Raw genomic sequence first — 288,358 nt, 5'->3', positions numbered from 1 at the left:
CCAGTGGGACGCGGAGCACAAGTGGGTGGTGCAGGAGCAGGGGCGAGTGCCTTTGGGCGCCAGCAGGAGCAAAACTTTGTGTGGGTGCCATGGCAGCGTCTAGGGAGGTGTCTGCAACCCCTGAGGCCCCAGAAGCAATGTTACAGTCAGTGCTCTTTTAGTTTTGCTGTCCGTGGATGGCTTAAGTGTTAACAGTGGAGAGTTAACACTTAACTTTCGCACCTGCACCCGAGTTCTTGTCTGGCATCTGGGAGGAATGAGGTCAGAGACAAATTAAAGATGGTAAATGCGGGAGATTTTATTGCCGATGAAAGTGGCTCTCAGCGGGAAGGGGAGCTGAAAGGGGGACAGAGCAGGAAGATAAGCTTTCCCCAGAGTCCCGCCGTCCCTCTCTGAAACTACGCCATCAAGCCGTCCCTCTGAAGTCAAGTTGCTTCTCTCCAGTGTCCAACTGTAGTCTCTGGCATCCCACTGCTTCTCCTCTTCTCCTCTTCTTCTCTCTCCTGGTGGAGCCTGGGGCTTTTATGGGCACAGGCATGGGGGATGGGGTGGGCCATGGGTGGTTTTGGGAAAGGCAACATTCGAGCAGGAAAATGGGAATGCATGTTCTCACTTTGGGCCGTGGTTCCAGGCTTAAGGGTGGGGACCTCGCCAGAAACCTACCCTCTCCCGCCCAGAATTTCCTGCCTCCTGTCCCTATCATTAATAATATCTCCAAATGCCTGGGTCGTTGAATGGGCTGCCAAGGCTGCCAATGTGCAGGTCCCAGTCCAGGCAGAGTTTCAGACTGTGCACCTCTGAGGTGGAACAGATTCCTGAGACGGACCAGGTAGCCCTCAGGGGGATTCTGGTGCCAGTAGTCCAAAGTCTACATTGGAAAATACACTCTTACCTAGGCTTTATTTTCCCCCAGTTTTTGATAACATGGTGGTTCAGAGGTGTAGATTTATCTGTTTGTATGTAATAGTACATGCATATAGGTAGTGATATAATCATTCTTATCTTGTAACTTGAATTCTTAAATTTGTAGATAAAGTTGCCCAGTTTTATTATTTCCTTCCATATATTTCCTTCCAAAATCCACTTGAATTCTTAAATTCGTAGATAAAGTCGCCCAGTTTTATTACTGCCTTCCATATATTTCCTCTCAAAGTCCACACATGACAATAGCTTAACACCATGTAAGAAGCCAGGTAAACTAGAAAGGCCTCACAGAGGAAGTGCCAGAACTAGGTTGGAGCTCCAAACAATAATATGGGAGAACTGTATAAATCACTCGTGTCGCACACACACACACACACACACAAAATTTGCCATGCAATTCTGATGTGAACTACCTGGAATCTGTGCAGATTTCACAGGTTAAGGGCACAATCTCCTACAAAACTGCTCTGCCTTCAGATACCAGTTACAAGTTTGGGTATTCTCCAGGCCATGCACACTTCTGACCAGCTACAACTCCAAGAGTTCCCACAATCCCTCGTGTTTGATAATTTGCTAGAATGGTTCACAGAACGCAAGAAAACACTATACTTGCAAGCACAGTTTTGTTATAAAGAATACAACTGAGAAACAGCCAAATGAAGAGACTCATTCTTCTTCAAATGACTCTCTTCAAATGAAGAGAGGGCAAGGTCTGGGACGTCCCAAACTCGAAGCTTCTGTGTCTTGATGAAATGTCATCCTTGTGGCACATAAAGGTGTGTCACTAACCAGGAATCTCCCTCAAGCTTCAGATATCTAGAGTTTTTATTAAAGCTTCATTATGTAAACATGATTGATTGAAGCCAGTCTCCAGCTCCCCTCCCCACCACTCCCCAGAGATCTGGCTGATATCATGTGGCTCAAGATCCCAGATTTCTTTTCTTTTTTATTTTTTTTTTGAGACGGGGTCTCGCTCTGTCTCCCTGGCCGGAGGGCAGTGGAGCGATCTCGACTCACTACAAGCTCCGCCTCCCGGGTTCCCGCCATTCTCCTGCCTCAGCCTCCCGAGTAGGTGGGACTACAGGCGCCCGCAACCGCGCCCAGCTAATTTTTTGTAATTTTAGTAGAGACGGGGTTTCACCGTGGTCTCGATCTCCTGACCTTGTGATCCGCCCGCCTTGGCCTCCCAAAGTGCTGGGATTACAGGCGTGAGCCACCGCGCCAGGCCAAGATCCCAGATTTCTAATCACATGTTTAGTCTTTCTGGGGAGACCAGCCCCATTCTGAGTTATCTCATTAGCATAAACTCAAGTGTAACCCAAGGGGCCCACCGTGAGTAAGGAAGACACTCCTTTCTGATTACTCAGAAACTTCTAAGGATTTAGAGGTTACCTCCCAGGAACCAGGGACAAAGAACAGCCAAATTGTTTAATACACAATACTATTCTTAAAACCCTTTCGTTGTTTCTCATTACCTTTAGGATATATATCGACATGGTCCACAGGGCCCCACATGATCATTTTTCAGCCTTCTTTACCTATCTCATTTCCTCCTTCACTCCCTGCTCAGAGGGAAGGGGTAAACAGATACGCTGGACTTCTGTTAGCTCCTCAAATACATTAGGCTCCTTCCTGTCAAACAGCCCTTTCTATATATTTTATCTTCCTGAAACAATCTCTACCCTCAATTTTTCTCAATAAATCCCAAAAATACTCAGATCTCAGCTCAAATATTACCTCCCCAAATCTCCTGACCTCATCTGAGTTCCCAGAATATTTCTCAGGTCTCTGTTCTTCCTGTTGTACGTTCTCATAAAATCTGTACTTCTCCTCACTGTTTACACTTGTAAGTAAATGCTTAATTGTGTGATGAGTTGTTTCTTGCTTGTCTCCTCCGCTAGAACGGTAACTCAATAATCTCACGTATTATCCAAGCCTAATACAATTCCTTGCATATACTTTTTCCAATAAACAATTATTAGATGAAAGGAAGAATGGAAACTGAGTAAATGCTGCTTTTAATAATTCGTAAGGACCTCCATCTTTCCAATAGTGAAAACTCCTTAGATCTGTACTGACTGTCTCAAAACTTTTAAAGATTTATATGTCGGGACTGTGTGACTTATTAACACCAACATTATTGGCAAGTTAACTACAGCCTTCTCTTTGCAGTTCATCAGCCCCAGGGAGTAAAATCCCCTCATCCTGGAAGACAGATTAATTGCTTTATTTTCACTCTTTTTTTTCTCTTTCCCCCAGTGAATCAGGTTTCACCTTAAAGTCCATAACATAAAATTTAAGCCTGCTAGATACAATAGTCTAGAAGTCTAATGACAATAGACTACCAAAAAAAAAAAAAGATAATTGTTCTAACCTAACAACAAGTGACAGATGTGTAAAGGTTTCACTTCTCTAAATCCCTTAATAATGTTTACTCGTAATCTCAGTTGCTCCCAATCCTGGTTATATATTAGAGTTACCTGAGTGCTTAAAAAAAAATGCTGATACTCTGTTAAAGTAGATCTCTGTGTGATGGAACTTGGGCATTGGCCAAATTATTATTATTATTTTTTATTTTTTTTTATTATACTTTAAGTTCTAGGGTACATGTGCATAACGTGCAGGTTTGTTACATATGTATACTTATGCCATGTTGGTGTGCTGCACCCATCAACTCGTCAGCACCCATCAATTCATCATTTATATCTTGTATAACTCCCCAATGCAAGCCCTCCCTCCTCCCCCCTCCCCCCTCCCCATGATAGGCCCCTGTGCGTGATGTTCCCCTTCCCGAGTCCAAGTGATCTCATTGTTCAGTTCCCACCTATGAGTGAGAACATGCGGTGTTTGGTTTTCTGTTCTTGTGATAGTTTGCTAAGAATGATGGTTTCCAGCTGCATCCATGTCCCTACAAAGGACGCAAACTCATCCTTTTTTATGGCTGCATAGTATTCCATGGTGTATATGTGCCACATTTTCTTAATCCAGTCTGTCACAGATGGACATTTGGGTTGATTCCAAGTCTTTGCTATTGGGAATAGTGCCGCAATAAACATACGTGTACATGTGTCTTTGTAGTAGACTAATTTATAATCCTTTGGGTATATACCCAGTAGTGGGATGGCTGGGTCATATGGTACATCTAGTTCTAGATCCTTGAGGAATTGCCATACTGTTTTCCATAATGGTTGAACTAGTTTACAATCCCACCAACAGTGTAAAAGTGTTCCTATTTCTCCACATCCTCTCCAACACCTGTTGTTTCCTGACTTCTTAATGATTGCCATTCTAACTGGTGTGAGATGGTATCTCATTGTGGTTTTGATTTGCATTTCTCTGATGGCGAGTGATGATGAGCATTTTTTCATGTGTCTGTTGGCTGTATGAATATCTTCTTTTGAGAAATGTCTGTTCATATCCTTTCCCCACTTTTTGATGGGGTTGTTTGTTTTTTTCTCGTATATTTGTTTGAGTTCTTTGTAGATTCTGGATATTAGCCCTTTGTCAGATGAGTAGGTTGCAAAAATTTTCTCCCATTCTGTAGGTTGCCTGTTCACTCTGATGGTAGTTTCTTTTGCTGTGCAAAAGCTCTTTAGTTTAATTAGATCCCATTTGTCAATTTTTGCTTTTGCTGCCATTGCTTTTGGTGTTTTAGACATGAAGTCCTTACCCATGCCTATGTCCTGAATGGTACTACCTAGATTTTCTTCTAGGGTTTTTATGGTATTAGGTCTAACATTTAAGTCTCTAATCCATCTTGAATTAATCTTCGTATAAGGGGTAAGGAAAGGATCCAGTTTCAGCTTTCTACTTATGGCTAGCCAATTTTCCCAGCACCATTTATTAAATAGGGAATCTTTTCCCCATTTCTTGTTTCTCTCAGGTTTGTCAAAGATCAGATGGCTGTAGATGTGTGGTATTATTTCTGAGGACTCTGTTCTGTTCCATTGATCTATATCTCTGTTTTGGTACCAGTACCATGCTGTTTTGGTTACTGTAGCCTTGTAGTATAGTTTGAAGTCAGGTAGCGTGACGCCTCCAGCTTTGTCCTTTTGACTTAGGATTGTCTTGGCAATGCGGGCTCTTTTTTGGTTCCATATGAACTTTAAAGCAGTTTTTTCCAATTCTGTGAAGAAACTCATTGGTAGCTTGATGGGGATGGCATTGAATCTATAAATAACTTTGGGGAGTATGGCCATTTTCACGATATTGATTCTTCCTATCCATGAGCATGGTATGTTCTTCCATTTGTTTGTGTCCTCTTTGATTTCACTGAGCAGTGGTTTGTAGTTCTCCTTGAAGAGGTCCTTTACATCCCTTGTAAGCTGGATTCCTAGGTATTTGATTCTCTTTGAAGCAATTGTGAATGGAAGTTCATTCCTGATTTGGCTCTCTGCTTGTCTGTTACTGGTGTATAAGAATGCTTGTGATTTTTGCACATTAATTTTGTATCCTGAGACTTTGCTGAAGTTGCTTATCAGCTTAAGGAGATTTTGGGCTGAGACGATGGGGTTTTCTAAATATACAATCATGTCATCTGCAAACAGGGACAATTTGACTTCTTCTTTTCCTAACTGGATACCCTTGATTTCTTTCTCTTGCCTGATTGCCCTAGCCAGAACTTCCAACACTATGTTGAATAGGAGTGGTGAGAGAGGGCATCCCTGTCTTGTGCCAGTTTTCAAAGGGAATTTTTCCAGTTTTTGCCCATTCAGAATGATATTAGCTGTGGGTTTGTCATAAATAGCTCTTATTATTTTGAGGTACGTTCCATCAATACCGAATTTATTGAGCGTTTTTAGCATGAAGGGCTGTTGAATTTTGTCAAAAGCCTTTTCTGCATCTATTGAGACAATCATGTGGTTCTTGTCTTTGGTTCTGTTTATATGCTGGATTACGTTTATTGATTTGCGAATGTTGAACCAGCCTTGCATCCCAGGGATGAAGCCCACTTGATCATGGTGGATAAGCTTTTTGATGTGCTGCTGAATCCGGTTTGCCAGTATTTGATTGAGAATTTTTGCATCAATGCTCATCAGGGATATTGGTCTAAAATTCTATTTTTTTGATGTGTCTCTGCCAGGCTTTGGTATCAGGATGATGTTGGCCTCCTAAAATGAGTTAGGGAGGATTCCCTCTTTTTCTATTGATTGGAATAGTTTCAGAAGGAATGGTACCAGCTCCTCCTTGTACCTCTGGTAGAATTCAGCTGTGAATCCATCTGGTCCTGGACTTTTTTTGGTGGGTAGGCTGTTAATTGTTGCCTCAATTTCAGAGCCTACTATTGGTCTATTCAGGGATTCAACTTCTTCCTGGTTTAGCCTTGGGAGAGTGTAAGTGTCCAGGAATTTATCCATTTCTTCTAGATTTTCTAGTTGATTTGCGTAGAGGCGTTTATAGTATTCTCTGATGGTAGTTTGTATTTCTGTGGGGTCAGTGGTGATATCCCCTTTATCATTTTTTATTGCATCTATTTGATTCCTCTCTCTTTTCTTCTTTATTAGCCTTGCTAGCGGTCTGTCAATTTTGTTGATCTTTTCAAAAAACCAACTCCTGGATTCATTGATTTTTTGGAGGGTTTTTTGTGTCTCTATCTCCTTCAGTTCGGCTCTGATCTTAGTTATTTCTTGCCTTCTGCTAGCTTTTGAATGTGTTTGCTCTTGCCTCTCTAGTTCTTTTCATTGTGATGTTAGAGTGTCAATTTTAGATCTTTCCTGCTTTCTCTTGTGGGCATTTAGTGCCATAAATTTCCCTCTACACACTGCTTTAAATGTGTCCCAGAGATTCTGGTATGTTGTATCTTTGTTCTCATTGGTTTCAAAGAACATCTTTATTTCTGCTTTCATTTCGTTATGTACCCAGTAGTCATTCAGGAGCAGGTTGTTCAGTTTCCATGTAGTTGAGCGGTTTTGATTGAGTTTCTTAGTCCTGAGTTCTAGTTTGATTGCACTGTGGTCTGAGAGACAGTTTGTTATAATTTCTGTTCTTTTACATTTGCTGAGGAGTGCTTTACTTCCAATTATGTGGTCAATTTTGGAATAAGTGCGATGTGGTGCTGAGAAGAATGTATATTCTGTTGATTTGGGGTGGAGAGTTCTATAGATGTCTATTAGGTCCGCTTGGTGCAGAGATGAGTTCAATTCCTGGATATCCTTGTTAACTTTCTGTCTCGTTGATCTGTCTAATGTTGACAGCGGAGTGTTGAAGTCTCCCATTATTATTGTATGGGAGTCTAAGTCTCTTTGTAAGTCTCTAAGGACTTGCTTTATGAATCTGGGTGCTCCTGTATTGGGTGCATATATATTTAGGAGAGTTAGCTCTTCCTGTTGAATTGATCCCTTTACCATTATGTAATGGCCTTCTTTGTCTCTTTTGATCTTTGATGGTTTAAAGTCTGTTTTATCAGAGACAAGGATTGCAACCCCTGCTTTTTTTTGTTCTCCATTTGCTTGGTAGATCTTCCTCCATCCCTTTATTTTGAGCCTATGTATGTCTCTGCATGTGAGATGGGTCTCCTGAATACAGCAGACTGATGGGTCTTGACTCTTTATCCAGTTTGCCAGTCTGTGTCTTTTAATTGGAGCATTTAGTCCATTAACATTTAAGGTTAATATTGTTATGTGTGAACTTGATCCTGCCATTATGATATTAACTGGTTATTTTGCTCGTTAGTTGATGCAGTTTCTTCCTAGCCTCGATGGTCTTTACATTTTGGCATGTTTTTGTGATGGCTGGTACCGCTTGTTCGTTTCCATGTTTAGGGCTTCCTTCAGGGTCTCTTGTAAGGCAGGCCTGGTGGTGACAAAATCTCTAAGCATTTGCTTATCTGTAAAGGATTTTATTTCTCCTTCACTTATGAAACTTAGTTTGGCTGGATATGAAATTCTAAGTTTAAAATTCTTTTCTTTAAGAACGTTGAATATTGGCCCCCACTCTCTTCTGGCTTGTAGAGTTTCTGCCGAGAGATCTGCTGTTATTCTGATGGGCTTCCCTTTGTGGGTTACCCGACCTTTCTCTCTGGCTGCCCTTAAGATTTTTTCCTTCATTTCAACTTTGGTGAATCTGGCAATTATGTGTCTTGGAGTTGCTCTTGTGGAGGAGTATCTTTGTGGCGTTCTCTGTATTTCCTGAATTTGAATGTTGTCCTGCCCTACTAGGTTGGGGAAGTTCTCCTGGATGATATCCTGAAGAGTGTTTTCCAACTTGGTTCCATTTTCCCCCTCACTTTCAGGCACCCCAATCAGACGTAGATTTGGTCTTTTTACGTAATCCCATACTTCTTGCAGGCTTTGCTCATTTCTTTTTCTTCTTTTTTCTTTTGGTTTCTCTTCTCGCTTCATTTCATTCATTTGATCTTGAATCGCTGATACTCTTTCTTCCAGTTGATCGAGTCGGTTACTGAAGCTTGTGCATTTGTCACGTATTTCTCGTGTCATGGTTTTCATCTCTGTCATTTCGTTTATGATCTTCTCTGCATTAATTAGTCTAGCTGTCAACTCTTCCACTCTTTTTTCAAGATTTTTAGTTTCTTTGCGCTGGGTACGTAATTCCTCCTTTAGCTCTGATAAGTTTGATGGACTGAAGCCTTCTTCTCTCCTCTCGTCCAAGTCATTCTCTGACCAGCTTTGATCCGTTGCTGGCGATGGGCTGCGCTCCTTCGCAGGGGGAGATGCGCTCTTATTTTTTGAATTTCCAGCTTTTCTGCCCTGCTTCTTCCCCATCTTTGTGGTTTTATCTGTCTCTGGTCTTTGATGGTGGTGACGTACTGATGGGGTTTTGGTATAGGTGTCCTTCCTGTTTGATAGTTTTCCTTCTGACAGTCAGAAGGACTGTCTGTTGGTCTGTTGGAGATTGCTTGAGGTCCACTCCAGACCCTGTTTGCCTGGGTAACAGCAGCAGAGGTTGCCGAAGATAGAATATTGCTGAACAGCGAGTGTACCTGTCTGATTCTTCCTTTGGAAGTTTCCTCTCAGGGGTGTACTCCACCCTGTGAGGTGTGGGGTGTCAGACTGCCCCTAGTGGGGGATGTCTCCCAGCTAGGCTACTCAGGGGTCAGAGACACACCTGAGCAGGCAGTCTGTCCGTTCTCAGATCTCAACCTCCGCGTTGGGAGATCCACGGCTCTCCCCAAAGCTGTCAGACAGAGTCGTTCGCGTCTGCACCGGCTCCCGCTACTTCCCCTGTTGGTCTTCAGCTGTGCGCTGTCCCCAGAGGTGGAGACTACAGAGACAGGCAGGCTTCCTTGAGCTGCTGTGAGCTCCACCCAGTTCGAGCTTCCCAGCGGCTTTGTTTACCTACTTAAGCCTCAGCAATGGCGGGCGCCCCTCCCCCAGCCTCGCTGCTGCCTTGCGGATAGATCGTGGCAGACTGCTGTGTTAGCAGTGAGGGAGGCTTCGTGGGCGTGGGACTCTCCCGGCCAGGCGTGGGATATATTCTCCTGGTGTGCCTGTATGCTTACAGCGCAGTATTGGGGTGGGAGTTACCCGATTTTCCAGGTGTTGTGTGTCTCAGTTCCCGTGGCTAGGAAAACGGATCCCCTTCCCCCTTGCGCTTCCAGGTGAGGCGATGCCTCGCCCTGCTTCAGCTCTCGCTGGTCAGGCTGCAGCAGCTGACCAGCACCAATTGTCCGGCACTCCCTAGTGAGATGACCCCAGTACCTCAGTTGAAAATGCAGAAATCACCGGTCTTCTGTGTCGCTTGCGCTGGGAGTTGGAGACTGGAGCTGTTCCTATTCGGCCATCTTGCTCCGCCCCCTTATTATTATTTTTTTAAAGACAGTCTCACTTTGTCACCAGACTGGAGTGCAGTGGCACAATCTTGCTCACTGCAACCTCCGCCTCCCGGGTTCAAGCGATTCCCCTGCCTCAGCCTCCCAACTAGCTGGCATTACAGGTGCACACCACCACACCCAGCTAATTTTTGTATTTTTAGTAGAGACAGGGTTTCACCATGTTGGCCAGGATGGTCTCGATCTCCTGACCTCGTGATCTGTGCTTCAGCCTCCCAAAATGCTGGGATTACAGGCATGAGCCACCGTGCCCGGCCAGGCATTTGTCTATTTTTAAAGGTACCAAGTGATTAAAAATGTGCCGTCAGTCATGACCACTGGGGTAGCTAAAGCATTAATCACAGTCATGGTTGGGTACATAAATTCATTCCCACCAGGAGCATATGTCATGTCTCCTAATTTTCTTCTTGCTTAACCCTGGTTAAAATGCAAATACATTATCTGAAAAGGGATAGTGGCTGTGCAGAAAGCCCTTGGGTGGCTGCCCACTTTAAAAAATTCCCTTCCCCAAAGACACCACTGATACTCTGGGTTGACTGCATCTGTATATTATAACCCTGTCCTGCTGGTCATACATAATTAACACAAAAGTGTACACAAATGGAGTCATTTCAACAACCTCTGTTTAGAACTTGTTGTTTACAACAAATTTAGAGCCTAGCCATACTGTTATAGTAATGCTTTTTGTAACATTTACTGATTTCCTTGGCATAAATACACCATGACTAATTTCAAGCTGCTGAGATGGAGCAGAGATCCCTCTCAGGAGGCTGTTCCACCCTGGCACCACCACCCCCCGCAATGCCCACAAGCATGGAAATAAACGAAAATCTTGAGTTCCTCCAAGGGAAATTTCAGGCAACCTCACTAACCCAGAGAAGTAAATGAGCAACTTGATAAGCAAGAAGGTAACAGTAACTTAAAACAATAGCCAAAGAAGTCAGAGTAATAAGATATTCTATTCCCACCAGAAACTGTAACATCTTTTCTCTTCTTCTTCTTCTTCTTCTTCTCCTTTTTTTTTTTTTTTTTTTTTTTTTTTTGAGCTTTACTCATTTTAGTCTCATTTTATTTTTAAATTTTTTTTCATTTCAGTAGTTTTGGGGAACAGGTGGTTTTCAGTTACATGGATAAGTTCTTTAGTGGTGATTTCTGAGATTTTGGTGCACCCATCACCCGAGCAGTGTACAGTGTACCCAGTGTGTAGTCTTTATCCCTCACCCCTTCCCACCCTTCCTCCAAAGTCCCCAAAGTTTATTATATCATTCTTATGCCTTTCTGTTCTCACAGCTTAGCTCCCACTCACAAGTGAGAACATATTGAGAGGTAAAGCCAAATGGTCTTCTGGGCCCAGTGGGGACTTGAACTTTTCTGTCTAGCCACAGGACTGTAAACACACTAATCAGCGCTCTGCATCTAGCTGAAGGTTTGTAAACACACCAATCAGCACTCTGTAAAAAAGGACCAATCCGCACTCTGTAAAATGGACCAATCAGTGCTCTGTAAAATGGGCCAATCAGCAGGACCTGGGCAGGGCCAAATAAGGGAATAAAAGCTTGCCACCCAAGCCAGCAGCTGCAACCAACTTGGATCCTGTTCCACACAGTGGAAGCTTTGTTCTTTCGCGCTTCACAATAAATCTTGCTGCTGCTCACTCTTTGGGTGCGCACTGCCTTTATGAGCTGTAACACTCACCATGAGGGTCTGCCACTTCATTCCTGAAGTCAGTGAGACCACGAACCCACCAGCAGGAAGAAACAACTCCAGATGCACCACCTTTAAGAGCTATAACACTGACTGTGAAGATCTGCGGCTTTACTCCTGAAGGCAGTGAGACCACGAATCCACTGGAAGGAAGAAACTCTGGACACATCTGAACATCTGAAGGAACAAACTCTGGACGCACCATCTTTAAGAGTTGTAACACTCACTGCAAAGTTCCACAGCCTCATTCTTGAAGTCAACTAAACCAAAAACCCACCAGAAGGAATAAATTCTGGACAGAATATGATGTTTGATTTTTCATTCCTGAGTTACTTCACTTAGAATAATGGCCTCCAGTTCCATCCAGGTTGCTGCAAATGCCATTATTTCATTCCTTTTCGTGGCTTAGTATTTCATGATATATGTGTATACTACATTTCCTTTATCTACTCATTGGTTGATGGGCATTTAGGCTGGTTTCATATTTTTTCAACTATGAATTGTGCTGCTATAAACATGTGTGCAAGTGTTTTTTCCATATAATGACTTATTTTCTTCTGGATAGATACCCAGTTGTAGGATTGATGGATCAAATGGTTAATCTACTTTTAGTTCTTGAAGGAATCTCCACATTGTTTTCCATAGGTACTAGTTTACATTTGCACCAGCAGTGTAAAAGTGTTCTCTTTTCACCACCTCCATGGCAATATCTTTTTTTTTTTTTTAGGTTTCAATATCTTTTTATTTTTATTTTTATTTTTTTTATTTTTTTATTTTTTTATTATACTTTAAGTTCTAGGGTACATGTGCATAACGTGCAGGTTTGTTACATATGTATACTTATGCCATGTTGGTGTGCTGGACCCATCAACACGTCAGCACCCATCAATTCATCATTTATATCATGTATAACTCCGCAATGCAATCCCTCCCTCCTCCCCCCTCCCCATGATAGGCCCCAGTGTGTGATGTTCCCCTTCCCGAGTCCAAGTGATCTCATTGTTCAGTTCCCACCTATGAGTGAGAACATGCGGTGTTTGGTTTTCTGTTCTTGTGATAGTTTGCTAAGAATGATGGTTTCCAGCTGCATCCATGTCCCTACAAAGGACGCAAACTCATCCTTTTTTATGGCTGCATAGTATTCCATGGTGTATATGTGCCACATTTTCTTAATCCAGTCTGTCACAGATGGACATTTGGGTTGATTCCAAGTCTTTGCTATTGTGAATAGTGCCGCAATAAACATACGTGTGCATGTGTCTTTGTAGTAGAATAATTTATAATCCTTTGGGTATATACCCAGTAGTGGGATGGCTGGGTCATATGGTACATCTAGTTCTAGATCCTTGAGGAATTGCCATACTGTTTTCCATAATGGTTGAACTAGTTTACAATCCCACCAACAGTGTAAAAGTGTTCCTATTTCTCCACATCCTCTCCAGCACCTGTTGTTTCTTGACTTCTTAATGATTGCCATTCTAACTGGTGTGACATGGTATCTCATTGTGGTTTTGATTTGCATTTCTCTGATGGCGAGTGATGATGAGCATTTTTTCATGTGTCTGTTGGCTGTATGAATATCTTCTTTTGAGAAATGTCTGTTCATATCCTTTCCCCACTTTTTGATGGGGTTGTTTGTTTTTTTCTTGTATATTTGTTTGAGTTCTTTGTAGATTCTGGATATTAGCCCTTTGTCAGATGAGTAGGTTGCAAAAATTTTTTCGCATTCTGTAGGTTGCCTGTTCACTCTGATGGTAGTTTCTTTTGCTGTGCAAAAGCTCTTTAGTTTAATTAGATCCCATTTGTCAATTTTGGCTTTTGCTGCCGTTGCTTTTGGTGTTTTACACATGAAGTCCTTGCCCATGCCTATGTCCTGAATGGTACTACCCAGATTTTCTTCTAGGGTTTTAATGGTATTAGGTCTAACATTTAAGTCTCTAATCCATCTTGAATTAATCTTCGTATAAGGGGTAAGGAAAGGATCCAGTTTCAGCTTTCTACTTATGGCTAGCCAATTTTCCCAGCACCATTTATTAAATAGGGAATCCTCTCCCCATTTCTTGTTTCTCTCAGGTTTGTCAAAGATCAGATGGCTGTAGATGTGTGGTATTATTTCTGAGGACTCTGTTCTGTTCCATTGGTCTATATCTCTGTTTTGGTACCAGTACCATGCTGTTTTGGTTACTGTAGCCTTGTAGTATAGTTTGAAGTCAGGTAGCGTGACGCCTCCAGCTTTGTCCTTTTGACTTAGGATTGCCTTGGCAATGCGGGCTCTTTTTTGGTTCCATATGAACTTTAAAGCAGTTTTTTCCAATTCTGTGAAGAAACTCATTGGTAGCTTGATGGGGATGGCATTGAATCTATAAATAACCTTGGGCAGTAAGGCCATTTTCACGAAATTGATTCTTCCTATCCATGAGCATGGTATGTTCTTCCATTTGTTTGTGTCCTCTTTGATTTCACTGAGCAGTGGTTTGTAGTTCTCCTTGAAGAGGTCCTTTACATCCCTTGTAAGCTGGATTCCTAGGTATTTTATTCTCTTTGAAGCAATTGTGAATGGAAGTTCATTCCTGATTTGGCTCTCTGCTTGTCTGTTACTGGTGTATAAGAATGCTTGTGATTTTTGCACATTAATTTTGTATCCTGAGACTTTGCTGAAGTTGCTTATCAGCTTAAGGAGATTTTGGGCTGAGACGATGGGGTTTTCTAAATATATAATCATGTCATCTGCAAACAGGGACAATTTGACTTCTTCTTTTCCTAACTGGATACCCTTGATTTCTTTCTCTTGCCTGATTGCCCTAGCCAGAACTTCCAACACTACGTTGAATAGGAGTGGTGAGAGAGGGCATCCCTGTCTTGTGCCAGTTTTCAAAGGGAATTTTTCCAGTTTTTGCCCATTCAGAATGATATGAGCTGTGGGTTTGTCATAAATAGCTCTTATTATTTTGAGGTATGTTCCATCAATACCGAATTTATTGAGCGTTTTTAGCATGAAGGGCTGTTGAATTTTGTCAAAAGCCTTTTCTGCATCTATTGAGATAATCATGTGGTTCTTGTCTTTGGTTCTGTTTATATGCTGGATTACATTTATTGATTTGCGAATGTTGAACCAGCCTTGCATCCCAGGGATGAAGCCCACTTGATCATGGTGGATAAGCTTTTCGATGTGCTGCTGAATCCGGTTTGCCAGTATTTGATTGAGAATTTTTGCATCAATGTTCATCAGGGATATTGGTCTAAAATTCTCTTTTTTTGTTGTGTCTCTGCCAGGCTTTGCTATCAGGATGATGTTGGCCTCATAAAATGAGTTAGGGAGGATTCCCTCTTTTTCAATTGATTGGAATAGTTTCAGAAGGAATGGTACCAGCTCCTCCTTGTACCTCTGGTAGAATTCAGCTGTGAATCCATCTGGTCCTGGACTCTTTTTGGTGGGTAGGCTATTAATTGTTGCCTCAATTTCAGAGCCTGCTATTGGTCTATTCAGGGATTCCACTTCTTCCTGGTTTAGTCTTGGAGGAGTGTAAGTGTCCAGGAAATTATCCATTTCTTCTAGATTTTCTAGTTGATTTGCGTAGAGGCATTTATAGTATTCTCTGATGGTTGTTTGTATTTCTGTGGGGTCAGTGGTGATATCCCCTTTATCATTTTTTATTGCATCTATTTGATTCCTCTCTCTTTTCTTCTTTATTAATCTTGCTAGCGGTCTGTCAATTTTGTTGATCTTTTCAAAAAACCAACTCCTGGATTCATTGATTTTTTGGAGGGTTTTTTGTGTCTCTATCTCCTTCAGTTCGGCTCTGATCTTAGTTATTTCTTGCCTTCTGCTAGCTTTTGAATGTGTTTGCTCTTGCCTCTCTAGTTCTTTTAATTGTGATATTAGAGTGTCAATTTTAGATCTTTCCTGCTTTCTCTTGTGGGCATTTAGTGCTATAAATTTCCCTCTACACACTGCTTTAAATGTGTCCCAGAGATTCTGATATGTTGTATCTTTGTTCTCATTGGTTTCAAAGAACATCTTTATTTCTGCTTTCATTTCGTTATGTACCCAGTAGTCATTCAGGAGCAGGTTGTTCAGTTTCCATGTAGTTGAGTGGTTTTGATTGAGTTTCTTAGTCCTGAGTTCTAGTTTGATTGCACTGTGGTCTGAGAGACAGTTTGTTATAATTTCTGTTCTTTTACATTTGCTGAGGAGTGCTTTACTTCCAATTATGTGGTCAATTTTGGAATAAGTGCGATGTGGTGCTGAGAAGAATGTATATTCTGTTGATTTGGGGTGGAGAGTTCTGTAGATGTCTATTAGGTCCACTTGGTGCAGAGCTGAGTTCAATTCCTGGATATCCTTGTTAACTTTCTGTCTCGTTGATCTGTCTAATGTTGACAGTGGAGTGTTGAAGTCTCCCATTATTATTGTATGGGAGTCTAAGTCTCTTTGTAAGTCTCTAAGGACTTGCTTTATGAATCTGGGTGCTCCTGTATTGGGTGCATATATATTTAGGAGAGTTAGCTCTTCCTGTTGAATTGATCCCTTTACCATTATGTAATGGCCTTCTTTGTCTCTTTTGATCTTTGATGGTTTAAAGTCTGTTTTATCAGAGACAAGGATTGCAACCCCTGCTTTTTTTTGTTCTCCATTTGCTTGGTAGATCTTCCTCCATCCCTTTATTTTGAGCCTATGTATGTCTCTGCATGTAAGATGGGTCTCCTGAATACAGCAGACTGATGGGTCTTGACTCTTTATCCAGTTTGCTAGTCTGTGTCTTTTAATTGGAGCATTTAGTCCATTTACATTTAAGGTTAATATTGTTATGTGTGAACTTGATCCTGTCATTATGATATTAACTGGTTATTTTGCTCGTTAGTTGATGCAGTTTCTTCCTAGCCTCGATGGTCTTTACATTTTGGCATGTTTTTGCAATGGCTGGTACCGGTTGTTCCTTTCCATGTTTAGGGCTTCCTTCAGGGTCTCTCGTAAGGCAGGCCTGGTGGTGACAAAATCTCTAAGCATTTGCTTATCTGTAAAGGATTTTATTTCTCCTTCACTTATGAAACTTAGTTTGGCTGGATATGAAATTCTGGGTTGAAAATTCTTTTCTTTAAGAACGTTGAATATTGGCCCCCACTCTCTTCTGGCTTGTAGAGTTTCTGCTGAGAGATCTTCTCTAGTCTGATGGGCTTCCCTTTGTGGGTAACCCGACCTTTCTCTCTGGCTGCCCTTAAGATTTTTTCCTTCATTTCAACTTTGGTGAATCTGGCAATTATGTGTCTTGGAGTTGCTCTTCTGGAGGAGTATCTTTGTGGCGTTCTCTGTATTTCCTGAATTTGAATGTTGGCCTGCCCTACTAGGTTGGGGAAGTTCTCCTGGATGATATCCTGAAGAGTGTTTTCCAACTTGGTTCCATTTTCCCCCTCACTTTCAGGCACCCCAATCAGACGTAGATTTGGTCTTTTTCCATAATCCCATACTTCTTGCAGGCTTTGTTCATTTCTTTTTCTTCTTTTTTCTTTTGGTTTCTCTTCTCGCTTCATTTCATTTATTTGATCCTCAATCACTGATACTCTTTCTTCCAGTTGATCGAGTCGGTTACTGAAGCTTGTGCATTTGTCACGTATTTCTCGTGTCATGGTTTTCATCTCTGTCATTTCGTTTATGATCTTCTCTGCATTAATTAGTCTAGCTGTCAATTCTTCCACTCTTTTTTCAAGATTTTTAGTTTCTTTGCGCTGGGTACGTAATTCCTCCTTTAGCTCTGATAAGTTTGATGGACTGAAGCCTTCTTCTCTCATCTCTTCAAAGTCGTTCTCTGACCAGCTTTGATCCATTGCTGGCGATGGGCTGCGCTCCTTTGCAGGGGGAGATGCGCTCTTATTTTTTGAATTTCCAGCTTTTCTGCCCTGCTTCTTCCCCATCTTTGTGGTTTTATCTGTCTCTGGTCTTTGATGATGGTGACGTACTGATGGGGTTTTGGTATAGGTGTCCTTCCTGTTTGATAGTTTTCCTTCTGACAGTCAGAAGGACTGTCTGTTGGTCTGTTGGAGATTGCTTGAGGTCCACTCCAGACCCTGTTTGCCCGGGTATCAGCAGCAGAGGTTGCCAAAGATAGAATATTGCTGAACAGCGAGTGTACCTGTCTGATTCTTCCTTTGGAAGTTTCCTCTCAGGGGTGTACTCCACCCTGTGAGGTGTGGGGTGTCAGACTGCCCCTAGTGGGGGATGTCTCCCAGCTAGGCTACTCAGGGGTCAGGGACACACCTGAGCAGGCAGTCTGTCCGTTCTCAGATCTCAACCTCCGCGTTGGGAGATCCACGGCTCTCCCCAAAGCTGTCAGACAGAGTCGTTCGCGTCTGCACCAGCTCCCGCTACTTCCCCTGTTGGTCTTCAGCTATGCGCTGTCCCCAGAGGTGGAGACTACAGAGACAGGCAGGCTTCCTTGAGCTGCTGTGAGCTCCACCCAGTTCGAGCTTCCCAGCGGCTTTGTTTACCTACTTAAGCCTCAGCAATGGTGGGCGCCCCTCCCCCAGCCTCGCTGCTGCCTTGCGGATAGATCGCGGCAGACTGCTGTGTTAGCAGTGAGGGAGCCTCCGTGGGCGTGGGACCCTCCCGGCCAGGCGTGGGATATATTCTCCTGGTGTGCCTGTATGCTTACAGCGCAGTATTGGGGTGGGAGTTACCCGATTTTCCAGGTGTTGTGTGTCTCAGTTCCCGTGGCTAGGAAAACGGATCCCCTTCCCCCTTGCGCTTCCAGGTGAGGCGATGCCTCGCCCTGCTTCAGCTCTCGCTGGTCAGGCTGCAGCTGCTGACCAGCACCAATTGTCCGGCACTCCCTAGTGAGATGACCCCAGTACCTCAGTTGAAAATGCAGAAATCACCGGTCTTCTGTGTCGCTCGTGCTGGGAGTTGGAGACTGGAGCTGTTCCTATTCGGCCATCTTGCTCCGCCCCTCTGGCAATATCTTTTATCTTTTGATTTTTTTGATACATGGCCATTCTTGAAAGAGTAAGATGGTATCACACTGTGGTTTTGATTTGCATTTCTCTGATCATTAGTGACATTGAGCATTTTTTATAATGTGTTTCTTGGCCATCTGTACATCTTTTGAGAGTTGTCTGTTCATGTTCTTTGCCCCCTTTTTGATGGGATTGTTTATATTTTCTTGCTGATTTGTTTGAGATTCTGGTTACTAGTTCTTTTTCTGATACACAGCACGCAAAAATTTTCTCCCACTCTGTGGGTTGTCTGTTTACTCTGCTGATTATTTCTTTTGCTGTGCAGAAGCTTTTTAATTTAATTAGGTCCCATCTATTTATTTTTGTTTTTGTTGCATTTGCTTTTGGGTTCTTGGACATTAATTCTTGCCTAAGCCAACGTCTAGAAGGATTTTTTTTTTTCCATCGTTATCTTCTAGAAATTTTATGGTTTCAGGTCTTAGGTTTAAGTCTTTGATCCAACTTGAGTTGAATTTTGTATAAGGCAAGGGATGAGGATCCAGTTTCGTTCTATTACATTCCTTAATTGGCTTGCCAGTTAAAGATAACATCTTAATGTTGCCAGCACAGGAGGTCCAGGTTCTTGGCAGCTTTGGACAAATAATTGGACAAAACACACAAACAAAGCAAGGAAACAATGAAGCAACAAGAGCAGAGATTTTTGAAAATGAAAGTACACTCCACAGGGTAGGAGCAGGCTGGCACAAGCAGCTCTAACCGTGGTTACAGAATTTTCTGGGGTTTAAATACCTTCTCGAGGTTTCCCACCGGTTATTTTGTGTACACCCTAAGTAAATGTAGTGGCCTGCATGCAATCAGTCTGATTGGTTGCAGAAAGCGACCAATCAGTGGCTTAAGTGAAGTTACAAAGTTACACCGTATCCAAATGTCTTATTGGTTGCAAAAAGTGACTGATCAGAGGCAGAAGTGAAGTTACAAAGTTATACTCCTTTGCAAATGAAGACTTGGCCCATGACCAGCCTGACTGGTTGCAGGAGGGGACCAATCAGAGGTACTTTCGGTTTTTCATCTGCCATGCAGAAAAGAGGGGAGGTTGCAAAGGGAGTAACGCTTTTGTTAACTTGGGTGTAGAAAATTGGGGTTTTCCTTTTGATTTAATTCTAGGAATTCAGTGTAAATTGGCCTTAGGTTCCCTGCCTCATACCCTATTTTCCTGCCTCATTACCATATATCCCTGAGTTGTTTTTCAGAAACTCAGACACCCACCAAATGGATTCACTGGCACATAGACCTCAGTTAAGGGGGAACTGAGGACTAAACTCTGACGGCCATTCCTTGTTCTAAATTTCTTCTTGAGGGGTCTGAAAGGAGTCAAGCCCAAGAGCCAGAGCTAACATTCTTTTCTACTGACCCCAAATTTTTAAACCAAGCTTTTCTTTCTTAACTAATTGCAAGTCAGAAAATTTTTGAATCTACCTATGACCTATGAGCCCTTGCTTCAAGATAACCTACCTTTTTCTGCCAAACCATTGTATTATCTCCATGTACTGATTCATGATTTTGTTTACCCTTGCTTTTAAAAACCTTTACTTGCAAGCCATCTAGGTCAGGTCTTAAGCCTGAACTGCCTAATTCTCCTTGCTTGGCGCCCTACAAATAAACACCCTTCTTTCTCCCACTGCAAACCTTGATGTGGATGTTTGGTCTCTCTGTGCTGGGTGAGGGGACCTCAGTTCAGTTCAATAACACTGCTAATCTAATATCATTCTGTGATATGATGACTTCCAACTCTTCAACAGTTGGTTCTCCCCAGTTGTTATGAGCGAGCTCCAGCACACCAGTCGAACTCAGTCACTTTAATGTCAGCTCTTCAGGTAAAATTCAAATATACTTACTGCTCTGCTTCCTGCATTTCCCAGGGCTAAGCAGTGTAACTCTATCTTAAATTCTCTGAGACAACCCCCACTGCCACCACCACCACCCATTTCCTTCCCAATAAGTTATTATTGTTATTTATTTATTATCTATTTTTGCTTAAGCTAGTCAAAACAAATTTTGATATGTGCAATTAAAAGAACCTAAAAATAATATGGTCACTTATTAATGAATTAACATTTTACTTTGAGGAAGTTTATCAGTTACTTGCCCAAGCAAGTAACTTACAAGTCCGGAGAGAAGTAGGAACGTATTTTAGAAGGCAGGACTGGTTTCAGTTCCAATGGGTGATCACTGAGCAACCAGATGGTAGCTCCAGGGCACTGTGGTTTGTAGACAGACACTGAAGACAAGTGGAAGAAAAGGGAATACTAAAAACAAACCTTATCTTCAGAATTCTGCCCAGCATGGCTTCTGGCACTCTCCACTTCCTTTGGCAAGAATTGCTCAAACTTTTAAAAAGGGCTGTTGATCCAAATAATATGGAAGCTAGGGTTATTTTCAAGTGCTCATCATCTTAGATTCTTTAAAGAAAGTTAGGTATTGCCACTTTGAGGAGCTGAGAAGAGTCAGGGATAACAAATTGGGTGAGAAAAATTATGTCTGATTCCTCTTCCCAGATACGTCAGGGTACTAAAGCATTGTGTTTTTCAAAGTTTTACAAAATTGTCTACAGAATGGTCTGTATGTTTAATATGATAAACTGTGTATATTACTGGGGAGAAAACCAAGTTTTAGTGATGATTATATTAATATATAATAGAGAGCTAAACCGGGAATAGAAAAATTGATTTAAAAAATAAGAATATCGGTATAAAATTACAATCATTTATTCAAACTTCTCATTATTTGGGCTTAATTATGTTGCAACTTTTTTTTTTTTTTTTTTTTTTTTTTTTTTTTTTTTTTTTTTTTGAGACAGTGTCTCCCTCTGTCACCCAGGCTAGAGTGCAGTGGCACAATCTCGGCCCACTGTAACCTCCACCTTCCAGGTTCAAGTGATTCTCATGCTTCACCCTCCTGAGTAGCTGGGATGGGATTACAGGTGCATGCCAACATGGCCGGCTAATTTTTGTATTTTTAGTAGAGACGAGGTTTCACCGTATTGGCTAGGCTGGTGTTGAACTCCTGGCCTCAAGTGATCTGCCCACCTTGGCGTTGCAAAGTGCCGTGATTATAGGCGAGAGCCACAGTGCCTGGCTGCAGCTTATTAATTATATGCATATCAGTAAATATTTTACATATAAAATTGGTTCGTTTATTTGACTAATTTATCTTTATATTAATTAGTCTGAATAATTTAAGTTATATTTGCCTATTCAGACTTTTAAAAATTGTCAGAAGTACTGCTCATATTCTGCGACTTCCTGTATGATCTTGAGGTAATCACTCACTCCTTCTGGTCCTCTATTTCCTCAACAGAAAATGACAATTAGATTAGATATCTCTAAGACCTAGTCTAGCTCTAACAGTCTGTGAATCTATACACACCTTCACATGCAAAGTTTTGTGTATGTTCTGAGAAAGGGAGAGCTATTATACAAGTACATGATTTTAAACCTCTGGATTTTTTTTGAAGGTCTTATATGAAAAAAAAATGTTCTTGGTAGTACTAGTCCAGCATACAATCGGGGCATAATTCAATCCCTAGAGGAAACAGTTATTGATAAATATTAGAGGATAAAATAGTAAGGTAATAGAAGGATCACCCACAGATGTGTATATCAGTGTCCGAATTCAGTCGTAAAAAACAGAACCCAAGGGAGATCTCCAGGAGCCTTGTAGGTCCTTAAAGTTGCCCCATGATTGTAATGTATTTTCCTAGTTTAGTAGTTCTTAAATGTCAGTGTTTTTAGAATCAACTGGGGAACTTGGTATAAACAGAGGCCCATGATCTATCCTACCCACCAACCTGGTCCTCTGTATTGCTTTAATTGATGGTAATACACATCAAAGTTTGAGAGCCACTGCACTGGTCTATTTAGTCTTTCATTCTTTCTGACCAGTAGGTCTGAAAGTTTTCTGCACGTTAGAATCAACTGGGAAGCTTTAAAAAAAAAAAAAGTAATCCTGATTCCCTGGCCCACATTCCATAACAATTGAATCAGAAACTCTAGAAAAGAAAGTCAGGTATTAGTACTTTTTGTACGTGCTGAGGGGATTTCAATGTTCTGCTAAGTTTGAGAACTAGTGTTTTCTGCCAGTGCTTCTTAAATTTGCATATGAATTTCCTGGCAATCTTGTTAATATGTAGATTCCAGTAGGTCCGAGATAGGACATGAGTTCCTGCATTTCTAACAAGCACCCAGGACATGCTGTTGCTGCTGGTTTGGGGATCACATATGAGTATTAAAGTCCTGAAAAACAATTTTATATCTCTTTCCCATCCCCACTCCCAACATTTTCTCCCCCATCCATTCAACCAAAACAGGCAAAAAAGTATAAACTCAGAAATGGAGAAGCCGTGGTAAAAAAAAAATGGATGATTTCTCTGAAGAGTGCTGCTGATGATGTAAAGAAATTTAAAACTGGAACAAATTGTGAACTGAAGGTTCTGTTTGGATGCTGTAATCAACTGGTCATTGGGATGGCATAAAAGAGTGTCCAGGAAAATGCCATTTAAAAGTTGAGTACAGGGCCAGGTGTGGTGGCTTACGCCTGTAATCCTAGCACTTTGGTAGGCTGAGGTGGATGAATTGCCTGAGCTCAGGAGTTTGAGACCAGCCTTGCCAACATGGTGAAACTCCATCTCTACTAAAATACAAAAAAAAAAAAAAAAAAAAAAAAAAAAATAGCTGGGAATGGCTGCATACACCTGTAATCCCAGCTGCTTGGGAGGCTGAGGCAGAAAAATCACTTGAACCCAGGAGGCGGAGGTTACAGTGAGCTCAGATCGTGCCACCGCACTCCAGCCTAGATGACAGAGCAAGACTCCATCTCAAAAAAAAAAAAAAAAAAGAAAAAGAAAAAAAAGCAGTTGAGTACAAATGAGACAAATACAGCTTTAAAAAGTTGTTTGCCAAAATATGTAAAGGAAACATTATGAGATCTGAAGGGAGATATGGATGGCAGTACAATACTAGTAGGGGATTTTAATATCCTGCTCCCAACACAATAGAAAGATCATTCAGATGGAAAATCAATTAGGAAGCATTGGATTTGAATAATGCTTTAGATCAAATAGACCTAACATATATATACAGAACACTCCATCCAACACAGCAACAGAATACACATACTTCTCAAGTGCACACAAAACATTTCCCAAGATAGGTCATGTTAAACCACAATCTGGCATAATAAATTCAAAAAGATTGAACTCACATTGAGTATCTTTTCAGACTGCAGTGATATGAAACTAGAAATCCACAGCAGGAGGAATCATAGGAAATTCACAATTATGTGGAAATTAAACAGTAGACTCCTGAACAACTATTGGGTCAAAGAAGAAATTAAAAGGGACATGAAAAGATATATTAAGATAAGCAAAAATGGAAACAAAACATTTTGAAACTTATGTGACAGCAAAAGCAATTCTAACAGAGAAGCTTATAGCATTACATGCCTACACCAAAAGAGTAAATCTCAAATAAACAATCTGATGTTGTACCTCAACAAACTAGAAAAAGAGCAAATTAAATCCAAAGTTAGTAGAAGGAAGGAAATAACAAAGATTAGAGCAGAAATAAAGGAAATAGAGACTAGAAAAACAAAATAAAAGATCAGCAAAACCAAAAGTTTGCTTTTTGTTTTTTTGTTTTGTTTTTTGAGACAGAGTCTTACTCTTTTGCCCAGGCTGGAGTGCAGTGGTGCTGTCTTGGCTCACTGCAACCTCTGCCTCCCAGGTTCAAGTTATTCTCCTGCCTTAGCCTCCAGAGTAGCTGAGACTACAGGTGTGCACCACCACACCTGTCTAATTTTGTTTTATTTTTAGTGGAGATGGGATTTTACCATGTTGGCCAGGCTGGTCTCAAACTCCTGACCTCAAATGATCTGCCCTCCTCGGCCTCCCAAAGTGTTGGGATTACAGGCATGACCACCACGCCTGGCCATGAGTTTGTTTTTTGAAAAGCTAAGCAAACTGATAAACTCTTAGCTAGACTTAAAAAAGAGAGAGAAGACTCAAATAAATAAAGAATCAGAAATGAAAGATGAGGCATTACAACAGAGGACACAAGTACAAAAAATCATAAGAGACTAATATGAACAATTGTACACCAACAAATTGAATAATCTAGAAGGAATACATTCATAGAAACATGTAACCTACCAAAACTTCATCATGAAGAAATAAAATATCTGAATAGACCAATAATGAGTTACAACATTAAATCAGTAATTTAAAAGTTTCCCATCAAAGAAAGACCTAGGACCAAATGACTTCATGGCTGAATTCTACCAAACATTTAAAGAAGAACTAATACCACTCCTTCTCAAACACTTCCAAATAATTGAAAAGGAGAAAATACTTACAAACTGTTTTTATGAGGCCAGCATTACCCTGATATTGAAGCTAGACAAGGTTACTGCAAGAAAAAAAAAAAAAACTACAAATATTTTTAATGAACATAGATGCAAAAATTTTTAATAAAATACTATCAAACTGTATTCAACAGTACATTAAAAGTATTCACCGTAATCAAGTGAGATTTATCCCTGGGATGCAAAGGTGGTTAAACATATGCAAATCATAAATGTAATTGATCATATTAACAGAATGAAGGACAAAATCCACATCACCATCACAATAGATGCAAAAAAAGCATTTGACAAAATTCAATATCTTTTCATGATGAAAACGCTCAATAATACAGGCATCAAAGAAATTCTCCTCAACACAATAAAGGGCAAAAATGACACACCCAGAGCTAACATGACACTCAAAAGTTGAAGATGTTTCCTCTAAGATAAGGAACAAGACAAGACTGTCCACTCTCACCACTTTTATTCAACATAAGACTGGAAGTCCTAGCCAGAGCAATTAGACAAGATAAAGAAATAAAAGGCATCCAAATAGGAAACAATTAAATGAAGTAGTCTGTTTATTGATGACATGATCTTATTTGTAGAAAACCCTAAAATGCCACTAAAAAACTGTTAGAACTAATAAATTGAGTAAAGTTGCAGGTCACAAAAGCAATATACAAAAACCACTAGCATTTTTATACACTAACAATGAAGTATCTGGAAAAAAATTAAGAAAACAATCCCCTTTACAATAGCATAAATAATACTTAGGAGCAATTTTAACCAAGGAGGTGAAAGATCTGCATACTGAACACTATAAAACGCTGATGAAAGAAATTAAAGAGGACACAAATAAATGGAAAGATAACTTACATTCACTGATTAGAAGAATTAATATTGTTAAATTGTCCATACTCCCCAAAATGATCTACAGATTCGATGTAATCCCTATCAAAATCGTCATGTCATTCTTCACAGAAATAGAAAATACAGTCCTAAAATTCTCACAGAACCACAAAGACCATAAGTAGCCCAAATAATCTTGAGCAGAAAGAACTAAGCTGGAGGCATGACACTGTTTAACTTCAAAATATATTACTAAGCTATAGTAATCAAAACAGCATGGTACTGGCATAAAAGCAGACACATCAACCAATGGAATAGAATAGAATAAATGTAAGACCTGATACTGTAAAAATACTGGAAGAAAACATAAGGGAAAAGCTACCCATTGGTCTAGGCAATGATTTCTTGCACATGACTCCAAAATCACAGGTAATAAAAACAAAATAGGCAAGCAGGACTGCATAAACTAAAAACCTTCTGCACAGCAAAGGAAACAACAGAGTGAAGAGACAACCCACAAACTGAGAGAAAATATTTGCAAATTAGACATCAGATAAAGGGCTGATATCCAAGATATATTAAAAAATCAAACTGCTCAATAATAAGAAAACAAATAACCCTACTTAAAAATAGACAAAAAACCTGCATAGACAGTTCTCATAGAAAGACAAAGAAAAGGCCAACAGATATATGAAAACATGTTCGACATCACTAATCCTGATCAAAATGCAAATCAAAATCACAATCAAGTACTACATCACACCTGTTAGAATGGCTATAATAAAAAAGATGAAAGAGATTAATAAGTATTAGCGAAGATGTGGAGAAAAGGGACCTTTTGTATGCTGTTGGTGGAAATGTGCGTCAGTACAGACATTTTAGAAAACAATACAGAGGTTCCCCTAAAAGTCCAAAATAAAATTACCATATGATCCAGCAATCCCACTTTTGGTGAATAGCCAAATAAATTAAAATCATTATATTGAAGAGATATCTGCACTCTGATGTTCATTGCAGCACCATTCACAACTGCCAAGATATGCAAACAACCCAAGTATCCATTAGCAGTTGAGTGGATTTTTTAAATGTGATATCTTTACAAGATGGAATATTTTTCAATCTTTAAAAAGAAGGAAATCCTGTCATTTGTGACAACATGGATGAATCTAGAGGACATTATACTAAGTAAAATAATCCAGACAAAAAAGACAAATGCCACATGATCTCACTTCTATGTGGAATATAAAAATTCAAACTCATAGCAGTAGACAATAGAATGATTATTACCAGAGGCTAAGGGATATGGGGATGGAGGAAAAGAGGAAATGCTGGTCAATGGGTACAAAGTTTCAATTAGACAGGAGGAAGAAGTTATGGTGATCTACTGTACAGCAAAGTGACTATAATAATAATGTATATTTCAAAATAGCTAAAAGAGTAGTACATTTTAAATATTCTCACCACAAAGAAATAATAAGAAAGTGAGGTGATGGATATGTTAATTAGTCTGATTCACTCATTCCACCATGTATACATGTATCAAAACATCACATTGTACCCCATAAATATGTATAATTATTGTCAATTAAAAATAAAAATAACTTTTTAAAAAAGATTTACTGGTCAAAGATATCTGGAAAGCCAATATTTGTACATAGAATAGTTGAGAGAAATAAATGAATACTAACATACTGTTTATGAGAACCTTTTCCTCATAAAACCTTTCTATGCTAATGAGGAACTTCAGCATTGGGAGAAGGGCCCGATGATCTCTTAATTTTAATTTCGTAATGACTATACATTGTATTATTGAAATAGAAGTTCTCTCCATCTGTTTAAATCAAACCTTACTTGCTTGAAAAATAATTAAAAAGTAAACCAGATTGATTTCCATTAAATCGTGCTGATTTAAAAAAAAAAACTCATTTAATTTTCTGCTAAATATACACTTCAATTTTTGGGGTTTAGTTTAGTAACCTAAAACACTAGTGAGACTGAGACATATTCAGTCTCAGTCTTGCTGAATTCTGGTGAGGTGTACTAAGTATAAATGAATTCTGGTGAATTCTGGTGAGGTGTTGTAAGTGTAAGTGAATTCTGGCAATGTGTACTAAGTGTAAGTGAATTCTGGTGAGGTGTACTAAGTGCAAATGAATTCTGGTGAGGTGTACTAAGTGTAAGTGAATTCTGGCGAGGTATATTAAGTGTAAATGATTCTGGCTAGGTGTACTAAGTGAAAGTGAATTCTGGTGAGGTGCGCTCAGTGTAAATGAATTCTGGTGAGGTGTACTAAGTGAAAGTGAATTCTGGTGAGGTGCGCTCAGTATAAATGAATTCTGGTGAGGTGTACTAAGTGTAAGTGAATTCTGGTGAGGTGTACTAAGTGTAAATTAATTCTGATGAATTCTGGTGAGATGTACTAAGTGTAAGTGAATTCTGGTGAGGTGTATGAAATGTAAATGAATTCTGGCAAGGTGTACTAAGTGTAAGTGAATTTTGGTGAGGTGTACTAAGTGTAATTGTCCCAGTACAGATCTTTATACTCTTGTGTTGCTCTGTTATCCATTAATAACCCTCCTTTTAATGTAAATATCATATTGAAATATTTCTTTTGATAATTTCTCTTATTAATTACATAGTGTAAATTCCTCTCTCCCTCCTTCTCCCTCCCTCCCTCCCTTTTCCTCGCTTCCTTAAAAAAAAATGTTATATAGTGTAGCGCTCCCAGAATGTATTCCACAGAACACTAAGACAGCAAGTTCTTCCTCTAGTTTGTTCAAATAACATCGGGAAATGCTGTGTGCATGTCTTTCTCCTCAAGATTTATACTGCACGCTAATAAAGGCACTGTTACTAAAGTCTCTTGCAAAAACTTAAAATATAAAACAAAACTTCTCAACCTTATCTAGGCCACTGCTTTCACAACCTATTAGTCCAAAGAAACCTCCCTTACATGCTAACATCCCAGGGTACACATTTGGTAAAATGCTGCTCTAGAGTCACAGACCTAATAACAGAGGTCGGGGGAGTCAGAAAACATTTTGACATGCTCGATTTCTTTCATTTCTCTTTCTGCTTCCTCAAAAATATCTGTTTGAATATGTAAATAGTATCTGTGAACACTATTTCTGATAAGAAAGTGTTTCAGGTAATTAAAAGCCCAGGATAATTATATTATGATCTATGTTTAATTAGTGCTTCATAGTAATTAAATTAACTTTTCTTTTACTTGAAGACATGACTTTGAGAGTTGATTATCTAAAAGTAATTTTCTAAGCAATAATTCTGTCCCTGTTGAAATAATAGTTTGAGACGTAGGTGAACTTGGTTTCCTTAATGAGGCTGCACTGTGCCTCACTCACATCCCGTGTCTCTTTTCACAGGTAAAGGATGAGCAGAGACATCACAATTTACAAATTAATTAGACTGTAAAATGAACTCTGGGAGAAATAAAAATCTCAAGCTCTCTGCAAACTTAGGAGACAGATCAGCATTTAGCAGAGTCTCCTACTGTGGTTAGAATGGACTGCTTGATTGAGAAATGATATCAAGCATTGTTCTGATGCTGCTAATCTCTGGTTTCTTTCTTTTCCCAGGCGGGGTTCTATAGGTTTGCACCCAAACAACCTACAGGCACGACACAGCAAACCCTCACACAAACACTGGTTTTGCTTTATGAATTCAATCCAAGACAGTGAATACAGTCTCAATTTTCTGGCAATCTCCCTCTTGAGCCCTGGAACTGGAGAAATTCTGTGACAGGCTATTACCGTGTTGACGTAACAGATGCACAGTCAAGAAAAGCCAAGAAACTCAAGTATGTGTTGTATGCCAGCACCAGAAGCACAGGACTACTCTGACTGAAAGTGTTAATAAAGGAAAGCTGAGACACGTGGGAAAAGGGACAAGAGCCAGAAGAAATACAAAAGAAAAAAAAAAGGAAGAGTAAAGGACAGCACAGAATAGACATGGTAGTGTGGAAAACAAGCAGCAAGTCGTCTGACAGCTGAGAAGAGCAACAAAGAAACTTGGAGCAGTTCTGTCATGTGGAGAGAGGGGCAAATAGCCCCTGGCCCTCAAAAATGTAGCAATTAAGGCATTCACTCATTCACTCATTCATTCAACAAAATCTTACTCTATGGGAAAAGCTTAAACTTGATTCACTTCCAAACACCCACTTCTACTATTTTTAAATTTTATTATGATTTAAATGTTATTATTAAAAAATGTTTTGGCCTTATATACTCAGGATCATGAAATTTGGAAGAAATGACATAGATAAAATATTGTTTTTATGAGAAAGGATGCTAACATGGACAAATGCTGAGTGTGGACAGATCCGTGTCTTCAACCACTCCCATCTGTGTGTAACATTCAGTGCCCTGCCCACCTCCAGGTAGTACAGAAACACTGATGTCTCCATCAGCAGGTGGCTTTGGGAATCAAAGTAGAAGTCAGTTATAGAAAAGACAATTTAAATACAATTTTTAGACATCTAGGTTTCTAGCCTAGGAAAGTATGTTCTTAGGTTTGATTTGAAAGAAATGTTTTTAAAACTTCCATTCCCAAAATTTTCTAGTTAAAATTTAAGGACAGGATATAGTCTCCCTATTTAACAAATGGTGTAATTTTCCATAAATTTAGTACTTTCCTACTTTTGAAAGAACAACATTTTAGATGCAAAGTCCTATATTCAAGGCTGACAATTCAAATAGACTTTTCAAAAAATCATTTTAAAATCCCATAGTTTTAAATTCAGCTTTACAATGTTCAGATAGTAATGTGAATAGAAATGGTGATTCAATTACTTTTCAAATGAAGCACCTTGATGAATATATTCATTTTCTCTTGGCAGGGAATTATTATTGCCTTAAATTTAATCTTACTTCTTCTCATGCTACAGGAATTTTCATGGCCTAACTGTTTTGAATTAACTTATGATTCATCCACCATGAAAAATGAGTGTATTCTACCCGCAATGAGGCAGAGTGACAAGTAGTAGACTATAGATGACTTTAAATTTGATTTTCTCAGATATTTTATTAAAACCCTTCTCTTGGGTTGCTAAAAATCATGCTTCTGGATTCACTTCAGGGGTAGGCTTGGGAGACTGGACTGAGCTGGCAGTACATGCACTTGTCCCTTCGTTCAACAAATGCAGAATTAGGCATATAAGGGATCAAGACCAGAGACTCTGCTAAAACAGAAAGAATAAATGAGCCTTTAGGTCCAAAAGCCTACTGACAAAGGAGTAGCCAACCTTTGTTCTCTAAAGATAATATCATAGCCACTGATCCCAGGAGAGAGGTTGTTTGCTCTCTGCCCTAGTTTGAAACAGCCTGAGGGCAGAAGAAGGAAAGAACAGGATCTAGACTATAGTGGAAAGAGATGAGAAGTCTGCAGGTAAATCTAATTCTATGATTCCAGGACAGAGAGGCCAAACCTGCCTTAGGTACACTACTGAGTTCAAAAGCATTATTCCAAAAGTCAATATCAAGGCCTTATATACATGTGTATATTAGTCAATATCAATGTCAATATCAATGCCTTATATACTTGGGTGTATAGTTAGACATGTGTACAGATCAACAAATGCCAAGAACTAGGAGAAATAAAAGCACCTCTTAGGTAAGGGGACAGCTACAATCAACTTAATTTAGCTCAATGAACCCATCTTCTCCCAGAAGAGAGTTTTATGATGTGTATTTATTCACATGATAGAATAGGGAACAAACTTAGAAAGGCAAAACTCATTTTGCACACAAGCCAGTGGCAGATGAGAATTTGGAACTCACAGTGAACTGTGGTTTTGGAAAGATCACCTGCTTCATGTAGTATTTTAAATGTGTTTTGTGAGCAGAGTACCTAAGGTAGCAGAAGACACAGTTACAAGTATGATAAATCAACCTTAGGCTATTTAAAAGTTCTAAAAAAAGAAGCATGATGACTTTTCTGCACCTTAGAAAAGTGAACAAAATAATACATGCTCTTAATAGTGATAGCAATTGCATTTGTGCCCATAGAGGAAGAAACATTCATTTATAAAGGACAGGTAAAAGATGGGTTTTGAAAGACGTCACCACAGTGGAAGAAATCTGTGAACACAGCCATTTCTGACTTTGTTCTGAGTCAAATAACCTTGTTCTAATCATCGCCTTCGTGCCCAAATCTTGAATAAACACACACACACACACACACACACACACACACACACACACACACACAGCTATGTTATCAGAGCTAATTACTTTAGTTTTCTTATCTATAAAATATGGATAATAGTATCAACCTCCTAAATCTAGTATGAGAATCAAATGAGATGATCATGCGAACCACTTAGCCCTGTCTATCTGGCAAATGTCATTATGAGACTGCAGTCAATGTTGCAAATTAGTACTATGTTTATGATCCAATAGATACCTCAAGTATGTAAACATACTTGAACTGGTCTACAGTCCATAATTTAACTTGGGTGTATAAATGAATCACCTTGAGCAGGTCTATGCACTCAAATCATTGAAGGCCAATGTAAGAAATAAAAAATAAAAACCTCTGAGCACTCTTAATCTTTATTTTTGTCTTCTTTGTTCAAATGACAAATATAGGCATCTTACAATAACACCTTGTGTTTCCCTGGAAAACTTCACATTTTGGAAAAATTGCACACTAAAAAAATAGGATCTTTGGAAAAAATTGCATTAATAAGATACTTAAATCCAAAACAGCTTTGAAATCAAGCCTCTAACACAACCAATTAGAATCCTAGTAAGAAATTATGCTATTATGGTTCAATTTCCATGGGCATTTGCCATAAAATTTCAGTCATTCCAACCTTTGTGGCCTTTTACCATGGAGTCATGCTTTATTTTTCTTTTAAAATGAATGTCCTTCAAACAGTCACTTCCATAGATAGAAGTTTAACCAAAACTTAAAATACAACCCAAGGGTAGCCTTTTTAATAATTAATTTTCTTTTCAACATGAAAGAATTATCCTCAAACTTCATCTTTTCTTGAAACTCCCCAAAGACCTTAACATACAGAAAATCTAGCAGTTTTTCAAACCACTAAATAAGTCATATTTTACATAAATGAAAGGCATTTCTGCAGAATATATAAGTTTTATCTTAAAGTCTTAATATATTGTGAGGCTTTTTCTCTTTTAGTGAGAAAGCTTGACTATAATGGGTTTAAAACATTAGCATGTTGGGGGAAATTGCATAAACCCACATAACTTCCACTAACCTCAGCCTCCTCTTTACCAGTCATGGTAGAGATAATTAGCATTAAAGAAACACAATGTGGGAGAACAGACTATGATTGCATAATATAATGACAACAAATGTAACCCTTATTGCCTATTGAAAAACGCTTTCAATTAATAAGGAACAGATTGTTAAAAAAGAATAGATTGTTGCAGAGTTGAATAAATATCCATGAAATTGAGCTCTAAGAATGTAAACAGCGATTCTGTCAAAACTGCTTTCACAGGATACATTGTCTATCTTTCACACTTGAGACAATTGTGTAGCAGAAAAACTTCGGAGAAAAAAAAACCCAGGTGAGTGGGTAGCAGTGGAACCAAATGAACATTCCCTGTGGAGCTTCACCAGCGATTGCATAGAACTGTGATTTTACAGTGAAGGCTGTCTGTTCCTTTCCATGGCTTATAGAAACTGGGCACTTTGCTCCAAAGTAAAGGGTGATGGCATCTTGAAAACTTTAGCTAACCATCAGAGGCAATTGCAGCAGAACTTTGGCCACCGTTGGATCATTCCCACTTCTCTCCCACTTACTTGACAGCATGAGTCATTTTTAGCTCTGATTTCACAGTCAAGAGTGAATTTGAGTCCCAAGACATCTCCTCCTTGGTCTTATAGGTAAAAGGGAATAGAAAGATGTAGGAGAAGGGAATTTTCAGTTCTCAAATAATTTATGCAAATATATACACACATACACATGCACACACATACGTGCATGTGTGAGCCTTGTTAACTGCAATGTTGAGAATGACTGTGTGCGGCCACGACCAAATTGCTGGGACAACAGAAGAAAGACTATTCTCTCTTACTTACATGCAATAGTCGATCTTTCCTATAAATATATTTCGAGCAGGCCGGGCGCAGTGGCTCACGCCTGTAATCCCAGCCCTTAGGGAGGCCGAGGCGGACAGATCATGAGGTCAGGAGTTTGAGACCATCTTGGCTAACATGGTGAAACCCCGTCTCTACTAAAAATACAAAAATTAGCTGGACGTGATGGTGGATGCCTGTAATCCCAGCTACTCGGGAGGCTGAGGCAAGAGAATTATTTGAACCCGGGAGGTGGAGATTGCAGTGAGCCAAGATTGGGCTGCTGCACTCTAGTCTGAGGGACAGGGTGAGACTCTGTCTCAAAAACAAAAAACAAACAAACAAAAAACCAAAAAATTATATATATATATGTGTGTGTGTGTGTGTGTGTGTGTGTGTGTGTGTGTGTAGAGAGAGAGAGAGAGAGAGATGGCCAATACTTGAAGACTATTAGTTTTAAAGGAACAAATTGTTTGCAGTTTTGAGATATAAGTATGTTTCAGTGCAATGATGTTTGAGCAATTTGACACCAACCTCTGCTTTCCTTCCAGCAAATTCAAACTCTACCTCGTATCTTGGCAGCCATCCTGTCCTTAAGAACATTTATGGAGCTAGAGCTAGTTCACTGTTCTCAATAATTACTTATATCAATTCTGCTGCTGTTTCTGGCTGCTTCTGCTCTGGCTTTGGATCCTCATCCCATTAACTGGCCTTTGGCCATAGAGCCCTAACTGGCCCCTGCAATTATGCTTGGTTCATTTTCCTTCTCCCCACTTCTGGCACAGTTCTCACTGGGTCTTTTTCTTCACTGGTCTCTCCCACTTGATATCATATCAAATTGGCACTGTTGGCTTTCTGATCCAAATATCAACATTTTACCCATTTCACTCTTCTGCTGGTTCTCCATCTGCTACCTCTTATTGGACTTTGTGGGCTCAGACCACCCACTTTTCCCCTTCTTCTCTCCAGATCCCTGGTGCCTGTCTGGTTTTCTGCATCCTGATGCCTTCGGTTGGGCTCCTACCTCAGAGCCTCATCTTTGTAGATCTTTCAAGTTCATGCTCCACCACAATCATTCCACTGAACTACTTCCCTGGCTGTTTCCCCAAATGTCTCCTATACTTTCTTCAGCCTCTGCCCTCTGCATCTGCTCTTCTCTTTGCTTAGGATGTGACCTCCACTCTTTGCCAGGCTAACTGCTTCTCGTCTTTCAGGACTCAGCATCACTGCCACTTCCTCAAAGAAGCCTTCCCTGATCCCCCAGGTCCGAGTTAGGTTAGCATCCTATGTGCTCTCAAAGCTTCTTACCTTGTCTTACTCCTAGCACACACGTCACACTGGGTTATTATTGCCATTTCGTTTGACTGTTTCCCCTGGTTAAGTGAAGTACTTGAGAAGTGATCATCCTGAGGGAAAGAACTTCATCTTGTGATAATTTTAGCCTCAGCATCTAGAACAAGACCTTGCCCATAGAAAACTCTCAGTATTTTTGTGTAATGAAATACAAAACTAAAAATTAATAAAAATAGGTGATACTACTAATGCAACCACATGAAGCGTGGGTATTATCATCATTCCCATTTTAAATATAAGGAAACTGAGCATGGAGAAATTGAGTGACTTTCCCAAGGTTGCATAGCCAAGAAATACAGATGTGAGTTTCAAATCTAGGCAGTCTGCCTCCAGAGTCTATATGCTTAATTGCCACTCTATAATCTATGCCTCTTGCTTTTGAGTTAGGGATAGAACCATAGCCATTATAAAAGATCACTTCTCATTAACTTTCAAAATAACCTTAAATTTAAAAGCTACAGATTGGGTGAGAAAACCTGTTTTGTATTCAGACTTTTCTAATTCTGATTGAGCATACATATTTTGTGTCCAGGCCTGGATGGCAGATCCTAGGGGCAGGGCAGAGGGTAAGAAAGCAAAGAAGTAGGGCCAGAGGGAAAATATCAAGAATCATGTACAAAGAATAAAATGAAGATCAAGTTTTCAAAATATGTTCCAAATGGGTCATATAGCAAGGGCGGTAGCAGGGACCTGAGAAAGCAAACTCAGTGAACAGCAGCTTGGAGGGGCACAGAGGCTGAACTGTGGATTCTACCAGCATGGTTTTGCTGTCAAGCCACAGTGGGAGATAATTTTGTATCTGATTAATTTGGTTAGAGCAAACATTGAGCCACTGTTGACAATTGTAAATCCTTCTCCTTCTCCTTCTCTTTCTTCTTCTTTTATTTTTTTTGATGGAGTTTCACTCTGTTGCCCAGGCTACAGTGCAGTGACGCTATCTCGGCTCACTCCAACCTTCGTCTCCTGGGTTCAAGTCATTCTCCTGCCTCTGCCTCCTGAATAGCTGGGATTACAGGTGCTCGTCACCATGCCCAGCTAATTTTTGTATTTTTAGTAGAGACAGGGTTTCACCATGTTGGCCAGGCTGGTCTCAAACTCCTGACCTCAAGCAATCTGCCTGTGTCTGCCTCCCAAAGTGCTGGAATTACAGGTGTGAGCCACCACGCCTGGCCAATTGTAAATTATTGTTCACTTTAATTGTACCTGAAAGCCTTGAACTAATTACTTGGTGATCAATGGCAGCTATTCAACTTGGGGATTTATGCCAAAAATACTGAATGTGTCTAAGATTTCTCTGAACTCTAAACTTGGGTGACAGTATTTGTCTGCAGTACTGAAGTTAGAGTGCATGACAACGCCTCCCACCCCATCAGCATTGCACCTGTTATACCTGCTGCCTTTATAGAGCCCAGAGAATTCCCCAGGTTAGATTAATCATGATATGTAAATAGATAGTTACTGTAGCTAAAATGTCACGTCCAGAATAGAAGCCCTGCAAAGGAATAAAAGTGAGAAAAAGGAAGAGGAACAGTGTGGAACATCAGCAAGGCATTCTCATCACTTTAAAACTTCCCTGTGTTCTTGGTTCACAGGCAAACACAAATCCAACAACATCACAAAAGGGTTCCAAGAACTCTGGCTCTGAAGATTATTCTTTCAAAAGATGATATTGGTTGCTACAATTCCAAATGAAAAAGATAAAGCTTATGTTAGACCAGCCCCTGCCACATGCATACACACACACACACACACACACACACACACACACAGAACAACAGACATGTCCTATTCCTCTCCATGCCCCTAAGTAATTAGCACAAGGCCTTTGTTAGGCGTCTGTGCTGTTTGTTGAATTGGGTCTCTGGGCCACACAGGAGTGTCCTTCTTGTCCCCCCCGTTTATAGTTGGAGCTGTCAATGGAAAACCTCCCTTCCACACTGCCGAAAAAAAAAAAAAAAAAAAACCAGGAAAACAGGGTCCAAGCACAGCAGGGGGCCAAATTCACCCTCATGTTCCCAACGCATCATTGCTCTGAGAGTGCAGGTTGAGTTGAGGGAACAGTTCTGTTGCCCAGAGCATTGCCTCAGGCTTCCAGACCATTTGTGTTGGTATACGAGATCGGCTGAACCAAAGACCATTCTGTGGGTGGATGGTTCCCCGCTTGTGTCTTTCCAGAATTGGGGCAATCTGAGCCTCAGTGTCACACAAGCTGCACAGTACAGTGTGGGGAATGCCCAGGACCGAGCTGAGAGGCTAGATCCTGCCTTGGCCTTTCGTCTAGTCACTGTTAAGACCTCGGCAAATCACTTAATCTCACTGGGCTTCTGTTTTCTCATCTGTAATACCTCCCCTGATTTCTGTAGAGATTGTTCTGAGGATCAAAGACATAATATATATCAAAGTTTTTTGTTCACTGCTAAGTAAGCCTGGTAGTACTTGTGGCATTATTAATTTTGGCTGCCAACTATGACTCCGATCTATTGACATCAGCCTAATAACGTCAGTAAGGCCAAGCAGGCTATGTTAATGTTTGAGGGAGATCTTTCACACACGAAATTTAAAATCCCCTCCAGCTCATGTAAGATAATACTTAGCATATTATCTGCCCTGAGCTTGGGCTGGGCTGCAGTGAACTGGCATACCATTTTGTGATTTAACATCGTATTGAGATAAAATATAGCCCCAAAATACATATTGTCTATCAATCTGTTAATACTAATTAATTAATTAATGATTTTTAAGGCAGTCTCACTCTGTTGACCAGGCTGGAGCACAGTGGCATGATCTCGGCTCACTGCATCCTCTGTCTCAAGAAATTCTTCTGCCTCAGCCTCCAGAGTAGCTGGGATTACAGGCATGTGCCACTAGACCTGGCTAATTTTTGTATTTTTAGTAGAGATGGGGTTTCACCATGTTGGCCAGGCTGGTCTCGAACTCCTGACCTCGGGTGATCCACCGCCTCAACCTCCCAAAGTGCTGGGATTACAGGTGTGAGCCACCGCACCCAGCCCTGTCTATGAATTTATAATGTGGATGTGTTTCACAGGATGCGTATTTATAAATATAAGTAACTATAAATTAGGCCTGTGTTGTTGTTTGTGGTGGTGACATTAAGGCTGAATTTACAGAGGAGAAGAACTAGTCTTACATTCATTCAACAAAATTATTTAGCAACTACTGTGTGCCAAGCTCACCGTATTAGATACTAAAATATAGCACTGAACGAAAAAGACATGAGCCCAAACCTTACAATATTGCTGTCTGGTAACCCAATTGAGTGTAAGGGGGTCTAGGAAGGTTTCCTTGAGTAAGAGTCAGTTTCTGGAAGGCTTCCACAAGAAGGAATTGGCTAGAATCCAGGGAAGTGGAATAAAAGGGGGAGCTAATGCACATTTGTCAGTTGGTTGCTGTTTATCATCTTCTAAATGATTGCCTCACTTTCGGTCCCACTGCCCCAAAGAAATCAGACTCAAATTTCCAGCATCCATTATAGCCAAATTGCAGACATGTGACTTACCTCTGCCAATCCAATGCAGTAATGTGTAATTTCAATTTACAAGTGAGCAACACAGGTAAATGGTCTTCATGTAGAGCTTTCTTTTCTTTTCTTTTCTTTTCTTTTTTTTTTTTAAATTGTGTAGGCAGAAGCCTCTACCCATTGAAGTGAGCAGTCATTACAAAGTCAAAACCTTGCCTTTGTGATTCTGGGACCAAATTGTAGGTGTTGTCTCCCTAGAAGTTTGTTAAGTCTGTTTCTACAGCCTTCCTGACAATTCTTTGAAATGCCAAAATCTTTTCATCAATTCCCACAAATAAGGCTTCTGATCACTACACAACAAAGAAGGTATGAACGAGGGCCCGTGCCTCTGATCTACAGGTCTTATCACCTGCTGTGGCATCCAGAAGCAGGTGGCATCAGTGTGGGTTTTCTCTGGGGACATCTTCATGTTACAGAGGTAATGAACACATGGATACTTCACTAAGGCAGCCTTTGACTAACTCTCTGGTAACAAAGGACAGAATGGCCTAATTAAAGAGAGTTTCTGATGAGCAGTCTGAGCCCCAGTGGATCTGAATGCAAATTAGGTAAAAATCTAGGTGGCTTTTGACTGGTACATGCTTATTCTCATTTAAAGATTTCACAGGGATAGTCTCAAGGTTCATAAAGCAGCTCCAAAGGTACTTGAAGATATTTCTGAAAGCCTTAGTCAGAATTGGCAATGTTTCCTCTGATGCTGTGGATACCATTCGTCCTCCTCAAGAGTAATAGTCACTAATATCTCTGGAGCCCTTGGGATATGCCAGGTTTCATCACATGCCATCTCATTTGATCCTAGCGCTTCAAGGCAGGTATTTTAATTATCCCCACTTTACAAATGAGGAAACTGAGGTAACAGAACATAAACATCTAACTGAAGTACATGACCCAGCATTTGAACCTAGGACATTTAACTTCAAAGCCTATGTGCTTAACACTCCACTGTGACTACAGAGCAGAGGCAGCATCGTTGTGGGAATTCTGTTGCATTTCTCCAACAGTAATCTTGCCTATTACTTTTTAATGATCCAAATAAAGTTGAAATTTAAAGCATCCCATTCTAAAAAGCTTGTATGACTTGTGAGCCAAGGTATATTGTGATTCTTTTTTTAAAAAAATCAAGACAAGTTCTTGCTCTGTCACCCAGGCTGGAGTGCAATAGTGCAATCACGGCTTACTGCATCGTTGAACTCCTGGGCTCAAGTGATCCTCTTGGCTCAGCCTCCCAAGAAGTTGGAACCACAGGTGCACACAATCATGCCCAGCTAATTTTATTTTTTTCTTTATATTTTTTGTAGAGATGGGATCTTCCTATGTTGTCCAAGCTGGTCTCAAACTCCTGGCCTCAAACAATCCTGCCTCAGCTTCCCAAAGTGCTGGGATTACAGGCATGAGCCACCCTGCCCAGTCTAAATCAATCTTAACAAAAGGTGATACTATAAGTTCTTTAGTGGACAAGACATTGCTACCCAAGTGCTATCTCAATAAACAGTAAACTTTTACAATAAATAATCATATAAATTAAATAAATAAACTTGCCTTCTTATTCGTGAAATTGAGGCTGCCAACCAGGTAAAAATGGCCTGAGAATCAGTCTAACCCAAGCAGTCACAGAAAATCAGAAGGCAGCTATTAGCAAATATTCCAGTGTGTCAAAGCCAGATATGACACCTGGAACTTACAACAGAAACTCCCTGAAATTACAGTGGTTATGAATAAAGGGCATTAAAAGATTCCATAATTGTCCGGTGAATGGTTGACTTTTAGTAGCAAATGAGTTTTAAGGACCTCTGTTGTTTCATTTTAAGCTGATCTTTCCTTGATGGCAACAGGGTAACCTTCCCTGAAGCCACCATGATTGCCTAGAGATTGTTCTTTATGTTCTACCTCATTCCAAGGATATGAGGCAATTGAGAGATTAAGGAGGAAGAGGAGTGCTCCTTACAAAACCATCCCTGCGCCATTCTCTGGGCCCATCCCCAAGAAAAGGTCTCGTTTTGACCTTTGCTGTCCCCCTGCCATTTTGCTGTTACTTCCTACCAAAATGCCTTTGACCTTTCAGAGTTAACCTCTTTTACCCTCACCCGTATCTGGGTTGAGCAGGGCATAACTAAAAGTGACACACTTGCCATGTTAACTTGTGCTTCTTGGAACCTTATGATTCACTTACTTTTTTTTACATAAATATTTCTTCTTTTGTCGGAAGATCCACCTACACTATCCTCTCAAGTCTCTCTTCTCGAAATCCACCACTGTGCCCTAAGTTTGCCCCCTGCCCCCACCTTCCCATTCCCCGTGTGCCCTCCTCAGGCTCCTCTCTATTCTAAGTCCCCAAGGCTTATTCCCCAATCAGTCTCTTTCTGCACCCTTCCTCACCAATTTGCCCTCTGTCAGCTGCAGAGCCTCTACACCAGAACCTCTAGAGATTCTACCAACAGCTCTACTCCCGCGTCCACCTCCTTAGCTCTCTGCAGTGTGGTTTCACCCTTTGCCCACTCCTGAAATTAAGCGGTTTCTCTTAGAGGCACAATCTGTGTCATTCAGTTCAGTGGGTTTTTCTCAATCACCATCCTCACTAACCTTTCATTTGTGTCCCCTGACAACCCCTTTTTCCATGAAACTCTCTTCCCCTGGCTTCTGTGTCATGTTCTTATAATCCTCCCCCTGGCCCTGATTTCTCTGACTCTCTTTTCTTTTTCTCGTTCCCCAAAACATAAGCTCCCTCAGCCTCTTTCTCTTTTTACTCTGTATTTTCTCTTAGCAGATTCACCCATGGTCATGAATTTGCTGCCTTTTTATGTGAATTCCTACCTGACTTTTTCATACATTTTTGTTCACATTTCTAACTACCCACTGATTTTGATGTGAAAATTCTTATTAGTTCTTCAAGCTAGATATGTTCAGGATCCATCATGTCTACCACTCCTCTCTGGTACAAACCCCTAATTCCAACCAGGAAATTTAGAAATCTCATCTTTAAAAAAGAAAAAAAAAAAACTCATCTCGATTACTTTGCTCCTTTAGTATCACTTCTTATGTGCTCTTTCCTCCTTTTTCAAATAATCATTTAAAGCCCAACGGATGTTGTGTATTATCTTCAAAGGCTTCCTTGACTCCAGCTACACTGGTAAGTTCTATACTATAAATTCTTGATTTTTTTTTTTTTTTACCATGTGCATATACTGTTGTGATGTTTTTAAAGATGGGTACATTCATATACACATTCACATTTACATGTACACAAGATGCTTCAAGCAGGGGCAAGAGCTCACTCCCTGGCAATACTTATTGTGGCACTTTGCAGATAGTGTAAACACACACAAAAAAGCTGCCAAATGAATAATGTTACCATTTTCCTTGTACTTAGATTTAGAGGCAATTTGACACTCACCTCCCAAAGCTATGAAATTGCCTTATCGTTGACACAGTAGCTGAGCCAAAAGTTATTTAACTTGTGCTAAATATGTCAAAGCCATGTGTCTTTGTGTTTTCCCTTAAAGAGGCCAACAGGTGCTTCTTTATTCTTTAAAAGTTACACTCAATGTTTTGAAGATATTATGGAAAACGAATGTACATTCAAAACGACATGTATCGTAGTACAGACAAGATGACAGTGAAAAGTCTCAGATTTACTTTGCTATCTTTTTTGCGCATCACACTGGTAAAAAAATACACAGATATATTCCAATACATGGTAAACAGAAATCATATTTCAGCTGTGGTAGAAGGTTTTAAGGTTATTTTTCAAAAAGTAAATTTGTAATAAAATCAAACCAATTGATTGTACAAGAAACCTTATAATCCCTTGGAAGGATACAATGCTTTAAAGGAAATTATCCTTTTTAGTTAGCTGTATCATATTTTATACTTTTGATTTGGGTATCTTGAAAACGCAAGTTCAATAGTAATTTTCTTAGAACACTGGAAAGATTTGGTAGGTTGAACAGGGAACAATACGATTTTTTTTCAAAGTCACTTATATATGTGCAAGTTAAAACTATAAAAATATTATCAAAGGTCCAATTTATAAAAAGATGTGTCTTCAGTAAAAATCTTATTGATACAGAAATGCAAATATGAGCTAATACTTTGAAAGGCATGGAAAATGAACAGAGAGCTAAAAACTTTAAAAACAAGCCCTGGATTACAGCTAATGTTTTATTTTTCTTCTTTACCTTTTGTACGCACTCTTCCTAGAACTTTTTCTATGGTCTTTTAGCCAATAATTAACTACAATTGAAGTGATGGGATATGGTCCCTGATAGTACGCTGAGGTGTTTCCTTTGAACTTATGAACTGTTCCATCCTCCTTGTCTTCTAAATGAGTGAAATTTTTATCCATATCATAGGAAATGTCTCTGAATGTTTTTATAGGCACAGAAAATTTGTCAAGACCTGCAACTTATAGAAAAAATGTGATTAAAGTAACCAACCAGAACAGAATTGGAAGGAGCTCCATTTCCTTCATTTCTAACGTCTTCACTGAACTAATATAACCTGTTGGCCTTTGCTCCTGTTCTGATTGTAAATATGTGTATAAAAGCCCTACTCCTTTCCAAAGTACAAACTAGTTCTAAGTAAATTAGGAAATGGAGATTTGCTTAACATTAGCAAGCTACAGAAATGATGTCAAATAACCAGATAGAAATACTTGGTAAATAAGTAATTGTTCTCTACAAGTAATAAATCTGAGGTTTTGTTTTCTAAAGTGGTAATCAGTAGTGGAAAATAAATACAATTTCCAAATAACCCTCAAATGTTTTTAGTCTGCCAAAAAATAAAGGTAACTATTCCATTTTTTGTTTTTTCTTACTTTAGGCTTTAATTATGCCATACCAGTACTGAATTCTAAAATTTATTTATCTTTAACATTTAATTCCACTGCCACCCACCACACCACATCTAGTCTAGTTCAACAGCATACTCAATAAGGGTTTTGGAATAGATGAATGGCCTTCATTTACATATGGGCAAATAAGATAGGTCCACATAAGCGGTGCAATACTGTCTTCCAAACCCTGTTGCTTTCATCAGGCCTTGTCAAGAACTTTTCTTTCTCAAAGACATTATACCCAGACTGACAAAAAATTAGTTGTGTTTTTACTCTATGCGTGTATGTACCATACAAGATCACTTTTTTCATACTCAATCTACCAATATACATACGTACAGCAATTGTAACATCTATTTGTAACCTTACTATTCTATGCATTTACAAAAGGATCCATTTAAAAATGAAATATAGCTATTAGCTTAGACAAGTATAAAGCCTAGTAGTGTTATCTATATGCTTCATACTTCCAGTGTTATGCCTTATTCTCTCATTAGGCCAAGCCTGTACTTTCTCCTTTGGTCAAGTGATCACATTTCTGAGTTCTCTTCCTCTTCCTAAGTGTCAACGTAATCTAAACTCTGCAATTAATATGTGTACAAGCTGTTTATATTTGACGCATCCCGTGTTTTGGTCTGTGACTCTTGCCTTAATGACCCAACTTCTAGGCTAATCTCTATGTTTTTCAATACTCATATCAATTTTAGTAATAAAAACACACCTGTGTGGAAAACAAATGGACAAACATCAGTGTTTGTAGCATATAGTATTAATAGTGATAATTATAACCAACATTCATTAAGGATGTCTATTTAACATGTATACCCAACCCAGTTGATACGCCATCCCAGCTCTGCCCCAGGGCCTGAGTTGCTTTTCTGGGTGGAGTTGCCTTAGTAATAGCCAATGTCATTCCTGCAGCTATAAAGCCATAGTTCCTGCCATTGCAGACACAAGAAACTTGGGAGACACCACAAAGCACCTTCTAGAAGAGACCTGGTACATGCACACTAGCCAGCCTAGAGGCTGGTCAGCCACTGGGAGGGACCTGCTGACACAAGCTGGAAGTGCTGAGGAGTTCATGCGCTATTGACAGACAGGAGAAGAAGCCAGCAGATAATTTGTCTACCTTTTACCCTATAAATAAACCATTCTGAAGCCAAGACTTCCATACAGCCTCTCCGGGGATGTCCCACAAGACCAAGCAACCAGCTACGTTTCCTTGATGAGTGACCAGGTCATCAGTACCTAGATTTGTGTTTGTTTCCCTCCTTCCCTGCCTGCTTCACTTCCTTTTTTCCCTCCTTTACCTCCCTGAGATTTTTTTTTTTTTGACAGGGCAGTGTTGCCCAGGCTGGAGTGCAGTGGTACAAGCTTGGCTCACTGCAACCACCACCTCCCAGGTTCAAGTGATTCTCCTGCTTCAGCCTCCCGAGTAGCTGGGATTATAGGCACCCAGCACCATGCCTGGCTAATTTTTGTATTTTTCGTAGAGACGGGGTTTCATCATGTTGCCCAGGGTGGTCTCGAACTCCTGAGCTGAGGCAATCCCCCTGCCTTGGCCTCCCAAAGTGTTAGGGTTACAGGCATGAACCACCGTGCCGGGCTTCTCCCTGAGATTATACTGCATGATTTAGTTATGGTTGCACAACAAATTAACACAAAACTTAGTGACTTAAAGCAACAATAATTACTTATTATTTGTCACAGTTTTTATAGGTCAAGAATTCAGACAGGGCACAGCTAGGAAGACTCTTCTCCGCTTCAAAATGTTAGAGTCTTAGGTGGAATTCCTGAAGGGTGGCATTGGGATGATTTGAAATTCACTCACTCACCCACTTGCCTGGTATTGGACGCTGGCTGTCACCGGAAAGCACCTAGCTGGAAGCGTCTGCCAGAATGCCAACAAGTGATCTCTCCTTATGGGCCTGAGCTTCCTCATAGCCTCACGGCGAGGTCCAAGGATCAGCAGAGAGAGACAGAATCAAAGAGAAGTAGTAGTTCCAAGAAATATTTAACAACCAGCTTTCAAGGTGGGAAAAAGGTCCTGCTTTGTATAATTTGTTTATTTATCTGCTTTAATACTCTATGTGGGCTGGGCGCAGTGGCTCACGCCTGTAATCCCAGCACTTTGGGAGGCTGAAATGGGCAGATTACCTGAGGTCAGGAGTTCAAGGCTAACATGGTGAAACCCTGTCTCTGCTACAAATACAAAAATGAGCCAGGTGTGGTGGCAAGTGCGTGTAATCCCAGCTACTTGGGAGGCTGAGGCAGGGAGAATTGCTTGAGCCCAGGAGGCAGAGGTTGCACTGAGCTGAGACTGCACCACTGCATTCCAGCCTGGGTGACAGAGCAAGATTCCATCCAAAACAAAACAAAACAAAAACAAAAAACAAAACTATTCTCAGGCTACCAACTTGAAGTCACTGAACCCAAAACTGGAAAGAGATGTATACAATCAGTTCTCTCTTAAAAGTCAGCCCAGCACTCCACATCCACAGAAGCCACCTCCCTTCTATGACCTGCTGCATATTATTGAAGGCAGTTACCAAAATCTACCTAGATTCAAGGAAAGGAAACAGAGACCTCACTAACAAGAGCAAGTGGGACTGGCTGTCTATCAGTGTGGCCATCCTTGGAAATACAACCTACCACCTCTTCATTAGAACATTAATACCTAAACTTTGCCTTATGCTGTCTTTTGTGGGGAACTTTGACTAAGGCAACATGGATATATCTCTTTTCATTCTCACAACAGCCCTATGAAGTTTGTGCTATTTTCACAACATTTGATAAATGAGGAACTTAAAACTTAGAGAAAAAGTGTCTTGCCCAAGGCCACCCAGCCACTCAGAAATTGAGCTGGGATATAAAGAGAGAATGTTTTATTTAAGATCCTGAACTTCTAACCCTAGGCTAATGGTTCTCAAATTTTAGTGTGTATCAGAACCATTTGGAGAGTTTGTTAAAATACAGATTTCTAGATGCCACCCTGAGTTTCCAATTAATACCATTTGGGAAAGACTGAGAATTTGCATTTCTAACAAATGTTCAGGGTGCTGCTGATGCTGTTGGAGGGGGCAGAGCATATGCTGAGAATCACTGCCCTAGGCTATACTAATGCATAGTTATTCAAGCATTCAAATTAGATTTAGTAATGGTATCATAAAAATTCTGACCCCCAGTCCTCAACGTCATATATCGGAAATCCAAATCTACCTATAAATCTGATTATCTTAAGGCTGGGTTGTGTATTCACAGAACGTATGTCATTGCTTTTTGGATTGTGTGATTTGCCACAAGATGTGTGTTTGCACCAAGTGTTAGCTCTACAACACAGGATTCTCTGCAGTTACACTTGTTACCACTAGATGAAGCTCCTGCTGCTTTTGCTTTCTTTGCTCAAGAGAACTTGTTGGTTGGCTACTAGATGACACTGACTGTAATTTAAAATGCATAGCTAGGGTCACACAGAGTTGCTTTGCTCTGAAGATGGAGTGACCAGTCTTATCAATCAGTAAAATTCAGAAAGCTAAGTGGTAAAGTGTACATCATGGCCTGAAGGCTGTAATCCATAACTTCTCTAGTTGATAACTGCTTATTTAAAATTTGTACCCATCACCCTTTACCCTCCACTGACTAGCTTTATATCAAGTGTTGGCTTCAGAGAGGCACAAACAAAGGACATTCATGAAAAGAAGAAGACTCTATTTACTCCTGGATGAAAGTTGAGAATTAGCTTACTCAACATATTTCCAAAGTACAACCATGAGCCTACTCACATTTACTTAGTTTACAGATTTATTAGAAAATAACAGGTAGATTCAGGATTTTTATTTTTATTTATTTATTTATTTATTTTTTGAGACGGAGTCTCACTGTGTCGCCCAGGCTGGAGTGCAGTGGCGCGATCTCGGCTCACTGCAAGCTCCGCCTCCCGGGTTCCCGACATTCTCCCGCCTCAGCCTCCGAGTAGCTGGGACTACAGGCGCCCGCCACCGCGCCCGGCTAGGGTTTTTTTTGTATTTTTTTTAGTAGAGACGGGGTTTCACCGTGTTAGCCAGGAGGGTCTCGATCTCCTGACCTCGTGATCCACCCGCCTCGGCCTCCCAAAGTGCTGGGATTACAGGCTTGAGCCACCGCGCCCGGCCAGGATTTTTATAGAAAAGGATGGTAGAAGGAGCAATCTGTCTGGAACAAAGGGTTTGGAGTTTTTGGCTGTATTTGAATGTCAAAAACATTGTCAAATGGCTCTGGAGAGTTAGGAAGACAACTGAAGGAGACAAAGAGTATTGAATTAGGGAAGGCTAAACATAAGTCTAGCGAAAACTCCTCAATAATCTGACCATGAAGACTGTGGAGCTATTGTAAGGTGATCAGACATCTATCCAGATTTAAATGGTTCAGATAAGAGGATGGGTGCCCAGGCAAAAGGTCCAGAAAACCATTTTTGGAGGCTGAGGGAAATCTATAAGTGGGACAGGGATAGGGAAGGGTGCTGCCTCTTGCTGTAATGGCATAGTATGTAATTGGACCAACCCTGCCACTGAAGACAATTGTAAACACTGACAAAATGGAAGAAGATCTTTAAAGCATAAAAGTCTAAAAAGGTAGTGAAGAATTACTAAGCTAAGATTCTAGAAAAGATGGAAACCCAAAGAGGTGAACGAGGGATTCCAGAAATGCCCCAGGGGCATTTGCAGATTTGGAAGAGGAAACTGAGGGGCAGACTAAGCTTTTGATAGTAGGACCAGGGGGTGCAAAATCTGAGAGCTGCTTAGAGTAATGAGAAAGGCAGTCCCTGACAGCCAGTAGCTGACCTGGCACTCACAGCCAGACCTCAGCATTCTCCTGTTGAACACAAACAATTTCATGGAATATGAACATCAGACACAACCATTCTTGTGACTCTGATGGATCAAGACAAATACAAGCCAACTCCATAATCATGTCTGAACATAGGCAAACATGAACCTTATCCAAACCACAAAAACGACCAGACGTCTTCATGTCCTGGCTAATGTGAATGACTGCTGTTTCTTCCCCAATTTCAGCCTTAGCCTTAGTCTAATCTCTTAATAAGATATGAAATCAGAGAATCACTCCCACTTTCTTAGAACATTTAAACCAAAACAAAGCCCTCCACCATGAAACTCTCATGCAAATCACCTGTAACATCCCATAATAACTCCTTTCTGACACTCAGTTTCTGAGATGCCCCAGGACTCCCCAGGGTGTTTTCCCTTGCTGTAGTGAGTTAATAAACTCAGTTGGTTCAAAAATCACCACCCATAATTGCATAATGCATAGTTATTCAAGCATTCAAATTAGATTTAGTAATTTAGATTTAGTAATCTAAATTTTTTTTAGGTATTTTTACCTAAATACCTAGTAATCTAGGTATTTTTACCTAGTTGGGTGGTGGATTTTTCTTTTATTACTATAAATGCTATTGAGCTTTGTGCTAGAACACAAGTAAGTTACTTGAGAAGTTTCATCCTTTTGAATCCTGCTTTTAAGATTTGTTAGGCAGGACCAAAGCAGAGACTTATTTGCTCCCCACTACTGAGGCAAGACACTTTAGCATACTCTACCCATTGGCCCATTCATCTTGAGGTTTTCCAGCTTGATGGGTAGGCAAAAGCACTATTTCTGTCTCTGTGCAAGCACCAGACTTTGTCTCCACTAATCTTTTTCAGTGGTTCAGTTTCTGGCAACATTTATTTTCTGCTCATGTGCGTATTGATCATTGATCAGCAAAATACTCCAGGAAAACCCTCAGCAGGTTTCCAAAGCCTGACCTCCCACACACCGATCGTCTCCTTCTGCAGCTCTCTCCTCTTTGGTATTCATCCTATGAACTCTGGTTTCTTTGTGCTCCCAGACTCTCATCTCCATCTCCTCAACTCAAAGAATCTACTGGGCTCTGCCTTAATTCTGTCTCCCTGTGAAGCAGCCTGGAACTTCTCTTAAGGCAGAAAACTGGGAAAATCACAGAGCTTGCCTATTTGTTTCCTTCTCCAGGGATCGCTGTCTTGGGTCGCCTGATACTCATTGTCTTGTAAACTGTCTTTTGTCCATCATTTTTTTGGTTGTCTTAAGCAGGAGAATAAATCAGAGCCCCTGCTCTATCTTGGCCAGAAGCAAAAGTTTCTATAGATCTTTTAGTTCAATATTTAAGTAGGGGGGAAGCCAAAACATTACTGATTTGGTTTAATCAGTTGGTTTTAGTCGGTTGGTTGAAAGCATACAAATTTACTTTCAAAATATTTAACAAGCTCAGAATCACCCTGGTTTATTTTGCCATCATTTTTCCTGTTTGAGAATGTGTCATCAGTTATTTAAGTAATCATTAATTGGAAAGAAAATAACAGAGGCACCAGCATTTTTCATTTGGCTACTAAATAAAAATTTTAAATGTGGTAAAATAGCAGTTGTTCAATGTCAAGTTTGTCTAATATTCGGTTCTACTTTAACAATATCAGATTTTTATGGTTGCATTTTTCTGTTTTTGTTTTCAGTAAGTGCTTTGTGGAAGGCATTGCAAAAGATAACCATTTTTGAAAAACCATCTTCCTGTCAGTTACTGATTTAAAATTCTGAGAATACATGTTTTAATTTTCTCTTGCAACTGAATGAGTTTGAAAGAAGCTACAGATTGCATTTACTAGGTGAATTTCCCCTCCCTATCCCCATTTCTCATATCTTGCATAAGGCCCTGAGTCTTTATACTAACATAAACTTTCACTGATTTTCTTTAAATTAAAAATTGTAAGCCCATAGTATAGACTGCCTCTATTTTGTCTGAAAATGAACATAGGCATAACAATAATTCTTAGAAGTATTTTTAATAGATTTATAGAGACCCTTTTGAAAAATAAAATGGAAGTCAGAGAAAAGGAAGCTATTTTTTAAACTATAAGTTGGCTTGAGAGTGACAAGCATCTAACACTGACCAAGGCCAAGCTGTGACTCTATTAAGAGGAAGAAGTTCAACAGCCACATTAGCAAAAAGGGAGAAGGAGATTCAATACAGTTTTGTTTGTCAGGAAGCTATTTGTCATTTTATTCATTCTGTATCTCTTCACTGGCAACACAGACAGAATTAGGAAGTAATTTTTTGTTTGTTTGTTTTACACAGTCTCACTCTGTTGCCCAGGCTGGAATGCAGTCGCATGATCTCTGCTCACTGTAACCTCCGCCTCCCAGGTTCAAGCTTTTCTCCTGCCTCAGCCTCCTGAGTAGCTGGGACTACAGATGCACGCCATCATGCCTGGCTAATTTTTTGTATTTTTAGTAGAGATGGGGTTTTACCGTGTTAGGTAGGATGATCTCGATCTCCTAACCTCGCGATCTGCCTGCCTGCCTGGGATTACAGGTATGAGCCACCGCGCCAGGCCAGGAAGTAAATTTTAAGGCATCTGAGTACCTGAAATAATGTTCAACTAGCTTCGTTTGTTGATTTTTCAGTTTGCAGTATACCGAAAGAAACAATTCTGAGAGAGGTTTAGGATGGTGGTTAGGGATAACTGAAGGTGACAATAGAAGGTAAATACAAATTGGATAATAATGGAGGGGGTGGAATAAACTTTGTACAGTACTCACAAGAATTCAAAAAGATATAGCAACATGGGGTCATTTATTACATCTCGTTTGCCACAAGAACAGCACTGTAATACAATATAACATAAGAGGTTACTATAATAAAAGTAGGCTGGGCATGGTGACTCTCACCTGCAATTCCAGCATTTTGAAAGGCCAAGGCAGGGCCAGGCATGGTGGCTCATGCCTGTAAGCTGGCAGATCACCTGAGGTCAGGAGTTCGAGACCAGCCTGACCAACATGACGAAACCCTGTCTCTACTAAAAATACAAAAATTAGCCAGATATGGTGGTGGGTGCCTGTAGTTCTAGCTACTAGGGAGACTGAGCCAGGAGAATCGCTTGAACCCAGGAGGCAGAGGTTGCAGTGAGCCGAGATCATGTCACTGCACTCCAGCCTGGGCGACCGAGTGAGAACCTGTCTCAAAAAAAAAAAAAAAGGAAGAAAGGCTAAGGTAGGTGAATCACTTGAGCTCAGGAGTTCAAAACCAGCCTGGGAAACATGGCAAAAACCCATCTCTACAAAAAATAAAAAAAATTAGCCAGGTGTTGTGGTGCACGTCTGTAGACCCAGCTACTTGGATGGCTGAAGCAAGAGAATTGCTTGAGCCCAGGAGGTTGAGGCTCCAGTAAGCTGTAATTGTGCCACTACATTACAGCCTGGGCAACAGAGCAAGACTCTGTCCCAAAAAATAAAAAAATAAGAATAAAAGTAACTGATGCAAGTAAAGAACTTTAAAGTTTACAAAACATTTATGAATTGTCTTTCATATATTTCCCCTAATTGATTCTCAGATTGATAATAATCCTCTGTAGCAAAGTATCAATGTGTCTAATTTGGAGATGAGGAAGTGAATTATTTTAAGAAGATGATTCAATTCTCTTTATCCTAGGTTCAGTTTATAATTTTTAAAAAATGAAGTCATTAAGATTTAAATCTGTTGAGAACACCCTAAGAGGATAGAAACATATGTAATATATTTAATAAAAATTCTCTGTAGGGTGTGGTGGCTCACGCCTGTAATCCCAACACTTTGGGAGGCCTAGGTGGGTGGATTACCTGAGGTCAGGAGTTTGAGACCAGCCTGACCAACATGGTGAAACCCTGTATTTACTAAAAATACAAAATTTAGTCAGTCATGGTGGTGGGAGCCTGTAATCCCAGCTACTCGGGAGGCTGAGGCACAAGAATCACTTGAACCCAGGAGGCGAAGGTTGCAGTGAGCAGAGATCGTGCCACCACGCTCCAGCCTGGGCGACAGAGTGAGACTTTGTCAAAAACAAAAAAAAAAAACCATGCAAATTAGTGAAATCTTTAAAATATTTTGACAATAAAGTCTCATCTCTTTGGAAAATTCACTTTTAACTCATTCATTCTCACCTGTTTCTTGAGGGCCTATGATGTGTGCAACACTGATAGGTGCTAGAAAGAGGAGGAATCCTGGAGCACGGCCCATCGCCTGAAGTTGATAATCTGAGGAAGAAAATAAAACACAAACATGTTAGCCTCAGATGAGGGCCATTAGACCTACTAAACAAATACCTGTAGTTAGGGACTGGAAAGGAAGCATGCGTTACTTCCAAAGTGGCTTCTTGGGGCTGGCATTTACCTTGTGATAGGTGGTTTACACAGGGGACACTCTGAGTGTTCCATAGACACTCTAGATCAATGGAGAGGCAGGTGCAGAAAAGCTGAGGAAACACAGGGTTCATCCAGAAGTGGAAAGTACCCTGATGTGCCTGAAGCATGAAGCAGCCTGTTGGGCAATCTAGGAAAAACAAAAACTAAAACTAAAACACTGAAAATGCATTCATCCACTCAGCTAACATTTGTTGAGGGTCTCTTACATGGCGGGCTCTGCTCTAGACTGGGCACTAGGCAGTTAGAGGGCAGAGTTGCTACCTGCAAAAAGCTTACGTTCTAGTGAGGAGACAAGAAAACAAACAAACAACTATATAATGAAGTATCAGGAACTGACCAATGCTAAGAAGAAACATAAATCAGGCTGATGGGATAGGCCTTGGTGGTGGCAGGGTGGATTTAGAGAGGGGTGGTACTGCCTTAGAGCCAACAAGGAGGGTCTCTCTGAGTAAGAGACAATTCAGGGACCAGGATGAAATGGAAAACTGAGACACGAATTCCTAAGCAACAAACCTTCCAAAGCTTATCCCAAAGAAAAGAAAAGAAGAGACAAGAAAAGAAAAAAACAAAGAAAAGAAGAAAGAAAGCAAAGCAAAGCAAAGAAAAGAAAAGTTAGGAGCCCATTTTGCTGAGAAACTCTTTTAAATAAGCTACAAAGTACTTGAATCCTGCTCAATTTTCACTTCTAGGATTCTGCAGCTCATTCCCATAGCCTGTTTCTTCATTCTCCATCACCACTTCTGTTCCAGTGGGCAGGAGAGAGTTCTGAAAACACACATGCACTCGCCCACATACCCACAGCTAGGCTGGATCCTGTGACAAGGAATATCACAGAAATACTCCCAGCCTCCTATACCTCTTCTACTTGCCCCCACACCCTGCAGAGTAAGAGTCCATAGATAAGCCCTTGGGGCCTCCTCTTCTTTGTCCTATTTGTCCCCTTGTTTTTCCCACTTGCTGGTTTCCAGCCATCCCCCTTCCTGTGGTGCCCCTCTCACTACATGAAATTCAGCTCTGAGGGACCCCATTCAGTCTTATGCCTCGGACTTAGGTGTAGATAACTGCCTTGCTTTCTGCCCCTTCTACGTTATCGACTTGTTCATTCAGGTTGAAATAATAAAATGTACAAATGGGGAAAAATTAAAGCTTGAGACTTAACTAGGATCTAGTCATGGCAACATGTGCTCTTGGGCCAAATATAGGTTGCAAACACAAACCACAGCAGAACAAGGCACATGATACAAGTCTATGAAGAGCGTCTGCAACATGGTAAGAGCTAAGCTTGCTATATTTCACTCGACACTAGAACTCGTATGGATGTATTGCCTTTTAATAGACTGTGATTCAAACAAAGCAACTATAGGCTGGCATATAGGCTGCCAGCAGGCCACCATGGTTCCCACACTAGGACTTGCCCCTCTGTAAATGGGGAAATCAAGGAAAGATCTTGAGCAGTGGGGGAGGCATGGTCAAGCAGTAGTTGAAAGGATTAATCTGGTGGCATTGTACAAGTAAACTGCAAGAAGCTGAGCTTGCGAAGCCGGGAAGATATGGTTGAAGGCCATTGTGAGGAAGGATGAGGACCTGGACTACTTTAATAAGTGGTGGGAGTTTTTCTTCATTGGATAGAAAGATAATGAAAATGATTCAAAAGGGCCAGTTGTGGTGGCTCATGCCTGTAATCCCAACCCTTTGGGAGGCTGAGGCAGAAGGATCACTTGAACCTAGGAGTTTGAGACCAGCCTGAGCAACCTAGGAAGACCTCATCTATAAAAGAATAATAATAATAAATTAGCTGGGTGTAGTGGTGTATGCCTGTAGCCCCAGCTACTTGGGAGGCTGAGGTGGGAGGACCATTTGAGCTGAGGAATTTGAGGCTGCAGTGAGCTGGGATGGCACCACTGTACTCCAGCCTGGGTCTCTCAAACAAAAATAAAAAATAAAAAATAAGGAAAAGGAAAAATCTACAGGCTTTGGTAACAAATTGGAGAGGGATAGAATCAAAATAACTAACTATATGGTTCAATCCCAGATAATGGAAGAAGGCTAGAAGCATATAAAGTTCAAGCAAAAGGTGTTAATCTGGGGAAAGAAAACACTGTTTGAGTTGTTAGGGTTCTGGTTCAGGTTAGGGTTAGACATCCATGTAATGTCAGTCCATCGGGCTGTTGGAATTATAGCAGCAGAACCCTTGGAGGAGGGATCACAATGGGAGCAATGTGGGATGAATGGGGATAAATGCTAAATCTGAGTACTGGAAATGATAAAGAGAGGACAGAGCAAAGTCCAGAGGTTTCATCTTTGTGGAAGGTCTATATTCAGAGCAAAGAGGAAGTAGAAGCCCAACTCAAACAGGCAGATAAAGAGAGATCAAAGAGATGAGGGTGAGATACAGTCCCCTCATACCCAAGGAGACTGGGAAGTTACAGACATGGAAAAGCTGAGAATAATCACCTCTGATAAAGACCACAGAAGTTGCCCAGGAGGTGTTTGGTATGCTTGGAGTTAGTTATATTTGTGGGGTGGATGGGCAGAAGTCAGATTTCATAGCACTGAGGAAGCAGCACAAGGAGAAGTTCAAGATCAATTCCTAAGGCAACTTGGCACTAAAAAACATGAAGTATGTTCTGAAGGCTTTACCCTGGGGATAAGGAAATGGAGGCGATAACAGCAGAAGTGGCAGCCACTGGCAATCCTTTCTTTCCATGGTTTGGCTTCTACTCCAAAGCCACTTATTAGTGCATTCTGCAAAAAGTTTCTTGTCCTTTTTGGAATAAAGCTCAGATCCTAAGCTCCATTCACACCTGCGTGATAATGAACCAGCTAGCACTGTACTCAGGAAGCGTGCAAAGTTCTAAATCTTAGACCAGAAAGTGAAAGCAAAAATAAATTCCCCTTCAGTCAAATCTGCAGCAGCATGACTTAAGGTAATGTATCAACATTTCTCTTGGGTTTGTCTTAAAATTAGAATTTTTTAATGAGAATAATGAACTGAAGATATAGAACTGCTGTGTTGAGAAGGTTTTGTAATCTAAGGCAAGGTTCTGGAGTACCGGGGGAAATTGGGCACGGCTGTATTAGAAAGTGTATGCAGTCGAGGGTGGGACTTGATCTAAGACTCTGCTGCACTGACTCACTCTCTTTCGGAGATCTTTTTGCCTTTTCTAAACATTTGTGACAATTCTTGCCTCTTCAATCCCAGGATGTTTTGTTCACTGCATTGCTATTTAAGATACAGTGCAGTATAATAGAAAGCCAGAGGTCAAAGAGCTGTGTTTTAGTCCTGATTCTGCTTCAAACTTCCTGTGTGGATTTTGAGAAGTCACCATCCTGTTTCTTTACCTGTTTATTTAATTTAATTTATGTACTTATGTATTTATTTTGAGACAGAGCCTCGCTCTGTCACCGAGGCTGGAGTGCAGCAGCACGATTCAGCTTACTGCAACCTCCACCTCCCGGGTTCAAGCGATTCTAGTGCCTCAGCCTCCTGAGTAGCTGAGACTACAGACATGTGCCACCACGTCCGGCTAATTGTTGTATTTTTAGTAGAGACAGGATTTCACCATGTTGGTGAGGTTGGTCTCGAATTCCTGACCTCAGGTGATCTGCCCACCTCAGCCTCCCAAAATGCTGGGATTACAGACCTGAGTCACTGTGCCTGATCCCGTTTCTTTACCTGAACACTAAGGACTTGTACTAGATGGTCTTTAAAACCCTTACTAGTTCTAAAGTTAAAGACTGTGTGAGTAAAGCTTTTCTCTCTACTCTTATCAATCAAGTACATCTCCGGGAGTGTCTGCTACAAGTAGGGGCAGAGCTACTCCTTCATTTTGGTCATTGAATGCAAGTTATAACCCCAATAATAATTTCCTATCCAACACTCATTACTTGCTTCCTATATGCTCCATGCTGTGCTGTGCCAACTTCTTCACATGAATTATTTCCTTTAATCATACCAACATGAGGAAGATATAATTATTACACTGTTTTATGGGTGAGATAAATGAAGCTCAAAAAGTCAGAAACTTTGCCCATGATGACACAGGTGAGGTTGGTGGACTTAGTATTGGAATCTGATCTGATTCCAAAGCCTCAGACTCACCTAATAAGTCATTCCATTTTTTTTTAAACCCTCCAAAACTCAAGCTAATAGACCAATTATGAGTGTACTTATCAGAGGTTCTTGGAACGTTGAGATTTGTAGCAGTAATTTAATGCTTGTTTTTCAAAAGGAGGGAGAAGTATCTTTATTTAATATTATTTTATTTTATTTGTGTTCCTTTAATAATACCTGTTATCTGCATTAGTATTGCAAATTGAAAAACTGAAGTAATTATTTGGGTTATTAATACTGCAGAACTTGTTAAGGATTATAAAAAGAAGCAGCAGAGAAAACCTTCATGGTTTCAGTTGGAGCAGTAAGGAGGTAAGTAGAGGCAAATGGCAGGGTGAGAGTAAGAATTGATTCTCCTAAATTAACTATGCTGTTCATCCTAATTTTATATGTGTGGTAGCTTTACCCTTCGAAGAGTAAGAAACTTAGTTCTATTTACAAAGGTAGTAAATTCAGTTTGATTTAATTGCGCTTTCAAAAGTAGTGTAAAGGAAAAGAACTAAACCTTTAAAAAATTATGTGAGAATATTATAAACTCAAAATTTATTTCAATGGCTTTTGACATATTGAAAATAAACTGAGGATAAACACCTACCTTGACCAGCAACCTTTACACCAGTAGCCATAAAATGAGGCCATTCAGATAATGTTATTGAAAGAGGTGAAGTTCAATGTCATTAGTGGTAGTAATAATAATATCTGGTATCCAAAGAATATAGAATATATACAGAATATTCTTTGTGACTTGTGAAGACAAAATAGAGATATCTTGCACAGTTTACTTTCAGGCATACTCTTAAAATTACACATGTGCCTGTGGTTCCAGCTACTTGGGAGGCTGAGGCATCAGGATTGCTTGACCGCAGGAATTTGAGGCCAGCCTAGGCAACATAGTGAGACATTGTCTTTTAAAAAAAAGTAAAAAATGGCTGGGCACAGTGGCTCACACCTGTAATCCCAGCACTTTGGGAAGCCGAGGCAAGTGGATCACCTGAGATCAGGAGTTCGAGACCAGCCAGGCCAACATGGTGAAACCCCGTCTCTACTAAAAATACAAAAATCAGCTGGGCATGGCGGCACATAACTGTAATCCCAGCTACTCGGGAGGCTGAAGCAGAAGAACCACTTGAACCCGCGAGTCAGAGGTTGCAGTGAGCTGAGACAGCGCCACTGTACTCCAGCCTGGACAACAGAGAGAGATTCCATCGCAAAAACATAAACAAATAAAAATAAAATAAAATAGGTTGGTCACAGTGGCTCACGCTTATAATCCCAACACTTTGGGAGGCTAAGCGGGGAGGATTGCTTGAGTTCAGGAGTTTGAGACCAGTCTGGGTAACACAGGGAGACACCCCTCTCTCCAAAAAGTAGCCAGGTGTGGCAGTGTGTGTCTGTCGTCCCAGCTACTCTGGAGGCTGAGGTGGGAGGATCACTTGAGCCCAGGAAGTTGAGGCCATGGTGATCTGTGATCATGACTGCACACTCTACTCCCGCCTGGGCAACAGACCAAGACCCTGTCTAAAACATAAATAAATAAACAAAAATTTAAAATATAAACAAATGTTAAAAACATTCAACATGCAATGAATTTACACATCTGCTTTCCGCTCATTGCACAAGAATTCAGAAGAAATTCATTACATTCAATTTTAAGGTAGGGTTTTTTTGGGGAATCCTAAAGGGTTTTTATTTGTAATAACCAGATAACAGCTTAATTTCTGCTTTATTTTATGGATACTTGGCATAATTCAGACAGAAATTACTTACTCACACATACTTTTTACATGTTTAAGATTTTATTTGTAAATTGAAATCTTTTTCTTCATGCTATAAGAGTGTTTTTTTCTTCTAGATTAAATTCATATATTGAAAATATTGTCCAGACCCCGTGTGACAGAACAGGAGCCAGTGCAGTGCTATGAAGAACTACGAGATTAGCCTGGATATTAACTTGTCTTCTAGAGAATAGATTTCATGTTCCATTCTTCTGCAATGGTTAATTCACACAGAAAACCAATGTTTACTATTCACACAGGATTTTACTGCTTAGTAGCCATCTTGCTCCAGATATGCATTTGTTCTCAAATCTCAGTGCCATCTAGTCATTACTTCACTGAGGATCCTGGGGCTTTTCCAGTAGCCTCCAATGGGGAACCATTTCCTTGGCAGGAGCTAAGACTCCCCAACGTGGTCATTCCCCTCCATTATGACCTCTTTGTCCACCCCAATCTCACCTCTCTGGACTTTGTTGCATCTGAGAAGATCGAGGTCTTGGTCAGCAATGCTACCCAGTTTATCATCTTGCACAGCAAAGATCTTGAAATCACAAATGCCACCCTTCAGTCAGAGGAAGATTCAAGATACATGAAATCAGGAAAAGAGCTGAAAGTTTTGAGTTATCCTGCTCATCAACAAATTGCACTGCTGGTTCCAGAGAAACTTATGCCTCACCTGAAATACTATGTGGTTATTGACTTCCAAGCCAGGTTATCTGATGGCTTTAAAGGGTTTTATAAAAGCACATACAGAACTCTTGGTGGTGAAACAAGGTAAGAACTTGCTCAGGTAATTTACATTCTCTTGTGATAATTTCCTTATGAGTTACATCTCTTTGCCAGGAGCAGACTTCGGCAGCCATTTATGAGAAATCCAGTAAACTATGGGGAACCCAGAAGAAGGAAAAGCTCTACCATTCCTTAAGGAAACCACAGTAGAGATGGAAGACAGGACACAGAGGCATAAACAGCTGGAGGGTGAATAACTAGGAGAAGAGTACAGTATATAACTAATATGATGGATATGCTATGTGCTAGGGAAAGAGATGGTCAGTGCAGAGAGGGTTGAAATAGGAAATATTTCTCAAAAGAAGCGAGTCTTCATCTGGGACCAGAAGGAAATGTAAGTGAGATTGGGGTTGGGAGAGAGGAAGTAACAGAGTATACATTGCCTAGGTAACACCATGACTCACATAGAATAGGCAGAAATAAGGAACAAGTTTGTTTGGAAAATTGAGAAATATAGTCTATTTGATCAAGTCACATTCATTGAGTACAAACCATGTGCCAGGCACTGCACTAGGCACTGAATGTATCATGGTGGGATCTGATGGAACAGACAACCAGGGCAAGAAAATAAATAAAACTGGCAAGGTAAGGGGCCAGTGTTATGAATGAAATAAAACAAGGTGCAAAAAAGGTAGAAAATGTGACTGAGGATTGAGACTAACTCAGTTGACTGGGCAGGGAAGTGTTTGTTGAGGAAGTGAATTTAAATTGAGAGTTTTTTTTTTTTTTTTTTTTTTTTTTAAGAGACAGTTGTGAGAGCATCTCAGGGCAAGTGCAAAGGCTCTAAAGTGGGATTGGTTGGGAGAAGGTGAGTGTGAGCTGAGGAGAGTGAACAAGAGGGAGAAAGGGATCAGATCATGTGGAGCCTTGGGGCATCTTGTAAGGAGTTTTGACTTTAACTCAGATGGAATGGGAAGTCATTGGAAGACTCTGCTCTGATTTATGTTTTAAAAAGAGCAAGTCTATGTTCAGGGTATGTTATAGAGAAGCAGAGTAATCATTTGGGAAGTTGCTGCAGTAGTTCAGGTAAGAAGTAGTGCTAATTTGGGACAGGCTAGTGACAGTGCTTATGGAGTGAAGCAATTGAACTTGGCAGTTATTTTGGAGGGCAAAATAACAGAGATTGCTGACATGTTGGTCATGTGAGGTGAGGGAAAGAGAAGAATCAAGGATGCTTCATAGAGTGGACGGTTTGGTTTCCCAGGGCCAGGATCCATCTGGGAGGTAAGAGGAGTCTGGCTCAGTGCACTCTGACGTTATATGAATTGTGTTCAATTGCCATTTGGAGAAAACTAAATTCCCTGGCTTAACCACACAGAGGCATATTTTTCTCATGCAACAAGAAGTCCAGAAGTGGAGCAGCTCAGAGTCGCTGTAGTGCTGTTCAGCGTCATCCAGGACCCAGGCTCCTTCTGTCTTTCTGCTCAGTCATCCTATGGCTTTCTTCCTAATACTTGCAAGATGATTGCTGCACCTCTAGGCATCAAGTCCACATTCTAGGCAGGAAGAAGGGGGACATGGGGGAGAGATAAGGGCAAAAAGAAACATTCTAGTTGAATCTAACACTCTTTACAAAGATTACGCACCCAACGACTTCAGCTAGGCCAGAATGAGTCATAGCCTCACGAAGTCACAAGGGAGCCTGAAGAAGTAACTCCCTTGTCTGGACTTGCTGCCTTCCTGAATAAAATCAGGATTCCACTGGAACCAAGGAAGGGGAATAGGTACCAGGAAAGTAGCTAACTGTGTCTACTACATACCTGCTCTTCCATTCTCCACCTTGGGTGCTCACTGCACAGACTCCAGCCGTCCACGTAGGACAGCTCTTCCCCAGGCTCATCTCTTTCCACATTCCCTTGGTGACACTTCCCCTCATTGCAGCCACAATACTCAGGGACTTGTTCTCAGGCTCAGCATAGTATTGGATGGGAAAAGTATCAACCTCTTCTCACTAAGGCACCACGTAAACAACGATGGCTTTTTTCACTTTTTTCAAATGCCGAAGGCCCCATCCAAAGGACATACATCTTAGGGATACTATTCTGAGGGCTGTGGGAGATGAGATGGGGAGATATTTGGAGTAAAGCTGGAGAGCTTTCCAGCATGCCTTTCATGATTAATTGCAGGCTATTCCTGATGCTTCTTATGGTTAATTAGTCAGTTCCCCTCATACTCAGTCACCTAGTAGGTCTGACATGTATAATAATGTACTGCACAGTGTCAATTGAATCTCTCTTTCTCTCTCTCTTTCTTCTTCACTTCTTCATCTAAAATACACAAATAATTCAGTTGATGGTGGTTCTTTTGAGATGCAGAAAGTCACATGTTGCCTGTAGAGCTCAAATTAATCATGTAAGAACAAAGATTCAGTTTTTTTGTTTTTTCAATGTAGACTCATTACAACCAAAATTTCATGTGAGGGAAAATTATTCCAGCCACTTAGAATTCTGTTACATTTGCAGAAACTGCTACCAAATACAAATAAAACCTTGAGGCCACAAGTGAATCATTTACATCCCTAGTCTCAGTTTCCCAGCCTGTGGCATAGAAATAAAGTAAACTGAAGTAAAATATGCTGACAGCTTCTCTTTTTGCCCTCCTGATCTCTCTCTCCCTCTTATTTGAGCTATTCTATTCTCCCTTTTCCAGTCAAAATCTGCTCTCCAGATTCACTTCTTAATTGAAGCTTAATGTCCAAGGAGTAAATCTGCAACCGTACAGTTTCAGGCATATCCAGGTGTTGGGGTAGAGAAGTTTGTCAGAGTATATATCTATTATACCTATCATTGTCTGAAGAATGCCAAGCAGAGAGAACTAGAAGTACCTGGGGACACAGGTGCAACAGAGAGATCGTTAGCCAACAATGGTACAAGAATATGAAAACCCAGCTCCTTGCCTCCAGTGGGGGACATATGAAGGCGTAGTTTGCATCCCAGAGCCACATGGGAATCAGGTTGATGCTGGGACTTTGCCTGGCCTGCACCTTTGCCTGGCTTCTCCCTTTTCCCTGTCCTGCTTCCTTCACTCCCTTACCTGTTTCTCCTGGCAGGATGTTCTCAGTAAGTCAGGATCTGCTTTCTGGAAATACATCTTAGGACATCACTCATCTACACAATTACTCAAATGTCTGCCTGAGGCCCTTTCAGGTTTAGAGACGGTACTGAACGTTTAATTTCCTAGTGAATTTTGAAGCCATGTAGACAACATGTGTACTATCTCAGTCATTTACTGGCCACGGATCCTGCTAAGGTCGTTCAAGTTGTCTGAGCCTCAATATCCTTGTTTGACCTGAGTATGAACGAAATAGTGTAATTAGGGTTCCCAGAACAGGGCATTGCTCATGATTCGTGGCTGCTAAATAAGATTTTACCTTCATTTTCCTCAAAAAGACAGTTGAGATTCACAAAGATTGCAGTTTGAGAAATCAAGTCTATTACCCCCAGGTTTGATAAGCTGTTTGCTAAATGTAAAGATTCATTTCTCTTCTTGATTTCACTTGTGCATTTTGGCTGGGGGTGGGTCTTTTCACAGAATACTTGCAGTAACAGATTTTGAGCCAACCCAGGCACGCATGGCTTTCCCTTGCTTTGATGAACCGTTGTTCAAAGCCAACTTTTCAATCAAGATACGAAGAGAGAGCGGGCATACTGCACTATCCAACATGCCAAAGGTATTTCCACTTACAGAAACTTTTAGAAATTGTTCTCAAGTTGAGACTCAGTCTTTGTTTGTTTTGTAAAATTACTTTCAGGATTTCAGCCATTAATTTGTTTTTATCTATTTATCCATCTGTCTGTCTGTCTATCAATCATCATAATTTAAATCCTTCTAGACTTTAACATCATTCCATTTGGGGCATTGTTACAGAGCTTTTTTTTTTTTTCCCCAAGCAAAATGATTTATATTTTGTGTTCATATGGAAACAGTATCTTAAATCAGTGTTTCTTGGCCAGGGATGAAATTCAGAATCTCCTAGAGCAGCACTTCTCAAACTTTAGGGTGCAGATTAACGGTCTGAGGATCTTGCTAAAACTCAGATTCTGATTCAAGAGGTCTTGGGGTAAAGCTCGAAGCTCTACTTTTCTAACAAGTCCCCAGGTGATGCCACTGCTGATGGTCCAGAGACCCCTTTTGCAGTGGCAAGGACCTCAGGGACCCTGCGAGGCCCTAATCCAGGAAATTCTGATCTAGAAGTCTGTGATGGAACTTAGAAATCCCCTCTTTTAAGTTTCACAAGTAATTCTTAAATTTGTATATGAAAATTATTAATTGTGATTATACAACTTTTTTTTTTTTTTTTTTTTTTTGAGACAGAGTCTCACTCTGTTGCCCAGGTGGAGTGCAATGGTGTGATCTCGGCTCACTGCAACCTCCGCCTCCTGGGTTCAAGTGATTCTCCTGCCTCAGCCTCCCAAGTACCTGGGATTACAGGCTCCCACCACTACACCCAACTAATTTTTTTTGTATTTTCAGTAGAGACGGGGTTTCACCATGTTAGTCAGGCTGGTCTCGAACTCCTGACCTCAGGTGATCCACCTGCCTCGGCCTCCCAAAGTGCTGGGATTACAGGCGTGAGCCACAGCGCCGGGCCTATACAACTTTTTTAATTGAAAGAGAACTTTGGGACTCTTATTTGGCTCATATTAGTACTCAAAATACAGAGACTCTGGAAGACACCATAGACCCTTTTCCTTGTTTGATACTTCCTCACTAAATGATGTGCTTGCCATTGGTGCTGTTGAACAAAATGTAAAATATTTCTGTAACACTGCTTGGAAAGTAGAACAAAAATAGAGGCTTTCCTGACAGTGCTTCAGAAAGGTGGAGCACAGGAGGCAGCAGGTCATCCACAGCCAGCAAGTGGCCGCACGTCCATTTTCCTCTCTGCCTCTACAGATGCAGGAGAGAAATGAGCCCATAATCTAGATGCTGCATCTCCCCAATTTCTACTTACTGCTGAAAAAGACATTTGCTTTGAAAGACTGGCAGAGCGGACCAAAGGAAAAAGTGGCAAACCTCCATGGGACCCATAGCTCAGTTTTTCTGTGATTTTATGTAATAGATAGCAGTTTAATTAGCCCTTCATTTTCAGGTAGCAACAAGTTGCTACTTTGATACAACTTAGGACATCACTCATGTACACAATAACATCTTTCCAACAGCATGTTCGTTTCAAGACAGTGTACCATTGAAGTAGCTTTCCTGGAAGTTTTTTATTAATATAATTTTTTATCTGAATAATCATGGTGGGTAAAGTAAAAACACAGCCCTTTTCATAAAAATAGAATACAAACATAAATTGCTGTTATCATTATTATGCTAAAATTTAAAATTTATATCTCAGAAATCTCCAGTAATTTCTCATGTTTAAGGAAAAGAAGCAAACACTTTGAAAATATTTTCTAAGGTCCTTGAATCTCTTCTTCGCCCAGTTGACTGAAGCAGCTCGCTGGATCATACCCTTTTCAGCGAATACTGATTTAACATTCTGCTTCTTATAAACATTGACCAACCCAGGCTCGCATGTTTAGTCAAAAAAGGAGAACTGAAGTAATGTCACAATCATACTCTCTAGATAACAGTTGTAGCACCTAAGCTGGGTTATGTAGACTGGTGGGAAGAAACAATACACACTCAGTTCTCAATTTCCTTAGTTAAGAATGCAGGATTTAAGAGAAGTGAAGAGGCACCCAAATGCTAGTAGAGGCAGCATATCTTTTGGAAACTCATTCGTCTCTTTCATCTTGTAAGGAAACACACACTCACTGGTGACAATTGCTATGCCAGTAAAGTACTGCTGGTATTGAGAAAACAGCCAAATCCTTGTCTAGCAACCAGTGTTTTGTACTTGGAGCTTACATCACCATCCTGGAAGAACTTACACTAATACCCCATACACGTCCATTTAGGACAATGTTAATCTACATGGGCCACTCCAGGTTTCTGAACAAAACTCAGCTTCCATGGACTATATCGTCTTCATCTAGGGGGAACAAACCATAGCAAACACCCATTTGCCTCCTAACTATCTCTGCCATCAGCCTTCTAGTAGCCCAGACTGATTTCCCCATAGTCTCACAGCCTCACCCCTCCACCAGTAACCCTTCCACACACTTGACTAAATGGTTTTGCTGCTGAGTTTGGTCAGAAGACCACCAATACCCCAGCTCTCAGTCCCCACCATAAGACAGCATCTCCTCTGCTGGGAGTGGATATCCAGAGAACGTTGGTTGAATTAGATTCCTAAAAATGGAGACTGTTGTTAGGGAAAATTAATTTGCTGGATAGAGTTTTAAAAAATTATAGCCCTGTGTATACTTCTACCTTTCTTAGAGTATTTGGTCAGTACCTTCTTCTTTATTGGAACTTATAAATAGATTTCAAATAGAATTCAGTAAAATTAAATTCTGTAGAATTTAATAGCAAAAGCATTTGCCATCGAAGTAGACTAGATAATTTATGATAATGCTTCAAGCTATTTTATCTCACCAAAGCAAACTGTAATCTTCTCCAACATGTCAAACATGCTTAATAAGCTGCAGTCGGCATCATCACAAGCCTGACTCCCAGAAAGGGCTCAGGGATAGAGGTGGGGAAGAGCCCGTCTAAGAGTTGTGACTAGCTGGAAGAAAATGTTTTCAGATTTTTGAATCTGTACCCATTCAGTATTTGGAGGCATTGTACTATGGTGAAGACTATCTCTGAGACAAGCTGCCCAGACCAAATGAAGATGGAATTCAGTCATTACCCAGTGATCTTGATGGATGCAGCTGATGAGACTGCAGGCTGAAAAGCTTCTGCTTCCTCAGGAGATGGGCAGCTTAAATTACTAATGACCTCCTTGGCCTGATTGCTTTCATTGCTGAATCAATGAAGCAAAGATAAAATAAGACCGTGACTCAAGCTGTCATGCCGCAAGTGAGAGTATGAGCATCATCTTTGGAATCACACAGTCACCATCCACATCTTGGTCCTACCGTGGAACTAGCCATGTGATCTCCAACAATTCTGTGAACGTTTCTGAGCTTCTGTTTCCTCACCTGAGAAATAACAGCAACCTCACACCCACATAAGAGGTTTAAAAGATAATGTGAGGCCTCTAGTTCAGTTTCACTTCCTGTTTCCTTTTTCCACAGAGGTGTATTTCTTGTACAACAAAGGGAAAGGGGCCATTATCTGGTATTTTACTTAAAAGCCCAGAAGTTGAATTGATGCCAGTGTTGGAGATTATTGCATTTTAAGAAAACAGAAATATCTAATATTTTAGTGCTTTCAATCAACAAAATGAGATTTGGCATTTTTGTGCTTTGGGGATCTCAAAAGCAGGGCTTTGTGTCTTCAACAGAGTGCCAGGGTAAAAGCAATAGAGGTAAGAGAGGCCACAGAATACTAGGAGAGGCCATTTCTCTCCTAGGAGGTCATCAATTGTCCTTTAGAGTATCAGGCTTGCCTCTAACTCACTTGACATAAGTCATAGGCATGGTTGTGAAATACTCCAGTTTTCAAGTACTGATTATTCCTTTTTGTTTCTGTAGGTTAAGACAATTGAACTTGAAGGAGGTCTTTTGGAAGATCACTTTGAAACTACTGTAAAAATGAGTACATACCTTGTAGCCTACATTGTTTGTGATTTCCACTCTGTGAGTGGCATCACCTCATCAGGAGTCAAGGTGAGACTGAGTTCTAATTTTCTACGCAGTGCAGAAAAGTGTCCTGAGAGCAGTGAACTTTTATTTTCTCATGTTTTTCCTTATTATCAAAGTATTATGTTTATATTACAAAAAGAGACAGATAAAAAACTAAATTAAAAATTATCCAGGCCTGGCGCGGTGGCTCAAGCCTGTAATCCCAGCACTTTGGGAGGCCGAGAAAGGCGGATCACGAGGTCAGGAGATCGAGACCATCCTGGCTAACATGGTGAAACCCTGTCTCTACTAAAAAATACAAAAAACTAGCTGGGCGAGGTGGCGGGCGTCTGTGGTCCCAGCTACTCGGGAGGCTGAGGCAGAAGAATGGTGTAAACCCAAGAGGCAGAGCTTGCAGTGAGCTGAGATCTGGCCACTGCACTCCAGCCTGGGCGACAGAGCGAGACTCCGTCTCAAAAAAAAAAAAAAAGAAAAAAAAAGAAAAAAAAATATCCATAGTCTTGTTACCAAGATACAACTACTGATAATATTAATGGAAGCCTTCCAAATATTTTCTATATGTATGTCAGCATATACGGGTGTACATAGTAACAGTATTTACTGACTATATATATGTAAAGGTAGTTTTCAAAGTGTTTATATATATATATATACACACACACACACAGACACACACATACCCTTTTCAAAATAGTATATTGACTATTTTAACCGATTTTTCATCAAAATATGCCATAAAAGTTGAATGTCACTAAAAATTTTAAATAATATTATATTAATATTTCATGGATGTTTAATAAGGATTTTAAAATCAGCACCTTATTTTTGGACATGTATGTTGTTTCCCACTTTTTTTTTTTTTTTTTTTTTTTTTTTTTGAGACAGATTCTCACTCTGTTGCCCAGGCTGGAGTGCAATGATGCGATCTCAGTTCACTGCAATCTCCACCTCTTGGGTTCAAGTGATTCTCCTGCCTCAGCCTCCCGAGTAGCTGGGATTACAGGCACGGGCCATCATGCCCGGCTAATTTTTATCTGTAGAGATGGGATTTCACCATGTTGACCAGGCTGGTCTTGAACTCCTGACCTCAGGTGATCCTCCTGCCTTGGCCTCCCAAAGTGTTGGGATTACAGGCATGAGACACCGTGCCTGACCGTTTCCCACTGTTTTTTTTTTTTTTTTAAACTTTTTTCCCTCAATGAGAAAAGGTCTTTATAATTTTTAGAGTCTTCATTGTTTGCAAAAACTTACAATACCTAATGATTATCTTTGTAGTTAAATATTTGCAAACATCAGTGGACACATTAAATACATAAAAAAGAACTTCTTATCCCAAGGGACCAAATTATAGACATAAAAACATCTTTAAAGAGTTATAAAATAATGCTTTTGAAAAATGGGTATAGGGTGGGCACAGTGGCTGATGCCTGTAATCCCAGCATTTGGGAGGCCGAGGCTGGCAGATTGCCTGAGGTCAGGAGTTTGAGACCATCCTGGCCAACATGGTGAAACTGTCTCTACTAAAAATACAAAAATTAGCCAGACGTGGTGGCAGGCACCTGTAATCCCAGCTACTCGGGAGGCTGAGGCAGGAGAATCGCTTGAACCTGGGAGGCAGATGTTGCAGTAAACTGACATCGCGCCATGCACTCCAGCCTGGGTGACAAGAGTGAGACTTGGTCTCAAAAAAAAAAAAAAGAAAAAAAAAAGAAAAATCGGTATAAAATATCTATTACAATTTACATACGTATTATGTTTATGAATAGGTAGATATATGAGTTGTGTAGCTACACATACACATCATGGCACCTCTGACTTATGTATGTATATATGCATAGACATGGATGTGCAGGAGGTGAATGGCACTTCGGAGGACAGGTTCCTGTCAGCCTCTTTGGATTCACATCCCAGCTCTACAACTTTCAGCCTGGGTGATCAGGAGCAAGTTACTAAATCTTTATGTGTTTTTATTGTTTCATCTATAAAATGGCACCTGCTTCATAGAGTGGGTGCAAGTATTAAATTAGATTTTATGTGTAAGCATTCAGCACAGTGCCTGGTAAACTGTCAAAAAAATGGTGGCCATTTACATTTTCTCCACATGAAAGTTTTGAAGGACTTCAGTTAATTCAGAGCGTAAACGTGGGTCATGAAATAAAAGTAGCCCCATACTTGGAAGGCAATAAAATTTGAATCTAATTCTATTTTTTCTACTTGATAGCTAGTTTCTTTGGGGGAACCATTGAACATATTTGAGCATTTCTTAGTTTAAAGCAAACTTGACAGACGGCGGATCCAATAAATTCTTCATGGCTTCCCTATGTAGGTCTAGAAGAAATCTATGTTTTATTTGAATTGTGTTTGTGGTCATTATTTTGGAAAGCTAGTTGTCAAGTGCTAAAGTATATCATAGAGATGAACTCAAGTGGGTTCATCTCTATGATATACTTGTGTTATGATACGATGGGTTAATATAATTTGAAAGTTACAGATGAGCACTGAGGAAATGGATTGTAATAGAAGGTCCAGGGTGTTTGTAATTTTCAAGACTGACTTGCTTTAATACGTCACAGAAACTCTTACCCTTATTGACAACATGCTTAATGGTATCTTAATACTTTCTTGAAAAGATGCAGTCTGCCTTTCTGTGTGAGAGGGTTATCAGAAATGGAATTTTGCCAGGGAGCTGTCATTCGAAAACCTCTTCTGATCCACATTTCCCAGGTGTCCATCTATGCATCTCCAGACAAACGGAATCAAACACATTATGCTTTGCAGGCGTCACTGAAGCTACTTGATTTTTATGAAAAGTACTTTGATATCAACTATCCACTCCCCAAACTGGGTATGTTCAAATTCCACATTATTGTCTTCATTTTTGCTCATAGAACTTGCTTTGATTTCTTCCCTCTTTCTCTTTCTGTGGGACTTAAATGAGCACTGAGGAATTCAGTTAGCCCAGGAAAAAATAATTTGTTCCTCAGAGATGATTCTTGATCTTAGAAAATAAAATATTTATGAGATGCCCCAGTAGTGTGGATCATTTCTGTATTCTTTTATCAGGTTTAATGCTAACATATCTGCATTGCACTCTTTCCCAGGCCGATCAAAAAGGGCACACGCTGGAGGCTGGTACGGAAGCCAGGTAGAGGGCCCTGGAAAGAGATGGGGAGAAAAAGAGAAGGAAAACAGTGACTGCTCTGTTCAGAATAAGGGTCTATATGTCCAAGAGTTCATCACAGGAATGCTCTTTGAATATTTGTCTACCACAGTGATGCTGTGGCTCCCTGTGGCGGACGTCAAGGCTCTCACCCATTATGTTCCTCTTCTATGGGAGAGAAACACACCTCCCATCATGCTGCTCTTCTATGCCCCAGCAGCACTGATTAGAGAATAGATTTTCCATTATAAAATACACACACACACACACACACATGCGCGCGCACACACACACATTGCATATTAGAATTAGAGGGATTTCGGGAGGAATCGCTATACCCTATTTGTACAAGATCAGCAATATTTTATAAAAGTTATCAAAAGTTTATATAGAGAGAGAACTGAAAACTGTGCCTCCATCTGTTATCTATATTGGGCACTGAGGTTGGATGGTAAGACTGTGGAACAGATTAAAAAAAAATTGCAGGAAACAGATCATCTGGGTGTGGTAGTAGGTCTTTACACGAGATGATACTCATAGTCTATCTTGCTTTTAATTTTCTATCTTAAAAAATAAAAACGTTATTTTTAGAATGTTGTAGAGAAGCGACCCCCAACCTTTTTGACACTAGGGACCAGATTTGTGGAAACAATTTTTCCACGAAGGTTGGGGGGATGGTTTTTGGATAAAACTGTTCCACCTCAGAGCATTAGGCATTAGATTCTCATAAGGAACACGCAACTTAGATCCCTCATATGAGCAGTTCACAATAGGATTCGTGCTCCTATGAGAATCTAATGCCACCACTGATCTGGCAGGAGGCAGAGCTCAGGCAGTCATGCTCTCTCGCCCACCGCTCACCTCCTGCCATGCAACCCAGTTTCTAATAGGCCATTGACAGGTACTGGTCTGCGGCCCCGGCATTGGGGACCCCTGTTGTAGAGCATATAAAAACTGTGAAGAAAGTTTCATAGCATATAAAGATTAGTGCTTGGGGTTTCTGATAGTGACAAAACAATTTTTTTCCTTTGGAATTTAAGATATACTTCTTATCCTGTCCTTTCTCACCTCTTGCCCCCAACTCCAATGCATTTTCCTTCCATCAATTAAAAGGGACCCTCAATTGGCATACAGTTCTAGGCTTAAAAAAATTAAAAGCTATATCCAGGGGCTTATTTTGGTAGTTCCTGAGTCTTACTCTATTATTATTGTGCAGATTCTACATACCCTTTAGGTCAGATATACTAAATCCTATTTATACATAATTTACTGCTGTACTTTAGGTCAAAAGTCAAGGAAAGATTAATAACAACCATCAACCATATTAATGCATGTTCTTGAAAAATGCAGTCTTAAAAAGCATATGAAATACCTTTAAGACTAACAGAGAGGAAACATGCAGCTTAAGAAAAAATAGAGCAGATGTAAGTCCCACTACTATAAAATCATCAACGCAATTTAGAAGAAAAGTCATTCCCACATTTGAAGTGCTAATGAATACTAATCTTTATTAGCGCCAATTTGGTTTTTTATTGTGTTGTGTATACTTGTTTTTAATCTACTAGAATTAACCAGTATTAACTCCAGACAATGCAATTATAAGCCAAGTGACTTGGTTCATTTTGAACTTTTAAAAAATTATCTTTTTTTCCAGCTAAACAGAACATTTTAGCTAGCAGAATTCAAAGGCTAAATATTAGCCAGAAATTTTTTAGCTTACGTGAAATCATTAGCAAAGGATAGTAAACAATGCACATATACATATACCTGTGTATGTATATATATGTGTGCATATGTGTATATATGTGTATATATATACAGGTGTGTGTGTGTATATATATATACACACACACATATACAAGTATATATATATAATATACACACACACATATACCATATATATACACACACATACACATAATGCAAATTAATGCATTATACCTGAGTTGTTTAAAGATGATTAGGTTGCACTTTTTCCCCCCACAACACTTTCTTAAGAAGTAGAGGAAATACCAGTGTTGAAAAGGAAATTGAAGTCAGAAAGAATCAATGCTGCCCAGAGCTTTTTTCCTGTACTGTCTTAGAAGGACTTGTGCTCATAATAGAGGCTGGATGTGCTAGAAATATCAATCAAAATATTGACTATAGAGACGGCCCATAAGAGGTGTTCTCCTGAAATTAAAATCATGTATCTTTTTGTTTTTTCTAGAAATGAGTTCATTATATGTTTTGATGAATCTCAAACATATTAGAAATTATTTGATACCTTTTTTAAAGTTTTCAGCAGTACTAACATAAAATACAATATGATTGTTTTTAAATAAATTATTTTCTTGGTGGTAAGGCACCCAAAAGATTTTCAGAGTTCAGCACTTTCAGGAAGAAAATGGTTAACTGTCAATATGTTACTTCATCTACAAAAGGCTTTATACAACTTATTCCACTTGATAATGGGCACTGATTATTTTCAGCGCAACTATAAGACACCCTGTCAGTGTTAAGATATTCTTGATGTTTTCAAAAAGTGTGCTTACATATACTTAAAGGATCATAGTGTATTTGAGCAGGGAGCAAATTCTATTTCTGGTGTGGGAGCCATAAAAATCAACTGTGGTTGTTCTTATTTCTTAGATTTGATTGCTATTCCTGACTTTGCATCTGGAGCCATGGAAAATTGGGGCCTCATTACATATAGGGAGACATCACTGTTTTTTGACCCGAAGACCTCTTCTGCTTCTGATAAACTGTGGGTCACCAGAGTCATAGCCCATGAACTGGCACACCAGGTACTTGGCACTCATGACAATATCTCGATATCAGTTCAAAATAACATTATATAGAACACCACCAATCTTTCTGAAACAAAATAAATCAACTCATTTACCTCTAGAGGGGAACTTAGAGATTACTAAACGTAATACAACATGTCAAGTAGCAGAGTACTCAGTCTCTGAACTGCGGTGTGCATACTGGAATTTTATCACGAGAAGTAGCCATTAAATTTATTCTCTAAAACCTTTCAAAGCAAAGCCTTCAAATGTCATTTGGGAAAAGAAGGGAAGCGACTATACAGACACATGAAGCACAGAATTGGAAACCTTACAAATAAAGATTTCTACTAAAAATATTTCTCCTTATATCCCCTGGTACTCTGACATTCCAATCTATGGCAAAATCAATCTTCCTTCAGTTGGAACCTGTGCTTACATGGCCATAATGAAATACTTCAAGTGAAACTTGATGGGTTGATGATCCTGAGCACATTACCTAACTCTCTGAAGTTCAGTGTCCCCATCTATAAAACGAAATTAATAATAGTTCTGTTTCATAAAGTCATTGTGAGGATTATGGATAGGGAAAGTGTGCAGATCACATAGTAAGCACTCAATAAGTGTTAGTTATTAATGATGATGACAATGGCCACTACATCTACAAGAAATACTACTATTTCTTACAGAATAAGGTATCTAAGGGCCATCTATCAACACTGTATTACCTACAAATTTGGAATTGTAAAGCTAGGTCTATAGAGATTGGAGACTATTACCTCTTTCATTTCTGAAAACTCTCTGTAAAGCAGTAAATTATTAAAGGCACCAAAATTGTCTTTCACCAAGTGGGCAAATACCATTCCGTTGTAGAATCTGGTAAAATCTGTTATTTAAAACATTTTAACTTTATCCTTTATCATCACCACAATAATGACTTGTTGTTCTTTAAACCAGTGAACTGAATACTCCGTTACACAGAGAGCCATGCTCAGCACTGTGCTTCGAGAACACATGGGCTGTTTCCTCTGGTTCAGAATCTCCCCACTGGCTCATTTTAGGTGTTTTGATCATGAGTCACCAGGAGCTCCAAAGCACTTAACTGAGTCTGGGGATTTCTCTCTTTCTGCCCATTGTTTGTAGGGAAGTGCTCTGTGAGCTCTACATCTGAGGCTCCACGCTCCCTCTGGCCCTCCCTTTAACAGCTTCTCTTCCACGGAGATGCAGTCAAGTGCTGAAGCAGCAAACAGCACTGGAATTTTTGCCCCCACATTTTTGTCTTCCCATTGATGACCATATTAACATGTCACTCTGTGCATAATCCTGGCAAGGATTCTCCAATGCCAACTGTCTTAGCCTGGCATACAAGGTCCCCATGACCCAGCTCCTTTTTACCTCTCCAGCCTCATCTCTTGCCTACACCTAAACTTTAGCCATCCAAGATTATCTGCCATTTTCTGAGCATGACAGGTTGTATCACTCTGCCTTTGCTCCTGCTACCTGATATTCAGCATACCTGAGTACTAATTGCAAGGCTCAGGAAATGAACACCATCCTGGCAAAACTGTTTATTTCCTCCTAGAATCCCCTCTGTCCCTGGCAAAGACATTGATCTTAACACCTGCTTTGCTGTATTTATTTGTCTACTGGTTGACCTCCATCATTTGTATTGAGGGAATGGCTGTATTATATACATCTTTGTATTTCTAACATATGGCATGGTGCCAGGAATGCAGTAGTTTCTCCATAGGTATTTATTGAATGAATGAATAAACTATTTTTACTAACTGGTGAAGTGACCAGAGTCAGTTTATCCTGTACTTCTTATGTTCACCAGTTTTCAAATTGAGGAAACGCCTCTCCCTTTCCATGAATGCCCTTCAGAAAGTTGGTGCCCACTTGTAAAGTAATCTGAAGGCTGTCAGAAAAGGCATAGTGCTTAAACGGTTTCTAGAAGCTACAGACTTATAATTTTCTGTTCTGTAACTATAACCAGGCTCTTCTGAATCTTAGAATCTTATTGTTGAAGCTTTGGTCCTTCTAGAGATTGCAATTTTAGAGACATACACTAGATGTACAGTATTAGGCATATAGACTAAATAAATAAAATATAAAAGCATATAAAAGAATAGTAATATTTAAAATGTATAATACAGATCAAATATAGGTAAAGGGTAAACATGTCGATTATCTTTACGCATCCTTTTTATTTTATTTGTATATATTTTAAATCTTAGACCTTTATTGTTTCTAGTGGCCCATGGAAGTAAGTCAGGGGCAGAGGCTAACAACAGAATTTGCTCTTCAGTAATATTATATAACAATTATATAACAATCTGAGAGCCCTAAATGAATTCTTATGATTCTCCTAAGTACCTGCTACTTAATATAAAAGTATAACTTCACCCAGGACACTTGGGTTTACATTTCTCCCTTGAACATCATCATATACCAAGGACAAGGTGAGATTGTTCTTACTGTGCAGGAAAAAAAAAACTACCTCCACAAAGTGTTCCATTTTCTTTCTTAATATTAAATCTAACAGCTAGGAAATGTTGGGCAGATAGAATGAAAGTCGAAGAGTTAAGGGCATTGAGAACATACAAAAAAAAAAAAAAGAAAAAAGAAAATCAAGCAAAAATGTGGTGGTGAGAATAAGAAGGCAAGAAAATCAGTAGAAGAAAACTGTACAAAGAGAAAAGGGTAGCAAAGGGAGAAGAGACATCCTAACTAATAAAAAAAGTTAGTAACTTTTCTTTTTGCTAAAGTTAATAACTTATTTGTTTAACTTCTAATAACATTGAGTTTTTACCTCCTAGTGGTTTGGCAACCTGGTCACCATGGAATGGTGGAATGATATTTGGCTTAATGAAGGTTTTGCAAATTACATGGAACTTATTGCTGTTAATGCTACATATCCAGAGCTGCAATTTGTAAGTTCACAATTCTGTGTATCATACTATATGGTGTAAAGAATCATCAATTCACTGTTAAAATTTCAAGTTAATGTTAAAGAGAAAAACTACATAATGTTGTGGTTTTTGAACATATGGCATTTTGTTTGATACATGAAACAGATCACAGAACTGGATGAAACATTGAAAGTTTTAGAAAACAATCAACATAAATCTGTCACCCCAAAGTTTGTAAACAGAGAAGACAAACTAATACAAATGTAGAGCTGTGTATGTGGGTTGTATACACTGTTTGTATACATCCGCACAGGAATGCCCACAGCTACTAGGTACTATACAGAGTTCTTGGCATGTAACCTGAAATCAACATTAAAGGGTCTGCTGGCTTCCCCAAAATGTGTGAAGGGATTTCTTCAGGTATGTCTTTTTTAAAAACAAATATAGTGATCTGAACACTATACAAATTTGCATATCAAGGTGGTTAGTAATGGTTAATGAGGTCTTTAGGATCTATATTTAGTCCAGTACACTATAGACAGACATGGATTCAAACTTAGGCTCTTCTTGTTACGGTGTATGTACTGAATTTGTGGCTTAATGCCAAAGCTTTATATATTCTCATTTGTAACAAGCTTATACTACATCTCCCTTGCAGAGGTGTTGACAGGATTGCAGATGATAGGTCTAGGCACAGAACAAGTATTCAGTAAATGGAAACCATTATTTTATTTCTGTATCGAAGGGCTGGTACATGGTAAACATTCAGGCAATGTCTGAAGGAATATTGGATTTGTATCTTTTTAAAGTAGAGAAACGGTGGAAAGGGAATACATAAATGAAAAGAAACATCTTCCAAGAAATATTGATTGAAATCTTACCTCTAAGAATATCTTACTAAACCTACTGTGTTTTCTATTGCTTTTACAGTGTCAAATAGAAACTAAAACTAAACATTTTTCTCCCTGTTTAGGATGACTATTTTTTGGATGTGTGTTTTGAAGTAATTACAAAAGATTCATTGAATTCATCCCGCCCTATCTCCAAACCAGCAGAAACTCCGACTCAAATACAGGAAATGTTTGATGAAGTTTCCTATAACAAGGTAGTAAATATCACGTGCAGGTGGAAGCTCTGCTTTCAGAAGAAATGTGATAATGACTATAAAATCAACAGTTTAGGTCATTGGTGCCAGTTCTTGCTACTTGTTTCACTTTTTATTTGTTCATTTTTCAGACATCACACATGTTCCATAAAATTTAAGCTTCCTTTAAAAACATACCATACTACACTTTTCTTTATCTCTTTCTTCAACTCTTTTGTTTTTTTTTTAAAGGGAGCTTGTATTTTGAATATGCTCAAGGATTTTCTGGGTGAGGAGAAATTCCAGAAAGGAATAATTCAGTACTTAAAGAAGTTCAGCTATAGAAATGCTAAGAATGACGATTTGTGGAACAGTCTGTCAAATGTAAGTCATATGTTGGGTAACGGTAGACTGTTATTTAATCTAGAAAGTAACAGAATAATTGTGACTGTTTATAGTTATATATTGTCAGTCAACCATATTTATTCTGCTTGCTAGGTTGTCGTGGTCCATAGAAGGCAGCACTTCCCTTTTTCCTCTAACATCACAGTAGGACGTCATGCTGGAGTGGCCCCAGGGGCTCACTATTTGACCTGACTTTCTTTGGTTTCTCTTCTATGGCTAATCCTACATTTTTATGTTGCCTTGATCCAAAATCTTTAAAATGTTGTCATTTCTACCATATAGCACCTAATCTCTGGCAAATTTTAAGGTTGTCAACCATATTCCCCAACGTATATTATTTGTTTAGCAAAACTAATCTTCTCCCTCATAAGAAGAAATCTTGCTCAATCCCTGGATCATTGTGCCTATATTTCTAGTGCCTTTACTAGCTGAAATGCCCTTTCTTCTTTCCAACAATTCAAATGCCACCCAACTTTCAAGATCCAGCTGAGATTTCACCTCCTCCTTACAGACTGTTCCAGCTCTCATTCGTTTGCCTGTCTGCTAAATTCTTAGAAGTGCACTTATAATCTGTTCCACATAATAGTACCCTCTTTTATTGTTTTTATTAGTTCAATGATAATGTGCTTAAGAACAAAAATTGTGTCTAGTCTTTTTTAAAAAATGTGATAGCACCTAGCATATGCTGATCCTGTAATAGTGATTAACAAGTGGTTGATGATTGATTAAAGAACTCATGGTCTCTTTGTCTTTGGGATTCATGTAGATCATAGGAAAGGCAAGGCAGAAAAATTCAGTTAATTCAGATGATTCTAATAATTATTAAAATATTTTAAAATTTCCAACTGCAAAGAAAATAATTTTTTATAGAACCATTAGACCCAGAGAACTCATACCTGTAATTAGAAGAACCCCAAGTCATTGTAGACAGAAGAGATCCTTTCTTTTTCATAAGCACTTGTGTCCCAGGGACAGTAATAATAATGCTTAATATTTGTGCAGCAGTTTACAGTTTAAAAAGCACTTTCATGGCCGGGTACAGTGGCTCAGGCCTGTAATCCCAAGACTTTGGGAGGTTGAGGCGGGTAGATCACTTCAGGTCAGAAGTTTGAGACCAGCCTGGCCAATTTGTGGAACCCCGTCGCTACTAGAAATACAAACATTAGCTTGGCATGGTGGCACTTGCCTGTAATCCCAGCTATTCGGGAGGCTAAGGCAGGAGAATCACTTGAACCCAGCAGCTGGAGGTTGCAGTGAGCCGAGATTACACCACTGCACTCCAGCCTGGGCGACAGAGCGAGACTCTGTCTCAATAATAATAATAACAACAACAACAACAATAATTAATAATAAATAAGAATCAAAGTTAAAGAATAAAAAGCACTTTCATGTTCATTATCTCATTTGATATTTTTGTGCCCTTATAAAACACCCTTATGGTCCAATTGATGTGTGATTTTGTGGTTAAAGAAACAAAATCCAACAATCAAAAATTATTTCACAGCTCGAATTTTTAACTTGCATTTCTTGAAAATCCTGAGGCATATTGAAATACATAGTTCTTATAAAAATACTTATAGGCCAGGTGTGGTGGCTCATGCCTGTAATCCCAGCACTTTGAGAGGCCTAGGCGGGCAGATCATGGGGTCAGGAGATCGAGGCCATACTGGCCAATATGGTGAAATCCCATCTCTACTAAAATACAAAAAAAAAAAAAAAAACAAACAAACATTAGCCAGGCATGGTGGCGCACCTGTAATCACAGCTACTCGGGAGGCTGAGGCAGAAGAATCACTTGAACCCAGGAGGCGGAAGTTGCAATGAGCTGAGATCACGACATTGGACTCCAGCCTGGTGACAGAGTGAGACTCTGTCTCAAAACAAAACAAAACAAACAAACAAACAAACAAAAAACATATAAAGATGCTCTTTACTATCCATTTCCATCACCCACCGTCAGTGGTCCAGACACTCTTTCTCCATGCCTCCACTTAAGCTTCTCAACACCAAGTATTGTGTTGCTTCTCTCTCTCATCTCTCTCCATTTCCCTCTCCCTTGCTATGTGTGTGTGCATGTATGCATGTTTGTAGATATCAGTTTAGCCCCTCTCCAACACGGAAGAATCTATCATTTGGTGTGCATGCTGGCAGTAAAGAGTGGGAGTTAGAAAGAAAATGTGGCCAGCAGTTACCAGATCATTTTAGTCCAGCAGTGTAGATTCCCGTGTTATTTTTGGTCACATCATGGTTATAATCATCTCAAGAGATTAAAGTAATCATCATTACTCCATGTTTATAGGTGAGAAAACTGATACTAAGGGAGAGATTTGCCCAAAGTCACCAAGTCAGTGAGAAAATCAGTACTTAAAATTTGTCTTCTGACTCCAAGTCCAATAGTTATTCTTTCAATTGTATCACAGCTACTTCCTAGTTATAAGAAAAGTCCCCCATCAACCTTCCCCTAAAGGTCTTAGATTTTAACCGACTCCCTTCTGACACCAAAGGGCCCTGTAGTATTAAAATAACAAATTATTGAAAATATCTTGCCCACCATTGTGTCACATAAAGTCAATTCTAATACTTGCCAATAGCAACTTGAGAATGAGAAGAATTCTTTGCTGTTATTTTTCATAAGATCAATTAAAGACATTTGAGAGCCTTAGCACATACTTCATTTTTTTCTCATTTGCAGTTGCCCTTAACTACTGGTTATTCAAGATTGATTGCCAAGTTGGTACTTTTCTTAATTCTTATTTTATTTCCAGTTAGTTTAAAATATTGCACAGTCATCAAATGCTGTTGTGCTAGCCACTGTAGGAATACCCAGGTAAACAGAGGTGTTTCCACTACTGTTAAAGAACTTGCAATATGTCAGGGGAGAGTTAATAGTACTAGAGTTGCCTACGTGCTAAATAGGGACATGTGTAACATGCATAATGAAATAATAAAATAAGACGTTTCTTAAGGGAAAGAGAAGAATTGTATAGAAAATTCAACAAATTGATTCTTCCTTAGAACAGTTATTGACTTTATTGAACTTTTTAAGGAAACTTTACACATGCATATATATAGCACAAATAAATAACTTTTGTGAACTTCTATCCTAGGTCACTACAAACATGCCTCTTTTTTCATTTTCATGTTCATTATCATGTCTGGATGAATCATTTCATACAGCTCTTTTAATAAATGCCTGCATCCGTGGCTACTGTGCATGTTCAGCCAACTAATGATGCCTACATGGCAGTGCTCTTTTGTTCTTGTTTTGTAGAGTTGTTTAGAAAGTGATTTTACATCTGGTGGAGTTTGTCATTCAGATCCCAAGATGACAAGTAACATGGTAAGGATAAAGAGAGTCAAAGAGTAGAAGAGATGTGTGGAATAGCCTGACCTGGAGTGAGTATGACATACAGAGTAGCCCACCTGTCCCTTTTAAAAGCTGGAGAGAAAGAGAGTCCCCACAATTTTCTGTAAAACAAAACTGAAGGGGAAATGGTTGGGATATTTAGGGGGATGATGCTGTTGCTACTACATTTTTGTTGTTATAGTTCAGCTTTCCCACAACCCCACTGCTAGCTAAAAATCAGCTCAAAATGTTTTTGAGTGGTTACTACTGCATTGGCATCCCTTAAACTCTGAAAAATGGCAAAATAAGTATGCTGTTAGGTTTGGAAATACAGTATATGTTTTTCTTTTTCCCTCTGGGAAGTTATAGAATCACTACAGGAAAGAGAAAAGAAAGTCAGTCATCACAGGGGAAAAAAGGAAAACTTTTTATTTAAAAAAAGAGTCGTGTTAATCCCTCTAATTTTTTTTTTTTTTTTTTTGACAAAGCCTTGCTCTGTTGCCCAGGATGGAGTGTAGTGGCATGATCTCGGCTCACTGAAACCTCCACCTCTCTGGTTCAAGCAATTCCTCTGCCTCAGCCTCCCGAGTAGCTGGGGTTACAGGTGCACACCACCACGCCTGGCTAATTTTTTTGTATTTTTAGTAGAGACAGGGTTGCACCATGTTGGCCAGACTGACCTCATGCAATTCACCCACCTCGGCCTCCCAAAGTGCTGGGATCACAGGTGTGAGCCACCGCACCCAGCCCTAAATTGTGTTTTCTAAAGGAAGATTCAGCGTTATCCAGTGATCAGAAACCCATACTAGAAGTGAAGCAGCCAGAGGTTTTGTTCTCCATTCACTATACCTCTATTGATATAAAATTGTTCTGTTGAAATATTTAAAGCTTCCCTGAAGACAGATATTTCCCTCTTATACCACTCCTCTTGGATTTTACTGTTATTAGAGGGTTTTTGTTTGCTTGTTTGATTTTGTTTATTTGTTTTTGAAAGAGGGCAGGAAAGAGACTCCAGTCTCAACCCCCTTTTCACTGGCTTTTCCTGCCATGTATTAACTCTACGAAATCCTATATATATCCCTCAATTCAAGTAATTGTCAGAGAGCAGCCCTGGGATAGCCATCCCTCATCCAGTTGCCTGGATTGCTCTTCTCTGAGATAGCAGCTCTAGTCTTCTGTTCCCCAAGTCTTATTTCTGGCATCCAAAGGAGATGGAAGTTTCTGTCCCTCTATCTTTGGGTTGTCTCCTCTCTTTTGAGTTACCATAGTCACCTGTCATTTCAGCTCACCTTTCTGGGGGAAAATGCAGAGGTCAAAGAGATGATGACTACGTGGACTCTCCAGAAAGGAATCCCCCTGCTGGTGGTTAAACAAGACGGACATTCACTCCGACTGCAACAGGAGCGCTTCCTCCAGGGGGTTTTCCAGGAGGACCCTGAATGGAGGGCCCTGCAGGAGAGGTAGCTGCTTTTCCTCTTTAGGTCTAGCTTACCTCATCTCAGTTTCCTCATCATTTCCTTAGCTTTCTCTCAGCTCCTCTGGCAATTTTGTAGGAGGCTAGTTCCATATAGGAATCGAAGGCCTAAAGTAGACTTGATAAGATTTAGAGCTTTGTATGACCCAGACTTCTTTGTTCAGCAGCACCATTCTTAGCAATTCCATCAGCCTTGAGAACCTCAGTTCTAACGCCAATAGTGGTTAGTTAAACTTATGTTATAATGCACTGACTTCTGGGCCCTAATAAGCTTTGTGACTGGCCTATACCTAGGAAGTATGACAACAATGCTTCTTATCATCAGACAAAAGATATCCCCTATGTGATAAATTAGATGCTAAAATCTCCTGTTGCCTTTCATTTTTCAGTAATAAACTATACTGTCTTAAAACATATGATGTTATGAGTAATAATAAAAGCAAATCCAATTAAACACACTGTCATCATGTTCACCAGCCCATCCTGAAAAAATCCTAGTAAAGACTACTGAAATCAAGTAACACACTGTAAACATTTCTCTGAACTATTGCTATTAACCTGGGTTCTTGGGCCGTCAGTGCAATAGAAATTGACAAGAAGCCAAAAGAGTTTTCCCAGAGAAGGCTTCATTTGAGCTTATGCCCAGACATAAGGGAGGCAGAGAGAGACACACACAGAGAAAGAGAGAATTCCTTGACTGACATTTTAAAAAGAGCTGGTAGAACCTTTTCATTAGGCGAAAGAATAGGTATCAGGGGTAGGGTATGCAGGTTGGACTGGTCAAAGCACATGAAGGATAAGGTAGGCAGATAAGCATTACCTGGTTGCTACAATTACCTTGAGCAATGGGCTACCTGGTAGTCTGGCCAGAAGCAACAAGGCTGTAAATCAGTTGTTCAGCATTTCTTCCCTAAGTAGGACACTCCATGACCTTGGTTATCTCCTAAGGCCAGCTCCTGGAATTAAAAGGAATGGTTCAAACATTAAATTAAGAGGCATGATTCAAACATTATGGCATCAGTGAGGTAGTGGTGTAGGTTTTGTGATCCCTGGGGATACAGGAAAGAATGCTCTAGTGGGAGTGAATTGAAGCTAAGTCCCCTTCCTACTCTGTCTCACTATTAGCTCTGTTAATAAGATGAATGAGGTTAATTTAAAATGAAATAATCCAAGTGAACCTTTTCTGGTTCTTATGATGATAATTTTGTTTTCTAAGAACTGAGCTGTCAATGCTAGAATTTTTCTGGAAATCAGAAACAATTAGAGAGCTTCGACATATACAATTACTGGGGCTGGTTTGTTTAATCAGTTACACATTTCCAATCCAGTGGAACCAACTCTTATGCCACTTCTTATGTATGCATCCTTCTATTTTTTCTGTGTGTTGTTCTGAAGTCTGAACTTCGGAGAGCTTACACAAGTTGCAGCTTGGTAAACAAGGCTGAATAATTTAATGTCTGTTTCATTATTGGGAAAACAGGACTCACAATTTTGTAACTTATCAAAGTATGATGAGAGAGTTCAAAACTGTGAATGACCCAGAATAACAAAGATCTACTACAATAATCTGTATTTTTCCTCCTTCTGAGGCAGTATTTAGACAATTCTTATAAAATGATGGCCCGCTAATTCATGGCTATCCAAACTCATGAAGTGCTACTCTCCCTCTCTGTAGCCCCAGATGTGTTTATTTGGAAAAATCCTTTCTCTTCTGGAGCCAAGATGCACTGACCGATCCCAATCAATTAAGTCTTAGAAATTCATCTATGTGGAGTTTTTTTCATCTTTTTTTTTTTTTTTTTTTTTTTTTTGAGAGAAATTCTCACTCTGTTGCCCAAGCTGGAGTATGGCCAATTTTGGCTCACTACAAACTTGGCCTCCTGGGTTAAAGCAGTTCTCCTGTCTTAGCCTCCCAAGTAGCCAGAATTATAGAGGCACGTACCACCATGCTTGGCTAATTTTGTTGTTGTTGTTGTTTTTGGTAGAGACGGGGTTTCACCATGTTGGTCAGGCTGGTCTCGAACTCCTGACCTCAAGTGATCTGCCTGCCTCAGTCTCCCAAAGTGCTGAGATTACAGGCGTGAGCCACCACACCTGGCCTTTTTTACCTTTTTGTGTAAAGATCTCAGTTACTCTTTTGTCTGCTTTACACCTGTTGGTGTTATCAAGCACATGATATTAAATATGCAGGATTATTTTAGCTAATATTACTTGATTTAATAGAGGAAATTAATTCTAGAGGCTGCTAGAAAGTTAATCAGAAAAAGCCAATTTCATCTCTTTACTGCAGCAGGGCTATTGAAAAGTAACTGAGAACTTTTCCTCTAATCCATTCTGCTTTTCTGCTCTCTGCACTTAGCTCTCCTACAAATCCTGAGCTGTAGTATCATTGACTATTTATTTGCAGTCATTCAGCAGTTGGGAGGTTGGATGTGAGTAGTACTGTTGAACAAAAGTATAAGTAAAAAATCATACTGGAGTAAGTTATTTACCTCTTAAGGGCTTTCCCTACAGCTTTGGTTTAGTTATTTGAATCAGCATCAGGCTGATAGTTTTTGAAAATGTGAAGGGAACATTGGATTTTCTTTCTCATACAAACAGCAGAATTTGTTATGATATGAGATTAGGACAGCAAATGACACAATTATTTGTGGCAGAGTTCAACTAGATAGACATGGCTGCTGCTTTATGATTATCATGGAGTAATTTTTTGCATACTTAAGGATATGCTAATCTTAGCCTATAAAATTTATAGGACCACTTGTGGGTGGTGTGAAGGATGATGGGTATTTAGGTGCCTTTTACAGTCTATCTGAGTCTGACAATGTGAAAAATCACAGCAGCATTCTTTTGGTCTGTAACTGTCTTTACCCTCTGTCACAGGTACCTGTGGCATATCCCATTGACCTACTCCACGAGTTCCTCTAATGTGATCCACAGACACATTCTAAAATCAAAGACAGGTAATGAACTAATTAGCCAAACAGGTATTTCAATGTTGAAATTAAACATGTGTTGAGCTATTTGAAGGAAAGATACAATAAGTAAATCTAATAATAAAAGATTTGTATTTGAGAGAAATTGTCATTTATCCATATGTTACTAAAATAACTCTTTTAGAAAGAAAATCTGGATTTTTCATTCAGTGGGAAGTTCTCTCGTGCTTTTATCATTTAGAGATAGATTATTTACATCAAGAAATAACAGAAATTCATCTTATGTCTTATAATACACACTAATCTATTTTTACAGGTTATGGATGAGGCAAAAAATGTGGAAAAAAGCATATACTTTAAAATCGATTGCTTCTGGATTCAAATCCTCACTCTCTCACTTACTAGATGTGTGACCTTAAGAAAATTTACAAACTCATCTTGAGCTTCAATTTTTTCATCTCATGTTGAATAAGGACTAAATCTCACAGAGTTGTTGAGAGAATATTATAATGTAATTTTACCCTCTAGTATAATATATGCCATATTAAAAATACATAGTATAATTTTAATTTTCCTCTGAACACTTTAATACAATTTGAGAGGTTTTCCATCACAAAGTCATGCTTAACCTGGAGTCCTTCTTTTACTAAAATGAACAAATGGATCACCTATTTACACATACATATTTCAATGACTAGTGACTAAATCTTGAGACAAGAACATCATCAAATTAAGCCAAATTCCCGTCATGCTAGTTATCTGGCTCACTGGGCCCTTGCATGCCTCTTAGACCTGCATAGACAATTTTTTAGAACAAATTCAGCAGTCTTATTCCTATGAATCAACTTATTTATTAATTTAATAAGACCATCTTCCCAAAAGAAATCATCCAGTGAACTATGTAAATGAATATCATTATGACTCTCCCCAAACTTCATCTTCCCATTGATTTATAAGTAATTGGATTAAAACTAACAGTTGTGGAGATGTTCTGAATGAGCATGTTGATAATAAAATGCGTACGCCAATTTTATCCTCTTAGATATTCTGGATTTACCTGAAAAGACCAGTTGGGTGAAATTTAATGTGGACTCAAATGGTTACTACATTGTTCACTATGAGGGTCATGGATGGGACCAACTCATCACACAGCTGAATCAGAACCACACACTTCTCAGACCTAAGGACAGAATAGGTCTGATTCATGATGTGTTTCAGCTAGTTGGGTAAGGCAACATTTTCTCTGACTTCATGGGAAATAACTGATTCGTAACCAGATATGCTAGACTTCAATATCGAATGTTCAGCATTGGTCATTCATTTGATATGGATTTGAATGGAATTCAAACAGTAACACTAGTCCAAAGGCTATCCACTAATAACATATTTCGACCCACACTGTGTTTATAAATGTAATCCAATATTTTAAAATGTGGAGAACCTTACCTAAAAATCCTGACCCCTGGAATCTTTTAAAAATGATATCTGGCAACTGTGGGTCTTTATCCTGTGGGCCACAGGATAGCTATAAAGGAGAGTGCAGTGGGCCAAACTCCCTTTATGCCAGGCCTACTTTCTCCCAAGCACCAATATTCCAAATGGCCTGTTTCATTCACTTAGTGTGGACTCTCTAAGTATTTGAGCTTTTGACCTCACATTTAAAATGTATTTATGATAGTAGCTGCTACACCAAATACCTGTGTAAACTCTTAAATAAAAAGTACAAATATAGGCTTAATCTTTACAATTTTAAATGGGTTGTTATGAAATCTAATCATTACTTACACTGGAGAAAGTATGAAGTTTGTAGGGAAATGAAGTAATAATTGGCTCTTTGCATTTATTCCTCTCTAGACTTTCCTGGAAGGACAAAATGTTTTCTTTCCTTTTCTATGTATCATCAACAGAATAATGTGTAGAATGAATTGGGTCACAAGATCACCAATGGGTGGAGGGAATTGAGGACCAGGAAGTATATTGTGCATTGTAAGCTTTCTTTATTCTGAGAATTACTGTGATCCACTCACTTAACTCAACTTGGCATAAAATTTTCTTTCAGAAGCTTGTTTAGGTCAAATTGAGTGACAGTGACCAGCAGGACATCTCTGAAACAAAGTTTCTTAGTACACTAGAATCCTTCAGTTAGAAAGAAAAGAGAAAGTGAGGCTTAATTCTCAGTACCATGGGTCTCAGGAACATCTTGGAGGCACAGCTCATTGGAGGCCAAAATTAGGAAAAACACCATCCTACATTTGAGTGAATGCATGAAAGGTACGCTAAGAAGCAGGCTATTGCTGGCTGAAGGAGGCTTGCCTGCTCAAAGGAGGAAGCTCTGAGCAGACTGAAGAGAAGACAGATTAACAATGCAAGACTAGGAAAAAATGGAGAATATTGACAACTCAGCAAATTAATCTTTTAGGTAGTTGTGAAGTCTTTTTTGCTGTTTCTAGCCTATACACTTAAGATTGTCTAAATTTAGCCGGAGGAAATTTGCAGTTATTGATGCATTGGTGGAAAACCAATCACCTTTTCTTCACTGAGTAAACAGATTAATGAAGTTAAGAATACAAATTTTATATGAAAACAGAAGATTTCAAGTACTATGCCTTCACTTACTAATTTTTTGAACTTAGGCAAGTTTTTTTTTTAACCTTTTAAGCCTAAATTTTACAGTCTTTAAAACTTTATTACTAATAATATCCGACATACAGGGTTTGGAGGATTGCGCAGGTAATGAAGATAAAGCAGTATGTACAGTACTTACTCAAAAAATGTCAGCTGTTAACATTATTAGTATTATCTAATACAAATTAGTTGAAATGTCATGAGATGAATAGGAAGAGGAGGTGACAACATAGGAAAGTACATTTCAAATAATGTGAAGTTAGGAAAAAGACAGAATGTAAGTTTGTGTATTATTATGTTTGTTTGTAACTACATATGAAAAAAATAAGTGCGAAGGGGAAACAAAAACCTGAAGGAATTATTTTAAAATGCTATTGGTGAGTGTGTAGGGTATTGAAATTATGAGTCTTCTCTAATTTCTGGTTGTTTTGTCATTATGAGTCTAATTTCCAGTTGTTCTGTAATTTGTTTATATTTACTTATATTACTTTTATAACAAAAAACAATTGTATAAGAAAACAATTTAAAGCTCTCATAATAGATACAAATAAATAAAATATTTTTACTTGCTGTTCTTTCTCAATACTATAAACCACTTTCCTCCCTGCTTTATGAAACTTCTATTAAAGAATTGAGGCCCAGCATGGTGGCTCACACCTGTAACCCCAGCATTTTGGGAGGTCGAAGTGGGCAGATCATTTGAAGCCAGGAGTTTGAAACCAGCTTGGGCAACATGGTGAAACCCCGTCTCTACTAAAAATACAAAAATTAGCCTAGTGTGGTGGTGTATGCCTGTAATCCCAGCTACTCAGGTGGCTGAGGCACATGAATCGTATGAACCCAGAAGATCACGCCACTGAACTCCAGCCTGAGTGACCGAATGATACTCTGTCTCAAAAAACAAACAAAAAAAGAATTAAAGGAAACAATAGTGATCATATTTAGTTTGGAGACAGAATTTTTCCTTTTTAATTAAATTTATTTATTTATTTATTTATTTATTTATTTATTTATTTATTTTTGTAGTGACAGGATCTCCCTATATTGTTCAGGCTGATATTGAATTCTTGGCCTCAAGCACTTCTCCTGCTCAGCCTCCCAAATTGCTGAGTTTACAGGCATGAGCCACCACACCCAGTGTAAATCGATCTTTACAAGAGGTGATACTATTTAGTTCTTAATGGACAAGACATCGTTATCCAAGGGCTTGCTCCAGAGTCATTCTCCTAACCACAACACAACACTGTCTCTTTTTTTTTTCCTTCCCCTTCCTTCCTCTCCTTCTCCTTCTCCTCCTTCTCCTTCTCCTTCTCCTTCTTCTTCTTTTTTGAGGGCCTTGCTCTGTTACTCAGACTGGAGTGCAGTGGTGTGAGCATGGCTCACTGCAGCCTCAACATCCTGGGCTCAAGCGATCCTCCCACCTCAGCTTCCTGAGTATCTGGGACTACAGGCACACACCACCACGCCCAACCAATTTTTAAAATTTTTGACAGAGATGGGGTCTGCCTATGTTGCCCAGGCTGGTCTCAAACTTCTGGGCTGAAGCAATCCTCCTGCCTCAGTTTCCCCAATTGCTGGGAGTACAGGTATGAGCAACTGCACCCAGCATGGAGACAGAATTTGATGCAAGAGTTGACATTTATTTTAGTTAGGTTTTCATACATTTTAAATGTAATTTAAAGACATGGGTCTTGTGTAAGTTGAGTGGAATTGAAATGACAACTTCAATTTGCCTATAGAAAAAGCTATATTTGTTTCTTTTAGTCCCACACCTTAAAAAGAAACCCCCAGATTGGGCTTGGTGGCTGACACCTGTAATCCCAGCACTTGGTGAGGCCGAGGCGGGCAGATCACCTGAGGTCGGGAATTCAAGACCAGCCTGGCCAACATGTTGAAAGTCCACCTCTACTAAAATTAAGAAAAATTAACCAAGCATGGTGGTGGATGCCTGTAATCCCAGCTACTTGGGAGGCTGAGGCAGGAGAATCGCTTGAACCCAGGAGGCAGAGGTTGCAGTGAGCCAAGATTGTGCCATTGCACTCCAGCCTGGGCAACAGGAGCGAAACTCCGTTTCAAAAAAAAAAAAAGCCCAAATTGGTGCTTCAAGACTATGATGTTATTTCTCAAAGGATACAATCTAGCTGAAATTGTATACAAGTAAGTAGGTGTAGATTTTTACTGTTGGGCTAAAGTTTATGTTTATCTATTTTTATTCTTTAAGCTAAACAAACATTCAGAAAATATTCTATGCATTTTTGAAGCATAGGTTGAGTAATGAGGACTTAGATTTTTTTATTAACCAATTTAGTAACTATATAAAAAGAAAAGGAGTCGCTTATGAATAAATATTAAAATTAAAAGAAATAGGCAACTATAAAAGTAAGTATTTTTAATAATGGCATTGATTTTAGTAAGAAATCAATTAGGCTGGGCTGAAAAGAAAAACTGGTTTAATATAAAGTAGTTTTAATATGTCAAATATTCTTTCTAAACTCGTGACCCTGGAATATCATTTCCACCTGTTTCTGATTCTAAGGTATCAACTGTGCCAGGTATTGTGCTACTCACACAGGTGGGAAGGAGTAGTAACATTTTGTGGATTTTTTTTTTTTTTTAATACTGCAGACTAGTTGGGCGGGGTTGGCTTAGCACAGTAATCCCAGCACTTTGGGAGGCTGAGGCGGGTGGATCACCTGAGGGCAGGAGTTCAAGACTAGCCTGGCCAACATGGTGAAACCCCGTCTCTACTAATAATTACAAATTAGCCGGGCATGGTGGCACATGGCTGTAATCCCAGCTACTCGGGAGGCTGAAGCAGGAAAATCGCTTGAACCCAGGAGGCAGAGGTTGCAGTGAGCTGAGATTATGCCGTTGCACTGCAGCCTGGGTGACAAGAGCAAAACTCTGTCGCCAAAAAAAAAAAAAAAAAAAAAACGGCAGACCGCAGAATCATGAGTATATGGTCCAGCCTTCTGTCTTCAAGCGAAATTTTTGAAAAAAATTTCCATAAGTCTATTTTAAAGCAGTAAGTCATCATGATTGAGAAGATTAAAGGGACAACAAAGGTTGGTTCTTTTTCCTTTCCTTCTGGTCTCTTTTCCCTCTTTTTAGACAGGAATTTAAAAAATTTATAAGCCCAGCAGAGGTAGAGCATTATGTTAATGATTAGCTTGGAAAGATATCCTTTGTTCTGGAATCAGTTTCCACATTACATGATTGTGTTATTCTGGGAGTTGGGTGCTCACAAGAATGGCTTATAGACCCTGTGTGCGCACATAACCTCCCAGAAACACAGGTGAGAAGCACTTTCTAATAGTGAGGTTATAATGGTTTGTTTCCTCTACAGAAGATGCGCCAGCATTTTGGTACTTAGAATAATAAACATGTTGTTTATTCTTCTCATTAAAAGAAAACATAGAGAAGGCATGTAACTTTAGAATCTAAAAAGTGAAAATACTTGCTTTGCCCTATTCACAATGATTATCACTTCTCTGGTAGGATTAAGGACAAACATCAAAGAAAAACAAGACATGGCACCTGTCCTCAAAGTTCCCAATGTACTTGGAGAAACAAGTCAAACCCACACGTGAAGCAATTAGAGAATGATATTATATGTAAAAAGTTTGATATTATTTGGTACTAAATGTTAATATTGGCTAATATTTATTTCATTTATTAACCTTTTGCTATGTGGTAGACACTATTCCAAATGCTTTTTAAAATATTAGCTCATTAATCCCCACAACAAACTTAAGACGAAGATAGTATTATTATCCCCATTGTACAAAGAAGGCAATAGGTCCAGAGAGGTTTGGTAATTTGTCTGAGATTACCCAGCTAGTCAGTGGCAGAGCTAAGATTTTTTTTTTTTTTTTTTTTATTATACTTTAAGTTCTAGGGTACATGTGCATAACGTGCAGGTTTGTTACATATGTATACTTATGCCATGTTGGTGTGCTGCACCCATCAACTCGTCAGCACCCATCAATTCATCATTTATATCATGTATAACTCCCCAATGCAATCCCTCCCTCCTCCCTCCTCCCCCCTCCCCATGATAGGCCCCAGTGCGTGATGTTCCCCTTCCTGAGTCCAAGTGATCTCATTGTTCAGTTCCCACCTATGAGTGAGAACATGCGGTGTTTGGTTTTCTGTTCTTGTGATAGTTTGCTAAGAATGATGGTTTCCAGCTGCATCCATGTCCCTACAAAGGATGCAAACTCATCCTTTTTTATGGCTGCATAGTATTCCATGGTGTATATGTGCCACATTTTCTTAATCCAGTCTGTCACAGATGGACATTTGGGTTGATTCCAAGTCTTTGCTATTGTGAATAGTGCCGCAATAAACATACATGTACCTGTGTCTTTGTAGTAGAATAATTTATAATCCTTTGGGTATATACCCAGTAGCGGGATGGCTGGGTCATATGGTACATCTAGTTCCAGATCCTTGAGGAATTGCCATACTGTTTTCCATAATGGTTGAACTAGTTTACAATCCCACCAACAGTGTAAAAGTGTTCCTATTTCTCCACATCCTCTCCAACACCTGTTGTTTCCTGACTTCTTAATGATTGTCATTCTAACTGGTGTGACATGGTATCTCATTGTGGTTTTGATTTGCATTTCTCTGATGGCGAGTGATGATGAGCATTTTTTCATGTGTCTGTTGGCTGTATGAATATCTTCTTTTGAGAAATGTCTGTTCATATTCTTTCCCCACTTTTTGATGGGGTTGTTTGTTTTTTTCTCGTATATTTGTTTGAGTTCTTTGTAGATTCTGGATATTAGCCCTTTGTCAGATGAGTAGGTTGCAAAAATTTTCTCCCATTCTGTAGGTTGCCTGTTCACTCTGATGGTAGTTTCTTTTGCTGTGCAAAAGCTCTTTAGTTTAATTAGATCCCATTTGTCAATTTTGGCTTTTGCTGCCGTTGCTTTTGGTGTTTTAGACATGAAGTCCTTGCCCATGCCTATGTCCTGAATGGTACTACCTAGATTTTCTTCTAGGGTTTTTATGGTATTAGGTCTAACATTTAAGTCTCTAATCCATCTTGAATTAATCTTCGTATAAGGGGTAAGGAAAGGATCCAGTTTCAGCTTTCTACTTATGGCTAGCCAATTTTCCCAGCACCATTTATTAAATAGGGAATCCTTTCCCCATTTCTTGTTTCTCTCAGGTTTGTCAAAGATCAGATGGCTGTAGATGTGTGGTATTATTTCTGAGGACTCTGTTCTGTTCCATTGGTCTATATCTCTGTTTTGGTACCAGTACCATGCTGTTTTGGTTACTGTAGCCTTGTAGTATAGTTTGAAGTCAGGTAGCGTGACGCCTCCAGCTTTGTCCTTTTGACTTAGGATTGTCTTGGCAATGCGGGCTCTTTTTTGGTTCCATATGAACTTTAAAGCAGTTTTTTCCAATTCTGTGAAGAAACTCATTGGTAGCTTGATGGGGATGGCATTGAATCTATAAATAACCTTGGGGAGTATGGCCATTTTCACGATATTGATTCTTCCTATCCATGAGCATGGTATGTTCTTCCATTTGTTTGTGTCCTCTTTGATTTCACTGAGCAGTGGTTTGTAGTTCTCCTTGAAGAGGTCCTTTACATCCCTTGTAAGCTGGATTCCTAGGTATTTTATTCTCTTTGAAGCAATTGTGAATGGAAGTTCATTCCTGATTTGGCTCTCTGCTTGTCTGTTACTGGTGTATAAGAATGCTTGTGATTTTTGCACATTAATTTTCTATCCTGAGACTTTGCTGAAGTTGCTTATCAGCTTAAGGAGATTTTGGGCTGAGACGATGGGGTTTTCTAAATATACAATCATGTCATCTGCAAACAGGGACAATTTGACTTCTTCTTTTCCTAACTGGATACCCTTGATTTCTTTCTCTTGCCTGATTGCCCTAGCCAGAACTTCCAACACTATGTTGAATAGGAGTGGTGAGAGAGGGCATCCCTGTCTTGTGCCAGTTTTCAAAGGGAATTTTTCCAGTTTTTGCCCATTCAGTATGATATTAGCTGTGGGTTTGTCATAAATAGCTCTTATTATTTTGAGGTACGTTCCATCAATACCGAATTTATTGAGCGTTTTTAGCATGAAGGGCTGTTGAATTTTCTCAAAAGCCTTTTCTGCATCTATTGAGACAATCATGTGGTTCTTGTCTTTGGTTCTGTTTATATGCTGGATTACGTTTATTGATTTGCGAATGTTGAACCAGCCTTGCATCCCAGGGATGAAGCCCACTTGATCATGGTGGATAAGCTTTTTGATGTGCTGCTGAATCCGGTTTGCCAGTATTTGATTGAGAATTTTTGCATCAATGTTCATCAGGGATATTGGTCTAAAATTCTCTTTTTTTGTTGTGTCTCTGCCAGGCTTTGGTATCAGGATGATGTTGGCCTCATAAAATGAGTTAGGGAGGATTCCCTCTTTTTCTATTGATTGGAATAGTTTCAGAAGGAATGGTACCAGCTCCTCCTTGTACCTCTGGTAGAATTCACCTGTGAATCCATCTGGTCCTGGACTTTTTTTGGTGGGTAGGCTATTAATTGTTGCCTCAATTTCAGAGCCTACTATTGGTCTATTCAGGGATTCAACTTCTTCCTGGTTTAGCCTTGGGAGAGTGTAAGTGTCCAGGAAATTATCCATTTCTTCTAGATTTTCTAGTTGATTTGCGTAGAGGCGTTTATAGTATTCTCTGATGGTAGTTTGTATTTCTGTGGGGTCAGTGGTGATATCCCCTTTATCATTTTCTATTGCATCTATTTGATTCCTCTCTCTTTTCTTCTTTATTAGCCTTGCTAGCGGTCTGTCAATTTTGTTGATCTTTTCAAAAAACCAACTCCTGGATTCATTGATTTTTTGGAGGGTTTTTTGTGTCTCTATCTCCTTCAGTTCTGCTCTGATCTTAGTTATTTCTTGCCTTCTGCTAGCTTTTGAATGTGTTTGCTCTTGCCTCTCTAGTTCTTTTAATTGTGATGTTAGAGTGTCAATTTTAGATCTTTCCTGCTTTCTCTTGTGGGCATTTAGTGCTATAAATTTCCCTCTACACACTGCTTTAAATGTGTCCCAGAGATTCTGGTATGTTGTATCTTTGTTCTCATTGGTTTCAAAGAACATCTTTATTTCCGCTTTCATTTCGTTATGTACCCAGTAGTCATTCAGGAGCAGGTTGTTGAGTTTCCATGTAGTTGAGTGGTTTTGATTGAGTTTCTTAGTCCTGAGTTCTAGTTTGATTGCACTGTGGTCTGAGAGACAGTTGGTTATAATTTCTGTTCTTTTACATTTGCTGAGGAGTGCTTTATTTCCAATTATGTGGTCAATTTTGGAATAAGTGCGATGTGGTGCTGAGAAGAATGTATATTCTGTTGATTTGGGGTGGAGAGTTCTATAGATGTCTATTAGGTCCGCTTGGTGCAGAGATGAGTTCAATTCCTGTTTATCCTTGTTAACTTTCTGTCTCGTTGATCTGTCTAATGTTGACAGCGGAGTGTTGAAGTCTCCCATTATTATTGTATGGGAGTCTAAGTCTCTTTGTAAGTCTCTAAGGACTTGCTTTATGAATCTGGGTGCTCCTGTATTGGGTGCATATATATTTAGGAGAGTTAGCTCTTCCTTTTGAATTGATCCCTTTACCATTATGTAATGGCCTTCTTTGTCTCTTTTGATCTTTGATGGTTTAAAGTCTGTTTTATCAGAGACAAGGATTGCAACCCCTGCTTTTTTTTGTTCTCCATTTGCTTGGTAGATCTTCCTCCATCCCTTTATTTTGAGCCTATGTATGTCTCTGCATGTGAGATGGGTCTTCTGAATACAGCAGACTGATGGGTCTTGACTCTTTATCCAGTTTGCCAGTCTGTGTCTTTTAATTGGAGCATTTAGTCCATTAACATTTAAGGTTAATATTGTTATGTGTGAACTTGATCCTGCCATTATGATATTAACTGGTTATTTTGCTCGTTAGTTGATGCAGTTTCTTCCTAGCCTCGATGGTCTTTACATTTTGGCATGTTTTTGCGATGGCTGGTACCGGTTGTTCCTTTCCATGTTTAGGGCTTCCTTCAGGGTCTCGTGTAAGGCAGGCCTGGTGGTGACAAAATCTCTAAGCATTTGCTTATCTGTAAAGGATTTTATTTCTCCTTCACTGATGAAACTTAGTTTGGCTGGATATGAAATTCTGGGTTTAAAATTCTTTTCTTTAAGAACGTTGAATATTGGCCCCCACTCTCTTCTGGCTTGTAGAGTTTCTGCCGAGAGATCTGCTGTTAGTCTGATGGGCTTCCCTTCGTGGGTAACCCGACCTTTCTCTCTGGCTGCCCTTAAGATTTTTTCCTTCATTTCAACTTTGGTGAAACTGGCAATTATGTGTCTTGGAGTTGCTCTTCTGGAGGAGTATCTTTGTGGCGTTCTCTGTATTTCCTGAATTTGAATTTTGGCCTGCCCTACTAGGTTGGGGAAGTTCTCCTGGATGATATCCTGAAGAGTGTTTTCCAACTTGGTTCCATTTTCCCCCTCACTTTCAGGCACCCCAATCAGACGTAGATTTGGTCTTTTTACGTAATCCCATACTTCTTGCAGGCTTTGCTCATTTCTTTTTCTTCTTTTTTCTTTTGGTTTCTCTTCTTGCTTCATTTCATTCATTTGATCTTGAATCGCTGATACTCTTTCTTTCAGTTGATCGAGTCGGTTACTGAAGCTTGTGCATTTGTCACGTATTTCTCGTGTCATGGTTTTCATCTCTGTCATTTCGTTTATGATCTTCTCTGCATTAATTAGTCTAGCTGTCAATTCTTCCACTCTTTTTTCAAGATTTTTAGTTTCTTTGCGCTGGGTACGTAATTCCTCCTTTAGCTCTGATAAGTTTGATGGACTGAAGCCTTCTTCTCTCCTCTCATCCAAGTCATTCTCTGACCAGCTTTGATCCGTTGCTGGCGATGGGCTGCGCTCCTTTGCAGGGGGAGATGCGCTCTTATTTTTTGAATTTCCAGCTTTTCTGCCCTGCTTCTTCCCCATCTTTGTGGTTTTATCTGTCTCTGGTCTTTGATGGTGGTGACGTACTGATGGGGTTTTGGTATAGGTGTCCTTCCTGTTTGATAGTTTTCCTTCTGACAGTCAGAAGGACTGTCTGTTGGTCTGTTGGAGATTGCGTGAGGTCCACTGCAGACCCTGTTTGCCTGGGTATCAGCAGCAGAGGTTGCCGAAGATAGAATATTGCTGAACAGCGAGTGTACCTGTCTGATTCTTCCTTTGGAAGTTTCCTCTCAGGGGTGTACTCCACCCTGTGAGGTGTGGGGTGTCAGACTGCCCCTAGTGGGGGATTTCTCCCAGCTAGGCTACTCAGGGGTCAGGGACACACCTGAGCAGGCAGTCTGTCCGTTCTCAGATCTCAACCTCCGCGTTGGGAGATCCACGGCTCTCCCCAAAGCTGTCAGACAGAGTCGTTTGCGTCTGCACCGGCTCCCGCCACTTCCCCTGTTGGTCTTCAGCTGTGCGCTGTCCCCAGAGGTGGAGACTACAGAGACAGGCAGGCTTCCTTGAGCTGCTGTGAGCTCCACCCAGTTCGAGCTTCCCAGTGGCTTTGTTTACCTACTTAAGCCTCAGCAATGGCGGGTGTCCCTCCCCCAGCCTCGCTGCTGCCTTGTGGATAGATCGCGGCAGACTGCTGTGTTAGCAGTGAGGGAGGCTTCGTGGGCGTGGGACCCTCCCGGCCAGGTGTGGGATATATTCTCCTGGTGTGCCTGTATGCTTACAGCGCAGTATTGGGGTGGGAGTTACCCGATTTTCCAGGTGTTGTGTGTCTCAGTTCCCCTGGCTAGGAAAACGGATCCCCTTCCCCCTTGCGCTTCCAGGTGAGGCGATGCCTCGCCCTGCTTCAGCTCTCGCTGGTCAGGCTGCAGCAGCTGACCAGCACCGATTGTCCGGCACTCCCTAGTGAGATGACCCCAGTACCTCAGTTGAAAATGCAGAAATCACCGGTCTTCTGTGTCGCTCGCGCTGGGAGTTGGAGACTGGAGCTGTTCCTATTCGGCCATCTTGCTCCGGCAGAGCTAAGATTTAAACTGAATGGTCCAGCTAGAATGACCTACTTCTGTTATTGTTCTCTATTTCATATTTGTTTTAATGTTAAAAATATTAAAAACTATAAGATATGCACAAACCACCACCATTTTTTTTTATACCTCAGTGCAGGGAGACTGACCCTAGACAAAGCTCTTGACATGACTCATTACCTCCAACATGAAACAAGCAGCCCCGCACTTCTCAAAGGTCTGAGTTACTTGGAATTGTTTTACCACATGATGGACAGAAGGAATATTTCAGATATCTCTGAAAACCTCAAGGTTTGTGTTGCTTTTAGAAAATGTATTAAGTAAATACACGGTGTCTGGAGTATCAGTGAGGCTCAGTCTGTTTTGTCTGAAGTCCTTGAGGTTAAATCTGGAGCAGCTCAGGAGACTGACTGATAGCATTTAATGGTCAATGGCCCTCATTCTTTATCATTGCCAATCCTAAGAGCTAGATACCAGGATCATGTGCAAAGCATCTCTACTAAAGGTGATTTTATTTTATATCCATTGATATTCCCCTTTCAGATAGGAAATTAAACCATGTTTTAATGCAAAAACTGTTTCCTAAGTGTGGTGGGTAGGAGTCAGAAAAAGATAAGAGAAATACAAAGATACACTGTTTGGGGAAAGATTGGGAAATATGCAGAAAGTTTAGAGTTGAGCCCTTTAGATGGGCAAGAGCTGTGTTAAGGACTAAATTTTGCCTCTCTGTTAACCATGTCATATTTTCTGCAGCGTTACCTTCTTCAGTATTTTAAGCCAGTGATTGACAGGCAAAGCTGGAGTGACGAGGGCTCAGTCTGGGACAGGATGCTCCGCTCGGCTCTCTTGAAGCTGGCCTGTGACCTGAACCATGCTCCTTGCATCCAGAAAGCTGCTGAACTCTTCTCTCAGTGGATGGAATCCAGTGGAAAATTAAAGTAGATATAGACTTCTGTCCTACTCTTTGTTCTTTTCTCTTTGATGTAAAAGTCTTTGATCAAGCAAGACATTAGATCTAAAACCTTTTAGTGAGGATAGAAAAAAAAAAACCATGCTGAGAATTACAAACCCTGTTTCATGCTCTCACACTGTAAGTGCTATGTATGGAGACTAGTACAATCTCTACCATGAAATGTAATGGTGTCCATTATTCCTGTGCTGGCTGGGTGCAGTGGCCCATGCCTATAATCCCAGCACTTTGGGAGGCCGAGGAGGGTGAATCACTGAGGTCAGGAGTTCAAGACCAACCTGGCCAACACAGCGAAACCCTGTCTGTACTAAAAATGCAAAAATTAGCCAAGTGTGGTGGTGCATGCTTGTAATTCCAGCTACCTGGGACGCTGAGGTGGGAGAATTGCTTGAACCTGGGAAGCAGAGGTTGCTGTGAGCCGAGATCACTTCACTGCACTCCAGTCTGGGCAACACAGAAAGGCTCTGTATAAAAAAAAAAAAAAAAATTTCCTGTGTCAAATTGTTATAAGATGCTATCATAACATAACTTCTTTCGCTATAACTAAATCTCAGTGAGCTTTTTGAAATCCTTTCTTGAATTCTTCTTTTTAAAAAAGTAATTCAAGTTTTCTTCTTTTTGGACTTTTTTGCTTGTTGGAATTCAAGCCTGAAATCTGTTTTACCAAAAAAAAAAAAAAAAAAAAAAAAAAAAAAAAAAAAAAAAAAAACTTAAAAAAAAACCTTTTAAATCTATTATTCTCTTCTTTTTGTTTCTGTTTGAATGGATTGTATGAATGAAGCTAAAATGTAAACATACCGCTGCCCTATACAAAATAGAATACTGTTATTTCATCTTTATGCTGGTTACAAGAAGGATAATCTTAACCTGCAGTAACCCACCTACAGTAGATATAAATGTTCAACATGTTGAATATACCTATGAGAATATTCTAGGTAAACTTACTTATGCTCATAAACAAAAATATGTAATTAAATATTGTTGGTTTTTTCTAAACTCCAAGATTGCTAGTATGACTTTTAATGAAGAATTTCTTTACATAGATTAATTGATTACTTCATTCATTTGTGGATTTGAAATGTAACTAGTTGCATATTTCCTTTATGCCAGCCAGGTATTGCTGTAGGAGCTAAGGATAAAGTGGTGAACAAAACAACCGTGTGGCCTACCTTCAAGAAGCTTACAGTGTGTTTGTTACCAATTGTTATAAATTTGTTCAGCAAAATACACTAAAGTGAAAACAATATGTATTATAATTTAATTATTTGATCTTCATTATATTATTCAATGTCACTTGGAGTATTTAAATACATATAGTATAGCAGAAGTAGCACAAGTATTAGAATCATAGGTTTAAATCCCATCTGCAAAATTGCAAATTATGTCATCTTGTGCAAGTTACTTAACTTTTCTGAGATTTATTTCCGCTTTAAAAAAATCAGGATAATAGCTATCTCAGAGGGTAGCTTTTGACAGTTAAATAAGATGTATGGAGGCTAGTACAATCTCTACCACATAGTCACTTCGTGACAAATGCAAGTTTCTGGCTTCACAAATGCAAGTTTCTAGCTCCCTCCTCAATGCTCCGTGTTGTGTTTTTTCTGAGACATCAATAACAGTTCTTGTTGATCCATTGACATTTGGGATTAAAAAGTCATATGCCCATTTAGAATAAAAACTGGTTAATGTCCTCAAGATAATAAAAATCAAAATAGTGGTGTCTTTTGTAGAAGGACAGAAAATCATGTCACTGCATCTTATCAGTTTTAAAAAATTACAAAATAACTAGACACTAATGACTTGTACTAAATTAAGATGCTCTAGGCCTAGAGAGTCAGATGACTCCTAGACAGGCCTCAGAGAATGCTTTCAACTAGGCCAAGTGCAGTGGCTCATGCCTGTAAGGCCAAGGGGTGAGAAGATCACTTGAGCCCAGGAATTCAAGACCAGCCTTGTGAACATAGTGAGAGCCCGTCTCTACAAAAAAATTTAAAAATTAGCCAGGCATGGTACTGTGTGCGTATAATCTCAGCTGCTCAGGAGGCTGAGGCAAGAGGATTGTGCAGGAGGCTGAGGCTACAGGGAGCCATGATCACGCCACTGCACTCCAACCTGAACAACAGAGTAAGACCCCATTTCAAAAAAACAAAAGAACAAGAAAAGAAAAAAATGCCCTCAACTTGGTGATGAAAAACATCAAGTAATCATCTTTTAAAAAAATTCTTATAGCACCAATAGTGGTTACTACATGGTAGAATTTATATAAACCAGTAGTTTTGTATTTCAGAAAGCTTTTATATTTGTTGACTACATAAACTTTCTATTTTCACCACAGAGTGGGTTAAAATTTTATGCTTATTTTCTTGCTAACATTTTGTCATCAGTAGGAGATAAAACACAAATGATTTGCAGAGTAAAAGCACATAAAATATTTTTATAGAGTTTGGCAGAGAAAAAGATTTAATACATTGAGTACTGAAAACAATTCAGAGATTATTCTGTTATGGAACTTAAAACTGTCATAAGAGAAAAGAGTTTTTCTTTCATAAAACTTTTTCTTCATTTTTGTGCTTGATATTACAGTATACCAACAGATGTTTTAAAGATTGTGTATTCTGTGGGTGCTCAGACGACAACAGGATGGAATTACCTTTTAGAGCTATATGAACTGTCAATGTCAAGTGCTGAAAAAAACAAAATTCTGTATGCTTTGTCAACGAGCAAGCATCAGGAAAAGTTACAGAAGTAAGTTCAATAGTTTAACTAAATGGTTATAAGTAAACTGACACAAATTCAATGAAGTCACTAAAACTTCAGCCACCAGTTTTAAAGGCATAAGATAATTGAATCAGAATGTGTATGGCTTTAACTTTACTTTCAGAAAAGAATATATTGACAAAATGCAAAAAGTGAAAATAGGTATTCCCTAGTTATTAATCATATGATTGATACTAGTCAAGTGGTTATGTTTTATCTTCAGAACCTTGAAGGAAAATTATTGTTGTAAAAGTACACGCTTGCATATAAGATGTATAAATGATGCTAATCAAAGTTCTTTGAAATAATAAGTAAACGTTTTTGCTAGGAACAAAATAAAAATTATTTCTAAAAAAGGTAAAAGTTTAATTGGAACATTAAAAAATTGGTAATTATACTTTTATCATCCCTCTTTCTGTTCTATTCCTTTAATATATTGGTAACTTAATTAATGTCCATGTACAAAATAACTACTATTTAGAAACAAATTATTTTTCTTTCTTCAGGTTAATTGAACTAGGAATGGAAGGAAAGGTTATCAAGACACAGGACTTGGCAGTTCTCCTTCATGCAATTGCCAGACGTCCAAAGGGGCAGCAACTAGCATGGGATTTTGTAAGAGAAAATTGGACCCATCTTCTGAAAAAGTTGGTATTCGTTTATATCCAGTGTGTGTTCTTCCATACAGATGTCTCAGTTGCCTCAAACCAAGTGGAATTGAATGTTTCTCAAAGTATATAAATGATACCATTTGTATGTAAATAGTTCAGTGGAGTCAACTTTGAAACTCCCTAGCCCAAATTATCCTATCCAGGGGTAAGGGAGAGACGTGAGAATAAGGGAATGGGAAACAGCCTTCTCTCATTCAGTACAGGCAAGAAACCACTGGGAGCAAGTCTGAGTTAAATTAAATGCAGTCATCAGCCCCCTCCCACCATTCCTTCTTGGCTGTCTCCTCAGCCCAGAAGAATCCCGTTTGTTGTGGCCTCGTTTGTTAATACAGTTTTGTACTGGGGGAGAACCTCAGGAATTTTGGTAAGAACTACTCCTCACCCCGAGAGCCCCTGTGGAGGTGGCACAGTGGAGACCTTGGTTCAGGTGAAAGAAACCGAGTCAGGAGTGTTTGCGGAGCCCTCACTCCAAATTGTTTTGGTTCTGAGTCTTTTCTGTGGTTTCAACTTTGGGGAGAACTGGAGCTCATTTCAATATGTTCCTGGATCTAAAATATCCCTCAGAAATAACCAATAACGATTAGATTTTGTTGGAATGGAATGTATAAGACAGCATTGCTTTCTCTCTCTCTCTCTCTCTCTCTCTCTCTCTCTCTCTCTCTCACACACACACACACACACACACACACACACACACGCACATCACAAAAGCCTGTAAGGCATTCAGCCATTCTCCATCCAAATTTAAAATGTCATTTATGACTTATATGGAAATATGTTGAATCAGAGAGATATGGTTTGCTTCGTTTATGTCAGGGCCAGTTAGCATCCCTGATGTCATTAATTCCTAGTTCCTTCTCTTTCATTTCATAGCCATGGAAGGTTTAGAGTCCTCAGACAGCTTTGCATAAGCAAAAAGCACATTTCCACTTCTCTCCCAAATGCTCAAGGAGTTGACGTCCACGTGAGACCAAATAGAAACTGCTTTAATATGTATGCGTGTGTATGTTTCCTTTAAAACTCTACTTGAGCCATTGTTTGTCTGTTTGCATGATTGTCATTTTCCTCCTGAAATGATCAGACTTTTTCTACAATGCTGTGGATTTCATTTTAAATAGGAAATGATGTCCCTGTCCAACCATGTGCAGAGCCCAGACTTGGAACCATATTTTTTCTGAGCTGTAACTGTGCTCTGCTTTATCAGCATGAATCACTTTGACCTGTAATACAAGTTTTCCATATATAAAACATCGGGTTGAAGGATGCATTCTGTGGCCGTTAATGAGAGTTCAACCAAGTAACATTGCCCCACTAAACACAATGTTTAAACACAGTGGTATCCAAAATGGGATGAGAAAGTGTGCAAGAATTTCAATACGTTAGAGTGTCTATTATTTCTTACCTAATTTTAAATTGTATATTGTTATAAATTTATAAACATAAATGATATATAGCATAAACAGTTAAATAAATATATTATTTGCATTATTTATCTCATGCTTTTAATTTTTTTATCATTCCTTAACATATGCATATAATTTTTTTAATTAATTAATTTTTTTTGAGATGAAGTTTCACTCTTGTTGCCCAGGCTGGAGTGCAATGGCACGATCTTGGCTCACTGCAACCTCTGCCTCCCGGGTTCAAGCAACTCTCCTACCTCAGCCTCCCGAGTAGCTGGGATTACAGGCATGTGCCACCACGCCCAGCTAATTTTTTTGTATTTTAGTAGAGATGGGGTTTCTCCATGTTGGTCAAGCAGGTCTCGAACTCTTGACATGAGGTGATCCGCCTGCCTCAGTCTCCCAAATGCTGGGATTACAGGTGTGAGCCACCGCGCCCAGCCCATATAATTTATAAATAAAAATGTGTATATTGAGAAGTTCTTGCTCAAAAAATCTTTACTGACAGGAGTATGCAGTGAAAAAAAAGAAAGTAGGGAACACTGCTTTAAACAGAAACATAAAATTAAACATAAACATTGCTGAATAACTAACCATATTTCCCAAAGAAGCTGTATCTACATTTTCATTTTATAGTAAAATTTGAGAAGTTTCACAGCTTTAGAATTGTACTGAATGAATGTTATTATGGTAATTAACAGTATCTATTGTAATACATAAGCTTATTGCATAGTTATTAATATACATTAAAAATATAATACAGGCTATAATAAACATAAGGTCAGTATTTCTATGACTTTCTATGGTGTTTCTTTTTATTTTCAGGTTTGACTTGGGCTCATTTGCCATAAGGATCATCATCTCTGGCACAACATCTCACTTTTCTTCCAAGGATAAGTTGCAAGAGGTTTGTGACTTTCTATTGTTAACAATTTCAAAAAAAATGTTCAAACTGTAGAACTAAAAGTAAACTTAGATATAATCTGATTCGAAGTTCTCATTTTATTTTTTAAAAAAGTTGTTTGCCGAATGCCACATAGCAAGTAAATGGAAGGGACAGGATTAAAACCTGACACTTGGCCAGGCTCACACCTGTAATCCCAGCACTTTGGGAGGCCAAGGCAGGCAGATAATGAGGTCAGGAGTTCGAGACCAGCCTGACCAATATGGTGAAACCCTGTCTCTACTAAAAATACAAAAATTAGCCAAATGTGGTGGTGCGCACCTGTAGTCCCAGCTACTTGGGAGGCTGAGACAGAAGAATCACTTGGACCCAGGAGGCGGAGGTTCCAGTGAGCTGAGATCACACCACTGCACTCCAGCCTGGGTGACAGAGCCAGACTACATCTCAACAAAACAACAACAACAACAAACCCTGACTCTTAAAATACTTAAAATGCATATATTTGTAGCATTCAAAATGAAAATAGACTTGAGAGGTGAACCCTTTTGTATTATTTCTTTCATATTGTATTATGATGCAAGAGTGATTATATTAAAGTTTGGAAGCGTACTTGATGATCTTATTAACAAAACTATTGTTGGTAATTCCAGTTGTCTTTTTTTTTTTTTTTTTTTTTGACAGTGTCTGGCTCTGTTGCCCAGGCTGGAGTGCAGTGGCCTGATCTCCGCTCACTGCAAGCTCTGCCTCCTGGGTTCACGCCATTCTCCTCCTTTAGCCTACTGAGTAGCTAGGACTACAGGCACCCGCCACCATGGCAGGCTAAATTTTTTTTTGTATTTTTTTTTTTAAATAAAGATGGGGTTTCACTGTGTTAGCCAGGATGGTCTCGATCTCCTGACCTCGTAATCCACCCACCTTGGCCTCCCAAAGTGCTGGCATTACAGGCGTGAGCCACTGCGCCCAGCCTTTTTTTTTTTTTTTTTTTTTTTTAAGCATTATAGTCTTTGCATCTTTTTTTCACAATAAATCTTGAATTTATTTACCCTTTAGGCAAATTCAGAATTCCAGAACTTAAATCCCAGCTCACCATTTACTCTATGACTTGGGTAAATCATTTAACTTCTTTAGTCACATCATGGTCACTTGTAAGATAAGGATTCATAATTTTTGTCTTACTTTACCTATTGTTTGAAAATAAAGTGAATAATTATGCAGAAAAGTAGAAAATAATCTTGTAGAGGTTGACAGAGAAATGCCTATACCTGTGTGTATATAATTTGCAAGCTCTTTTGAAAATTTTTGGAAGACAAAGTGGTTTTATTGTTTCTTTGTTTTTGAAACTGCCTCACTCCGTCAGCCAGGCTGGAGTGCAATGGCACCATCTTGGCTCACAGTAACCTCCACCTGCTGGGTTCAAGCAATCGTCCTGCCTCAGCCTCCCAAGTAGCTGGGACTACAGGCATGCACCATCATGTCCGGCTAATTTTGTTGTTGTTGTTGTTATTTTTGTAGAGTCAGGGGTTTTGGCATGTTGCCTAGGCTGGTATTGAACTCCTGAGTTCAATTGATCTGCCCGCCTTGGCCTCCTAAAGTGCTGGGATTACAGGTGTGAACCACCACACACGGCCAAGACAAAGTGTTTTATGAACTGTCAGTAATTTTTTTTCTGCAATATTTTACAGGTGAAACTATTTTTTGAATCTCTCGAGGCTCAAGGATCACATCTGGATATTTTTCAAATTGTTCTGGAAACGATAACCAAAAATATAAAATGGCTGGAGAAGAATCTTCCCACTCTGAGGATGTGGCTACTGGTTAATACTTAAATGGTCAATAGAAAAAGTAGGCCCGGCGCGGTGGCTCTCGCCTGTAATCCCAGCACTTTGGGAGACCCAGGCGGGCTGATCACGCCGTCAGGAGATTGAGACCATCCTGGCTGATGTGGTGAAACCCCGTCTCTACTAAAAATACACAAAATCAGCCGGGCGTGGTGGTGGGCGCCTGTAGTCCCAGCTACTCGGGAGGCTGAGGCAGGAGAATGGCGTGAACCTGGGAAGTGGAGCTTGCAATGAGTCGAGATTGCGCCACTGCACTCTAGCCTGGGTGACTGAGCGAGACTCTGTCTCAAAAAAAAAAAAAAAAAAGAAAAGAAAAGAAAAGAAAAGAAAAGAAAAGAAAGTACATCAGACATGACTACCTGCATGAAGTTACACAGGGTAACACCAGCAAAGCTCAAGTCGAGAGCTGTGGATATTCTGTCTCATCAACAAGAAGTTTCAAGAAATCAGACAGTGCAGTTGCCTGCTTTCAGCTATCATATCCAGCCAAAAGATGCATGATGATGGAGTGGTGGGGGAAGGCCAGTTCAGTATCCTATTTAAAAGTAAACTTCCAGAATAATGGATTTATGTGGAGATACAGACATAGATATATAGATATAGCTGTAATTATTTAGCCTCAAGCGACTTTCTCCATTGCTTCACGCTATGCCACTATTTAGCTTCTTTAATTTTTTTTTAACCTTGTATTCTATAGTTTGCCCAACCAGTTTTACGTCCAAGAAAAATTAGCCAATGCATAAAAGATACAAACTATGAAAGGCAAGGATCAGGAAACCAGAGACTTGTCACCACATCTCAGATTATCAGGAACTAGATGTCAGGGTTTATCAAGAAGGCCAGGAAGGCCTTTTGGGTTAAGTCTTACATTCATGAAGAATCTCAAGGGTAGATTTTTGAGATCATTCCAAATGAATGGTCTCTGGTCAAATGAATGAATCTGCCTTACAGAGATACAAGCGGGAAAGGAATATAATTCATACCATTTGGTTTAAGTCTTACATTCATGAAGAACCTCAAGGGTAGATTTTTGAGACCATTCCAAATGAAGTTGAATCTGCCCTCACAGAGATACAAGAGAGAAAGGAATATAATTCATATACCATTGCATTTTTAATAAATCTTTTGAAATTTGCAGAATTAGATTGCATTGTATATTTTGGGTTAAATCATAATTGAATGTAAATATTTAAATGCATCATCATATTTTATAACCCAGCTTAGCATTTCTTCATATTTTAAGGAAACTCCCCACCTCCTTCTTTTAAGGGTGCCTCTTGCTCTCTGAAATGCCCTGCTAAATGCTTCTCTTAATTATTTGAATAAGGTAGTTTGGAATAAAGAAAGAAAAGATCACTCTACATACAGATAGTAAACTTAATTTGTGATCCTATATATGAGAGAGTATGAAAATACAGGTAAGTTTTAGAAAGACTCAAAACAATACGTAAATGACTGATGTTTGCATGATTAAGGAAAACTGGGGATGTTGGGTCAAGAGGGGAAAGTGTTATTCAATCCACTTTGGAGCAATATCATGAAGGTCAATTATAATTCCATATACCTTTCTTTCATGCCACAGTCAGAGATAGCATACAGTTTGGGTGGCCCCAAACATTATTGTTTTGGGGTGGACGTGCCCCAATACATTACACATTATTTTGTTAAATTTGTTTTCAGATCATTTCATGGAATCTTTGATGTATCTTTGACTCTAACTTTGACTTAGTGGTGGACCTACCTTGGTTTTTATAACACCTAAGTGATATCCTTTAGAATTACATGTATTTTAGCTTGAGGAAATTGAAAAAGTAAAACATACTGGTTTTTTCAACAAGACCATATGTAAATTAAATAGTAAAATGTGTATGAGTTTCAGTAGAACTGTACCATCAACAATGTTTCCATAAATATGCAGAGTTCTTTCTTCTGTTTTGTTATTTACAATATTGTTATATTGAATGCATTTGCAATTTCTAGGATTCTAAAGAATTGAGTACAGAAAGTGGTAATTTTATTATTTGATGATAATATGAGAATTACTGTGCCAATACTGTTTTGATGAATAAATAGACTTTTAAAAATAAATGTATTGTACTTATTAGTGTAGTATTTCAAAAACCTTATGGTAGATGCCAGGCCACCAACACCAACTTCAGACTTGGTTAAGTTACTTTTACTTTCTTTTACTCTGAATGAATCAGATGTGAAAAAGTCATATATAAGATCATGAATATATGATGGGGTGAGCAGATAAAACTTCTCTGGGCCTCCCCCATTCTTCACAAGGCCCAGTGAGAATTATGTGGTTCCAGCAACCCACTCATAATGATAAATCTTTCAGATTACGAAAGGCCAGAACCACTGGCTTTGTGTGGGGGAGAGTGGACACTTTGACCCTCAAGAGTCTAACTAGCCAAGCGCAGTGGCTCATGCAGGCAATCCCAACAGTTTGGGAAGCCGAGAAGGGTGGATTACTCGAACCCAGGAGTTCAAGACCAGCCTGGGCAACATGGCGAAGCCCTGTTTCCACAAAAAATACAAAAATCAGCCTAGCATTGTGGCACATGCCTGTAGTCCAAGGTACAGGGGAGGATGAGGTGAGAGGATCACTTGATCTTGGGAGGCGAAGGTTGCAGTGAGCCAAGATGATGCCACTGCACTCCAGCCTAGGTGACAGAGCTAGACCCTGTCATAAGAAAAAAAAAAAAAGTCTAACTGCCATGGTAAGGATTTTCTTGTCCTGTATCAGTACATGCTTCTGCACTTCATTCCTTGATATGACATTGAGCCCATTTGAGGTTCTATTTGTAAATTTTTTGTTTTGTGTTTTATTCCACCCCCAGCCATAAGGCAAGCCTCCAAATAATCGTGGGAACTAGTTTTCCACCTGAACACTAATGTCTGCCAAACATAAGCCTGCTCAAAATGGCCACATTTTTACTCTGCTACTTTTCCTTCACTTATATTCTTTATTGACCTTCTCTCATCCATGTAACCATGTATCACTATTTTTAAAATTTCAATATATAGTGGTTTACAACTTTTACATTTACAAACTTTAAACCAATCATGCATTTGCTTGTCTGCTTCCTGGTATCTTAATCTCATCAAAGCCAGGTCTCCAAATCATAAGGAAGAAAGTCTGAAAAGGGTCATGAAAGAAGTGGCTTTACTAGGTCAAAGCATATGTGTATTTCATATAATCTTCTATTTTAATAGTCTGTGCTGGGTAGTTTCCTTAAAAGGGTGTTAATTCACTTTCTTCTTATTCATACATTCTGTAGTTGTCAGTACCAGATGTCAATCTCTGATCTCTAGTAATATTTTAGGTACCACTTCCCCTGATATCTTTCTGTATCCTTTAGTTTTAGATGAGTCTTTTGCAAGGAGACTGTACCTGAATTTTGTTTTTTATTATGCTCCCCAGCGTGGGCAGTCCCTGGGCTTGGTCATCTGTCCCCAGCACTCTCAAAGGCATAAAAATGGAAGCTTCAGATGCTTTCAAGGTGGAAGTTGGCCTCAGCCTTCAGCTTACCCCTTGGGATTCCTGCCTTCACTTAGTTTCTGATCCAAGAGTATTCCTTACTAACTTTCCAGATCATCAATGCATTAAAATAATTTTATTCTACATTTTTAGTTATTTTTAGCAGGAAGGTCAGTTAAGGTACCTATTCTAGCATATTCCCAAAAATCACAATAATTTATTTTCTAATGTACAGATACCTAAGTCTGCATCAAACTTAGAAAGCTGGCAGTATAAACAGATCATTTGTTCAGGATTTAAATCAGGAAAATGTTTAGTATTCATAGTGAGAAATCTTTAGAAAGTCTGAGAAATGCACACTTAACTAACAAACAAGGTAGAAGAAACATTTTATTTCATACTTGCTTCTATTATCTTTCCTTCCCAACCATAAATTCAAGATCTTTTACAAATGTATTCTTCCTTCTTCCAGATGTCCTAATCCTCTTCTATGCAGACAGAGAAGGTCAGGAAACTGGTTTTCTATTCTCAGTACATGACTCAGTAATTCTCATCTTTAGTTGTTTACACACATGATTTCCCACACTTCAAAATTCATGCCTTCCTCTGTTGAATTATGTCATATTTCTTTCTTTCAATACTATATTTCAGGTTCATTCCTCCATGAGGAATTCCCATAGTAGTACCACCTGGTATGTCCGTCTAGTCATCCAAAGAATACCAGAGTTAAAATTACAAACCTTATTTTAAGTCAGCCAGAATAAATTGTCTGTGAAAAGACTGAAAAGATACAAAGGACATTTTTTTCTCAGTTTTAATTAAAAACTGTTTTCTAGTAAATTGAATTTGGAAATTCTAACTCATCTCTAATATTTTGAGTTGGAGTTGGGAAAAGGATAGAGAGTTTTTTGAGTTTTAAAACTTAGAAATGGAAAAAGGCCAGGATAGGCCTTGGGGCAATTTTTCTAAAAGGGAAACAGTTGTCTCTGTGGCATAAGACTGCTGGCATATAATTTTATTTTCTTTCTATTCATATCTTCAGATGTAGAGCCAAAGACTAAAAGCAGGAGTCTTAGAAGGACAAACAGGGCTTTCTAGCTGGTTGGGGGCAAACAGGTAGAGAGACTTCAGCTGATAGGAATCAAAGGAAAGACCTGGTTTGAAACAATTGTGCACAATCTATGTGAACCAGACAGAGCCCACAGTTGTCAGACCCTCTGTCCGGGTGAGTTAACTTGACTCACACTCAGAGACTAAATTAGAGTTACTCAAGCAACAATGAATAAGTTGTTAGTTAATGAAAGAGGTTGGATAACATTTAAAGATTTGTATTTGTTTATTCTTGTTCTAAGTTGTGCCTTATCTGTAGATAAAAGTTATGATGCTACTAATCAAAGCACATAACTTCTATCTTACAGAGAAGCCATTATCAGGTAGGACAAGCATATTATTCTTCTGGTTTCAAACAACTGTGCCTCTGGGAAGCCTAAGTATTTGTTTTTTTGTTTTTGTTTTTGTTTTTTTTTTTGAGACAAGTTCTTGCTCTGTTGCCCAGGCTGGAGTGTCATGATCATAGTTTACTGTAACTTTGAATTTCTGGGTTCAGGTGTTCCTCCTGCTTCAGCTTCCCATGTAGTTGTGACTGAAGATGTGCACCACCGTGGCTGGCTAATTTTCATTTTTTAATTTTTGTAGAGATGGGGGTTTCACTATGTTTTCCACACTGGTCTCAAGCTCCTGTCCTCAAGTGATCCTGCCGCCTCGGCCTCACAAAGGGCTGGAATTACAGGTGTGAGCTACCACACCAGGTCCTGGCTGCTTGGATTTTAAGACCAAGGGAAACTACTATTTGTTGACCCCTTGGTCTCACTGAGGACCTGGAAAGAAATAACAGCAACACTGGGCCTTGCAAATCCAAACCTAAAATGTGCTGTCTAAAAAAAGAAACTTCATACATGTCGAAATATATAAGGCAACTCTTATCCAGTTGCCTTTTCTTTTATAATTTTGCCATTATAGATTTATTCCTTTGGACTAATAAAAAGTTAAAATATTACATTGTAACTCACTAGCTATGCTTTAGTGTGACTTTTTTTAAAAATTAATATTTCTTTATATTAAAGGGCCCTGAGGAGACAAAGAGAAACCTGAAGTTGGGAGAGGGGTTTGGGGAGTGAATTGTGGAAACTGGCCAATAGCTTAGAAAGTACTGGTTAGGTAGGAGGGTCTTGAGGACAGTATCTGTCACACAAGGATGTTACACAGATGTCATTTGATAAATATTTGTTGGCTGTAAAGCAGCACCTGGAAGTGAGGAAGAAACAGAAAATTTGCCTCGGGCTGATCCTGCTAGTACGTGATGGTATATGTCTGTGTCAGGTTTCATGTATTATGTATACATCGTGTGTGCTTGTCCTAATTGGCCCAATAGATTCTATGTGCCGTAAAAGCCAAGTGTTAGCTCCTGCTTTGTTTTGAGGTCTCTTTGAAGCCCTGCACACCGGGGGCCTTCCATAAATGGTGCTGAGTGACTGACAGCCTGTGCTGACAACCGTCAGCCAAAGGGAGGAAAAAAGCACCTGAATCAATTGAGAGTCAGCCAAGAAACACAGTCAAATGTAATTTTCGGCACAAATATTATAGGACCTCCTCATGCTAAAAAACAAACAAAAAGCTCAAGGACACATTTTATGGGAGTGACCCTTGGGCAGGCTCTATTTTAGCATAGCTCTAAGAAACAAAGGAAAAGGAAAACTAAATCAGAATATTCAAGAGTATAAACATCTCTCTAGAAAAGGCAAGTCAATAACAATTCGGGCTAACAGATCTTTTCTTTTCTTTTTTTTGAGATGCAGTCTCGCTCTCGCCCAGACTGGGCGCGATGCAACTGTGTGATCTCGGCTCACTGCAACCTCTGCCTCCTGGGTTCAAGTGATTCTCCAGCCTCAGCCTCCCGAGTAGCTGGAACTACAGGCACCTGCTAACATGCCAGGCTAATTTTTGTATTTTTAGTAGAAATGGGGTTTCACCACGTTGACCAAGCTGGTCTTGAACTCCTGACCTCAGGTGATCCACTTACTTCGGCCTCTCAGAGTGCTGGGATTACAGGCATGAGCCACTGCACCTGACTCAGATCATTTCTAAAAATGTTTTTTCTATCTTCTGATTTTTATAGGAGAAAGCCTATGATTGGATTTTATGGCTATATAGCCAGGCCCATCATCCTAGTCACTTCCTGGCCTAGGTAGGCCCCATCCAACCTAGGGCTTAGATGCCAACTCAACACTGAAAACTTGGTTTGCCAGCACGTCATTATTTTAAATGATCGGATTGGAATATGTTACCGTTATAGAAATTGGTTTGCTATTACAAGTCTAAACTTCTTTGCATGTGATCTACATGGTATTTAAATTTTATAACTCACATTCAATAGTAACAGCAAATACATCTTTAGTGCTTACTTTGTGCCAGTCTCTAAGTATAATTATGTGAATTCGTCTCATCCTCACACTAACTCTGTGAGGGGACTTGTCCTCATTTTACAAAGAAGAAAGTGAAGCTCAGGGAACTTGCCTGAGGCACAGAGGTAGAAAGTGGCAGAGGCAGAATTTGAACCCTTAGAGTCTACCTCCAGGGGCCAGGCTCTCACCTCAGTCCTGGGCTGCCTTCATTTACTCTGTAGTAAATGTAGTGCAGTTTCTACGAAACATACTGCTCCTTATTTGCCCTAGAATTCCTTCAGTGCAGGATTATCTGAGGACCACCTGTGTCACAATCACTTGATAAAGATGCAGATTTTAGGCAATATCTCATACCAACTGAATCGAAATTTTGGGGAACAATGCCCAGAAATTTGTTTTGTTAACAAGCTCCCTCGAGAAATTCTAACAGTCACCACAGTTTGGACTTCCAGAGTGAAGATTTCTTTCTAAGCATTTCTAGTAGGCTTAGGGTTCCATTTGGAAAAAATGGAAATGATATATCTATACCTGTAGAATTTTCTATAGCATTTCTGTTTCTAAATAGGTCAGTGTTTAATTGAATGAAATCTGTACCTTTTTTAATAGTAGCCAGATGGGGGGAAACAAACTTGCTTGAGCAATGGTGAATGGAGATACGCATAGTATAATTTGCATTACTGTTTTTTGTTTGTTTGTTTGTTTGTTTGTTTTGTTTTGTTTTGTTTCTTGAGACAGTCTTGCTCTGTCGCCCAGGCTGGAGTGCAGTGGTGTGATCTCGGCTCACTGCAACCTCCGCCTCCCGGGTTTAAGCGATTCTCCTGCCTCAGCCTCCCAAGTAGCTGGGACTACAGGCGTGTGCCATCACATCCAGCTAATTTTTTGTGTTTTTAGTAGAGACAGGGTTTCACCGTGTTAGCCAGGATGGTCTCAACCTCCTGACCTCGTGATCTGTCCACCTTGGCCTCCCAAAGTGCTGGGATTACAGGTTTGAGCCACTATGCCCGGCCATTACTGTTTCATTTTGATCAAGCATTGTTATTATGGTTTCTAAAAATTATAACCTCAAGTCTTTCATATATATCAGTTTTACTGAGATATAATTTACATGGCATAAAATTCACCCGTTTAAAGTTTATAATTCAATGGTTTTTAGTATAGTGACAGGGTTGAGTGCCTAGCAAAATGATCAATTTCAGAATGTTTTCATCACCCTAACAAAAAATCGTATACCTATTAGCAGACGCTTCCCATTGTTGCCTCCCTTCAGTCTAAGGAAATCACTACTTTCTGGTTCTATAGATTTGCCTAGTCTGGACATTTCATATAAATGGAATGATATAATATATTTCAAATAAGTGGAATAATAACAATATATGGTCTTCTGTAACTGGTTTCTTTCAGCTAACATAATTTTTAAGAGGTTCATCTGTGTTTTAACATGTATCAGTACTTTGTTTCTTTTTATTGTTGAATAATATTCTATTATATATACAAATATTTCACATTCTATTTATCCATTCATCAGTCGATGGACATTTGTGTTGTTTACACTTATTGGCTATTGTGAATAATGCAGCTATGAACATTCATATACCAGGTTTATTTTTTTTTTTTTTCAAGACAGGGTCTTACTCTGTTGCCCAGGCTGGAGTGCACTGGTGCAATCTCAGCTCGCTGCAGCCTCGATCTCCCAGGCTCAAGTGAACCTCCTGCCTCAGCCCCACAAGTGACTGGGACTACAGGCATGCACCACCACGCCTGGCTAATTTTTTTATTCTTCATAGAGATGGGGTTTCACCAGGTTGCCCCAGCTAGGGTCTTGAACTCCTGAACTCAAGTGATCCACCCACCTTGGCGTGCCAAAGTGCTGGGATTACAGGTGTGAGCCACCACACCCAGTCCATGTACAAGTTTTTGAATGTGCATAAGTTTTCTGGTCTTTTGGGTACATATCTAGGAATGGAATTGCTGGATCACATGGTAACTCTTGCTTAATCTTTTGGGGAGCTGCCAGACTGTTTTTGAAAGCAGCTACACCATTTTACATTCCCATCAGCAGCGTATGTGGCTTATAATTTCTGTACATTTTTGCCAGCATTTACTATTATCTGGCTTTTTTATTCTAGCTATCCTACTAGATGTGAAGTGGTGGCTCATTTTGGATTTGATTTGCTTTTCCCTGATGACTAATGACACTGAACATCTTTTCATGTCTCATTGGCCATTTGTATATCTTCTTTGGAGAAATGATATTCAGATCCTTTGCCTACTTTTAATTGGATTATTTATCTTTTATCATTAAATCTAGACATTCTTTATATATTACAGATACAAGTCCCTTGGTTTGTAAATATTTTCTCGCACTCTGTGAGTTGTCTCCTTCCTTTCTTCCTTCCTTTGTTACTTCCTTTCTCTCTCTTTCTCTCTTTCTTTCTTTTGACACAGTCTTGTTCTGTTGCCCAGGCTGGAGTGCAGTGGGATGATCTCTACTTACTGCAACATCTGCTTCCCGGGTTCCAGTGATTCTCATGCCTCAGCCTATTGAGTAGCTGGGATTAGAGACACACACCACCACGTCCAGCTAATTTCTTGTATTTTGAATTTTTAGCTAAGCTGGTCTCGAACTTCTGGCCTCAAGTGATCCGCCCACCTCTGCCTCTCAAAGTGCTGCGATTACAGACATGAACCACACTGCACCTGGCTATCTTTTCTTGATGCTATCCTTTGAAGCATATTTTCTTGATACTTATCTTCAACCTTATTTCCGTTACAATGAAGTAGTTGTGAGTTGAATAGTGTCCTCCAAAATTTATCTGTTAAATTTATAATCCCCAGTATTTCAGAATGTGACCTTATTTGAAATAAGGTTGTTGCAGGTATAATTAGTTAAGATAAGGTCATACTGGAGTAGGGTGGGCTTCCAGTCCAATATGACTAGTGTCTTGTCAAAAGAAGAAGTTGGGACCCAGGTATGCACACAGGAAGAATGTCATGTAAACACTGGAGTTACCTGCCACAAGCCTAGGGATTATTAGAACCTAGGAGAGAGGCCTAGAACAGATCCTTCCCTAGTGCTTTTAGGGGGAGTATGGTCCTACCAACACCTCGATATTGGACTTCTATCTTCCAGAACTATGAGATAATAAATTTCTCCTCCCATATGAAACAAGGAAGGCGATCCTAAACTCAGCACATTTAGGCTGTACTTTGTCTAAGAAACCAATCATGGTGTTAACTGACCACTGGTTCTTGGTCTCTCAATGCAGTAGAGATTGACAAGAGGCCAAAACAGTTTCCCAGACAAGCCTTCATTGGAGTTTATGCTCGGACATAAGAGAGGTAGCACAAAAGAGAGAATTCCCTGACTGACTCCTCAAAAAGAGCTAGTAGTGCTTTTTTATTAGGCAAGGTGCAGGAATTGACATCAGGGGTAGGATATGCAGGCTGGACTGGGCAAAGCATATGATGGGTAGGCTATGTGGGTCAGCATTACCTGGTTGCTATGTTATCTTGAGTAATGGGCACCTTATGGGCTGGCAGAGGCAACAAGTCTATAAATCAATTGTTCAGCATTCCTTCTCTAGCTAGGACACTCCACAACCTTGGTCATCTAAGGCAGTTCTGGGAATTCCTTTTTTTTTTTGGACAGGATCTCGCTCTGTTGCCCAGGCTGGAGTGCAGTGGTGTGATCTTGGCTTACTGCAGCCTCCACCTTCCAGGCTCAAGCAATCCTCCCACCTCAACCTCCTGAGTAGCCGGGACCAAAGGCACAGACCACCATGCTTGGCTAATTTTTCAACTTTATGTAGAAATGAGGTCTTGCTGTGGGGTACACGCCGGTCTCGAACTTCTGGGCCCAAGCAATCCTCCCGCCTTGGCCTCCCAAAGTGCTGGAATTGCAGGTGTGAGCTATTGTGCCCAGCCTACTTCCTGGAATTCTTTAAGTAAAAGGCATGGTCTAAACATTAAGGCATCAGTGAGGTAGTGGTGTAGGTTTTGTGCTTGGTGGGGGTGCATTAAAGAATGCTCTAGTAGGGGTGAGGTGAAGCTGAGCCCCATTCCTACTCTGTCTCAATTGTAACCTCATTTTCATTTCCAGTGATTGATCTACAAACGTACAAATATAGTTTTGGTAAATGAGACCTAAAGGGAATTTTTTTTTTTTTTTTTTTTTTTTGAGATGGAGTCTTGTTCTGCCGCCCAGGCTGGAATGCAGTGGCCAGCTCTCAGCTCACTGCAAGCTCCGCCTCCCGGGTTCACGCCATTCTCCTGTCTCAGCCTCCCCAGTAGCTGGGACTACAGGCGCCCGCCTCGTCGCCCGGCTAGTTTTTTGTATTTTTTAGTAGAGACGGGGTTTCACCGTATTAGCCAGGATGGTCTCGATCTCCTGACCTCGTGATCCGCCCGTCTCGGCCTCCCAAAGTGCTGGGATTACAGGCTTGAGCCACCGTGCCCGGCCCTAAAGGGAATTTTAATGGGGAATTTCTGAGACGTGTCTCCCCTGCTCCCAAGAAAGAGATGCGGAAGAGTAAGTTCCTGCTTCCTCCCTTGCTGCAGCCAACTTTTGACCATATGGTAGTCTGGGCTTTGGGAAATTGCTCATATAGAGGACTGAAGAGTGGAGAGAGAGAAGGTGGGCTCTCGATGAGGTTGGTGAGCTGTAACTGAAGATTGTCTTATCTCTGGACTTGTTATATGAACTGAAAAATGTATCATTTAAACTAGTTCTACTCAGAGTTTTGTTTTTTGTAGCCCAAGGAATCTGAGCTAGTATATCACTGTTCTTTCCAAATAATAGCCTTTCACTTTATTTGGCTGTGTTTTTTTGCTAATGCCTAAGCTCTACTTGAACTTTATTAGATAATTATTCTGCTTTCTTCTGTGTTCTAAACATTTCTTGATTTGGTATAACTTCAAACATTACTAATTAATGCAGTGTATGTGTGCTGCAAATGGGTTACAAAGGTAATGAGATATTGACTCCTTCAGTCCTTAGGGTGGCCGGAAACCTCACGATGGTCAGCCTTGCCCTGGCGGGAAGCAGATTCCTCCATAAGAGTGCTGAACAAATAATATTTTCAAATATGTTCACTGAATTAATGTATTGTTGTTGCTTATTTCAAAATAATTAGAAAAATCATTTAGTAGGGCTGAATCCAAATTTCCTATGGAATACCAACTAATTAAGTTGGAATCTTAATTAAATGATTAATGGAATAGACTTCTAATAGCTGAAATTAGCTATATTTCTCTCTATTCCATATCCCTTTTGTGGATTTTTGTCATTGACCCCAATTTGCTTGTGGAAATTGGGAGGCAACAGAAAACTCTGAAGCACTGGTTTAGAACACAGATGGCCTGAGTTCCGGTCCATGTCTGCTCCTGGATTGTGAGTAAATATTCTACCCTCTCTAGATAGTAGTTCCCTCCTTATCTGTTTCAATATGAGGCTGGGATTTGCTGATCTATGGTACACCAAGTGTTTTATTTTGATAAAAATATTCCTATATTCATTGATTATCAAGGTTGTCAGTTCTTTAAACAAATGCAATTTGTTTTTCAGGGTGCTTATATTTTTCCTGTCATGCTATTTATTATATATTATAATTAACTCTCCAAATTAATGGTTTTCAAATGTTAAATGTAGAGAGCAATGATTCTGAAGACAGTAAGTAGATGGGTATAGTAGATAATGTCACATTATCTCCTTTGATAATGAATAGTAACTTCATAATAACTTAAAGTGTCGGCCGGGCGCGGTGGCTCAAGCCTGTAATCCCAGCACTTTGGGAGGCCGAGGCGGGTGGATCACGAGGTCAGGAGATCGAGACCCTCCTGGCTAACACGGTGAAACCCCGTCTCTACTAAAAATACAAAAAACTAGCCGGGCGCGGTGGCGGGCGCCTGTAGTCCCAGCTACTCGGAGGCTGAGGCGGGAGAATGGCGGGAACCCGGGAGGCGGAGCTTGCAGTGAGCCGAGATCGCGCCACTGCACTCCAGCCTGGGCGGCACAGCGAGACTCCGTCTCAAAAAAAAAAAAAAAAAAAACAAACAAACAAACAAAAAAAAAACTTAAAGTGTCATATTCTTAAACTAAAGAGCAAGTTCTGTGTGGGAGGATAGGCGGGTGTTAAAGATGAAAACATAATGGGTTTTGGCTGTGAAACTGTGATATCATGTTCCCTCAAAAAGGCTCTATTAAGTCAAATGTAAAACAGTATCCAATGAAACAAAACAAACTTCATTATTATTCTTTTGTTCCTAGGTAGGATTCTGAAACATTTTGGTTTACTATTCTTACTTCCTATACGAAACCATATTTATTTATTTATTTATTTATTTATTTATTTATTTATTTATTTATTTATTTTTTGAGACGGAGTCTCGCTCTGTCGCCCAGGCTGGAGTGCAGTGGCGCGGTCTCGGCTCACTGCAAGCTCCGCCTCCCGGATTCACGCTATTCTCCTGCCTCAGCCTTTGGTAGCTGGGACTACAGGCGCCCGCCACCACGCCCGGCTATTTTTTTTTTTCTTTTAGTAGAGACACAGTTTCACGGTTTTAGCCAGGATGGTCTCGATACCCTGACCTCGTGATCCACCCGCCTTGGCCTCCCAAAGTGCTGGGATTACTGGTGGGGGCCACTGCGCCAGGCTTTTTTTTTTTTTTTTTTGAGATGGAGTCTTGCTCTGTCGCCCAGGCTGGAGTGCAGTGGTGCGATCTCCGTTCATTGCAACCTCCGCCTCCCCGGTTCAAGCGATTCTCATGCCTCAGCTTCTCAAGTCTCACCCTTCGGAATAGCTGGGATTACAGGTGTGTGCCACCATACCTGGCTAATTTTTTTTTTTTTTTACATGTCTTTAAATGGTCCTTCTTGTCTTCGTGTGTGTGAAGGAATGGGAGGGGCGGGAGGCAAGAGGTTGGCAAAAAAATCATTTGTCTTTTTGTCAAAGAAATCTCAAAAAGACATAATGATCCACCTGTATTCGCTAGTGCATTTTTTACCACATGTCTCTGCAGAATTGGGATATTTAAAAGAAAACACAAGGTAACATGTTTCACACTTAAAAGCATGGTAGACTGTAGGTTACAGGTGACGCGAGGTGAGGCGATTTAACAAGCTGTGGTGTTTTAAATATCTCCTATACTAAGTGGTTTGGTTGCAAAAATAACTCCAAGGGAATATGACATGACCTAAAATATAGAGAAGAGCATCTTATTTAAGCAATACAATGTGTGAAGTATGTTAACAAAATCTAGCTCTGCATATACTATATAATGTCTGAACTGGGATACATCAGCCCCTGTGGTTCACAGTTTTTGGTTCTGAAATGCCAGCACAAGGGGCCAGCCTAAGGGCTCTGATTACCTTTCACACATTAGGGAGACAGCAGCTCTAACGTATCATATGATACAGAAACCTTCTCTGTACTGATCAAACACATCATTCAGTATGGAGTCATTAACTGGAAGGGCTTGCAGCAGTGGAAGTGAACTCTAAACACCACTACGTCCTTCACTTATTCATGAAAAAATTATTTATTGTATACTTACCCAGGCATTGGGGATACAGCTTTAAAAAAGATTACGACCCTACCCTCACAAAGTTTGCATTCTTGAGAGGGAGACTGATAATACACAACAAATCCAAAACATTGTTTCAGACAGTGTTGAGTGCTGAGAAGGAAATAAAGCAAGGCCAAGTCTTTATAGAGTGTGGCTATTTCAGATGTATGGTCAGACAATGGTTCTTTGCAGAGGTGACATTTGAGCTGAGATTTAAATGACAAGATGGAATCAGTAGGCAAAGTACTAAGCAGAAGAAACAGTTCTTGTGCGAGGAGCGAGCAAAAGGAATGATTAACAATGATGGGTGGAACTTGGCGATTTCCAGGAACAGCATGAAGGCCTCTGTGACCAAAACATGGTGAGAATGTGCTGATGAGGTCCCAGAGTTAGGCAAGGAGTTTCATTTTTTCTTCTAAGTGCAGTTGGTATGCACTGGAAGTTTCAAGTAAAGCGTGGATTGTGAGGGATGTAATAACAACAGTTTAAAATACAATATTGTACTTCGACTTGACTTCTTCGAAACCTAGTTTCCAATTCTAGTGCTGGTCAAACAACACCCTGGCCGTCCCTGTTTGCGCAGGCTGTTTGCGCTCGCCGCGGCTTGTTTGTCCCTGGCGCCCCGCTGTTGACAGCCTCGGAGCGTGTGACAGTTGGCAGGCGCAGTGAGCCGCAGCCCGAGCCAAGTCAATGCAGGGGCCGGGGCTAAGGGAGGGGAAGAGGCAGAGGAAGCGGTGGTGGCGCGCTGGGAGGGCGGCGGCCTCTGCAGCGAGGGGTGGTGGCGATGCGCAGACGAAGAGGGGGAAAAGGAAGCCGTCCCCGAAGAGCCTCCTCCGGGCTCACGGGGCCCCTGGCGGTTCGGCCCCGGAGGCTAGCGGGTCTGCCCGATTTGGCACTGGAAACAATGGTGGCTCGGGGCTGGAGGCAATGGCGCGAGAGCTGGGGGGCAGGGGGGACTAGGGGAGTTTCGGTTTCTCGGGCCTAACGCCGCGGAGCCTTGCTGCGAGCCCCAGCGGTGGCACCCCCGGGAACCGCAGGTGTTGATTTAAGGCTTGGAACAGGCAGGCCTTCTGCCCACATCCTGCGGCGCCCGTGATCCCGCCCGGGCGATCCGGCGCCGGGTTTTGTTATCCGCCCGCACCTAGAGGCCAAGCCCGCAGCCGCCAGCCCCGGGACTGGACCCCAGGGCGCCTTCGGTCCTGGACCCCAGGGAGCCCTCGGCCCTTCGGGGTCCCCGCCCTCTCTTCCGTCTCTTTCTCACTGCCCTCCCGGGGCACTATGATGCGGGAGGGCATCCCTGACGAAAAGACCTACAGCGTCTGTTCCCTCGGTCCTTCGAAAAGTGATCCTTCCGCGGCCAACCTCCCCAGGGAAACCGGCGATTCGCGGTTCGGATAGCGACCTTCGCCCGCAGGTTCCTGCTCTGCCTTCAGACCTCGGCTTCAGTGGCACCTGCTCAGCGAGGCCTTGTCTCACCAAGCCATCCGAATTAGCTACCCACTCGCTCGCCATCACATCACCCCGATTGAATGCGCAGCGGGGCACTGACTTTACACTCGTGTGTCTTCTGTGTTTATTTATGGTCTGTTTCTGGAATGTCCGCTCCTGGGACTAGGACCATGTTTTCTGGTGCAGTGCGGGTGTCTCGGCGTCCAGGATCGGGCCGGTCGCAGTAGGGCTCCACAATTGTTGAGTGACTGAACACGGTTCCCGGCCGGTGAGAGCGCGGCAGCCAGGTCCCCTTCAGACAGGGGCGGGGCTTTCCCGGCCCCGCCCAGGCCCCGCCCCAGCGCGCACCCGCTCCCACCTCGCCTCTCCGCCGAGCCGCTGGGGGTTGGACTGTGCTTTTCCCTCTTGCTTCCCTCGCTCTTTCTGCAGCCGCCACGAAAACCCGGAACGGCGGAGCCACCGAGCGGCGGAGCGGCGCAGCCCCTCGCGGCACCTCCCTGGCAGCCCTTGGAGGCCGCGCTGGGCATGCTCAGTCTGCTGGGCCGCCTCAGCTTTCGGAGTAGGAAGCTCGGGCGCTCGGGCTGTGAGGAGCCGCGGAGGGGGGAAAATGGAGCCCTTCACCAATGGTGAGTGGGCGGCCGAGGCGCTGGGACCCAGGCTCTCCGGAGCCCCGAGGGTAGTGGGCAGTCGTGATAGGCGGGGTCGGGCTGCTGCGGTCTCCCCCCACACCGCGGGCTTCCCACGAGGGTTGGGGGAGGGAGGCAGAGGGGATCTGGGGGAGGCAGGGAGGTTCGGGGGGCGGGCGGCTGCCAGTGCAGGACCCCGGGCTGGCGTGAAGGTCAGCGCCGCCGCCGCTCGCCCGGGGTGCGGCCGGTGGGCGAACCGCAAAGTTTGGGCTGCTGTGCGCAGAGGAGTGGGCAGTGGGAAAGTTGGCAGCTCAGGTTTGCCCCCGGAGGAGGCGGTGTCGGCCCGACTGTCCTGCAGGAGCTTTAAGCTGTGGCAGCCGCCGAGCCCAACTTTTGTGGGGCGCCAGGAGCTGTCCCCCTGCCCTTCAGTGAGCTGCCGGCGTGACTTTTCCTAATAGGGCGGGGTGGGGGTGGGAGTCTTGGCAGGTTAATGTTGTGGAAGGAAGGAAAACTTCAGGAAAGGCTTGCTCACCTCGCTCGGGGCCGCAGAGGTGCCTTCCTGCAGTGCCACCCTGCTGACCCTGCCGAGGCACTCCGCCGGGCCACCACGCTTCCCCCCACTGGCTGCAGATCACATCAGTTTTTCAGTCAAAGACTTGTTAATGTCAAGGGTTCGTCACGGTGATACCACTGTGTGACAGGAAGCGAGAGTCAACGTAGGGAGCCTGCACCCTGCAGACAGCCCTTCACTGAACGGGGAGCATAAATCCCACCCTAGTTAGAACGATGGCTTTTGTGCGACCCAGAAGTGCCAGAGCCACAATATAGGGGTGAGATGAGATGTCTTACCATTTTGCGGTGTTGAATGTGTGGATTCCCTTTTAAGATAGAAAGTAGGAAAACTGCCAGTAAGGGAGACTACTCACTAAAATTAGAGGATTCACTCTCTGGTTGACATGTTTTCCTGAGTGTGGTTGGTTACTTCAAGTAGAGTATCCCATTAATAGGGGCCACAGTCTATCCCTGTTTAGGTATGTTAGTTACCCAAATCCCAGCCAGACTTTGTTGTATGCTGTGCTTCATTCATGGGGCTGCGAACTCCTGATTATATTCTCCCTTCTCCTAATATAGAATGCTTTATTCTACTGCCATCTTTCTGTCTGTACTGTTTAATTAGGCTTACTGATAACAACTTTAATTCTGAATTTTCTTTCTCATTCAGGTTCTGTTTGTAACTACTAAAACTTAAAGAATAGTCTGGTGAAGTTACTGGAAGAATTAAGGAAGGTTTGAGCTAAAAGGAACTAGAGAGACCATCTAGTACTTTAGTATAAAATATGTTTAATACAAGTTGTTAAGTCCTTGTAAGTGACTATTTCAATGCTTATTCTTTGTTCTTGGTAGAATGCTTGAAGTTACCATGTTTTTAAATGTGAAGTTTCATCTAAATTAAAAAAAAAAAAAATCTCCGTGACAAGCCTGACTCACCCATTTGGTCAAGATTAGTGCTAGCTGATTTGCTGAACTTTTGCCTACAGAATTAAAAGTATCTTCTCAAGTTTTAAAATTGGCATCTTTTCTCTCATAGAATATACTTCTAGATGTGGGTATTTGCAAACTGTCACATTTGGGAGGACAATGGAAAAATCCCACAGAAGAGAACAAAAAAAGAAGCAATGCTTCAACTTTCATGTAGGAAATTGGATTTCTGATCCTTTCCTATCTTTCAGAGTTGATGCTGGAGACAGCTTGGCAGTGCATAATTTTGGTTAATGTAGCAGTCACTTCTTGGAGCCTTATTTAGCATCCTTTTACAAGGAAAACAGAAATGACAATATCTACAGTCAACAAGAAATTAAATGTTAGCAATTTGAAGTGCTTTTCAGGTTTAAGATGGACAGCGTATTTATTTGAAAAGTTTTGAAGGATTGCTGTAGAATTTTCTGGTGTTTTCAAATGACATGGTACAGTAGACAGTTATATACTTCATCTTTTTGAGTACAAAAAGTAATGCATGTATAATGCTCCCATTGGTCTGGGTGTGATGATGCAGAGTATTTCATTATCCATAGAATTTATGATTGCAAGATTTATCGAGCCTGTTATTGGATTTTGTTACACATTCATCCTATTTTAATGGAATCTTTCCCACTTACACTTTCTCATGTATCCCTATATACGTAGAGAGGTGTGTGAGCTTAACAAAAAACAGTTTCAGTAATTTAGGACCACATATCTTTTAGTCAAAAATCTTGTCACTGGTTTCACCTACTGATCTATGCATTTGTAAAGGAAGTGAATTTAGTTTATATCTTGTCACTCTAGCCTTCACTACTCATCTATTCCAGTACGGTTTTTTTGTAGTTTCTCTGTTTTCTGTCCAAAGTTGCCACTGTTATGACCTATTTTTGTTGGGCCCTGCTCTCTACCTGTTGATAATTTGTTCATTTGATGAATATGCCATGTTAACCTGTTCAGGTAACATACTTCTGCAAACCATTTAAAATGCATATCCCCGGAAAGGGCTTATAAGGATGGATCTTAGTGCTAGGAATTCCCATTTAGCTCAGGATCTATTTTTGGCTTTGTCCTTGGGAGGGATTGCTATTATGCTGAAGTCTGGACATCCGGTCTGGGTTTGGATCTTTGGTGGCTTTTTTATGATGAGAGATGTGCTGGACCAGTACTTAAGATTGTTTTGGCAATAATGATTATGTCTTGTTAAGGCAGGTGGAGGTAAAACTGTTAGGTCATAGTGATTTGTATATTACAAAAAAAGAATCGAAGGCAACTATCTACTTTTTTTGATAGGGATATTAGATTAAATAATTCTTTGATGTTTATCCAGATTTTTGTCCTCATTTGCATGCAGGGTTGGTATATTTTGGAAAAACTTAAATTCATCTTAAGAAATGCAAATGCTAAGGTTCACCCTCAGAATCTGATTGAGGAGGTCTGATTATATATGAAATATATACTAGAAAGTATGTATACTTTCTTTTTCTTTTTCTTTTTTTTTTTTTTTTTTTTTTTTGAGACACAGTCTCACTCTGTTGCCCAGGCTGGAGTGCAGTGGCACAATCTCAGCTCATTTTAACCTCTGCCTCCCGGGTTCAAGCGATCCTCCTGCCTCAGCCTCCTGAATAGCTGGGATTACAGGCGCCCGCCACCATGCACAGCTAATTTTTGTATTTCTGGTAGAAATGGGGTTTCACCATGTTGGCCAGGCTAGTCTTGAACTCTTGATCTCAAGTGATCAGCTCACCTTAGCCTCCCAAAGTACTAGGATTACAGGCATGAGCCACCGTGCCCAGCCGAAAGTATATATACTTTCTAGTTTGTGATATATTCTAAAGTACATCTAAAGGTTGGTATTTTGGTATTTTGAGGTCCCAGAATGAAAACATAATTTAAACATAATTTAGTTTGTTTTTTTTCATATGAATGTAGGTCCTATAAATCACTTTTGTTACCACAGTGTGGTGCATAACCAAACAAGGAGGACTTAACAGACTTAAAAATATTATTTTTGTTTTCATTTTCAGATTGGTATCCAATTGAAAGTATTTTTCAACTTCAGAAATGGGAACTCTGGGCAACAAATGAGATATTTGTGGGTTGTAACACAGTGTAAAATTGTGATTCCATCTTTTAATTTTACGCATAACAATTGTTCTATAGATATGCGTGTCTTTTTAGAAAAACTTTTTAGCATCACTTCTCAAAAATGTGAGCATACCACATTTTATTTTTATTTTTCTTTTGCTCTATGAAAAATTTCCACATTGAAAGAAAACCCTTAAGAAATAGGAGCTCCTGGTTTCTCTGTGTGATGGAATGTAAGTTAAATCCTGTTTTTATCTTTCTGTCTTAAGTTTTTTATTTTATTTGGGGGAAATAAGACTATTAGGAATCAAGTGTTAGCATCTCTGATGATCTATGGTTAAAGCTATAGCTGGAAACAGCCCAGTTTGTTTTTGAAACTGAGTGTCGTTCTGTCACCAGGCTGGAGTGTAGTGGCACAATCTTGGCTCACTGCAACCTCCGCCTCCCAGTTTCAAGCAGTTCTCATGCCTCAGCCTCCTGAGTAGCTGGGACTACAGGCATCCGCCACCACGCCCAGCTAATTTTTGTGTTTTTAGTAGAGATGGGGTTTCACCATGTTGGCCAGGATGGTCTTGATCTCTTGACCTCATGATCCGCCCACCTCGGCCTCCCAAAGTGCTGGGATTACAGGCGTGAGCCACCACGCCCAGCTGAAACAGCCCAGTTTTTAACTGGGAACCAGTGGTAGAAAAGTTCTTTGCTATTATTTACCAGTTTCCAAAAAGTGTCTTGATACATGCATAAAAACAGCGTATTTTAGAAACTCTTATAACCAGTGATTATCATTTATCTATAGGTTATCCTTGATAACTCAACCTGAAAGATATATAACCAGAGAGATTGGTTATAAGGAAATTATATAGAAAATAAGTAAGGGATAATTTTCTGCTCAGTAATTCAGTCATACAGCCATCTTTTGAATGCCCACTTACAAGTAGATTTTCTGCTAGGCACAGTTACATTAAAAAAAAACCCACAACCTTGTCATCAGATGATGCTTACCTAAATAAGAGAAATAGAAGAACCTAGTTTTGTTGTCATGCTAATATGAAAATATGCAAACAAAGAAGAAATAAAAAAGCAATAAAGTTTTGTCTAAGACAGTATTCTAATTATGAAATAAATGTACAGAAATCTGTTCATAACTGTTTCCATAAGTTTGCATGTCTACTAATTTAGTGTAATACTCCTATTAGGAAACAGCAGTGTTAATCTTCTCTATGAAAACATTAGGAAATTGAGATTTGGAAGAGTTCAGCCAAGATTACCCCAGACGTTGGGATGGACCTAGATGGGGCCTGTGGTTCTTGGCAGTTGAGGTGAGGTCAGTGCAACTATGTTTTGTCAATTAGTCACCTCATGTCTTGAAAACTGTAGGGCAGTAGTTCCCAAACTTTTCGGGACCAGGGACCAGTTTCATGGAAGACAGTTTTTCCATGGACCAGGCTCCAGGAGATATATACTTTCTAGTTTGTGATATATTCTAAAGGGGAGAAGGTTTTGTGATGACTATTGTGCACTTTATTTCTATTATTATTGCATTGTAATAGACAGTGAAGTAATTATACAACTCACCATAATGTAGAATCAGTGGGAGCCCTGAGCTTGTTTTCCTGCAACTAGACAGTCCCATCTGGGGGCGGTGGGAGACAGTGACAGATCATCAGGCACTAGATTCTCATAAGGAGCACACAACCTAGATCCCTCACATGCACAGTTCACAACAGGGTTCGTGCTCCTATGAGAATCTAATGCCACTACTGATCTGACAGGAGGTGGAGCTCAGGTGGTAATGCTAATGATGGGGAGTGACTGTAAATAGAGATGAAGCTTCACTCCTGCTCACTCCTGCTGTGGCCCGGTTCCTAACAGGCCGCAGACTGGTACTGGTCTGTGGCCTTGGGGTTGGGCCCCCCTTCTGTAGGCCTTTCCATAATATAATTAGAGGAACCAGAAAGACACAGTCTTTTCTTTCTTTCTTTCTTTTTTAGTTTGAATCCCTAGATAAATTTCAGCAACTTTTCTGAAAGTTTGCAAGAAACCAGGATTGAGAATGGAGGGACATTTTGGAGCCCTTGTGGTGGTACAGTTTTTTTTTATATCTAGAGTTTGACCTAGATGTACATCTGGCCATTGTAGAGAGGGTTGCTCATTGCCTTGGTGTTTCTGGACAGTAAATGGAACATCAGAAGTTCTCTGTGTCCATGGAAGTGTGGACAGGATTCCCTTGTAACCTCATCCATTGTTGTAATCCATCTGTGATTGTCCTAGCAGCACCTGAAGGACTTTGCATTTTACAAAGATGTTTAGGGAAAATTGGAAGAGGAGAATCAATGATCAAGATGAAAGAAATGTGGAGATTGGGGGTAAAGGAAGAAGCTGATAGGCAGAGATTTTAAAAATGGTCATGCCTTAATCCTTGCAAGCCTTTGGTTCAGAAATGAGCTTCAATTGGAGATCTGGACAATGTTGTATGAGGTTGAAGACAGAGTCTAGGTTCGAAGAGGACGGGTAGGTGGGTCTGGTTGGATTAATGGAATTGAGGGCTCAGGGGACGAATGAGTTAAGATTGGCATTTGGGAGCCTTGGCAAGAGATAGAAAACATTTGCTAGAAATTTAAGCATACGCTCTTTTCTCTTTTATAGTCAGAAAATTCAGTCACTTGTAAGTTGGGACTGTTCACTTTCCTGAATGTTTTAGATTTAAAGAAAAAATATAGCTCTTTGATAAACCACATGGTGTGGAGCTGTGGTAAGCCTGCTCTTGCTCCTGACTCACCACCGCTCGCTCTCACCAAAAAACAGGTTGGTCAGGAGATACAGAAAAATGCCCATGAAGCCAGAGGTGGCAATTCACCAAATTAGAATCACTCTAATTAGAATCACCGAGCCCGGCATGATGGCTCGCACCTGTACTCCCAGCACTTTGGGAGGCTGAGGCAGGCGGATCACCTGAGGTCAGGAGTTTGAGGCCAGCCTGGCCAACATGGTAAAATCCCATCTCTTTTAAAAATACAAAAATTAGCTGGGTATGTTGGCACGTGCCTGTAATCCTAACTACTTGGGAGGCTGAGGCACAAGAATCACTTGGACCCAGGAGGCGGAGGTTGCAGCGAGCCGAGATCATGCCACTGCACTCTAGCCTGGTGATAGAGCGAGACTCCATCTCAAACAAACAAACAAAAAAAGAATTACTCTACAAACAAGAAAAGAATCACTCTAACGAGCAGCAACATAAAATCCTTGGAGAAGGTGTGTGCTGACTTGATCGGTGGAGCCAAGGAAAAGAATCTCAAAGTTACAGGACCAGTTTGAATGCCTACCAAGACTTTGAGAATCATTACAAGAAAAACTTCTTATGAAGGTTCTGAGACATGATATTATTTCCAGATGAGAATCCACGAGTGACTCATTGACTTGCACAGCCTTTCTGAGATTGTTAAGCAGATTACTTCCATCATTATTGAGCCAGGAGTTGAGGTTGAAGTCACCATTGCAGATGTTTAAGTCAACTATTTTAATAAATGATTAGCAGTTGTTTAAAGAAAAGAAAGAAAAACTATAGAGAGCTATCTACCTTTTGGGACTACCATGGTAGCAGTCATTTATTCTTTTTTTTTTGGGAAGGATGGGGACAGGGTCTTGCTTGGCTGACCCTTGGCACGGTCACAGCACTGCAGTCTTGACTTCTCAGGCTCAAGCGATTCTCCTGCCTCAGCCTCCTGAGTAACTGGGACCACAGGTGCACACCACCATGCCTGGCTAATTTTTGTATTTTTTGTAGAGATGGAATTTCGCCATGTTGGCCAGGCTGGTCTCGAACTCCTGGGCTCCAGCGATCTGCCTGTCTTGACCTCCCCAAGTACTGGGACTATAGGTGTGAGCCAGTGCGGCCCTGTGGCCAGTCTACTATTCTTTATAGCCTGGCTTTGCTTCACTCTTCTACTGGTGCTTATGATATAACATTGAACCAATTAATTTTTTAAAAATTCCATCCTTAACATGTAAATGAGGAGGAAACCAGGTCATTTGCCAAATAAAGAAAATTCAAGCTTCCAAGGGAGTTTCAAAAAACAATGGAGGATCAAGTTCTATTACAGGAGATTTTTTGAAATTCTTTTTCTTCTAGTACATATTGCTTAATGAAGGTACTCCTGGGCATTCCACGTATTTCAAAAATGTAGTCAGTGAAACAGAACTTGAATCAGTTGTCTGAATTTCTCTAGATTGTGGGGCTCAGAGTCTCCTCCAGCCAATTATCTGGGGTGAAGGAAGTAAAAGAAGGCTTCCTGGTGTTTCTGCTGGGGAAGGCTTCTTCAACTGAGGGAATAGAAGAATGAGGAGTGCAGTGAGAAAAGGATGCCTCTATGGGTTGGATGTGCTCCTTTCCTCTTGCAGCAAGTGATGACCAGCGCTATGTGGGAGCATTTCCCAGACAACTGCCTCAGGTGTCATTCAGTGCCATAGAGGAAATTTCTGGTAGCGAAGGAGGCTTAAGCCATGGTATTTCTCACAGCTGAAACTTATTTTGTCAAATTTAAAACAGTTGTTAGTATATTCATCAATGAAACATTATTACATTGTTAATGCAAAGAGTCAAACTGTAAAATCTTTAAGAGGCTTATTCTGAGACAAATAATGTGTGACCAAGGCCCGAAGCACAGTCTCAAGAAGTCCTGACAATATGTGCCCAACATGGTTGGGTTACAACTTGATTATATACATTTTAGGGAGACAGAATTTATAGGCAGACAACAATCAATACATGTAAAGTGTACATTGGTTCAGTCTGGAAAGGTAGGATAACTCAAAGCGGGGACTTCTATTCCAGTTCATAGGTGGATTCAAAGATTTTCTTTTTTCTTTTTCTTATTTTTGCCTTTTTTTTTTTTTTTTTTTTTTTGAGACAGAGTCTCATTCTGTTACCCAGGCTGGAGTGCAGTGGTGCAATCTCAGCTCACTGCAAACTCCGCCTCCCAGGTTCAAGCAATTCTTGTGTCTCAGCCTCCTGAGTAGCTGGGATTATAGGCATGTTGCCACTACACCCAGCTAATTTTTGTGTTTTTTCAGTAGAGGTGAGATTTTGCCATATTGCCCAGGCTGGTCTCGAACTCTTGGCCTCAAGTCATCACCCACCTCAGCCTCCCAAAGTGCTGGGACTACAGGCATGAGTCACCACATCTGGCCACATTCAAAGATTTTCTGATTGGCAATTGGTCGAAACAATTATTATCTAAATACCTGGAATCCATAGAAAGGAGTGTCTGGGTTAAAATAAGGTAAGGGGTTGTGGAGACCAAGGTTCTTATTGTGAGATGAACCCGCCAGGTAGCAGGATTTAAGAGAATAGGTGGTTATTATCTCTTATCAGAACCTAAAAGGTGCCAGACTCTTAGTTAAATCTCTCCTGGATCTCTCCTGGAAAAAGACCTGGGGCAGTGCAGTGGCTCACACCTGTAATCCTAGCACTTTGAGAGGCCAAGGCGGGAAGATTGCTTGAGGCCAGGAGTTCAAGACCAGCCTGAGCAACATAGTGAAAGCCCATCTCTACAAAAACATTAAAAATTAAAAAAAAAAAAAATTAGCCAGGTGTGATGGTATGCACCTGTGGTCCCAGCTGCTTGAGAGGCTGAGGTGGAAGGATCACTTGAGCCTGGGGAAAGGGGAAGTGAGCTATGATCATGCCACTGCACTGTAGCCTGGGCAAGAGAGTGAGACCTTATCTCAAAAAAAGAAAGAGATCAGAAAGGTCTTTTTCTATAGAATGTTCCATACAAGATACAGCTTTGCAGGGCCATTTCAAAATAGGTCTAAGAAATATATTTTGGGGTAAAATACTTTTATTTCTTTCAGAGCCTGCTATATGTTGTGTGATATTATACTAGAGTCAGTTTAGAATTTGGTATTTTATTGCTACAAAGAGTCTGTTTTGTCAGATCTCTGTTTTAATATTAATGCTGATCAGTTGTGCCAGAATTCCAAAGGGAGGAGAGTATGATGAGGTGTGTCTGACCCCCCCTTCCCACATAGCCTGAGCTAGTTTTTCATGTTTACTTTGGAATGCCCTTGGCCATTCAGAGGGGTCCATTCAGTCAGTTTAGGGGCCTATAATTTTATTTTTGGTTTACAAAATCATTCCAAGATCCTCTTTAGAGGAAAAATGTATAGAATTTAGTGGGAATGATTGAGGAGAACTCAATCTTGAGGAGAGCTCAATCAAAAGAAAATGTTTAAAATATCTTTTTAAGTTAGTATTGGTAATGTGATTTGAAGACAGAAAGAATGTAGTACATGTCTGGCATCTGCTTGTCCTATAATTGTTGGAAGGGTCTCAATGATTAAATAAGGGAGGCTGCCATGACATTTTAGTCTTGGTGAGAAGAACTAGTGTATCCAGATTTATCAAGATCACCTGCAGGAGTTTGGGCTGGCGCCCTCTTATTACTGGTTTCTCTGTTTTTTAAACTGGAGGCTCAGTGCCTTAGGGTCTAGATTGGGTAGCTACATTATGAAGATAACTCAAACTGAACAATAGAGTATTGGGTATTAGTGGGAATAAGAAATGCATTGCTTTTTAAAGCAACAGCCTCACTTCCATCTGCGTCAGTACAGTATACTGAGAGGCTTGGTAACTTTCCAGTTGTAGGAAGTGCACAGAAAAATAATTGAATATAGAAAAGAGGGTCTAGTCTGACTTGGGGATTAGATAATAGAGCATGTTGAATTAGATGGAAATAAGCACATGTTCACTAAAGTGTGGCTAGCTTTGTTCAAGTCCAGTTATTCATTGCAGTTGGGTACATAGTTCTGTTTTAATTAATTACCAATTCAAGAAATACAATTGAGATTAAGACTTGAATTTATGCATAGAATCTTTTCTTGGTACATTATCGAATGACAATGACTATTGGTAGAAAAAATGTAGTTACAATCCCAGCCTTTTGACTAATCCATAACTAATTTTTTTAAGTTGGTTAATGACAAGCAAACTGGCCCTCAGTCAGTTGCAAATTGATGACAAAGTTGTTACTATAAAGACTGAAGACTGTCATATACCTGGTGCTTTATCAATCCAATAAGCCACATGGAAAAATATTACAAAAACTTATCTGCAAAGTAATTTTTTGTTCAGATGCTTCTGAGATCTGGCAAATAAATGTATTCACCAACTGAGAGTTTTTTTTTTTAACTCACAAGTTTTCTGTATACATTGAAGAATTCTTATAAATTTCCCTTGCAGATCCCATTCACTGATATGCATTCTCTGTTAAATAACTCACAGATACTCATTATATCTAATGTAATTTTTCATTTTAAATAAGGAATTATAGGTTAAGATGTTCTTTTAAGACTATAGTATATCCAGTTGATGGAATTTAAAAGTAGAGTTTTTATCTTTAGATCTTATAAAGGTATTTGCAGCTATACAGATTTGCTTGAGAGATTAATGAGCATACATATTTAGGCATCACTGACAATGTAAATTACTTTAGATTGCTAAATCTAACAGGGGCCCTAAGCATTGTTAAAGACGGGCACCTATATTGTGAGGAAAGATTTAAGAAATACTTCGGCAGGTAAAGATTTTTTGTTAATTTGATTAGGGGGACAAGTTTGTATAAATATAAATGTAAATAATTTTACATAGGAAAAGAAAATTGAAAATTGGAGCTAAAATAATTCGATTTTTCCCTCAACAAGGTTATTGGCTGTCTTTTAAGTGACTAAAAGAGCATATCTTTATATGAATTTTAAGCATGGTCATATGATTAATGTAAGGATAAAGCCACCAAATGCTCTCAGTATTTATTCCCATGCTATTTGTCTGTTTTTTAGTTCATGGAATATTGTGTTGTATTTGGTATTTTGATGCTTTTGAGATGTCCTTTAGACAGATTTTTAACTACAGGAGTTCCTCTGTAGAATCGACAATGTGTTTGTCTCTCTGTGGCACTGACAACGTTTTTTAATGCCTAATTGTTCAGTAGAGCTCCATGGTTATTATTAGAACTTTGTACATTGTTATAAATATTTTATCTTAGTTGTATATTCCACTGCAGATAGCAACCAGAAAACTAAATATAGAAGTATTACATATAGAGAGAATATAATGTACAAAAAAAATCTTGGGAGATGAGTGATTTGGGTTTAATTCTATTTTATTGAAACCAGAGAATAATGGGATTCAAATCTACTTAATTTTTCTTATTTTCCCATTTTTCTCTTTTTGAATTTTTTCCTTTTTACATTATGTTAGAAATTTGTTCTTCGTCTCTTATTTTTATCACCTAGGCAGAAAACAGCAAAGCATAAATCATTTTTCAGGTCACCATGCTTCATTCTTCTTTTATTGGGGAAGGGGTCGTGGGGATCCAGGAAGAGCACAGTGTAAACATTTTAATACAGATTCCTCTTTTTTTTTTTTTTTTTTGAGACGCGGTCTTGCTCTGTCTCCCAGGCTGGAGTGCAGTGGCATGATCTCGGCTCACTGCAACCTCTGCCTCCCAAGTTCCAGTGATTCGCCTGCCTCAGCCTTCCGAGTAGCTTGGATTACAGGTGTACACCACCATGCCTGGCTTATTTTTGTATTTCTAGTGGAGATGGGGTTTCACCCTGTTGGCCTGGGTGGTCTCGAACTCCTGACCTCAGGTGATCTGCCCTTCTTGGCCTCCCAAAGTGTTGGGAGGATTACAGGCGTGAGCCACCATGCCCAGCCCAGCTTCTTCTTGCATACTGTTTTAAACTGCTTGCTTCAGTTAAAAAGTATTTTTATTTGTTTTGCTTTTGACTTACGCCCATGTATCTTTTTAAAAATCTATTCTATTTTCAAAAAGATGCCCCCCCAAATAAATACATTAAATCCATTAAAATATTCCTTTATTGTATGCTACCTTGTTCTAAGCTTTGTTCTTAAACTTACAAACATTAATTTAGCATGGTCCCTGATTTTGAGGAGCTTACATTCTTGTGGAATTATTTCTTGAAAAGATTATTGATATGAACATACAAACTAGCATACTCTCCAGAAACCATCAGACTTTGAGAATTATAGGTCCAGTCCCACGCCTTTTACTGCAGATATATTTGGTTTTGTACTCTTTTTTCCCCCCATTTTGGAGATCTATCTATAAATCTATCTTATTTTGTTGACTACTGTATAATGTAGTATAATAGTGAAGTGAAAAGTTCAGACAGCCACGTTCAAATCCTGGCTCTTTATTCACTGGCTCTCTGATTCTTAAGGATATTACCAGAATCTCTTAATATCTTTAGTTAAAAACCTAAAATTTACATTCAAAAGTTAAAACTTTTTTGAAATTAGCATTGGTCTAAGATACATGGTGGTTTGGGCATATTCCAGCCATAGTGAGATTTTGAAAAGCTGGGAACTAATGGTATTTCTTGGATCCTAATTCTTTACTAAGGGCTTGAGGCGATTATAGGAGGATTCATTCCATTTCATATTTATTAACAATTATGAATTTGCATCACTTTCATGGAAGTGTTGCCTAAAGCAGGGGTCCCCAACTTCCATGTCAAGGACCAGTGCTAGGAACTGGGCTACACAGCAGGAGGTGAGCAGTGGGCAAGCTAGCATTACTGCCTGAGCACCTCTCCTGTCAGATCAGGGTGGCATTAGATTCCCATAGGAGCATGAACCCTTTTGTGAACTGCACTTGGGAGGGATCTAGGTTGCATGCTCCTTATGAGAATCTAATGCCTGATGATCTGAGGTGTTACAGTTTCATCCCAAAACCATCATCTCTTCATGCTCTTGCCTCTGTCGCTCTCCCCCATGCCCCAGTCTGTGGAAAAATTGTCTTCCACAAAACCAGTCCCTGGTGCCAAAAAGGTTGGGAAGCCACTAGCCTAAAGAGTAGAGGAACTGTACATTCCTACATCCAAGTTAATTCTGGCCGAGGTCTGCTTTCATGGTGCCTTCAAGAAAATGCAATATGCAGCACCTCATTATTAATACAAATAGGTTCTATTTGTTCATCTGAAAAACATTAATTACATATAGCAGACAAAAACACAGTTCTTTTATATTTGCTATGATGGTTGGCATCTAACATAGTGTTTTGTTGCACACATATTAGATGCTTAATAAATGTTATCTGAAAGTAATACTACTTCAAACAACTCCAAAGCAAAGACTTAACAGTTTTGTTTGGACTCTAAAATTAGAGGTCAGTCTGTCTGTCCTTCTGTCCTCCTTCCCTCCCCCCTCCTTTCCTTCTCCATCCTCCCCTTCACCTTTCCTTTTTCTATAAACTTTACCATAGCAAATAGAGTAATTCCAAATCATTTTTTGGAACATTCTTATTAGTTTTCATTCAGCTTCCCTTTCCACTGAAATGAATTTATTGAGTACTTGCAGTATTTCAAACCCTATGCTTTGTACAGAGAAGACAGTGCTAAATAGGAAACTCTCTCAGTGTTAGAGGGAAAGGAAGATGATGTGGAGGGAGGGAGTCTCTTACTCTGAGCATTTTCAAAATCAACATTAAAGAGTGACCCAACATTTCCCTCCTTTCTCCTTTCATCTTCTTATTTCATAGCTAGAGAGCTGCTGTGCGTTTGAGACCTAAGTGAGACCTAAGTGGTGCAATTAAATCAATTTCTCTTCCTACAGTGCTGCAAGGACTTCTGACTGACCTATATTGGGGCACTTTGCCCTTCATTAGAGAGCCACAAAAACAATTCCCTAGCCAATTAAATTCAACTTTTAAAAAGGAATTTCCTAATATACCATAGAGTTGGTGAGAAGGCAATGAATGGGTCACACATAAGCTTTCATGTAGCCTTATGGGAAGAGTAAAGGTTAAGCTATATCATGGTTGTCAGATGGGCAAAGCCACTGAAAGGCACGACTCTCTATTAGTTGACATAACAAAATATTAATAACTAGTGTTATGAATTTGTTGCAGTATGAGTTAAGGTATGAAAGCATGAATTTTAGACCTGACACTATCCAGGAGGTAAAAAAGTAGGTGTTTCTGTACTGATGTTAATCAAAAGTTAAAAATCAAATGACATTTTGAGGAAAACAAACCTAAATAACTCATTAATGACCATACAACTTAAATTATGGTGTGTGGTACTATGAATACGTTGATTCAGTACTTCCTTTCCCCTTAAGAAAATCTCCATTTCTCCCTACTCCTTAGTATATTTATAGAGTAATTATATGGGAACAGAGTATAGGCAGTGTAATAGTCTGCTCTGGCTGTTAGAATGAAGTAATACAGACTGGGTGGCTTCAACAACAGATATTTATTTACTTACAGTTCTGGAGGCTACTAGCCCAAGATCAAGGGACCACCATGGTTAGTTTCTGGTGAGGGCTCTTTCTCACTTGCAGAATGCTACCTTCTTGCTGTGTCCTCACATGGTCTTTGTTCTGTGCAGATGTGGAGAGAGCAAGCTTTGCTGTTTCTTTCTCTTTTTTCCAAGGACACCAATACTATTGGATTAGGGCCCTACCCTTATGAGAATTTAACCTTAATTACCTTCTTAAAAGCTCTCTCTTCAAATGTAATCACATTGGAGGTTAGTGCTTTTTTTTGTTTTGTTTTGTTTTGTTTTTTGTTTTTTGTTTGACAGTGTCTTGCTCTGTCGCCCAGCCTGGAGTGCAGTGGCTCACTGCAAGCTCCGCCCCCCCCCCCCCCCCCCCCCCCCCCCCCCCGGGTTCACGCCATTCTCCTGACTCAGCCTCCCAAGTAGCTGGGACCACAGGCGCCCACCACCATGCCTGGCTAATTTTTTTTGTATTTTTAGTAGAGATGGGGGTTTCACTGTGTTAGCCAGTATGGTCTCTATCTCTTGACCTCGTGATCCACCCACCTCAGCCTCCCAAAGTGCTGGGATTACAAGTGTGAGTCATGGCACCTGGCACCCGGCACCCGGCCGGGGGTTAGTGCTTTAATACATGAATTTGCAGGGTGTTGGGGGTGGGGTGGGGGATATAACTCTGTATCATAGGAGTCTTAACTTTAGACAGTTTCTTTCTGTAAACCTCAGGGTAAAGAAAATTATTTTTCCACAGGAATAAATTATTGGAGTTTACATTCTTGCCTGAGGATGTTAGAAGAAGCATATATAGTTAAGTTCAATTTTTTTTTTCCTGGACACAGTAATTCAGGATGATACAAAACCCCTTGTCCCATTTTTGTCCTGCACTGAAGCAATCCAGACCTTCTGTATTTAATTACTTTGTGTATTTACTCTATATGCTTTTTCAGACAGTATACTAAACTTTCATGTTTGGATCAAGATGTCTGGAGAGTTTGGGAGTAGTTTATCTTTGAAGGCAGAGTTATGCTTCTGAAACATTTTGGTTTTAGAATCTCCTTTACACTCTTAAAAATTTTTTTATCGAGGACCCCTAAGAGCTTTTGTTTGTGAGTTATTTCTCTAGATATTTAAAAATTAACGTTTTAAAAAATTAATTTATTTAATAACAATAAAAACCTTTTACATATTAAATAAAATTTTTAATAAAAGAGAACTATTATTTTTCAAAACAAAAGGATTAATGAGATGCATTATTTTTCATTTTTGCAAATCTTTTTGATGTTTAGCTTAATAGGAATACAACTGGATTTTCAGATTTGCTTCTGCATTCAGTCAGTTGTAATAGCACAAATCATGTAGCCTGTGGAAAACTCTACTGTACACTCATGAGAGAAGTGGAGTGAAAATGGCAAATAACATATTATTATGAAAACAGTTTTGACTCTGAAGGCCTCCTGCAAGGGTATCAGGGATTTCTAGGTGTACCTATATCACATCTTGAGAACATTAATCTTGCCTTTTTCAGGAGCTGGAGAGGAATAGTTTAGGAGTCCACAGAAGGTAGAAAGTGGAGCTGTTGGAATTGGGCAGCAAGTTTCTTAAGATAGATCTAGGTCACAGGAGGGGAATGTTCTGGCCAGGCAAATGTGCCCGGCCACATTATCAGATGGCTTGATTATGTGCGGATTCTGCCGTCATTTATTTCAGCCCTAGATGATTCTAAAGTAGAGAGAGACAGATTTTTCTTAAACCATTGCCTTTAAAAACCATTGATTTTTATCCCTATATTTTTTGTTTATATCCAAAGTGTTTTCAACAAGCTGCCCTTTTCTCAACACCCCAGCCCCTCAACAAAAACATAATGGAGATACATCATTTAATTTCTCAGCCCTTTCATGATTTATTAGACTAATCTTAGTGTTTTGTGTTTTTTTTTTTTTTTTTTTTTTTTTTTTTTTTTTTTTTTGAGGTGGAGTCTTGCTCTGCTGCCCAGGCTGGAGTGCAGTGGCGCAGTCTCGGCTCACTGCAAGCTCCACCTCCCAAGTTCACACCATTCTCCTGCCTTAGCCTCCCAAGTTGCTGGGACTACAGGCGCCTGCTACCATGCCCAGCTAATTGTTTGCATTTTTTTTTTTTTTTTTAGTAGAGGTGGGGTTTCACCGTGTTAGCCAGGATGGTCTCGATCTCCTGACCTCGTGACCCACCTGCCTCGGCCTCCCAAAGTGCTGGGATTACAGGTGTGAGCCACCGCGCCTGGCCGACTAATCTTAGTTTTAATGAATTAAAGGCCTACTTGTCTAAGTTCATTTGCTTTATTTTTCTCCTGCTTTTCTTGGACCCAGGAATCCCAGATGATACAGAACTCTTTGTTTCATACCTGCCCTGCCATAGAATGATCTAGACCTAAGAGGTCTAGATTCAGTCCTCTTTTTCTGGACTTTCTGGGGCCATGAATGACTAGGGTTGATCTGCTTTCTCAAGCTTTGCCCCGGGCCTAACCAGGTCAGCCTGGGACCAGCCTGTGGGGTTTGACTATACCTGGAACAGATGGTTAATCTGTAATTAGCTTGCTATAATGTAATTTCCATTTGGCTGGCAGTGGGGAAAGGAAGGTACTTCCGGTAAGCTACACACTGATTTTCATCTAGGTGTTCACACATACCAGGTTTTAGGAAAGAGAGCTTGGTTTTAGGAAAGACAGCTTGACCCTCGCATTCCTGATTAGCATATTGTTAGTGTGAAAGTAAGGTGTAGACAGATAGATCTAATCACAAAATGGTTGGAGATCTTTTATCGTGTCCTTTTCTTAGGGCAAATTTAATAGAGGAGTTTGATTAGCACCTAAGAGTTGCTTAAAACTGAGTTACTAATTTTTTTTTTCCACTATTAATTGCTACCTCCACCCTCCTTGCCCCAGCCACGTTTCTCACAAACCCAGACATTCCTGAGGCCATTTAAAGTCCTGTTTATCCCATGGAATACAATGACATACAAAAGGACATTCACTTCTTGCAGGTTGGCTTCCCTTATATGAAACATAATATGTGGCCAAATAATATGTTGCTGTATATAAAAATGTGTGGTTCTCTCATTTCTAGGATTTTCATGTGTTATCTTGGCTTTTCATCTGAAAGTTTTCTCTTGTCCATTTGTATCTTGGTATTTTCTTTTTCAATTAAAATATTAATTTCTAAGAAGCAAACCAATCTATGTCTTAGGTTATGTAAACTAATTCAAGTTTTGTTTTTTACTCCAGATGTGTTGATAGAGGTTAATATAAGAAATGTTTGTGTGGCATAATGCAAAGGTTATTTCGGATTCTGAACCCATAGCAGGTTCTAACCGGTGTTCTCAGTTTATGCTTGCTTTTATCCTTGAGGTTAAGGAATGCTCACCAAGCCTTTGATTACTAGGTATATTGCAGAATAAATAAAATTGTCGCTAGTGTATATTCTGTATTAATCTGTCCACAGCAGCATTGTCAGTGGTCTCAATGTTCTCTGTAGACATTAGTATTGAGTTATGGCATGCTAAAATAGAGATAATTGAGACTATAAAGTTCCAAGTTTAAGTTATCAATAACAACCCTAAAACTGTCTTCCTTTTCTTTCCTTCTAAAATAAGACATATGGTAATCTGTGATCAGATATAAACATGTACATCCTGAAATGTAATTATAAGGTCAGCTGGCCTGAGCTAGAATTCTATTAATATGAAAGTAGATGATATACCTACCCATTCTAACTCATTCATTCAAAATACCTTGAAATAGTTATTGACGTTATAGAAATTTAGCCCTTCACTCTGCTGGTGTTTATGGTTAAGTGTCAGAAATGCTTTTATACAGAAGACCTTGTATGGTTCCTTTGTGTGAGTGGACAGAATTTGTGGAGTAAAGATCTGGAATCTGGCATATGAGAATGTGCAATAATTGTTCAAATGAATAAACTGCTCAAATTGACCTTTGTATAATTAAAATCAGAGTGCTGAAGTGTTGCATATTCCTCATTCTTGCAATTACATTTTTGAAACTTAAAGCAAAACGAAAAATAACCCTTCTATTCCTCTTTTCATGCCCATATTTTGGCAACCACTGATATGCTTTCTGGTATTATAGGTAAGTATACATTTTCTAGAATTGTGTATAAATTGAATTATATAAATTTTATATAATTTTATGTAAATGGAATCATACAGTGCTCTTTTTTGGCCTGACTTCTTTGACTCAGCATACTAGTTTCTCTTTTAAAAATTGGTAAATAGGGCTGGACACGGCAGCTCACGCCTGTAATGCCAGCACTTTGGAAGGCCAAGGTGGGCAGATCACTTGAGGCCAGTTGTTCGAGACCAGCCTGGCCAACATGGCGATAGCCCTGGCCAATGTGGCAATAGCCTATCTCTACTAAAAGTACAAAAATTAGCTGGGTGTGGTGATGCGCACCTGTAGTCCCAGCTATTTGGGAGGCTAAGGCAGGAGAATCACTTGAACCCAGGAGGCAGAGGTTGCAGTGAGCTGAGATTGTGCCATGCACTCCAGCCTGGCTAAGCAACATTGTGAGACTTTGTCTCAAAAAAGAAAAAGAAAAAAAATTGGTGAATAATATTCCATTCTACAGCTATGCCATAATTTGTTTATTCACTAATTCACCATTTGATGGACATTTGTTTTCAGCTTGGGACTATTACACATAAAGCTGCTGTGAACACTCTAGTATAAGTTCTTTGTATGCACATTCAGTTTTGTTTCTCTGGGGTAAATTCCTGTAAGTCGATTGGCTGGGTCATCTGGTACTGTAAGTTTTAACTTTTTAAGAAACTGCTAAACTATCTTTCAAACTGGTTGTGCCATTTCACATTTCCACCAGTGGTACATGAGAGTGCTGATTAATTTAGTATAATAATCTTTTTAATTTTAGCTAATCCAGTAGATGTGGTTACCTTGGGTTTTCATTTGCATTTCCCTAATGACTACTGATGTTTGTTATCTTTGTGTAGGGGGAAGGAGAAATGGATTTTTTGAACATTAGTTCACCTTTTGTGAAATGGCTGTTCAAATCTTTTGCCCATTCCTTTACATTGGATTATTTGTCATCTTAGTGGGTGGTAAGAATACTTCAAATATTCTGGATACATGCTTACACAAAGATATATACATATATATATTACACAAACATATCTAATAGTTCCCTCTATATAAAAACATTAAAGATGTTGCTCTATCATTTTCTAGTTTCCAGAGTTTTTTTTTATTAAGAAATACATGGTACCAGCCTGGCCAACATGGTGAAACCCTGTCTCTACCAAAAATACAAAATATTAGCCAGGCATGGTGGTGCGCCTGTGTAGTCGCACCAACTCCAGAGAATGAGGCAGGAGAATCGCTTGAGCCCTGGAGGCGGAGGTTGCAGTGAGCAGAAAGTATGCCACTTCACTCCAGCCTGGGGGACAGCATGAGACTCCATCTCAAAGTAATCCATGGTAATGTAAACTGTTACCCTGTATGTAATATGTTGAGTTTTTTTCCTAGCTGATTTTGAGTATTTCTTTACTTTTGGTTTGCAGCATCTTGTGTTTTGGTTTGGTTTTCTTTGAGTTTATTCCTTCTTGAATTGGTACATTGATGTCTTTTACCATATTTGTAAAGTTTGGGGGTGATTGTTTCTTCGGATAATTTTTCTGCCCCGATATTTTTCTCCAGTCATTCTGGGACTCCAACTGCATATGTTTTAGTCCTTTTTATATTGCCCTACACGTCCCTGAGGCACTACTGATTTTTTCCTCAATCTTTCTTTTCTCTGTGTTCTTCAAACTGAATCATTTCTGTTAGTCTTTAACTTCATTGACTTTTTTTTCTTTGTCATCACCATTCTGCTCTTCAGGCCATTCAGTGAATTTTTCTTTTAAGAATTTTTGTTGTCTTTTAAAATTTTATTTTGGTACTTTTTATAGTTTCTATTTCTCTGCTGAGAATTTTTACCTTCTTGTTTATTTCACTATGTTCTTTACCTCGTGGAGCATAATTATAATAACAGCTTTAAAGTATTTGATATTTCCATCATCTGGTGACTGCCTTTTCCATTGAGAATTGTTCACATTTTCTTGGTCCTTTGTATTTCAAGTAGTTGTGGCTTGCATCCTGGACATTATGGGTGGTATAATGTGTAGACTCTTTTATTATCTGAAGAATGTTGCTATTTTTGTTCTAGCTGGCAGTCACCCTGCTCGGGTTCAGACCTTAGTTCTGTTTCACCATCTGTGGCCAGTGGCTCCAGTATCAGTTTAGTTCTCCTAGCCTTTGTATGGTAGACAGAATAATGGTTTCCAAATATATTCATTTCCTAATCCCTGGAGCCTTGGTAATATTTTAGGTTACATAATGAAGAGCAGTTAGGTTGCAGTTAGAGTTGCGGTTGTTAATCAGCTGACCTTAAAATAAATCCTGGGTTATGTAGTTGGGCCCAGTGTAGTCATAAGGTTTTTAAAAGTGAGAAAGTGAGGCAGAAGAGTCAATATCAGAGAGGCAAAGTGTGAGAAAGACTCAACCTGCAGTTGTGGCTTTGATGATGGGAGGGGGGCCCAAGCTAAGGAATGTAAGCAGTTTCTAGAAGCTGAAAAACAGAAAGAAATGGATTCTCTCCAGAGCTTCCAGAAGGAATACAGCACTGTTGCTATCTTGATTTTAGCCCAGTGAGACCCGTTTTAGACTTCTGACCTCTAGAATCTTAAGAGACTTCTGTTTTAAGCCACCAAGTTTGAGGTTAATTTGTTATAGCAGCAATAGAAACTAATAGACTTTGCTATATTGCTTTGAGTCTTTTCTTCTTTTTTTTTTCTTTTTTTATTATACTTTAAGTTCTAGGGTACATGTGCATAACGTGCAGGTTTGTTACATATGTATACTTGTGCCATGTTGGTGTGCTGCACCCATCAACTCGTCAGCACCCATCAATTCGTCATTTATATCAGGTATAACTCCCAATGCAATCCCTCCTCAGTCCCCCCTCCCCATGATAGGCCCCGATGTGTGATGTTCCCCTTCCCGAGTCCAAGTGATGTCATTGTTCAGTTCCCACCTATGAGTGAGAATATGCGGTGTTTGGTTTTCTGTTCTTGTGATAGTTTGCTAAGAATGATGGTTTCCAGCTGCATCCATGTCCCTACAAAGGACGCAAACTCATCCTTTTTTATGGCTGCATAATATTCCATGGTGTATATGTGCCACATTTTCTTAATCCAGTCTGTCACAGATGGACATTTGCTCAGTGATTATTCTGTAATTTTTGCAGGTTCATGCACAGATTTAAGGGATCCTCTTTTCTGATTCTCTCCCCTACAGGAAGAGACCCTGTAGACCCTACAGGTTTACTTCTGTGTAGCCTACAAGGTCTACTTCTGGTTTCTCTGGATAGGAATATGGGACTCATTGGAATTTTACCTGTTGGCATTGCCACACCACTCTGTGACCAAAGCCTGCCCTCAGGGCAAAGTAGAGAAAGGAAATGGAACAATATTAAAACAGAAACTCACCCCCATGTGTTTTGCTTCAGCAAGTTTTTGACCTTATAACCTATTATAAAGTGAAATGAAAATGTGGACACCTGTGAAGCAGTCCAAGTGCAAAATTTGTCTAGACTTTCAGTTTTTTCTCCAGTCTTTTAGAGTTGTCTCCTACCTAATTCAACAAGAATTTTAGTGGCTTGACTTTTTGAGTTTTTCTGGTGAATTCAGCTGATCTTCTCAGTATTGCTTTCTTCATCTATTTTGCAAGTTAATTGAATTACCTAATAGCTATACCAAGCATAACTCGAAATGCCACAGTTGACCTTGGGCAAGCTCCTAACTCCACTTAGTACAGAAGTGGAGCCGTACAGCCCTGAATGTCAGGCATGTTGTGGGGACTAGTTGTATTAGTTTTTTATTGCCACCATAACAAATTACCACAAACTTCAGCAATACAGTACAAATTTATCTTAAAGTTATGTAGGTCAGAAGCCTGACATGGGTCTCACTGGGCTAAAATGAGGGAGTTGGCAGGGCTGTGTGTTCCTTTCTGTGGGCTCTGGGCAGGATCCATTTCCTTCACTTTTTTGGCTTTTGGAAGTCATCCACATTCTTTGGCTCCTGGCCCTTTATCTTCAGAGCTACCAAAGGCAAGACATGTCCTTTTTCATTATTTCACTCTGATAGCCTCTTTTGCCTTTTTTTTTTTTTTTTTTTTTTTTTTTTTTTTTTTTTTGAGACAGAGTCTCGCTATATCACCAGGCTGGAGTTCACTGGCACAATCTCTGCTCACTGCAACCTCTGCCTCCCAGGTTCAAGCGATTAAGCGATTCTCCTGCCTCAGCCTCCAGAGTAGCTGGGATTACAGGCACTGGCCACCATGCCCAACTAATTTTTGTATTTTTAGTAGAGACGAGGTTTCACCATGTTGGCCAGGATAGTCTTGATCTCTTGACTTCATGATCCACTCACCTTGGCCTCCCAACCTTTTCTGCCTTTTAAGGACCCCTGTGATTGTATTGGGCCATCCTGGATAATCTTTCCATCTCAAGGTCTGTAACCATGTCCCTAAGGATTAGGACATGGACATTTTGGGAGTTGGGGAGGATTAGTCTGTTGACCATACCAGTTAATCTTATTTACAGAGGATGTAATGATGAATATATTGAGCTGATGAAGTAGACAAGTAACTACTATATGTAGAAGTAATGTTGGATCAAATAATATGTCTCAGAATGGTTTCTATAAGGCTGATTTTATTCTGAAATTTTAGTTAATTTATAGTTAATATAGCTACCTCTGTATTCTGTTGTGGTCTTTTGTGGGTAGAATTGAGGAAGACATAGGAATGGGTTTATTTTGCCATGGCTCATGATACACCAAAATGTGATCCTTGGTCAGTTTACCTAAATATCCATGTAATTATTTTATCTAATTTAATAATTTGCTGAAATCTTCCTTATTTTTACTTTTTATGAAGTTTTTAGCCATTTATATTAGATGGTGATTTTTAAAACAACTTTTGAAGACTTAGGTGACATTTTAGTAGATATGATTGATTTCATATTATTTTAGTTTTAGATTTTTAAAATTTGATTTAGCCAAATCCATACTCTGTAGCTAATTCTCCATACCTGACCAAACTTGAGTATCTGAGGATTTTCTAAACTTGGGAAGATCTAAAATTTTTGATTATGAAAATTTCTTGTGCATTTCAAATTATAAGTCTTATGCATGGCTCTACTGTGAGTAATAGTACTAAATAATATTCACATGTACATTTCAACACATTTTAAATTCAGCCAACTACTTTTATCTTTTTTTTTTCTGAGACTGAGTCTCTCACTCTGTCGCCCAGGCTGGAGTGCAATGGTGTGATCTTGGCTCACCACAACCTCTGCCTCCTGGGTTCAAGTGATTCTCTTGCCTCAGCCTCCAGAGTAACTGGGATTACAGGCATGTACCACCACACCTGGCTAATTTTTGTTTTTTAGTAGAGACGGGGTTTCACCATGTTGGGCAGTCTGGTCTTGAACTCCTGACCTCAGGTGATCCACCTGTCTTGGCCTCCCAAAGTGCTGAGATTACAGGCATGAGCCACCGCGCCCAACCAAAATTTATCTTAATTCACAGATTTTACAATTGACTTTATCAAATAAATATTTTTAAGTAGAAGAAATGTTTACTGACTAATATATGAATCATAATCAAAATTGAACTTCAGTTATGCTAACAAGTCCGCTGAAACGTAGCTGGAGTAACTAACTGCAGCAAAACTTGGTTCAATGTAGAAATCTAAAACTTAAAGCAACACATGCAATGTGAATTGCTTTAAATCTTTAGTTGTTAATTGAAATGCATTTTAGGCAAATTGGTCACATTGTAGGGTGTGGGTTGGGGGGTTTCATTCTCTACCTTTTCAGCCAAGATACAGTTCTGTGTCCCAACAAGTATAGTGTAGTCAGTGACTTTTCCTTTTATCATGACCATAAAACTCTTCAGACTAGTGTTTGTAAGAAGACAGGAAAATAGTAAAATATCTTAGAATTATTTGCACCAAAAACCAAATTTTAAAAATTAGTAAAGTTTTATCACCTAGGCAGAAAACTTTTCTATTAGAAATTATACAGTCTCTCATCTCAAATACCGTGTTTTACTGTTCTTAGAATCACCTCATGCTACAGTGAAAAAAAGAGACAGTAGATAGTTTTTTTCTGAAAAAAATCAATATAATATAACATGAGAAATTTCTCTAAAAATATGTTTTTTTCCACAATCATGTCTTGTCTCTATTTTTTTTGAGACCAAGATGGAACCATGTTGTTTGGTCTTGAACCATCAGCTTGTCTGTTCTCTGCAATGATTTTTGTTCTTCTGGTTTGATCTTAAAGTTCTGAGAATTCATTTTATTATAAATGTGAAAGTTCATTTAAATATTATGTTCTTTTTGTTCCTGTAAAAAAAGAGTATCTGGAATAAAGTAATAACTTGTACTGTGTTGTAGAGTTGCTTCAGTTGATGAATGGTTATCCTATTATTTGAAAAGGATTTACCTTTCAAAAAAAAGAAAAACTGTCTACCATGCAAAAACAAATGACTTCTTTGAGGTTGCTTAACCATTTCCTGTAAGCATGGGAAAGTGGTTATTTTCAAAATCACCAGACAGAATTTGGGTAGAACTAAACTTAGCTGAGCAGGTCTGTGGGTTAAATTCACTTATTGTTTCACTTCTGTCTTCCTCTAGAGAAGTTAAAATTTAAAAATTACAAAAAGAAATCTGCTTGGTTCCTGTCATTTTTACTAACTAGCTGAGTATCTTTGGACAGATGCTAATTGTTTTATTTATAAATGTAATAGGATTGGAGATTCTTTTTACAAAGCTTACAGTTTTCTAAAATAGCAATAGCTGTTTTTAAAAAAAAGCTTCTGGTTTTTAAAAATAGCAAAACAAAGTGTCAGTAGCATGGGTACTGTGCTGTACATTCATCCCTCAGTATCCTCTGAGGATTGGTTCCAGGATCCCCTCCCCCCTACCAAAATCCACCAATGTTCAATCCCTGTATATTTGCATATAACCAGTTTACATGTATCATCCCATTTACTTTAAATTATCTTTAGATTAGTAATAAAACATAATACAATGTAAATGCTATGTAAATTATACTATATTATATTATTATTTTTGATTTTTTCTTTTTTTTAAATCTGCAGTTAGTATAGTCTATAGATCTGGAAACTATAGATACAAACTGACTATATTTGGATAATTTCATAATTTTAATGAGAGAAAGGGAATGGGGGGAAAGTCCGGTTTACTGCCCATGATGAAGTAGTAATACAGTGAATTTAGTTGAGACATCAGCCAACCTTTTTTGAATACCTGCTAAGTACCTGGCCGAGAGAGTTGTAGAAACCACAGTGTCAATGTGTTTCTACACATTTCTATAATTGTTGGAGTTGTGTTTATCTCTAGAATTTGTGGCACTATCCTAAACCTCCACGCAGCTCTTTAGTTTTAATGTAGAGGTGTCTCTGTGACCCGCCCCCCCCCCCCCCCCCCCCCGCCCCCAGCCTTCTCCAGAGGCTATGTAGACATGAAGTGTTTAGTTGGAACTAGGGACTTGATTTGACATTCCTGGACTCTTTTACCCAAAGTCTAAAAGGGTATTAAAGGGTATAGGTACTGCAGTCAAAAAAATGGTGGTTTTGGAACTTGGCCGTGCCACTTAATAGCAAGTTCTTAAACCCCTTTTTTTCTCACTTCGCCTGTAAAATGTGAGGATTAAATGTTAATCAATGTGTGTAAAATGCTAATTAATATAGACAGCTGATAATTTTTTGAGTACACATTGTGTGCTAGACTGTGTTCTAAATGCTTTTACATATCATTTAATTCTTATAACTCAATGAGATGGATACTATTATTATCCCTATCTTATAAATGAGCAAACTGAGCTTGGAAAGATGAAGTAACTTGCTTAAGGCTACACAGGAAGTGGCAGAGCAGTCTGGTTCCAGAGATACCCTTTTTTCTTTTTCTTTTCTTTCTTTTTTTTTTGTTTTTTTTCCAGGCTAGTCAAGTGAAGCAATGAGAGTGGAGAAGGAAGAAATAAGCCTGTAACTGGTTGTGATCCATTAGTTGTAAATACCACTGCACTGGGACCAACCTCCAGAGATATTCTTAATTACTCTGCTGTGCTGTCTCTTTATTGCTTAGCTGGGTATTAGCATATGATTTGCCCTCAGTGAATGTTAGCTTTTATCAGCATTATCAGTGGTGGTAGTGACGATGATGAACTTGGTTTTACTTTTTCAGTGTCTAACCTGGTCCTGTGCTAGGACCCCAGGCAGAGCTTCCTATGAAGTCACATACAACAAGGCCTTTGGGCTTAAGAGAAAAACCCCACAGCTGCACAGAGGAGTTTTTATATAAAGAATACAAAATGTTCTGAATACCAAGTGTTTCATTCTCTCCTTATGTTTCTGAGTTGAAATTTGAAGTAATCATGAGACACTGCGTGTGTTCCCATTTCAAAAATGCCACAGAATCATAAGACTAGTATGTAGCATATAATATCAATTTTGTCTTAGGGGATCAATTAGTCTAAGAATAGTATACCAAAACATTAATTGTGATAATAGTGTAGTGATCAATTTATGAATGAAATGATCCTCTATTACTGCATATCATATCATAAAACTTAATGGCTTAAGGCAACAACCATTTTCTTTGCTCATGATTTTTTAGCTCAACAGTTTGGATTAGATTCTCTTGGGTGTGTCCTCTGCTGATCTTGCCTGAGGTCACTCTTGTAGCAGCCATCATCTGGCAGCTTAACTTGGAGCTGGATGGTCTAAGATAGTTTCCGTCGTATCCGCCCATTGATAGTGGCTTTTGACTGGGTTTGGCTTTCCATGTGGTTCCTCGTCCCCAAGGAGCCTAGCTTAGTTTTCTTCTCATGGAGCTCTCAGGTAGTAAAAGATAAATGGTGAAAGCTACAAGGCCTCTTAAAGCCTAGGATCGGACATTCCACAGTGTTATTTCTGCTGCATTCCATTGATTAAAGCAAGTTACAAGGCTGGAATCAGTGGCGATAGAAACTTCACCTAATAATTGGAGATTAATAGCAAATTCCTTTTTAAAAAAGAATGTTTTGTTCATTAATTTTAAAAATTGACACATTATAATTATACATATTTATGGAGTATAATTCCATGTTTTCATACATATCTGTGCTATATAATGATCTAGTAAGGTAGTATATTGATCACTCATGCATTTCTCGTTTGCTTGCAGTGAGAACATTCAAAAGTTTCTATTGTAGCCATTTTGTAATATGCAATATTTTACTGTTAACCACAGTCACCCTGCTGTGCAATAGAACACCAGAATCTCTTCTACTTATCTAATTGTAACTTTTTATCCTTTGACTAGCCTCTCCCCATCTTCTCCCTTGTCCCCTCCCCAGTCTCCAGTAACTACGTTCTACTCTCTGCTCTTCTATGATTGATATCAACTTTTTTTTTTTTTTTTAATGATTCTACATTTGAGTGAGATCATGTGGTATTTGTCTTTCTGTCTAATAGCAGATTCTATCCTGGTATCCTTGTTTCCTGATTTCACTGTTGTGGATCATTTCTAAAACATCCTAACAGCATTGATAGTTTTTTGTTAATTTATTAAGATCTTGGCAGATGAAAACATGATCTGTACACGTTTGAGAGGTTTATTTCTATTTTTTAATATAAAAAGAAAATATAGATAATATAAATACCCAACATATCCACAACTCCACCTCTCAGAAATAACCAGTTAACCTTTTTATTTTCAGTGTATCCAACTGGATATTTATTTAAACGTCTGTAACCTGCTTTTCTCTCTTTATATTTTGAATACTTTTCTGTGTTTAAAATAGGTGTAAATAATTTTTTGTCTTCATATCTTATTCAGTATGAATATACCTATCCCTTGTTGTTTTAGGTTTTTCTCTTTTTTTTTTTTTTTGCTATGTAAACTACACTGCTATAAACATTCTTATATGTATATCTCTGGCAGTTACTCCAAGGAAAAATTCCTGCTGTGAAGTTACTTGGTCAAATAAGTATTTTGGACTTTTGATATGTATTGATGAGGCATGATTTTAAGAATTCTCTGGTTTAAACTTATTAGTGAGTATAATGTTGCAGAGCTGGATTCATTATGTTTGAGATCATGTGAAAGGGAAATTTCTAAAAGCTAATTTGAAATAGAAACCATTAAGAAAAATACATTTCTTTAGCATTTCATTTACAAATCAAAATGTATAAACTTAGTTGCTAATATTTTCTTGTTTTTCTGGTGTTGCAGTTTTTTTTGTTGATACATTATAGTTATACATGTTTTTAGAATTGATGTGACATTTTGATACATGCATACAGTGTGTAATGATCAAATCAGGGCAGTTGGAATATCCATCACCTCAAACATTTATCTTTTCTTTATGTTGGAAACATTCCAGTTCTTCTATCTGTTTTGCACTATACATTAAATTATTGTTAATGGGTACAAAAATAAAGTTAGAAGGAGTAAGAGCTAGTGTTCAATAGTACAGTAGTAAGTTGACTGTAGCTAACATTGTCTTAGTGACCAAAGCTTTCATTTTGCTTTGGGTCCACTAATTAGAGTTCTTCATCTTTCTTTTTACATGTGGATATATTTTGCCTTTCATTCATCTGTAATTTCCAGGTCCTTAAAAAAAGTAAAAAAAGTAGATTGAGAATGCAGGCATTTTGAAGACTGGGTGCAAAAATCCTAGAATTCTGCCTCCCACCTCCAATCCCCAACCCCAAGGTATTAGGTTTTTCTTGCCCATACCTAATTTGGCAGCAGGGTTATTTTGAGGACTCACTTTTGTAGGATCTTTCTGATGCATAACTCAGTTTTAATTTAAAATTTTCTTTTTATATTTTTCATTTAATGGCACAATAATTATTATAAAACCATAATTAAAATTTTAACATAAATCAGCTTGAGAACAAACAACTTATTCTTAGAGTAGAGTGCCTCTGGTGAGGGCATATGTGCTTGGACCTTCTGGAGAGTAGCCCTTTAGTTGTTGGCATTCATTGAGCACTTAGCATCTGAAAATGTCTTACAGAGAGAATGGAAGACATCGGTTAATTTAGAGGTTTGTTAGGTCGACATGGGTTAAAAGAATTTCTACCTTGTTTGTTGTGATAGTCATTTTTCTTCTTTTACTGAAAGCAGTGACTTCTTCCTCATTTTTAAAATTTTTTTTAGGCTTAAGATTTTATGATTAAGATTTGTATTATAGTTATTTATTTGGTCCTGTCCTTGATCTTTTTCACAGCAGGATTCTTTATGTACTATAGTTTTTGTTTCTGTTTGCAGTTGTCCTTGGTCATTGGCATTCTCTAGTGGAATTTCTCCTTTTCAACTAAAATGTTCTCCTTGATAGATATTTAAAACAATGTACAAAATTAAACCAGAAGTGGCTCATCTTTTCTGCTTCTTTTCTTTAGCACTTTAATGTTGATTTTTGCTTATAGGACTATAGAACTGCACAGAAAATAGCAGCTGTGATTAGACTTCGTAAATATAACGCAGTAGAGAATTTGAAAGTGATGGAGGCGAAGTGTGGTGGCTCACAGCTGTAATTCAAGCACTTTGGGAGGCAGAAGTGGGAGGATTGCATGAGACCAGGAGTTTAATACCAGCCTGGGCAATATAGTAAGACCCTATCTCTACAAAATTTTTTTTAAAAATTAGCTTGGTATGGTGGCACATGCCTGTAGTCCCACCTAGTCAGGAGGACGGGGTAGGAGGATTGCTTGAGCCTGGGAGTTTGAAGTTGCGGTGAGCTATAATTGTGCTATTGCACTCCAACCTGGGTGACAGAGTAAGACTCTGTCTTATATATATTTGTGTGTGTGTGTGTGTGTGTCTAGTGAAGAGAAACCTGGCCCTACCAGTGATGGAGTCCTGGCTTTACCACTTAGTATATGTTGGAACCTCAGTTTTCTCAAAGGTAAAATGGGGATAATAACTGCCCTGTCTACTTATATTATCATAGGAGTCAAATAAGATACATGGGTCACAACACTTTGCAAACTATGAAGTGCTTTATTAATAAAGAGCTCGTGGCTATTAAATAATTAGGGTAGAAGCTTCAAAATCATAAGACAATAAACATGTCTTTGCTTTTCAGCAAAGCACACTAGTCTTTCTGTTTAAGATTCATTAGCATAATTTCCCCCCTCATGCCTTAAAAATGATGTTTCATTATCATTCACAGAACACATTAATAGGTAGATTCTTAAAATATGAAGAGTCCAGAAACCTCGTTTTGCCTTTAATACCAAAAATACCAAATTACTTAAGTAAGCAAAACACTGGCCTCTTGATGTCTTTTAGGGTCAGCTGGAGCAATGTCCCTGGAGAACCCTCAGGTATCAGTGGAACTTTAGATATTATCTGTTTCACAGAGATTTTGACACACAGATTTTACATTTTAAGTCATCTGACTTCTAAGACATTTGTCAAATGTCTGCCTTGATATAAAAACACTATAACTGCTCCCAAAACATCCCTAAGAATTAAGTGTCTCTAAAGGCCATATTCATGTACTATACTGCATTTACACAATAAAACTCAATATACTGGATGACAGCTACAATTTGTAGGCTGGCTATTATTATTATTATTATTATTATTTGGTAGAAACTGGGTCTCATTGTGTTATCCAGGGTGGTCTTAAAACTCTTGTCCTCAAGTGATCCTCCTGCCTCAGCCTCCCAAAGTGCTGAGATTACAGGTGTGAACCACTGTGCCTGGCCTCTTCACTATATTTTATGTCTTCTAAACCATAATTGACTTGAATTATCTACCAGCTTTGAGGAAAGAAGGGGAAATGTAGTAAGTGTTCTCAAGAATCAGTGTCTGGTAGAACTGAAAGGCAGTGACTCAGATCCCATAATCACTGAAGTACTACTAAGTCCTCCTGATTTAAGATCCAGCCCCACAGCAGGTATTAGAAGGACCTTGTTAACCTTATAGACAGTGTATGAATTTTATCTAATTCCAAGCCTCCAGTAAACCTGGGTTCAGCCCTTGAAGAGTTCATGCATGGACATGGAGGTAATTTTTGTTAATACTTCATTTTAATGTATTAGATTATTGCTACTTTCATTTCAACATTTATGGCATGTTTCTTCCCTGCTAGGCACCAAGAATAAAAAGATGAATGAGGTTACAAACTTCTCCTTGGAGGAATTATTCGAATTTGAAGCAAAATTTGTAATTGCAGTTTACTTACGCAGAAATTCTTTTTTTCTACAGGATAAACTGGGCCTTGAGAGTTTTCTAAACCTTCTTTCCTCAACTTCTAATTCTTTAGCAGCAAAAAGTTACCAGGATTGAAATGTATCCATTATTCTAGACAAGTAAATGTAGAGCAGGTTTTGGAACTCAATATTTCATCCTAAATGTGAAAGACTGTATAGGCAAATAGTGTGCATAACTTCCTTTTTCCAGGGTTGAGAGGCTGCCAGTGGTGTGTAGTGTGGAGAGAGTGAAGTGACTCATAATTCTGGAATGATTGTTTTGATCTCCTCTTGTAGGCTCTGTGGAATACTGGCAGGGCAACCAGCATAATTAACACTACACAGTCTAACTATAAACAAAACTCTATGTACAGTGGCTACCAAGAAGGAAGCCTGTACTGGATAATCCCCCAAGTTGGCAGGATTACTTTTAGAATGATGATTAGATAGTGTCATTTACTATAAATCAAGTTGCTTTTCTTTGATTGTCCAGGGACTTACCATGGGGGGAAAAGTGAATACAATATTATTTGTGGAAGTCTTCTGGGTTATTTTTTTCAGGGCCCATTTAAGCATTTCTTTATTGCAGTTCTTACAACCTTTTTGTCTTAAGAGAACATTTGTACATCTTACTATGTATGGCGTACTATTTTAGGGAGAATAGGAAAATTGGTCAGAGTAAGACATTTGTTCCAATAATAGTTGGATTGGTTTTTTTAAAGGTAAAAGAAACTAGGAATTTGAAAACATTACATTGGACTGGTATAATAAAGAGGGAGAAAAAAAGCCTATGGGCTGCAGAGAAGAGGATGGGATAAGGGGACAAAGTGAAGTGGCTATAGCTGCTGTATGTGCTTGAGAGAAACCAAGATGTTTGTAAGATGTGTATGGTCTCACATACTGGTCAGAAGCAGGGCAGGCACTGTTTATGGTTGTATGTGCTTTAGGTATTTGTGGAAGCATGGCTAAGAGCTGAGGACCAATTTAGTTTGTTTATATATAGGGCTACTCGGTCTCTTCGATTTAGAACAAAGATGCTAGCTTTGTTTCACATAGCTGTGACCTGAACTACCGCAGAATGGTTATATTTATGCAAAACGTGCCTCAGAATTGTGATTACCTCAAATGAAGTTAAGAATTTTAAATCAGATGCTTTAAAATGAGGGCTTTTTTTCCTATCCAGAAAAACTCAGTTAAAATTTTAAGTGGACACTTAAAAGGAGTTTCCCTTTTTAAGAAAGAAGTACAGAAATCCAAATACAAAAATGGATGTTAAGTTGTATTTTGCTTAAGAATGCTTTTTTTTTTTTAACTTTTGATGAGCTCATAAGAAGTTTCCTTTAAAAGTTCTTTAGTTCATTTTAAATATTTGAATTTACAAAGAAAATTTCCCTAGCTTTTTACTTGAAAGGAGGGGGCGAACATACTGTATTTTCTAAATTTGGGCATAACTAGTATTATTGCTGGCTAAATGATTTTGTGTTTGCCAGATATTCTTGAAAGAGAGACAGATGTAAGACAGCTGGGCTTGTTAAAAGATCTCTATCTTTAGCCTGTGACCAAGTTCTGATTTGTCCCTTTAAATTACCTAACGGGACTTTTGAGAAGTGAAAAATTGGTTTTGGAGATGCACCAGGACGTGATATGTGTGGACTTTTGGGCCAGTTTCTAGGAGAATATGAGTTAGAGCTGCCCACACTACTTTCCTGCCCTCTAGCAGCATTTTTTGCATTATTTTTCAGTTGTTTATCTGGTTTCTGTTTTGTTGATTTTTGTCCTGTTTTTTTTTATTATTTTTTCTACTTAGGTTTAATTTGGTATTATTTTCTAGGTTCTTGGGTGGAAATATCATTAATTTTTTTTCTTTTTATTATTATTATTATACTTTAAGTTCCAGGGTACATGTGCACAACGTGCAGGTTTGTTACATACGTATACATGTGCCATGTTGGTGTGCTGCACCCATTAACTCGTCCTTTACATTAGGTATATCTCCTAATGCTATCCCTTCCCGCTCCCCCCTCCCCGCAATAGGACCCGGTGTGTGATGTTCCCCTTCCTGTGTCCAAGTGATCTCATTGTTCAATTCCTACCTATGAGTGAGAACATGCGGTATTTGGTTTTCTGTTCTTGTGATAGTTTGCTGAGAATGATGGTTTCCAGCTGCATCCATGTACCTACAAAGGACACGAACTCATCCTTTTTTATGGCTGCATAGTATTCCATGGTGTATATGTGCCACGTATTCTTAATCCAGTCTGTCACTGATAGACATGTGGACTGATTCCAAGTCTTTACTATTGTGAATAGTGCCGCAATAAACATACGTGTGCATGTGTCTTTATAGCAGCATGACTTATAATCCTTTGGGTATATCCCCAGTAATGGGATGGCTGGGTCATATGGTATTTCTAGTTCTAGATCCTTGAGGAATCGCCACACTGTTTTCCACATGGTTGAACTGGTTTACAATCCCACCAACAGTGTAAAAGTGTTCCTATTTCTCCACATCCTCTCCAGCACCTGTTGTTTCCTGATTTTTTAATGATTGCCATTCTAACTGGTGTGAGATGGTATCTCATTGTGGCTTTGATTTGCATTTCTCTGATGGCGAGTGGTGATGAGCATTTTATCATGTGTCTGTTGGCTGTATGAATGTCTTCTTTTGAGAAGTGTCTGTTCATATCCTTTTCTCACTTTTTGATGGGGTTGTTTTTTTCTTGTAAATTTGTTTGAGTTCTTTATAGGTTCTGGATATCAGCCCTTTGTCAGATGAGTAGATTGCAAAAATTTTCTCGCATTCTGTAGGTTGCCTGTGCACTCTGATGGTAGTTTCTTTTGCTGTGCAGAAGCTCTTTAGTTTAATTAGATCCCATTTGTCAATTTTGGCTTTTGTTGCCAAGGACTTGCTTTATGAATCTGGATGCTCCTGTACTGGGTGCATATATATTTAGGACAGTTAGTTCTTCCTGATGAATTGATCCCTTTACCATTATGTAATGGCCTTCTTTGTCTCTTTTGATCTTTGATGGTTTAAAGTCTGTTTTATCAGACTAGGATTGCAACCCCTGCTTTTTTTTGTTCTCCATTTGCTTGGTCGATCTTCCTCCATCCCTTTGTTTTGAGCCTATGTGTGTCTCTGCATGTGAGGTGGGTCTCCTGAATACAGCAAACTGATGGGTCTTGAGTCTATCCAGTTTGCCAGTCTGTGTCTTTTAATTGGACCATTTAGTCCAGTTACATTTAAGGTTAATATTGTTATGTGTGAACTTGATCCTGTCATTATGATATTAGCTGGTTATTTTGCTCGTTAGTTGATGCAGTTTCTTCCTAGCATCGATGGACTTTACATTTTGGCATATTTTTGCAATGGCTGGTACCTGTTGTTCCTTTCCATGTTTAGTGCTTCCTTCAGGGTCTCTTGTAGGGCAGGCCTGGTGGTGACAAAATCTCTCAGCATTTGCTTATCTGTAAAGGATTTTATTTCTCCTTCACTTATGAAACTTAGTTTGGCTGGATATGAAATTCTGGGTTGAAAATCCTTTTCTTTAAGAATGTTGAATATTGGCCTCCACTCTCTTCTGGCTTGGAGAGTTTCTGCTGAGAGATCTGCTGTTAGTCTGATGGGCTTCCCTTTGTGGGTAACCTGACCTTTCTCTCTGACTGCCCTTAACATTTTTTCCTTCATTTCACCTTTGGTGAATCTGACAATTATGTGTCTTGGAGTTGCCTTCTCGAGGAGTATCTTTGTGGCGTTCTCTGTATTTCCTGAATTTGAATGTTGGCCTGCCTTACTAGGTTGGGGAAGTTCTCCTGGATGATATCCTGCAGAGTGTTTTCCAACTTGATTCCATTTTCCCCATCACTTTCAGGCACCCCAATCAGACGTAGATTTGGTCTTTTCACATAATCCCATATTTCTTGGAGGCTTTGTTCATTTCTTTGTACTCTTTTTTTCTCTACACTTCTCTTCTCCCTTCATTTCATTCCTTTGATCTTCAATCGCTGATACTCTTTCTTCCAGTTGATCGAGTCAGTTACTGAAGCTTGTGCATTTGTCACATAGTTCTCGTGTTATGGTTTTTATCTCAATCAGTTCTTTTAAGGACTTCTCTACATTGGTTATTCTAGTTAGCCATTCATCAAATCTTTTTTCAAGGTTTTTAGTTTCTTTGCGCTGGTTACGTAGTTCCTCCTTTAGCTCTGAGAAGTTTGATCGACTGAAGGCTTCTTCTCTCAACTCGTCAAAGTCATTCTCTGTCTAGCTTTGTTCCATTGCTGGCGATGAGCTGCGTTCCTTTGAAGGGGAGATGCACTCTGATTTTTTGAATTTCCAGCTTTTATGCACTGGTTTTTCCCCATCTTTGTGGTTTTATCTGCCTTTGGTCTTTGATGATGGTGACGTACTGATGGGGTTTTGGTGTGGGTGTCCTTTCTGTTTGTTAGTTTTCCTTCTAACAGTCAGGACCCTCAGCTGCAGGTCTGTTGGAGTTTGCTTGAGGTCCACTCCAGACCCTGTTTGCCTGGGTATCAGCAGTGGAGGCTGCAGAAGATAGAATATTGCTGAACAGCGAGTATTGCTGTCTGATTCTTGCTCTGGAAGCTTCGTCTCAGGGGTGTACCCAGCCTTGTGAGGTGTGAGGTGTCGGTCTGCACCTAGTGGGGGATGTCTCCCAGTTGGTCTACTCAGGGGTCAGGGACCCACTTGAGCAGGCAGTGTGTCCATTCTCAGATCTCAGCCTCCATGCTGGGAGGTCCACTGCTCTCTTCAAAGCTGTCAGACAGGGACATTTGCCTCTGCTGAGGTTTCTGCTGCTTTTTGTTTAGCTATGCCCTGTCCCCAGAGATGGAGTCCACAGAGGCAGGCAGGCCTCCTTGAGCTGTGGTGGGCTCCACCCAATTCGAGCTTCCAAGTGGGTTTGTTTACCTACTTAAGCCTCAGCAATGGCAGGCGCCCCTCCCCCAACCTTGCTGCTGCTTTGCGGTTAGATCTCAGACTGCTGTGCTAGCAATGAAGGAGGCTCCATGGGCGTGGGACCCTCTGGGCCATGTGGGATATAATCTCCTAGTGTGCCATTTGCTAAGACCCTTGGTAAAGCTCAGTATTAGGGTGGGAGTTACCCAATTTTCCAGGTGTTGTGTGTCTCAATTTCCTTTGACTAGGAAAAGGAATTCCCTTCCCTCTTGTGCTTCCTGGGTGAGGTGATGCCTTGCCCTGCTTCAGCTCTCGCTGGTCAGGCTGCAGCCGCGGACCAGCACCAACTGTCCAACACACCCCAGTGAGATGAATCTGGTACCTCAGTTGAAAATGCAGAAATCACCTGTCTTCTGTGTCGCTCATGCTGGGAGCTGGAGGCTGGAGCTGTTCCTATTCAGCCATCTTGGGTGCGCCCCCCCAAATATCATTAATTTTAAACCTTTTTTCACTATAGGCATTTAAAGCAATAAATTTTCTTGAATTTTAATATATTATGTTTTTATTATTATTTATTTCAAATATTTTATAAATTCCTTGTGGTTTCTTCTTTGACTCATGAATGATTTAAAGTCTTTTTTTTTATTTTCCAAATATCTAGGGATTGTCTACCTAATTTACTAATTGATTTTTTAATTGTTTGCATTGTGTTTAGAGAACAAAGTCTCTAAAAAGCATATTTCAGTCTTTTGAAGTTGAGTGTGATTTATTTTATTTTATTTTGCTTTATTGCATCTTGGTGAACGTTTCATATGTATTTCTGCAGTTGTTAATGTTCCATGAATGTCAGGTCAAATTAGTTAATAGTATTGTTCCGACCTTCCGTGACCTTACTTATTTGTTGTCTGTTTGTTCCATCAATTATGAAGAGAAAGGTTATGGTTGTGGATGTTTTTGTTTGTTCTGTTCTTCATAAAAAACTTATGTTTGAAACACTGTTATTAGGTATACATATTTAAGATTGACATCCTGCTGAATTTCTCCTTTTATCATTAGAAAATATTCTTCTACTTTGTTAATCTATTTGTGTCTAAATTTAAAATGCATCTCTTATAGAGAGTGTATATAGTTGTTTCTTGCTGTTTTTTTTTTCAGTGTTCTAGGGTTAATAATATGCATCATTAACTTATTTAAGTCTGTGTATAGTCAGTATTGTACTATTTCACATTCTATACCTGACACTTCTTCCTTTCTGCCTAATTACTCTTACTCAACTTCTGTATTCTTTGTGCTTTTGTTGTATCTTTTTTTTTTTTTTTTAAAGATAGTCTTTTATGGAAATTATAAGAAGAATAAAGAATGTATACTTTTATTTTAACATGTATTATTTCTGGTATTCTCTCTTTCCTGAAGATCTGAGTTTCCATCTGGTAGTATTTCCCTTCATGCTGAAGAAACTCCTTTAAAATTTCTTGTAGTGTGTATCTGCTTGAGGAAAATGTATTCTAAATGAATTCTGTAAGCTGTCATTTATCTGAAAATGTCTTTTATTCTTTGTTTTGAAGCATATTTTCACTGCATGTGCAAAGTTGAGTTGAGAATTTTCTTTGTCTTCCAACTCTTTAAAAATGCACGGTCATCTTCAGGCCTCCACCGTTGACATGAGAAGTTAGTGTTTGTACTGTTGTTCATCTGTATGTAGCATTGTTTCCAGGCTCTCTTAAAGGTTTTCTTTTTATCTTTAGTTTTAAGCAGTTTTGACCATGATGTGCTTAAGACATTATTATTTGTGTATGTGTGTGTGTGTATTTATCTTTTTGGGGGTTTGCTGAACGTTTTGGATCTGGTAAGTGGTGTTTTTCATCAAACTTAATAAAATGTTAACTATTATTTCTTCAGATATTTTCTTCTGCCGCATTCTCATACTCTTCTTCTGTGGCTCCTGTTAGACACATGTTAGACTGTCTGATACTGTCCCCCAGATCCCTGATGCTGTGTTTACTTTTTTTCAATCCTTTGTCTTGTTGTTCTTCAAATTGGTAATTTCTAATGATCTGTCAAGTTTATGGACTCTTTCTTGTGCTGTCTCCAATCTGCCATTAAGTCCATTTAGTAACTTTTTCGTTTTATTTATTGAACCTTTTTCTCCTAGAATTTTCTTTTTTCCCTCCCGTTTAGTTCTTTTTTAGTCTTGATTTCCCTGCTGAGAGTCTCATCTATTCACATATTCTCAATTTTTCCTTTTTAAAATACATCTTCCTGCTTAACGATGGGGATACAATTGAAAAATAATAAAACACGTCTTCTTCAGGGATTCTTTTTTATTTATGATAGCTACTCTAAAGACTCGCTAAATGCAATCAAATATCTGGACCACCTTAAGATTGCCTTCTAATGATTTTGTTTACTTAGGGTTCACATTTTCTTGTTTCATTAAATGTCTAGTAATTTTTTATTACATATTGAATAGTGTCAATGACACATTGTAGAGATGCTGAATTTAAAAAAAAACTGTAAAATGTTGATTTTTCTAGCTCTGTCTCTGTAGACAGCTTAGTTACTGGCTGATCACCTTGTGTAAGCTTGTTTTTGAAGTTTTTAGAGCAGATCTGTGGAAAGCCTAAGGTGTTTCTCAGGCTTCTCTAACTTAGTAAGACTCATCCTTAAATACTTTTTCCCCTGTGGATTTTATTAGGGCTTGATTTTAGGCTTTGTTAGTATGGATCTAGAGTAGGCCTTCTTCTAGGGTGGCACTTTTACTTCTACACTGAGGCCTTTCTAGTGCTTCAAGCTGATGCCTAGGGTGTTATGAGTTCTCTTTGCTCTGACTGGGTTGACCTGCCACTACTTCCCTGCACTGCTTGACCTCTAGTATTTCTGTTCTGTCTTAACCTTATTGCGGCCACTTTCTTCTATGCCCCAAGTTCTGAATTGGCTAAGGACTCTCAGAAAACCTCGTACAAACCTCCGTGACTCCCCTCTGCACATGCCCCCCTTCACCAGCACTGCTCTACTTAGACCCTAGCTTGGCAGACTATAGTTGGGAAATTGTCCCCAGACAGAGAACCGGAGTTATTGTGGACTCACCTGTTCCTTCACTCAGAGGTCACACTCTGTTAGTGAGTATGTGCAAACAGGTGTATCGTTTTATCTAATTTAATAGTTGTTTATGAGAGGAATGATAACCTGGTACCAATTACTCTGTCATATGGAAAGTTGAAGTCTCTCCCAGTATGCTTATGGACTGAATCATTGCTCTCTGATCTTGCCTCCCACCCTCAGTCATCCATTTACTTTTCTCTTCACAAGGGAGACAAAGTCAGGGTGAGGGACAGCAGAAGACAGACCTTACTTGGATCTTGCTCCTATGTCATGACCTTGGGCTTCTGAACTGGAAAATTAAAGGTGGTGTGAAAAAGCACAATATACTAGGGGTAAAGTAGTAATGCATGCAGGACTTTCCGTGTTCGTATTTTATGCCACTGCTTATACATTGAGGTGTTATAGAAACAGGTGTCAGGGAAAGGGACGACTTAGATACATCTTCAAAACTTGTTTGCTGTTAATGACTGCCCTTCAGATTCTGGTGAGATAAGATACACCTAAACTTGTAACTTCTCATGAGCACTGTCATTAACAGGAAGAGATTTTCTTTGAGTATGGGTTTAATGGGGGTTGGGTAATGTTTTGTCCATCTGGACCTACCCAGAAAAAAAATCATGTTATTTTTGTTCTAAATTCTAGTGTTTTTCTTTCTTTTTAAGCCTGAACTTAAAAAAAAAATGGATTTTTTTTTTTGATAGAAGAGGATTCTCATTAGGGAAATAGTTTATGTGATACTTAGTCATCACTTTGGAAATTTATCTAGAAAATATTGTAAGTGCTGTCCCATACTTGGAGCTTATAGTTCTATATAAATATGTCATAGGGGCCTCAGAAGAACATTAGACTTTTTTTTCCTTGTTACTATTCCCTAAAAAATACAGTATAACAACTGTTTATATAGCATTTACCATGGATTAGATATTATAAGTAGTCTAGAGATGATTTAAAGTATGTGGGAGGATATGCAAAGATTAGATGCAAATATTACAGCATTCTATAGAAGGGACCTGAGCATTTCTGGATTTTGGTTTCACAAGGAGCTCTGGAATGAATCCCTCACAGATACCTAGGGACAACTCTTAAATTTTCTCTGAAAATGTGATGGCAGCTTAAAGCTTTAATCCTTTTAAAGTCTGTGAGAAGTTTGCTTCTTTTAGTTCAAGTTGCTGTTAATGTTGTTTGTCATGGCTTCACTTTTTGTCCTGTTTTCTAAATTGTACCCCTCAGTTGATGACTTGCTGTCTTGCCGGTAGCCTCTATGCACTATACAGTTGGCTTCTTACCACATCCTCCCTTATATTTAACCCTGCCTAACAATCTGCTTTCTCTACCTTTTATAAACATTTTATTTAACTTTTATTGTGGCAAAATACACATAACACTTCTCTTCTTTTAGACCTGGGCTGGTAAGAACTGCTAAAGATGTTTTTTAGAGATTTATGGTATGACAGATTCCACTGGGATTTCTGACCTTCTCGGTCATGCTTGTCTTGGGGTCACCACTCCTTGGCCCTCTCCCATGGCACTTGTCCCTCATTCTGCTCATGCCCCTATGCCTTCCCAACAACTTGCCTTTAGCTCTGGGCAGATGTCCTTGCTTGCACTCATCACAGAGAACAAGAAGGCTCTCTGCTGTTTTGTGCTCATGCACATGCCTCTTCTCTGTCTTCACCTCCTGTCCTCCAGGCTTGGAGGAAGAGGACCTAGCTCCCATCATAATGGGTTTCTTGTACACTCTCCCTATCCGTCTGGATGCTATGCCAGCATTTTCCCTCCCCTACTCCTCCACCTCCACATTTCGTCTTTCTTTTCCTTTCCTGCAGAAATACGTGCCCAAGTTGTTCCCATCTTAAACACAGACACATGAAAAACAAGGATTTAAGTTTTCTCTATACCACATTTTCCTTTGTTCCCATCTTAAACACAGACACATGAAAAACAAGGATTTAAGTTTTCTCTATACCACATTTTCCTTTAGTTTATCCCTATGTTTTTTCCTTGATAAACAACTACATACCTTGAAAGAATAGTCTGCAGCCCTTGTTTTCTTTCGTTAACTTTGCATTTCTTCTTTGGGCCGCTGGAATCAGGTTTCTGCTCTCACTATTAAAGTCACTGGTTCCCTGGTTGCCAAATGTAAGGCCCTCTCTAGGCCTCATTTTACTTGACCTTTCTAAAATATTTAATGCTGGCCACTTTCGTCTTTATGAAATCCTGCTTTTGGTTTCTGGGATGCCACTCTCTGATATTCCTGCCTTTGGTCCATTTCTTCTCCTTTGCTGTCCTTCTTCCTCTGGCCACCCAGCTCTTAAATGCTGATCCTCCCTGACTCATCTCCCTTTTGATAGTCTCATTTATCTGCATGGTTTTAATGACCATATCTACACAGGTGATTCAGAAACCTGAATCCTCCACCCAGATCACTCCTTTGAGCTCTAAACCCACATAACACAATCCTTTTAACAATTCTACAAAATAGTACTGTTTCCCACATTTATAGGTGAGGAAATTGAGGCTAAGACAGGTAACCTGTTTGAGATCAGTCAGTGGAAAAGCCAGGATTTTAACCTCTACCTAAAATCAGGCCTTTAACTCTATTAATCAAACATCTCCACCTGGTTATCTGACAGATCCATCAAATATATCATATCCTACACTGAATGCCATCTCATAATCCTGTTCTCCTTCCTTGCCTCAAAAAAAATTAGAAAATGTGAAAGCCTATATTCTCAATCTCAGTGAATGACATCCCTTCTTTTCAGTTATACAAGTTGGAATGTAAAGGGAATTGACATAGACTTTTCTCTGTCTCCTACCCTGCAGGTCCATCTAGCCCAAGGGAGTATCAGTTCTTGTGCATCTACTTTTTTAATGTGACTTGTAATTATTCCCTCCTCCTTATTCCCACTGCTACTGACATAGTTAAGAACTTTATCTTGACTGTTATTGCCATTATAGTGACAGTCTAACTCACTCAGTGCAACTGGTTACAGGCAGAGCCCAGTGTCACAGTGACAGTGTGTAAGTCTCACATTGTCTGAGCTGAAGAACCAGGGTTTATTGTTTTTGTTTTTTTAATTTTTAATCTGTTGCAGAAATTTTGTAGCATATAAAAATTAATTAGAAAAATGAAATGAAAAAAGACATACAAAATAGCTCAGTTTTAAACATTATTAAATTCAACACACATAAAAATTACTCTGTCAAATTGTCATAAAAGTTTTTGGGTACTAATAGTCTATGTATATCCTGTCCCAGATGGGTCACACTTTGCACATTGGCACTGGTCCACAAACAACATTGAGGAGTGCTAGTTCACAGTATCTGATGAAAAGAAATGTCTTCAGTTCTCTTAGATTATAACCACATGGGCCTATGTTATTTAAAACTGAAACATTTCAGCTAGAAAGTTCTTTGCTTTGGCTTATAGATAGCTGATGTATATGGATTTAAGAGGTTTTAGAAAATTCTGTGTTTCTTTAGGATCCCTTCTTTCAGTGGGAATAAATCCCATTGATCAAGGGGTAATCATGTGTTACATTACAATTTAATGCCAAAATCAAGGTGTACTGACTTAAGAATCAAATCAACATTTTCTTAAATAGGCTTGAAGTACCTTCATGGATCTTCATGGGATACCTGTAATAAAAGTGATTTTCCCTGATTTGATATATTTAACTTGATATGATTATGCATACCAGAAACAAAAAAAACCTGTGCTTCCATTGCGCAGTAAAATGCAGCAAATGGGTTGATGTGATCTCCATTTCTGAAAGATTAAAATTCTACGTAGGTATTATTCTGACTGGGAGTGAAATAATAAAAGTAAGTTATTTGGATTTAGGCAGGCATCTGACTAAGCCCTTGTCAGAAGATTTGAAATTAATGACATGAAGACAGGAGATGCCAAATGGTCAAACTGTGGAATATCTCTTGGCTATAAATGGCATGGCTGAAGAATAAAAAAAAACCCCAGCAACAAAGTTCTAAGGGGATGGAATTGAGAGATGGGAATGCTCTAAATATTAAGCTGAGATTGTATCTGGAGTTAGTTTAGAAATATCGTAAATAAAACCATACTGTGCAGAACCCATTGTTGTCTGTATTAGGCCTGACACAGAACAAAACACATGGGGCAAATGCCTGAGAGCATAATCTTCCCATGTGTGGTAAAAAAAAGTCAAAAAAGGCCTTTTTAGACATTTTTAAATTAAAAAAAAAAAATAAGCTAGTCTACAGCACTGTGCCAGGCACTGAAAAACTACTGCAGAAACTTTCTAATCATTAAATGTTTTAAAAGCAATTTTTAAAAATTGAATACAGCAATATTTACTGTTAATGAAGTGTATGACCCCAAACACTATTAACTATCAAAACAAAACATACTTTTTTTTTTTTTTACAAGAAATTGGGGCACTATAGGAAGTTTAGGAGATTATATTCCCAAAAGCAGGATGTTAGAACCCTTCTTCTTTCATAGTAGATGGGTAGATGGCATATTGCTAAACTTGTACCTAGAAAATGATTAAAAGTTTTATTCAAATAAAAATTTTAAAGTAGCATAACTTGTACAAAGTTCAGGTTGGAGAGGAGTCAGGAAAAGGCAACCTCATTGTGATCCATATGCTCCCCAAAGCAGAAATGGGTGAGGTGAAATGAAAAGAGAGTTTATTTTTTAAAGGTAATAAAAACAAAGGAAAAACAAAAAAGATAACTTCTCTTAATTTATGTTGTAGCAAGTTAAGCTGAGGTATGGAATACCAGGTAGTCACCAGGTGGATGGGCATGGGAAAGGGAGATGATGACACTGCAGGCAGAGGAAACAGAAAAGAAAAAAAGACATGTGGAGGATGGTGTGGAATAGCTGCCTGACCTGTGCTCAAAATAGTAAGCAGTTTGGGGTGGCCAGAGCATACTCAGGAATGGTATGGTTAGTGCTGGCTGGGATCTGACCATGGAAGATGCTTATACCAGTGCCTCTCAAACTTAAGTGCACGTGAAGCACCTGAGGATTTGTTAAAATTCGTACTCTAGGAGGAGACTTCAGAGGCTGTGTTTCTAATAAGCTGCAATGTGATGCAAATGCCGCAGGGTCACGGGCCACACTAAGCAGCAGAACTGCAAATGTTACCCTAATACTTATCAGTAATTCGTTTTATGGATGAAGAGTTGCCACCATTACAGTGTTTGTTGAATAGCACAAAATACATAGCATTTATCTTAAGCTAGATATTCAGTAGTTTTTTGTAAGCTTTGCTCTCCTGATGGTGAAATAATACTCTTAGCAACTTCATTGCCAGGTATTAAATAAATAATTCAGGGCTCTCATCTTTTATTGAATTAGTTTGGGTAGAGGGATGCAATATAATAATGAAAACAGCGTAAACTTTTGAATCAGATTTTTAGACCTGGGCTTTAACATTAGTTTTATGACTAAAATAGCTGTGCGTATGACTTTATGAAGGTGAATTATCTCTTTTTCTATTTTCTCATGTCTAAAATAGAATACTTGCCATTTTATAGGATTGTTGTAAGGGTTAGAAATGAGATGTATAAAGTGCCTTATAGGGAAGATTAGTGGAAGTTTCAATTTGGTAATTTTTGAGATCCCTTAAAAACTAAAATTGTATGAATTTTAAATAAAGAAAATTCAATGATCTAATCTGAGGAAGTACTGATATATGGGGGATTATCTACCCTTCTACTTCTAGAGTCTTTTTTCTCAGTGATTTTGACAAATCGGATGGTGTGGTTTGTTGTAGTTTGTAAAAGCTCCCACTGAGATCCACTAACACTCATGGTGTGCAGTATGGTGGTTTCCCATGGAAATATGTTGTACTACTCAAAGCCATGGAAGCATGAAAAACAGATTGAATTATAATTTTATCTGACTTTTATTGTCTTTTGGTCTTTTTAAAAATTCTTTCTTGCTTATGGAAATTTCCTATGTAATTTGTTGCTTCCCATTTGCTGTGGGACAGAAACATTCCTCTTTCAGGGGAAAACAAGAACCCATCCTGTTGCTTAGCCACACTCAGTCTTAGAGATGGGCATACCAGCTTGTGGTGCTCCCTAGGGAGAATGAGACTCAGGGACGAGACCCACAAGTACTTTGGAAGCAGGTCTGAGGCCTGTTGGACAGAAATTCTGGGATCCCAGTGCCCAGACACCAGAAGGGGAAGCATGGACTCTAGGTGGGCACATCCCTTTAATCCTACTGACTCCTCACCTGGTGGGAACAGATGTAGTCAGAGGAACGCCAAAACAGGGCCCTCTCAAGGCCAGGGCAGGGTCCCATGTTGTGGGGCAGGAGTATATTAAGGAAATTACTATGTTATCTCAGATATCTTTTTAAAAATATAATAGCCTGTTTATTTAACTTTCTTGTTTCATAACTGATATACTTTTATTTATGTTTTGGTTTTTAATGAATGACTCAATAATGGCATAAACATCTTATTTAATTCAGTAGCTCTAAGATGGAAATAAGTCTTAGTGACTGAAAAAAATTCTTACTTTAAATGTGGTCTAGCTAGAAGACATGTTATTAATATTATAAGCTTTTTTTTTCTGACTCTGCCTTGTTTTTATGATTTGGTTTTTTAGATCGGCTTCAGCTCCCCAGGAATATGATTGAAAACAGCATGTTTGAAGAAGAACCAGATGTGGTGGATTTAGCCAAAGAGCCTTGTTTACATCCTCTGGAGCCTGATGAGGTGGAATATGAGCCCCGGGGTTCCCGACTGCTGGTGCGGGGTCTTGGTGAGCATGAGATGGACGAGGATGAAGAGGATTATGAGTCATCAGCAAAGTTGCTGGGCATGTCCTTCATGAATAGAAGCTCAGGCCTTCGGAACAGTGCAACTGGTTACAGGCAGAGCCCAGACGGGGCTTGTTCAGTACCCTCTGCAAGGACCATGGTGGTCTGTGCTTTTGTCGTTGTGGTTGCTGCTTCTGTAATCATGGTGATTTACTTACTACCCAGATGTACCTTTACCAAAGAAGGCTGCCATAAAAAAAACCAATCAATTGGACTAATTCAGCCAATTGCAACAAATGGAAAATTGTTTCCATGGGCACAAATCAGGCTTCCCACTGCCATTGTGCCACTACGCTATGAACTCAACCTACACCCGAACCTAACCTCGATGACATTCAGGGGTTCTGTGACAATTTCAGTTCAGGCTCTTCAGGTCACATGGAGTATCATTCTTCATAGCACAGGTCATAATATTTCAAGAGTGACCTTTATGTCAGCAGTTTCAAGCCAAGAAAAACAAGTTGAGATCCTGGAATATCCATATCATGAACAGATCGCCATTGTTGCCCCTGAAGCCCTTCTAGCAGGGCACAATTATACGTTGAAGATAGAGTTCTCGGCAAATATATCTAGTTCTTACTATGGGTTTTATGGCTTCTCCTACACAGATGAAAGTAATGAGAAAAAGTATGTAGCCCTCTTAAATGATTCTGGTTTTACATTCTGATAACTTCTGCAATATAGATCCCTTCGCCCACACCAGAGACACGAATTGTGATTTTCTTTTAAATTTAGAAGGTTATATACAAAATAGTAGAATGGTGATTTAGAAGAATATATTATCTCTCTTAATCAAAGCCTTGAGCATATATCATGGTGGGGTGGAGATGGGGTGTGCTGGTAGAAAAGGATGGATAAAGATTACATCCCAAAAAACTTGTTATCTTGAGTTTTTCACATTTTTAAGATGAATCTAGCTTTCTGTCACCTCATGAAGTCTGTTGGGAAGCAGAGTAAAGAGTATGAGTTATTCTTTAAGACCTATTTTCCTAATGTGCAGAACTTTTAGGAGGTACTTAGTGAAATACAGAAAGAGGACATGAAGTGTGAAGTGTGGTGTGCTTCCATATATCATTTTTAATATCCTTAATCTTTACTGATTTGTTATTTTTAAAATGTCAGTCTATTTTGGATTTCTGGTGGAAATTTTTTTTAAGGTCTAGGAGAGACTTAATTTGGTTCAGAAAAAAAGGTGAGACAAAATATAAAATTATTCAGCTCCCTATTTCGAGTATATGTTTAGTACTTTAATCTTAGCATTCATAGCATGTAGTTTGAAATTCTGGGAAGATGGAGTTCACACAGTATGGAGGTTATTCTTAAGTAGCAGTGATACCAATTGTCTTGTGCACAAAGTCCTCACTACATCTGCTTTATGCAATTGGATCATCCTCTCATTATTACTCTGTAAAACAGTATGTGAATTACTGATGCTGACCATTTGGCTAATGTATGTTGACATGTTAAGAGAAATAGAAATGAGTATTCTATATCTAAAGGAAACTTTTTGATCCTTCTTAAATGGAGAAAGACAAAGCAAGATCCATAATTCTATTCAGATAAATAATTTTTATTTTATTTTCCCTCTATGTAATACTTTTAAAATAAGTGGCATACTGGCCCTGCATGTCAATTCTTGCATAAGATCTGGCATTAAACACAAATGTATAATTGCAATGGGAACTTGAAAGTTCTTGCCTTTAGTTCTCCTTCTGTAATGCCTGTTATCCCCGGGAAATGTAAGATATACATAAAAACAATGTTCTTAGTATGCAAACAGACTTTTAGGACATTGACCCTGGAATCTTTGTACCCATTAACTATTTAATGGGAGGAATAAATGTAGCAGAGTAAGGTGATTTTTGGTATGGCCACTTGTTGACTCTTGCCATGGGCTGGATTGAGTTGTGGAAAATGTCAGAAAAATGGAATATGTTTCTTTAAAATTAAGAGTATTATAAAACAGTATTTTATAACCTATTAAAATAAATGAGTTAGTGAAACTCTGCTATTCAAAACAAAATAAAAGTTTCAGTAAAATGAATCCCCTACGTGATAGTACATCCTGACTCCAGGTAAATGTTTAGATTATTCATACCTTTCAAGATGGCTGAAAACTGTAATTCAAAGCTTTTTTTTGGTCTTTTTCTCTTTTAATTTTGCTTAGTTCTGTTAGAGAAGCTTTTATACATTTTTCTTCTCTGAGGTATGATTAGAATACATGTTTATACTGGTAGATAAAGTAAGTAAGGGATATATTTCTTGTTGATTGGTAAACCATTGTATGTAAATGTCAGACACCTTGCATAGACACTGCTTGTTGTAAGGAACTTTACCTTTTTTACCCATGTGATCTAAGAGATAGAGACAATCAGTAACCTTGGAGTTAAATCTAGAAGTTGTTTATGATAGGCTTAAAGTCCTAGATAACAAACTGATACTAAGAACTAGTAAACAAATTCAGGATAGGGATGTGTTTCAGCAGTTCCTCATTTCTAACAGGATTTAATTCAAGACTGTTTTTGATCTAGCCCTTGTTTTTTCTTTCTCACAGTTCTCACCTGCCATGGTGAACTTTCTGATGATAATAATGGCCAGTATTCACCTGGAACTGAAGGGCTGGAAACTGTTCCAGGCATCTCACATGTTGAGTCTTTTATTCTGTCAAACTCACTAAGAGATAGATGTTAACATTATATTCATTTTACAGCTAAGGGAGCAGAGGCACATAAAGTAACTTATCCAGCATCTCATGGCAAGCAGGTAGCAGAGGGAGAACTCAAACCCAAGGTCATTTTAACTACAGAAGCCACATTCTTCACCACCATGGTGCACTGCCTCTCTAGTTCATACTTGCTTTCCTTTGTACATTGTTATCTCCAGTGCTTAAAATTCTCTTATCCACAGTTAATTTGTAATTATCTTGAACACTACTTGATAAAGTGTTGAACTTTAGTATTTCAGAAAGGAAATATACTCTCCAGTGAAAGAATAAGTTTCAAGTTATTCAGCATAGATAGAACAGATAGATTATAAGTATTATCAAGCAACAGCCCTCTCAAAGGGATTTTTATGTGAGATAGTTACGATTGGATCTCTCAACAGTTTACGGTTTTATTTGCCTTAGTGTGTTATGATCTAATTTTTATTCAATAGTGGTGGGTCTCTCTTGTATGAATAGTAGGGATAACATCAAACTTTATTCCCTGGTCCCTTATGCTTCTCTTCCAAAATCTTCTGTTAACTAGATAAGAATGTTGGGGGTGGGTTGAAGAAATGAAATATTAGAAACATAATATGTGTAAATTGTTTCATATATGTTGATTGCTACTTTTCTTGCAGTTTACCCAATCCAATAGCAACAGTTATTTGGGGACACATCCTTAACAGAAAAAAAGCAAAAACAAAACAAAACAAAAAAAAAGTACACTAATTTTAAGTGTGGAAGAAGTTAGGACTATCCTGCATTTGTAATAAATATCTATTAGGGACCATGTGATATACAAGTAGTTTTTATTATAAATAGTTTCAGTTGATTCTAACAAAAATCCTAGTATTTAGGACCATATGGTATACAAGTAGTTTTTATTATAAATGGTTTTATTTGATTCTAACAAAAACCCTGGTATTCAGCAGTGGATTCTATCTCAGTCCTAATTTAACTAATAAGGACATTGAAATGTATGAGATGTAGGATACTGATCTGCCCAAAGTCATGTGGTTAGTAAATTATAGAGTCTGGGTCTTCTGACTCCAAATCTCATACTCTTTCTTTTCTCCTTATCTTCTAGTAGTAGAAACTAAGCCTGAAATAAGAGAAGCTACCACCTCCAAAGTGGTGGTTGTATATGTGCTATATTGATTGGTACCTGAAATATGCACACCAGGGCCATATTTGCCGGGATTATAGCCATATTGGGATTCAAGATCTCCCAAGTTCAGATCTGTGTTATTCTTTTACTTAACCGAAAATCTACATTTCTCCTTGTTTCTTTTTATGCTTTTCCACCAACCTGTAATCAAGGACTTTTTTTCTTTTTCCTTGAGACAGCATCTTGCTCTGTCACCCAGGTTGGAGTGCAGTAGTACAATCTCGGCTTACTGCCGTCTCTGCCTCCCAGGTTCAAGCGATTCTCCTGCCTCTGCCTCCTGAGTAGCTGGGATTATAGGCATGTGTCACCATGCCTGGCTAATTTTTATATTTTTAGTAGAGATGAGGTTTCACCATGTTAGCCAGGCTGGTCTTAAACTCCTGACCTCAAGTGATCCACCCACCTTGGCCTCCCAAAGTGCTGGGATTACAGGCATGAGCCACCTGGCCTGGATTGTAATTGAGGATTTTTCTATGTGTCATATTCTCCACTGTTGCTGGTATGCTATAGAAAGAGGAGGAAATTTCTTTTAATCTCTGAGGAGAGTAAAGGAAACAAAAATACTACAGGACACCTAATGTTTTCAGTCTTCATGAAAATGCAAGCTGTGAATTTGAGGTTTAGTGTTGTGAAGCCAGAGTCTGTACAGATAATTCGCAGCAATTAATGATCACCCTTCTTAATAATCTTCCATCAGAAACCTTTTTAAGACCTCAGTGCCCAGTTGCAGCCTACCTTTATGGCTTCATCTCCAGCCACACTGGGCAGCCACCCCCACTTTCTGCACATGCACTGCTCTCTTTCCTTGTTCCCAGACCAAACTGAGGATCAGGCTGCTATTTTTTTGCTGCCCAATAATGAGATGCAGATGAATTGGGAAGAGACCTTTTATTTCTATAACCAATTATACAGGGAGAAGGCCTGGAAATTATTGCCAGGCCAACTCAAAATTACAAAGTTTTCCAGAGTTTATATACCTTCTAAACTATATGTTTACATGTAAGTGTGCATTTATCTAAAGACATAAGTGATTAACTTCTTTTAATCCATAACTAAGGTCTGAGTCTTGAAGACCTTCCTCTGGAGACTCAGTAAATTTACTTAATCTAAATGGGTCCAGGTGCTGGGTTGATTACCCTTATCTTGTCTCCTGCTAAACCACGGAGGTTTGGGGAGTTCCTTCAGACCTCCAGTAATTGTCTGTGGAGGCCTGGGGAGTTTTCTTCAGACCCTCCAATAAGACGTATTTAATCCTAAATGGGTCATGTTAAGAATTCCTTCATTATTTTGTCATGCTTTAAGACCCAGGCAAAACTCTTGGTGGGCTTTTGTTAAATTCCAGCCTTTGTATAAGGGCACTGGCTTTTAATATTTAACTTAACCCACTCAGCCAGTACTGAAACAGTTGTTATGGAGGCCTGCATTAGTGAGACCTGACTTGCCACACTTGTGTTACCCACTCTTTCCAGAGTATACTTTCTTCCCTTCTTCACCTTTTCAAATACTCATCTTTTTAGGCCCTCTTCGGGTTTTGTACAAGTTTCCTTATAATATCTTCCACCTCTAGTCAGAATTTGTTTCCTTCCCTTTGTTCCCACTGCTTTATTTTCATTGTTAGGACATGATTTACAGCCTGATGTAAGTTTCTGTTCATTGTATAAACGTCTGCCTTTCCCAGTTTATTGCAGATCCTTTAATGACTAGGATAGTAACATATTTATCTTAGTATACTTGGCAGGGTGCCTTGTACAGTAGGTGCTCAGTAACTACTGGATTGAATTTGTGTTTGTTTTAGGTACTTTGCAGCAACTCAGTTTGAACCCCTGGCAGCAAGATCTGCTTTTCCTTGTTTTGACGAACCAGCATTTAAAGCCACTTTTATCATCAGGATCATAAGGGATGAGCAATACACTGCTTTATCAAATATGCCTAAGGTACCGTTCTGTTCCTTGAATGTAAAATCTTTGAATGGGTCTCTTTCTTTAAGAACACTTAAATTCCTCTTTGCCAAACTACAGTTGAGAATGATTAAAATCATATACATTAATATTCTTCCTTAAAATACTTAAATAAAAATTAAAATATATTGGCATCAGTTGGGAAGTCACCTTGAGGAAAGAGAAAGACCTGCTGGACTTGGAATGTGTGGGTAGGAAATGTGAGTGTGCATTGTGTATTAAGTTGTGCAAATATTAATACAATGAACTCACAAGATTAGAGTAATATTTGCTGAGACAGGATGAATTTGCTAATCTAAACAGTGTTATTTGAGAGTGTTGAATAATAACTGGTTTTGATATTTTCTTGGCAAATGAAAAACCAATATTGTTATAATTTGGAGATTGACAACAAGAACAGGAGCCTCTTTCTTAGATGTTAACTCTGTGTGGGATGCAGTGAGGGTGAAACTAGTAATTGTTTTCATGCCAAACAAAACCTGGAACCTAGGGGGTTCTTTTTTTTTTTTTTTTTTTTGGTCTTGGACACCTGAGGGGCTGTGCAGCTTGATAGGAGCCTCCTGGACCCATGTGGCTAATGGAGGGGAGCAGCAGCCATACCCAGCAGGCTATGGAGCCAATCCTGTAGGCAGCAGAGAGCATAGTCTATAACAAGACAGCACTGTACCAGCTCACTCTCCACACTCAGCCATACTCTTCACCTTCATCTTTCTCTAAAGAGGCAGATGCCTACTTTAATTTGTGGTTGGAAAATTCTGTAAGGTTGCCTGCATTCCCTCATTTTGTGTCTCCTGCTGACTTCTCTAATGACTTCCTACTGATTTTGTTCCCACTAAGCTTTCTTGGGGATCCTCAACATGGTACTCCATGAAGCCATTTCAGATCATTTGAAGGGATGTCACAGCTAGAGCTCCTTCTTCTGTGGATGTATCTGTAGCAGTAGAATGGAGCAATCCCAGGTCATAAGGAAGGATTTTGGTTTTGGAGGTGTTTCAATGGGAGAAGCAGAACCACCGTGACTGCCTCTAACTTAACATTTATTTAGTCATCTTTGGGACTGAAAAATCCTTCAGGATTTTCACGGTGCTCCATATGTCCTCAGGATGAAGGATAGTACAACAGACTGAGACTAAGAGCCATGCTCTTTGCAGAAATTCATACTGAGAGGTTATAATATGCTAGCATGTTTACCACTTATTTCCTATTCGAATTTTCAGTTTCTCTGTTTGTTTGTTATTGCCATTTATTCCTATAGTTACAGAACTGTCTTTTCCCCTCTGCTTGTAGAAGTCATCAGTCGTTCTAGAAGATGGACTTGTTCAGGATGAGTTTTCTGAGAGTGTGAAGATGAGCACTTACCTGGTTGCTTTCATTGTGGGAGAGATGAAGAACCTGAGTCAGGACATAAATGGAACCCTGGTATGTCGATGTGGTAATTGTCTGAAAGCCTGTGTCACAAGAGGTTCAGAGGAACTCTTGCTTTAGTGATTCCTGGTGTTTGCTGTATGAAATAAACAAGCTTTTAGATCACACTCTGACATTTTATATCAGAAATGCTACTTTTTTGCTTAGCTGTTATTTACTGTTACTAATACCTTAAAAATAATTTTCAAGTTTTAAAAAATTTTACTTTTAAGGAGAATTTTAGTAAGATACTGTATGTATACTAAAGCTTTTCGAACTGAGTGATGGCCACTAGCCTTAGGGGAATATTTAGATTTAAATTAATTAAAATTAAATACAATTTAAAATTCACTTCCTCAGTCTCACTAACCATATTTCAAGTGTTCAGCAGTGTTCGTGTGACTAGTGGCTACATATTCCATAGCTCTAGGTTGTAAAAATTAGATGAATCCTCCCTTTTTTCAAAGCAAATCCGGATGAGATTCCTCATCCTAATGAATAAGTTTGTTTATTTAGTTAAGGGTATGGTTTATCTGTATTTTGCCAAAATTGATGATTTGTTCTAATTAGACTCTTTTTTTTCTTTGTCATTAGTACCTATTTGTAAATGATTATTTGATTGAATTTTATACTTTAATTTCACAGTAGACACCTAATAAAGTTAATTTTTTCAAATACAACATAGAAGGAGAAAAGGCATTCTATCATATTTATTAAACTTAAAACAATTATTCTTTATGACAGAAATATGATAGAATGTCTTAGTTTCTGTTTTCATATTTTTGAGCTCTACCAGGGAATATCCTGCTAGTTTTGGGTTTCCTTTCCAGACTAAAGAGCTTTATATTAATCACAGGATCCTTGGATCTTATCATTTTGCTACTTCAAAAGGGTGTATGTTTCCTATTAGAAAAGACTATCATGTCATGTCTATCCCATACCTCTCAGAGATAAGGGCGGAGGTAAGGATTCTCTGGCGATTTATCAGCAATAATACTGTATGCCTTTAATGACACTACTCAAAAAGTAAACTAAGTGTTTAATGGTAAGTGTAGACTATAATATTAAGTGCTAAATAATGGTTCACTCACCTTTGGATTGAAAGACTTTATGTCAAGGATTTTTCAGAATCCTTTCAAAAGGATATTATGACTGGTTTAAATCTGAAATAATTCAGTTAATTCCACTTCTGGTGTTGTGCCACATATTTAGCCTTTGTTTTAGAGTTTGCAGCCTCGATGAAGCCTAAGAAGCCCAATCTAAAAGAGCCAGGTTTGCTGCTGCTTCAAGACTCAGCTGAACACTACCTTCTCCATGAAGCATTTCTTTCTTACCCCAGCTGGAATTAATCATTCCCTCTCTGATCTTTCATAGCACTTTAATTATCTCATTTTTGTAGTTCTTATACTCATTGGTATAAAACCCCCAGCACTTTTTATGTAGCCCAAAATGTATGCAGTCTTGGCATTTTCCCACTTTCTTTTCTTCCTTCCTCTTCACTCTCTCTCTTCCTTTTTCCCTCCTTCTCTCATCTGTTGTGTTTGCTTCACACTACCTGTAGGATTACATTCAAATTCATCATTTGATACTCAAGGCCTTCCTTATAAATTCAGCCATATTTCTTTTCTTGTTTAAAATTTATTTTTTCCTTTAAAAAATTTGTTCTACCCATCTGCACACTGATCTTCCTTTTTTCTTTTCTTTTTTTTTTTTTTTTTGAGACAGAGCTTCACACTGTTGCCTGGGCTGGAGTACAGATGACACAATTTCAGTTCACTGCAACCTCCACCTCCCAGGTTCAAGCAATTCTCCTGCCTCAACCTCCTGAGCAGCTTGGATTACAGGCACCCTCCACCATGCTCAGCTGATTTTTTTGTATTTTTAATAGAGACGAGGTTTCACTATTTGGCCTGCCTGGTCTCGAACTCCTGAGCTTGTGATCCGCCTGCCTCTGCCTCCCAAAGTGCTGGGATCTTTTTTTAAATTTTTTTAGTGACAGGGTCTCACTCTGCCACCCAGGCTGGAGTATGTGGTGCAGTCATAGCTCACCATAACATTAAAGTTCTGGGCTCAAGTGATTCTATCCCAAGTCGCTGGGACTACAGACAGGAACCTGCTACCATACCTGGCTAGGTGTTTTGTTTTGTTTTTTAATTTTTTGTAGAGATATCTTGCTATGTTGCCCAGGCCAGCTTGAACTCCTAAGCTCAAGCAGTCCTCCTGCCTCCACCTCCCAAAGTTCTGGGGTTACAGGTTTAAACCACACTTCTGGCAAATTGAGCTATATTTCTAATTGCCTCATTGTGAATTCTTTCATCTAGGCAAGCTGAATTATTCATTGCCCACATACATACTGCATTCTCATATATGTGTGTGCATGTGCATGCTTGTGTGTATGTGTCTGGAAAGAGAAAGAGAGAAGTTTCAGGTGACTATTTTTTGTTTTTTGCTTTTTATTTGCCTGTATTGGGAAACAACATGGTTAAACATAGACTCTGGAGTCTAAATGGGTTGACATCCCTCCTAGACAGCTTACTAGCTATGGGCACTTAAGTAGACTGCTCTCATCCTTTCTCAGTATGTATATATATACACACATATATACAGACATATACACACATATACATATGCACATATGCATGGATAGAGTGCATACTTTGTTTTTACCATATGAAAATATAAAATCGTTGCATGTGAGTAAATATAATCTACATTATTTTTAATACCCAGAAGTAAATGTTTTGAAAATATTAACATTATAGAAATAAATAATAGTTTTATTAATTTATTGCCTTTTTATCAGGAAATGGGGAGGAATGTGACATGCATGGAGTTATATTCTGTGCTGGCAGCTGTTCTAGGCACTCATTTATAAACATTATTTCATTTTATAAGCCAATTAAGGGGAAGATACGTATTAGACCCACATTGCTGATGAGGAAACAGTGTCTCAAAGGAGTTAAGTAATTGACCTAAGATTACATAATCAGTAAGTTGTAGTCAAAATTGTTTTGTTCACCACAATATTCTGCTGCCTACACCAAATGATATAAGTAACTTCTGTTGTTTATGTTGGGTATGGTGACCAGAAATTTAAAACTTGGAGTCTAACAAAGGACTAGACTTTTTGATATATTGATAGATTTTGTTATGCTAAAATCTCTAGGATGGCTTCTATTTTGTAATATTTGATGGGTAGGTTCAGAAATAAGGCAATATTCAGAAATAAGTCAATAGAGCTTTACTTACTAAAGTCAATATTACTCACCAACTAAAAGTTTCAGAGTTGACTGTAGATTATTACATGTGTCCTCTTCAGTGTTAAATACTGCATTGCATTGTTGTCAAAGACCTAAAAAAAGAGGAACATGTATTTCATCATTTCTGTTCATTCTTCATTCCGTAAACTTCCCCCTGCCTTCAGAAATATCAGAATTACCTAGACAATTCTAGGCCAGTTGTGAAATACAATGCCTACTTTTGTTTGCCACTGCCTGCTTTTGTTTTTACTGTAGACAGGCATAATACGTAGAATCAGAATCTAGTCATGGTTAGTCAGGTGTGGACACCACATCTGACATTGAGCATTCAAATAGAAACTTCACCAGTATCATCCATGTGAAGTTATAATTTTAATTTATTCATGTTTAGTCAGAAACATGACTACATGACTTCGTTCCAAATTTCCTCTAAAAACATTTCTACCACAGCTATCTTCCACCACCCTGGAACATTGTACACAATTTATATCATTCTCCTAAAGCCATCTAATCAGTTATTCTGAATAGACTTAACTGTTTTTGTGGGGGAGAGGGGTGGAATTTCTGCTTTTATGTGTGTCCAGTTATCTGTTGAGGAAGACTGTTGGTTTTCAGAAAATTTAGTATTGAAGCTTCTAATATTTTCTGCCTTTATAAATCTTGCAGACCATATTATTGTCCTTTTTGAGGGTATGAGGTTTTTCTTCTATTTTTGCTTTTTCTAATTAGTTTTTGTTTTTATTAAATTAAGAAACAAATAAATTAAACTTAAATCTGTTATTGCTCAATGTTAACCTTCTTCTTTGAGAGCTGATCAGGGATCTTTCTAGTTGTGTTTTTAGAAATCTCCTATAAGATCTTTGAAAGAGATCTAGCAAGAAAGAGATCTGGCAAGTTGTAAGTTTTAAGGCCTGAGTGCTGACTGACTTTTATTTAACAATGTTTAGAGTTCTCTTACCAAGTCCAGAATGCTGTTCAAGACTTTCTTTGCTGAGCTAGGTTGCTCTCTCTATTTCTTACTGCATCTGTTGCTCTTAGAGACGCTTGGTAATAATTATAATGACCAGATTATTTACCTGTAGTAAGAACTCATTACAGATGTTCTTTTGTGGAAAAGAAAAAGAGGTAGAAAGGAAGAGAAAGTATTTAAAACTACATTTTTTCCTAATCATTGTATTCCAGAGATGGGAATGAGTGGACCCTTTGGTCAAAGTTCAGTTTCGTCTGAACTTTTTCTTCTGACTTGTCCTCTAAGGAAAGGTGCACAGTGATGGGAGTTGCCAAATGGTGTGTGTGATAGAAAAATGTTTTAGAGTAATCTGGAGGTATGGGTGATGTTTCTATTGGGATACCATCTTCTAGATGATTGAGGCAACTGTAACACAAGATATGTTTGTCTGCAAAGAACAGGTACAGCTAATAAAGACTTGTCTTAAAATCCAGTGATCTTGATACAGTTATTTATAATGATAGCTGGAGATTTAAAAATTGTATGTCAGGCGCACGTGTGTGCGTGCGCACGTGTGTGTGTGTGTGTGTGTGTATACTAAAACTGACTTCTGTTGGGGAAAGATGCAGGAAATGCAGTAAGTACGATCAGCTTGTAGGCGGTGACTGAATTCAGTAAGTGTGGTCACCGTCCTATATCGGGGGCTTCAGGTGGTAGAAGCCTGGGCTAATGAAGTACGGTTGGCCACATAATATGGGAGAATAAATTTCTTCCCTCATTACTTTAGAAAGCAACATATTTTTAATTGGTTAACTCCAGTTCTATAGATAAAATTCTTCCAGTAACTGTAACCACAGATACTCTGTTCACACATATTTTGCCTCAATTTTGATGGGAGTCTGTTTGTAATAACAGTAATAACTACCATTTATTGAACACTTAGACATTGTGTCATGCACTAATCTAAGTTCTACACATGTATTAGCTTAGTTAATCCTCACAGCAGTTCTGTGAGAGTAGGAGCCACTTTTATCACCATTTTATGGATAAAGAAAGTAAGGTTTAACTAGCCTGCTCAAGGTCATACAGATAACAGAGAACTGAACCCCAGCACTGTAAATACAGAGCCTATATATTTCATTTTTTGTTCATTTACTTAAACATTCTATATTGTTTAACTTTTATGCCACCTCCGTATTTCTGTGATGAATGCATATGTTCTGTAGACTGAAGCCTCACATAAAGACAATATGGTTGAAACCTATTTGACCTCTTAGAAATTGTTGATGGTTTTTTGCTTTATTTTAATAGGTTTTTGGGAAACAGGTAGTGTTTGGTTACATGAATAAGTTCTTTAGTGGTGATTTCTGAGATTTTGGTGCACCCATCACCCAAGTGGTGTACACTGTACCCAGTGTGTAATCTTTTATCCCTCACCTGCCTCCTACCCTTTCCTCCGTGTTCCCAAAGTCCATTGTATCATTCTTATGCCTTTGCATCCTCATAGCTTAGCTCCCACTTATGAGTGAGAACATACATACAATGTCTAGTTTTCCATTCCTGAGTTACTTTACTTAGAATAATGGTCTCCAATTCCAACCAGATTGCTGCGATTGCCATTATTTCATTCCTTTCTGTGGCTAAGTAGTATTCTATGGTATGTATATATATCACAATTTCTTTATCCATTCATTGATCAATCCCAGTAGTGAGATTGATGAATCAAATGATTCCTCTACTTTTAGTTCTTGAAGGAATCTCCACACTGTTTTCCATAGTGGTTGTACTAGTTTACATTCCCACCAGCAGTGTAAAGGTGTTCCTTTTTCACCACATCTACGCTAACATCTATTATTTCCTGATTTTTTTGCTTATGGCCATTCTTGCCAGGAGTAAGGTGGTATCACATTGTGGTTTTGATTTGCATTTCCCTGATCATTAGTGATGTTGAGCATTTTTCCATATGTTTGTTGTTTATTTATATATCTTCTTTGGAGAATTGTCTATTCATGTCCTTAGCCTACTTTTTGATGGAATTATTTGTTTTTTTTTTCTTGCTGTTTTGAGTTCCTTTTAGATTCTAGATATTAGCCTTTGTCAGATGTATAGATTGTGAAGATTTTCTCCCACTTTGTGGGTTGTCTGTTCACTCTGCTGATTGTTGAATAGGGTGTCCTTTCCCCACTTTGTTTTTGTTTGCTTCAAGAAATTGTTGACAGTTTTTAAATCATTTAATGAGAAAACAAAATTGGAGTTAGAGTTCACCAATGTGCTTTTTCCAAATTATGAATTGTTCAAAAAGTTTACATTTTTCCACCTGTTGAGATCTTCATTTTGAGGTTTTTATTTTTCTGCTGTGTCTAATCTACATCCCACTTTTCCAGGTGACTATAGAGGGCTTTTTAAAATCAATTGGAAAGTGTTGTTTTGTAAAACCCATTGCTTTGAACATGGCTGTTTAGCACTTGCCTTTTGATACTTACTGAATAAGATGTTCATAGTTTGTCACATCATATATGTTTAATTTATTCATTTAGCCAAAAAAAAAAAAAGAGAGAGTGAGCAAGAATTGCAATTTAAATAATAAAGATGATTCCATCTGCTTTCTCTCTTAGTATGTACCCTGGAATCAATGGGCAGTGGGAGACATGAAACTGTTGTTCCCTTAGTTGGTTTTAGTTCTGTGTACAACTCGTAACACAAGTGTTTCTCTGCATAATACATGTATTTTTATAACATGATCCTTAAAAACAAGCCAACAACTGAAAAAAAAAGTTAAGCTGTCCCAAGCACTGGAAGATAAACTGGCTGTGCCATACTTACTGGAAGAGAATATGTTGGTCTCTAATTGGTTTTTCCAGGATAATTTCAAATGTGCAATTTATGCCTTACATTGTTAACTTTAGAACTAACTCCGTCATAAGATGTGACTCCTCAGTGTTGAGTGCCTGCTAGATGCCAGGCACGGTGATAGGTCCTGAAAGGATGAAAATTTAGTTTTGTCTTTCAGATAACTCAATCTTTTTACCTCGTAAGTAAGGAAGGGCAGCTACAGGTAAGTGGAGAGGAAGAGAAGAGTATCATAAAATTAAATAGGCAAATACTTACAAATTGCTATAAGATGACCTAAAGTAGTTACTTTGGATGTTGCTAGCTTAAAAAAAAGTGGGGGGGGGGATCAGTAAATTTTTTCAACAATGTTGTATGTGTAGAAGGGGCTTGCTGTGGGGGCTAAAGTAACCATAAGCAAGTGTTTCTATCCAGAAAGATCTCATACAATTCTATAGAATTTTCAGATATGCTAGTCTTGACAGTGCTACTTGAGTATCATGCCATTTTAATTGTACCTGTCCTTACATCATACATAATGTTTCTCTTTAGGTTTCTATATATGCTGTACCAGAAAAGATTGGTCAAGTTCACTATGCCTTGGAAACAACTGTGAAGCTTCTTGAGTTTTATCAAAACTACTTTGAAATTCAGTATCCACTTAAGAAATTGGGTAAGAATCAAATAGTGTCTCTGATTTTTGTTATAATTAGAACCTAGATTTATTTTGTGAATGTTTTTTAGAAAGAGGTTCTGCCCAAGTTGTTTCCAGAGAAAACCAAAAACCATTATTAATGCTTTAAAAATTGTTTGTATTTGTTAATATTATTTAGATTTCATGAATATATCTGAAGTTGGAGCTTAAAACACTTAAGTTTATAGGGCTGCTAAAAAGGTGCTATATAAATGGGAATTTGCTTAGGGCTTAGTCTGCAATTTGACTAATTCTAACTTCCAAGAAATACCCAATTTAAATAATAAAAACTGAGTAATGGGAGCTCAGGAAAGCAAGAACATTTCAGTACTGTTCAACATGGATCTAGTCCTCGAGAGCAGAGTATTGGCGGTGAACTTTGTCCTTCTTGCTCTGGGAAGCTGATTGATTGTAAAGGAATTAGGCATCTCTTTCTTCACTAAGGGAGAGTGGAACAGTGACTCTAAAAGGGTTTGAACAGGTCTTCCTCAGCTGACATGTGGGTAGGGAGCATACAGAGTTAGAATAAGGAAGATTCCATTTATTAGAAGTATAAAAAGAATTCATTGCTTTCACAGTGATAAACCATTGCATAAAATACTTTGAGTAGAAAATGCCTAAGATGAGGGAAAGTTGATCACTTATTTCCTGTTATGTCCAGATTTGGTGGCTATTCCTGACTTTGAAGCAGGAGCAATGGAAAATTGGGGTTTGCTCACCTTCCGAGAGGAGACGCTTCTGTATGACAATAACACTTCTTCAATGGCAGATAGAAAACTGGTGACTAAAATCATTGCTCATGAACTGGCTCACCAGGTATTAGCAACCAAGGCTGTTATATGTCACACCTGTGGTCTACTTCATGTCCTGGAGTTATTGTTAGCATTTAGATGCTAATAATTCTTTTTTTTTTTTTAAGTCTTGCCTTCTTTTATAATAGAAAGATGCTTTTTAAACACAAACTTCGTTTCCAAGTGAAAATTCTATCAGATGTTTGTATAGGACTTTACAAGTTAAAGCATTTTCACATCTGTCTTACTTCACAACTTCTCTAAGGTGGGTATTAATCACATTTTACAGATGTGAAAACTGAGACTCAGTTCAAATAAATGGCTTGCCCTAAGTCATACAGCTAATAAGTGGCAGCACTGGGCAATGAAGAGCCACTATCTCTTCAAGATCTCTTCTCCCCCTCAGTAATACACAGCTGCATCACCTATGACAAATGCCCATTGCCCAGTATAACTTTTTGGGGAAGAATCTCTTTCCCTAAGTTGCACCCTTCTGACAACTCAAACTGTAGCTGTCAGGGCTGGATTTTTTTTTTTTTTTTTTCATCTCCTGCCAGAACAGGGTTCTCTGTTAATTTTGGAGAGGGGGTTTCTGAGAAAATGGCAAAGGGACTGTTTGTCCCATGAAGAGAAAGAAAATTATATGGGTACGTAACACCCCCATTCTTCCCTAACACCTTGTCTCTATTGTGCCCTGGAAGAGGTGCTTAACTAGCATTGGGTATGGTTTGGGTGATGTCATCACAGTTTCAGTATATGAATAGGATGTATTCTGGTCAGCTTATTTCCTACATCAAACACCTTATATGAATCTAGCCCTTGTGAAGACTTCATGACAAGCTGGCATATGAGCACATTCTTATTTGCTTTAAAAATAGGTCATGGGCCAGATGCAGTGGCTCACGCCTGTAATCCCAGCACTTTGGGAGGCAGCAGCAGGCAGATCACAAGGTCAGGAGATCAAGACCATCCTGGCTAACATGGTGAAACCCCATCTCTACTAAAAATACAAAAATTAGCTGGGCATGGTGGTACATACCTGTAATCCCACTTACCTGGAAGGCAGAGGCAAAAGAATCACTTGAACCCAGGAGGTGGATGTTGCAGTGAGCCGAGGTTGCACCAGTGCACTCCTGCCTGGCAACAGAGAGAGACTCCATCTCAAAAAAATAAAAAAATAAAAAATAAATAAATAGATCATATAGATAAGATGTCTTTTTGGGGATCTCCTCTAGGTCTGTTATTTCTAAAGCCACTCATCACCATTTTGGAGTATTTCTCTGTTATTTCCTCTTTAGGACTTAGAAATCATCTTCCTCTGAAACAGGTTTTAAGATAATATCTTAGAAAAATATATTATTGTAATTCTGAAAGATGTTTTGTTTTATGCAGTAATCTCGTCCTTTTGCTGCTGATTTGAGATAAGCCAAAGACCACACTGACCAAATTACATACCTTATAACTACTTTTCATTTCAAGGATTTTTTTTAGATACACTTTTTAAGGAGAATGTCTTTTTTTTTTCCTTCTTCTTTTCTTCTTGCTACCTCATAGAAGAAAATATTTAAAGATCTGACTTCATTTGTTTATATATATGCCATCTTTTTTTTTTTTTTTAAGAAACAAGGTCTCACTCTGTCACCCAGGCTGGAATGCAGTGGCATGATCATAGCTCACTGCAATTTTGAACTCTTGGGCTCAACTGATCTTCCCACCTCATCCTCCCAAGTAGCTAGGACCACAGGCATGCATCACCATGCCTGGCTTAATTTTTTTGTAGAGACAGAGTCTCGCTATGTTGCCCATGCTGGCTTGAACTCCTGGCCTTAAGCAATCCTCCTGCCTTGCCCCCGCAAAGCACTGGGATTATAGGTGTGAGCCACCATGCCCAGCCTGTATATGTCAACTTTCTTAAGGAATGTTGTTTGAATTCTGTTTTGAATCATGCAAATACTGTCTTCAATTTGGGCAACTGAGGAGAAACAAAATATAGGCTTTCTGACTACAGGAAAATCTCTCATATAGAGACTTTTTAGTTGTCATGGATGGTTGTAGATACAATGGAAAATAATCTTACTAACTTGATATTAGAAGGTAGAAAAATGTCATTATCTAGGAAATCTCACTTCATGAGGTGGCCAAGAAAGGTTTTCATTTCCCTATATTCATGCTATATTGCATGTTTATTAAATTGATAAATATGCTAATAACCTTGCTTACTTGTTTCCCATTCAGTTAAGGCAAAAGATTAAAATTTTTATTTTAGTTTTAATGTAAATTTATATAATTTTTGTAAATTTTAAATTAATTTGAATATAGTTTAAGTACAATACCAGTATATTTTTAAGATATTGTAATCAAGTTATAAGTGATTAATATCACACTTCAGCCAATTATTTTAAAAATTCCTGAGACTGTAAATATCCTGTGGGTTAATTGTTTTCTCTCCCCCAGTGGTTTGGCAATTTGGTAACAATGAAGTGGTGGAATGATCTATGGCTAAATGAAGGTTTTGCCACTTTCATGGAGTATTTCTCTTTGGAAAAAATATTCAAAGAGCTTTCTAGTGTAAGTACAGGGTTTCTTTGGCCTACTATGAATGCTAGGAGGAAAAATAGTCAAATCAGATTTTCAGTGCATCTGGAGTAATGAAAATTGTTTCTAGGAAGGTATGCCAAACTTGACCTTGGTTATTGATGTCTATACCTTTTGAGATTTGACAGTGAAAGTGATGCTATCATTTATTGATGTGTTTCATTGAAAACTGAAATTATATAAGATTACTTTACATTTTTGTCATTAAGATGAACATTTTAAATTGTTTTGCAACATTTTCTTTTAAACAGCTGTAGTTCTTCTGTTCACAGGAATTTAAAGTTGCAAAGTCCTTTTTGCAAAATTAAACTTTTTTATCCTGTGTAAAAATTAGATAAAAAAATAAAATATTTTGTAGCAATACTGTTTCTCTGTTATCACTGTGTACATTCTTGTAATAGTTATATATAGCTTGGTACAAATAAAATTTGCCCTTTTTAAGGTACAAACCTCATTTTATGCCTTTTTCCAAAGATTAGGAATACCATTTCAGTACAGGGAAGTATAATAGTGGTTTCACTATGGTATTAGACTCTTGGGAAATATTTTCAGTACTTAGGAATATTCACACACACTAGGCCATGATACGACAGATATTGTCAAGATAATTCAAACAATAGGTGGGAAAGTGTAAAGATAACCTTCCAACCCCCAAATTTTTTGACTTTCTATTAAACTTCCTGATGTTATGATCCAAGATGGCTTTTAAAACAGAAATGCTTTTAGAGCTTTTGATTTGAAATTTTAGATAGGGCTTATTGAAAAATTTCAAGTGGTAGGGGAAATTAATTGATAATATCAAGTGGTAGCCAGAATACTAAGAAAGATATTCTAAATCCATGTATATTACGTAAGCAATGAGATACACAGTTTGACCACTTGGTGGTGCCCAGAATGTGTAAAAACATCTAATACATGTTCTAGGGGAACTCGTCTGCTGAGCTCTTAAAGAATTATTTCTGTTTAAGAGTTACATTTTATTTAAAATGGACCTCAGTTAAGGGAAATGTATATTTTCTTTGTAGAAATTCTAGACCATATATGAGAAATCAGCATAAGGACCAGTTTTTGTTCTTTCTCTTTTTAAATTTCAGGTTTCATTTAAAAAAAAAATATGCTGACATTTTTAGAATATTCATCTTGGATACCCAGAGTTGGCATTTGTTTACTTTGGTAATAGATTCTTAATTTTCCCATATGCTGTTGTTTAGGAAATGCTGATTTTAATGTGGCCAGGTTATAATTGTATCTTTAAATTTAAGGAATATTCATGAAGGTTACAATCTTCCTACATTTTTGAAAGCTTATATCCTGAAGTTTAGTGACACTGGTCATTTTTTTCCTAATGATCTTACATACTAATTAGTCTAATTCATATAAATAATTGCTATACTTTTGCATTTGATACTACTTGTGATATTCTAATCTTTTCATTTTTTTGACAGTATGAAGATTTCTTAGATGCTCGATTTAAAACCATGAAGAAAGATTCCTTAAATTCATCTCATCCAATATCATCATCTGTTCAGTCTTCAGAACAAATTGAAGAAATGTTTGATTCTCTTTCCTATTTTAAGGTATTGCTGTGAACAAAAAGATAGCTGGAGTGAGTTTAAAATTTCATATGTGAGCAAGCTGCGTGACTTAGATTATTTTAAAGATTTTTTTTTTTCAGGTATTAATGGTAAACTATAAAATGTTTGCTTCTATATAAATCTTGGCCTTAACTTTTTTGTGAGTTTTTTTTCTTTCTCTAACTCTCATTTAAGTTGTATGACTAGTATTCCAGATAATTAACCAGATCTTATAGCACTGCATCTTTTAAAGTCAGTTTACTCTCCAGATCTACAGGTAGAATATGTTCGGGGAAGGTCCTAAGCAAGCTCTTGGCTGTGTTACTCAGAATTGAGGTATGCTCTCAAGTCAGGATTGCCAAAACAAGTAAGCAAAAAGAGATTTTTAAGAATTGAAGATAGATTTCAGAATCTGAAACACACACCCTGGGTTTCGAGGTAAAGAAAAAGCAGAATGTTAAACCCCATTTGGATCACCATAGGTCAGAGAATGGAAGAATAGGGATAACAGTGTCATTCACATTTATGTTGTGGGGAGGAATGAATGTTATGGCTGTCAGACAAGATAGAGAAGAAAATACACAAAATGTGTGAGATACAAACCTGACTGACAAGAATTATTGTACAGGTACTATTAACAAACAAGAAAATCAGGAGTTCAGTTACCTATATTAAATCCATTCCAATTAGAGCTACTGGTGTGATTTTTGAAGCCCATAGTGGACCTGTCAATAAAGAAAATTTAAAACTTGAGGTTCTATTATTATACCAAACTTAGAGCAGTTATTTTAGGATTTGAAAACCTGCTTAAAATGCTATAAGTTCAGTATATAATAACAGAACAGAGTCATAACAGAGCTCTATCTGCCTCTGACCCCAACCCTCTAAACCCAGAATTCAGTGTCTTCTGAACATGTAGTTTCCATATCATAGTCAACCCCTGTCAATATGGTAGTCTTGTTTCAGAATTGGGGATTTGGCAAATATTCTGTGTAATTAAGAGAAGTGGGATACTGGATAACTTACCAGTATTGTGTACAAGAAGGTAAGCACCAGTAGGGAAATATGTTGAGCAGACATATTCTGTTTGGCCTTTATAATCATCAAGCCTAATTCTGATGTAGGTTGCCTTGCAAGATTTCATTCATTTAGCGAATCTTACAAGTACTAACCATGTACCAGCCATTGTTCTAGGTGCTGGAGTTATATCAGGGAAGAAGGTGGACTTTGTCTCTTTTGTGAAGTTTCCATTTCAGGGGTCAAAGATAGAGACTGACAGTATACAAATGAATGAATAAGTAGGTATCGTATTAAGTAATTAAGTGCTAATATGAAAATAAAGCATGATAAGGGAAATGAGAAAGACAAGGGAAATGAGAATGACAAAGTAAATGGCGTTTATCATATAATATGGCTGAGAAGACCTCCTGTATGGTGACATTTGAACACCATCTAAGGCATGAGAAATGTGGTTTTCTTGGGGAATAATATTCCAGGCAGAGGAAATAACCAATGTATAGTGCTTGTGTGCAGAAAAGAATTAATGTAGGAGGCCTGAGACTGGTATCCTTTGAAAGATCTGCTTGCAAGGTTGACCCTTGGGTGGCATGTGGGAACTTGGGTTTTGGGAAAGTTCCCACTATTGCATGATAAGAGTGGCTCACTGTGCCTAAACAATGTAGTTTATGTTGAAAATCTGCTTTCCTTCTGGGTATCTAGAGTTTTGGTATGTGCTAGGCAGAAGGTACCTCCGTGATTAGCCCATAGTAAACAACCTGGGTGCTGAATTTCTAATAATCATCCCTGTTAGATGGTATTTCACACATGTTGTCACAACTTTCTGGAGGAATTAAGTGCATCCTGTGTGACTTCACTGGGAGAGGACTTGGAAGTTTGTGCCTGTTTTCCTCTGGACTTTGCCCCATGCACCCTTTTTCTTAGCTGATTTTACTTCATATCTTTTCACAGTAATAAATCATAGCAGCGAGTATGGCTATATGCTGAGTTCTGTGAATCCTTCTAGTGCATCATCAAACCTGGAACTGGTCTTGGGGACTCTCACATGAGATATGAGATTGAGAGAGATATGAGATTGAGATAAAAGATTGCTTGCATGTTCAAGCACCAGCAAGGATCCAATGTTATCTGGAGTAGAGAGTAAGCAGAGGAGAAAGTAGCAGATGAAGTTAGAGTGATTGTAAGAGGCCAGATTATTATAGGGTCTGCTAAGCCATGGTAAGGACCTTGATTTTATTCTAAGTGAAATGAAAAGTGATTTGATCAGGAAGTACCATGATATGGCTTATTTTGTAAAAGATCACTCTAGTCTTCAATAGTACGTGGAGTTAAGAGGACTAGTTAGGAAATTATTGTAATAGATGGATGGCGAGACAATGGTGACCTGGACAAGGGTGGAAGTTGTGAAGGTGATGGAGATACAACTGGACTTGGAATGTATTTGAAAGATTGATCCAGTAGAATTTTTTCATGGATTAGATACGAAATACAAGAGGAGGGGTCAGCGTAACTTTAAGATTTTTACCTGAATAACTGGAAAAATGGAGTTGTCATTTGCTGAAATGGAGAAGACTGCTTTAGAAGTAGGTTTAGGGAAAGAAGGGGGAGGAAACTTCAATTTCTGAGTGAGTATGAGATATGGATTAGACATCCAAATGGAGATACCATGCAGGCAGTTGGATATGGGTCTGAAATTCAAGGGGGAGGAAGTCTGGTTAGAGATATACATTAGGGGATCATATGGAAACCTGGAGTTGGGAGATCAACTAGGAAGGAAATTTAGATAGAGAAAAGGGGTCCAAAGATCAGATGCCAGGACACACTTCCCTCATTGGAAGATGAGGAGGATTCAGTAGAAGAGACTAAGAAGGATGGCCAGTGAATAGGGAGAGAATCAAGAGTAGTGTCCTGCAGCTCTCAAGGAGGAGCGGGTGATCAGTTATATCAAATGCTATCAATTAGTGGGTAAGATGAAACCTGAGAATTCACATTTGTATGGCACCAGGAAGTTTACCAGTGACCTTGATAAAAATACTTCCGGCTGGGCATGGTAGCTCATGCCTGTAATCCCAGCACTTTGGGAGGTCGAGGTAAGTGGATCACCTGAGGTCAGGAGTTCAAGAACAGCCTGGCCAACGTGGTGAAACCCCATCTCTACTAAAAATACAAAAATTCGGTGGGCTTGGTGGTGGTGCCTGTAATCCCAGCTACTCAGGAGGCTGAAGCAGGAGAATCGCTTGAACCGAGGAGGCGGAGGTTGAAGTGAGCGGAGATCGCGCCATTGCACTCCAGCCTGGGTGACAAGAGTGAGACTTCATCTCAAAAAAAAAAAAAAAATACTTCCAGTAGAGTGATGATTAGAAGATGGCTCAAGAGAGCATGGAAAGAGAGCAAATGGAGATGGCAAATTGAGGACAACTCTTTTGAGGAGTTTTACTACAAAAAAATAGCACCATAACTGGAGGAAGGTGAAGTTAGGGAAAGGTAGAGAGCCTTTCATTTGTTTAAAATTAGGAATGTTACTTCGTTTTTGTTTTGTTAATGGGCATGTTACAGTATGGAGGGGAAAGTTTGGTGATGCAGAAGAGAAAGGACTGTTGGGGACAACAACGAGTACTTACATTTATAGAACAAGTAATAGCTATGAAGCGTGATATAGAAATGAGTAATAGGTAATAATTTAGTTATTTGTACAATAATCTTGACATTACTACATTTTAATCAAAAGTGAAATTCATTCAAAAACTACTAGAGTGCCTATCATGTAGTGGGCATTCTTTTAGTCATTGGAGTTGAGTTTTCACTTTTTCCTCTCAGTTAGCTTACAGCGTAGATGAGGAAATAAATGTGTAACAGATACAGGATGTCAAATAAACTGTATTGAAGATGGAGAAATGTGATTTCTATTTCAAACCAGGAAGGGCTTCACAGAGGAGGTGGTGCTTATTTCAGGATTGGGAAGGATGACATGTACATCAATGGATGTAGTGTGACCTTAATAATATGCTTGCTGCCCTATACATTTGTTAGTTCCAAGCATTTGAAGTGACTCTGCAGGAAGAAAAGAGATTCTGATTACTTCACAACACAATATACTAAACTAAGAAATTAATGACATACCTAGCAGGGAGTCTTTTGAGAGCCTTGCCAATTTATTGTGTCTCCAGCAGTGTGTGCTCATGAATTCAATGGGTAATTTAAGCACTGGGGATGGAGATGTGGATGCCACAGAAAATTTGCCATGTTTTTCTATTAAAATGTATTTGTAAATACTTAGCTTTTCAACACTAACATTGAAACAGTGAGTATACCGGTAGACCATACAGACTGGCTCCTGGTTAGAATAGTGCACATGGGAATCTACTCATTAATTCTTTTTCATATCCTTTAAAATAATGTTAAGATAGTTGAACACAGTCCACATCTAGTTATATCAGACTAAGTAGCAGTGTATTATAACTAAGTTCTACATATGGAAGTAAATTTTTAGAATGACTATAGTTTGAATTTTAGATTCCCAATTTGATGATCTATAGTATTCTATTATTTTCTTTTTCCTCACTTTTTTTTTGAATAGGGAGCTTCTCTCTTGTTGATGCTGAAAACTTACCTTAGTGAAGATGTGTTTCAACATGCTGTTGTCCTTTACCTGCATAATCACAGCTATGCATCCATTCAGAGTGATGATCTGTGGGATAGTTTTAATGAGGTAAGTGACCTGGGTAATTTATTTAGCTCAGTAAAAAGAGAGGAGTTCGTCTATTTATACTCTTTAGCATGTGTGTAAGTTAATCTGTGGTACAAAGCATAGTTATTTAAGAAAGAGGGGGATGGAGCTTGCTATATAAATATTTATGAATGGAGCACTGAATTTTATGTAAAGAAGTGGGAATGCTGTTCTTAGTTGTTGGAAAAAATGTGTGTGGGCTTGGGTAGCCAGTTTTTTGTTTTTCGTTTTTTGTTTTCTGTACCTTAATTTCTATTCCTATTTTGTAGGAAAGTTGTCTTCTCCATATTAATGAATATTACTATATTTTTATTATTTGACTTTTTTTTTCAAAAATATCTTTTCCTATCCTTACCCTTTTTTAGTTTTTCTGCCTCCTTTGAATGATTCTGTACTCTGCTCTATGAATCTCTTGCCTTTGTGACTGTTCCTTCAGAGTAGATGATACATCACAAGCTGACTGCATATTACCCTTGGATGGTTTTGCTGTTGGAATTTTGTCATTCCTGGAAATATTCTAACAAGCAATGTAATTATGTAGAAGTTACACTTCAAAGCAGCACATGAACCCGGGCTGCTTCATGCATGTATGCTGACTGCAAAACCCTTATAAGCATTTGCGTTTGTTACCCTGATTTAGATTGATGGGTCATAATGCTTTAAAAGATCACAGACTTGACTGGGCGTGGTGGCTCACGCCTGTAATCCCAGCACTTTGGGAGGCCAAGTCAGGCAGATCATGAGATCAGGAGTTTCAAGACCAGCCTGGCCAATATGGTGAAACCCCATCTTCACTAAAAACACAAAAATTGGCCAGGTGCGGTGGCTCAAGCCTGTAATCCCAGCACTTTGGGAGGCCGAGACGGGCTGATCACGAGATCAGGAGATCGAGACCATCCTGGCTAACACGGTGAAACCTCGTCTCTACTAAAAAATACAAAAACTAGCCGGGCGAGGTGGCAGGCGCCTGTAGTCCCAGCTACTCGGGAGGCTGAGGCAGGAGAATGGCATAAATCCGGGAGGCGGAGCTTGCAGTGAGCTGAGATCCGGCCACTGCACTCCAGCGCGGGCGACAGAGCGAGACTCCGCCTCAAAAAAAAAAAAAAAAAAAAAAGAAACACAAAAATTAGCCAACGTGGTGGCACGCACCTGTATTCTCAGCTACTTGGGAGGCTGAGGCAGGAGAATCATTTGAATCTGGAAAGCAGAGGTTGCAGTGAGCCAAGACTGCACGACTGCACTCCAGCCTGGGTGAGAGAGCAAGACTGTCTCAAAAAAAAAAAAAAAAAAAAAAAAAAAAAAAAAGGAAAGATCAGATCACAGACTTATTTGGAAATTTGATGAAAGTTCTGGCCATATTACTCGGAAAAACCACATATGTGCAGAACATCACACAGAGCTTCAAAGTTTTATTGACTCTAGGTTAGGAACCCCTGCTCTGGATCTTTCTCATACATTCTTTCTGCTTCTTTGCCTCATCTGAATCCTGATATTTTCTAGCTGTTAATCTTTTGCCCAGAAGATATATCTTCCCTACTCTCTGAATTCTCTTTGAGAACTTATTACCTAACAGTCGTTCCCAAATCATTGTTTTTTTCCTCCGATATAGTAGCATTTCATTTGAAAGCCACATTGTTTACTTTATACTTACCGTCTTATCTGTTGGCATTTAGAACATATTTCTACCTTTCTTATTGACTGCAACTTTCGCATCATGGTGTTTTTCTTTCCCAAACTAGTTCCTAACAGTATCCTCAGGTTTTTCAGCGTCCACATCAAATTATGCATTGGCTTCTTCACTTCAGTACTGCTTTGACACCCAAAAGCATCTTGATTTTAGGCAAGCTTATTTTCTTCTAATTCTCTGGTTCAGAAATAAATAGGTTAGAGCCATGATAAATATAAGATTAATTAAAATGGGAAGATTTGCTCCATCCTTTTGTGCTATAAATAAATAGGCATATGGTGATTGAGGTAAGGCCTGCCGTAGTAGAGTAATTTTATCAATTTAGGTACATCATGACTTTGTTGCTTACAATTCAAATTCATATATAATCTAGAAAAATCATTTGAATCCTAAGTTTAACCACCTGCTTTAAAGAGGCTGTTGTTCAAAAATTGCTTCTTAGTTATTGATACTGGATGTCTTACGGGCTTTGGGCCTTAGAGGGTCTGCAAAGCTCTGACACTAGGTTCTAGATTTTATAGATAACTGCATATATTTTCTGGGAAAGAAGGTCTGTGACTACCAAAGTAGTTTACCTCTGTTTTCTAGAAAGACTTAAGGCAACTGACTTGTTCATATGTCATTCTTCTGCTGCTGCCGCTGCTCCCTGGCACTCCCGCAGTATTAGGTCCTAAGAGATTGTCATTATGGAGGTGGAGGGTAGGAGCATAAAGAGAAACCCAGACTCAGGTGATTCACAGCACTGAGTAGCAATGATTCTGATTCTAGACTGTATATCATTATTTGTATCTTCTAGATGATAGTATTGTGATTTGAAAGAATACTTATACCTTCTTAGGGATTTTAATATTGATGAATTTAGGGATTTTAATGAACTCTTAGTTGGTTGATACATGTGCGACTTCTCAACCTAGTGCCTCCCTCACTCCCTTAGCTATCACTTAGCTCTGTTCCAGGTTACATTCCTTTTAGCAGTTGCTCATTTACCTAGATTAGAAGTGTAAACTCAACATTCATGTTTCTTTTTTATGTTAACATTAAATGTAGTCTTGATAGATGGTAGGAAAAGAGGGAAGCATACAGATAAGTTAAAATTAAATTTTTTAAACCAATTTTTATTTTTAAGGAAAAAGAGTTTTATATATATACATTTTATAGGTCACAAACCAAACACTAGATGTAAAGAGAATGATGAAAACCTGGACCCTGCAGAAAGGATTTCCTTTAGTGACTGTTCAAAAGAAAGGAAAGCAACTTTTTATACAACAAGAGAGATTCTTTTTAAATATGAAGCCTGAAATTCAGCCTTCAGATACAAGGTACATGCTCTCTTTCTTTTCATGCCGTCTCTTTTGCACCCTCAGTGATCATAAGTTCTTATGAAACCTAACAAGATTATCCCTTCCTAGGAATAGCTTAACAAAGTTAACCTTCCTACCAATTTTTTTTTAAAAAAAGAAAACCAACAAATCATATGTAACTAACTGAAAGAAGAGTAATTTTCCAATATTTTCTCTTTACAGCTACCTGTGGCATATTCCACTATCCTATGTCACTGAAGGAAGAAATTATTCAAAATATCAGTCGGTATCATTACTGGATAAGAAATCAGGTTTGACCATAATGACATTATGGCATAATTTTAAAAACTGGATCAGAGTGCATATATAAGATTACACTTGCCCGTGTGGACACTCTCTGAACTGATTTTATGAGTTGTGTATACAAGATGTGACTAATGTGAGATTGATTCTGTATATCATGCACAAAACTGGCTTTAGCCGTGTGAAATAAGGTACAAAATTTTGCGGAGAATGTACTGGCATTCCTGAGAGAAAATAGCAAATGCCATGTTTTTATATTCAAGATTAATATTTTGTTACAAAATAAGAGGGGTTTCTTAAAGTATACTCTGCTGTCTGCTGTCTCGGGTTGGGCAGGGGCAACTGCATTTTAACAAGATACACCCTAAATGATTTGTGTGCATAACTGAGGTTGATTCATGATTGGATTTAGAGTAAATAGTTACTTCAGTATGCCCTGAAGACATAGCATATGTTTTGGGAAACAAGAAAATGGGGGAAGAAACTATGATAGCAAGGTGGAGGGAAATAGTAAAATATAAACATGGTATATGCTGACCTACAATATGAAAAGCAATTGAAATGTAGTTTGGGGCCATTTGTTAAATACCACTATGAATGTCACACCACATATCTTCCTCTTAATTTACATCCTAAAGAAACACAAGGCTCTTGGGTTCTGTAGGATGCGTTAGTGATGCTTTGGATTGATGAAAAGGGAAAATTTCTCATTTGAATTTGGATCTGGTGTCAAAGCCCGTGTTTTTGAGGGGTGAGTGTAGCTTAGGGGTAAGGGAATGGGACTTTGGAGACTGCCTGGTTCAATTGTTAGCACTACCATTGATCACTTATATGATTTTAGGCGAGTTCTGTGAGCCTCATTTCCTCAGCTGTACAAAAGATATAGTAATTATACTTACTTTATGTAGTTGTGGTGAGGATTAAAAGAGCTCATTTATATGAAGCACCTAGAACAATGCTATAATGTATCTATATTACATAAAACCTGGAAAACGGAGAAAAAATAATATTACCATCAAAACAATTCTTTTTTTTTTTTTTTTTTTTTTTTTTTTTTTTGAGACGGAGTCTTGCTCTATCGCCCAGGCTGGAGCGCAGTGGCCGGATCTCAGCTCACTGCAAGCTCCGCCTCCCGGGTTTACGCCATTCTCCTGCCTCAGCCTCCCGAGTAGCTGGGACTACAGGTGCCCGCCACCTCGCCCGGCTAGTTTTTTGCATTTTTTTTAGCAGAGACGGGGTTTCACCGTGTTAGCCAGGATAGTCTCGATCTCCTGACCTCGTGATCCGCCCGTCTCGGCCTCCCAACGTGCTGGTATTACAGGCTTGAGCCACCGCGCCCGGCCAAAACTATTCTTATGATTATTTGTTTACAGTCATTTTTAATAAATATTTGTAGTGAAAATCATTATATATATATGATTTCTGTATCTTACCTTTTTTTAACCTACTTGATTCACCATTTGTTGTTATAAAATATTGCCTTAATTAAATATTTCAAATCTTAAAGATTTTTCCATTATATGAAATTTTTTAAGGAATGGTTTTCAAAAATGAAGACTGCATTACCTTTTGTGATTTGGTACATATAACTAAATCACCCTTTTATTGTCTAGTTACAGTTGATAATGCCACCTGAGATACATGGGCCAGTTTTATTGCAGTTTTACCATAGTGGAATGTTAAAGCAGCAACAATCTAATTATTTAAAATCCTAGTGGTAGTAGGTAAGTCATCGTATCTTTGACAGCATAGCTGGAAGTGCTACTGTCTTTGAGTAAACAGAACTTTGCAAGGAATTGCTACTGTCTTTGAGTAAACAGAACTTTGAATGAGCCCTAAAAGGATAGTTTCTGACACAAGAGAGAACAAATAACCCCATCTCCCTATATCCTGCAGCACAGCCAAAACATGGCTGGAGTATTCGCAAGAAACTGATAAGGAAATTTTGCAAACTCTCTGACAGTATATTAATTTTTAGTGCTATTAGAAATGGGCAATAAGAAATCTTTTATTATCTGGTTTTTTGTTTGTTTGGTTTTTGTTTGTTTGTTTGTTTGAGTTGGAGTCTTGCTCTGTTGCCCAGGCTGAAGTGCAGTGACAATATCATAGCCCACTGCAGCCTTAAACCCGTGGGTTCATGCAATCCTCCTGCCTCAGCCTGCCAAGAAGCTAGGACCACAGGCACATATCACCATGCCTGGCTTGATTTTTGTATTTTTTGTAGAGACAGGGCCTCACTATGTTGCCCAGGCTGGTCTCAAACCCCTGGCCTCAAGTGATCCTCCTGCGTTGGCTTCCCAGAGTGTTGGGATTACAGGCATGAGCCACCGCACCTGGCTCCTCTTTACTCTTTACCTCAGTTTTCTTCTGAGCTTGTTAAGCTCTTTTTGAGAGTTTAACCCCATAGACTAGCTCATATTTTACTTCTTTAGCCTTCTAGGCCCTTACCTGGCATTCTGTGCTTTTGCCGCACAAAAATTCTATCAGCAACTCAAACATGCCATACTGCCTCTTTAGGTCTTTGCATATGCTGTTTTCCCTCCTTGAAGAACACCCTTGCCTCCTCACTCCCTCAGCCTACTCCTGTTTATTCTTCAGATCTTAGCTCAGCCATTGCTTGCTCCAGGAAACCTTTCCTCCCCTGAAGTCAGGTTAGATGCCCTACTTAGGTTTTTTAATAACATTCTCTACTTCTCCACTCATAATATACCGTAAGTACTGTTCACTCGTATCTATCCTCATATTAGGTATTTCCCCCATTAACGGTAGTGATCATGGCTATATGAATCACTGTAAATCACTTTTAGTACTCAGTAGGCACACAAAAACTTAATGAATTAGTAAATTTTAGTCCATAATGAAGTAATTCCAGTCTCACTATAAAAATTTCTAGGAAAAGGACATGCAAAGCCTGATAAAATGATGTTTTCTTTTTCCCTTCCTCTTCTTAGTAAAGAGGAATATACAGAATTCACTAGAATATAATTGATTTAATCTAGAACTGGAACTGGGCCAATACATGATGAAAGTAGTGTCTGTTACTTCCTCTTCTCAACTGTGTTATCTCCCTTGCTGCTGCTGCTGCTATTTTAATTCCTGCCATTTCAGGTTTAGACAGTCCACATGAAAACTTTTGTCCTTACGTTTGACCCTGAGGACAGTTGTGCCTTCTTGGTTCCTAATGCTCTGATGAGAATTACTCTTAATTTAACTGCATTTTTATTTTTTCTATTCTCAAAAGAAAGGTAGCAGAGAGGGTGACTTCAGGCTTCTTTTATGCTGTAATACTTTAGTATAGTGTGTTATTTTGATGCTTGATGGTTGGTTAAATCTTTAATATCTTTTCTTTCTTTTTTAAATATATTTTCATGTGTTCTAATTCAAGGGTTGTTGGGTTAGTTCATTAGTTCAGTTGTATATAGGAGTTATGTTTGGTTAATATATTTGTCTCCTTTTCTCACATACATTAATTTTGAACAATTAATATTTATTGTGCACAAGAAATGCTGATGGGGCCATTTTTCCAGTCTACATATTGAGGAAATTATATTTTTAAAAGTTTCCTTCTTCCCTTTCTTCCTCCCTCTCTCTGTCTTATCCACATTTTACTCAGACCTAAGATCTTTAACTATAGGAGATTTTAATATTAAATCTAATACAAAACATTCATGTTTCCAAATGGATATCACTATCAGAAATACTGCTGTGAAAGTAAAAGATATGTCATTGGAAGAAAAGGTAATTAGGATGAAAGAAGGAAGGGCATATAGTAATTAAAATATTTATCATGTGCCATTCTCTGCTCTTGCTTTTTTTTCCCCTGATAAAGTAAAGGAGAAAGAAAGGGGTATTAGAGAAGGGAATGCTTTTGAACAGGAGTGATACAGTTCAATAGCATGTATGATGCTACTCTGGAGCAAACTGTACAGGAAATTTTGTAACTTTGTAATAAAAACATGTTTTTTAGTTTCAGAACTTTAATTTTTTGTAAAACAGTAGTTGATTTTCATAGCTCATTGACAAATGGTTTTTAAAAATCACTGTTAGATTACTTCATCTGGGCTTCTGCCATTTAATACTGCAGTCACTCACTCTTTTTTTGCTACTCAATAGACTGAAAATTGAAGTGTTAATCTGTTAATGATTATAGTAAATTAAAAACATATGAGGGTAGCCTCATCCACATTTGAGCTGCAGGATGTAGTTACTTCCCTTGTGTGCAAAGCTATTATTTTTTGATACCTGTGGTTTTAAGGTCCACCATTCTAGATCATTCAGAAGAACTGAAAGAGACTAATAATGTTGATTCTTTAAATGATAACTCTCTCTGTCTTTGTGCTGTTGGCTGTACTGCTTTATGTTGTGTCATCTCGATGACAGTAATAATTTCAAGTATATTCCTAGCTGTGTCCCTCCTCTTTACCATCTGGACTTGGCTAGGTTTACAACATGGCAGGTTGCTTATCAACCAAGATACTCTGTATGTATTTCAATGTTTTCTGCATCCATCTAGTGGAACAATTGTCATAGCTATCATTCCTTGTCTCCTTTTATGGGCAAAGGAGATTTGGGTCTCTGTAGCCCTTCTTCCTGGGGTTCTTTGTTTCTTTTCTTTTTTTGTTTTTTTTTTGTTGTTGTTGTTTTTGTTTTTTTGTTTTGTTTTTAGTTAAACAATCATTTTATTGCTTGAGTACACAGACAAATTTTTTTTTTTTTTTTTTTTTTTTTTTTTTTATTATACTTTAAGTTCTAGGGTACATGTGCATAACGTGCAGGTTTGTTACATATGTATACTTATGCCATGTTGGTGTGCTGCACCCATCAACTCGTCAGCACCCATCAATTCATCATTTATATCATGTATAACTCCCCAATGCAATCCCTCCCTCCTCCCCCCTCCCCCCTCCCCATGATAGACCCCAGTGTGTGATGTTCCCCTTCCCGAGTCCAAGTGATCTCATTGTTCAGTTCCCACCTATGAGTGAGAACATGCGGTGTTTGGTTTTCTCTTCTTGTGATAGTTTGCTAAGAATGATGGTTTCCAGCTGCATCCATGTCCCTACAAAGGACGCAAACTCATCCTTTTTTATGGCTGCATAGTATTCCATGGTGTATATGTGCCACATTTTCTTAATCCAGTCTGTCACAGATGGACATTTGGGTTGATTCCAAGTCTTTGCTATTGTGAATAGTGCCGCAATAAACATACGTGTACATGTGTCTTTGTAGTAGACTAATTTATAATCCTTTGGGTATATACCCAGTAGTGGGATGGCTGGGTCATATGGTACATCTAGTTCTAGATCCTTGAGGAATTGCCATACTGTTTTCCATAATGGTTGAACTAGTTTACAATCCCACCAACAGTGTAAAAGTGTTCCTATTTCTCCACATCCTCTCCAACACCTGTTGTTTCCTGACTTCTTAATGATTGCCATTCTAACTGGTGTGAGATGGTATCTCATTGTGGTTTTGATTTGCATTTCTCTGATGGCCAGTGATGATGAGCATTTTTTCATGTGTCTGTTGGCTGTATGAATATCTTCTTTTGAGAAATGTCTGTTCATATCCTTTCCCCACTTTTTGATGGGGTTGTTTGTTTTTTTCTCGTATATTTGTTTGAGTTCTTTGTAGATTCTGGATATTAGCCCTTTGTCAGATGAGTAGGTTGCAAAAATTTTCTCCCATTCTGTAGGTTGCCTGTTCACTCTGATGGTAGTTTCTTTTGCTGTGCAAAAGCTCTTTAGTTTAATGAGATCCCATTTGTCAATTTTGGCTTTTGCTGCCGTTGCTTTTGGTGTTTTAGACATGAAGTCCTTGCCCATGCCTATGTCCTGAATGGTACTACCTAGATTTTCTTCTAGGGTTTTTATGGTATTAGGTCTAACATTTAAGTCTCTAATCCATCTTGAATTAATCTTCGTATAAGGGGTAAGGAAAGGATCCAGTTTCAGCTTTCTACTTATGGCTAGCCAATTTTCCCAGCACCATTTATTAAATAGGGAATCCTTTCCCCATTTCTTGTTTCTCTCAGGTTTGTCAAAGATCAGATGGCTGTAGATGTGCGGTATTATTTCTGAGGACTCTGTTCTGTTCCATTGGTCTATATCTCTGTTTTGGTACCAGTACCATGCTGTTTTGGTTACTGTAGCCTTGTAGTATAGTTTGAAGTCAGGTAGCGTGACGCCTCCAGCTTTGTCCTTTTGACTTAGGATTGTCTTGGCAATGCGGGCTCTTTTTTGGTTCCATATGAACTTTAAAGCAGTGTTTTCCAATTCTGTGAAGAAAGTCATTGGTAGCTTGATGGGGATGGCATTGAATCTATAAATAACCTTGGGGAGTATGGCCATTTTCACGATATTGATTCTTCCTATCCATGAGCATGGTATGTTCTTCCATTTGTTTGTGTCCTCTTTGATTTCACTGAGCAGTGGTTTGTAGTTCTCCTTGAAGAGGTCCTTTACATCCCTTGTAAGCTGGATTCCTAGGTATTTTATTCTCTTTGAAGCAATTGTGAATGGAAGTTCATTCCTGATTTGGCTCTCTGCTTGTCTGTTGCTGGTGTATAAGAATGCTTGTGATTTTTGCACATTAATTTTGTATCCTGAGACTTTGCTGAAGTTGCTTATCAGCTTAAGGAGATTTTGGGCTGAGACGATGGGGTTTTCTAAATATACAATCATGTCATCTGCAAACAGGGACAATTTGACTTCTTCTTTTCCTAACTGGATACCCTTGATTTCTTTCTCTTGCCTGATTGCCCTAGCCAGAACTTCCAACACTATGTTGAATAGGAGTGGTGAGAGAGGGCATCCCTGTCTTGTGCCAGTTTTCAAAGGGAATTTTTCCAGTTTTTGCCCATTCAGTATGATATTAGCTGTGGGTTTGTCATAAATAGCTCTTATTATTTTGAGGTACGTTCCATCAATACCGAATTTATTGAGCGTTTTTAGCATGAAGGGCTGTTGAATTTTGTCAAAAGCCTTTTCTGCATCTATTGAGACAATCATGTGGTTCTTGTCTTTGGTTCTGTTTATATGCTGGATTACGTTTATTGATTTGCGAATGTTGAACCAGCCTTGCATCCCAGGGATGAAGCCCACTTGATCATGGTGGATAAGCTTTTTGATGTGCTGCTGAATCCGGTTTGCCAGTATTTTATTGAGGATTTTTGCATCAATGTTCATCAGGGATATTGGTCTAAAATTCTCTTTTTTTGTTGTGTCTCTGCCAGGCTTTGGTATCAGGATGATGTTGGCCTCATAAAATGAGTTAGGGAGGATTCCCTCTTTTTCTATTGATTGGAATAGTTTCAGAAGGAATGGTACCAGCTCCTCCTTGTACCTCTGGTAGAATTCAGCTGTGAATCCATCTGGTCCTGGACTTTTTTTGGTGGGTAGGCTATTAATTGTTGCCTCAATTTCAGAGCCTGCTATTGGTCTATTCAGGGATTCAACTTCTTCCTGGTTTAGCCTTGGGAGAGTGTAAGTGTCCAGGAAATTATCCATTTCTTCTAGATTTTCTAGTTGATTTGCGTAGAGGCGTTTATAGTATTCTCTGATGGTAGTTTGTATTTCTGTGGGGTCAGTGGTGATATCCCCTTTATCATTTTTTATTGCATCTATTTGATTCCTCTCTCTTTTTTTCTTTATTAGCCTTGCTAGCGGTCTGTCAATTTTGTTGATCTTTTCAAAAAACCAACTCCTGGATTCATTGATTTTTTGGAGGGTTTTTTGTGTCTCTATCTCCTTCAGTTCTGCTCTGATCTTAGTTATTTCTTGCCATCTGCTAGCTTTTGAATGTGATTGCTCTTGCCTCTCTAGTTCTTTTAATTGTGATGTTAGAGTGTCAATTTTAGATCTTTCCTGCTTTCTCTTGTGGGCATTTAGTGCTATAAATTTCCCTCTACACACTGCTTTAAATGTGTCCCAGAGATTCTGGTATGTTGTATCTTTGTTCTCATTGGTTTCAAAGAACATCTTTATTTCCGCTTTCATTTCGTTATGTACCCAGTAGTCATTCAGGAGCAGGTTGTTCAGTTTCCATGTAGTTGAGCGGTTTTGATTGAGTTTCTTAGTCCTGAGTTCTAGTTTGATTGCACTGTGGTCTGAGAGACAGTTTGTTATAATTTCTGTTCTTTTACATTTGCTGAGGAGTACTTTACTTCCAATTATGTGGTCAATTTTGGAATAAGTGCGATGTGGTGCTGAGAAGAATGTATATTCTGTTGATTTGGGGTGGAGAGTTCTATAGATGTCTATTAGGTCTGCTTGGTGCAGAGATGAGTTCAATTCCTGGATATCCTTGTTAACTTTCTGTCTCGTTGATCTGTCTAATGTTGACAGCGGAGTGTTGAAGTCCCCCATTATTATTGTATGGGAGTCTAAGTCTCTTTGTAAGTCTCTAAGGACTTGCTTTATGAATCTGGGTGCTCCTGTATTGGGTGCATATATATTTAGGAGAGTTAGCTCTTCCTGTTGAATTGATCCCTTTACCATTATGTAATGGCCTTCTTTGTCTCTTTTGATCTTTGATGGTTTAAAGTCTGTTTTATCAGAGACTAGGATTGCAACCCCTGCTTTTTTTTGTTCTCCATTTGCTTGGTAGATCTTCCTCCATCCCTTTATTTTGAGCCTATGTATGTCTCTGCATGTGAGATGGGTCTCCTGAATACAGCAGACTGATGGGTCTTGACTCTTTATCCAGTTTGCCAGTCTGTGTCTTTTAATTGGAGCATTTAGTCCATTAACATTTAAGGTTAATATTGTTATGTGTGAACTTGATCCTGCCATTATGATATTAACTGGTTATTTTGCTCGTTAGTTGATGCAGTTTCTTCCTAGCCTCGATGGTCTTTACATTTTGCCAAGTTTTTGCGATGGCTGGTACCGGTTGTTCCTTTCCATGTTTAGGGCTTCCTTCAGGGTCTCTTGTAAGGCAGGCCTGGTGGTGACAAAATCTCTAAGCATTTGCTTATCTGTAAAGGATTTTATTTCTCCTTCACTTATGAAACTTAGTTTGGCTGGATATGAAATTCTGGGTTTAAAATTCTTTTCTTTAAGAACGTTGAATATTGGCCCCCACTCTCTTCTGGCTTGTAGAGTTTCTGCCGAGAGATCTGCTGTTAGTCTGATGGGCTTCCCTTTGTGGGTGACCCGACCTTTCTCTCTGGCTGCCCTTAAGATTTTTTCCTTCATTTCAACTTTGGTGAATCTGGCAATTATGTGTCTTGGAGTTGCTCTTCTGGAGGAGTATCTTTGTGGCGTTCTCTGTATTTCCTGAATTTGAATGTTGGCCTGCCCTACTAGGTTGGGGAAGTTCTCCTGGATGATATCCTGAAGAGTGTTTTCCAACTTGGTTCCATTTTCCCCCTCACTTTCAGGCACCCCAATCAGACGTAGATTTGGTCTTTTTACATAATCCCATACTTCTTGCAGGCTTTGCTCATTTCTTTTTCTTCTTTTTTCTTTTGGTTTCTCTTCTCGCTTCATTTCATTCATTTGATCTTCAATCGCTGATACTCTTTCTTCCAGTTGATCGAGTCGGTTACTGAAGCTTGTGCATTTGTCACGTATTTCTCGTGTCATGGTTTTCATCTCTGTCATTTCGTTTATGATCTTCTCTGCATTAATGAGTCTAGCTGTCAATTCTTCCACTCTTTTTTCAAGATTTTTAGTTTCTTTGCGCTGGGTACGTAATTCCTCCTTTAGCTCTGATAAGTTTGATGGACTGAAGCCTTCTTCTCTCCTCTCGTCCAAGTCATTCTCTGACCAGCTTTGATCCGTTGCTGGCGATGGGCTGCGCTCCTTTGCAGGGGGAGATGCGCTCTTATTTTTTGAATTTCCAGCTTTTCTGCCCTGCTTCTTCCCCATCTTTGTGGTTTTATCTGTCTCTGGTCTTTGATGGTGGTGACGAACTGATGGGGTTTTGGTATAGGTGTCCTTCCTGTTTGATAGTTTTCCTTCTGACAGTCAGAAGGACTCTCTGTTGGTCTGTTGGAGATTGCTTGAGGTCCACTCCAGACCCTGTTTGCCTGGGTATCAGCAGCAGAGGTTGCCGAAGATAGAATATTGCTGAACAGCGAGTGTACCTGTCTGATTCTTCCTTTGGAAGTGTCCTCTCAGGGGTGTACTCCACCCTGTGAGGTGTGGGGTGTCAGACTGCCCCTAGTGGGGGATTTCTCCCAGCTAGGCTACTCAGGGGTCAGGGACACACCTGAGCAGGCAGTCTGTCCGTTCTCAGATCTCAACCTCCGCGTTGGGAGATCCGCGGCTCTCCCCAAAGCTGTCAGACAGAGTCGTTCGCGTCTGCACCGGCTCCCGCTACTTCCCCTGTTGGTCTTCAGCTGTGCGCTGTCCCCAGAGGTGGAGACTACAGAGACAGGCAGGCTTCCTTGAGCTGCTGTGAGCTCCACCCAGTTCGAGCTTCCCAGCGGCTTTGTTTACCTACTTAAGCCTCAGCAATGGCGGGCGCCCCTCCCCCAGCCTCGCTGCTGCCTTGCGGATAGATCGCGGCAGACTGCTGTGTTAGCAGTGAGGGAGGCTTCGTGGGCGTGGGACCCTCCCGGCCAGGTGTGGGATATATTCTCCTGGAATGCCTGTATGCTTACAGCGCAGTATTGGGGTGGGAGTTACCCGATTTTCCAGGTGTTGTGTGTCTCAGTTCCCCTGGCTAGGAAAACGGATCCCCTTCCCCCTTGCGCTTCCAGGTGAGGCGATGCCTCGCCCTGCTTCAGCTCTCGCTGGTCAGGCTGCAGCAGCTGACCAGCACCGATTGTCCGGCACTCCCTAGTGAGATGACCCCAGTACCTCAGTTGAAAATGCAGAAATCACCGGTCTTCTGTGTCGCTCGCGCTGGGAGTTGGAGACTGGAGTTGTTCCTATTCGGCCATCTTGCTCCGCCCCCCTACACAGACAAATTTATGCGACCAGGGCAGAGGCTGTAGATGATTCATATTTCCAATTGGGAGGGAGGACTCGCTTGGTCTTATAATATCGAGCCAAACGGTGAATCCGGCTCTCTATCAGAATCAGATGGAATTTAGCATCCTTATCCTTTCTGTTCTTCTCAAGATGCTTTCGAACAGCAACTGCTTTCTTAATTAAATGGTAGAGATCTTCAGGAAGATCAGGAGCAAGTCCCTTAGACTTAAGAATTCTTAAGATTTTATTGCCTGTCACAAAACGTACTTGTGCAACACCATGTGAATCTCTCAGGATCACACCGATTTGTGAAGGAGTCAGGCCCTTCTCAGCCAGTTTGTAAATCTGCTCCTTCACGTCGTCAGATGTCAACTTCAACCAAGTGGGGACGCTGCGTCGATAGGGCAAAGCCAACTGGGACAGGCCCTTCCCGGGAGCATGCATGCGACCCATGATGGCGGCGGTCAGACCTGTTTCTTTTCTTTACCTTTGTTTTTATCAGAGGTAGAGTCCTGCTCTGTCACCCAGGCTAAGGTACAGTGGCACGATCATAGCTCACTGCAACCTTGACCTAGTGATACTTGACCTCAAGTGATACTCCTCCCTCAGCCTCTGAGTAGCTGGGACTACAGACATGTGTCACCATGCCTGGCTAATTTTTATTTTTTGTAAAGATGATGTCTCACTATGTTGTCCAGGCTGGTCTCAAACTCCTGGGCTCAAGTGATCCTCCTGCCTTGGTCTCTCAGAGTGCTGGGATTATAGGTGTGAGCTACCATGCCCAGCCCCAGGGTTCTTTCTTGATAAAAGCTCCATAGGATATAGTGTTGGTGACCTGGAGAGTATTGATATTTTTGGATTAGCTAATGATAAAGTTAATTTCCTTAGTCATAGGTTTGCTAAAAATGGCTCCAACTAGGAGCAGCCACTGCTGCCATCACAAGTATCCCTTAAAACTGCATTCTGCCCTCAAAAAAGGAATAAACCTTATTTAATTGATCTTTCCCATCTGTTGCTATATCAGCAATATAACAGAAATAAGTATGGAATTTTTTTAGCACAAAAGACTGCTTAGCTTATATGTCCTGTTAAGACGTGATCAGAATGTCTTTTTTATCTTAAACATCTTTTGCAGTATCAATATAATTGGAGTAACAAAGATATTAAGGGCATCTGACACATTTGAATAATTCAGGTTTTTGAAGTTGATAAACCCTAAGGCATCGGGTACTAATATATAACACTTAGTACCTAAGCTAAGGCTTCAGGTACTAATATATAATCTTTAGGTTGAAAACATATTTATAAAGCATTTTATATAAAATGTTTCACTACAGAATTATAACGATAGTGACCATTTTAAAACAGCCCAAATTGTTCAAAATAGATTGGATAAACTTGAAATGGAATATTATGAAGATATTTGAACACTGCTTCTGAAGACAATGGAAAAATAGGTCTGATAGGTGAAAAAGGATAAAATAAATGCATATAGATCTGCCATATAAAATATTAAAAACAAGAAAAAAACTTGGCAAGAAGTACATTCCGGAATGCTATCATTGTCTGAGTTTAGATTATTCTTATCTCTACTCTTCTTTTTCTTACAATTAAAATTTTTTTAAGTATTTGTTATTTTAAAAGGGGGTAAAAATTATATAGTAAACCTTTATCTAGACTTGATTTAAAACTATTTATTGTGACATAGTCATTATTTATTCATTCACTCACTAATTCAATGGTATTTGTTGAATACCTGCTAAGTCATAGTTATAGGGGCTGAGGCGTTAGCAGTAAACAAAACAGTAAGCTTATGTAGCTTATATTCTAAAAGTAGTAAACCTCAAGATGCTTAGAAGCATACCCCCATTATAATTAAGTCTACGTTCTTGTTGCCAACTTTAAAAGACATTTCTTCATTAGCAGTCTTAAGGATTTTAAAAATTCATACATATATTTTGTGATCAGTTAACTCTTAGCACTTCATTATTGGTACATTAGTTGACATAATTCCATAGAAATTTCTAACAATTCTCTCAGCATTTATAGTAGAGACCCAAAAAGTGCCTAACCTTTCCTATTATTTTAACCCAATTATTTCTTATTTGTCTCTTATGTAATCTTAAGCCTCCCCTAACGTTTATTTTGCTAGCTTTAAATAATGTGACTTTTCTAAATGACTTTGTTTGTTCTTCCTTTGCTAACATGACAAAGGACAGAGGCCGAAATGGGACACATTTTACACAGTTCTCTCACTGTCTTCTACTGCTGTCTCATCCTGCACCTTTACTTTCTCCCTCCCTCTCTCCTCTAGCCACAGTGAACTTGGGAGCCAGTTCAGTGCATGGATACCATGTGTACTTTCTCTCTGGGCCTTGAGCACTTAGGTTTCCTACTATATCTTCTTCACTTGGCCAACACCTAAATATTTTGAGGTCTCTTAGAAGAATGACAACTTAGATGTCATTTCTTCCAAGAAATGGCTCCTAACTTTCCCTAGGAGAGTGAGGCATTTTTTCTATGTGCATTCGTTGAATGCTGTCTTTTCTTTTTCTGTCAGTAGCGCTTGTATGATATTGTACTTGCCTGGTTACTTTAGACTGTGAGATCTCTAAAAGCAGAGATATAGCTACCTTGTTCACCATTTGATTTCTAGCGCTTAACTTACAGCCAATAATGCACAGTAAATAAATAATTGTTAAATGAATATCTTGACCTTCACTAACGTGAAAATAACTGTACTTGGAGACAGGCATTTTTTTCTTACTAGAATGATTAAAAATAACTTAGAAACAAAGCACTCATGTAATTATTTTTTTCTTGTCCAATTGTCTTCTCTCTCAATCTCTCATTTTTTGGTTTCCATTAGGTGTCATCAATCTTACAGAAGAAGTGCTGTGGGCCAAAGTGAATATAAACATGAATGGTTATTATATTGTACACTATGCAGATGATGATTGGGAAGCTCTAATCAATCAGTTGAAAATAAATCCTTATGTTCTGAGTGACAAAGACCGAGCCAACCTTATCAACAACATCTTTGAACTTGCAGGGTAGAGTATACTTAGTTTGAGTTTTTTTCCTCTTTTAAACAAGTGTCGTTGATGTAAAGAACATATATGAAAAACAGTTTGAAAGAACTAGCATGTATTGGTTGGTACAATTCATTTTGGAGGATTGGGAAAATCCAAGATGTGTTCATTGCCTCCAGGGACTATAAAACATTAGCTGCAAACATACTGAACAGTTACATGAAACAAGATTTCATAGTAATTCAAGACTAGATATCAAAAACAGGATACATATTTTGTTGACTAAACTGATACAGGAGTTCAGGCTTTATTTCTTTTTTTTTTTTTTTTTTTTTTTTTTTTTTTGAGACGGAGTCTTGCTCTGCCGCCCAGGCTGGAGTGCAGTGGCCGGCTCTCAGCTCACTGCAAGCTCCGCCTCCCGGGTTCACGCCATTCTCCTGTCTCAGCCTCCCGAGTAGCTGGGACTACAGGCGCCCGCCTCGTCGCCCGGCTAGTTTTTTGTATTTTTTAGTAGAGACGGGGTTTCATCGTATTAGCCAGGATGGTCTCGATATCCTGACCTCATGATCCGCCCGTCTCGGCCTCCCAAAGTGCTGGGATTACAGGCTTGAGCCACCGCGCCCGGCCAGGCTTTATTTCATAAGAGAATTATTTTCAAGCAGCAGTTGGTTTAAGCATGAAAATTAGTGCTTATGCATTGGTTTTGAGGGACATCTCTGATGGCTGGCGCCACCTTATCTGTACTGCTTGTCTCTCCAACCACCTCATGCATTATAGAATCCCAAAACCAAGGATGACAGTGACTTCATGTAAAGATATTATCTGAATAGCATATTACCAATTTAGATTGATGATAGGCTTAGAAACACAGGAACGCTTCAGGTCACAAGAATATTCCTTCTGACCTCCCTGGACATTTCCATTTTGTCTCGTTTTTTATGAAGTACCCTTCTTATGTCAGCTTAGCCATTACTGCTGTGATTTCTATAAAATGGTTAATTTTAAAAATTTACTCACCGTAAATTCACAATAGACCTTGTCATAACAAGTTTGAAAAACAAATTCCCATTAAACCAAATAAAATTTTTTTAAAAATTCAGATACTGTCTTTGCTATACTCTCTTTCCTGGCAAATATAACTAATTAATAAATAAAATTAGTACTATTCTTCTTTTCTGACCCAAGATATTATATTTTTGCTGAGTTAGTAGCAATTTACAGGAGACTTAGGAATTAAAAAAATGAGCTATTGTTTATCTTTCTCTTGAAATGCTTCCTTAATCTTGGGCCACATTAACTTAATCAGAGATAATCATATTTAGCTTAACTTTACAGAATGCCACTGTAAGCTTAAATTTTTGGTCTTCAAGACTCGCCATCTAACCCTAAGTTTCTCTCTTAGCATGCATAGAGTTCTTCTGTGTGTCTCTGCATATTTACTTTTCCTGTTCTTTTATCCTTTAGCCTAGGCAAGGTACCTCTCCAGAGGGCCTTTGATTTGATTAATTATCTTGGAAATGAGAACCATACTGCACCCATCACTGAAGCCCTGTTTCAGACAGGCCTCATCTATAACCTGCTTGAAAAACTGGGATACATGGATCTGGCCTCAAGACTGGTGGTAAGTCTGCCTTTTTACCAGCTTCTTGCTGTTTAGCTTTAATATTATTATTCATGGTTCCATTTTCAGTCAGTAATAGGCTGAAAAAGCAACCAGTTAAATTCCATTTTCTTCAGTTTCCTGCTTGTGAAATCTTTACTTAAAATCAAGATGTTGCTTATGATGAAGAGCTGATAAAGGCTTAGTATGATATGGTCTTGTTTGACCAAAATACAGACATTTGACACTACTGTCAAAATGAGGTCACATGAGAATAGTATTTCTCTATTCAAGTCCTGTTTTATTTTTACATGATGAATGTTTGAAATAGGCCCTTTTACAAAGTAGATCTCTCCATTAATTTTCTAGTGGTCATTATAAAATGACAGTTATGTTTGTATTGAGAATATTCTGTTTAAGAGTTCTTGCTGATAACTGTCTAATGGATAATGATGCTGGTGGATATGTTTCTTTGCAAAGCACTAAAGGAGCCTTAGTATTAGAGAGCATTTTACCTTTCTTAATATCAACTGCCTGATCTTAACAGTTGTTATTTTGGATACTTTCAATATTAAACTGTTGAGTGAGACTTTAAAAGCTTGAAAGAGAGTGAAAAATTATTTGTTTTTATCTAATTCTCTGAATTAGCACATTTTGACAACAGAGTTTGCTTTATAAACTAGTGAGACTTCCCAGGGACCCAGGCAAAAGGCAGCTTTCAGGGAAAGGGAGATAGTATTAGACCAAGAATTAGAATAAGTCTTTGGGGGTTTTGGTATTCTCACTGGTAAAAGGAAGGGGTTGGATTAAATCATTTCTTAAAACAACCTTCTTTCTGCCTCTATTATTGCCTTACCGTGCATCTCCTGTAAACAGTTCTCTCATCACCTGCATGATTCTCAGTGAGTGGAGGGAATGCAGGGCAGAGTGGCCGTGTGGAGCTTGAAAAGCTCTCCTCCTCTAAAAGTTTCTGATCTGACCCCAAAGAAGTTACCCCATCCCTACCCATGAGCAAGATGCTTAAGTTAGTTGATTCTCTCAGGTCTCTTCTAATGGTTAAGATTTTTATCATTTTCTGTTTCATAAGGCTTTCACCTAGCAGCCTTAATAAAAACCAGTGCCTGGAACATGACCTGGCCTGTAGTGACCCTCAGTAAATGTTGAGTGAATAAATGATTGAAACATACCAGAAACACATGTATTTGAGTGCTTTTACACACCACCGTGCTTAGTGCTTAGTGTAGATTACCTCATTTAATTCTCACACAATGCAAAGGTAGATATTTCTACCCTCATTAAATAAACGAGGAGATGGAATAGCTTCTTTAAAGTCACTTAGCTGGTAAATGATAAAGCTGAGATTCAAACCCAGATTAATTTCACTCCAAAGACTTCTCTTTGTGTTATGTTGCTATTTGTAAAATTAGTTTGTGTCCTAGCAACTTCGTCTTTCCAGGATACCTTTTGTTAGAAAAATTAAAGCTTGCTTCTTGTCATATTCTTTTGAAAAGCTTGCAGACCATACATTTAAGGTTTCAAGTGACTGACCCACATCTAATTGTTCTCCTAAAAATGAAATTGTCAACTTAAGAGACTTTTTTGTATCTAAAATGTTAATAATGACTTTTTAAAACAATATTTATGTGCCTTTCCAAGAAGTATGCAAATAGCTTACTCATCTCTTTAGGACAAACTTAGAATCCAATAGCAACTTTCTAGTGTTAGTATAGTAAAGAGATTGGCCATTAGTTAACCAATTCACCTATTGTTGATAGACATTTGCGTTATTTGTAGTTTGGAGCTATCATGAATAGCACTGTTATGATGTCTTTGATGAATGTCTTTATGCATTTCTATGGGGTATATGTCTGGAAATGGGATTATTGAATCATAACACATGCATAGTTAATACTGTACTATCAAATAGTTCTTCAAAGTTGTACCAATTTACACTTAGCAGTGTATGAGAATTCTAGGTGCTCTGTATCTTTGCTGATAATTATCATTCATATTAAATCCTTTTTAGCCATGTGGATAGGTGCATAGTGGTACTGCAATTTTGACTTTAATTTACATTTTTCTACTGATGTGAAGATGATTTTCTTTTTGATACATGTATTGACCATTACATGTTCTTTTGTGAAATGCTCATCTTTTGCTTATTTTTCTGTTAAATTGTCTGCCTTTTTCTTGTTGATTTGTAAGAGTTCTGTATATATCCTAGATATGAATCTTTTGTTGGTCATGTATATTTGCAAATATCTTCTCCTACTCCATCTTGCTTTTTTACTCTCTTAATGATTTTTTATTAATATGAGTTTTAAATTTTAATGTAATCTAGCTTATGAAATATTTTCCTACCCCTAGATATTCTGTGTTCTCTTCTGAAACTTTATTATTTTATCCTTTACATTTAGATCTATGATTCACCTGAAATTGATTTTTGTGGATGGTGTGAGGTAGACACCAAGATTCATTCTTTTCAGTCTGGATATCCAGTTATCCTCAGGACCAGTATATTTTAAAATATTGCATAGAATTATGTTTGAGGTAATTAGTATAATAACAGCCTTTGGGGTAGTATATTAATTTCCTAGGGCTATCAAACCAAGTCCTTGCAAACTTGATGTCTTAAAATAACAGAAATTTATTCTCTCATAGTTCTGGAAGCTAGAAGGCCAAAATCAAGGTATTGGCAGAGTAAGGTTTGTTCCTTCTGATGAAGAACCTGTTCCGTTCCCCTCTCCTAACTTCAAGTGATTGCCAGCAATCCTTGGTATTCCTGAGCATGTTGGTGCCTCACCGTGGCCTTTGTCTCTGTCAACACAGTGTTCTCCCTGTATTTCTGTGTCCATATTTCCCCATTCTTAGATTAAGATCCACCATAATCCAGGATGACCTCATCTTAACTTGATTGTACCTGCAAAGACCCTATTCCTAAATAAGGTCATATTCATAGGTCCCAGGCAGACACAAAATTTAAGGGGATACTACTCAACCTACTACAGGTGGCAATAAATAAGATTAGTGCATATCACTCACTTTTTTCACTATTAAAGGGCAGTGTTGGTTCTGAATATACCGTGAGGAGGCAGAATATCTCCCGACTCTGAAGCTGCCCAGTTAAACTTCATAATGGCAGAAGTCAATCTTCTCCTTGCCTCTCTATGAACTCTGTTTAGAGCTTAGTGCTCAGGAAGCACTTGATACTTACCTTTTCTTTCAACTGCATCTTCATCCCAGATGATTTCCGGCTTTCTGGGCAGATATGTGTTTATTAGGAACATACTTCAAGGAAGAATCCAGGGACTGATGGATAGAGGGCAAGGGCAGAAGGCTTAGTATGTGTTTCCAAGATCGGACGCCCTTTTACTACTGTATGTCTTCATATGGTTAGCTAAAAGCCCAGTTAACTTTAGTTCACCAAGGGGGAGGACGTGTCTTTTTAACGTTCTTATTCTAATATTAGGGCATTCTGGTAGCATCAGTACTCCCAAACTAGGAAATCTGACATTCTACAGTTAGGAATTGGGATGGCAGACATTTATGAATCCTTGGATGTGATGTTCAAATGTATTAGTGTCTAAGACTGATTTCTAATTAACTTCTGTATCATTGGAACCAAAGTATTATGTGCATTTATTGGTCATTTTGTTATAAAGGCTGCACATGACATATGCTGCATTTTGTGATGCTGTGGTGTTGTGATGGGTAGGGTCTGGAGGCACATTTCAGTTGTGTTAAATTGTTCACATCTGGTGTTAACATCTGATCCTAGGCATATTCCTGTTTTATCACTTACAAATCTTTCATTCTTTTACATATGAGGCATTGGTGAGATAAACCTTTGGCAATAAAAACTGACATTTCACTTTTAAGAAACTCAATTGACCCAGGAAAGAACTCCCTGGGCATATCAGTGTAAAATTAAAGCAGTAAATCAAAATGTAATATACAACATAAGTGCTTGCATCTTTCCCTGCCTGTTTTATTTTAAAAATAATTTAATATTATTGTTGTTGTTGCATTTTATTACAAATCCAGTGTTTGTAGCTTGTATAACCCATCAATTTATTTCCTCTCTCCACTTGCCGTTTCACTTTGTAAAATCATAGAGTTGAATGAGCTTAAATTTCAAAAAAATTAATTTGGAGCCATAGAAAAACTTTTCATTTTGTTTCTAAAAGGGAAAGGTAATTTGAAGCACATACTATGCTTCATTAATATTAATTAATATTAAAAATAAACCTGGATTACTTATAAAAATGGATTTTATAACAGGATTTTTCTAATAATATAATTATTCTTTCTTAAAATGTTTTACTCTCTTATGTTATAATTTGAAATACATTTAAGCAACTATTTTGAGAACTTGTCTTAATGATTTCGTATGGAGACTAACTAGTAAAATTGCTCCCTGTAATTCGGTGGTGTGACTGCTCAGGAATTAGCCACAGCCATCTTCAAGTGTCAGATTTCCTTTGCTTTCAGGACTTTAAGTGCCATTCTTTCCATTGCTGCCTTTGTGTTTTAGTAAACGCTCAGTGAGTATTGCCATTGTTCTTCACTGATTTTGTTTTTTTAAATAGGATTTCAAATATGTGATTTTTTTTCTCACATTCTTCATTTGTTCCTATTTGACAGTTATGAGTAGGATTTAAATTTGTTTTGTTCTCTAGTCATTTGGGATGGTTTTCTATCATAATGCTATTGAGAAGGTAAAGCCAGTGAAGATACCATCTAGAATGAAGTCAGGTGTGTCAAGTGGGATCTCCTGCATTGCTTGTCCATTCCTTGCATTGTCAGTCAGCATAGCAACTATTTTTCTACTTCATGTCCTCCCGATGACTCAAAAGCTTTACCACTCACACATTCCACAAGGTGTCTGTTCTGTGTTTCATTGCTTTTGAAATAAACACAAGCAAGTTGACATGTTATCACAAACCTTGAGTTCTTTTCCTTGAAGATTCTTTTTTTCCATTCTCCTATTCAGCTCCACAAGATGCTTATTCAGAGTAAGTCATTGCTAGGATAATGGCCTCAATAGTTTAAAAATTTCCAAATAGGATTCATTTTAGGTATTGACAGTGGTAGTCAGTGGTACTCACTGTCAATACCTAAAAGAAAGGAAGAAAGCAGTGCTCTGTGAAGAACTTGAGCTAAACTTCTGAAGTTAAGGGTTTTTGTATGTGGTCGTCTGTGGTATATGATTACTTGAGATGAGATGCCACGATGGTGGTGGAGGTAAAGAAGTACCAGCGGGAAGAAATCCTCCCGTGCTGATTACTGCAGAGGGGGTATCTGTTGAATTTTTTTCATTTTGGTCCTCCTTACATAGCCATGAAGGTTTTCTAAAGAATACCTAAAAATGGCCGGGCGTGGTGGCTCACGCCTGTAATCCCAGCACTTTGGGAGGCCGAGGCGGGTGGATCACGAGGTCAGGAGATCGAGACCATCCTGGCTAACATAGTGAAACCCCGACTCTACTAAAAATACAAAAAAAAAAAAAAAATTAACCGGGCATGGTGACGGGCACCGGTAGTCCCAGCTACTCAGGAGGCTGAGGCAGGAGAATGGCGTAAACCCAGGAGGCAGAGCTTGCAGTGAGCCGAGATCGCACCACTGCACTCCAGCCTGGTTGACAGAGCAAGACTCCATCTCAAAAAAAATAAATAAATAAAGAATACCTAAAAACATTTTTTATATCAGAATGTTTGTTCCTTCTAGTGGTATTCATAAAAGCATATTTCATATGATGCTTTTTAAAATCTCATGTGTCCTCACCCCCCACCCACCATGCACAACTTGCAGAATGGAAATATGTCGACATGCTATTAACAGCTTTGGTGTTTTTATTTTGGAGAGAGATGAAAAAATGTTTGTTCGTACCTTAATACCACAAATATACGTTTAGCAATGACATCCCATACCAATGGACTAGATAGTAGATGATATTAATGAATAACTATTAGTTTTCTTAAGTGTGATAAGGTATTATGATTCTGTAAGAGAATGTTCTGGTATCTGTGAGTTGCATGCCAAAGTATTTATAAATGAAATATCATATCTGTATCTTACCTTCGTATTGTTCAGCTAAAACAAGAAAAAACGTGTGTGTGTGTGTGTGTGAGATACACACTTGAAAACGAAGCAAATGTCAGAATGTTAAAAACTGGTGAATCTAGATGAACAGTGTATGGGTGTTTATTGTACTATCTTTTTTTGTAGGTTTGAAAGTTGTTTAAATAAAAACTTGGGAGAAAAAATAAACTATAAACAACTATTCTTCCCTGCAGGCCTCATTTCCTTGCTAATTTGGTTAATTTGTTATAGCATCAAACTAGTTGATAATGTTAAATATACCTTTAATATTGGATTCAGAAACATTTAAACATTATCAGTAAAGAAGTTTATTTTTCTCTCATTGCTTTATAGGTTTATAGATTGTAAAGTCACAAGGTCAGGAAGTTCTGACTTCCTTCCAGCAGTGGTTATAAGTGACACTTTTTGGCAGGAAAATAACTTCTAGCTGAGTACAGATAGAAGTGCAGCAAAGAGTTTCCCTACTGCACAGAAGTCATTAATTTTTTTCTGAGTTAATATCACTAAAAGTTCCCCTTAGCTATAGCAGTCTTATGCATAGCCTTTACATCAAATGGTTTCATCCCAGCTGTATGTGGGCTTCATATGTCAGTTGATATTTAATTAGTAATATCTATGCCTTTTTTTTTTTCCTCATTGGATAAATTTTGGGGAAAAGAGATCTGATTGTCCTAATTTTTTTTTTTTTTTTTTTTTTTTGAGGCGGAATCTTGCTCTGTTGCCCAGGCTGGAGTGCAATGATGCTATCCCGGCTCACTGCAACCTCCACCTCCTGGGTTCAGGTGATTCTCCTGCTTCAGCCTCCTGATTAGCTGGGATTACAGGCATCACCACCATGCCTGGCTAATTTTTGTGTTTTCTAGAGATGTCGTTTCACCATGTTGTCCAGGCTGGTCTCAAACTCCTGACCTCAGGTGATCTGCCTGCCTCGGCCTCCCAACGTGCTGGGATTACAGGCATGAGACACTGTGCCTGGCAGTAATTGTCCTGTTTTTTTCTGATTGTCCTAATTATTATTAAGCCATTATAATCTATTTTGTCTCTCTAGACCAGGGTATTTAAATTACTTCAAAACCAAATTCAACAACAAACTTGGACTGATGAAGGCACTCCATCTATGCGAGAGCTTCGGTCAGCCCTGCTAGAGTTTGCCTGCACCCACAACCTGGGGAACTGCTCCACTACTGCCATGAAACTGTTTGATGACTGGATGGCATCCAATGGAACTCAAAGGTGAAGTATACCTCTACTCAGATGAATTATCTTCTTTTTCTTTATCTCATATCTTATACAGAAACCAGGGTATTCTCATCCTGGGTCATAAATGTTATAAAACTGAGTGTTGTTGTAGGTGAACTCTATGTATCTGCAGTCTCAAACAAGACTTTTTAAAAAATTATGGTAAAATACACATAACATAAAATTCATCTTAACCATTTTTTACTGTACATTATTGTGTACTTATTTTCAGAACTTTTACATCTTACAAAACTGAAACTCTGTACCCATTGAATAATTCCTCACTTCCTCTCCCCACCAGTCCCTGGTAACCACTATTCTACTTCCTGTTTTTGTGAGTTTGACTACACTGTGTATCTCATATAAGTAGAGTCATAGAGAATTTGCTTTTTTTGTGACTGGCTTATTTCATTTACCATAATATCTTCAAGGTTCTTCCATGTTGTAGCATACATTAAAATTTCTTTCTTTCTTTTCTATTTTTTGGAGACGGAGTCTTGCTCTGTCACCCAGGCTGGAGTGCAGTGGTGCGATCTCAGCTCACTGCAACCTCCACCTACTGGGTTCCAGTGATTCTCCTGCCCCAGCCTCTGGAGTAGCTGGGATTACAGGCATCTGCCACCACACCTGGCTAATTTTTGTATATTTAGTAGAAACGGGGTTTCACCATGTTAGCCAGGCTGGTCTGGAACTCCTGACCTCAGAAAATCTGCATGCCTAGGCTTCCCAAAGTGCTGGGATTGCAGGCATGAGCCACCACACCTGGCTAAAATTTCTTTCTTTTTAAAGGCTGAATAATTTTCCATTGTATGTATATACCACATTTTGTTTATCCATTCATTCATGGATAGACCTTTGTGTTGCTTGTACCTTTTAGCTATTGTGAATAATAATGCCATGCACATGGGTATGCAAATATCTCCTAGTGACCCTGCTTTCAGTTCTTTTGGATATATACCCAGAAGTAGTATTGGTGGATCATATGGCAATTCTAGTTTTAATTTTTTGAGGAACTGCCATATTGTTTTCTACAGCAGCTGCACCATTTTATATTCCCAACAACAGTGCACAAGCATTCCAATTTCTCTACATCCTTGCCAGCACTTGCCATTTTCTGGGTTTTTGATAGCAGCCATCCTAATGGGTGTGAGGTGATAAACAAGTGTCTTAATTTAGAAATAAAACATTGCAGGTAGGGTTAGCAGTTAATAGAAAAGCTGTTGGTGGTAATTGGTTCTCTCCAGCTCCTTACCATACATTATGGAGAGAAGATTCAAGCATCAGATGAAGAGTTGGGGTGGAGGATTTGGATAACCTTTTGAGGTCTTTCTGAGCTCTGAGATCTTAATAAAGGCAGTAGACTATGTTTTCTCCCTGTACCCCATTTACTGCTGTATTTCTACCATGAAACTTATCACACTGAATTGTAATGCATGTGTTTATTGCTCTGTACTTCGGAATAGCCTGTGAGTTCTCAGAAGACAGAGGCTCTCATTCCTCTTCCGCTCCCTAGTGTCCAGCCTGTTGCCTGCCTAGTTCTTTGTGAGTTCTCAGTGAATATTAAATTGAACTGATGTATCCATAGTTGCACTGCTAGGAAAATAGCAGTCACTGAATTAAACTTTTTCTCAACCCTAAATTATGTACTCAAACTTGTTATTATTACCGACCCTCACACCAGAAACTCCACCACAGCCAACTCTTCACCTTTGTATTCAGAATATTTTCTTGTTATTCTCATGTTTGACCACCTCTCTTACAGCCTACCTACTGACGTCATGACAACTGTGTTCAAAGTTGGAGCGAAAACTGACAAAGGCTGGTCTTTCCTTTTGGGCAAATACATTTCTATAGGCTCTGAGGCAGAGAAGAACAAAATACTAGAAGCACTTGCCAGCTCAGAGGATGTGCGGAAGCTTTACTGGTATGAAACCACCCGAGGAATATGATATACAGAAACCAAAAGAATACAAACACTGTGCTCCTGGGTAGGAGCTCATTTTTGAGGGGATCTGCTTTCCTCCCTTCTGTTACAGGCCAGGCCTAAGTTGGACAGTCTGGTGAGGAGACCACAGGTGCTGGGCTTTATCTTTATGGACAAGCAGAAAATCCTTTGCCCAAAAGGGATTGCAAGATGTCAGGAGTCACAGCCCCCCTCCTCCTCCTTGCTCAAAAAGTCTTCCTCCCCTTGGAGTGCTGTCTTGTACCCCACAATTAGTACTCCATATTTTGGGACCAAGGCATTGCTTTGTGCAAGCTGTCATTTTAAAAATGCAGATATTTCAGAAAAAGATAACATATTAAACCTTCTAGGTTCTATGTTCATATGAATTTATTTGTCAGACTTTTCCTTTTTAATATGTAGTGATGAAGGCCCAGAAGTAGGAGTGTCATATGGATGAAGGTAGGGCAGCAAGTCGGGCCTCCTGACAGAAAGAACAGGCAGTGGTGGGGCCGAGGAGCTCTACGTAGCCAAGAGGAATATGGAGGTATCTGGTATAGCGAAAGACCACAGATGTTAAAAGTCACACTGAGGATAGAAGGAGGCTTCTGGGTCTCATTACTTCTGTTGTATGATTTTGCTCAGATAAATCTTAATAGTGTCCCAGAGATGTCCTCAGTACCTGTCCAGACGCACTTACCAAAAGATACACTGTAAATAGTCATTTTCTTTAAAGTATTAGCCAGCCTCTGACTTAACAGAGAAAAATCATTGTTTTTAAACTGTACTAGTAATACACTAATAATGCCCATGATAAAGTATTCAAACAGTACCTGAGAATATAGAGTAAAATATGAAAGCATTTCTTATGATCCTTCACTTCCATTCTCGTTTTCTCTGTTAACAACAGTGTCAGTCCTGGTCTTTGTATTCATCTGTGGGAATTGATATATGTACAGATGTATGTATGTACATACATATATACCTACATATTTAACCGCATTTTTAAAACCACATTAGTTTTATACCATACTCAGTGTTTTGTGACAGTCTTTTTAGTGAATGATCAGTCTGTGAGATTTTCCGTGTCACTTCATGAAGCCTGCTTTATAAAAAAAGAAAAAAAAAAAAACTGAAGTGTTTTTATGGCTTCATAATATTCTGTAGTATGGCTCTATCATAATTTATTTAACCCATCACGTTTTGTTGTGCTTTTTTTTTTTCCCTCCTAAAAATACTGCCACAGTCTTGGAGTAGGGGGTGGTTTCTCACTGTAAACAACTAGTATAGCATAGTAGATGAGAACTGCTTTCGTTCAGATGTCAGGCTTTGGTATTTGTTACTGTGTAACTGTGGGTCAATTAGATAACCTCAGTTTCTTCAACTATAAAATTGAGTTAGGTAGTATTAATAAATACCTACTTTATAGCATTGTTGTGTCAAGGACTTAGAACATTATTTAGTACATAGTGTCAGTAAATGTTTACTATGAACATTAATAAGAGTATATTCTGAAATGTATCCTAATTTTCAAATAATTCAAATGGCCTAGTTTAAGAATAGTAGTATAACATACCTGCCCATTCAAATCAAATAAGGTTTTTACCAGAAAAAAATACCCCCCCCAAATTGTAATAAATTCTACCAGAATTTATTTCCTAAATGTTTTTACTATTTAAAAACTATTTATTGTCATGTGACAGTATAGGTAAATGTCTATTTCATTGGTGAGTCCTTTCTTGGTTAAAAAAATGACATTTTCAATCTATAGATCAATCGTAGACTAATGCAACAGTTATTTCTTGAGTTGCTACAGAGCTTTAATTAGGAAACCATACTAATTTTAATTTAAGTTCAGTCATCACTTCTTCATGAATAATAATTTTAGAGGCTGAATCTGCTTTACTCTTTAGGTTAATGAAAAGTAGCCTGAATGGAGATAACATCCGAACACAGAAGCTGTCTTTTATCATTAGAACAGTGGGTCGACATTTTCCTGGACACTTACTGGCATGGGATTTTGTCAAAGAGAACTGGAATAAGCTTGTACAGAAGTAAGTTTCTCAGAGAACTATTAACTTTTAGTATTCTCAAGTTGTGCATTTGAAAAAAGCTCCCAGTGTTGTGTTGGCTCACAGAAGTTAGGATTTTCTGTGAGAGGAAAAATACTTCCATGACAGTTTAATTGAAACATCCGGAAATTTTCACATTTGTTAACATAATTCCATAGCATGAATCATTTAACAGTAGCATTCCATCTAAGTTCTAATTAAGGCTAGCCTTGCTTGGCACCGGGTTACACAGCAACCGTTTAGCTATGCGTATTGAAAAATACCTCTGCATTGCCAAGGCATCAGTTAAGAACTCACATTCAGCTAGATGCAGATGTAGGCTTTTTGCTTCTTTTAAATCCATAACGGCATTTCTGGGTGTACAGTGTGATCTTCGACGATATTAAGCGGATTAATAATTTGTCTGCATGTTCTGAACTCTTCCCTTTTTCTGCCCACCTTTCTTTCCCGCCAGCAATAAGTATGCATAGGGCTACCCCGGTTTCCTCAGCTGTGGTTCCGGAAGGAGGATTCCACTCTGTCATTAAAGACTCCTTTGCACTCAGGAACAATGTTTTACCAGCAGCTGCCAAATTTTTTTGCTCTTGGTTTTGTGTTTCTTCAGGTTCCATCTGGGGTCCTATACTATACAAAGTATTGTTGCTGGATCAACTTACCTGTTTTCAACAAAGGCACATTTATCTGAGGTTGGTTTTATAAAATGCTAATACAGAGACTGGGCAACCCTCCGCACACCCCGGCCAGGCTGCTCAGTTTAAGGGAGATGGTGGATTTTCGTGCTAATTCCTGTCTCTTGTCTCTGTCTTCCTTAATCAGTACCAATGATTCAGCATTGTGATTACTTCTAGAGGGTGGCATATATGATAATGAGGAAAAATTCTGATTCCATTCTCTTCCCTTGTCTCCCTAATATAAATAATTTAAGGGGTCATAAAATTGTTCAGAAGAATTGCATTCTTAGGGTGAATTCATAGCACCAAGCCTTTGGACTCTACCTTATTTATTGTTACTTAAACATCTCCTCAGTTCCATTTTAAGTTAGAAAAAGTGTATCTGTGTGGCAGTAAAAAGATTTCCTTTTTAAAATTATTTCAGATATCACCATATTGATTGGGAACTCCATGTAGATACCTTGAATATTAAAGTACTTCTTTCTACTGCTTTCAAGATAGCAGCATAGCCATCACTAAGTTAAAGCTTATTTTAAAAGCTGGAGTTACCTAAGGTTTATTGTCCTTCTTTTGAAATTCTTCTGTGTGGAACTTACAGGTTCAGGCATTCTTTGAAAATCAGTCAGAGGCAACCTTCCGGCTTCGTTGTGTCCAGGAGGCTTTGGAAGTCATTCAGTTGAATATCCAGTGGATGGAGAAGAACCTCAAAAGTCTCACATGGTGGCTGTAGCATGCACAACCGCACCTCATTTTGTCGCCCATTCAGAGAGCTTGTAAGCTTGGGCTCTGCTGCTTTTTCAAAAGCCAAGATAAAGCCAGGATCGCTGCCAAGTTGTTTGCACTCTTAGGAGTTCTAGTTAGCTCAGGGCCTGACTGTATTTTTCATCCGTCTTTTCTGAAATGTCTTTGGGCAGTATGTAGTTATTTATTATAAAATTATATTCACCTAAATGCCAACCATCTACAAAAACAATGAGTAATTTTTCTACTTTGAAGATACACAAATGGGGGAAAAAAACCCTGTTTTGGAATTCTGTTCTATTCCTCAGTATACAGAAAGTTACTGACATAGTAAAACAAGGAAAGTTCTACCCTAAGAGCCACCATCACTGCAGGCCGCTGATTTGTCAGCCATCTGTTGCTTCTTATTGATAGATGGTATTGGAATGTGGTACAAAGTTAGCTCTGAAGAATATGATAATGAAGACAATAAAGCATGCACTGTAAGAACCGACCTCAGGTGTGCAAATCTACTTTGATTTGGGGTTTTGATTAATTCTTTATTTTTCTGAAAAAAAGGTTAAATAATGTCTGTAACTATTGTGGTTTTTTTCCTGCAGAATAGCCAGGTGCTACAGATTTTTAAAATTTTTGTTGTATTGAAAAGCTAAACAAGGCCAAAAGGTTAAATGTTTTGAATATTTAAGACTTTCTTTTTCATCTTTTATAGAGTTACCATAGGAAACTGTTCCAAACTGAGTTAACTTTAATTAAAATTATTTCATTCATAAACGGTGATAGTCCCCAAATCTGTACACCTTTATCACTCCCTGCCGTAGATATACTTTAGGTTAGTATTTCTACATTCGTGGCAAGCATTTTGCTAACACCAGTGTTTTTCATTGTGACTTTTATCGCTATTACTAAGAATGCAATTTAAGTTGCCTTTTGGCATCATAGATCATAGAAACTTTCTCTCTGAATCATACCCATGTGTGAATTTTCATTTTATATGATAGTGTAGCATATTATAAGCGTATTTTAAAACAGGGCCTTTGAGAAATTGAAAAAAAAAATTATTTGAAGTTCACCATAGTACCTTAAAGGAACAAAGAGAATGTGGGATAGGAGTAACTTGAATTCGTGTTTAGTATGGTGGGCTTTGAATTTTTTTCACTATCAGAAATCGTGCTTTTGTTTAGTTAAAAATTATAGTTTTTCTTTTTTGTGTGTCCAAACTAGCATAAAAGGAGTGGTCAAAGAAGGAAAGAAAGAAAAATGAGGGAGGATGTCCAAAGCTGTATAGCATTTTACTCCTTCTGAAAGAGAAATACTGTACTTGAATTTTTGAGCTATGCAGACTTATACCTAGATTGTTGTGTTTCTTTGATTCTTAGGAGAAAAGCTGTCTTCCTAATAACTATTGAGAACTTTATATGTTTGAAAACAGTTTCTATGTACATAAAAAGGGTAGTTACCCATTTGTGAGCACTTAAAACACTCCACAGAGTCAGAGAGTGGGAAAGGTCACCTTTTTTATTCAGCAGGTATAAAGTTAGAATGTGTGGAATTGTGAATAAAATTATATTTTATTTTATGAAAATATTTTTATATAATAAAATTTAAAAGGCTGGTAAGCTAAAAAAATAGTCGTCTTTAATCCTAGTGTGTTTTCCCCAATTTAGTCTTTTCTAAACCTTATCTGTTTTAGAGTAGAAAATATTATATCCTGAGAATCACAGAATCATCTAAGTATGTCTTATTCAACTGAGGTGATTGTAAGTCTTTATTCTTGTGCTTTGGTTAAATGAATGATAATTTAGTTGATAGTGAAAGTTAATGTGTTTTTATATTTTTGGAGTGAGGGAAAAATACTAAACTTTTGAGAATTTTGTTGTTGTTGCTGGTTTTTTACCATGTTGTACTAAATTCCACTTTGATACAAAATTTAAATTTTGTAACTTCTCAAGATCAGTTAAGATTCTTCAGTTTTACCTGTGCTTCTTGACATCACTCCTGTAATGTATGTTAGTTAACTCTGCATATGGCAAATCTTGTCTTGAATTATATCATTTCTCTCCCTCTCTCTGTCTCTCTCTGTCTCTGTCTCTCTCTCTCTCTCTCTGTCTCTCTCTGTCTCTCTCTTTCTCTCTCTCTCACTGTGTGTGTGTATGTGTGGTGTGGGAGGTACTGTTATGAGTAAAACCTTATCAAAACTTGGCCTAAAAAAGAGATAACTCATGATCCATTGCTATCTTTATTACTCAAAGGCTGTTCATTCCCTTGATACCAGACCCATAGTAGTTGTAGGTTTTTGTTGTTCTTGCCCTTACCTTAATTATTTGTAGTTTTAGTAGGCCTTGCCTCAGTTTTTCCCACAGAATTCCATAATTTTAATATTGAACTAACCCATCTATCTAGGACTTCTAAAAACTACATCAGGAAGGTGAGGTTAAATGAGAGGTAGAATTTGCGGTATAATAGGTATAATGGTAGCTTTCAAAGTTTTATCTTCTCAAAACATTGTCTTAGCCACTGTATTTCTGAGAACTCAGACTGAAGCACAAAAGTCACAGTATGCTTCTTTTATTTAAGCACACAGATTCATGACACAAGTACTTGTTGAACAAGTGTTCTCATTGCAGAGAGGTCTACTTGAATATAAAAGGGACATCATACTAGATTATTTAAAAAAAGAGAATTGGAAATCTAGAATTGTGGAAGAAATATTTATGCTTTGGAGATCTAAAAAGTTATGAATGTAGGAATTGGATGAGTCCAGTTTGTTCTGTTAATATAAAATGGTTAGATATATTAAACTGCAAGTAGTATCAGCTTCACTATAAGCTTGGGCCTTCCTTCATCCTGTTTTATTTAAGTCTCTTTAAATGAAATTTTGTTGTCATTGTTTCAGCATTCATGAACTTTCCTAGTATCACAGGTTCTACTTTAATTTTCTTTGCCATATGTGTTTCCATTTTATGGGACATTAGCCACCATAGGAACAGAAGAGTTGTCAGAAGACTCCTGGGTATAGAGAGCAAATCAAGCTGCATCAGTATTATAGGGTACTAAACAGAATCCTTTCTATCAGGAAATAAGAAATCAATTAAGTGTTGGCTGGGTGCGGTGGCTCACGCCTGTAATCCCAGTATTTTGGGATGCCAAGGTGGGAGGACCATTCCAGACCAGCCTGGAGTTCTAGACCAGCCTGGCCAACATGGCAAAACCCCGCCTCTACTAAAAATATGAAAATTAGCTGGGCGTGGTGGTGCACACCTGTAATCCCAGCTACTTGGTAGGCATGAGAATTACTTGAACCCAGGAGGTGGAGGGTGCAGTGAGCCAAGGTTATGCCGCTGCACTACAGCCTGGGTAACAGAGTGAGACTGTCTAAAAAAAAAAAAAAAAAAAAAAAAAAAAAAGAGTTAAGTGTTGATTTTGTTGGATTACTGACAGCTTGTTGAGGTAGATTTTAAAAAGAGTCTGTTCAAACCAAAGTACCTGGAACCATAATCTGCCATCAGATTGCTAAACATTCACATAATCCCCATGTTTCACAGGGCTACAGGGAAGGCAAATACATCTCAGATGAGCCACTTCCAAGGAGAGCAGTTCCTGGGCTGCAAAACTAGATCTGGATTTTGTTACTTAGGCCTCTCTAAAAACTGAGGTCATGGATAGGACGTAGCTTTTCTTCTCATCTTTGCCATTGTTACTTTTGTATTTAGGGGAATTAAATCTCTTTTTAAAGAGCTTCCTTCCCCCTTTACCCCATTTGTATTTTTAAAAACTAAGGTATATATATTTGCTTGTTTTTGCATTCTTTTATTTTGTACTGCATTCCCTGCTTTACCAAGTAAGTACCACATAAAAGTGGAGGTGCAAAAGTATGGTAAATCTCTTCCCTTAACCTTATTGCCTGCGTGGGTGATAGCTAATAGAAAAGTTGATCGATTTTTTTTTCAGTGGGTTTTTTGGGAGTATATACTTTTAAAATGTATATATATGTTTTTGAGAGTTTTGTATTATTTCATTTTATATATTTTTTTCCTGATGAAGGGTGATATATCATCCTATGAAAATTTCATCTACCCTTCCCATGTTACCTATATGGGCAATAGCTACAGACTAGTTATTTGGTTTCCTTCTTTGGAAGAAGGTGGTGATGTTGAGAGGAGAGCAGAGTATGTTCTTTTAAAAGTGTGTACAGATGTTTTTGCTATTTTGTGTTATTTCATTTTGTATTTCATTCATCCATTTTGTGGACGTGTAGCTAAAACGTGGTGGTCCAAAAGCATGACAGATGTTCCCTTTGCCTTTATCCTTATTGTTCTCATGGACAGTAACTAACAGAGCAGTCCTAGTTGCTGTTGTTTTGATCTAGTCTTGGGAGCTGGGGTTGTGTATTCTTTCAAGTGTGTATAAATATTATGCCACCTTTTTATACTTCATTTTATACTTGTTTCCTTGTATGGATGCATATATAATGAAAACAGGTTCAGAGTATGACAAATCTCCTCTTTTCCCTTTTCCTTATTGCCTATTTAGGCAGTAGCTAATAGAGTAGTTTGTTTTGTTTTGGGGTGTGGGAGAGAGTGGAGTATGCACTTAATGTATATAAATATACTTGCTACTACATTGTATTACTAATTTAGTTCATACTGTGTCGTCATAGACATGAAAGTACCAATGAAATGTGGAGATCTCAATGTGTAACAGTCTCCCATTCTCCTCATCCCTTATTGACTGCTAGGCAGTAGCTAACAGAGCAGTTGTCAAGTGGAGTATTTGAGGTGAACGGGAGGGATGGGGAAGGTAGGAAAATGCACTTAATGTATATACTTGTTTTTACTACTACATTGTATTAATTCATCGGGTGCCCAGACTGAATGGTACCTAATGAACCATGGAGTTCCAGATGTATAACAGTCTCCTCTTTTCCCTTTCCCTTATTGCCTATGTGGGCAATACTTAGAGTAGTTTGGGTTTATTGAAGATTTTTGCTAGGAGAGAGAAAATGGTTTCAGGGTAAGAGTATATACTTTAAACATGTATATAAATGTTTTTGCTACTTTTCTGTCACAGCCTTTCTTACCTTGTCCTTTACATGGATATATGAAGAAAATTGAGGTTCAGCCTGTAACAACTCTCCTCTTGTCCCCTTCCCTTAGATTGCCTGTGTGGGCAGGTGTCTAAGAGAGTAGTTGATTAGCTTCAGGGATTCTTCTGTGGGTATTGGGGTATATACTTTTGTATATGTATGTACATATTTTTACTTCTTTATTATAGTGTTTAATTGGGTACCCGGTCCTTCACTTGGACGTGTAGGTTCCTAATGAGCTGTGGAGTTATAGATGTATAACAGTCTCTTCTCCCTTAACCCTTTTTATGTATATGGGCAATAATTTTGAAGTAGCTTGGATTTTTTGAAGTTTTGAGGGGTGGGAGGGATCTAAGGGCAGATTATATACTTTTTAAAAATGTATATATACTTTTCATTACTATATTGTATTATTTCATGCTGTACCCAGTCCATTGCTTGGACTTACAGGTACCTAATGAAACGTGGAGGTCCGGATGTATGAAAATCTCCTCTTTTCCCCTTTCCTTATTGCCTCTGTGGGCAATAATTATAGAGTAGTATAGATGGTTTTTCTTTTTTACTCCATCTCCCTATCTCCAGGATGGTGGGGTGTGCACTTTTAGAAATGTATATAAATGTTCTTGCTTCTTTTTCCTGTTACTTCATTGTGTGCCAAGGCCTTTCCATGGATACTTAGGTACGTAATGAAAATTGAGGTTCATTCTATGAAAAAATCTCCCCTTCTCCCCTTCCCTTATTGCCTGTTTTGGCAATGACTAGTAGAGTAGTTTAAGGGATTTATTTTTTTGGTGGGGGGAGGTGGGGGAATTTCTGGGTGTGTCTTTTTTTTTAATGTATATAAAAGTTTGCTAGTTGTTGTTGTTGTTGTTCTTTCACTCTCAACACAGTTTTTTTGTTTAGAGTTGTAGGAATCAAATGTAATGAGGGACCCAGACCCAGGAATGTGGTAAATATTCTTTCCCTTCCTCAGAGCCTGTGTACACAAGCAAATAGTATATGAGCACTACAGGGCTTGGGTTTTGGTTTTTTGCTTTTGAGGGTTTTAATGAGGAGTGAGATTGTGAGAGGAAAAGGCAAGATATATAATTTTTTAATGTATATAAATGTTTTGCCCCTTTTTGGTGTTAACTTCATTTTGAATCTGGTCCTTTGTATGACCACTTAGGTACTTAATAGTAATAAAGTTGAGATTAACTCTATGAAAAATATCCCATACTCCCCATCCCTCATTGCCTAGGGGGCAATGGTAGAATAGATGTTTGGTTTCTTTTGGGGGGTGTCTGGGTGTGTGTATGTGTGTGTGTGTGTGTGTGTGTGTGTATACACACACAAGGACACACATATTTATATACTATACACACACATTTTAATGTATATAAATATTTGCTACATTCTGTGTTATATAATGTGGTACCCAGTCCTCTGCTGGGACATGTATGTATATAATGAAACATGGAGGTCCAGACGTATGATAACTCTCCTCTGTTTCCCTTCCCTCATTGCCTGCAGGGGCAATGGTTTCATATCTTGGAAGTTTTTTATTGTTTAATTTTTTGTGTGGGGAGGGGTTCTTTGGGTGGGTAGTAGTTAGGGGGAAAGGACAGTGTCTATACTTTTTAAAGATGTATATAAATGTTTTCATGTTATTGGTTTTGTACCTAGTCCTTTGCATGGATATATAGGTACCTAATGAAAATCGAGGATCAGTGTATGACAAATCTCCCATCCTCCCCTTTCCTTATTGCCTGTGTTGGCAATAGCAAGTAGAATAGTTGTGTGTTGTTTACTTATCTGTTTTGGAGAGATTTCTATTTTTGGTAGGGGAATATTCTTAATAAGTATAAATATGTTTTCATATCTTTATTTCATTTTGTAGTCTTTTGCATGGCTATGTAGGGACCTAATGAAAGTTGAGTTTCGTAATATGACACCTCACTTCTTCTTTTCCTACATATGTGGTTATTTTATTTCATTCTCTAGGATCTATTCCATTAAGGATACAAGTATATAGATGCACATATATCATTTGCTTCTTTTTTCCCCCATTATTTTCCTTTAACACTAAGTCCCTTGCAAGGGACCTGACTGTACCTAACAAAAATAAAGACCTACTAAATCCCTGCCGTCTGGCTGGAAGGTATAGCAGTGTAGTGATGTAACTAATGGCAACAAGTGTGCAGCAGATAAAACAGGAGAAGACACTCGGCTATGGTTGAGTTGTGAAAGCTAATTAGATCCAGCATTTCTTATGTTGATTCAAATTGAATGAGATAGTGAAAAGGGACCTGTGCTTTTGTAAATTCTAGAAAGGCAAGAGGACAGTATTGAATAAAGATGTGTTTAAACTTCATTGCTCGTACATCTTTTAGTAACTGGTAAACCGGCGAAGCTGATAAGCCAATAAGAGTGCTGTCTAGAACTCATTTGCAAACCCTTAAGAGTAGCTTATTCTTGAGGCCTGGACTTGTGGTTCATCTATAGAAGTCTGTTATGATTCCATCAATTGCATAGCTTGTGTACCTGGTAGAAATTGTTTGTTGGAGTGACCCTTTTGAGTTATTGACATGGCTCCGATGAATAGAACATGAGCCCCAAAACTAAATCCAAAAGGAATTTTCTATCTTTCATCCCCCACATGTGGCAAGACAAGTTAGCCCTTTCCTACCCAGAGTTATTTTGTGTGACTGCATCTTTCTCCGCTGTTCTCCATTGTGTGCTTTCCTTTTTGTCTTTAGTGCCTACACTGTTAGGTGTTTTTCTTCACTGGCATTCACAAATTTAAGCCATTGCTGCCTCATTAGCCTTGTATTTTGTGTGCATATCATGTATCCAGAACTGTATGTTCACTTTAAGCATTCTTACATCACACTGTCTCTTCATCTACCATATGGTAAATGTTAAAACTCCACATTTGTCTGCATCAGAGAAAATGCATATGCACACATCCTCCCCGCCTCCCTCTCTGCTCTCTTCCCTTCCTTCAAGTCTCTTAGCATTGTTTGTTTTCCCATTTCTGACACTACTACTCCATGCTGAAGATTTGCCATATTACTGTTTTGGAAATATTGAATGATAGAACTCCTAGAAAATTTTCAAAGAAATGTTATATACTGTATATCAAACTCTCAGGTTCTAGTGTTGAAAAAGCCTATACTTTGCTGTTACTTATACCTGCTGCCATAGAAAAAACTAAGTTGATTCATGACACATTTAAATTTGATCAGAAGAAAAGAAAAAAGGGCACCTTTTCAGAGTTAGTCATGGTAGTCATTAGTGATATTTCTGAACAGTTCTTAACTTAAAATACTTCAAAGGAAGTAAAGGTCATGGCTTAGCTGAAGGAAATGCTCCAGAAATTGGACTTTATAAACCATCAGTACAATAATACGCTGTGTATGTATGTGTATATAAAATGAGAATTATGGCATAATTGGAGCATTTGCATTAATCAACAAACTCAGATTGAGACGAAACTTAGTCTTACAGCTAGCTGTCTTGATTAAAGCCAAGTGTTCCATGTTGCTGTGAAGAATAGCCTCTTTCAAATACTTTGGAAAGTAGTCACTTGGAAACTTGTAAAGGTATTACATTTTTATATTTAAACACCTATAGAGATCTTCAATTCCTTGAGTCTGAGCTTGTGGGTGGAATTCTAAATTTGTATCATAATCTGTCTTTTGTGAAAGATTTTGAAAATATGTATATATAATATTGTATATGCAAATTGTGTTGTTTCACTTGTAAAGGGAAAAGGCTTATTTTTCTTTATATTTCTGATAACTTGTTTTGCATATGACCAGCACTGACTGAAAGGCATGTGTAACTGCAAACACTGTTGCTTTTTTGTGAAATGAAAATAAAAGTATTTAAATACAAATATTGTGTGGACTCTTTGGATTAACGTATATATAAAGTGGTATTTCTTCTTAGGTTATGACCTCTACCGGGGCAGCTCCTGTACTCATTGTCTTTTGTGGCTAGTTTTTTTATTTCACCAGTATCCAGTATCTTTATTGCATATACCTCAGTTGACATTTGACATTTGGAGGTGGCTAATTCTTTGTTGTGGGGGCTATTCTGTGAATCATAGGACATTTAGCAGCATCCCTCCCATGCCAATTGCAACTAGTTGCCAATAGCAACTCTTGTCCCCAGTTGTGACAACTAAAACCTCTCCTCCAGACATTGCCAAATGTCCCCTGAGGTGAGGGTTAAAACTTTGAGTGGATGCATAGGGCGGAAAACTAAGTAACAGTCATGGGAGCTCCATCAGGACCATTATTTACTGTTTGGACTAAAGCAGTTCTTGTAAACACTCAGGTCACCTAAGTAGCCAGCTGATGCAGTAGTCATACAGTACCTAAATCAGTGTGAGCAATGTCATACATGTCATATGCCAGTGAAACCAAGGAACACTGTCTTACTTCGAAGGTGAGACACTGGATGTTATCAGGGAAATATCCCTTGCGTTGATTCACATATAAGTAGGAGTATGAGTGCACCTTTTTAGAGGCACACTGCCACAGTTACATTCCTGGTCAGGTCTACAAAAGGAGCTTCTTGAGTCTATCTGCATGAGGATCCTTGAGGGAGAATTGAGAATTTCTTAGGCTTCCAGATACATGAACTAGAATGAGAGATCTTTGAGAAAAATAAAATGAAGACATAAACAGCCACTAAACCCATAGGGCAGCCCATGTTCAATCCTGCATGTAGGACCCAAAGATCTCTGTAATTTTTAACTTGAGCAAAATTATTGGAATATTACTATTATCACATAACAAAAGGTAACAATTTCAAGAAATTTAAATATTTGAAAGGCTATGAAATAATTAGGCTGGTATCAATCAGAACTAGAATTAATTTCTGGTTCAATCATTTTCCACTTAGAGAGTTGTTACTAATTCCTGTTTGCCTCAGTTTCCTGCATTTATAAAACCGAGATACTGCCTACCTACCTACCTTGCAGGGCTGTTAGCATTAAATAAAATAACCTATAAATTGTTTAGTATATTGCCTGGCCCAGGCAGAGTAAGTATTAACTGTCATTGTTAAAACTCCCAGCTGCTTAGTGAGGTCTATGGATATTAATATCTTCAGCTACAGATGGAAATGAGTTTTTAAAATTGAATAAGGTTATATAACTTGCCAGTCAGGAAATTACAGAAATAATTTTAGTCTAATATGCTTTTTATTTAAGCCTTAAATATGCAAAGATTTTATTTGAGAGGCATTATGTTAGGAAAAACGTGGAGTTATATAGGTTTCACTACTGAAGTTAATTCTGGCTGTCACTGAATTTGGTTAATTAAAAGTAGATACAAAACAAAATCCTGACTCTTGACTAATCTGCAAAGCAAATCTACTTTGCAGTAATAACATGAAGAACAGGTATGTAGGAAAATACACCTGGTGCTTCCTAGGTACTCCACAAATACTCATTTCCTTCTCTCAGTTTAGTTGCCTAAGTATGCAAATGAATCAAGCATGCCTAAGTCTCCATTCTAGCTAGAAAAAAAATTGTTTGCAACTTATGCATTAGAGGGCATGATGGAGAGAAATTGGCCAAATATTTTAGGACCTCGGATTACTAGTGCTAGAAGGAAAACTTCCTTCACATGACCTAGTCTAAATTTCCTCCTTTTACAGATTAAGGGCATTAGAAGTTATGCTTGAGCTAAAATCCCACATGATATAACATTGTATGTTAATTTTGTATATGTTTTTAGATTAGAAACAGTTTATATGCATCATTTTTGAGACAAATGATGTGCAATTGCCTGCGGGATACTGCTTCTTTGGAGAAGAGAGTATTAGAATTTGCTGTTGAAAGAGGTGTTCATTATTGTTGAGTGCAGAGCTAAATTAAACTATCCTAATATTTTCACTTTTACATTTAATGATGCCGTGAATGATTCAAATAACATGATCTCAAAAGAGTAGCGTGGGTTTTTTTGAATGTTTAAATGAAGTGAATTACATTGAAGTAATCTCTCAAGTAGAAGATACTAATGTCAGAAGGTTCAGACACTCCTTCACCACCAAAGGGAATCTCAGGAAGGAGGGAGGGTGGTTAGCGTTGGTAAAGTGACAACTGCCACAATGGCAGAACATAAATATTAAGCTTCACCAACTACAGGTAGAAAGTGAAAATGAACCATTTTCCTAAAGTACAGTCATGTGCCACGATGATGGTCCCATTATAATAGAGCTGAAAAATTCCTATTGCCTTGTGACATCTTGATGATCGTAACCCCGTGTAGGCCAAGGCTAATGTGTTTGGTTTTGTCTTAGTTTTTAATAAAAACAGTTAAAAAATAAATTAAAAATTTTTAATATAAAACTTATAGAATAAGATATAAAGAAAATTATTTTGTGCAACTGTACAATGTGTTTGTGTTTAAACTGTTATTACAAATGAATCAAAAGTTAAAACATTTTAAACGATTAAAAAGTTTACATCAAGCTAAGGTTAATTTATTATTGAAGAAAGAAAAATTATTTTATAAACTTAGTGTAGCCTAAGTGTACAATGTTTATAAAGCCTACAGTAGGGTACAGTAATGTCCTAGGCCTTCACATTCACTCACTCACTCACGCAGAGCAACTTCCAGTCCTGCAGGCTCCATGCATGGTAAGTTTTCTACACAGCTGCACCATTTTAAAAATCTTTCTAACACTGTTTTTACCGTACCTTTTCTATGTTTACATGTATTTAGATGCACAAATACCATTGTGTTATAATTGCCTGTGGTATTCAGTACAGTCACATGCTATACAGGTTCGTAGCCTAGGAGCGAAGCAATAGGCTATACCATATCGCCTAGGTGTATAGTAGTCTAAACCACCAAGATTTGTGTTGTTTGCACCATGATGAAATCAGCAAACCGCACGAGTGTAGTTTGAAATCAGCGCGAGATGGGCCTTCTGTCCTCAGCCACAGAATCCTAGACTTTGGGAGTAGACTGACATCCTTTCTTTTTTTTTTTTCTTTGAGACAGGGTCTCACTCTGCCACCCAGGCTGGGGTGTAATGGCACGATAATGGCTCACTGCAGTGTCAACCTCCTGGGCTCAAACTATTCTCCCATCTCAACCTCCCGAGTAGCTGGGACCACAGGTGTGTGCCACCATGCCTGGCTAACTTTTTAAAATTTTGTATAAAGACAGCGGTCTCTCTATGCTGCCAAAGCTGGTCTTGAACTCCTGAACTCAAGTGATCCTCCCACCTCAGCCTCCCAAAGTGCTGGGATTACAGGCCTGAGCCACCACGCCCAGCCTCTTTCCTATTTTTCAACAGACCTCCTGTTGCCACAAGGACAGGAACTTCAAGAAGTCTACAGGCATGGGAAAAGAGGCAATATTAAACAATTTAAAAACCATTGATTTCACTTGCTTTATGGAGGAGACAACCTGAATGCAGTTGGCCCTCTTCTGCCCCGCATGCATGTCTGTAGTTTCTTTTCAGCCTTGAGCAAACCTAGACTTGGAACTTAGCACCTCTTCAAGATTCCTTTCCACAAAATGCACTAAAGCCAAAGCATTGCTGAGCAATATAGGTTTTCTCCAAGATACTACCCAGAGGAGAGTCTAGGAGGGAAGTTACTCTCACATGCCTTAACGGTGTCATCCTCACTTATATTTCTGTTCTCCAGAGCCTCTCCTTTACCTTGCCATTTCTGGGGGGATCTTATTGTGTGCTCCTCACCCAAATTACACACACACACACACCCAGGCCTTGCTGACGCCTCACTCCAAGCACATCAAAAGCTCCACAAAACTAACGGCCTATAGTGAGCAGCTGGCCCCAAGGTTTGGAGGCCTTTTGCTATTTGGACATGCTCCGTGGAGTCTCACCCCTTCCCACAAGCAAGCAGCTTATCAACTATTTATTTCAAACAAATGTTCTTAGAAATCTTTATCCGCCTCTGTAGATTGGCAACAGATTTTTCTTCCTATGTTTTTCCAGACTAATAGATAATTGACTTCTATCTGACCCCATCCAGACTTGGTGCAAGAGAAAGCAGCCATAAATTGAACTGGTGGAAGAGGAAAGCCAAGGCATACTTTAAAAATATTTTTATGGATCATTTATTCAACAAATATTGTGATCTGTCCACTATGCATCAGTCCCTGAGCTCGTGGGTACCCGAGACTTGACTCTAATGTGCGTAGCTGGCTCAGGGCGGGGAATTGCCACCTGGGTTTTATAACACGGCCTGCGTGGTGGGTGGTAGACAGTCGAGGGCATTGGGGTTCATGTGGAACACAAGTGAAGGGTGTTGCCAGGGGAGGTTTCAAGCTGTGAAACGTGGTGGTGTAGCCTGTTTCAATGGCAGCACACCATCTTGAGTGGGGCAAGTCTGGGGGACTCGCATTCCTCAGCCAGAAGTCTCCCTCTGTTCATTGGAGTGTGCAGAGGAATGTGAGAAGTGGAGACCTCTCACCGCTGCTTAAGTACCACGTTGAATGCCCTGTGTCGCTTATTGGGAACCAGAGGTGCTTTTGATCCACACTGAGTAACCACACAGGTATACATTCCTGCGGGTGTTCCAAGTGAATGACAGGAGGTGGGAAATTAATTGCCTGTTTCAGTTTCACTCCAGGTTTCTCCTAAATTCTAATTAGCAATAAATGAGCTTGGCTGTCCTCAACCTGAGTTGTAAGAGTGCTTTCTTGTCTGAGTTCCTCTGTGTGGTTAAGAATAAAGAGAGTGTTTCAAGATAGACTTGTAATGCAGGGAGTCTTGACTTAACACCTAAACTTCAATAAAAGGAGGGTCTGTGGCTGCCTGGAGTGGAAAGCCCCTAGGTGAAGTTCCAGAGCATAATCAATTAAATGTGCCACACAGGAAATGGCACTGTTTGCCTGATTGACTTCTTCATGACAGGCACCCGCCTCAGTTATTTCAATGACTGCCCTCTAGCCTCAGTAATCAGAGCAGGAATTCTGATCTTTGACCTCTCCAGGGTCCTTGCCTTAAGAGCAGTCTGCTCAAGTCTTTTAGAATGTGCCTGGGCTGCAGTTTCAGCTGGACTGGTGTGGGCTGGTTGGGGGGAACTCTGGTGGCTTCTGTCCTTGCCCGGTGCTCACCAGGAGTGACCAGGAATAGACGGGGAGGCTTGTCTGTCCTCAAACAGCTTAGAGTCCACACAGCACTCGTGGAAACTTCCAGACTCACATAGAAAAGAAAAGAAATTCAGATGAAATTGAAGAAATCCTGGGAAATGTGCTTCTTGTGAAAGGGTGCTTTAAAAAAGCATAGTTTCCAGTGAAGTGGCCTAGAATGAAAATTTTCCCCTTTGTAGTTTGAAATGAACGGTTAACTCTAAACGGTATCCTGCACCTTCCTGTAAAGTGGCTGAGCTGATCTGTGGTCTGATTTAGATAGCCTAGAAATTTCCACTGGCCAGGATGACCAGGAAGGAAGTTGAGCTGTTTTGAGTAAGACTGGCTCCAACAGGAGATGTGGAAGGTGGTGCTTTCCCAGGGCAGCTGAATGCCTTCCAGGGTGAAAACACTATCCCAGGTCTCTGTAGGCAAGGAATCTTCCCTAGGGTCTGTGAGACAAGGGTACTAGCGGGGAAGGCAGAGGAGTGCTGGTCCTCAAAGGTGTTTCTTGTTTGACTTAAAAATGGTTGTCCTGAGTTAGCACAGGAGCCTGGTCAACCCATAACGAGGCTGATGTACTGACTGTTGGTTTGCTATGAAAAGTAGTTCTGAGTGGCATTACCCTAGTGTACGAAAGAGAACTGCAGCTAGCCTCAGTCTTATAACTGCTCCAGGAACATTTCCTATTTCACTCCTTTCTAGACCAGTTCTGCAAGTAATTGGCAGAAAAACATAGAATGTGCATTTCAGACCAGTCTCACCTTATAAGAGGGATGAGTATTTGAGAGTATTAGGCCCTGGACTTTGTGGAGAAGGCAGTTTGGCAAACATTCCCTGTGGGATTTTCTGCAGGTCTTGTCTCCACAAGTGTTTGTTCATGGTGATGACATTTAAAACAGGTGCTTCATATCTTAGGATTCCAAGCTTGGTGATACTCCATACATACTAATGGCCCACCTGTGCTGACCATTTTGGGGGAGAGGAAGCATCCCTGGGGGTAAGAAGAGATACATTATGCAGGTCAGCCAGTGGCTGGGATGGGTTAGAGGAAAGCAGGTTAATTAAGGGAATGGAATGGAATGGGATAGATAGATAGATAGATAGATAGATAGATAGATAGATAGATAGATGATAGATGGTTTGTGTGTGTGTGTGTGTGTGTGTGTGTGTGTGTGTGTGTGTGTGTGTGTGGATGTGGGAAGAGAGGGAAGAATACGGACAGATATTTCAGGAGCTGCTGGATGGAGGGAGGAGGAAAGGAATATTTAAAAGATATGTTTAAGAAATTTAGCCAAATAATATATATGGCACCCCTTTTTCAATCAACACAGACCATAAGGAAAGGACTACTTTGCTCTTCAGTAGTCAGGACTGCTCAGGCAGTCAGAGTACATTCTAAGCACAACACAAAATGCAGACAAGAATGACAAACTCACCCCTGCTTTGGGAATTGTGACCCTGCTTCTGCCACTGCACTTAGTAGTGAAACTCTTCTTACTAAAAAGAGACTCCTGTTTGGTGTATTTATCTCACTTATGAAGGCCCTGAATTTGAACATCTTCTCTGGCCATTGGACTTTATGAGAATTCCTCTCATAAATGCAGAAGCTGTAATCTGGTTCATCCATCGACCAGGGAAGCTTTCTCAGGTGGGCAAATAGTAACAGAACTCAGTTTTACATAAACAAGGTACTAAGTCAATGACTTGCCCACCTCAAGCTACATGTCATGTAGTAGGTGCTCCATAATTTGTTAGATGTAGTAAGATGAAGGAAGCATTAAGGCAGAGGGTAAAGAAGGTAAACAAAACAAGGGACTTAACACTTTAAACATTTTGTATTATTTGAACTGTTTATAGCTAGTATGTGCTGCTTTCATAATTTAAGGAAAAAGAGGGCCGGGCATGGTGGCCCACGCCTGTAATCCCAGCACTTTGGGAGGCCGAGGTGGGCAGATGACCTGAGGTCAGGAGTTCAAGAACAGCCTGGCCAACATGGTGAAAACCTGTCTCTACTAAAAATGCAAAAAAGTAACCAATCGTGGTGGCAGATGCCTGTAATCCCAGCTACTCGAAAGGCTGAGGTGGGAGAATAGGTTGAACCTGGGAGGCAGAGATTATAGTGAGCCGAGATCGTGCCATTGCACTCCAGCCTGGGCAACAAGAGTGAAAACACCATCTCAAAGAAAAAGAAAAAGGAAAGTTCATGATCAATAAACAAACATTTATTATCTTTCAAATTTCACTATAGAAAATATTCAAAATGTAATTACAGAGTGATGTCAGTGAAAATGGCAGAGTAAGAATCTCTGAAAGTTCACTCTTCCATAAAAAAAGCAAGGAAAAATCTGGCAAAAATTGTGAGAACCATTTTTTCCAGAAAACTAGAAATTAACCAAAGGCTTGCAGCAACCCAGGGAGTGTTAAGAGAAACAGTGGAATCTCAGAACGATGAGTTTTGTGACATTTTACCTTACCCTAGACCCACTCCCTGCGACCCAACTCAGTAGCAGTCTTGAAAGATAATAGCCTGCTTTCCTGGTACTGGAGAAAACAGAATTGTCATGATTGGACCCATCTGGTTGTTCAAGACCCCATTCTATAGCGCTGTCCTTATCTGACCTTACTTGAGCTTACTCAGTTCTAAAGCTTCAGGGAGGAGAAGAAAGGGTGTTTGTTGAGCGTTACCGCCACCACATGTTGATGGAGAGTGAAACGACGGCTAATATGGTTTACTGCCACTGTCTTAATTCATTCTAAGATACTAACAGTTTCACCCATCATTACTTTTTCACCATCAGTACAAATGTCAATACAGTCATTAAAAAGACAAAGAGTGTCTTAATATTGCTAGGAAAATAGTTTTGAGCCCAGCTTCTCTCTGAAAGAGTCTTGGCTACCAGAGGTCCATGAACCACTGCTGCACTAGAATAGAAATACCTGTTGCATGTTGTCATCAAATACAGTAGAAAAGTGAATCAGTAATGAAGGGAGACAAACAAAGGAGGAAGAAGGAAAGGAAGGAGAGAAATCTCACTGAGAAAATCTAACAATCTCAACATTCTCCTCATTCCTTTGCCCTGCCATCCTGATCATGGACAGGAAGCTTTTGCTGGAAACCTCTGAATGATGTACTAGGTCTACACATGCCCAACATTGCCTCAACACCCCTTTGGTACATGGAGAACTTGGTACATAGAATTGTGGATAGGTCATGTGACTGAACCAGGGATGAAAACCTGATGCACGGGATACATATCACAGTTTGGGCTGAGCCAATAAATTTTGCAAATATCATGACATTGTCTTATAGAGGGACTTGATGCATTAACTCAAAGGTGCTGGATTTATGAAGCTGACTTGTTAGGTGCCCTCTGAGGCTATGCTAGAGTAAGGCAATGCTGGATTGTCTGAGACATTCCTGGCTTTACCACTGAAAGTCCTGCATTCCAGGAACTCCTCTCAGCTCCAGGCAAACTGGATGGTTGGTCATCCTACAAAGGCACCATTGTGAGTAGCTCCACACATCCATGCGGAAATAGACAAGTGAAGCAGACACATATAAGCAGAGATGTAAGATTATGAGCCAAATCTAGAGTTAGTGAGAGAATCTACCTTGATTCTTGATTATTTTCTCTTCCTTCATTTGCCCACCCATTGCTCCATTTATTGGACCAAAGCTTATTGAGTATTCACTTGTGCCAGGCAATTTGGTAGGAACAGGAATGGCCTTGAGGTCTAGGTATGCTTCCTATTCTTGGATTTTTCAGGATTCCTGAAGCTCTTCCAATAAAACCCATTTTCCATTCAGTGGGCTCCTATTCCTTACAAACAAAAATGCTTGTCCCTAAATACTTATCTGTGAAAATGATGAAGTGGATAGGAAAGAAGGCCGGAGGAGGATGTTTCAGCTTAAAAATCCCACAACTCTTTGAATTAGTGCATAAAGAACTCGTTTATGGCATGTGTCAACCTGTGTCCTCCTGTGGGATCCAGTTTGGGAACAGTGATATACATGATCTTAGTGGCTGGGAACAGGAGGAGTAAGCAGACACTTTTAGGCATGGTCACAAACCACTAGCTTGATTTCACATCTTTCTGATGTGACAGGGCCCGTAGTTGAAAAACTGTACCACACCTCAGTGAAGAGTGCATGTCCTTAATAAGATCATCTAGCAGCTCTAATTTGTTTGACAAAGACTCCAAAACCAATTACACACAGAAGCATTTGCAGAGAGTAGAAACAGTTTGCCTTTCTTCTATTTTACTCAGACACATTTTGGGTTCATTTCTATTTCTGATTGTTTAGAATTACAAGGTGGTAGGCAAAATAATCCCTCCTCCCTCAAAGATGTCCATGTCCTAATCCCTGGAACCTATGAATTTGCTACCTGACATGGCAAAAGAGAATTAAGTTTGCAGGTAAAACAGGGAGATTATCATAGATTATTCAGTTGGGTCCTATGGGTCACAAGGGTCCTTGAAAGTGGAAGATAGAGGTAGAAAAGATCAGAGTGATGCAACCTGAGCAGGACTTCAAGAGCTTTTGCTGGCTTAGAAGATGGAGGAAGGGGACCACTAGCCAAGGAATGCAGCAGCCTCTAGAAGTGGAAAAAAGCGTGAAGGGGTCCTACCCAGCACCTACAGAAAGATATACAGCACAAGGCTTTGATTTTAACCCAGTAAGATCCATGGCAGACTTCTGACCTACAGAACGATAAGATAATGATTTTGTGTGTTTAAGTCACTAAAATTTATGGTAATTTGTTACAGCGGCAAATGCAAAATTAATACACACTTTTTGGGGCAGTTAGAAAAGTTGGATCTAATCAGTTGCTACAAAAGTGCTAACTACAAATCCCATAATCCTTAACTCTGAGGAAGGAGCTCTAAGCTTCAGATAAGTTATCACAAATGCAAGCAGAGCTGCATGACAACAACAACCAAAATAAATATACAGTTTCAGAAGCAGTCAGCTAGAGATTAGAACCACCAACATCCTCTTCTAGACCATGTCTCTTGGTATAAACTTTTGGCTCTTACTTTCTTTCTCTTTTACATTTTAAAAAATCCAGAGAATGATTCAAAATACAGAAATCATCATTCATGATAATTTTCTCAAATATGAGAATTCACTGGATGGTAAAAATTGGAGGAATCCATGGTTCTCAGAGAGTCCCATGAATAGAGGAAATACCTAAATCAGTAGTTTTTAGCATCTCTTGGATCACAGATCTATTTGAAACTCTTTTTAGAAAAATGCATATATATACTTAGACAATTTTGTATTTGTTTTTAGGGGTTTTCAGCCTCTCTAATGCTTATAGACCCAAGTTACAAGCAGCTGATCTACATGGATACTTTCACGATGTTGTATTTGATTTTACAGAGGGATACGTTTCTTAGAAAACACTAATGTGAGGGAGAACAAATGAACACACTAGAAATAATATCTTTATTTTAGCTAACTATGAGGAACTAGAGCTTCCTCAAAGGACTCATATTTCCGTTTTTATCATCAACAGGATCTAAATCCAATACTTCACTGAGCAAGAACGTGGGCTCTTCAATCCTGTAACTGGGAGCGCTGTGAGAGTGATTTTGTCAGCTGCGTGGCTCTGAAGTATCACTTTCAACTGAAGCATTTGGAAAAGTTCACTGTGAAAAATGTGGCCAAGAAGTCCTGAGGGAGAAGCTCCAAGATCACAGTAAGGTACAAATGGGTGAAACCTTTGAGTTTTCTCCACTTTTTCTACAACACTCACACCTATTGTTGGCTGGTTTTGGTTTTTTATTCTTTTAACTGAGCTCTATTAACAGAAAACTAAAAATTAAAACAAAAACTTGGGGCCATAGGACAGATGGTGGGGTGTAGTGATTAAAGCTCCTCTGCTATAAAGTACCCATCTCATGGGGCCACAGCAAAGGACATGTAGCAGAATGCCCTGGACCTGGAGTGATAAATCCAGGGAGGCTGCTATTATTGTCATTGCTATTTCAAAGTGCTTTGTGCAGTGACATGATTCTCATAATCCTAGAATTTCTCTCTGTCTCTGTCTCTCTCTCTCTTTTTTTTTAAGAGATAGGGTCTCACTATGTCACCCAGGCTGAAGTGCAGTGGCTATTCACAGGTGCAATCATAGTGCACTACAGCCTCTAACTCCTGGGTTCAAGTGATCCTCCTGCCTCAGCCTCCTGAGTAACTGGGACTATAGACATGCACTACTGTGCTTGGCTTTCAGCACTGTGCTTCTTATGGTTCGTTCCTTTATTATCTACAGTAGTTTTCCATATATATTAGAAGAGGTAATTGACTTTGTTTTGCTCTTTTTGAGAATTTCAGAATGAACATTTACTGTGCCCGTAAATGGGAGCATTTAGTGAGAAACCAAATGAAGACCAGCAGATCTTTCAAATAGCTCTTATAATTCCTTGTTAAATATCTCCCTTTTCTCAGTCTGTGTGCATGACAGGTCAACCATGGAGATACACAGCCCAAACTGGGAAAATCCAGGAGAAAGGAATATAAAGCATATGGCTTAAAAAATGTCAAAGACTTGTAGGTTGTGTCCTAGGCACTTTGGAACAGTCCTTAGGAGAACCATGAAATACAGAGCATCACTTCAGTCAGTAAAAGAGGCAAAACAGGTGTCTGGCATTTTCCTTCTGTGGAAGTTCATACAGCATTTAAACTATATTTTGGTTTTCCTTCAATGCAAGGCATTGTGGGTTGTTTCCAAGAACAGGAAAAAGAGAAGAAAGAGAATGGAACCAGGATGTGGATTGGGACTTCAGGTGGAGGAGGTGGAGGATAATCCTGCAGAGCCGCATTTAAGGAGGAAGTTGGGAACCTAAGACTAAGTTCAAAGACAACATAGTCAGAAACACAATTCTGGAGGCCTCCATTCAGAAGTGGGACCGTGTCAAGGGTCCAGGTGGGTGTCAAGTGTGTGGGCTACTCATATTCAGGAGATCCAGTCATTTGTATCATAACCTCAGGTGTTGGAGGAGGTAGCAGGCAGAACTCCAAGGCCAAGGAAAAGGACTGAGCAAGACAAAATAACAGGCAGGTTTGGTCATGGGTGGAGAAGGAATTGGGTGAAACTTAGGGGCAGATCCCATGACACAAACCAACTTGCTATGGCGGAAATCAAACTGTGACCTGGCCAAGTTGGGCAGATGAGGTAGGGAGAGCATCTATTCAGGGATGGCTGTGGGGAGCTTCAGGTCTTAATGCACTGGCAAAGAAGGAGACTTTAGGTTTGAATTTTCACAAACCTCTCAAATTATGCAAAAAGCATCCGAATTTGCAAGAAAATTCTAACTATCACCAGAGGTTTGAGGTGAATTGCCTTAGGACTTGGAGTGGGCCAAGGTAGCCAGTAGGGCTTGTAGGAGGAGCAGGAGTTGGGGTCCATGTCTGAGAATTTCAAAGGCAGAGATAGGGAAAGTAAATAAATAAGATTAAAACTGACTCTGGGGTCTGGGACTGAAATCTGGGAAAAGGATTGTGAAACAGTATATTTGGACTAAGTAAGTAGTAAAAAACCTTACTATTTCTCAGGTTGATTGGGGATTTTGCAGATAATATGCATATATATTAATAATTAAGCCATTCTTCAAAATGTTGACATAAGTGGTTTTAGTAAAGAGTCAGCTGGATAGGCTGACAAAAGAGACGATGCTGGAGTTTCTGGGGTGGGGAAATTCTGCAGGTAACCAGTGGCTTACAACTGTCCCCAAATAATTTTGCCAAATGCATGAGTTTCCTGCTCTTACAGACACTTCTTTAGATGAAAGCATTGACTTCTGAAGGTAATATTTGCAAGCACATGTAAGTACATTCAACCAGGAAGAACACTTCTGTGAATTAGTACACATTATTTTATCAAATTAGCTCATTACTATTTTAAAAGCAGATTCTCTAAGGGGAAAAAAGTATCTTTTTAATTATCAACAAGAAATAAGAGTCTAGAACAGGGACTCCAAGATTTCCCTGTCAGAGACTCCTTTACTATTTTATACATTTCATCCCTTGCAAACATCTACATTAAAAGATTTAGTTACGAAATGTTGGAGTGCAATTTACTCATTTAGGAAGAATTCTAGTCTTAATCCCATCCACACATCCCTAACTTCTGTGTGCCAGACTTCTTTGTCCTGACTTGTTTATATTAATTTGATCTGGTAAGATAGGTAATCCGAGTCAGGAGCAATAAATATATAGTACAATAGAGTGTAGGTCTACAGAAGATAGAGAAGAAGTAAGTGAGATTTTTAAAGGCCTGCCCATGTCAAAAATAACCAGAAAACTGATATTACCCCTTTTGCTTATGTATTTATTTTCTGCCCTCTGCTCTCATATTTAGTCTTGCCTCTAAACTAACTGATGGTTGCTACTCTGTGAAAGTCTGTTGACAAATTAAAAGTTTTTCAAGGAAACATAATTGATTCCTATACAAAGGACATCACTGAAAGTGATTAATTCACTTTTGATAAACATTCCCTAAAAAGAGCTAAAAGGAGAAGTGTATCTATTAGCTATCATGTTTCAAGTAAAAAAATCAAAGTGTGAACAAACAAACAAATAAACTAATCTGTTAATTTGGCATAATTGATTAAACAAGTGACTTTTTATCCCTTGAGTCTTGGTATAGTTTCTCGTTACTGTTCTAAGTATGTTGTGATTTCCATTATGAATTCCTCTATGAGCTCTGAATTATTTAAAAGAAAAATTGCTACAAGTATAAGATAGTTACATTTTTTTCTGTACCCCTCTTAACACGGTATGATCTCAATATGCCTCTAAAGTAAGAATTGTGCCCACTTTCCCGCTGGGAAAACTGAGGCAAGAGCAGCTAAGCTGCTCACCTAAGGGCAAGAAACCAGTTTGTAGTTGCTCTCTGGGATATTTTGTCTCCTATCACAGGGACTCTCCTGAGCTAAGACAGGAAAGTTTTCCAAGATGTCCTGGTTATGTGTGGGCTTTCATGCTGTCCTTATCTACCCCCAGGCGATGAAGCAGGGACAACAGACATAAGGTATGTAGTTGGCCTGTCCTAGTCTCTGGCAATCTGTCCTCTATGGCTCTCACGGGCACATTTTGTCTTTCTGATCTTCTTCCTCAGAGTTCATTGTTCTTACTAGTTTATCTTTCCTTCTCTGTTTCTCTCTCCTTGTTCACTAAGAGTCCTGTTTATGTGCCCCCATCTGTCGTTATTTTATTTTATTTCAATAGTTTTTGGGGAACAGGCAGTTTTTTGTTACATGGATAAGTTCTTTAGTGGTGATTTCTGAGATTTTGATGCACCCATCATTCGAGCAGTGTACACTGTACCCAGCATGTAGTCTTTTATCCCTCCCACCCTTCTCCCCAAGTCCCCAAAGTCCATTATATCATTCTTACGCCTTTGTGTCTTAATAGCTTAGCTCCCATTTATAAATGAGAACATATGATGCTTGGTTTTCCATTCCTGAGTTATGTCACTTAGAATTCCAATTCCATCCAGGTTGCTGTGGATGCCATTATTTCATTCCTTTTTATGACTGAGTAGTATTCCATGGTGGAAATACACCACATTTTCTTTAATCACTCATTGGTTGAGGGGCATTTAAGCTGGTTCCATATTTTTTGCAATTGTGAACTATGCTGCTATAAACATGCATGTGCAAGGGTCTTTTTCATAAAATGACTTATTTTCCTCTGAGTACATAACCAATAGTAGGATTGCTGGATCAAATGGTAGTTCTACTTTTAGTTCTTTAAGGAATCTCCACACTGTTTTCCATAGTGATTGTACTAGTTTACATTCCCACCAGAACTGTAAAGGTGTTCCCTTTTCACCACATCCATGCCAACATCTATTTTTTTTTTTTTAATTTTAAAATTATGGCCATTCTTGCAGGAGTTAAGGTGGCATCTTATTGTGGTTCTAATTTACATTTCCCTGATAATTAGTGATACTGAGTATTTTTTTTATGTTTGTTGGTGATTTGTAAATCTTCTTTGAGAATTGTCTATTCACGTCCTTAGCCCACTTTTTGATGGAATTATTTGTTTTTTTGTTTTTTTTTTTTTTTTTTTTTTTTCTTGCTGATTGAGTTCCTTCTAGATTCTGGATATTAGTCCTTTGTTAGATATGTAGTTTAAGAATATTTTTCTCCCACTCTGTAGGTTGTCTGTTCATTATGCTGATTTTTTCTTTTGCTGTGTGGAAGCTTTTTAGTTTAATTAGGTCCCATCTACTTATTTTTGTTTTTTGTTGCATTTGCTTTTGGGTTCTTGGTCATGAGCTCTTTGCTTAAGCCAACATCTAGAAGTGTTTTTCTGATGTTATCTTCTAGAATTTTTATGGTTTCAGGTCTTAGATTTAAGTCTTTTGTCCAGCTTGAGTTGATTTTTGTAAGATGAGAAATGAGGATCCAGTTTCATTCTTCTACATGTGGCTTGCCAATTACTGCAGCACCATTTGTTGAATAGGGTGTCCTTTCCCCACTTTATATTTTTGTTTGCTTTGTCAAAGAGCAGTTGGCTGGAAGTATCTGGCTTTATTTCTGGGTTCTCTATTCTGTTCCATTAGTCTATGTGTTTATTTTCATGCCAGTACCATGCTGTTTTGGTAACTATAACTTTGTAGTGTAGTTTGAAGTTGAGTAATGTGATGCCTTCAGATTTGTTCTTTTGGCTTAGTCTTGTTTTGTCTATACAGGCTACTTTTTTGTTCCATATAAATTTTAGAGTTTTTTTTTTTTCTTTCTAGTTCTGTGAAGAATGGTGATGATATTTTGATGGGAATTGCATTGAATCTGTAGATTGCCTTTGGCAGCATGGTCATTTTCACAATATTGATTCTACCCATCCATGAGTATGGTATGTGTTTCCATTTGTTTGTGTCATTTATTATTTCTTTCAGCAGTGTTCTATAGTTTTCCTTGTAGAGATCTTTCACCTCCTTGGTTAAGTATATTCCTAAGTGTTTCATTTTTTTTGCAGCTGTTGTAAAAGGGATTTAGCTATTGATTCAATTATCAGCTGGGTCATTGTTGGTGTATAGCAGTGCTACTGATTTGTGTGTAATACATTGATTTTGTATCCTGAAACTTTACTGAATTCATTTATCAAACGTAGGGGCTTTGTGGATGAGTCTTTAGGGTGTTCTAGGTATACAATCGTATCATTGGTGAACAGCAAGAGTTTGATTTCCTCTTTACTGATTTATTTCTTTCGCTTATGTGATTGCTCTGCCTAGGACTTCCAGCACTATGTTGAGTAGAAGTGGTGAAAGTGGGCATCCTTGTCTCATTCCAGTTCTCAGATGGAATGCTTTTAACTTTTCCCCAATTCAGTATAATGTTGGCTGTGGGTTTGTCATAGATGGCTTTCATTACCTTGAGGTATTTCCCTTCTACACCAATTTTGCTGAGGGATTTAATCATAAAGGATGCTGGGTTTTGTCAAATTACTTTTCTGCATCTATTGAGATGATCATATGATCATTGTTTTTAATTCTGTTTAAGTGATGTATCACATTTATTGACTTGCATATGTTAAACCATCCCTGCATCCCTGGCATGAATTGATGTATCATCAATTTATCATGATGTATTATCTTGATCATGATGTTTTATCTTTTTGAAATGCTGTTGGATTCAGTTAGCTAGTATTTTGTTGAGGATTTTTGCATCTATGTTCATCATGGATATTGGTCTGGATATTGGTTTTCTGTTTTTTGTTATGTTCATTCCTGCTTTTGATATTAGAGTGATACTGATTGCATGGAATGATTTAGGGAGGGTTCCCTCCTTATCTTTTGGAATAGTTTAAGTAGGATTGGTACCAGTTCTTCTTTGAACGCCTGATATAATTCAGCTGTGAATCCATCTGGCTGTGGACTTTTTTTTTCTTGGCAATTTTTAAATTACTGTGTCAATCTCACTGCTTGTTATTGGTTTGTTCAACGTTTCTATTTCTTCCTGGTTTAATCTATGAGGGTTGTATATTTCCAGAAATTTGTCCATCTCCTCTAGATTTTCTAGTTTGTGCACATAAAGGTTTTCATAGTAGCTTTCAATGATCTTTTGTGTTTCTGTGGTATTGGTTGTAATATCTCATGTTTCATTTCTAATTAAGCTTATTTGGATCTTCTCTCTTCTTGGTTAATCTTGCTAATGGTCTATCAATTTTGTTTATCTTTTCAAAGAACCAGCCTGTTGTTTCATTTATCTTTTGTATTTTTTGTTTCAATTTCATTCAGTTCTGCTCTAATCTTGATTATTTCTTTTCTTCTGCTAGGTTTGGGCTTGCTTTGTTCTTGCTTCTCTAGTTCCTTGAGATGCGCTCTTAGATTGTCTGTTTTTGCTCTTTCAGACATTTTCATGTAGGCATTTAACGCTATGAAATTTCCTCTTAGCACCACTTTTGCTGTAACCCATAGGTTTCAATAAGTCGTGTTACATTGTTCAGTTCAAATAATTTTTAAATTTCCATCTTGATTTCATTGTTGACTCAAAGATCATTCAAGAGCAGATTATTTCATTTCCATGTGTTTATATAGTGTTCTGGGTTCCTTTTGGAGTTAATTTCCAGTTTTACTCTACTGTGGTCTGAGAGGATACTTGATATAATTTTGATTTTCTTAAATTTATTGAGACTTGTCTGTGATCTATCATACGGTCTATCTTGGAGAATGTTCCATGTGCTGATGAAAAGAATGTGTATTCTTTAGTTATTGGATAAAATGATCTGCAAATATCTGTAAAGTACATTTTTTTAATCTTTGTGTTCTTTTATATACTGATCAGGAGCAAGATTCCTGATTGGTATACAGTGATGTATTTATTAAACATAGGCCTGTGCAGAAATTACGTGCTATCCATCTAGATAGGTTGTTACACCTTTGCCTACTGATGGAATGTTCCATTTATCAAGTTTTATACATCAAAAAGCTTTTGAATTTCATCAGACTGTCCATTAATTTACTTCTGAAAAAGTGGTGCTTAATTTTAGCTACTATATTTTACAGCATTAAAAATCTTATGCATTAGGGTGCCTCTCTGCACAATGGCACTGAGCAAACAGAGCTGGGTCCATTATCCCACCCAGATTCACATAGTCACACTTGAGAGCTTTATACCAGAGAGCATGGACAGTTACTGCTAGCCATCACAGAATTCTTACTCTGAGAGCCTATCTTCTTGGTCACATTTTATATAGCCAATGAAGACATGCCAGCAGCTGTCTCATGTATAACTTGGCATTAGAGCACCAGGTCTGTTGGATAGTGGTGGTGTGTCCGGAATTGGTGGGTTCTTGGTCTTGCTGACTTCAAGAATGAAGCTGCAGACACTTGGGGTGAGTGTTACAGTTCTTAAAGATGGTGTGTCCGGAGTTTGTTCCTTCAGATGTTCAGATGTGTCTGGAACTTCTTCCTTCTGGTGGGTTCATGGTCTTGCTGACGGGATTGAAACTGCAGACCTTCACAGTGAGTGTTGCAGCTCTTAAAGGCAGCACATCTGGAGTTGTTCGTTCTTCCTGGTGAGTTCATGGTCTCGCTGGCTTCAGGAGTGAAGCTGCAGACCTTCACAGTGAGTGTTATAGCTCATAAAAGCAGCATGGACCCAAAGAGTGAGCAACATCAAGATTTATTGTAGAGAGCGAAAGAATAAAGCTTCCACAGTGTGGAGGGGAGGCGAGGGTTTGCTGCTGGCAGGCTCGGGCAGCCTGCTTTTATTCCCTTATCTGGCCCCACCCATATCCTGCTGATTGGTCCATTTTACAAAGAGCTGATTGGTCCGTTTTGACAGAGTGCTGATTGGTGCATTTACAATCCCTGAGCTAGCCACAGAGTGCTGATTGGTGTGTTTACAATCCTTTAGCTAGACACAGGGTGCTAGACAGAAAAGTTCTCCAAGTCCCCGCTAGATTAGATAGATACAGAGTACTGATTGGTGTATTTACAAACCTTGAGCTAGACACAGGTTGCTAATTGGTGTTTTTTCAATCCCTTAGCTAGACATAAAGGTTCGCAAGTCCCCACTAGACCCAGGAGCCCAGCTGGCTTCAGCTAGTGGATCCCACACCAGGGCTGCAGGTGGAGCTGCCTGCCAGTTCCACGCCATGTGCTTGCACTCCTCAGCCCTTGGGCGATCAATGGGACCAAGGCGCAGGGGCTGCTCGGCGCTCATAGGGGAGGCGCTGGTGGGGGAGGCGCTCATGGGGAAGGCGCTGGTGGGGGAGGCGCTCGTAGGGATTCTCAGGCCATGCAGGAGCCCATGACCAGAGAGCGGAGGGAGTCTTCCACATAGCAGGCTGCAGGTCCGGAGCCCTGCCCCGCAGGGAGGCAGCTGAGGCCCCGTGAGAATTCGAGTGCAGCCCCTGTAGGCCAGCACTGCTGGGGGACCTGGCACACCCTCTGCAGCTACTGACCCTGGTACTAAGCCCTTCACTGTCCTGGGCAGCGGGCGCCACCCAGCCACTCCGAGTGCAGGGCCCACCGAACCCACACCCACCCAGAACTTGCGCTGGCCCATGAGCGTTGCATGTGCAGCCCCGGTTGCCGCCAGTGCCTCTCCCTCCTCACCTCCCCACAAGCAGAAGGAGCCAGCTCCAGCTTCAGCCAGCCCAGAGGGGGACTCCCACAGTGCCGTGGCGGGCTGAAGGGCTCCTCAAGCACCACCAGAGTGGATGCCCAGGCCGAGAAGGCAACGAGAGCGAGGGCTGCTAGCACGTTGTCACCGCTCTGTGGCAGGCACTATTTTTTTATATTCTGGTAAAAGGCCAATTTTAAAAACTGCCACTTGGAGATAAAAATCAAGGGCACAATATACTTAGAAAGTATTGAGCAATCTGGTATTCCAAATGATGGAAATACTTTCTAAAACCAATGGCAAATTGTACCCACGTTTTCCAGCTATGGAAATATTAATACATTGATTCAAATCCCGTTAGTCAATCCACAGAGCCCTGAGGTCATCCTGCAAAGTGCGTACCAAAAAATACGAAGTTAGGGTGACAAAGTTTGACAGTGATGTTATACAAGTCAAACTTGGAAGGTCATAGTAGGTACACCTATGCTGAGAGGAAAGCATCAAATCCTTTGTGTACACATTTAGTTTTATTGTAACAAAGCAACTTGTACACTTTTAACATTTAAAACTGAGTATCATCTTTCCTTTCCAGTGAAATAAAAAGAAAATTTCAAAATGAACAGGAACAAAATTACAATAGAGAATGTCAATTCCAAATAAGATCCTACAGGTTCTGTTGATTCTCCCATTGAGTGGCAGGGCTCAAGTCATCATTAGGAGAGAATTTCTTTTAAAAGTGTCATCTTAAACTGCAAGGATGTCTGTCAAGTATCACAATTAAACATGCCAAAGGAGAAGCCATGTTGTCAAAATGCCCACTTAACCACCCAAACATCTCAAACCTATCCTTTGCTGACCTTCTGTAATGCCATTTTTTAAAGTTTTTTAATTTTTTTTTGAACAAGAGAAAGTAGATACATGTTGGTAAATGCCTACTGTCCATATTCACAGAGACACAGTGTACTCTCTTGAGCCCAATATATAGAGAAAGGAGAAAAAAAAGCTAGAATTCTATGCACTAATACACAGGACCTAGCACTGCGCAGGTTCCAGGAGCACAAAGGAAGCAGGTTTTTCTTTTTTTCCCACAGAGCTTGGTGGTGTCGATTCCATACAGTTTTGGTCAGACAGGAAGGGATAACAAAGCATTTTGAACAGAAAGGGGTAGAGACTCTTTTCCCATTGTATTATGCTGGAGTTGTTTCTCCCAAAATAAGTTGAAAGCCATGGTTTAGAGAACAGAGACCTCAAGAACAGGGTGAATGAGCATGAGGGGGGAAAAAAAGACAGCAACTTGCTCCCAGGGACTGGAGAAAATTTTTAAAAAAGGAAGGTTGAAATCCATCAGTGTTCTATTAGTCATTTTCTCCTTCATCCTCCTCTCCTTCCTCCCCTTCATCTTCATCTTCTTCACCTTCATCCTTATCCCCTTCATCATCAATATCTTCTAATCCTTCCTCCTCCTCCTCCTTCTCATCATCATCATCATCTTCTCTTTCTTCATTATCCATATCAGGAACCAAGTAGTCTGTAATGGGTTTGGCCAAATATCATCTTTGATGACCTCTCCTAACTCATCAGTACCTGCATCAGAATGGTCAGTAAACCAGGTAAAGAAGCTCTCTGGTTCCTCACGCTGCCTCTTTCTGCTGGCTTTATTCTGTGTTTGACTTGAATGTTTCATCAAATCCTTTCCATATTTCCATTTGATTTCAGTGGACTTTGAAGATGGATCACCACTCTCATTCAGATGAAATACTTTGGAGAGAACTTTATTTTCAAAGTAAGGATTTTCATCAAAATAAAAATCTATTCTGTTACCTGATTTAATATCTTCAAAATCTGTCACTTCAACTCTGGTCAAATAATGCAGTACTTCTTCGTCCTCCTCCCCAAGCAGTACAGACACTTCTGAATGGTTGACAAATATTGTTACCCCAAAATGTGGGATTTGGCGATCAATTCTGACCTCTTCCGAAAAAAATGGTAGGCAGAGTTTGTTATATTTCTGTTCTACTTTCAAAATCTCCTCAATGGCTTGTTCATTAAGTCTGCCCATTTCGCCGGGCGTGGTGGCTCACGCCTGTAGTCCCAGCTACTTGGGAGGCTGAGGCAGGAGAATGGCATGAACCCAGGAGGCGGAGCTTGCAGTGAGCCGAGATCGCACCACTGCACTCCAGCCTGGGCAACAGAGCGAGACTCTGTCTCAAAAAAAAAAAAAAGTCTGTCCATTTCATTTTGTACTTCATCAATGTGTTCAATTGCTTCTTGCTGTTCTTTTTCTCCCTTCTTCGGCAAGCCTGCAGAGGCCGTTGTCTCTTCCAGTCTCCGAGCAGGAGGTGGTCTTGGTTTCTTCTTTTGAGGCAGGAGTGGAGACTGGCATTTGGGGGCCATCCTGCAAAGGAAGTCCAAGAACCAGACCACGAATCTCCTCGCTTGTCAGGAAACAGGCAGAATTGTTAAGTCCATTTATTCTTGGGTATAGATTAAGTCCACTGTTTCTTTGTTGATCTTCTGTCTTGATGACCTGACTAGTGCTGTCAGTGGAGTATTGAAGTCCCCCACCATTATTATGTTGTTGCTTTAAAGTCTGTTTTGTCTGATATAAAATGTGCCACTCCTGCTCGTTTATGGTTTCCATTTGCATGGAATCTCTTTTTCCACCCCTTTACCTTTATGTAAGTCCTTATGTGTTAGGTGAGTCTCTTAAAGGCAGCAGATACTTGATTGGTGGATTTTTATTCATTCTGCCATTCAGTATCTTTTAAGTGGAGCGTTTAGGCCATTTACATTCAACATTACTTTTGAGGTGTGAGGTACTGTTCTATTCATCATGCTAGTTGTTGCCCAAATACTTTTTTTTCTTTTATGAGCCCTGTGAGATTTATGCTTTAAGGTGGTCCTATTTTGTTGTATTTCGAGGTTTTGTTTCAAGAACTCCTTTTAGCATTTCTTGTAATGCTGGCTTGGTGGTAGTGAATTATCTCAGCATTTGTTTGTCTGAAAAATACTTTATCTTTCCTTCATTTATGAAGCCTAGTTTTGCTGGATACAAAATTCTTGACTGACAATTATTTTGTTTCTATAGGCTAAAGATACGACCTTGATCCTTTCGGGCTTGTAAGGCTTCAGCTGAGAAATCTGCTGGTAATCTGATTGATAGGTTTTCCTTTATAGATTGCCCAGTGCTTTTGTCTCATAGCCCTTAAGGTTCTTTCCTTTGTCTTGACTTTAGATAACCTGATGACTATGTGCCTAGGTGATCATTTTTTTCTGATGAATTTCCCAGAGTGTTCTTTGAGTTTCCTGTGTTTAGATGTCTAGATCTCTAGCAAGACCAGGGAAGTTTTCCTTGATTATGTCCTCAACTAAGTCTTCCAAACTTTTAGATTTCTCTTCTTCTTCAGAAACACCAATTATTATAAGTTTGGCCATTTAACACAATTCCAAATTTCTTGGAGACATTATTCATTGTTTTTTAATGCTTTTTTCTCTGTCTTTGTCAGATTGGGTTAATTTGAAAACCTTGTCTTCGAACTCTGAATTTCTTTCTTCTACTTTTTGTAATCTATTGAAACTTTCCAGTGCATTTTGTATTTCTCTAAGTATGTCTTTCATTTCCAGAAGGTTTATTTTTTACTTATGATATCTATTTCTCTGGAGAATTTTTTTATCCATATCCTATGTTGTTTTTAAAATTTCTTTAAGTTGGTTTTCAACTTTCTGTGCTGCCTCCTTGAGTAACTTGATAATCAACCTTCTGGATTCCTTATCTGGCAATTCAGAGATTTCTTTTGGGTTTAGATCCATTGCCAGGGAGCTAGTGTGATCTTTTGTGGGTGTTATAAAACCCCATTTTGTCATATTACCAGAATTAGTTTTCTGGTTCTTTCTGATTTGGATAGACTATTTCATTGGAAAGGTGTGGAACCCAAGGCCTGCTGTTCAGATTCTTTTGTGCTATGGGGTTGATGTGGTGCTCTCCCGCTTCCATTAGGGAAGGGACTTCCTAACAGCCAGACTACAGTAATTGTCATTGTACTTCTGAGTCTAGCCAGCCAGCGGTGCTACCACACTCCAGGCTGGTGCTGGGGGATGTCTGCAAAGAGTCCTGTGATGTGGTCCATCTTCATATCTCTCAGCCATGGACACCAGCACCTGCTCTGGTGGATGTGTCAAGGGAGTGAATTAGACTCTGTGAGAGTCCTTGGTTGTAGATATGTTTAGTGTGCTGGTTTTCTTAAATACTGGTTATACTAGTAGTGACATTGTCACATGGACAGACTCAGGACCTCTAGTTAGCCAGAATGTTGCACGTGGTGGACTTAGCTGTTGTTTTCTCCTTCCTGTGAGCAGGGTTATTATGTCATGTGTTGATAGAATGGTCTGAGCTGGTTTGCCTCCAGCCAGGCAGTGGTACTTTCAAGACAGCACCAGCTGTGGTAGTAGTAGGGAGATGTAAGCTTGCCCTAAGTTGGCCAGGGTAAGTATTCTGGTTTCTCAGGTGATGGATGGGGCCATAAAGTTCCCAGGAGTTTCTATATTTTGTGTTCAACTACCAGGGTGGGTAGAGAAAAAATATCAGGTGGGGGCAGGATTACATGGGTCTGGGCTTAGACTGTCCTTGGATGGGGATTGCCTTGGCTGCTGTGTGGGATAGGGGGTGGTTCTAAGGTCAATGGAGTTGTGTTGCAGAGGGGATTATGGCTGCCTCTTCTGTGTCATATACTTTGCCAAGGAAGTAGGGGATAGCCAGTAGTGAAAGGTCTCACCCAGCTGTCATGCAGTTGGTGAGTCTGGTCTTATTCCTCTAATGCCCTGCTGAGAACTTGCCCCAGGCTGTAAGCTTTCCCACTGAGAAAGCAAGCACAGCTTTCCCTGTGTGTCCACAACGTTGTTGTTGGCTCCTGTGCTCATATCTGCAGCAGTTTTGCCCCCCAGTTTGCCCCCCAGATTCTGCTCAAGAAAATTTGTGCCCGGTTGAAATTATTACAAATTTCCATTGGAAGCTACTTGCACCCTGTGACCCCTCCCTAGTTCTGCCGGCTGCCTTCCCCAAGGTCCACTGTGAGGTATAGTCAGAGATGACTTCCCTGGGTTTGAGCTGGAAACTGCAAGTGCCTTTAGGCTTTTCCCACTGCTGCTTCTACTTTTATATTTTGTGTGGCTCCCTAAAACTGTTTCAGCTCTAGGTAAGGTTAAATCCTTCTCCAAGGATCTAGATTTTCAGATTCACCTGTGGGGATGTGTATTTGGAGGCAGGTTTTTTCCCTTTCACACTTTGGGAACTCACAGTATTTTGCTTGTCTTACAGAATTTGCAGTGGTGTACTGCTTCTTTCAAAGGATTTATGAATTCTTTCAGTTTTCCTGGTACATTCCTGCCATGGTTCTTGGAGCAAAAGTTTACAGTGTGAGTCTCCACACACTGTTCTGTCCATCTAAGTGGGAGGTACATGTTAGCCCTGTCTCCTATTCACCATCTTTCTCCTGATCTCCAGGATATTTTAATTCTGTTATTAATTTCTCATTTAATTGCTTGGTAGTCAGAGAATATAGTTTGTGTAATGCCAGCTCTCTGATACTTGTTGACTTTCATCTATAGCTGAGAATACATTAATTTGTGTAAATATTCCATGCGTGTTTGAGAAGGAAGGTCCAGGTGAAAGTTCATTCCCAGAGAGGATTAGTGATTTTTTCTGCAAGGTGTTTGGGTCCTCCATTAGCCTGAGTTTATTCTAAAATTAATTCTCAATGAAAATATGAATTTGTTCTGTAAACCTGAAGGAAGGCCACTTTGTAGTTTCAGAGTCTCAGGGATATTTTTTCAATTCACTCAGTGCAAAGGTTTAGGAAGTTTCTTTGCTGTCTTCCCTCTGTGGCCTCCTTCATTTATCCTTTCACTGAGCTTTTAGCCATTGAACTCTTGGCTTTAGGTGGGCATCTTCTGTCAGACCCTTGGTTTGGTTGGCTTGAGGCCTGAGTGGCTAACAGAAGAGTCAGGAGACCTGGAATTGCAGACACAGAGGCAGCTTGTCCTTATCATCCCTTCATCTCTCTGGATTCCTGTTTTTACCTGCTGTTTAGCATCTGGAGATATTCCTTACTTTCTTGCAACTAATAATGAATTTTTTAAAGAAATTTAAAAGTATCCACCTCATTTTATGACTTTTTGTGGGCGTTTTGATGGCATATCTAGTCATAAAACCCAATAAGATACTTAGAAAGCCTGAAGGAGATTCTCAAATTCATGACTTTCACAGACACCAAGGTGTCATGGGCTTATGGAAGATCTGGAACCATTGATCTATAGCAGGATTATTCAAGCTTTTTCCATGACTTACAGGAGCGTTCTTTAATACAGCTACCCAGTACACATGTGTGTATGTAAAACAAGAAATTCACAATACCTTAACACCCTTACTAAGCCTGATGAATTTTGATATTTTTCTGTTCATTTAAAAAAAAAAAAAAAAGTTGATCAAGATCCATTCAATTGATTTCATGACTCTTTGTGGTCCATGAAAAATGCTGGTCTAGAACCTGAACCATCACCTCTCTACGCATGGCCAAGATCCTCCAGGTGGAGGCAGAAGCACCAGCAGAAGCACAGGTGGGGACAGGTGGCAAGCCTTACAGTGATACACAGTCACCTCCTTACAGTGGTGCTCACGCCTGGCCCTGGGTATGAACAGGTCCTTGCAGATTTTCTGTTATCTATGACAGAGACATAGGGAAAAATGGAAAAGATCATATTCCCTTTTTTATATCAAGCATGCTTCACTCATTTAAGTATCAGACTGGCCTTGTTTGGAGTTTGTCACCCAGAAAAATTGAAAACCGTTATTTTAATGGAAAATCATAAAAATCTACAGCTCAGTGCCGTGGTAAATGCCTAAGGCTGCTCAGCCTCAGGATGAGAGTCACAGGGCATGCTGGGGCCTTGTTTCCTGGAGACTTTTCCTCCCCTTCCCCCTGCCATCCCCTAAACATACAGGCAATAGCAATTCTGGAGTTCAGTTCATTCCTGGGAAGTCTTCTGAGATCTTCTGGTTTGAAACAAACAAACATTTCTGATATCCCCATTTTCAAAAATGTATTATCTCTTGATTTCTAGATGTTGGCTCATTTTTTTCTTTTTGAGAGCACTGTGCAGGCCAAATCTAACTTCCTGCAGGCAGAACATGGCCTGTGGGCTAACAGTTTGAGACCCCTAGACTAGATGGTTTAACATACATGTTATTATATGGCTATGTTATATATATTATATAATATATGAACGTGTTATATGTCTATGATATAACCTATGTATGTTATATAATAACAAACATGTTATTCATATAGAAACTTAGAGTAATTTAGTAAATTGGGACAAAGATTTTTTGTGTGGGGCATAAAAATATCTGAATATCTGGTTTCTAATAAATGCTGCCATTTCTCTAGAGATCTAGGGTTAAAATGTCAGCTTAGTACAAAGGGAGGAAAGTCTGCTGGTTCAGTTGATGCTCCCTCAGCAGGGAGAGCCAGGCTCCCTGTTACCACAACAAGGCAATCCTGGTGATAAACTAGACATAATGTGCACACTGGATTAGATTCTTTCCTTCCCTCATCTGCCCCCACTCCACACACAAATCTGTACTGTGAATACCAAATACTGATCATTTCTCTGAACAGCCTAAATGTCCACAGGATTTTCACCTTATAATATGTTGGAGTGTAAGAGTCCCCAAGAGCTACAGAGATTTGCAGAGGAAAAAAATCGCTCTGCCTTGGGTCCTCTGAGTGATGCTTGTGTTGCTGAAACCGGCGCCTTAGTGATGCTGATTCGTGCCGCATTTCGGTGCCGGCCTCTCTCCAGTGATTCAGGTAATCTGAGCTCCAGAGGCCTCTGGCCAGGCCATGCAGCCGGAAGGAAGCCATTTCCTTTCCCTTGGAGGTAATGCACATCCACGGGGCAAGGCCACATGGTTCAAAGGCCAGCTTCACATTTTGCGTGGGGGTGACACAGGCCTGGCAGGAGCCCTTTGAAATGCCAGGGCAGGCTGTAGGCTGACTGAGAGAGCGCTCAGCCATGCAACAGCTGGAACGCATTAAGGTTGGCAATTTTTGCCCAAGGGACGAAATTGCCTTTACATTGGCAAACCCAAGGACTTCACTCACACTTGACTGATGTTTGAAAAGAGATGCTTCAGGGAATTTGAGGCAAAGGAGGTGAGACTGTCCCCTGGGGTCCTGTTTCACACTGGAGCAACGTGCCTGTAGAAGTAATTAGGTGTTGCGCTGATGGGCTCCCCATCAACTTAACGACACTTTGCTGTGTCCAGGAACGGTTGTCCACAGGGTGCAGAGCCATTCTGTGAAAATTTCCTTGAGGGTAAATGGCCTACACACAGAGAAGGGATTCAAACAAGAATGATGATGTGGTTTCCCTCCTGTTATTATTATTTTAAATGCTAATACCATCAGTCCATACTATTTAATCTGTGTTTAGAAAAAAAAAATACAGTACATATTTCTGAGGGTGTTTTATTCTGATAATTTTTCTATTCCTTCATTCACAAATGCACACATAATCCTTATAAAGTCATTTTTAAACCATAAATGTATTTAAAAGTCAAAATTATCTTTTAATATAACTCCATATCAAATATCATTTATGAGCATGATTACATTCTAGTAAGATAGCTATGACAAAAGCCTGAATATGAAACAACGTATTTTCTTCTACAAAGATAAGCTGTAGGGTGCAGAGCTGGGAACTGGGAGCCACAGTTCTGGTTCCAGTACGGCAAGATGGTTGCGAAAGGCAGAGGCTGATGATCAATTAAGTTCAGGAATTACTGTGCCCCATATTTCATTTTTGGAGATTGATAGCACACATTAGCATATTAAGAGATATCAAATTAAGAAAGCTAAAAACTTTTTCCATATTCCTTTGCTACTGTGATTTCAAATGGATTTAGATTTCATCAATTAGTTGCACTAGTGCAAGATTTCAGTCCAGAAGTAGAGGAGAGGTAGTGGGCTCTGAGGCACCAGTTTAGCTATCCAGATATAGCAGATACAGAATGACTACGGAGCCAAGAGTTCTGGCAATGACTTCTCATCTCTGGATTCACAGTCTTGTGGAGTATTTCTGGGACAGTTGAAGAGGCATGCTTGCAGAGGCAGCTTCTTGATTCTCAGATTTAAGGCAGTTCAATTCAGCAGTTGCCATGGCAGCTTTGAGATTCCCAGCTCACTGACTATAGCTAGGGCAACAGTTCCCTTAGCCTGCCAGTTGGGCAATGTTATGCTGAAAGTCATTCCTAAAATCCCATCCTAAATCCTATTATTCTAGGTATTCAACAATTTCCTGAATTAAGTTTCTTTCTGCCTAAGGTAATTATTAATAGAATGGTGTCTCTTACCTGCAACGAATCCTTTCCTGATACACTGTGGTTCTCACTCTTGGAAATACTGCTTTGAAGTATCTTTCATGATCTTGTGACTTGGGAGAAACACACATAACCTTTCCTCTTGACCTACAACAGCTCTTGTTGGTAGGAAGTATTTGTTCCCCTATTTTCTCTAGTAGTACACTCTTATAACCCGTGGATTCTTCCTTTTACCTGTTAGTCCTCTGACCGTGGTGCTGTGTCTCTTTGGAGGGCTCAGCCTTCTCCTGGGGCAGGTTAGGGAGATGCCAAGATTTAACAAATGGTGCATTATTGTTTACTTGAGTGCTCAACACAGTGCCTGACTGAAATGGGCATTTGGAAATCTTTAAGTGATTAACTTTCAATAAATGGCAACAAGTTCAGAGATTCAGAATGTTTTTTAACATCATGTGAAATTGCATTGTCACTTTATGTGTCACATTCTACCTTTGACAGATTGCATTTGCCTTACAAGTGTGGTAGTTCTCGGCCGGGCGCGGTGGCTCACGCCTGTAATCCCAGCACTTTGGGAGGCCGAGGCAGGTGGATCACCTGAGGTCAGAAGTTCAAGATCAGCCTGGTCAACATGGTGAAACCCCATCTCTACTAAATATACAAAAAATTAGCCGGATGTGGTGGCAGACGCCTGTAATCCCAGCTACTTGGGAGTTTGAGGCAGGAGAATCGCTTGAACCAGGGAGGCGGATGTTTCAGTGAGCCGAGATTGTGACATTGCACTCCAGCCTGGGCAACGAGAGCGAAACTTTGTCTCAAAAAAAAAAAAAAAAAAAAAGTGTGGTGGTTCTCAAATCATAGGTAACAGTTCCTTGTATTTCTAAAAAAGTTCCTTCGGAAATGTACAACCTAGAGTTTTCCTTAAGTGATAAAGAAGGCAAAGATGAACCATTAATTACTTAAAGTTGTAACTTTTATAGAATTATATTTAGCAAGAGCTTTGATATAAATTTTCATTAATTCTAGTTACACAAATCTTTATTAAATAATTTGTGATGAATTTAGAAACATAACTAACATCCGCCAGAAATATCAGAGCTTATAGTTTGGACTTTCCTAGGGGCAATTTTTGTCAAGGTACCCGTGTTTGGGGTGGAGTTCTCAGTTTGCTGAGGATGACTCCGTATGAGTCTTGGGGTACATTCTGGTGCATACTGGTGAATGTAATTCCTGCCCCTGTGGGTTCCTCACAACCTTTCAAGCAGAAAGAGTCTGAGAACTTCTAGTTGTGACTACCCATAAGGATTTTCAGGCCTTTTTCACAAATACTTTTTTCTTTCCACAGAACCAAATTCTCAGTACAGCATTATTGATTACTTTCTCCTGTCTTGTGTGTGTGTGTGTGTGTGTGTGTGTGTGTGTGTGTGTGTGTGTGTGTGGCAGGGGAGTTAGTGGTAAGCTAGCACATATTTAAGCTATTCCACAATGTTAATGTACCCTAAAAATACTACTGCTTGAAGTCTGCACTTCCCTTAAGGTGAGTTTTTTTCCAAATGGTATTTTTCATCTTCATAGGCTGGTTCTTACCCAAAGGGGACAGATACCTGAGGATGCTCAGAGATTGGCACAGTGTTTGCCAACGTGATGTGTTTGTCAGTGTCAACAATTGCAAGGAAAGAGTTGGATGCTCTGACAAAAAACTTGAAGCAGACTTCACATGGGAACAGGTCTGGGAGAATGTGTTTCTGTGAAATATTTTATTCCACAGGTGGAAAAGACTGTTAAAGAAAACTCTTAGCTTGGCACAAAAGAGCATTATCGAGTAATAATTACTTGTGTATGCTAACGCTAAATTCTTGGGAGAAAACTTGGAGAGATTGCTGTAGGGGCATTTTTTAAGACTTCTACTAAACTTTTGATGAAATTTCATGAATTTGAGATCCTATGATTTAAGAACTAATTATGTGTTCTCCAATGCACCTTTATTTAATTTCCATCCCTTTAGCTGAAATCTGACTCTGAGGAATGCAAACAGGAAGGGGTGGGAAAGGTGCCTCCAAGTACTGAAGAGTCTTTGAGACACAGTTGTCTGACAAACACTTCCTTTAGCAATGTCCTCAGGTCTCTTGCCGATGTGGTTTTGCTGACATTACACACAATATCTCTTTGCTCCAAATGTTGAACTAATCAGGACTGGTTTTTGGTGAATTCAAAAAAAAAAAAAAAAAAAAAAAGAAAAGAGAAAAGAAAAAGAGAAGCCCATAATATGTTATTTATTTTTCTGTTTTATTTTTACATCTCTATTTCTTTTTCAGTTTAGTGAATTGAGGATGCAGAAAAATGCAAATAACTATGTTGTAAAACAAATAACACATTTTTCTTGAGAAAAACAAGCCAGGCTGTATGCCACTTGGATTCTAAAATAAGATCCATATTTTAAAACAATATCCCAGAACTGTTTATTCATTTAAATAATAGATTCATTACCGAACCCTGGCTTCAACTGAGTATAGAGAACTAGTGTGAATGTGTCTTTTAATGAAAAGTACTACCTTCAGGAATACCAGACACCTACTAAATTATAGTACTTAGCAGAAGATGACAGATGAATGGCATGACGGTGACCATAATGAAGTATGTTGGGGTTGGTAAGGCAGACAGGGAAATGGAGTTTCACCTATGATCACACTTTGGACAAGGAAAGACCACCTTTAAGAAAGAAGTTATTTTTTAAAAAGGAAGAAATGGGAGAAGGTGGTGTTTTTCATTTTTATTCATTTCTTCTTCCAATTTTTCCCCATTAAATTTGTAAACCATAAGGTACATTATACCATTGTTATTATTAGTTATCAAAACAAGACAGTTAATGTACTCTAAAGGCACATTAAACATAAGAGTTAAAGGTGTACCCTTTCCATGGTGACCTTATTTGAAACCAAAATTTTTGTTCTTTCTTGTTATGTCCTTTTCCTATACTGTGAGGCCACAGAATTTCACAGAACCTTAGAGATGCAGTCTCACTAACTCTCTTTCGCCTCCTATGTATCTCAGGAACCTGTCTCCCAAAAAGCACTTGAAGTTTTTATTTTGTTAGATTTTCAGAATGAATTTTGAAGTGGAACCCACAAAAAACAAAAACAAAAAACAGCCTTGAAAAACTTGGTTCATTTGCTCTAATTGTTATTGACTGAAAACAAACTAATTTTCTAACTTGTGTTCTTTCTATTCTTTCAACTCATTAAATACTCTAATTTGAAAAGCCTTTAAAGTTGAACACAATTCCCTGGTAACTACCATCCTTTCCTTTGGGCTTATTAAATGTCTGTTTCTTTTCCCTTCCTTGGAGTGATTTTTCAAGAGGCTAATGGTTTTCATTTGGCCCAAGCTATATTTTATCTCATATTTTATTTTGCGGAACAATTCCTGTGGCAAAAAAAAAAAAAAAAAGTATCATTAGAGAGGAACGGGACCTCAAGAGAGACTGAGCAATGATTGTGAAGTCCAGGAAAGAGGTGGATTGTCTAAAGGGGTTTCCTTGGACTGATACGTGTATGCAGCAGTTGCTTTTTCTGACTTTCTTCTCTGCTACTTAGAGTTACTAAGACCATACCAAGATTCATTTGAAAGGAAAATCTAATGAAAAATGGAAAAGAAGCAGATATACAAGTCTGACAGTTGGTTTTGACTCCCACCCACTGAGAGAGTAAAGAAGTTTATTGTTTCAGTTGATACCTGGTTTTTGGTGATATATTGTTTGTTGCTGTTATTTTTAAAGCTATTCAGTTACTTTATTTTGAAAGATGGGTGTGAGAAAAGCCTTTTCTTTTCCTTTGGAGCTAGTCCACATCTTAGCTGACAAGTAACAGCAACTGTTCTTTGTCAGTCATTTTCAGGGCCCTGTTTGTGAATGAAATCTCAGGAGACTTGCCCAATAACCCCTAGGTTCTGAAAATCATTTACACACCAGGGGTACTGTGTTTCTCTTTTTACATACTAGTGTGTTTATTATTGAAAACCACAATGGGGCAACGTATTCTGAGCTTTTAAGGAGACAGTGCTATAAAATCTGTGTCATGTCTATAACAGTTATGGTTATTATTGGACTTCTGTCCATTATCTCTTGTTTCTTATCACTTTGATTTAGAGTTCTTGAAACAAGAATATTTCTGCTTCTTTGGCTTCTCAGTTCAGGTCATCTTCAAGCTCTTCTCTGACAAATAGTCCTATTCAAGCCATTTTGTAGGATATGGAGTTGTTTTTAATAGGGTTGAGAAAAAATAAGAGGTGGCAAATGATACTACGTGAAGACTAATGACCAAACTGTGCTAGGACCTATGTCCTATTTCCACATAAAATAATAGCAAAAATATCTTGGGATACTCATTAGACAATGAGGTTCATGCAAGTTAGCCTAGGCTATTACTGACATTCTCATTAACCTTGACCCATTCTAGACTCTACATGGATTCCCCCAATCGATCCCATACCTCATTCAGGCCCTCTGGTTATTCACAAGACTGGACTTCACCTAGCTAGGGCCATATCTCCTTAACGTACAATTACCGTGTTAGGCATAGTATTCTAAATGGTGGCAGAAATGGTGGGCTGCTGGCTTTTTTAAACTCCTTCTCACTCTCCTTAATTTATCCTATCCCCAGCTGACAGACAGGGATATACTCATGAGAAAAGTAAGGTGAGGGAATTTAATAATGATTTGAGGTATTCCCTTTTATGGTATGTAGAGGAAGCCAATTAAAATTTCAAACTCTCGGGGGCGGAGCAAGATGGCCGAATAGGAACAGCTCCAGTCTCCAACTCCCAGCGCGAGTGACACAGAAGACCGGTGATTTCTGCATTTTCAACTGAGGTACTGGGGTCATCTCACTAGGGAGTGCCGGACAATCGGTGCTGGTCAGCTGCTGCAGCCTGACCAGCGAGAGCTGAAGCAGGGCGAGGCATCGCCTCACCTGGAAGCGCAAGGGGGAAGGGGATCCGTTTTCCTAGCCACGGGAACTGAGACACACAACACCTGGAAAATCGGGTAACTCCCACCCCAATACTGCGCTGTAAGCATACAGGCACACCAGGAGAACATATCCCACACCTGGCCGGGAGGGTCCCACGCCCACAAAGCCTCCCTCACTGCTAACACAGCAGTCTGCCACGATCTATCCGCAAGGCAGCAGCCAGGCTGGGGGAGGGGCGCCCGCCATTGCTGAGGCTTAAGTAGGTAAACAAAGCCGCTGGGAAGCTCGAACTGGGTGGAGCTCACAGCAGCTCAAGGAAGCCTGCCTGTCTCTGTAGTCTCCACCTCTGGGGACAGCGCACAGCTGAAGACCAACAGGGGAAGTAGCGGGAGCCGGTGCAGACGCAAACGACTCTGTCTGACAGCTTTGGGGAGAGCCGTGGATCTCCCAACGCGGAGGTTGAGATCTGAGAATGGACAGACTGCCTGCTCAGGTGTGTCCCTGACCCCTGAGTAGCCTAGCTGGGAGAAATCCCCCACTAGGGGCAGTCTGACACCCCACACCTCACAGGGTGGAGTACACCCCTGAGAGGAAACTTCCAAAGGAAGAATCAGACAGGTACACTCGCTGTTCAGCAATATTCTATCTTCGGCAAACTCTGCTGCTGATACCCAGGCAAACAGGGTCTGAAGTGGACCTCAAACAATTTCCAACAGACCAACAGACAGTCCTTCTGACTGTCAGAAGGAAAACTATCAAACAGGAAGGACACCTATACCAAAACCCCATCAGTACGTCACCACCATCAAAGACCAGAGACAGATAAAACCACAAAGATGGGGAAGAAGCAGGGCAGAAAAGCTGGAAATTCAAAAAATAAGAGCGCATCTCCCCCTGCAAAGGAGCGCAGCCCATCGCCAGCAACGGATCAAAGCTGGTCAGAGAATGACTTGGACGAGAGGAGAGAAGAAGGCTTCAGTCCATCAAACTTATCAGAGCTAAAGGAGGAATTACGTACCCAGCGCAAAGAAACTAAAAATCTTAAAAAAGAGTGGAAGAATTGACAGCTAGACTAATTAATGCAGAGAAGATCATAAACGAAATGACAGAGATGAAAACCATGACACGAGAAATACGTGACAAATGCACAAGCTTCAGTAACCGACTCGATCAACTGGAAGAAAGAGTATCAGCGATTGAAGATCAAATGAATGAAATGAAGCGAGAAGAGAAACCAAAAGAAAAAAGAAGAAAAAGAAATGAGCAAAGCCTGCAAGAAGTATGGGATTATGTAAAAAGACCAAATCTACGTCTGATTGGGGTGCCTGAAAGTGAGGGGGAAAATGGAACCAAGTTGGAAAACACTCTTCAGGATATCATCCAGGAGAACTTCCCCAACCTAGTAGGGCAGGCCAACATTCAAATTCAGGAAATACAGAGAACGCCACAAAGATACTCCTCCAGAAGAGCAACTCCAAGACACATAATTGCCAGATTCACCAAAGTTGAAATGAAGGAAAAAATCTTAAGGGCAGCCAGAGAGAAAGGTCGGGTTACCCACAAAGGGAAGCCCATCAGACTAACAGCAGATCTCTCGGCAGAAACTCTACAAGCCAGAAGAGAGTGGGGGCCAATATTCAACGTTCTTAAAGAAAAGAATTTTAAACCCAGAATTTCATATCCAGCCAAACTAAGTTTCATCAGTGAAGGAGAAATAAAATCCTTTACAGATAAGCAAATGCTTAGAGATTTTGTCACCACCAGGCCTGCCTTACAAGAGACCCTGAAGGAAGCCCTAAACATGGAAAGGAACAACCGGTACCAGCCATCGCAAAAACATGCCAAAATGTAAAGACCATCGAGGCTAGGAAGAAACTGCATCAACTAACGAGCAAAATAACCAGTTAATATCATAATGGCAGGATCAAGTTCACACATAACAATATTAACCTTAAATGTTAATGGACTAAATGCTCCAATTAAAAGACACAGACTGGCAAACTGGATAAAGAGTCAAGACCCATCAGTCTGCTGTATTCAGGAGACCCATCTCACATGCAGAGACATACATAGGCTCAAAATAAAGGGATGGAGGAAGATCTACCAAGCAAATGGAGAACAAAAAAAAGCAGGGGTTGCAATCCTTGTCTCTGGTAAAACAGACTTTAAACCATCAAAGATCAAAAGAGACAAAGAAGGCCATTACATAATGGTAAAGGGATCAATTCAACAGGAAGAGCTAACTATCCTAAATATATATGCACCCAATACAGGAGCACCCACATTCATAAAGCAAGTCCTTAGAGACTTACAAAGAGACTTAGACTCCCATACAATAATAATGGGAGACTTCAACACTCCGCTGTCAACATTAGACAGATCAACGAGACAGAAAGTTAACAAGGATATCCAGGAATTGAACTCATCTCTGCACCAAGCGGACCTAATAGACATCTATAGAACTCTCCACCCCAAATCAACAGAATATACATTCTTCTCAGCACCACATCGCACTTATTCCAAAATTGACCACATAATTGGAAGTAAAGCACTCCTCAGCAAATGTACAAGAACAGAAATTGTAACAAACTGTCTCTCAGACCACAGTGCAATCAAACTAGAACTCAGGACTAAGAAACTCAATCAAAACCGCTCAACTACATGGAAACTGAACAACCTGCTCCTGAATGACTACTGGGTACATAACGAAATGAAAGCGGAAATAAAGATGTTCTTTGAAACCAATGAGAACAAAGATACAACATACCAGAATCTCTGGGACACATTTAAAGCAGTGTGTAGAGGGAAATTTATAGCACTAAATGCCCACAAGAGAAAGCAGGAAAGATCTAAAATTGACACTCTAACATCACAATTAAAAGAACTAGAGAGGCAAGAGCAAACACATTCAAAAGCTAGCAGAAGGCAAGAAATAACTAAGATCAGAGCCGAACTGAAGGAGATAGAGACACAAAAAACCCTCCAAAAAATCAATGAATCCAGGAGTTGGTTTTTTGAAAAGATCAACAAAATTGACAGACCGCTAGCAAGACTAATAAAGAAGAAAAGAGAGAGGAATCAAATAGATGCAATAAAAAATGATAAAGGGGATATCACCACTGACCCCACAGAAATACAAACTACCATCAGAGAATACTATAAACACCTCTACGCAAATCAACTAGAAAATCTAGAAGAAATGGATAATTTCCTGGACACTTACACTCTCCCAAGGCTAAACCAGGAAGAAGTTGAATCCCTGAATAGACCAATAGCAGGCTCTGAAATTGAGGCAACAATTAATAGCCTACCCACCAAAAAAAGTCCAGGACCAGATGGATTCACAGCTGAATTCTACCAGAGGTACAAGGAGGAGCTGGTACCATTCCTTCTGAAACTATTCCAATCAATAGAAAAAGAGGGAATCCTCCCTAACTCATTTTATGAGGCCAACATCATCCTGATACCAAAGCCTGGCAGAGACACAACAAAAAAAAGAGAATTTTAGACCAATATCCCTGATGAACATTGATGCAAAAATTCTCAATAAAATACTGGCAAACCGGATTCAGCAGCACATCAAAAAGCTTATCCACCATGATCAAGTGGGCTTCATCCCTGGGATGCAAGGCTGGTTCAACATTCGCAAATCAATAAACGTAATCCAGCATATAAACAGAACCAAAGACAAGAACCACATGATTGTCTCAATAGATGCAGAAAAGGCTTTTGAGAAAATTCAACAGCCCTTCATGCTAAAAACGCTCAATAAATTCGGTATTGATGGAACATACCTCAAAATAATAAGAGCTATTTATGACAATCCCACAGCTAATATCATACTGAATGGGCAAAAACTGGAAAAATTCCCTTTGAAAACTGGCACAAGACAGGGATGCCCTCTCTCACCACTCCTATTCAACATAGTGTTGGAAGTTCTGGCTAGGGCAATCAGGCAAGAGAAAGAAATCAAGGGTATCCAGTTAGGAAAAGAAGAAGTCAAATTGTCCCTGTTTGCAGGTGATATGATTGTATATTTAGAAAACCCCATCGTCTCAGCCCAAAATCTCCTTAAGCTGATAAGCAACTTCAGCAAAGTCTCAGGATACAAAATTAATGTGCAAAAATCACAAGCATTCTTATACACCAGTAACAGACAATCAGAGAGCCAAATCAGGAATGAACTTCCATTCACAATTGCTTCAAAGAGAATAAAATACCTAGGAATCCAGCTTACAAGGGATGTAAAGGACCTCTTCAAGGAGAACTACAAACCACTGCTCAGTGAAATCAAAGAGGACACAAACAAATGGAAGAACATACCATGCTCATGGATAGGAAGAATCAATATCGTGAAAATGGCCCTACTGCCCAAGGTTATTTATAGATTCAATGCCATCCTCATCAAGCTACCAATGAGTTTCTTCACAGAATTGGAAAAAACTGCTTTAAAGTTCATATGGAACCAAAAAAGAGCCCGCATTGCCAAGACAATCCTAAGTCAAAAGGACAAAGCTGGAGGCGTCACGCTACCTGACTTCAAACTATACTACAAGGCTACAGTAACCAAAACAGCATGTTACTGGTACCAAAACAGAGATATAGACCAATGGAACAGAACAGAGTCCTCAGAAATAATACCGCACATCTACAGCCATCTGATCTTTGACAAACCTGAGAGAAACAAGAAATGGGGAAAGGATTCCCTATTTAATAAATGGTGCTGGGAAGATTGGCTAGCCATAAGTAGAAAGCTGAAACTGGATCCTTTCCTTACCCCTTATACGAAGATTAATTCAAGATGGATTAGAGACTTAAATGTTAGACCTAATACCATAAAAACCCTAGAAGAAAATCTAGGTAGTACCATTCAGGACATAGGCATGGGCAAGGACTTCATGTCTAAAACACCAAAAGCAACGGCAGCAAAACCAAAAATTGACAAATGGGATCTAATTAAACTAAAGAGCTTTTGCACAGCAAAAGAAACTACCATCAGAGTGAACAGGCAACCTACAGAATGGGAGAAAATTTTTGCAACCTACTCATCTGACAAAGGGCTAATATCCAGAATCTACAAAGAACTCAAACAAATATACGAGAAAAAAACAAACAACCCCATCAAAAAGTGGGGAAAGGATATGAACAGACATTTCTCAAAAGAAGATATTCATACAGCCAACAGACACATGAAAAAATGCTCATCATCACTCGCCATCAGAGAAATGCAAATCAAAACCACAATGAGATACCATCTCACACCAGTTAGAATGGCAATCATTAAGAAGTCAGGAAACAACAGGTGTTGGAGAGGATGTGGAGAAATAGGAACACTTTTACACTGTTGGTGGGATTGTAAACTAGTTCAACCATTATGGAAAACAGTATGGCAATTCCTCAAGGATCTGGAACTAGATGTACCATATGACCCAGCCATCCCACTACTGGGTATATACCCAAAGGATTATAAATTATTCTACTACAAAGACACATGTACACGTATGTTTATTGCGGCACTATTCACAATAGCAAAGACTTGGAATCAACCCAAATGTCCATCTGTGACAGACTGGATTAAGAAAATGTGGCACATATACACCATGGAATACTATGCAGCCATAAAAAAGGATGAGTTTGCATCCTTTGTAGGGACATGGATGCAGCTGGAAACCATCATTCTTAGCAAACTATCACAAGAAGAGAAAACCAAACACCGCATGTTCTCACTCATAGGTGGGAACTGAACAATGAGATCACTTGGACTCGGGAAGGGGAACATCACGCACTGGGGCCTATCATGGGGAGGGGGGAGGGGGGAGAGGGGAGGAGGGAGGGATTGCATTGAGGAGTTATACATTATATAAATGATGAATTGATGGGTGCTGACGAGTTGATGGGTGCAGCACACCAACATGGCATAAGTATGCATATGTAACAAACCTGCACGTTATGCACATGTACCCTAGAACTTAAAGTATAAAAAAAAAAAAAAAAAAAAAAAAAAAAAAAAAAAAAAAAATTTCAAACTCTCGACATTTAAAAAATATGTTTAGGAATATAAATTTTCAGAAACCTCTATTCAATTTAAAGGAAAGATTGGACATTAATATAGTTCGGATATTTGTCCCTCCCAAATCACATGTTGAATTATAATCTGTAATGCTGGAGATGGGGCCTGGTGGGAGATGTTTGGATCATGGAAGCAGATGACTCACGGCTTGATGATATCTTAGTGATAGTGTGTTCTCACAAGATCTGGTCTTCTTTTTTTTTTTTTTTTTTTTTTTTTTTTTTTTTTTTTTGAGACGGAGTCTCGCTCTGTCGCCCAGGCTGGAGTGCAGTGGCCAGATCTCAGCTCACTGCAAGCTCCGCCTCCCGGGTTTACACCATTCTCCTGCCTCAGCCTCCCGAGTAGCTGGGACTACAGGCACCCGCCACCTTGCCCAGCTAGTTTTTTGTATTTTTTTAGTAGAGACGGGGTTTCACCGTGTCAGCTAGGATGGTCTTGATCTCCTGACCTCGTGATCCGCCCGCCTCAGCCTCCCAAAGTGCTGGGATTACAGGCTTGAGCCACCACGCCCGGGCAAGATCTGGTCATTTAAAAGTATGTGGCACCTTCTCCCCACTCTTTCTCTCACTCCTGCTTTTGCAATGTAACATGCCTACTCCTTCTTTGCCTTCTGCCGTGACTGGAAGCCTCCTGGGGACTCCTTAGGAGTAGATGCTACTATGCCTTCTGTACAGCCTGCAGAACCATGAGTTAAACCTCTTTTCTTATAAATTACCCAGCCTTAGGCATTTCTTTATAGCAATGAAAGAACAGACATAAAATATATTTTATTTTATTTTGGCTATTGAACTGTTTTACGGTCCACTAATTCACTCTTCTGCTCTATCTAATCTTTTACAAATTTATCTATAGTGGCTCACACCTATAATCCTAGTACTTTGGGATGCTAAGGGAGGATCACTTGAACCCAGGAGTTCAGGATCAGTATGGGCAACATAAGAAAACCCCCATCTCTACAAATAATTTAAAAACTCACCCAGCATGGTGGCACATGCCTGTGGTCCCAACTACTTGGGAGGTTGAGGTGGGAGGATCACTTGAGTCCAGGAGGTCGAGGCTGCAGTGACCCATGATTGTACTACTGTATTCCATCCAGCCTAGGTGATAGAGTGAGACTCTATTAAAAAAAAAAAAAAAATCTATAAAGATTTTAGTTCAATTATTGTATTTTTCAGTCCTAGAATTTCTATTCAACTGTTTTATATATACATGAAACCAACTCTGGGGTAATTTTTTATCTTTTCATTTACCTTGACCATTTTCCTTCTGTTTTATTGAACATATTCATTAATTAGTTAAAATCCTTATCTGATTATGCCAATATTTGGGTCACTGATGGAGTCTGTTACCATAATTTGTTTTTTCTTTTAATTTTAAATCTTATAGCCTTGTCTCTTGGAATTCCTAGTGAATTTTAAAAATTAAAACCAAGACATTGTGCATAAAAAAATCATAAATGCTACACCCAAGACTATTTTTTTTCAGAGAAGGCATGCTGTTTCCTCACTAAGTGGATAGAATGATAATTAATCACGTGTCATATTCCACATAAATTAAATTAAAATGTCTGGGGGTAGGTGCTAGGTAACAATACTTTGAAGGAATTCCCAGGTGATACCAATATGCAGCAAAGTTCCAGAACCACTGTTACAGCCTTGTTCATTGTCTAAGGACTCTCTCCTAATCCTTACCTCCTTAGCATCTAAGACTGAACACGAATCCATGTTGCCTTAGTCTGATAGGACTTCCAAAAAGTCTACTCAATTTTTCAAGACATTCTACTTCATTTCTTTTCTTTTCTTTTTCTTTTATTTTTTGAGACAAGGTCTCTCTCTGTCTCCCAGGCTGGAGTGCAGTGGCATGATCATAGCTCACTGTAGCCTCGACCTCCTGGGCTCAAGTGATCCTCCCACCTCAGCTTCCTGAGTAGCTGGGACTACAGGTGGGCTCCACCACATCTAGCTACCTTATTTTTATATTTTGTAGAGATAGAGTCTCCCTATGTTGCCCAGGCTGGTCTCAAACTCCTGGGCTCAAGTGACCCCCCTGCCTTGGCCTCCCAAAGTGCTGGGATGACAGGCGGGAGGCACTACTGCTGGCCTTCATTTCTTACATAACTATCTCAAGCGTATTTCAGGTACAATTCTCTACCTTTCCTTACCCGTCTTCTTTCTCCAGGATCATGTCTGAGTCTCTAACATTACCTCTTCAGCCTCATTAACTTGACAAAGTTCTGTTGGTTTTGTTAATTCTAGAAGCTTCCCTCTCTCCAAGCAAAGACCATGTTTTCAGCCTCTTCCCTGTTCTGCAAATCAGCATATATCTCCAGGGAAAAACAGCCCAACAACAGTGTACCTCTCCATGATCTACTGTCTCTTCCACACCAACCCCCTCCCCAGTCTTGAACTCTCTAGCTTCAGCAACTCTCCCAAGCCTCTAAAACACACATACACATAATTTTTTAAACTCAGTTTTCTAGTTGTTCTCAGTGCTGGTCTGTGGGAAACAACTCTGTTATACCCAGAAGTAGAAGTCTGACAATAGCTTTGTTAAATCAAGCTTAGCCTAAAGCCGCCTCCTTACGTATTTTAAGTTTGGCTTAAAGGTTTGTTTTAACTTCATGAACTATAACCTGATAAAAGAAAAACTTTAGCTGAATTAAATTTGAAAGAGTTTAATTGAAAAATGAACAATTTGAGAATCGGGCAGCCTCCCAAGCCAGAGTAGGCTCAGACACTCCAGTACAGCCACGTGCTGAAAGAAGATTTATGGACAAGTGGGGTACAGAAAACGGAAGCGAGGTACAGAAACAGCTGGATTGGTAACAGCTCAGCACTTGCTTTATTTGAACATGGTTCGAACAGTTGGCTACATTTGATTCGTCAAAACGTAGTAATTGGCACAAGTATAGACTATAGCCTGTTTACACCTCCACTTGTCATAGTTCATGATGTACAGAGAAATCTTTAGGCTGAACTCAAAATACGTAAGGAGGTGGCTTTAGGCTAAACTTGATTTAGCAGACCTAAATGGAATTGTAAACAGACTGTAACCTACTCTTGTGCCAATCACCAAGTTTTGGCCAATCAAGCGTAGCCAGCTGTTTGAACCGTGTTCAAATAAGACAAACGCCAAGTTGTGACTAATCCAGCTGTTTCTGTACCTCGCTTCCATTTCTGTACATCACTTTCCCTTTTCTATCCATAAATCTTCTGCCACCACGTGGCTGTGCTGGAGTCTCTGAGTCTACTCTGGCTCAGGAGGCTGCCTGATTCACGAATCATTCTTTGCTCAATTAAACTCTTTCCAATTTAACTGGCTAAAGTTTTCTTTAGCAGCTTTTAAAATATTTTACTGGATCGTATTTATGGTTAACAGTATCTTGCACTACAACTTATATTTTGATAATCATTCACTTTAAAATTATTTATTGAGCACCTACTGTGTGTTGGGTATTAGGTACAGAGCAATGAAGACAGCAAGCACAGTTCCTCACCTCATGGACCTGACACTGTTGTGTGAAAGATAATAAGCAAATGATATAATGCTACACGGTAGTTAAATGCTATGAAGAAACATAAAATCCGGTATAGGGACAGAGAGTAGAGAGGGAGCTCTTGTTATAAAGGGTGGCCAGGAAAGACCACGTTGTATAGCAGAGGCCTGAAGGAAGCCAGGGACCAAGCCATATGAATTTTCTCTGATAGGTATATTCTAGGTATAGAGAACAGCAACTGGAAAGGTCCTGAGAAGGGAACATTCCTGGAACATTCAAAAACTAGCCAAGAGATCAGCAAGTCTATAGTAAAAAGAAACATAGTAGATACTCATCTAGTGTTTTTTCCTCTTCCTTCCTATTATCTCTCATACTATGTCGTGTTACTTTTTTAAAGGATCTCAATAGGGAACAGAAAATCATTGTCTTTAAGATTCAAATTTTTGTGTATTGAAAGTCTTCACGGTCATTCTTTGAAATCATGACCTACTACCATGTTGTCAGGCCTGCATCCTCCACAGGTGAGGTTTCTTGGCTTGGCTTCAGCAGCCTTTCAGACAGCTGCTCATGCATTATGTATTTATAGAGGACTGACCACATCCAGACACCATGTGCTGAGCTAGGTTTACAGAACCAGGCCGCTTGTATTAGAACTGAAATGCTTAGCATTTTTAGGAGTCACTTTTTTCCCCCTGTAGTGCATAAATATGGTGTATCTTTATGCTACCAGTTTCCCATTTTTAAAGTATTATTATTGTTATTAAGTATTAACCATTTGTCTAGCATAATGGAGTAGAAAAAAGGCACAAAAGAAGTTTGTATTGTGCCTGCGGGAGTCTCTTCTCAAAGCGGGAATCCCAACTTGAGCCTAAGTTAAGTTTGAGCCAACATTCAGTCACCATCTGGGGGATTCGGGAGGGAAAACGAGTCTTCTTTAGTGGAAAAGGCATGCTAGTATGGAGGTTTGGTCCAAAGTCAACAGATTAGTGTTAAAGAGGGAGAAGTTTAATACTCAGCCCTTGTGTACTCATGTCTTTGGGAGAAAGACTTCAAAAAACTTTCAGTAAAAACCAGAGGAGCTGTTTCCTGGATATCTACTAAGGCAACTAGAGCTTAAGTCAGCACAGCTTTGCAGCCTGAGTGTCAGGGAGCAGTTCTGGGGCTACTGCCTGAACAGAAAAGTGGGCAACCCTCATCCTGAATTGAGAAGACGTGGGAGTAGACCTCATCCCTTGATGGTCTTAGTTTCCTGGCAATGGCAGGAGAGCTGCGATTTTGGCAGGCTTGGCCACCAATGGTGGCCTATATACGGAAAGGAGGCAGGGAAATACCAGGTAGAAGAGGGAGGTTCCCTGGCAAAGGCCCCACCCTCAAGCCTGGAAACTCATGACTTTAAATGGGAATAAGCATTCTTGTTTTTGCACCCAAATGTTGCCATTTGGCCCACCATGCCCCCACCCCATCTTGTACAAATATAAACCCCAAATTGCAAGCTCCATGAGCAGAAAAGCAGACGAACAGAAGAACAGAGGAACAGAAGAATGGCAGTGTGGCAGAGCAGCATGGTAGAGAAAGAGGGAAGAGAAGCAGCATCTGAATGTTGAGAGGAGTTTGGCTGGGGATGGTTGGAGAAGAGATTGGCTGCGTGATGACCCAACTCCAGGGGAAGATCATCTTCCTACTCCATCCGCTTTCCCACTCCCCAGCCATCCCACTGACAGCCACCTCCATCTGGCAATAAAATCTCTGCGTTCATTATCCTTCAATTTGTCTGTGTGACCTGCTTCTTCCTGAATGCTGGACAAGAACCTGGGTACCAGGAGGGCACTGAGCTGGATAACACTTAAGCTGTCTGTGGACGGCAGAGCTGAAAGAGCACTGTAACACACCCACTGGGGCTTTGGGAGTTGCAGGCACCCACCCCTGGAGGCTCCCATGGGGCTGGAGCCCAGAAGTGTTTGCCCCTCCTCCTGTACCTGCCCGTCTTCATGCTCCCCCTCTAGTAAGGGGTTTGAGTGCACAGAAGCTGAACAGATGAGCCACACCCCTGTTACACATCCTGCGAGGGGGTTAGGAAACTCTCCCATTTCAGCGTGACCATCTCTGAGGGATTATTGATGCTTTTGGTATCAGCAGCCACAGAATTCACCAGACACAGCACAAAAGAGCAGGAGAAGAGATAATGGCAGATGCCCAGATGGTAAGAAGAAATTTGCCTGTGAGCAAGTGTGAGATATGCCCTGGGGGTATCTTAAGTAAGGGAGAAATTTGAGGGAGTTGGAACTTATAGAAGTGGGAAGTGAAGGACAGAGCCAGAGAATGATACTGTTGTGGTCATTGTGATATTATTTTTATCCCCAAGATGTGGTATCTGGAGTGAGGTACAGAATGTAAAGCCTAATCCACACATAAGAAGAAGGAGATAGTGTATCTTGAATTTAGACAAGGAGATTAAGTCTCTGTCATGGACTGAATGTTTGTGTGCCCTCAAAATCCATATGTTGAAGCCCTATACTCAATGTTATGCTATAGCGAGGTAGGGCTTTTGAGGGGTAAATTAGGTTGAGCTGAGGTCATGAGCATGGAGCTTCTATGGTGGGATGACTGCCCTTATGAGAAGAGCAAGAGATACCAAAGCTTCCTCTCTCCACCTAGAAGGTGACCATTTGCAAGCCAGGAAGAGAGACCTCACCAAAACCCAAATCTACTGGCACCTTCATCTTAGACTTCTCCACCTCTTGAACTTTGAGAAAATAAATTTCTGTTGTTTAAGCCACTCAGCCTAACCAGTACATGACCAATGATCTTCCTCTAGTTTAGCTGCAAATATTAACTATTTTCATTCACCTACTCGTTTATTTCATTCAACCATTATTTCTGAAACACCTATTCTGTGCTATGAAGTACTGACAATGGATTAGGTACTGAGCTAGGAGATGGAGATTTTTGTTTTCATGGGCTCACATTTTGTAGAGCAGAAATTCATGAGCCAGTACCCCTGAAATATTTGTTATTTCCTGAAGCTCCATGCTCTCTTCCAACTCCATGTCTTTGCACAGTTGTTCCCATTGGTACACTTTTCTTAACCTGCCCCACCCAACAGTCTATCTTGAAAGTTCCTGTTTATCTTTGAAGACTCGGCTCAGATATTACTTCCTTCTCTCATCCTTCCTAGACATGCCTTTTCTGCATTTATATTGAAAAACTAAGTCTTAGAAAATTTAAACAACTTGCCCAAGGTTATATAACCATTAAGCTTAAGAGCAGGAATGCAATCCCAGGTAAGTATGGCTTTACTTTGGCTCCTGTGTAGACTAACATAACATCAGAGTTATATAATGGAGAGAACACACTAGGCTGGGAGCCAAATCCCAGATCTATTTCATGTCATTTATGTGACATTGGGTAAGTCATGTAAAATTCTCAAGCCTCAGGTTTTTTTAATCTATAAAACAGGGATGAGAAAGTTATCTCACAGGATAGTTGTGAGAATTAAAATACGACATTTAATTTGAAATCATGTAGCAAAGTGCTTAGTTCAATGAGTATTTATTAGGAAAAGATATTTTAGTCTTCTTAGGCCTGATCATATAGGCCCATGAAGCTCTTGTGTTTGTGTAAAATGCTTTCTTTCTCTTGTGTGCATGCTTCAAATGCTCACTTGTTATCCAACAGCAGCTCCTTAGTAATTGTCTTGAGGATCTGAAATTAGATCAGTAGCTTTCTAGCTAAAAATGTCTCCCAGAGGAGCAGAAGCGCATTTCCATATCGGCTTCTAGGTCTCCTATGTTTTTGAGTACAGCTGTGTGAAATGAATGGAAAAAGACTGAAATGATTAAGTAACTCTGCTGCTCTCCATTGGTGATGGGGAGTGAATTTGACAGGAGACGAGCGACGAAGTCCTAGAATTCCAAAGAATTTTAATGGGCAACTAAATGTTAATAATTGTCAGAGCAAGACTCAGATGATCGCATCAAATCCTCACAGGCATCTTGTGTTATTTCCTCTACATCTTACACATGTATGAGACAACTAATAACATGGCCCGTGTGCCACGGTGCAGCCCAGAGCTATGAATTTGATGAGGACATGGTTGAAGATATTCTTTCTCTAAATATGATCCCCAGACCAGAAGCATCGGTGTCACTTGGGAAGTTGTTAGAAATACATTTTCGGGGCCCTACTCCAGACCTACTGCATCACAGGATGTGTTTTTAAAAGATCCCCAGGTGATTCTCAGCTTCATTAAAGTCCAAAAACTACTGAATTAACCATTGATGACAAAGCATTTGTGCTCAGATCTGCACAGTGGCAATAGATGGTTTTAACTTCCTTGCCGTGTGTCTTTGGGCAATCTACTTAACCTCTCTGACTCTATTTTCTCATTTATAAACTAGAGATAATAATAGTTCCTACCTCACAGGGTTTTTCAAAGTAAGTGTGTCATAAATAAATGTGAAGTCCTTAGAATAGTACTTGCTGCGTAGGAAGGAAGCAAAATATTCTTGTTTTACAAGTGATAATAATAGTAATAATAGATCTTAATAGACTCATCCAGGTCACACAGTTAAAGTAGAAAAGAAAATTATAAGCCTCAAAATAATTGAAGACAGAGGACACCGACTTTGGTTCCTATCAATGAAGAACTTTGAAGGAGGGGAAATATTGACACAGTGGCTTTGAGTAGATCATTTCTGGGGCAGCCATGACTGACATCTTATCGTGTAGATCAGAAAAGGTCAACAAATATCTGACATACCTATTGCACACCAAAATTTAAGTTAAATTATTATTCCTTCTATCTCTTGTCATCATAAACCTGAGTTTTTGTCCAAGTCTGTTTGCTAGGAAAGGGTGACAGACTCCCAGTAAAATGGAAAGGCATGTATTAGTAATTCTAGTGACTCTTACCTTATAAGTTTGGGATTAGAATAAGTTTGTGATAACAACGTTTACAAGAATATTTTCCATAGAGAACTCCATTTGTTCAACTATGTTTATTATTGGAATTTGATTTTATTCTCAAAACCTGTTGATGACAATCTACTATTACATCTCTGATTTGGCTGTATAAAACTGGACAAATGTAAAATGACTCTGCAGATATCTTTAATATTAGGAATCCAGATAAAAGCATCTGTGGGTGAGGTTTTTTGGTAAAATATATTTTACAAGTAAAATAAATTACACAATTTAAAATGTACATTGTGGAATATAAATTTGTCACAATTAACAAGTGATAGAGTGATTATGTCACAATTTAGTTGGGCAGAAGGACAGGGACATACCAAGGTTATGTAAAATGATTCACATTAGAACTTCTAATTGTGTGGAATTAAGAAAATGTGGCTAGGTGGAGTGGCTCATGCCTGTAATCCCAGCATTTTAAAAGGCCAAGGAATTTGAGAACAGCCTGGGCAACATGGTGAAACCTCATCTCTACAAAAAGTTAGCCAGGTGTTGTGGTGCATGCCTGTAGTCCCAGCTACTCAGGAGGCTGAGGTGGGAGGATTAACTAAGCCCAGGAGGCAGAGGTTGTAGTAAGCCGAAACTGCATCACTGTACTCCAGCCTGGTCTACAGAGTAAGACCCTGTCTCACAAAAAAAAAATAAAAATAAATATAAATATAAAAATAAATAAAAATAAAAAAAGATAAAATAATGAAGTAAAAGAAAAAGAAAAAATGGCCGGGCGTGGTGGCTCTTGCCTGTAATTCCGGCACTTTGGGAGGCTGAGGCAGGTGGATCACGAGGTCAGGAGATCGAGACCATCCTGGCTAACACGGTGAAACCCTGTCTCTACTAAAAATACAAAAAATTAGCCGGGCGTGGTGGCAGGCGCCTGTAGTCCTAGCTACTCGGGAGGCTGAGACAGGAGAATGGCGTGAACCCGGCAGGTGGAGCTTGCAGTGAGCCGAGATCGCACCACTGCACTCGTCTGGGAGACACAGCGAGACTCCGTCTCAAAAAAAAAAAAAAAAAAAAAAAAAAAAAAGAAAAGAAAAAGAAAAAGAAAAAATTTAAGTAGACTATGATGAAAGATAACAAGCATTTATATTATATCATTCAATTAGTGCACTGTCTGAGTTAATGTTTTATGAGATTGCAGTTTTCAGCTGTAGAGGATTACTTGATCATATTTGCTGCTTAACTTTCCTCCCTCATTAATCTTGTTCACTGAAGTAGATTGTTTTCAATTTGATCTAAATATGTCTTTTGTAATCATCTCCATCTTTATAAACCTAATTAATTCCTTCAAGTGTCCAGGTGGTAAATTCTCTCCTACATCTACTTCTATATGTAGAGAGAGAGGGAGAGAGTTGTCGAGGAAAGAAAAGAGATAGTAATGCATTGCTTAATGAAGGGGAGAATTCTGGGATTTTGTCATTTTGCAAACATTGTAGAGTAGACTTACACAAACCTAGGTGGTATAGCCTATTGTCCCTAGGCTACAAACCTGTATAGCATGTTGTACTGAATACTATAGGCAATTGTAACACAATAGTTGGTATTTGTGTATGTAAACATAGAAACGGTACAGTAAAAATATGGTGTAAAAGATAAAAACTGGTGCACCTGTATAGGGCACATAACATGCATGGGGACTAGAAGATGCCCTGGGTGAGTTGGTGATTGAGCGATGAGTGAATGTGAAGGCCTAGGACATTACCCTATTGTATACTTTATGAACACTGTCCACTTAGGTTACACTATAAACACAAATTTTTCTTTCTTCAATAATAAATTAACTTTAGCTTACTGTAACTTTTTTTACTTTATACAGTTTATAAGGCAGGTTCGTTTATACCAGCATCACCACAAACATGGGAGTAATGCATTGTGCTATGAAGTTATTATGGCTGTGACTTTCATAAGTGATGGAAGTTTCTCAACTCCGTTATACTCTTATGGTGCCACTGGCATATATGTGGTTTGACATTGACTGGAAGGTCATTGTGCAGTCCATGACTGTATATACACATACACATACTAAAATTTGGATATTAAACAGGGGAGATAATATAGATTATTGGGCAGAGAGCACAGTGGCATTGGATCCTTTGCTGATGATATTTGCATAAAGTAATTAAATCTGCCCCAGAGAAATACACTTCCTTTGCCAAAAGGAAGAAAATCTTTCTCATCAGACAGGTTTTCCTGTATCAGGGTTTACTCAGTTTGAACTGCTCAGGTATTATAATGCTGAAGCTTTCTCTTTTAATTACTTGGGCAAACTAGAATAACTTTCCTGCATACAGAAATGTATTTTCTTTTAAATGCTTAAAGTCTAATTAATCAGAATGTCAGGCTCATTTGTATCAGGGGAAACCAGGGGAGAAGAGGGGGAAGGAAACTCTCACAGTTGTCTTTGTTCCTTGGTGCTAACAGATTTAAAATTTCACCTTTGCTACAAACTGTACTTCTGTAATGACAGAGAGGAGGCACAGCTGTATGCCTTGGCTCTCTTGTGGGATCAAGTGAATTTCGTCAAGGCATCTGTAGCATCTATTGTGAAGGTGAAGGATCTGATTCATTTAATGACATATTGGTTTGAGACATCATTTGCCAACCCCACTGAGAAAAATAAGAACTTAACCAGTACATGGGCACCATGTGAGCTTTGCTCTTTTTATATCCCTTTTCTTTATTGTTCAGTGCCTACCCCTTTCTTGGTAGGCAGAGGGGATATATATAGAGAGAAGGGGTGTGGGACACAAGGGCTGGTATAGAATATGGAACATCTGTAGCATATTATTTCAAAGCACAGCATAATGGTTTGGTAGGAATCAAAGAATAGAAACGAAAATGTTCAGTGGCATAACCAAATAGAATGGTGCAAGAGAAGAAGGCACATAAAAAGAAAAGAGAAACTCTCAGCACTATTTGAATGGTCCATTTAATGTTTGTGCTTAAGTTCTCCTGCTGTAGCTGTTCTACTAGAGGCAGGGTGGCCTTCCAGAGGATGACAGGCATGTGCCTATTGTTAAAGTGAACTAAACGTGGCCTGAGAAAGACTCTGTACTTCTATATTTGAGTCCTTGTGGACCAATGGCAACTTAATAGCTAGATAATTGAAAATATAACTTAGGAGTATGAGTCTGTAACAATTGCTAAGTCCTGTCCAATTCCAGCAGCCATTCTTCAACCACTCATACATTGCTGGAGTGTTCAAACTGTGTTTAGATGAGGCAAACGCCAACATGTAAGGAATCCAGCTGTTTCTGTGCCTCACTTCTGATTTCTGTATGTCGCTTGCCTTCTTTTCTATAAATTTCTTCTGATCACAAGGCACCCCTGGAGTCCCCTGAATCTGCTATGATTCTGGAGGCTGTCCGATTTGCAAATCGTTCATTGCTCAGTTAAACACCTTTAAACTTAATTCGGCTAAAGTTTTTCTTGTAACACTATTCTAGTGTCTTTCCTCCCCTTTGGCTACAACATAATCTAGCAATGGTGAAGGGATATGAGGGAGACTGTCCAGAGCCATGAGGCCCGGAATTAGGCCCGGAATTAGCCGACCTCTGTTGCTTCATCTCCGCAAAGCGGAGACAAGATGGCACATTTCCGGGTTCTTCATTACAAACCTTTCCCGCGCGCGTGCAAACCTTTCCCGCGCGGGCAAACTTTTTCGCGCTCAGGAAGATATGCAGCCTAGGGCGCAGGCGCGATCCCGCGCCCGGGAAAATTACCAACCAACGGAGCATGAGCGATTGTAATTTGAGAAAACCCGGCCCCCCATCACCGCCCTGGCCCAACCTCTTCCTCTGCCAGCCTATATAAGGCATTGCACCACCACCATTAAACGGACTTGATCAGGCTATTTGTCTTGTCTGCATTTCTCGTGTTTTCTTGTCTCTTCCATTCCCACTCCCCCTTCCAGGGCCCGTTCGACTGTCCTGCAGGTCGGGACAGGAGACACAGGGACTAGTTTGAATATATTGAGATAAACTTGATAAACAGAATATTCAAATATATTTGCATGAGTTCTTCATTTGGCAGAAATAGAGATGGGGATTTATTATAACACATTTATATAGAGCCATTCTCTACAAGGACTATATCTTCTTTGTCTTTGTATAAAGTTGCTAATAGTTCTGAGGGGGCGGAGCAAGATGGCCGAATAGGAACAGCTCCAGTCTCCAACTCCCAGCGCGAGCGACACAGAAGACTGGTGATTTCTGCATTTTCAACTGAGGTACTGGGGTCATCTCACTAGGGAGTGCCGGACAATCGGTGCTGGTCAGCTGCTGCAGCCTGACCAGCGAGAGCTGTAGCAGGGCGAGGCATCGCCTCACCTGGAAGCGCAAGGGGGAGGGGGATCCGTTTTCCTAGCCAGGGGAACTGAGACACACAACACCTGGAAAATCGGGTAACTCCCACCCCAATACTGCGCTGTAAGCATACAAGCACACCAGGAGAATATATCCCACACCTGGCCGGGAGGGTCCCACGCCCACGAA

At 39.3% G+C, this 288,358-nt stretch overlaps 3 protein-coding genes and 2 pseudogenes across 4 annotated transcripts; 2 read left to right on the top strand and 3 right to left on the bottom strand.

Annotated features, from left to right (window-relative positions):
• The first annotated feature begins 55,406 nt into the window (after positions 1 to 55,406).
• On the top strand, positions 55,407 to 108,379 carry ERAP2 (endoplasmic reticulum aminopeptidase 2). The gene is made up of 19 exons (XM_010357239.2): positions 55,407 to 55,574; positions 58,614 to 59,310; positions 62,857 to 62,995; positions 66,861 to 66,995; positions 69,696 to 69,816; positions 72,763 to 72,917; positions 75,719 to 75,832; positions 76,785 to 76,916; positions 77,148 to 77,279; positions 80,572 to 80,640; positions 81,931 to 82,106; positions 85,004 to 85,083; positions 86,099 to 86,282; positions 97,870 to 98,026; positions 98,489 to 98,673; positions 101,289 to 101,450; positions 101,969 to 102,109; positions 104,362 to 104,443; positions 106,123 to 108,379. The coding sequence occupies exons 2-19, from the start codon at positions 58,736 to 58,738 to the stop codon at positions 106,264 to 106,266; spliced, it is 2,883 nt and encodes a 960-aa protein (XP_010355541.2). The 5' UTR covers positions 55,407 to 55,574; positions 58,614 to 58,735; the 3' UTR covers positions 106,267 to 108,379.
• A 12,356-nt stretch (positions 108,380 to 120,735) lies between these two features.
• LOC115896414 lies at positions 120,736 to 122,771 on the bottom strand. The gene has a single exon (XM_030926871.1). It carries the CDS (start codon positions 122,763 to 122,765, stop codon positions 122,367 to 122,369), a length of 399 nt encoding a protein of 132 aa, XP_030782731.1. The 5' UTR covers positions 122,766 to 122,771; the 3' UTR covers positions 120,736 to 122,366.
• LNPEP (leucyl and cystinyl aminopeptidase) lies at positions 122,740 to 235,175 on the top strand. Its single transcript, XM_010357238.2, has 18 exons — positions 122,740 to 122,864; positions 169,717 to 170,557; positions 175,598 to 175,736; positions 177,048 to 177,179; positions 184,755 to 184,875; positions 185,558 to 185,712; positions 188,142 to 188,255; positions 189,728 to 189,859; positions 194,451 to 194,582; positions 197,446 to 197,606; positions 197,811 to 197,899; positions 211,683 to 211,866; positions 213,310 to 213,466; positions 220,596 to 220,780; positions 222,549 to 222,710; positions 224,642 to 224,782; positions 225,405 to 225,486; positions 226,070 to 235,175. Exons 1-18 carry the CDS (start codon positions 122,846 to 122,848, stop codon positions 226,199 to 226,201), a joined length of 3,078 nt encoding a protein of 1,025 aa, XP_010355540.2. The 5' UTR covers positions 122,740 to 122,845; the 3' UTR covers positions 226,202 to 235,175.
• Positions 202,551 to 209,277, bottom strand: LOC104657440 (annotated as a pseudogene). The gene is made up of 2 exons (XR_004056290.1): positions 208,811 to 209,277; positions 202,551 to 202,595 (listed from the first exon to the last, which is right to left on the bottom strand). The product of XR_004056290.1 is annotated as a 40S ribosomal protein S13 pseudogene (transcript).
• Positions 235,176 to 256,346: 21,171 nt separating the features above from the next.
• LOC104657439 lies at positions 256,347 to 257,409 on the bottom strand (annotated as a pseudogene).
• Between the last annotated feature and the right edge of the window lie 30,949 nt (positions 257,410 to 288,358).

This window comes from Rhinopithecus roxellana, chromosome 3, assembly GCF_007565055.1.
Source record: "Rhinopithecus roxellana isolate Shanxi Qingling chromosome 3, ASM756505v1, whole genome shotgun sequence".
NCBI lineage: Eukaryota > Metazoa > Chordata > Mammalia > Primates > Cercopithecidae > Rhinopithecus > Rhinopithecus roxellana.
This window is presented reverse-complemented; position numbering and strand designations above follow the sequence as displayed.

Coding starts and splice junctions, on each gene's coding strand:
- ERAP2 (XM_010357239.2), top strand. CDS start 58,736: ATGTTCCATTCTTCTGCAATGGTTAATTCACACAGAAAACCAATGTTT. Junction 66,996..69,695: donor TCACCTCATCAGGAGTCAAG/GTGAGACTGAGT, acceptor CACATTTCCCAG/GTGTCCATCTATGCATCTCC. Junction 77,280..80,571: donor TGTGGAACAGTCTGTCAAAT/GTAAGTCATATG, acceptor CTTGTTTTGTAG/AGTTGTTTAGAAAGTGATTT.
- LOC115896414 (XM_030926871.1), bottom strand. CDS start 122,765: ATGCCCAGCGCGGCCTCCAAGGGCTGCCAGGGAGGTGCCGCGAGGGGC.
- LNPEP (XM_010357238.2), top strand. Junction 184,876..185,557: donor GTATCCACTTAAGAAATTGG/GTAAGAATCAAA, acceptor TGTTATGTCCAG/ATTTGGTGGCTATTCCTGAC. Junction 222,711..224,641: donor GATGTGCGGAAGCTTTACTG/GTATGAAACCAC, acceptor TTTACTCTTTAG/GTTAATGAAAAGTAGCCTGA.